Genomic DNA, 288,358 nt, shown 5'->3' on the forward strand with positions numbered 1-288,358 from the left:
CTGTTGTCCACCCAGCTGGACATGTCTTCTTGGCTGGTATCATCACATGACTGGGGCGTGTTTGGGTGTAGCATACAGCACAGGGGGCATCATGGTCAACAAATTTCTGATCTGTATTCGATGTTGAAAATATATTTTGATAAATAAAGTTATATTCCACACCATGTATGTAAGAACCAGTACTTTGTCCTCCATCTTGGTATCTCCCCCACTCTGGTGTCTGTGGCAAACACAGGTAATTACTGCCTCCTCCAGTTTTGGTGTAAAAGGTTCCAGCTGATATCCCTATAGGTATGAAAATTAGTTATAATATCAGTCACTTTGTCAATTATGAAAAAATATATATGTATGTACATATATACAAACACCCCTTTTATTATTATTATTATATTATTATTTTAAAGCTGAATAGAACTTCACTTACCTTTGTACAAAAGCTTTGAATGTGGTGAACAAGTTGTTCTACTCCAGCGTGTGTAAACTGCCCCGCCGTGGCTGGTATTGGCTGCTAGACCTGAAAACATACATTAAATCTTGAGAACCATATATATATTGTTTAAACTGCCCCACCATGGTTGGTATTTGGTGGTAGACCTAGAAACATGAAAACATACACTAAAAATAGTCATCAAGCATAATATTGCACAGTAATCCTTCTCCCTATTGCCAGAATAATGGTGTCTAATAATGGCACAAAAAAGGATAATTTTGGCACCAACATTCATATTTAGCGAATTATTATTGGATAAACAGCATGTTCCTTGGGTTTACCAGCCTTTAATCTTCCTTTCCTGATACTCACATCTCTGTAAAAATTTTGGAAAAAGCCAAAGATCATAAGCGGACTTCAAGGTTTTTCATGTACACCATTCCTTTCATTGACTGAACTGAACTACAATTGCAACATAAATGCAGTGCCCTTTTCAAACCGTGTCAAGACAATTAAGACCATTTAGCGGTCATTTTATGTTTTAAGGGTATGAATTTCCCTATCAGATATGTTCAACAAAAAGCAATCCATGCGCTTAGAATGTGATTTAAATCCTTTTTTGTGTGGCTTTAAGCGATAAGTAAAACTTTCATGAAATCTAAAAATAAAGTCAGTGTCAGAGGAAAGAAGACTACATTCCCCATATAAAAAAAAATAATCATCATTATTAAAAAAGAAGTGCCTGATTTAGTTATAGCACTATACAAACCTGTAGATGGCACCCCTATCTGAGCTCCAATTTGTCCCAGCATTTGTTTGAGGGTATCCAGTGTTAGAGATCCTGGGTCCCCTTTAGGTCCAGGGGGTCCCTTAGAAAATTCAACAAAAATATTGAAACTGCTATTTCACAAAGGAATATATATGAACAGAAGTATAAACTGGTAATATAAACTACAAATTTGTTATCTATGAGTTGAGTATTTGAAATTACATGTCAAGATATTTTAGAGGTTTATCTCATGGAACATTTAATATTTCTTTTTAAACATGCATTTTCATGATATTTCAAGAAGAACAAAACAGTTTAAAATAGATGCACATTTTCATGACATTTTAAGACTGAAGTGGATATCATAGTTCACAGATTGCATTATTGTCTAATTTTCAATAAAAACCCAATATGATCCAATCATGATTTTGAATTAAAAAATGAGTAACTGTATACGTATCATGCAAGTTTTACCTGTATTCTATCTCTGCCATCTTTACCATCTCTCCCAGGTAATCCCTGGGGTCCCTGAACACTGCTCCTTGAGGAGTTGACAACTGAAAAGGATATCTTAGTAAATATAAATGAAAATAATTATCATTTGCATCTGATATTTTTCTGTTTTAACACTTAGTGTTAAAACACTTAGTGATTGGCTTTGATGAGTTATATTTAAAAAATATTGTTTAAAAAGGACTGGCATCATTTTTCATCATTTTCCACCTAAAATCTATAAATATTTTAAAATGTCGACTAAACTATCATAACTTAATATATCATCTATAATATAGAGAGCAGACCTACGATTACCTTGTAGTGGTGACTGATATCCAAGCAGTCCAATGATTTGTTTGAGACTGTCTACTGTTAAACCTGGGTTCTGTGGATTAATTTATTTGTAATAATAAAAGGTGAACATTCCTTGGGGAGTCATTTCTTACTTTGAGCATGAGGTTTATTAACATTCGAATCAAATTGCATCCACATGTACATCAAGTCAGTATTCTATATACATATCGATCGTGTTCACTATCAACTTATTTGGGCCAAAAAACTACAGTTCAGTACATTCTCATTACTTTTATATCAAAAAGGGATTCATGTATTTTTTCACAAACAAAAATGAGTAAAGTTACCTGAATTCCATCTTTCCCATCTTTTCCATCCTTGCCGTCCCTGCCATCCCTGCCATCTTTCCCTTGGGGTCCTTGGGGTCCTTGTAGACACCCTGAAGTTGCCACTAGAACATATTATACAGATATATATTAGATTTGAAGTACTTATTTTACGTGAAGTTGCTGTTAACTGTAAGTCAACCATTGCATGTAAATATCTGTTTTCAAATATTTACCATACCCGGTACAGTTAAAGAGATAACTCTTTGTATGAGATCTATATTTCACAATAAAAAACATTGTGAACAACTCATAGAAATATAATATATTCTGTTTTACCACAAAAACGGCTAAAACGGCAGTTATAGCTATTATTCTGATATCTGAGCTTGTCTTTAGACCACGTGACCTCCATTGATGGCTATACCCTGTTATTATCTCTTAAGAGATTATAACAAAAAAAAACTTTTTAGAAAAAAACCAGGGACAAACTGAATATAAAAATGGAAAAATTGTTGTTTACTCTATGAAAATTCATTTTTTGGCCAAAACAAAGAGTTATTATCCCTTTAAGTGATTTGTTGGCTTACAACATTGGGAATGATGATGTAAACTGTTTAACATACAGTAGAATTATCTATTAATAAAAGTAACAGTTTTTACATGTGAAATTAATGTATCTGAAAATGTAAGGCTTTGGTGAACTCAGAAATATAAAACAATCAGAGGATAAAACTTACAGGTAAAAACTCCTAATGATATCTTTAGGAACGTATTTAATAAATGTTTGAATGTAGGATATAGAGTTTAATATATTTCTAAATTTATTATTACTAAACATGGAGCATATCTTTTTTTTTAAATCATGTTAAGCAATAAAATTTTGTTAAAATGGTATAAATAAGTTAATGTAGACCTGTAACAAATAATGTTACAGCTTACAGTTTCCTTGCTGCACTTGTCTCTTGGTTATAGAATGGTTTCCATAGTGAAACTTTGTTCCATTTTGCTCAGCAACTGTGATCGTACCCATGGTCTGTCCATTGAGCTTCAACTTGATATCTGACTAATATGAAAACAAAGCAGAAGAATATATATTTAATCATGGACATAATGAGAGAAGGACGAGAAACCCGGAGCAAGATCAAAGGATAATCGGCTTAACGTGAGCTCTTCATGAAACTATGTGCGTTCGGATCACGCGACCTCCCGTACATGTAGCGAGCATATCGCAGTTGTCGATGAATTTTTGTGTCATTTGGGCAGGTAGTTCGCAAATAACATGAGTCAATCTTTCGGGTGGATGAGACAATAAAATTATAGAGATGAAGTATAAGTACAATTTGTTCTGTCAATTTGGAAACTATGTGAGAATTTGATATGTTTATTCCTGGAGGAATTCAAAATGCCCTATGTGGTAAAGGCAATCTTGTTTTTCTCATTATGTCCATGATTTAATTAAATGTGTTAATAGATACGTGATTCTAAATACATGGAAATTGTAGAACATACATTTTCATTTTTCATTGACATTCAAGATAAGGTGGACAGAACTATTGGTAAAAACCACAATCATGCTGAGAGACGTAATTCAAAGCCCAAAATACCTTAAAGGGATAATAACTCTTCGTTTCGGCCAAAAAATGAATTTTCCTGGAGTAAACGACAATTTTCCCATACTTACCAATGGTTAATGAATCCATTTTTACATTCAAAGTTAGTCCCTGGTTTTTTTCTAAAAAGTTTGGTTTTTTGTTAAAATCTCTTAAGAGATTTTAACAGAGTATAGCCATCAATGGAGGTCACGTGGTCTAAAGACAAGCTCAGATATCAGAATAATAGCTGTAACTGCCGTTTTTTGTGGTAAAACAGAATATATTATATTTCTATGAGTTATTCACAATGTTTTTATTGTGAAATATAGATCTCATACGAAGAGTTATTATCCCTTTAAGTTGTTTGTTCTCCAGCCGGACTACTGCAACCTCAGCCTCAAGTTTTTTCATCTTTTGTTCTTGTCTGTAAAGTTTTCCAACTAGTTTCTTCATCTCTAGTTGTTGTTGGTCCACTCTTTCAACCAGTTTCATCAAAGCACCATTATTGACATCAGCATGATTATGGAACGCCATTCACGCAAAAAATGCAGAAGTCAATTCAACAATCTATCGGCACTATTTAACAACCAAAACCTACTTTAACTATCTAAACTTAATTCTACTAAATTAGTTTTGGTCATTTTAATCATTCGTCAAAATCTAACAATCAATAAAGGATTCAAAAGTCAATTACCGCAACTCAACAATCAGTCACCGCAACTCAACAATCAGTTATCGCAACTCAACAATCAGTTACAGCAACTCAACAATCAGTTACTTTTTTTTTTTTTTTTTTTTTTTTTTTTTTTTTTTTTTTTTTTTTTTTGCATTTATTCACTCAAAAAAAAAAGAAAATATACATATATAATAAAATATTTAAGCAGATAATCAAAGATTGAAAGATTAAATGCATGTAATACAATGCTGGTGATAATTACGGTAATTAAATACTAATAGGTAAATAAAAAGATCATAAATATATAGATTTACTCTCACTCACTCATCCATCCATACATACTACGCGTATGCATGCTTGTTGTGAGCTACATCTCGGCAACTATAACATATATAATGAAATATTTAGACAGAAAATCAAAGATTAAATGCATATGATACTGATAATAATTACGGTAATTAAATACTGATAAATAAATAAGAACATAAATATATAGACTTACTTTCACTCACTCATCCGTCCATACATACTACACGTATACATGCTTGTTGTGAACTACATAACGGCAACTATAGCGTACTAGAGGTGAAAATTTTAACACGTTATGGTAGGAATGCGTTTCCATTTTGTATTGAACCTGTCTTCTTTTCCTGTCTTTATAGCAATGTATTTTTCTATTTTCTTCTTCTGACTAAGAAAATGTAGAAACAGTTCAAAATCATAGACTGATGGATTTTCTGAATTTTTGTTTATGAATTGTTTGGCCACAATAATGCAGAAATTTAAAGCTTTTACACGCTGGTCGCTTGACAGACACCCGTACATTTATATAGTTTTTTCATTTTTTCTGAAGTGTATAGTGTTATTCGGAATGTTCCACCAGTTTTCAAATGCAATCCAAAAATTTCTTGCACGTACACATTCTACAAAACGATGTATTATTGTTTCTTTCATATGGCAGTTAATACATCCTGGGCTAGTAACTATTTTCATTTTGAACAGTGTAGAATTTGTGTACAGCACATTGTGAATTATTCTGTATTGCATTACTTGTAGTTGAGTTTCTTTGACAGACTCAAATGGTATCAAGAAAACTCTCTGCCAATCATTTTCACTTACGCCTGATTTGATAAGATGCAAACTTGCTGTGGGTAAATTTATTACATTTCTTTCTATTAGCTTATCGTAAATGGTTTTTGTAGAGGCTAGAGTCCATACTATCTCATCTGAGTCTGTGTTGTCAACTGTTTCTGCATTTTCCCGAAGTTTACGTAGCCATGATATCGGAATTGATTTTTTTACTTTTTCGTATTCTAGAAAATTCGGCAGCTTAATGTCGAAGTTGTGTTGATTTATTATTTCTTCTAATGATATAAATTCACCATTAATATTTATAATATCTTGCATATAATTTACTCCGGCTTTTGACCAATGCCTTAGATATATTGACTTTTTGTTTACAAGTATGAATCTATTATTCCATATTATCTGTTTCTTTATATCGGAGGCATTATTAGGGTCTGTTTGTATTAAATCACTCCATGCATCTAGCATGGCTACGTAAAAAGGTGGTATGTCCGAAATGTTAATATTCTTCAGTTCATAATTACAACTGAAAATAAGTTTTCCTCCCACACTTCTTAAATATTTCAGTATGTTTATAACCCACGGATCATCGTTGTCAGCTAACATTATGCGCTTAACCATTGAGGCCTTCAGAGACCGCACGTGCGATGGCACATGCGTCAAATTTAAACCACCTTTACTCTTTGGGGCTATTAATGTATTTTGCTTTAATTTTGGTTTTTTATCATTCCATAGAAATTTTTTGAATAAAGCATCTATCCTCAAAATAATATCATTTGGGGTCTCAAGAACTGTATTAGCATAAACCAGTTTAGCCAGACCCAATGTTTTCAGTATTTGTATCTTTCCAATCCATGTGAGGTCTCTGCTGGACCAAAGGTTAAGCAGCTTTTCAATTTGATCAACTTTACTATCGAAGTCTAGAAACCTGCAGCTTTCGTAATCGTAAGAGAAATGAATTCCGAGAGCTTTTATTGGTCTATCCGGCCATAGCAACCCGAGGGGCTTTTCGTCGTTGAATCTATTGCTTCCAAGACACAGGGCTTCGGACTTGCTCAAGTTTAGTTCTAAACCAGAAATTTGTTTAAAATTCAGATATTAATTTCAATGCGTTTTTAGCGGACCCAACATCATTTAGAAATAGCGTTGTATCGTCGGCATATTGGCATAATTTGTGTTCATGACGATCAATAGTAATTCCCCGTATGGATGGATCTGCGCGTATTGCGCAGGCTAGTATTTCTACGGCCAGCACGAATAGAGGGCCGGACAGTGGGCATCCTTGTCTTACACCTCTTGTAATTGAAAAGAATCGCGAGGAATATCCGTTGTTTGTAATACAACTGGAAGCATTGGCGTACATAATGTCAAACCACTGAATGAAGTCAGGGCCAAAGTTGAATATTTTCAGGCATTTTTTTATAAATTCCCATTCAATGCAATCGAACGCTTTTTTAAAATCTAAGAAAATTGCCATCCCTTCTTTATTTTGCCTTTTTGTTGAGTACATAAGATCCCAGATGAGTCTTATATTTTCACCGATATATCTTTTTTTAACGTACCCGGTTTGGTTTTTGTTGATAATGGTTGGTAAAGTCATTTCCATTCGTTTTGCAAGTGCTTTTGCGGCTATTTTGTAGCTTACGCTTAGCAAAGAAATAGGTCGCCAGTTTTCCAAACGGTGTCTATCCTTGTCTTTTTTGGGAATTAGTGTTATTATACCCTGCCGTTGGCTAATATTTAACTGACCAGTTTCAAAAGCAAAATTTAAACAGTCTGCAATTTCCTCTCCTAATTCTTCCCAGAATTTCATGTAAAATTCTGCGGAGAGCCCATCGACACCCGGGGTTTTATTCTTCTTTTTTGTAAGTTCTTTGAGTGCGTTTTTGCACTCGTTGATGGTTAGCTTTCCTTCACATGCGATTTTTAGGTCGTTTGGAATTTGGGGTATGTTTTGTACATTGAAAAATTTGTTTGAGATTCTCTCGTTAAAGGTAGTGTTCTGTGAGGTGTACAAATTTTCATAAAACTTTTCCTGTTCTTGTAGAATATCTTTATCGTTAGTTACTGTTAGTGTATCATTAATTTCTAGTTTTGTAATTGTATTTCTGACCCGATTCCGTTTTTCCAAGTTGATAAAGTAATTTGTATTGCGTTCGCCCTTTTCGTACCATCTCACTTTACCGCAACTCAACAATCAGTTATCGCAACTCAACAATCAGTTACAGCAACTCAACAATCAGTTACTGCAAACGGTCATTCGCGGACTTAACACCAGATGGCGCGCGCGCACCGTCAGCGATCTGAAACGTCCTTGACCTTTTCCATCGTTTTAACAGTATTAAAATACGTGGTGCCTCGATTTGAAACCATTCAGCTTAAATTGTGTTTTTAATCTCCAAATACTTAAAAAAATCAATAAAGCTATTCGGCAAGAACCTATTATATCGTATCTTTTATATTAATTATTATTACATATCACAATAATAAACGAGTCGCCTTTTGATGTACGCCCGGCTATAACCTCTATTAAAAAATATCAATTTTTATGAGATTCGTATCGTTTGGTTCCATTGCCTTGCTTTCAAAAATTAGAACAGGCGCTCCAAAATCGTAAGACGAAGTTAAAATTTTTATATTGGCCGAGTTCGCCACCGACTAGAATGCCTATACGCCCCCGCATCCGATACTCCCGCGCTTCTTTACATCACCGCACCAATACTCCCCCGCACCGATACTCCCCCGCTTCTTTACATCCCCGCATCGATACCCCCCCCCCCCCCCCCCCCCCCCCCACTGATACTCCCGCGTACCAATACTCCGCAAAAACACTATTCCCCAAAGCAAAGATTCCCTGGGCTTTGTAGACACAAATCGTGCTTCAAAACCCTTTCTATTATGCTATTTTTTTCAAAGTTGCACAACCCTCTTGGGACACATAATTGACACATTTTATTCGAAATATATTGGGGAAAATAAAGGGCGTTACTCGAAGTCGATCTCAGACTTTGCGTGCAGCTTAACAGTCCGTAGGCCTACAGCTATGCCTTGTAAATTTGAGAAATGTTTGTGCAAAATTAATATTGTTCTCCTACTGTAGTTACCGTATTTATATTATACGCCCTTTTATTTATTTACTTAAGGCAAAGTTAGTTTTAATCTAAGATGACGCAGCTATGTCTTTTCCTCAGGCAACGATGATTTTGTTTAATTATTAAATAATAAAAAAGCAGTGCTAAAGCGCTTCGTTTTCTGTTATCTTCCTCCAACCTTCTTTTCTGCTCTTAAACTTCTTTCCCTTGTCTTTTGGAGGCATATTAGAATCTGAATTGAGCAAAATTCAAAATTTTTGAAAATTGTTGGACAACGAAATTGTGGAGACACGAGCATGCGTCGTGAGCACACCTTTTATTCTCGCAGTCCCGCCGTGTTTTCGACTTACTTCGTCATAGATGTGAGGGCGTGCGCCGTACTCAACACGCAAAGGGCACTTTCTCTTTCATTGCTTGCGACGTGCATCTTGGACCACGCAAGTCTCACTTGCAAACTCCTCGCAAACTCCTTGCGAAGGGAGCAAGTTACGCTTGCGGCCTCGCTGTTTAAAGATTATTTAAACAGCGAGGCCGCAAGCGTAACTTAAGATTATTTGTAGAATAAAGCGTAACAAAGATTATTTGTAGAATCTATTGGAAATGTTTAGTATCCTCCGTACGTGCTTACATACGTGCGAACTCGAAATTTCGCATAAAGGACTTGCGTGGCACGTGAGATTCTCCGCAAAATTTGGACTCAAACGGGTCGTAAGAGCCCGTGCGGCCGGTTGTGACCGAGACTAATGTGTTGTCGCCCAAGATTTTTTAGGAACTTTGCGGCTTCTTTTGTATAATACCGATGCTCAATTGTAAGCAATTAAGATTTGTATGCACTGCGCAATAGCATAAAAACAACATCACCAAGGATCTCCCTGTGGCCATTTTTTTTCACTTATCTCACCAATATCCAAAGCGTTTTTCCATTTGAAAAAAGTATTTCTTATACAATGTAGGCCGTGCTTCCGAGTCGTTGACCAATTTTTCAAATCTATATGTGAAAAAAATCGATGCAAGGTGACAGACTCTCCCATGATAGACAGTCCGGTTCCCATCAATTTGCATATAGGTAATTCAGCCCCGCCCTAGATTTTGACCCACTTACGTCGATTGACCCTAACCTGTAGCCTATAATTAAATGGATGGATGACTCTCCGTTACCCAGACCCTCAGTTTCGTGGAAATTGCATAGGGGGAGTAATAATGCGGGGAGTAGCCTATCGTTGCGGGGGAGTAACGGTGCGCGTATAGGCCTAACGGCAATTCTAGAGGGGATTTATCGATGCGGGGATCTATCGGTGTGAGGTCGTATCGACGTGCATAATGCAAAAATTTACTAAGGAGAAGTATCGGTGCGGGGGAGTATTAGTACGGGGGAGTATCGGCATGAACCCCTAGAATATCCTCACAGCATTATCTGCAATTTTTAATGTATTTTGCAATATAATTTTCATTCCTCCCGATGGATAATTTTATTAATCAAGAGTGGGGGAGGGGTGGAAAATCCCCTTGGTGCCACATATAACCCAGACAGCCTCAGTAATCTGGCCCACGTCTGGCCCAGATCTGGCAACGTCTGGCAATATCTGGGCCAGATTTTGCCAGACACTTGCCAGATCTGGGCCAAGTCTGGCAAAGTCTGGCATTTATGTCACATTTTGCCAGACACTTGCCAGATCTGGGCCAAGTCTGGCAAAATCTGGCATTTATGCCACATTTTGCCAGATGCTGCCCAGACTTGGGCCAGATATGGTACTTTCATTTTCAATTTTTATTTTCTATTTATTTATTTTTTATTGACCAGTGAGCTGAATGCATTGAACTGACGTCATTTGATAAATTTTGATTTAATTTATCTCTCTCTCTTTTCTTCAAAGTCCCTCATAAGTGTGTTATTTGTTTTATTTGACTTGACATTTGAATGAATTCACTGTTCTAAAACTTTTTGAACTACTCGTTCCGCTGTTGTAAGATTCCGCATTTTATGCTAAGCTGGTCAAGGACCCGGATGTAGCGTTTCTTAGAGTTATGGATATGAAAAAAGCACAAGCGTATCAAACTGATACAATTCGTTGAGTGATTTGATTCGTGATGCGATTTATTTCGAAGGCATCAACACTGGCGACGAGGATTAACACTAGTGCAAAACTGTGAGCCAACTTTCTTTGAAAAAAATGGAGGAAAAATGTGAAATTACGGAATTCGAACCGTACAGAAGTCCGGAGACATTAGGGTCACGCTCGACGCGATGGCTAGACAGTTTTAACCTCTTCGCTGACGGAAAAGATTGATCTTTTCAAAACCAACGGACGGCATGAATAATGAACAAAGATAGAAAATTAAAAATACATGACAGAGGAGACGCGCGCTTATGTTGTATTCAGCAGGGACAGGTGTACAATATATTTTCAGGACTCTCCGAAACACAGGTTAGAAACATGAATATACATAAGACAGTTAACGCTTTGAATGAAATTGGAACACCAGAAACTGTGAGTATGATGAAACCGAAGTCATTTGACAAGCCAAGCCAGTCTAAACATTACGAGTTTAGACATGAAAAACGAAGTAGAAACTCCCTGACTGAGAAAACATGGAACGTTGGATCACTTTGCAAAAGTCTGCAAAACTGAAACTATTATTCATGTAAATGACAGCTTTGAACATGATAATCCAGGAGTGCATATATACATTTGGTGTGGGAACCAATGCAATATACACAGAAGACATGGAGGAAATAGAGGAGTTGTTAATCTCAGTGTATTACCAGATTCAGGTGCATATTGTAATATCATTGATGAAAATACATGGAGAATGCTGAAATCCAAGAAAAATAAATGTGGCTCTTGTGGAGGACCAGAAAACAAACAGTATTATTCATGCACGTCTGAGAAACCTTTAAAAGTGAAGGGAACATTTGAATGTGACGTAAAGGAAGAGACCAGTAGTAGTGAAAGGACATGGGATTTGATATGAGTTGATAAGTTTTGAGAATTTTCAGTGTGGTTTAAGGAATAAAAGTTGGAGTTCATATGCTATTCTGCAAATGTTTGAAAGGACATTTTAAAGACTGAACTGTCAATAAACATGTTTTGAAAGGACCGTTTCTGTCCAAGAAAGGAAGGGATGTTGTGTTTTGACTTGACATTTGAATGAACTGTTGTTAACTTGGTAGAGTTACTTGTTCCATATTGTTGATTCCATTAATAATTATAAGCTTGTCAAGGAGCCAGATGTATCATTTCTTAGTGTTATGGATTTGAAAAAAGCGCAAACATTGCAAACTGGTTCGATTCATTGAGTGATTTGATTCATGATGTGATTTAATTCAAAAGCATTGATACTGGGGTTTGTTTTTGTGCACATGTAATTCTCTTTTAATTGTACATCTATATCTGTGCTGGAGTATACATATTTTTTTTTTCAGAATTTACATGTATGTACAGTACTGTAGCCAGCATGCAAGTTGAATTACAGTTACTGCATGGTTATTTATAATTTTGTTATAACTCACCATCATCTAAAAAAACAATGTTTTTTCATTCATTATTCAAGATTTATTCATTACAAAACTATATTCATTAGTGATTATTATTATTAATGATATGTTTGAATTAGTTTAAAAATGACAATGTGTGCAAAAATATTTCCCCCTCAAACCCCTCCCCCATGTACATGCATAATTAATTACAATTTTTGTAATTTGTGTTAATTCAGATTCGATGAGCAGCTTTGTGTTGAAAAAAAATTGTTATAACTGTTTTCTTTACATGTATGTAAGTGACATTTCCTCCTGTTAAGTGTCTGTATATTTACCTTTTTGCAGTGTAGTTTTTTTTTTTTTTCAAATATACATTGTTTTGTACAAAAAGACAAGGAGTGACCCTTAATTTGTTACATGTTAGTTGCCAGCAAGGTTATATAATGTGTAATAATTTTGTTTAGGGTTTTAGCACAGAATAAATACTTGAATCTTGTATGTCTTTTTTTATAGTAATCTTATTGAATAATTAAAAATAATTTAAAAAAAAGAAAAAAAAAAACATTCTGGGCCATATGTGGTCCATGTCTGGCCCTAATCTGGCCCATTTGAATATGATCTGGCCCACATCTGGCCCACATCTGGCATGCCATACCTTTGCCAGATATTGCCAGATCTGGGCCGACATCTGGCCATATGAGCAAATGTGGACTGGGCCAGATGTGGCAATGTCTGGGCCAGATCTGGCCCAAACGTTGCCACATCTGGCCCACATGTGGCAAGCCATACGTGGGCCATACCTTTTGCCAGACATTGCCAGACGTTGCCAGATCTGGGCCAGACGTGGGCCAGATCACTGAGGCTGTCTGGGAACACTATAAATGCGAAAGGAAATTACCCTATTTGTGAAGAGAAAATAAATGTATTTGTTTATTTCAAACAGCGTACTTTTCGCGCATGCGCAGTAGTTTGAGACCTGTGCTATTCCGCATATTATTCGAGTAGGAACTACATGTGGTTCATTGCCATATCTAATTTCAGTATGATGTGATTGAACGCAATCCTACTATTATATACTTAACTATATCATGACAATACGAACACGATGAACCACATGAACTCCCATAATATGCGGAATTGAAAACATGGAAAAGGTCAAGGACGTTTCAGATCACTGACGGTGCGCGCGCGCCATCTGGTGTTAAGTCCGCGAATGACCGTTTGCGACAACTGATTGTTGAGTTACGGCAACTGATTGTTGAGTTGACGTCTGCATTTTTTGCGTGAATGGCGCACCATGCATTCGCGCCATTCACGCAAAAAATGCATTGTTGAGTTGCGGTAACTGACTTTTGAATCGTTTATTGACTGTTAGATTTTGACGAATGATTAAAATGACCACAACTTGTTTAGTAGAATTAAGTTTAGATAGTTAAAGTAGGTTTTGGTTAAATAGTGCCGGTAGATTGTTGATTTGACGTCTGTATTTTTTTCGTGAATGGCGCACCATGCTTTCACGCCATTCACGCAAAAATACATTGATACATTGTTGAGTTGCGGTGACTGATTGTTGAGTTGCGGTGACTGATTGTTGAGTTGCAGTAACTGATTGTTGAGTTGCGGTGACTGATTGTTGAGTTGCGGTGACTGATTGTTGAGTTGCAGTAACTGACTTTTGAATCGTTATTATTGATTGTTAGATTTTGATGAATGATTAAAATGACCACAACTAATTTAGTAGAATTAAGTTTAGATAGTTAAAGTAGGTTTTGGCTGTTAAATAGTGCCGATAGATTGTTGAATTGACGTCTGCATTTTTTGCGTGAATGGCGCTCCATACATGATGTTGTAAAGTTGATGTTACTACTGTTATAACAACAGCAGATACAATTAAAGATACTAACTTGGTCATGGTGTACACCATTTATTTTAGGTATTATATATACAGTTGGTCTTTAACCTGGGTCTTTGACTCAGACTAGAAGTTGATATGATAATATATGTATGTTGTTTATATAAAGAGATATTACTAGACCGAGCTGCAACTCATGTCATGTTCATTAGTTTGTTTGACACAGTTTGACATGCAGTCAAGATAATAAATAAAACTAGTCAAATAAACATGTGTTGTTCCTATATAATATGGTATTAACAGACATTTTTATCTCTTAGTTAAATTCAATAAAGGGGTCAAACGGCTGGCAAATGGACACTGAGGGGAGCTTCGTACCGATGTCACTCAACAAAACTCAGTCATGTCCACCGTCTCAATCAAGCTCTGCCAGGCTAGTCACATATATGTCTCGATCGCCTCCACATGCTGACCCAGGAAATGCTGAGGCAGCAGTGAAAGGCGGATCTCAGGCTCCTGAAAACCCAAATCAGCAACCCCACCCCGGAAAACCGTTACAGTAACGGAAACAGATATTCAACACTACTTGATGTGCCGAGCCCCCTGAGTCATGTCAACTTGTATGGACCATTGTTGACGCCCTAGATGCCCGACGGCATAATAGGAGATAGATAGCTAAATTCAATTAAAATAACCAGAAATTGCTGTACTTTACAGTAAACTTATTTTATAAACTGTACTATACCAACGCAAATCTGTCCAACCCATTTGCCTAATTAACAAACTTGCTGTTGAAATCATTTTTTGTATATAAATATCTATTAGCGTGAAGTACTAGATATAAAGCCAAATATAAAACAGAAATGTATATTTTAATTATTACTTCTGTCACCATATTTCTTGGAAACACCACTTTAAATTCAATGTAAGCAGTTCATAAGGTCACTTCATAAAATGATTTTCACAGACAATCAATTCTATATATAGTCACTACTATTTTGAAGAATCAACAAGGGTCAATACAGTCATGGACACTATTTAGTACAGACAACACATGCTAGTTCTCTTCCATCCACATATGGTGGACAGGTGAGGGGACCACATTTAACCTCAGCGGTGTATATCAAGGCACCATCTTTGTTCTCATGACCCCCTGATACCACTTCTGGAGCTTCATCAAGGCAGACAAATTCAGTTCTCTGGTGTGAGTCAAGAGCTGATACCAGGTATCCATTGTACTCTGTTGTCCACCCAGCTGGACATGTCTTCTTGGCTGGTATCATCACATGACTGGGGCGTGTTTGGGTGTAGCATACAGCACAGGGGGCATCATGATCGAGCAAATCCTGACCTCCTGCATTAGATGTTGAAAATATTTTAGTCCTAATAAGTTCATATTCCACACCATGTATGTAAGAACCAGTACCTTGCCCTCCATCTTGGTATTTCCCCCACTCTGGTGTCTGTGGTAAACACAGGTAATTGCTGCCTCCTCCAGTTTTGCTGTAGTAGGTTCCAGCAATTATCCCTGATACAAAAAGTTTTAAAGCCATTTTTAGTAAGGAATTTAACCTGTAACTATCAGTGTCAAATTTAAAATAAAATATTAATGTACCGGTATTCAAGTATTGTATTTATTATCATGATATTATTGTTATCATCATTGTTATTATTATTTTGACTAAATGGTTTAATAGAACCATACTTAAGAAAGATGTACTTAAACACTTTACCTTTGTACAAAAGTTTTGAATGTGTCAAACAGGTTGTTCTGCCCCAGCGTGTGTAAACTGCCCCACCATGGCTGGCATTGGCTGGTAGACCTGAAAACATACATTAAAACTAGAGAACCATTGTTTAGTACACCGTTTTACCATAGCTGGTATTGGATGAGGTATCAGGACAGTCCCCCTTCTCCTAGCTTATTCAGACAATCTCGGATCCCCTTTTCTATTTGATAAAATAAAAAAGTTACAGTTACCCGATTGCTTCTTAAGGGTATATAGTGCCAGAAAATTATGCTTATTACACTGAATGCACTTTTAAAAGGAGAATCGACACAGAGATAGATGATCATAGATTGATCATGCTGGTGCAATAATAGTGAACATTTATTCAGAACATTCCATAACGTTAGATAACTCTTAGAGAACCTTTGCACCTATTCTGAGAAGACATTATTTTATTAATGAGTAAAATCTAAAATAAAGAGGAAACAATGAATGAATTCACTGTATATAACTGTAGAATATATATTTTCTAATTTGAAGACAAGATTGACAAAAACGTAAAGAACAATTAAAGAGCATAGCTAGGACATAAGAGTTATTAGACAAACCTGTTGTAGTTGGCATGCCAATCTGAACTCCAATTTGCCGTAGCATTTGTTTCAGGTTGTCTAATGTTAGAGAAACTGATTCTCCTTTGGGTCCAGGTGGTCCCTTAAAAAATCCAATGTGTGAAACATACTTAGCCTATTAGCTTCTATCTACCGGTATATTAGCAGACATTCCCTGCATATGCCATACAAACAAACTGGCAGCTTGATCAATTAACTTGGTCATTTAACTTGCCCATTATGCTGTTAACAATGCAAAGACACCATAAAGAATGGGTCCAGCCAGGGTGTAATAAACATGGGGTCTGGGCTTTTTATGCATAGGACTAGATTTGATCTGTGCCTATGACATATATATTTCATGATATTTGAAGGTTTGAACAAGATACAAAGGGTAAAAAGTTATCAGTACATAAGTTACATGACTAACTGAGTTTGAATTATTTTGGTCCCAATTTTTAACCTATATCAAATCTTAGACATGTCTCTGAATTATAAAGCTAGGGAATAACCTTGCTTTTATTACATTAAGGAAAAGTTTTTTAATATTCTGTTCACACAGATATCAGTTAACTCATAGTATTACATGTGTAGAGGATTATGCTAATGACTTTATATCTGTTTATAATCAACTAGTTTATGCCATAAGTATGAATCTTGTTGCTCTATCACCAAGAAGCTTTTTGTAAAATTATTTTTTTAGGATTATCATATATATATATTTGCAAAATTAACTTAGAGCGCATTCTCAACGAATTAAGCCAGGCTTTACAAAGCCGGTGACCTAAAAATGGCGGACGTACATGAAAGAAAAACCGCCTAATCTTTTAATAGTCTCTCCGCCTCCCCACACGTCGTCCCTGCGGGGTACAGTAATTAAATCTCGGCTCCGTTCGCCATGCGGAAGCTACCTGAGAAATATTAAGTGCGCATGCTCATCAGTTAAACTCATGGTGAAGAAAGCATGGCGGCTGAAGGCGATCGAAGGAAAAAAGCTCTTCTGTTCTATTATGTTTGAAAACAGAGACGAAAAAGGAATAATTTGGCCCGTAGAGCAGCAATGAATCGACTATCTACGGAGATAATATCACCAGAGATATTCACGGAAATATTAATGTTCGTAGCCGAGATTTAATTACTGTACCCCGCAGGGACGACGTGTGGGGAGGCGTGTGAGAGGCGGAGAGACTATTAAAAGATTAGGCGGTTTTTCTTTCATGTACGTCCGCCATTTTTAGGTCACCGGCTTTGTAAAGCCTGGCTTAATTCGTTGAGAATGCGCTCTTATATATATTTGCAAAATTAACTTATATAATTGTACATATTTTTAAATAGAAAAATCAGTTTATTCTTAAATAATATGTTGTACGTAATTATTTGTAAAGTAAGTCTGGAAAATTAAGTTTAAACCTGGAATCCATCCCTGCCATCTCTTCCTGGAGGTCCTTGGGGTCCTTGTACACAGACTGAACTCGCCACTAAAATATAGGACACATATATATGAGTTGATTTGTCCCTTAACTATTAAGCATACAATAGTAAGACCCTATACTACTCTAAAGCTAAAAGACAGCCAAAAGTTACTGCTAAAATACTTCTATGGGAATAAAAAAGATTAATAAACATTTGAATAAACATTTGAATATATACTGTAGAAATTGGAGTTTAATTTAATGCATCTTCACATTTTTTAATGTGGAACATATTCTTTTAGTTGCTTTTTGGTCATGTTTAGCAATAATTCCTCAGGTTATATTGTGTAAAAATGGTGTAAACAAGTCAACATAAGACCTATTACAAGTGATTTAGCTTACAGTTTCCTGGCAGCACTTGTCTCTTGGTAATGGAATGCTTTCCATAGTGAAACTTTGCTCTGTATTTTTCAGCAGCCATGGTGGTTTGCCCATCAAGCTTCACCTTGTCTTTCTGAATATGTGACTAATTTGAAAGTGAAAGAAAGATTAATTATAGTTTTAATTGGTCTACAGATATGTGATTTTTAAGTCATGGAAATTGTAGAACTTAGATTGTTAATTATTGTGTTTGTTTTAACTATTTATTGACATTTCTGTTAATTATTGGTAAAAACCATAATCTTGTCGAGAGACAATTAAAATTCAAAGCCCAAAATACCTTAAGTTGTTTGTTCTCCAGTCTGACTGCAGCAACCTCAGCCTCAAGTTTTTTCATTTTTTGTTCTTGTCTGTTTAGTTTTCTAACTAGATTTTTTATCTCTAGTTCTTGCCTGTCCACTCTTTCAACCAGTTTCATCAAAGCATCATTATTGACATCAGCATGATGTTGTAAAGTTGATGTTACTACTGTTATAACAGCAGCAGATACAATTAGAAATATTAACTTGGTCATGGTGTACACCATAAATTGTAGGTATTATATATACAGTTGGTCTTTAACCTGGGTCTTTGTCTCAGACTAGCAGTTGATAATATTTGTGTGTTGTTTATATAAAGAGATATCACAAGACCTAGTTGAAACTCATGTCGCCTTCATATGTTTGTTTGACACAGTTTGATATGAAACCAAGGTTATAAACTAGTTTTTTCGCATATCTCTCCAGTCTACATGTACATGTGTTGTGCACATTCAGTATGGCCTGAAAATTATTTTTATCTCCAAGTTTAATCCAATTAAAATAACCAAAAATTATTGTACTTTATGGCTATTTTATTTATTACACAGACACAAATGTGTATCAAAAGTATATTATGTTTTCTTTTATTCACTTTTCACAAAAAACTTACAACCAAAACCAAGTCATTTGCCTTATTTATTAATTTGCTGTTAAAATCAATAAAGTTGATAAAATGCTATTGGTGTGAAGCACTGGATGTATAGCAAAACATGAAATGAAAAAGCATATTTTAATAATTACCTATCACCATATTTCTTGGAAGTGCCACTTAAAATTCAACATGGACAATTTTAATGCATGAGTCAGTTTGTATGCAATTTGAAAAATCAAAACAGGTCAGTCATTATGTTACAGTCACTATTTAGTACAGACAACACAGGCCAGTTCTCTTCCATCCACATATAGGGGACAGGGGAGGGTACCACATTTTACCTCATCAGTATGGAACAAGGCACCATTTTTGTTCTCTTGACCACCAGCTACCACTTCTGGAGCTTCATCAAGGCAGACAAACTCTGTTCTATGGAAATTATCATGAGTTGATACCAGGTATCCATTGTACTCTGTTGTCCACCCAGCTGGACATGTCATCTTGGCTGGTATCATCACATGACTGGGGCGTGTTTGGGTGTAGCATACAGCACAGGGGGCATCATGCTGACCAGGATTCTGGCCTCCTGTATTGGTTGTTGAAAAAATGTTAGAGTAAATCCTTTCGTATTCCACACCATGTATGTAAGAACCTAAATTTTGCCCTCCATCTTGGTATTTCCCCCACTCTGGTGTCTGTGGCAAACACAGGTAATTATACTGCCTCCTCCAGTTTGGGTCCAGTAAGTTCCGGCTGATATCCCTGAAAAAGTCCAAAAAGTTTTCATTTATTGTCATGTGGGCCAAAATTGAAAAGAAAACTTAACCTAAGTACAAGTAATTTACTTCTCTTTGGAAACATATGTTTAGAAAAGACGTGTTTCAAGTATTTACCAGCATACAAAAGCTGTGAATGTGCTGCACAGGTTGTTCTGCCCCAACGTGTGTAAACTGCTCCACCTTGACTGGTAGTGGCTGGTAGACCTGAAAACATACATTAAACCTATGAGTCAATTTGTAAACACTGCTCCAACTCCAACCTTGTGGACCCTGGGGACCTTGTGGACAGCAAAGACTGCCAACTGAAAGTGGAGTTATCAGTTGGTTCTGTTTAGGATATGCTTGCTTCAATTTGAACTTCAAATATATCTACCACAGCAAAAGCTGTAAAATGCAGAGCTGCTTTCATTTTGTCATTGAAATCGGTCCTGTTATGCTCTTTTTTAGATAATGAGATTGTTTGTTACACAACCAATGCTAGTAATCTCCTACTATATACTGTTGACCCATGCAGCATCTTACATATGACCCAAGATTAAATATTATACTCACGGCTGCCAAGTACTTGTCTTTTGGTTAAGTAATGGGTTTTGTTACCATCATCATTTGAGTACTGCGCATGGAAGGTAGGGTTTTCAGGGTTTTCAGTGTTTGATGTCAGTTCTTGCAGTTTAAGGCTAATTTCCTGTATCTTGAACTGAAATTAGGTATCTTTATTTCTGTAGATTATAAATTTAAATTTAAGATATTCATAAGCATCTCTTTTCAGACTCTACTATTTCTTATTTTATAATAAAATCTTTAATCTTTTGCTATTTTCAAAATTCTGCAATGATGAAATCGTCTTGATTAAGATTTTTTATTGTAATTCAATAAGCAGTCTCTGTTCTCATATATGTTTCTGACAGTTGAAATTCATGCTAGGAAGATATTCTTTATACATGCACGCATGCGTACAACCACAGCTAAAGCAATATTATAATTTATATAGTAAGAACGTTTATAGCTCTAGCTCTGTTGCCTATTTTTTCTACCTTCAAGTTCTTGTTTTCCCTTTTGAATGTGTGAACATCTGCTTCTGTTACGAATAAGCAAACTTCTTTAGTCTTTTTCACATCTATTTTATTTGCTTGTCATTGAAATTGTCACGTAGAAACTGAAATGAACAAAATACATCAAATTAAGAAATTATCCTTAAATTATGTTACAATTACAACTTATAAAGTTCTTATTAACTGCTTAAATTACTAAATGATTCATAAAGTCTTACCTCATTGCGGGAATTAGTGACTTTTAATGATCAGAACATAACTATGATAAGCGTGTGTGTCACGGGTCTATCCTTGGATTCTCAAATATCATTGGACGACCGCATGAAGTGATGACGTCATGACACAATTACACTAAAACACCGGCACATCTAAAGCAATGCTGAAGGTACACGTACGTAATGTCAGTGTACAATTGTATCAATTATTTAGTATATAATTTTTTTTATTATTTCTTAAATATAAAAAATGAAAGTATTTTTAAACGTGCATATAAAAAAGTTTATTGCCGTTGTTATTTATTTATGTAATGAATTAAACATTAATGTAACATCGTAATACTAAACACTGTTGTCAAAGAAAATGAAGCGTCTGATACAAAGTATCAAACGCGGCATTCACGTGCTTGCTTGCGGTGCGTTCAGTACACTTTGTTTACACTGACATGTTGAGGTCAGAAACGCACAATTTTTTCTGTATAATATTACGCAGTTTTAATTTTGATTATACAAAAGGAATCAACAAATGATGGCATAAAAACACCTATGCTTTATTCTTATATTACACGGATTGCAATTGGATTTTATATGGGAGTGATATCAACCCACAATGTGAGCATCGTGATGAATAATATAGGCCTACAGACTAGGAATCAGTTATCCTAGCTTTTACACAAGATTTTTTTATATAGACAGAGAAAGGTTTTAATTCTAGGATTCACATTTTGCTTGGGTTACTTGAAAATGCTTATAAATCAAAGGTGTCTGTTGCAAATATGGAACATAAATACTGTAGGCCCTACAGATGGAAGGGCACTGCTCATATTCCTTTGTACTTCATTCTCACAGCGCATTCTTAATTTTAATTTTATCCAGAAATGTGCAAAAAATACATATAACTAATGCTATGACAAACAAAATGTGGAAGGCTTTAGATCATTGATTTCGGAAAAGCTCTGAAACCAATTTTCAGACAAATTTCAATTGAATTTGCATGGTAATTATGTGGAGGGAGTAAATCATGTAAGTAAAACTCATTTCATAAGAAATCTAAACACCTTGCACACAAATGTATGTTACAATATATAAGCTTTCAAAGTTCAAATTAAAGTCTTACACAAGAGAAACACAGGAATATTTTTATAATCGAATAAGAGGGAACTATTGATCTTAAGATTTACAGTAGATTAGAAAATTAAGCTTGTAGCATTGTAGAACCTAAAAACCATACTGTAGGCCTACAATTATTTATTAAATTAATTAAAAAAACTGATTCCCTTGAACAAACAATGTTTAATTTCTGCTCATCGTTTTCTTAGTCAATATTGTGTTTATTTTCTAACACTTTCTTTCTTTTATTTGAAGTATTGTAGCACTGTTTTGCCAATTTAATATTTGAGCTTTAAGGTTAACCTGTAAGCGTGTTCAAAATTGTTCTAATCTATTACGTATTTCTTGATAATGTTTAGGGATATTTTTTTACAACAAATACGTCCATTTTGAACGTTGTTTGCCGCACTTTAGTCACGTGTAACAACATATGCATCAAACGTGTTTTAAAATAATAAAAATTCAACATATAACATAATATGTTATATATATATATAGAGAGAATATATATATATAGAAAGCTTATTATAAGAATGGTCTTTTTTGGAAAATTAAAGTGCGTGCCCCGAAGAGCCTTATGAAAAATATTTATTTCGCTTGGGATAACAATTACGGAAAAAGCCGATCGAGATGGTAACTTTCTCAATTTCACTTCAGCATTGCTTTAGATGTGCTGGTGTTTTTGCGTAATTGTGTGATGACGTCATCACTTCATGCGGTCGTCCAATGATATTTGAGAATCCAAGGATAGACCCGTGACACGCGTGCTCTAGTCAAAAAAGTAAAACGCTATCTCCACCGATGTGCATAACAGCTAAGACGGGCCAAACCTTAACATGGCTCCCCTAAATTGTGAAAGCAATTTACATAATATACACTGTTTACCTTATCATTACGTATAAAAAATATTTGCTCGGAAATTATTAAGAATTACCGTACCTTAAACACCTTTAAGGAACATCAAAACTTACTGTTAATTACTGTATTAAAACATAAAATACTTTGCAATCCCATAAACACAAATAGCTCAACATGTAACTGTCTTTAGAAAACAAAAGTGTTCATTAAATCTACACAAACTGTAGCATAGAATCATAACAAACTGACATTGTCACAGTTAACAGTTATTTTGGCTCCTGGACGGGGTCTTCTCCGGTCAATAAAAGAATTAACTTGTGCACTGGTCTCTCATATGTAGAGTCCCTAACTTTCAACTTGACCTTACGCACATATCCATCTGCACTTTGAAAGGTTTCTGCTATGCGACCAAGTGGCCACTGATTTCTTGGTGCACTGTCATCTATCATGAGAACAATATCTCCAACTTGTACATCTGTACATTGTTTGATCCACTTTTTTCTCTTTTGTAATGTAGGAAGAAATTCCTTTCTCCACCTGTTCCAAAATTCATTGGCTAGATATTGAACATGTCGCCATCTTCGATGAAGGTAGGCCTATGTGTCTTTCCTTATGAAATTCCCAGGTGGTGGCATCACGACCTTAGTTTTCAGGGTCAGGAGCTGATTTGGAGACAAAGGCATTGGAGAATCTGGTCACTGTGTATCAATGTAAGTCAAAGGTCTACTGTTAACTATGGCTTCTGCCTCAGTTAACAATGTGGACAAAGAATCATCATCTAAACGGTCACTGTGAGCTGTGAGAAGTCCTGATAAAGCATTTCTGGCTGATCTGATCATCCTTTCCCACATGCCTCCCATATGTGAAGCATGAGGAACATTCATTTCAAATTGAATCCAGTCACAGTGGTCTTTCAGAAGTTCGCTCCTGATCTTGTCCTGATCCATATCCATAAAGGCAGTTTCTTGCTCTCCCTTAACTCCAATGAAATTGGTTCCACGGTCTGCTCTGAGTAGACGTACTGGTCCACGCCTGCATACAAAGCGTCTGTAGCAGTTAATGAAAGAATCTGTGCTGAGTGAATATGCAACTTCTATATGAATAGCACGTGATGCTAAACATGTAAACATAGCACCATATCTCTTCATCTGCTTTCTTCCCTCCTTCACATAGAATGGTCCAAAAAAATCTACTGCACTGTAGGTGAATGGAGGTGCTGGTTCCAGTCTGTCAGCTGGAAGATCTGACATTTTCTGACTCTGTGAGTTTGCTCATAGCTTACGACAGGTCACACATTTCCATATATATGATCCAATCTTTGCACGGCCAGAAATTATCCAATAACCACTAGCTCGGACTTCATTAAGAGTAATGCCACTTCCTGAATGTCCGCATCGTGTATGATAGTGGTCAATTATGAGATTTGTAACGTGATGATGCTTAGGCAGAATCACTGGGTGTGTAAGCTCTCTGGATAGATTTGCTCTCTTTATACGACCACCTACTCTGAGTAGTCCATCTTCACATAAAAATGGGTCTAGGCGGTATAGTGAACTGGTTTTCTTGATTTGTTCGTTGCAATATCTTGCCTGTTTTCTCTCTGTGTGTTCACTGTTATCTTCTCTGTTAATTGCTTTCAGTATTGCAATTTCCTTCTCAAATGTAGCAATCTGTGTTGACTTGAGAATGATCTTTTCTGCCACTTGTATTTCTTGAACATTCAACGGTTCATTGCTGGTCTCAACTGTGTTCTGCTGTGTAGATTTCCTGTTCTTAGCTTGTTTCAGCTTCTGTATGAATCGTAAACACCACGTAACAACTCGTGTTGCTCTCTTCCAGGAAGAAAACCTTTTCAATACATCAGACAAGTGATCGTGGTTGGTTTCTACTTTAGTAGCAAATACATTGACTTCAGATTTGCGTACTTCTGGGTCATCTGGTGCTAGTCTGAATTGGGTATCAGTGGTAGATAGTGGTTCATCAATGCACAGAAAGTCTGGCCCATTCCACCAATGTTCATTCTGTAGTAGCTCTGTCACACCTGTTCCCCTGGAGGCTGTATCAGCTGGGTTGTCACTGGACTTAACATGCCTCCATTGCGATGGCTGACTGACTTCTCTAATTTGTTGTACATTCTATTTGCTACAAAGACATGAAATCTCTTAGCATCATTATTGACATACCCTAGAACAACTTTGCTGTCAGTCCAATACACATGGGTGATGTCCTCATACTCTAACTCCTTGGCAAGAAAGGGCCCCACCTTTATAGACATCACTGCTGCTGACAACTCTAGGCGTGGGACTGTCACTGGTTTAGAGGGAGTTACCTTGGACTTGCCCATAACTAATGTGGTTGCTATTCTTCCTGTGTTGCTTTTAAGTCTCAAGTAACTACACTGACCTAGGCCTTCTACACTGGCATCTGAGAAGTGATGAAGTTCTGCAGTAGTTACTTCACCAAAATCATTTGGCTTATAGCACCGTGGTATATTCAACTTGGTTAAGTTCAGCAAATCTGAGCGCCATCTTTCCCATCTGCATCTAATACTCTCTGGCACTTGATCATCCCACTCTGCACCGTCTCTGCATAGCTCTTGGAGAATTTTCTTACCGGCAAGGATGAATGGTGAGACAAGGCCTAAAGGGTCAAATATGGAACTTACAGTGGAGAGAATTCCCCTTCTTGTTAATGGCTTATCATTGATCTGGACCTTAAACTGAAAACTGTCCGCTTCTACACACCACTGTACTCCTAAAGCTGGGCATATTGGCAATGTGTCTCTGTTAAGGTCAATGTTTCTCATTTCTTTGGCTCTCTCTGACATTGGGATTGTATTCATCACTTCACGGTTGTTTGATACTAGCTTGTGAAGTCTTAGGTTACCTTTGTTCAGCAGCTCTCTTGTTTCTCTAACAAGACGTATAGCTTCTTCACTTGACTCGATGCTCTTGAGTCCATTGTCTACATAAAAGTCATTCTTAAGAAAGGCAATGACGTCTGGTGAATACTCATCTTGGTAGTCCTCTGCTAGTTTCCTCAGTCCATACAATGCGCATGCTGGTGAACTTATCGCTCCAAATATATGAGACATCATTCTGTATGTGATGGGATTACTACTGAGGTCACCGTCTTTCCACCATAGGAACTGTAAAAACTTTCTATCCTCTTCTTTCACTTTAAACCTGTGAAACATGTTTTCCATGTCACCCATGATTGCTACTGGCTGCTCTCTAAACCTCAATAAAACACCTATGAGCTAGTTATTCTGATCAGGTCCTTTCAACAGGCAGTCGTTTAGCGCAACATTTTCATGTTTTGCACTGGCATCAAACACCACTCGTAATTTCTCACGTTTCTTGGGGTGATATACACCATGATGTGGTAAGTACCAACCTCCATCTTCATGAGGTGATTCTTCTGCATAGCATTTATCTATGAGGTCCTGCATAAAACTGTTATAGTGCTCATAATACTTCGGGTTGTGGATTAGCCTTTTCCTTAGCTGCTCTAGTCTGATCTCAGCTGCTGGTTTGTTGTTTGGCAATGCTGGATGTCCATCTTTAAATGGTAGTGGCATCTCGTAAAAACCCTCGTTGAAATGTATGCCCTCCTCCATAATCTTCATGAACTTCTGGTCTTGAAGGCTTAGCCTTTCATCTTTCTGTTGGTCGAAACCTTGGTCAAAGAGACTGCAAACCTCAGCGGGGCTGATCTCTGTCACTTGTGTTCTAAAGGCAAAGGCATGTGTTGCAAAGCTCTTGTTCTCATCTATGGGTCTTGATTTGTCCACTGGCCCTACTATACCCCAACCTAGGTTACATCTGTATGCATATGGCTCCTCTCCTCTACCATGTACGTATTCCAGACCTCTAATGGCTTTCATGCAGTTTACTCCCAACAGCAGTCCTACCTCTATGTCTGGGCGATAAGGAGTAATCTTATCAGCAATTGAGTGCAAGTATGGCCATTTCCTAGCAGTTTCTGGTCTGGGTATCTGCGATCGCTTAACTGGAATGGAGTCTCTGGAGTATGTATCTGGGAGCTCAATCAATGTCTCTTGGTTAAGACCTCTCACAACAAGTCCTCCAACTTTCCTGCTCGGGACAGTTTTTTCTCCAAGTATGGTTTAAAGTCTGATGTCTACATGCTTCCCTTTACATTCGAGTTCACTGAGGGTCGAGGACTTTACAAAGCAGGCATCTGACTGCTCGTCTAGTACTGCATATACCACTGAATAAATGTCTGGATTATCCTTGTGGTGCACTACAACTGGCACTATCATGGAATGCACATTCTCAGAACTGTGGGTGGTATGGCATACAGCTGCACCCACTACTTTACTAGTGTAATTGTCATCATGTAGAATTGTTGGATGATAAGAGTTACATTTTTGGCATTTCATTTTACTTCTGCATTCATGTTTTCTGTGACCATATGCAAGGCACCCAAAACATAACCCATTATTCTTTATAATGCCGATTCTTTCATCCATTGTCTTTTCTTGCATTTCTGGGCATTGGTGAAGTTTATGTTGTTCCTTGCATAATATACACTTGTGAATGTGTCTTTCGTTGCTGGATGCAGAGGTACTAGACAGTACTGTTTGTGCTGGAACTCTTCTCCTTGGTGCTGGTATAGGTCTCTCTGGTGGTGGTGGAACCTTTCCAAAAATGGGGTCAGCCAATTTTCGTGCTTCTTTCTGTACAAAATCGACGAAAACCTGAAAGGTTACCTTCTGTCCCCTTTCCTTCCTTTCATATACTATGCTTCTCCATTTATCATGCAATCTGGACGGCAGCTTCATCATTAGCCTCTTAAGGTTATCAGGATACTCGAGGACTGGGATGGCATCTATTTCTTTTACTGCATACTCACATTCCCTTAAAAATATGCCGTATTTGTCTAGTGCGACATAATCATCATGCTTTATCACTGGCCACTGTATGGCACGGTTTATATACGATGTTGCAATCCGTTCTTGGTCCCCATACCTTCTCTCAAATTCCTTCCATGCGGCCTTGAAACCAATGGTTGCATCTAAGTGAGCGAATCCTAGCGTAATTTCATGAGGCTCACCTCTGGTGTATTGAAGTAGATAGTTCAGTTTTTCATCATCAGAGTCGCATGTTTCTATGATTCTACTTTTAAACTGTCTCTTAAACAGCACATATTTGATATTGTTATCGGTGCTGCATATATGCTGAAAAAAGTGAAAAAACAGCATAAATTCCCTAAAGTGACCCGATCATGCTGATTTTCGACCTTGACCTGCGTATTATGAATATTCATCAGTTCTGTAAGTTTCAAGCCAAAAGGTAAAATGGTTTTCCACTTATCGTGTTATCGGTGCTGCCTATATGCTGAAAAAAGTGAAACAAGGCAGCAAAGCTGTCAAATGTACAGACAAAAAACAGAAAATAAAGATGCAAAATAGGTCATTTTGTCAATTTTGATGCAATAATAAATAATGCTTATAATAGCACTGTCAGTCAACACTGAATTTTAATCATGCACAACAGGTACCATGGTCAATAACAGGAGCGAACCCAGAGATATTTTCTCTGGGTTATAAATAATGTATCTATGTTGATCCATCCTCCATTTTTATGGTCTTCCAACAGAAAAAAATAGATACCAGTCAATATAATCTTAATAACCTGACCGTCTTCCGGAAGACCCAGAAGATGGTCTCAATCCACCCCTTCAGTAAGATTACAGTTTCAGGACCATGAGAGTTCAAATTCTCATGATGAAAGTCTCAATATTTGAAAAATGATGACAGTGCATAAAATAATATTACATAATGTTTAAAGACATAAAAAACAATACAACTGCTTATGTGGAAATATAGAAAATGTGCAGAGCCTCAGGCAGATGAGAGTTAAAAGTCACAAATGCCAGTGTTTGAGAAAAAATTAAAAAGGAAAACATAACAAAACTAGAAAAGCACTCCGAGAGCGCAGACCTCTGCCAAGACAGCAATTGTTGATTATTATTGATTGATTATTGATCCGGACCACCACCAAAAACCAATCATTGTCCTCCTTGCACACTTCTGACAGTTCCTGAAAATTTCATCAAAATCGGTCTGTACTTTTTTGAGTTATGTTGATGACAGACAAACAGGGGTGAAAACATAACCTCCTTGGCAGAGGTAAATATAATTCCAATGATGCTGCCATTCAAACTTTTAATCTTTTTTGATATATATATATATATATATATATATATATATATATATATATATATATATATTGAAAACTTATTTGCAATATTAAACAAAATTTACCTGCATAATTATCACTGCTTACTTATTATTAATCTAGCAGAGAGCTTAACCTTTGGGAGTTTACAGGGAAATATCAACAAGTGTGCTTTATGTAATCTCATTTAATGGCCTATTAATGACTTTATAACTCTGAACTTAGCTAAGTGATACCCAAGACTGACCCTCTCAAAGATCTTTCAGGCCCATAAGTCACATCTTAAGAAAAGCACATAAGAATAATGCACAAAATAGGAGACTACCAATTCTGATGCAATAATACATTATGTTTAACTGCACAGTCAACATCAAATTTTAATTATGCACAACAGGTAACACCAACGTAAGTAAAAGCATAAGGCTTCAGGCCCAACAGAGTTCAAGTTTATACTTTGAAAGTGCCAGAATGAGAAAAATGAAAATTTCACACAAAATTGCATGAATTCAATGATAAAAGATAACCCAATTGAGCTGGCTTTCTAATTTGAACTGCATGCCAATCCTAAAAATCATACTTGTAGGTTTAAAATAATAATAAGTAACACAGTTTTCTTTTCATAATGTTTGCATTAGCAGTGCAAAAAGATTTTTGTCAATTTTAATGTAACATTACATAATAAATTATATAATAATTATCACCAATTTTTGATTATTGACTATAAATAGCATGGGCATTTAGAAAATTTGATTACTATTCGGCTTCATGTCCATGGGAGCTCCCAGTCCCACAGTGAATATGCCAACACGATAATAATGAATTTTTCACTAAAATGTATAACTTCCAGAAAAAGAAGCCAATTAGACTGCTTTTCCAACTCAGGCTGCATTTTAGTCCTGTGTTTCTTTTTTGAAAGTTTGACAGTCATAAGTAACACGGTTTTCCCATAATGGTCATCATGGCAGCAGCACCAAAAATTGTGTTTTCTTCTATTTTGATGCAACATTACATAATGCTTAACAGCATAATGACCATCAATTTTTAATAATAATATATACGTATCATGGATTTTCAGAAAATGTGACTAGCATGGGTCTTCAAGCCCGTGGAGATTCTAAGTCACACCTTGAAAATGCCAATATGTGAAAAATGAAATTTTCACAAAAAACTGTTTAACTGCCAGAAAAATTTACCAAACAGACTACATTTCCTACTGAAGCTGTATTTTAGTCCCATGTTTCTTTCCTGTAAGTTTGAGAACAGTAAGTGACATGATTTTCCTTAAGTGCTCATCATGGGAGCAGTGCCCAAAATAGGGGTTTCTTCAAATTTTAATGTAACATTACATAATGTTTAACAGCATAATGACCATCAATTTTTAATAATAGAATATTAGTAACATGGACATTCAGAAAATGTGACAAGCAAAGGTCTTCAAGCCCGTGGAGATTCTAAGTCACACCTTGAAAATGCCAATATGTGAAAAATGAAATTTTCACAAAAAACTGTTTAACTGCCAGAAAAATTTACCAAACAGACTACATTGCCTACTGAAGCTGTATTTTAGTCCCATGTTTCTTTCCTGTAAGTTTGAGAACAGTAAGTGACATGATTTTCCTTAAATGGTCATCATGGGAGCAGTGCCCAAAATAGGGGTTTCTTCAAATTTTGATGCAATATTACATAATGTTTAACAGCATAATGACCATCAATTTTTAATAATAAAATATTAGTATCATGGATATTCAAAAAATGTGACTAGCAAAGGTCTTCAGGCCCATGGAACTTCAAAGTCACATCTTGAAAATGCCAAAATGTAAACAAGACAGCACTTTTCTGAAATGGGTTTATTTCCATTTTTAACACTTTTTTAACATAAAACAAAATTAACAGTTTACTGCCATTTTTATATGACCAACTAAGAAAATTGATGAGATGGGAAAAATATCAATAGAACAGTATTAAATGTCCAATTTCCTCCATTCTGAGATTCTGAACATAGTGGATGATTGAATCTGACAAACTGCAATGATATGTGTTTATTTCCATTTTTGACACTTCATTACACAATTCACGATAAAAAGTTTACCATCATTTTTACATAATCAACTAACAATGTTGTAAAGATGCAGGAAATGTCAAAAAAACACTTTTACATATCTTATTAGTTCAATAATGAGACTATTAACATGCCTAAGAATTGAATCAGAGAAAATGTGAAAAAAAAGCATTACTTCCCTAAAAATGACCCAATCATGTTGATTTTCAAACTTGACCTGCGTTTTATAAATATTCATCAGTTCTGTAAGTTTCAAACCAAAAGGTAAAACGGTTTTCCACTTATCGTGTTTACGGTGTTGCATATATGCTGAAAAAAGTGAAAAAACAGCATAACTTCCCTAAAAATGGCCTGATCATGCTGATTTTCGAACTTGACCTGAATATTATGAATATTCATCAGTTCTGTAAGTTTCAAACCAAAAGGTAAAACCGTTTTCCACTTATCGTGTTTACGGTGTTGCATATATGCTGAAAAAAGTGAAAAAACAGCATAACTTCCCTAAAAATGGCCCGATCATGCTGATTTTCGAACTTGACCTGAATATTATGAATATTCATCAGTTCTGTAAGTTTCAAGTCAAAACGTAAAACCGTTTTCCACTTATCGTGTTTACGGTAAAAGTGCACGCCAACGGCGACGACAGACGCAGGTGACGGCTATATGTACAGACACATCTGTGTCTGTACATAAAAAGTTAACTATCATTTTTACATAATCAATTAACAATGTTGTAAAAATGCTGGAAATATCAAACAAACACTTTTACTTATCTTATTATTTAAATGAGACTGTTAACATGCCTAAGAATTTAATCTGAGGAAATGTGAAAAAACAGCATAAGGCCACACTTTTTTATTTTTATGGATGACATCCTCTGGGGACCCCAAAATCGGTGCGAGCGGGCGAAAAAAAAAAAAAAAACAGTCCAAAAAAAAAAAAAAAAAAAAAAACTGCTTAAGAAAAGTTATGTTTTCAGTACACAGGTGGAAACACTAATTTACCACAGAAACACGTATCAAACTAACAACATGTCTTTATCCATGCTCTCAAAATATTAAAGCATTGTGAATAGGGCCTACTTCGTAGAAAGGTAAAAAGTCATGAATATATATATGCTGCATATTACCAAATCTATTTAAGGTTATTTCATGCATTCTGTTGGTATAGCAATCAATAAAACAAATATCAAATAAACAGCGTGTCTTTATTTGTACTCTCAGAAAATTTAAGCATTGTGAACACCTCACAGAATTGTTAAAAAATGAAGCAAAGATAGGCCTATGCTTCCTACTACCAAATCTAAACAAGGTAATTTCGGTCGATGCCATTTTGTCTACTTCGACTCACACGTAGCAGCCAACTATTAGGTGGCCTGTCCAACCTTCAGTCCACCAAATACCACGACGCTCTTGTCGACCCTTTTTTCGCTACAAAAATAACCCTGGTAAGCCTATGTGCTGCTTTGGACAGAATGTCACTGAAATTTTCCGGGCGATGATTGCTGGCCGCGGCCAGCCTTTCGTATAATTGTAAAAAGGTGATATCTCCATGTCCAATATCAATGGCAAACCAATCCAAAACGACGGCCCCCGTTCTTTTTATGACTTAAATTAATTGTCGTGTATTTTGAAATTAAAGCTAGAGATGAATTTGACGGCAAAGCGGCCATATTTCCACGTGGTGATAATACGCATGCGCAGAAAGCTCATTTTCCGCACTCGGAACTACTCGGATGTCTCCGCAGTCGACAATGACAGCATGGAGCTTGCGGAATTAGCCGAGGATTGCCGATTGCATTTTCCGGCAAATTCAATAACGACGTTTGTGACAACCGACTTCCTTGGGGGGGGGGGGTTTTTTTTTTTTTTTTTTTTTTTGGAGAACGGACGAAAATCGGTGCGCGCGCAGGATGTCATCCATAAAATTAAAAAAGTGTGGCCTAACTTCTAAAATAAAGGCCCGATTATGCTGATTTTCGAACTCAACCTGCGTTTTAGTTAGTTTGACTACTCCTGTGAGTATAATGACAATTGGCCTATCTGTTTTTCTTATATTGTGTTATCAGTGTTGCATATATGCTGAAAAAGTGAAAAAACAGCATAAATTCCCTTAAAATGACCCAAGCATGCTGATTTTCGAACTTCACCTGCATATTATGAATATTCATCAGTTCTGTAAGTTTCAAGCCAAAAGGTAAAATGGTTTTCCACTTATCATGTTATCGGGGTTGCATATATGCTGAAAAAAGTGAAAAAACGGCATAAATTCCCTAAAAATGACCCCATCATGCTGATTTTTGAACTTGACCTGCATATTATGAATATTCATCCACGCTCGGCTGTCACCTTGATTGGATAGTAAACGATTGTCGTAAAATCGCTAAATGATATTAAAATCGGGTACATAAACTTAAAAACCACCTAGGACAACCTTAGACTGCCACATTAATCCAATACAATGCAAACATAAACTATAACAAGTAGTTAAAGCCTTCAAACCGAATGTCGTAAAGTCCCCATATACCTCCATAGAGACAATAAAATATAGTAAGCTTCTGAAACAAGATAAATCCAGTTCCAACATAATAATCGAAATAAAATACTGTCGGGCATCGGAGCGGCCTAAAACTTGGCACGCTTACCGCTAATACTGCAGGCTACATCATCCCGTCGCTCGTTTGTAAATTCCGTGCATGGCATACGCACAATCAAACCGTATATCCAAATTGCACCTCTGATGTTTGAATTAGTCCTCTACGCTATTCAAATCAAGAAGTGACGTAACCGCAGAGGTCACCGTACACCGGGCTTACGAAAAATAAGCCATGCCATTGGACAATGCGACCTCTGCGGTTACGTCATTTCCTGAATTGGATTGTAGAGAGGACTAATTCAAACATCAGAGATGGAATTTGGATATACGGTTTGATTGTGCGTATGCCATGCACGGAATTTACAAACGAGCGACGGGATGATGTAGCCTGCAGTATTAGCGGTAAGCGTGCCAAGTTTTAGGCCGCTCCGATGCCCGACAGTATTTTATTTCGATTATTATGTTGGAACTGGATTTATCTTGTTTCAGAAGCTTACTATATTTTATTGTCTCTATGGAGGTATATGGGGACTTTACGACATTCGGTTTGAAGGCTTTAACCACTTGTTATAGTTTATGTTTGCATTGTATTGGATTAATGTGGCAGTCTAAGGTTGTCCTAGGTGGTTTTTAAGTTTATGTACCCGATTTTAATATCATTTAGCGATTTTACGACAATCGTTTACTATCCAATCAAGGTGACAGCCGAGCGTGTATTCATCTGTTCTGTCAGTTTCAATCCAAAAGGTAAAATGGTTTTCCACTTATCGTGTTATCGGTGCTGTATATATGCTGAAAAAAGTGAAAAAACAGCATAAATTCCCTAAAAATAACCCAATCATGCTGATTTTCGAACTTGACCTGCGTATTATAAATATTCATCAGTTCTGTAAGTTTCAAGCCAAAAGGTAAAACCGTTTTCCACTAATCGTGTTATCGGTAAAAGTGCACGCCAACGGCAACGGCAACGGCGACGACAGACGCAGGTGACGGCTATATGTACAGACATATCTGTGTCTGTACATAAAAACATATTTAGAATACAGCCGTATTCCTTGGCTTACCTTTCTTGTTGCTCGCTGTGTAAAATTCTTTTCCGACTTTCTTCTTTCGCGGTAGCTGTATATCTGCACCTTTGTTGGAATGTTGTGCCCACGTGATTGGGTTCGGGTTACTGATTGGTCCAATGCCTAGTGGTCTGGGTCATGACCCGGAGATAGTTAACGCATGCGCTGGGGCACGTAAGAAATTGATAGGAATGACTCCCGTATAACAATATATTGCGTTATAAAGGAAATTATAGTTTTACAATAATTTCTGTATTTATATAAAGAGATTTTCATTAGTTTGTGTGACACATTTTGATAAAAGTGAGAGCTTTAAACTGTAAACTTTCAAGGTGATCTTTCTAATGTATATCCCTAATCCAAATGTGTTGAGCACATTTAGTATAATGGTATAATTGTATTGAAATAAAGAAAAAACAGAAAAAAAACAAAAATTCAGCTCTTCACAAGTTACTTTATTTACTATTCAAACACAAATCAAATAATCAAAAGCATTTAATTATATTTGGTATCTTTAGATCAATTTTCATGAATAAATCAAAAACCAAAACTACATATGTAGCTTGGTCATTTAACTTTTTTTTCCTTTCTTTACTAATTTGCTGCTGAAAATTTAATGGAAATTGCCTGCAGGACCGTAGCCTGAGCAAAATGCCAGGGGGGGCAGTAAGCGGACTTGAGGGGGCGAAGCTACCGAGGGGGGGAGGGTGTGGTGTGTAAAATTCCAAATTCCAGGGGGGGGGCAACTGCCCCCCTGCCCCCCTGGAGGCTACGGCCCTGGCCTGTCTACATATATTTCATTTTTATTTGGCTATAACATGTACTCATTTAATGAAATATGTGTATCTTTGAATTAGTAATAGTAGCTACATTCTAGGAATAACACATTTAAATTCAACATAGGCTATTCCTAAGGTCATTATATCACAAATTAGCACAGTCAGGCCATTCGGTTCTCCTCTTAGTCACAGGTCATTTTTTCTAATTTTTTGTCATTGTTAAGTAAAGACAACACAGGTACCGGTATGTCTCCTTGCTGTCATTGTAAAGTGCCAATATTACATATATGACCCATATTTTATGTTCTTCACTATTTAGTACAGACAACACAGGCCAGTTCTCTTCCATCCACGTAAGGTGGACAGGGGAGAGAACCACACTTAGCTTCAGCAGTGTAGAAGAAGGCACCATATTTTTCTTCATGGCCACCAGCTACCAATTCAGGAGCTTCATCAAGGCAGACAAACTCTGTTCTCTGGAAAATATCATGATTTGATACCAGGTATCCATTGTACTCTGTTGTCCACCCAGCTGGACATGTCTTCTTGGCTGGTATCATCACATGACTGGGGCGTGTTTGGGTGTAGCATACAGCACAGGGGGCATCATGGTAACGAAAATTCTGACCTCCTGTATTGGATGTTGAAAATATGTTAGGCGTAACATATTGATATTCCACACCATGTATGTAAGAACCTAAATTTTGCCCTCCATCTTGGTATTTCCCCCACTCTGGTGTCTGTGGCAAACATAGGTAATTACTGCCTCCTCCAGTTTTGTCATGGTGGGTTCCAGCAGATATCCCTGATATAAAATTATAAAGGCCATTTTTAAAGATTTTACTCTTTAATCATAGATGTCAAATTCAAAATTATATATACAGGCACCATACAGGCTCACTACTTATCAATCAACCCTCGTGTGTATATATATATATATCGAGAATTATCTCGAGTTCGAGATATTATTATATATATAATATCATTATTAGATTGTACGCATAGAGATAATTCTCGAGGAATATGATAATGCTGCTTCAATAACGTTCATCCTAAAACACCCCTAAAACCGAATAAAGTGACCCTATATCACGCTCTAGAGATGTTATACGGAATAAACTCGTCCACGTGCGCTGGTCACCTCCCGCCAAATTCTTACGTAATAATGTCTGTCCAATTTGGTCAATTTTTGCTAAATACTTGTCGTGGACGTTCAACTGGCTTGAGAAGTATTTAATCAACCGTCAACACTGACCATGCACGTCTCAGCTGAGCCACACCTAGCTCGGACTGCTGCAGAAATAAGGTCCCAAGGCAAAACCTTTACTTTTTAGTGACATTTTTGTTAAAAAGGGAGCGTCGGACCGGAATATAGTCAAACTTATTTTTCACAAGTGCAAAGGAGAAAGAAATTTACTTTTTGGTGATATTTCTGACAACGAGGCAGTTTCGGAATTTATTTAAAATCGACGGATGTTTATAACAAGTTCACCAGAGTAATAATTCTAGTTTTTTTATTGTTATTTCTGACAACGAGGCGGTTACGGAATATAGTCAAAATCAAGCGGATGTTCATTTCAAGTCCACAGGAGTAATGGTTCTACGTTTTGGTGACATTTTTTTTTACTACGAGGCGGTTTCGGAATATACATGTGCTGGTTTTCAGACCATTCATGTGCTACATGTAATTACAAATTCAAAGGGGGAATGCATTTGATTTTTACCGTTATATCTGATAAAGAGGAAGAATGAACAGCTTAAAAACAAAAGGTAAATAACACAATCCTCGTTAAAATTTATAGATTTACAAATAATTTGTATGCATGTGTGGCTTAAATGTAAGCTATTCCCCGTTTTCACACCATACCCATATGATATGACTTGGTGTAATAAAATGATAAATAATAATTGTTAAACGTGAAAAGTTTATGCTAATTTTTTAAGAGCGTGAGAGATTTTAAATTTGTCTACTGTCCACTATTCTCTTGATGCCAAGAAGATCATATGTTCACTCTGCCTTTGGCTTTCAGCATTAAAAAGACCTCGACTGATTTAACCAAGATGTAGTCATGAAATTCTAGACTACATCGAGGTTAAATCCGAGTTTTCCGAGAGACGCTACGCAGAAATGTCGAGTGAAGCGAGACATTTTTGGGTAGCGGCTCGAGGTTGCCCTCGATCTTCACTGAAGCTTGCCTAGTAAATGGACAGGCTTCAGTGATCATCATATCGCCACGGTCATATAACATCCCTAGGTATGTATGCAGGGACATCCTTTTTAAGCCCTTCTATTCCCTGACTATTTAAAGGTCTGTAGCCGAAGTTTGGTGTCATTTGGATAGTTTATGTCGACAAGGTAGCACTCTCAAATAAGCAAGGTAAGTGACTTTTGCAAAATGTCCCTGCTCACAAGTCTGTCATTGCCATGGCTGCAATCAATGAGTGTGGCTTTGAACTGATAGAACATCCACCTTATTCGCCTGATCTTGCTCCCTCTGACAATTATCTATTTCCCAAATTGAAAAAGGCCATTTCAGGTACTCACTTTGTGGCAGATGATGACGTCATACGTGAAGTGGAGGGGTTTCTGAACGGCCAAGAGAAGGACTTCTATAAAAGTGGCATAGAGGCTCTTAAAACTCGCTGGCAAAGTGTATAGATACTCAAGGAGATTATGTTGAAAATTAAAGAAAAATACTTGTAAAATGTGTACCCCTTCTATATGAGGCTCACTACTTATCAATCAGCACTCGTATATATATATATATATATATATATATATATATATATATATATATATATATATATATATTTTTTTTTTTTTTTTTTTTTTTCAAAAATTTGTATTATTATTATCATTTTACATTGTTATTATTATTTTGAATAGCACTTTACCTTTGTGCAAAAGTTTGGAATGTGTTGAACAAGTTGTTCTGCCCCAACGTATGTACACTGCCCCACCATGGTTGGTATTGGCTGGTAGGCCTGAAAACACATATTAAACCTAGAGAAACACATTGGACTGGTAAACACTGCCTCACAATGGCTAGTATTACTCATACACCAGATACCATATGAAAACTAACACTTAAAGAACAGACATCTTAATGATCAACTTACTAGTAATGTTGCACAAGTTTTATCCAGTTAATAGCTGTCTCTAAACTAAAAAAACTAAAACATTTAAAAAATGGATGAAAATTGAATGCACTAATGAAGTCCTATCAATGCAATTAAAGTGTAGAACGTATTCCCTAATTAATAAAAAGAGATTCACGTATACTGTGCATAGGTAAAGCACCAGACAAACCTGTAGGTGGCACCCCTTTCTGAACTCCATAATGACCATCAATTTTTAATTATAAAATATTAGTATCACGGATATTCAGAAAATGTGACTAGCAAAGGTCTTAAGACCCATGGAACTTCAAAGTCATGACTTGAAAATGCCAAAATGTAAACATGACAGCACTGTTCTGAAATGGGTTTATTTCCATTTTTAACACTTTCTTAACATAAAACTAAATAAACATTTTACTGCCATTTTTATATGACCAACTGAGAAAATTGATGAGATTGGGAAAGTATCAATAGAACAGTGTTAAATGTCCGATTTCCTCCATTCTGAGATTCTGAACATAGTGGATGATTGAATCTGACAAACTGCAATGATATGAGTGTATTTCCATTTTTGACACTATATTACACAATACATAATAAAAAGTTCACCATCATTTTAACATAATCAACTAACAATGTTGTAAAGATGCAGAAAATATCAAACAAACACTTTTACATATCTTATTAGTTCAATAATGAGACTGTTAACATGCCTAAAAATTGAATCTGAGGAAATGTGAAAAAAACAGTATAACTTCTAAAATAATGCCCCGATTATGCTGATTTTCAAACTCAACCTGCATTTTAGCAGGATTGACAACTCCTGTGAGTATAATGACAATTGGCCAATCTGTTTTTCTTATATTGTGTTATCTGTGTTGCATATATATTGAAAAAAGTGAAAAAACAGCATAACTTCCCTAAAAATGGCCCGATCATGCTGATTTTCGAACTTGACCTGCATATTATGAATATTCATCAGTTTTGTAAGTTTCAAGCCAAAAAGTAAAATGGTTTTCCACTTATCGTGTTATCGGTGCTGCATATATGTTGAAAAAAGTGAAAAAACAGCATAACTTCCCTAAAAATGGCCCGATCATGCTGATTTTCTAACTTGACCTGCGTATTATAAATATTCATCAGTTCTGTAAATTTGAATACAAAATGTAAAACGCTATCCCACTTATCGTGTTATCGCTGAGTGCACGGCGACGGCCACAGCGACGACAGACGCAGGTGACGGCTATATGTACAGGCACATCTGTGTCTGTACATAAAAACATTTTTCCACTTATCGTGTTATCGGTGCTGCATATATGCTGAAAAAAGTGAAAAAACAGCATAAATTCTCTAAAAGTGACCCGATCATGCTGATTTTCGAACTTGACCTGCATGTTATAAATATTCATCAGTTCTGTAAATTTGAATACAAAATGTAAAACGCTATCCCACTTATCGTGTTATCGCTGAGTGCACGGCGACGGCCACGGCCACGGCGACGACAGACGCAGGTGATGGCTATATGTACAGACACATCTGTGTCTGTACATAAAAACATTTTTCCACTTATCGTGTTATTGGTGCTGCATATATGCTGAAAAAAGTGAAAAAACAGCATAAATTCCCTAAAAGTGACCCGATGATGCTGATTTTCGAACTTGACCTGCGTATTATGAATATTCATCAGTTCTGTAAGTTTCAAGCCAAAAGGTAAAATGGTTTTTCCACTTATCATGTTATCAGTGCTGCACATATGCTGAAAAAGTGAAAAAACAGCATAAATTCCCTAAAAGTGACCCGATCATGTTGATTTTAGAACTTGACCTGCGTATTATGAATATTCATCAGTTCTGTAAGTTTCAAGCCAAAAGGTAAAATGGTTTTCCACTTATCGTGTTATCAGTGCTGCATATATGCTGAAAAAGTGAAAAAACAGCATAAATTCCCTAAAAGTGACCCAGTCATGCTGATTTTCGAACTTGACCTGCATATTATGAATATTCATCAGTTCTGTAAATTTGAATACAAAATGTATTTAACGGTATTCCACTTATCGTGTTATTGCTGAGTGCACGGCAACGGCGACGGCGACGACAGACGCAGGTGACAGCTATATGTACAGACACATCTGTACATAAAAATGTCTGTACATAAAAATGTAAAGAGTAATTAAAGAGCATAGGACATTAGAGTTATTAGACAAACCTGTTGTAGTTGGCATGCCAATCTGAACTCCAAGTTGCCTCAGCATTTGTCTCAGGTTGTCTAAGGTTAGAGAAACTGATTCCCCTTTTGGTCCCGGTGGTCCCTTAAAAAAACAATGTGTGAAACATACTTAGCCTATTAGCTTCTATTACATTAAGACTGGGTTCCCATGCTAGATCGATCCATCTGGATTGGTCTAACTCCCTGGGAAGTCTCACTAAATTGCCGTCAACTAACTGGCTCAAATGTCTGTCACGCCTACAGAATCGGCTAGGGTGTAAATATAATTACCCCCCTAACAGCCTTAATAGGCGTGACAGACATTTAAGCTGGTTAAGTTGATAACAATTTAGTGAGGCTCCCCAGGGAGATAGATCGGTCCAAATATCTGTGGGATTGGTCCCTAATAAACCTACATTGTAGTATGGTTACTACTGATACAATATTATGTGCATCATTAGATAGATTAATTTCGCATACTAATACAATTTGAACGTTTATCTTAGGATACTCTTTTTCTTAATCAAATGTGATATATTTTCATGATATTTGAAGGTTTGAACAAGATACAAAGGGTTAAAAGTTATCAGTACATAGTTTGTATGAATAACGGAGTTTGAATTATTATGTTTCCAATTTTTAACCTATGTCAAACGTGAGACATGGCTCTGAATTGTAAAGCTAGGGAATAACCTTACTTTTATTACTTTTAGAAAAAGGTTTTTGATATTCTGTTCACACAGATACATGTATCAAATAACTCATAGTATTACATGTATGTAGCAGATTATTCTAATGGCTTTATATCTGCATATAATCAACTTGTTTATAAATGCCATAAGTAAGAATCTCATTGCTTTATTATCAAGCATTTTTTGTAAAATTATTTTTTAGAATTATACATTTTTTTTCTTTGCAAAATTATGATATATGGATGCACATATTTCAATAGAAAAAGCTGTTTATTCTTAAATAACATCTTGTACATAATTATTTGTAAAGTAAGTCTGGAAAATTAAGTAAACCTGGAATCCATCCCTGCCATCTCTTCCTGGAGGTCCCTGGGGTCCTTGTACACAGACTGAACTCGCCACTAAAATAAAGGACACAGATATAAGTTGATTTGAATAACTGGTTTTCAACAATGAGACTGATGCTGTAAGCTGCCCTAAACTATTAAGCATACTTTAAAGATATAAGACAGCCAAAAGGTACTGCTGAAATACTGCTAGGGGAATAACAGAATTAATAAACATTTGAATAAACATTTGAATGTATGCTTAGAAATTGGAGTTAATGCATCTTCACTCTTTTTTTATTAAATGTGGAACATATACTTTAAGTTGCTTTTTTTTATCATGTTTAGCAATATTCCTCAGGTTATATTGTGTAAACATGGTGTAAACAAGTCAACATATTAAGAACTATTACAAGTAATTTAGCTTACAGTTTCCTTGCTGCACTTGTCTCTTGGTAATGGAATGCTTTCCATAGTGAAACTTTGCTCTGTATTTTTCAGCAGCCATGGTGGTTTGCCCATCAAGCTTCACCTTGTCTTTCTGAATATCTGACTTATTTGAAAGTGAAAGAAAAATTAATCATAGTTTTAATTGGTCTACAGATATGTGATTTTTAGATCATGGGAATTGTAGAACTTAGATTGTTAATTATTGTGTTTGTTTTAACTATTCATTGACATTTAAGATAATTATTGGTACAAACCACAATCATGCCGAGAGACAATTAAAATTCAAAGCTCAAAATACCTTAAGTTGTTTGTTCTCCAGTCTGACTGCAGCAACCTCAGCCTCAAGTTTTTTCATTTTTTGTTCTTGTCTGTTTAGTTTTCTAACTAGATTTTTTATCTCTAGTTCTTGCCTGTCCACTCTTTCAACCAGTTTCATCAAAGCATCATTATTGACATCAGCATGATGTTGTAAAGTTGATGTTACTACTGTAATAACAGCAGCGTGTACAAAGAGAAATATTAACTTGGTCATGGTGTACACCATAGTAGGGATTATATATACAGTGGGTCTTTAACCTGGGTGTTTTACTCAGACTAGCAGTTGATATGATAATTATTAATAGATGTATTTTGTTTATATAAAGAGATATAACTAGACCAAGCTGCAATTCATGTCACCTTCATATATGTTTGTTTGGCACAGTTTGATATGTAGCCAAGGTTATAAACTAGTTTTTGGTGTATCTCTCCAGTCTACATATGTTGTGCACATTCATGAAAATTATTTTTATCTCTTAGTTAAATTCAATTAAAATAACCAAAAATTATTGTACTTTATGGCTATTTTATATATTATACAGACACAAATGGGTATCAAAAGTACATTATGTTTTCTTTTATTCACTTTTCACAAAAAAACTTACAACCAAAACGAAGTCATTTGCCTTATTTATTAATAATTAATGTTAAAATCAATTAAGTTGATAAAATGCTATTGGTGTGAAGCACGTACTGGATGTAAAGCAAAACATAAAACAAAAAAGCATATTTTAATGATTACCTATCACCATATTTCTTGGAAGTGCCACTTAAAATTCAACATGGGGAGTTTTTATGCATGTGTCAGTTTGTATGCAATTTGAAAAATCAAAACAGGTCAGTCATTATGTTACAATTACTATTTAGTACAGACAACACAAGCCAGTTCTCTTCCATCCACATATGGTGGACAGGGGAGAGTTCCACATTTAACTTCAGCAGTATAGAACAAGGCACCGTTTTTGTCCTCATGACCACCAGCTACCACTTCTGGAGCTTCATCAAGGCAGACAAATTCTGTTCTATGGTTGCCGTAACTATCATGTTCTGATACCAGGTATCCATTGTACTCTGTTGTCCACCCAGCTGGACATGTCTTCTTGGCTGGTATCATCACATGACTGGGGCGTGTTTGGGTGTAGCACACAGCACAGGGGGCATCATGGTCATAAAAATTCTGACCTCCTATATTGGATGTTGAAAATATGTTAGACTTAACGTGTTCATATTCCACACCATGTATGTAAGAACCTAAATCTTGCCCTCCATCTTGGTATTTCCCCCACTCTGGTATCTGTGGCAAACACAGGTAATTACTGCCTCCCCCAGCTTTGTTGTAGTAAGTTCCAGCAGATATCCCTGATATAAAAAGTTATGAAACCTTTTTAAAGATTTTAATCTGTAACCATAGGTGTCAAATTCAAAATGAAAAAAAAAATTATAGTCAAACATTTGTATTATTATTATCATTAACATTGTTATTATTATTTTGAATGAATGGTTTAATAGAATCACACGTAAGAAAGATGTTCTTTTAGCACTTTACCTTTATACAAAAGTTTCGAGTGTGTTGAACAAGTTGTTCTGTCCCAACGTGTGTAAACTGCCCCACCATGGCTGGTATTGGCTGGTAGACCTGACGATATACACTATTTATGAATTCAGCACTTGGAAATTGAGCATGCATTCACCCCAACCAAAGAATTAACAAAATTAAAAGGAAGAGATTCACATAGTTAAAACACCAGACAAACCTGTAGGTGGCACTCCTTTCTGAGCTCCAATTTGTCCCAGCATTTGTTTGAGGATATCCAATGTTAGAGATCCTGGGTCCCCTTTAGGTCCAGGTGACCCCTTAGAAAATTGAACAAAAATATTAAAACTGATATTTAACAAAGGAACATACATTATTACATATTAAGTATAAACTGATGCATATTTAATCAAATTGCTTTATAGGTTGCATTATTCTCTAATTTTCAATCAAAATAAATATAATTTTTCAATCATAATTTTGAATTACAAAGCTATTGAATATATATATATATATATATCCGTATAGCCAAATGCTAAGTTTTACCTGCATTCCATCTCTGCCATCTTTTCCATCTCTCCCAGGTAATCCCTGTGGTCCCTGAACACTGCTCCTTGAGGAGTTGCCAACTGAAAAGTACATGTATATCTTGTGACAATAATTCAGAGAGTTTTCTTTTAATTGCATATCACTTTGGGCAGTTACCTTACCATTCACAAGGCATCAGTCAGTGGTCACAACATCAGGCCAAACATAGCCCAGAGGTGACCTCATTCAAATCAATAATTGTATAGTTGGAAGTATTACAGGTAAATTGAGATTTGAATTAACATATTATTTTGCATCTGATACTTTACTGTTGCTACTAAGTGATTGTTCTTCATGATGTTTATTTGAAATAAAATTTTATTATTTAAAAAAAGGCATCAATTGATGAGACCTTAATTTATGTGAAAGCAAAGTGTTTTCTGCTTTAAGCTATAATAAAGAGAGCAGACCTACCGTTACCTTGTAGTGCTGACTGATATCCAAGCAGTCCAATGATTTGCTTGAGACTGTCTACTGTTAAACCTGGGTTCTATGGATTAATTTAAGATATTTGTAATAAAAAGCAATGAAGTGTTCAGATTTTGCCATTTCCCTCATTAAGAACAAAAAAGGGTAAAATTATTTGACATTTATTTTGTATTTTTTTTTTCACTATCAATTCCAACTCATGTATGTCACATGTCCATGGCTACATACTATAGAAGCAATTGTTACCTCCGCCAAGGAGGTTATGTTTTGACCCCTGTTTGTTTGTTTGTTTGTCTGTCTGTCATCAACATAACTCAAAAAGTTATGGACCGATTTTGATGAAATTTTCAGGAACTGTCGGCCAAGGAACAGATGATTAGTTTATGGTGGTGATCTGGAGCAATAATCAATAATAATAATCAAAAATTGCTGCCTTGGCGGAAGTCTGCACTTTCAGATGCTTTTCTAGCATGTTGTATGATTATTACTACCAATAATTATTTGTTATGACATATGATTTTATTTTAGAAGGATAAATTATTTTAAAAGTAATTTATTGCAATTGAAGATGAGTTAAGTTACCCGAATTCCATCTCTACCATCTTTGCCATCCCTTCCATCCCTGCCATCTTTGCCCGGGGGTCCTTGCACACACCCTGAACCCACCACTAAAAAATATGACACAGATGCTCATTTTCAGCATGGGGACACATTTTAATGTTATCTGTCATGTAACTATTTAGGCTACATCGATAACAGTCATGGTCAGAAGAAATTGCTTAAATACGCCTAATAGTAATTATGTTGTGGAAACAACAGAAATAAGCATCTGATAAATAAATTGGGGTTTTATGATTCCCCATTATTAAATTTGGGGTATATACCTTTAATCCTGCAGTATTCTTATCAAGATTTATGATATTTGGTTTCTTAACATTTTTGATTAAACAAAAAGGGTGCAAAAAGTCAATATAAGACTTTAACAAATAATATTATAACTTACAGTTTCCTTGCTGCACTTGTCTCTTGGTAATAGAATGGTGAAAGTTTGTTGCATTTCGCTCAGGAACAGTGATAGTTTGTGCATGAAGCTTCAACTTGATTTTCTGAATATCTGACTAATTTTTAAATTAAAAAAGTTTGATTAGTCTTTTTACTATAGATATTTCAATATCAGTAAAGATTATAGAATGTGGGCTGTTAAAGATGTTAATTTTTTTATATTGATAGCAGTGAAGAGAGACAAGGGATCGAACTATTGGAAAATTCACAATCATACAATTAGGCAGAATTTGAAGTACAAATTACCTTAAGTTGTTTGTTTTCCTGTTTTACTGCAGCAACCTCCGCCTCCAACCTTTTCAGGAATGCTATCTCTCGTTCTTGCTTGTCCAGTCTTTCAACCAGTTTCATCAACACATCATTATTGACATCAGCATGATGTTGTAAAGTTGATGCAGAGACAGTAGCAACAAAAAGGGCAGAGAATACATGAAAATACATGATGTACACCAGTCTGTAGCCTCTAACACACTGACCTGGGCGAGGCAATGAAAACTTTTATATCACTTAAGCCATGATTTATTGAATGGACATGTCAAATGTTTACAATGTGGGTCTTAGAAAGTTGGTTTTCTACAAATATTTGATAACCGATAGTTTAAGGGCAGCAGCTTATATTTTTTCTATAAATCATGTGTAACACTTGATAACCAGTGACATTTTCAATCACAAACCTCTTTCTCCTCAGTTTTCCGTAACTATACTCTTTGAAGTAAGTAATGACTGGGCACCACCAGGTACTCTTTTAAATATAAATTACTGAATTCGTCCAGGCACATGCAAGCACTTTACTTTAAATAACATATAATGTTAATATATTGTATGTACAAACATCTGCTATTAAACTAAGTATGTTTTTACACATTTAGAGATTTCTTTTTACATTTTACCCACATAACACCTCTTTTTAAATGTATGTCATGCAACTGAGCTGTAAAAGCTTGTTCTAGTTCAGACATTCAAAAATCATTCTGAAGAAATATTGAAATTATTGTGCAAGTCCACAAACATATGCCCATTAAAAATCACAAGTGGTTAGGAAAACTGTTTTAAATTAATCTGAATTGGTAAGTGTTTGAAACACTATCAGTTTGAAAAAACATTTTCCATTGATACTTTCAGCACCTATTTTGCTAGCCTAATTATCCTTGGAATTTTGAATCACACAAGTGTTAAAATTCTAAACACTTGAGTCTATCGAAATTCATTTTCCAAAACACTTCCAGCACCTTTGCCAGCTTTACCTCCAGGAATGTGTTAGAGCGTATTCTCAACGAATTAAGCCAGGCTTTACAAAGCCGGTGACCTAAAAATGGCGGACGTACATGAAAGAAAAACCGCCTAATCTTTTAATAGTCTCTCCGCCTCCCCACACGTCGTCCCTGCGGGGTACAGTAATTAAATCTCGGCTCCGTTCGCCATGCGGAAGCTACCTGAGAAATATTAAGTGCGCATGCTCATCAGTTAAACTCGTGGTGAAGAAGGCATGGCGGCTGAAGGCGATCGGAGGAAAAAAGCTCTTCTTTTCTATTATCTTTGAAAACAGAGATGAAAAAGGAATAATTTGGCCCGTAGAGCAGCAATGAATCGACTATCTAAGGAGATAATATCACCAGAGATATTCACGGAAATATTAATGTTCGGAGCCGAGATTTAATTACTGTACCCCGCAGGGATGACGTGTGGGGAGGCGTGTGAGAGGCGGAGAGACTATTAAAAGATTAGGCGGTTTTTCTTTCATGTACGTCTGCCATTTTTAGGTCACCGGCTTTGTAAAGCCTGGCTTAATTCGTTGAGAATGCGCTCTTAGTTGTTCACTGTCTCAACCATTGTGACAAGATGTCTGAGACATTGTGCTTACCATTCACTTTGATTTATAACTTTCTTGATATATGCAGTCTGCATCGAAGAATTATAGTACAAGTTCTTCCGAAACTATTTTTACTTCTTTTCATATGACAGAAAATTTTAGATAGTTCTAAACCGGGTCTTTGTACCATACTTTATGATAATATGTAGACTATGCATTTACCCCTGATACATGTACATGTATATGCAGACTATATGCTACATGTATTCATAACCACAACATGGCCTGGAGAAGTTATTAACCATCTTTCTCCTTTACCCTTTAGAAGAAATGTGTCCAAACATAAACTACGTACAGAATATTAATCTTTACACATTAAAAAATATTCATTTTGTGTCCTTGCAGATGGAAATATAAGTTATTTGTTACCCCTAGTCGCCTGGTGATGCTGACAGGAGCAGCACTGGCAGGCACATGTGGCTTTATAGCTGGAATAGTGGGTTTACTGCAGTGGAGAGAAAAGGTAATGGGTCAGATTTTTTAGTTATTTTACTAATATATTTTCATTTTTGTTTTTTAATCTTTATTCAATTTTATTTTTTATTTTTAATTTATGTGTTTATTTATAATAATCAATATGACTGCTCATTTTTTGTTCTTTTCATGCATGAAGGATTATTGGGTTACCAAATTACTTTGCAGAGCTAATATGTTGCTAATAATAATAGCAACAAAATAATGCCACTGATTTTCTGTTCAGTTTAGACTGGTTTACATGTATTTATGCAAAACTCAAGTGAGATTGTATTTAATTCAAGTATTGAGTTATGTTTTTAGTTGTCATGGAAGGATAAAGTGTACGCAATTTTTTCTTTGGTTAGAAAGTACTAGTAGATATTTGTCAAAAGACACTAAACACATTTTATTTCTAACTCACGAGATGTTTAGTCTCAATAGGAATTACATATTTTTACACCATCTTTACATTCCTAGTTCACCAAAATATTTTCATTGTCAAAATAATAATTTCTTTTCAGAGAGAAGATCAGAAAGAAAAAAAACAAGAATCTCACAAATTTCATTTTTATGCCATGTAGCATGTAGAACACCCTTGCCTATGGCTCCTGGTGCTGAGGAATACTGGATATCCAGTTTCACTTTCATTTTAATGCCATGAATAATTGTAAATGGTAGCTTCACTAAAGATGCATACTAATTGATATTAAAGGTTTCAATTCAATTTAATGTTTTCACAGTGTACCATAGTTTTCTCAAAAGGTGTGGTCAAAATAAGTAAAAAAATCACTGTTTGCTCACCTTTTTGTCTCTTAAATTATTTATGTATTTTTATTGTGGTTTCATTTCTCAATAAGAAAGAACTTAAAATGACAAAGTACAAATTGGATCGATATATATATGGCACTAGGTTGTCTAGTACACTATGGTCTTGCACCGCATCCAAAAAAAAAAAAGACAACGAAAAGCTCATTTTCTAGTTAGCAAGTTATGGGAAATGCATGCACAGCATTACAAAGTATCTGTGTGTGTCTTTTAGTTTATAATAATAGCAGAAGGGAAAAAGTTCCACTAAACTTTAGAAAATACTGTTGGGATGATACAATCCTGCTATATTATTTCATGTTTTTATTTATTTATTTATTTATTTATTGACAATCTTTTTTCTGATAATATTATTTATTATTGTAATATTGTGCTATGACTTTCATTAAAAAAATTATTGTTGTTTAGATTTTCATGCAAATAATATTTAAGGGTTTTAATGCTAACAAAAATAAGACATTGCTGAAGGGGTACTATGCGATGCAAGTTCATTTCACTGGTTCTTTTTGTCCTCAACTTCTAGAATATTTTCAAGAATGCCTGGTTATGAAATTATTGTCTAAGATAATGACGGAATTTTTGTCGTGTTTCGTGTAAAAAAATTGACTGTACCCGTGTAGGGGTCCATGCTCCTCCCTACCCAGGTTCTTCTACAGGGTTGCTACTTAATATGGAATATTTTTTATCATTGTTATTTTTCAGTGCTGATTAAAATTTTTTTGGCTTGAGTCATTAAAAAAGTATGTCACTGAGTGATAATAACATCCAGTCTTCTGTTGTAAGATATTTTGGTCAATAATATCAAATCTGACATAAGATGCCATTCAAAAGAAAGGAACACCCCCAGAAAACCATATCAACAGTTTGATGTCAGTATAAGCTTTAAGATAAGATATTAAAGAAAATGATAGCCTCCGGACAGTGATATGTTACACAGTCAAAGAACTCACAACAGTAAATCATGAAAAGTCAGTAATTGCGGGTATGACCTCCAGCAGCCGCTAACAGCGCCCTCATCCTACATGGCATACCCTGTGACACGTTTTTCAGAGTTTGGGTGGGGATATCATTCCACGCAGTGATATTTGCCTGTCGCAGTTCATCACTATTTACCGGCCGGGGACCATAGCTATTAATTCTGTGAGTTACTTCTGCCCACAGATTTTCAATTGGGTTCATATCTGGAGAGTTTGCAGGCCAGGGCAGTTGCTGAACCCATTGGTTTTGAAGAAAAACAGTGATTCTGGGTTGCGCAGTCGTCTTGGTACACAAAGTTGTTCCTGAAGATGACTCTTACCAATCGAAGCAATGTTTGCTGTAGAATGTCTCTGTAGGAATCCTGGATGAGGTTGCCTCCTAGAAAAACCAACTGGTTCTGGGCACCAACATGAAATGCTCCCCAAACAGAGACGTTACCATCCCCTGCTTGCACCCTAGGCAGTACACAATCATTGTTTTATGCTCCTCGTACACATCGGTGGACACAGATTTGACGATCAACCCTCAAAAAACCATATCTGGCCTCATTACTGAAAACGACATGATTACAGTGTTTTGGCTGCAAACACACGTGGTCCCCAGCCCATTGCAGACGTCGCTGTATATGACCTGCTGTTAACAGTGGTTTCCCTACTGGCCTTCGTGCAAAATAACCAGCTTGCAGAAATCTCTTGTTCACGTGGGACCTTGAAACGGGCGTTTGAATGACATTCTGCCTCTCTTTTCTGAGGACACTGGTTGTCTTTGTACGACCAGCACGGTGTCCTCTAAGGAGAAGGCGATCCTGTCTTCTTGGTGTGATACGCGGACACCCTGGTTGAGGCATTGGAGTAGGTGCCCCTGTTGCAGCATTTCTTTGGAGGACTTCACAAATGGTTCCTGATAAATGTTGAATTACCTGGCAATGGCTGTCCATTTCTGGCCATTTTCTCTGACAGCAAGAATCCCATAGTAAGCTGCATTGCTTAACTGTTGAACCATATCTTCACTAAGGTACATGTCAAGTTTCAGAGCGATCCCTTTGTTGCTTCTCTAAACACACTCCAAAGATTGACCAAACCCATGCGTTTTTATACAAGAGCAGTCTGAAATTGCCGAAAAGACCATCCCTCACATTTCTAACCACAGAACACGCAACTGCATGCATCTATTGTTTCGAGAGTTGAGTGTTAATTAGGTAACACACCTGGCTCCACATGGAGTGACACCTCAGCTTTGGATTTAAATAAGTTAGAGAGAAATTAAATATTTTGTAGAAAAAAAAAATAATATTCCATATTAAGTGGTAACCCTGTAATATTTTACTTGTCACTGATGCATGGGAGAGGGAATATAACCACAAACTCACATCTTCAGTTCCAACTTTTAAGTCCTTTATTAGGTCCAAACATTCAGCCTTTATACACACTATCTACAGAGAATCTATCTGCATGCCATATTGTCTAGATAATTATAAATCAAGCTGAATAGAAGATTTTATTAATTATTTAAATATGACAAAAACATCAAACAACTCAAAATAATGACCTAAAGCAAGAGAAATCATGAAGAATTTTTTTTTTTTTCAAATTTTAAAAGCCAGGCGACACTGCAAAAGTAACTGCAACCTGTTAACTGTCGCATGTAAAATAAAAATTCTAGACATTTTTTGAGATGTTAGACATCACACTATCTCCCTGATAAGTCGTGAATGTTGTACTTTTCTTTTACTATAAAAGCAAGATCAACTGGAGAATTTGAGATGGTGCTGCTAGCAGCAGTTATAATGAGAAACATGAACTTCACCATGGTGCATGCCACTAAAGCGATATGTGCACTGGGTACACTACATCATGTATCATCCTATTTTGGTTCCTTGACTCAAAGTTTTAATATAATATGTTGTTTATATAAAAAGATATTCATTGGGTTGTTTGACACAATTTGTTATGAAGTGAGGGTTTTAAACTGTGATGGTGTATTTTATGTCTCTTCCTGATAAAGATGTAAATGTGCACATTTAGTATCATGGTAAAAAATGACAGACAAATCAACAGATCAAAAGCATGTGATTATATTTGCTATCTTTAATCCAATGTTCATGCATAAATCAAAAGCCTAGGCTACAGGTAGGTTATTAAAAAAATTTTGCTCATTAATAATTTATTTATTTGCTGCTGAATGGAAATTGCCTGTGACACAAACCTATAGCTTTCATTCAAGTAGAACTAGCTAAATAAAAATGGAATTTATATTTTTTAAGTAGTAATTGTAGCTATATTTTAGATATATTCTAGGAAATAACAGATTTAAATTCAACATAGGCTATTCCTAAGGTTATTGTATTAAAATTAGCACAGTCAGGCCATTCTTCTCCTCTACCTGTGATGTACTATAGTCACAGCAGGCCCGTAGCCAGGGGGGGTTCGGGGAGTTCGAAAGAACCGCCCCTTTTGCTGGGAAAAGGTCCACTCTGGGTAAAATTTGATCTAGGTACATGAAGTTTTTGTGTAAAAAAGGTCCACTTTTTCAAAAAAAGAACCCCCCTTTTAAAATTGCTGGCTACGGGCCTGCACAGCTAGGTTATTTATTCAGTTCTGTCTATTTTGTTCACTGTAAAGTGCTGATATTATGAACCATATTCAATCTTCTTCACTATTCAGAGGGTAGGGAATACTTTTTTCATTCCGCTTGATTAGCCATATTTTCCAAGAGTGAATTTGCATTATTTAAGCCCAATTTTCTGCATGAAACGTGATTCATGAATTCTTGGTGATTAGTGATTGACCTGAATATATATCTTGGTGATTGGTGATTGAGCTGTTTTAATCTTGGTGTTTGATGATTAAGGGGGGTATCCCCTACCCTCTATTTAGTACAGACAACACAGGGCAGCTCTCTTCCATCCACATATGGTGGACAGGGGAGAGAACCACACTGAGATTCAGCAGTGTAGAACAAGGCCCCATTTTTGTCCTCATGACCACCAGCTACCACTTCTGGAGCTTCATCAAGGCAGACAAACTCTGATCTCTGCTGTGTGTCATGATTTGATACCAGGTATCCATTGTACTCTGTTGTCCACCCAGCTGGACATGTCTTCTTGGCTGGTATCATCACATGACTGGGGCGTGTTTGGGTGAAGCATACAGCACAGGGGGCATCATGCTGAAAAAATTCTTGACCTACTGTATTGGATGTTGAAAAAATGTTGCTTTTAACATATTCATATTCCACACCATGTATGTAAGAACCTAAATCTTGCCCTCCATCTTGGTATTTCCCCCACTCTGGTGTCTGTTGTAAACACAGGTAATTACTGCCTCCTCCAGTTTTGCTGTAATGGGATCCAGCAGATATCCCTGCAGAAATAAAAAAAAAGCTATAAAATCTAATTTTAATAAAGATATACAATAGGTGTCAATTTTTAAATCTAAAAAAAAATATATATATATATATATATATATATATATATATATATATATATATATATATATATATATATTCAAACAATTATTATTATTATTGTTATCTTAAAGTAGAATAGAACTTCACAAAGAAAAGGCCAGTATTTTTATCAATTTACCTTTGTACAAAAGTTTTGAATGTGTTGAACAAGTTGTTCTGCCCCAGCGTGTGTAAACTGCCCCACCGTGACTGGTATTGGCTGGTGAACCTGAAAACATACATTTTTAACCTAGAGAACCATATTGTATACTTGCCCTCACCATGGCTAGTAGTGCTCTTACATGTACAACAGATATCATAAAAATGTACACTTTCAAATCCATCCATCCATGTGTGTCATCTCTTCTCAGGTTTCTCACTTTCAATCTTGTCCTGTTCTTAGCTTCATTCGTGCACTCTTCCATTGGTTTACTTGTCCATCTTGTCCATGTTAGTTGTTGTCTCCCTCTCCTACGTGTTTCTTCAACCTTTCCCTGTAGGACATGCTTGCAGATGGTTTCATGCCTGGCTATGTGACCAAAGTATTGCATTTTTCTGCATTGTATGTCTGCAAATAAAGTTTGTTTGACAGACAATTGCTTACACATTTCTTCATTTGTGAGCTTTTGTGTCCAGCTTATTCTTCCCATCCTTCTGTATATTTACATTTTAAATGCCTTGATTCTTCTTTTTATGTCCTTGTTAAATGTCCGGGTCTCACAGCTGTATGTTAGGACGGGAATTTTGTTAGACTTCACAAGTCTGAGTCTTGGGTTAAAAGAGCTAGTGTTTCTGGTGGTAAGTAAATATAATTTCATTTTTTTAAACTGTGATTTTGTCATGTCAATGCATTCTTTAATTTCCTGCACATTTTTGACATCTCCTGTGTATTTCTGTTCCAGATATTTGAAAATCACAACCTGTTGCAGTCTTTTAACATCAATGGTTATGTTTGTCTCTATTGGATTTTTAATGACCTTGGTTTTATTGGTATTCATATCCAGTCCTGCCTGTTCAATATTTGTTTTGACTTTGTTTATAAGGGCCCGTAAGTTTTCTTCATTCTCTGCAGTAAGGACTGTATCATCAGCTTATCTGAGGTTGTTGATATTCCTCCCTCCTATGTTTATTCCTAGGCAGTCTTTGCTCATTCAGAAAATAAACTCTTTCGAAACAAACATTTTAATGTCATTGATCAACTTTCTGTTGCACAGCAATCTTTAGCCCATTCACAAGTATAGCTGTAGCATAACTAAAAAAGTAAAACCTTTGATAAAATGGAAAAAAATTGAATCCTTTAATTAAGTCGGTGGAGAGGAATGTAGAACATATTCCCCAAATTAAAAAAAAAAAATTAAAAGGAAGAGGTTCACATAGTTAAAGCAGTGGACAAACCTGTAGGTGGCACCCCTATCTGAACTCCAATTTGTCCCAGCATTTGTTTGAGGGTATCCAATGTTAGAGATCCTGGGTCCCCTTTAGGTCCAGGTGGTCCCTTGGGAAATTGAACAAAAATATTGGATATGCTATAATTACACATAGGAATGTATATTAACAGAATTATAAACTGGTGAAATTAATTACAGATCTGTTATCTGTGAGTTGATTATTGAAAATTGAACAAATAGCTTGGAACTGCTATTTCACATAACAAAATTATTAATGGTGATATAAATTTTAGATCTTTTATCTTTGAGTTGATTATTTGGAATATCATGTCAAGAATATTTTCTGATGTTTATCTCATGGAACACCTAATATTTCTTATTAAATGACTGTGCACTTTCATGATTGTAAGAAGTAGAAAACACTCTAATGTGCATTTTCTTGATATTTCAAGAAGTGGGCATCATAATTATTAGATTGCATTACTGTCTAAATTTCAATCAAAACTAACATAAATATTTAACCAAAATTTTGAAATACAAAGCTATTGAATGCATAGTTATCATGCTAAGTTTTACCTGTATTCCATCTCTGCCATCTTTACCATCTCTCCCAGGTAATCCAGGTGGTCCCTGAACACTGCTCCTTGAGGAGTTGCCAACTGAAAAGTATATCTTGTAATAATAATTTGGATAGATTTCTGTGGATATATAACAATTTTGTCTTCTTGGAATCAATTAATGCATTTCACAATTCATCTGTCACTTTGGACAGTTACCTCATCATTCACAAGACATAGCTGTCAATCTTCACAACTTTGGGTCAAACATAGCCGATAGGTGACCTCACCCAGAAATAAATAATTGTATATTTACTAAGTAGTGCAGCTAAATTAAAATATGAATTAGCATTTCATATTGCATCTGATATTTTACTGTCACTGCTAAGTGATAATTCTTCATGGTGTTTGGCATATTTAAAATGAAAATTTTATTGTTTAGAAAGAAAAAGCATCAATTGAGAAGACCTTATGTGATAGCAAAATGTTTTCTGCTTTAATCCATAATATACAGAGCAGACCTACCATTACCTTGTAGTGGTGACTGATATCCAAGCAGTCCAATGATTTGTTTGAGACTGTCTACTGTTAAACTTAGGTTCTGTGGATTAATTTAAGATATTTGTAAGATAAAGTGGGGAAGATCACATTCTGTCATTTTACACAAGTTGAATGTTAAAATTCAATTATATATATATATCCAAATTTATTTTTATGTGATGTTTACTAGACGTCATTTCATTATCAATTTAAATTTATAAGTTCGTACGTCAAATTTCCACAGCTTCATACTCTTGAAGCAATTGTTAGGTATTATATAATTATTACAAAAATCATATATTATGGCATACAATTTTATTTAAGAAAGAAAAGTTATTCTAAAGAATATGTAATTTGTTACAAATGAAGATGTATAGAGTAAAATTACCTGAATTCCATCTTTCCCATCTTTCCCATCCTTGCCATCCTTTCCATCTTTCCCCGGGGGTCCCTGGGGTCCTTGTATACACGATGAACTCACCACTAAAACATACGACACAGATGCTCAGTATAATACACTCTACTGTTATCTGTTACTTTAAATATTTTCTGGATTGTCCTATTGTGAATGCTGCACATTTTTGATAAACAATTTTTCAGACATTGTAGGTGATTGGTTACGGTACCTCAACTTAGGCTACATCGATAACTGTCTTGGTCAGAAGAAAGGCTTCAATACACCTACTAGTTATTATGTTGTGGTAACAACAGAAATAAACATCTGTTAAATAAATTGGGGTTTTATGATTCCCCGTTATCAGATTTGGGGTATATTCCTTTAATCCTGCAGTATTTTTATCAAGATTTATGATATTTGGTTTCGTAACAATTTTGGCCAAAAAGTCCATTTAAGTATTAACAAATTATGTTAGAGCTTACAGTTTCCTTGCTGCACTTGTCTCTTGGTAATGGAATGGTGAAAGTTTGTTGCATTTTGCTCAGGAACAGTAATAGTTTGGGCATCAAGCTTCAACTTGATTTTCTGAATGTCTGACTAATTAAAAAGGTTTGATAAGACTTTTTAGTATCTATGCCATTTAAATATATGGAAATAATAGAATGTAGGCTGTTTAAGTTGTCAAAATTTTTTTTATTATTGACAAGAGTGAAGAGAGACAAGGGATAGCAGGAGCGGATTCAGGCCGTCTTCTGAGTCTTCCGGAAGACAGTCAGATTTTCAAGTTTACATTGACGGGTATCTATTTTTTGTCGGAAGACGGTCAAAAAGGGATGATGGATCAACAAAGTTAATTTGGAAGACTGTCAGAAAAACATCTCTGGATCCGCCCCTGGATATAACTTGGAAAATTCACAATCATACAATTAGGCAAGTTGTGAAGCACAAAATACCTTAAGTTGTCTGTTTTCCTGTTTTACTGCAGCAACCTCTGCCTCCAACCTTTTCAGGAATGCTATCTCTCGTTCTTGCTTGTCCAGTCTTTCAACCAGTTTCATCAACACATCATTATTGACATCAGCATGATGTTGTAAAGTTGATGCAGAGACAGTAGCAACAATAAGGGCAGTGAATACATGAAAATACATGATGTACACTCGTCCGTAGTCTCTAAGACCCTGACTTGGCTGAGGCAACTATAACCCTTATATTGCTTAAGCCATGATTTATTGAATGGACATGTCAAACGTTTACAATGTGGGTCTAAGAAAGTTGGTTTTCTACAAATATTTGATAACTGATAGTTTAAGGGCAGCAGCTTATAATTTTTCTATAAATCACGTGTAACTCTTGATAACCAGTGACACATTCAAAGACCAACCTCTTACTCATCAGTTTTCCATTATTATACTCTTTAAAGTAAGTTACAACTGGGCACCACAAGGTTCACTTTTAAATATAAATTACTGAATTCATCCAGGCACATGGAAGCACTTAACTTTAAATCTCAAATAATGTTAATATATTGTATGTACAAACATCTACCATTTAATTAAGCATGTACGTACATATTTATAGATTTTTAAAAACATTTTACCCATATAACAACTCTTTTCAAATGTATTTCATGCAAATGAACTGTAAAAGCTAGCTTTTGTTTGTTTGTTTGTTTGTTTTGGTTCCAAAACATTTTGCACTATTCATTTCTTATTTGATTTCTATAATAATTAACTTCATATTTTCTCACCATTCTTTCCTTCAAATTATGTTTTCTAGATGGAAGAGGTAACATGATATAATTACACACACTGGACATTATAGAAGTGTCACCCCCTGAATCAGAGTATTCAAAGTTATTAACCTGAAGAGGCGGAATATAAGCAATGTCAGAATATCGATACAGTTGAATTGTTCAGTCAGAACCGTTTCTTTTGTGAAATTTGATGTTAATAAAATGATACCAGGAGCATATCATTCCACAGTCATTTATCTCCCCCAAAGTATTGGTTCAGTAGGGGTGACACTTCCAGTGTGTGTATGTTTCAAGAAGCTTTGATATTCGTTAGCATTTGGTCACTTAGCTACAGTTTGTTCTAGTTCAAATATTCAAACATCATTCTGAAAAAATATTAAAATTATTGTGCAAGGCCACATACATATGCCCATTAAAAATCATAAGTGGTTAGGAAAACTGTGTTTTAAATTAATCTGAATTGGTAACCTACACAAGTGTTAAAACACTATCAGTTTGAAAATACATTTTCCATTGATACTTTCAGCACCTATTTTGCTAGCCTTAATTATCCTTGGAATCTTGAAGTACACAAGTGTTAGAATTCTAAACACTGAGTCTGTCAAAATTCATTTTCCAAAACATTTTCAGCCCCTTTACCAGCTTTACCTCCCAGAATGTGTTAGTTGTTCTGTCTCAACCATTGTGACAAGATGTCTGAGACATTGTGCTTACTATTCACTTTGATTTATTACTGTCTTGATAAATGCAGTCTGCTTCGAAGAATTATAGTGCAAGTTCTTCAGAAACTATTTTTATTTCTTTTCATGTGACATATAATTCTAGATACCGGGTCTTTGTGTTACCATACTTTATGATAATATGTAAACTATGTACTTACCGCTGGTACATGTATATGTAGATTGAACTATATGCTACATGTATTCACAACCACAATTTTGTCGTGAGAAGTCATTAAACCATCTTTCTCTTTTCCTCTTTAGAAGAAATATGTCCAAACGTAAACTATGTACAGAATATTAATCTTTACACATTTAAAGAAAAATACATTTTGTGTCCTTGCAGATGGAAATACAAGTTATTTGTCACCCCTAGTTATTTGTCACCCTAGTACAAATTGGATCAATATAGTGATATAATATATTCACTTCAACTTGTAAGACCTAGATTTATAAGCTAAATCAACCAGTTTATAGAGAGTAATAATATTATTTATTTAAGAAATTTAACTGAATGTTGTTTTTTTTCAGCTTGATATTATTCTTAAATGTAAGTCTGCATTACTTTAAGGAGATGTTATATACCTATTAAAATGTCTGAGAGCTTCTTAGCTAAGGTTATTATATTATAATATTTCAGTGGAAAACATGACTGCATGGACTTTTTGATATTTCATTAGTATATTCAATTGGAGGTTGGTAAAAAAAATGTTACATATTTTCTTGTTTGAATATATATATATATATTTTTGTTTTGTCTTCAAGTAAAGCCAATCAGTGCTCTTTGCATTAAATGTTGAGGTTACAATGTACATGTATCTCTAACATTGGTGACTTCAGAGAAGTCGACCTCAAGGGAACTTTTCTACAGAAATCGACAAATAATTCTAAGCCATTTTAAACAAAAGCCTAGCTGTCACTTTTTTTCTTTTTTAACTATTTTATTTTCTACTTAATATTGATTGAGCAATAAATGAGAGAAAAAAATTATGCTGGTTGTGATACATGCATTCATTCTCAGAAGTAAAGGATAAAATTAGTTATAGTTGTTCATACTGAGTGTTTAAACATAAAAAGGACTAAACACAAGCTTAGTTATAGAAAAAAAACAAGGAATTTATGAAATGCACTGCAAATATTGCATATTTAAACCTGGTTGGATTCTAATTAAAGTACCAAAAACATCAACAGAACAAGTCGGATGAACCATCCATGGAAACAAGAGGAGGCAGGTTAATTTTTTAATCTGATTGCATTCAGCGAGAGTCCTTGCGCAGTGGGATCGATCTACACAGACCGATAATTTCATTAGGAACGAGTCCCTAAACGTGAGAAACAGTAGCCTTGGTGGCATGCCTATTCAATTCGTGCTTGTCCTTGTAGCACAAGTGGTTAAAAAAAAAAATGCGGTAGACAGTTTTCTCCCTGTCATAAATGTAGACATTTTATTTTTGTATAAAATTGACTGAAGATTTGTCCCCCAACCGGCACGAATTCATCATCCGTTTTAATACTTAATAGTACGGTACATGTAGTGGTATATTGCACCTGTAGGTAAGTTAGCGTATTTCATTTTTTATGTGCGATCTAATGAATTTTTGGTGTAATGCACCTAAGACTTTAGAATTTATCGGAGTGAAGAGGAATTTGCAATTATGGTTATAAATTGGGTACAACAGAACTTGGCCCTAAAAAAAACAAAAACAAAAAAAACATCGGACTTAATTGAATACAACTTTAGCCGGTTTTGGAATAAAAACACTTCAGAATAGCGAGATTAACCTAATCAGTTTTCCAAATATCGTCACTAGCCGATATGCAGAATCTAAAAACGTAAAATGCTGTGTCCGGGACTCTGGGAAGACCCGAAAAGGGTGTGTTACCTTATCAGGGCCAACTCCCGTGTCAGGGAATTCCCAGCCTCGTTATGGATTCTTACCTTTTGACGTCATGTCAATATATTCAAAACGAGGCTATAGTAAACATGGCTGTGTGACTGATAAACTAAGAGCAGGAAGTTTTTTGTTATGTTTTGCCAAAAAGAATAACCAGTGCTTAGATCAGAGACACAGTAGGACCAAACTATATATGGAACCATATATATTGTTAACAAGTATTCTATCTGTGACTTATTACATAGAGAAAATCGACTGAAATGCCGGGGCGGCCACTGGGGTTAGAACTGGGGACGATTTCTTCCTCACCTGGCACAATAATTTCGGTTGTAATCATATTTGGTGAGTATTGAATCTTAAACCTGCATGACAAATGTTATTATTGAAATATCAACAATTAGCCGAATCATAAAGGCTTATCTCAGTGTCCCAACTGTCTTGTGATGTTGTTCTTTGGGTCTTGGTACAAAAGAATCTTTGCATTTTGTATTATCATTAATCAGTATCGGTGTCAGTTGGTCTGGTCTTGAGTCTTGACACACTGGGGCAAATATTGGATAAATGCTTCTGGGGATCTATATTAGGTTTACACGTCTGTGTTAAAAAATCTTCGGATTATTAATTATCTTATGTTCAAGCTGAAGTCTATGTATTTGGTTTTTTCTTTAGAATTATCACACTTTCATCATTAGTGTACTGAGTAATTATTCTCAGAAAATAATCTCGGGTTCACATTAAATTCTGACTATGTATTTTTTTCTGGGGAATCATCTTAAATTCACACTAGTAACAACTGTGTAATTATTCTTTGGGAATTATACCAAGGTTTTTCTTAATTTTGATGAGAATTATTTTAGATTGACACTAACCCCCAGGTAAGTATTGCTGGAGAATAATCTTAGATTAATTCACAGTAAATATTCAAACTATCTTAAAACTTTCTTGGCCAGCAAATCAGACCCTTCTATTTTTACATGCTGTAATCATTCAGAGATACAGAAGTGGTCAAGTAAATAACATCATTTAAATCCAGATCCAGACTGGTTTAAAATGTCCTTATGTTGCACCCCATGAAAAATTTAACTTGGGATTTAACATCATCGATATAAAGGTGTGCCACTGGGATGCATATTGGCCTTTGCAGGCTATGCCTCTAGTTTAAATCTAAAATCGGTATGAGATACTACGGAATTAGGGCATTCCAATACAAAATACAGTATATCTCTGTCAGATTCACAAATCTTACATGTCTCGGAGGATCCAGAATTTGTTTGTCCATCCTTAAAATATATCTGCTGGGTACTACCAGCAGTGTGCAACATTTGAATATAATAATTTTCAAATTTTTAAGAAAATGTCTTATAACTATTTTTTTCTACCATGAACCTTTATAGGCAGTGAAACACAATTTTTTTTCTTGTGTGACCTTTATCGAATCTGACTAAGTTGCCATTGTTAAAATTCACTGTTCCCATGGTTTGGACACACAAATTAAGGTTAAGTTTGTTCTCAGCATGTCAGATACATGTCTTTTACTCTGTTGTCTCAGTATCGTATCATTTCATAGGGTAGGGAATACCCCCCCCCCTCTTTAATCACCAATAACCAAGATTAAAACAGCTCAATCACCAATCACCAAAATATATTCAGGCCAATCACCAAGAATTCCTGAATCACATTTTATGCAGAATATTGGGCTCAAATAACGCATACGCTCTAAAAATAAGGTCAGTTACAAGGAATGCAAAAAGTATTCCCTACCCTCATTTTAGTACTAGTGAGTAAAGCATTTCATTGGACAATACCTGTCTCCCTAAGTCTCTCAGTGCTGCTAAGTTTGGAGTTTTCTCTAGGACTCACAAGATACCTTTACCTTTTTTTATTAATTTGAACTGAGGTATTTTTTTTGTTATTTTTAAAATAGGGTCCGACTGATTGAGCTGTACCCTTTATCTGACTGCTAGTTTTAGCACGAATGAAAAATCCTTCAGCTATAACTTTTTGGAAGGGAAGATTTTTGCATAAGTATGAAGGCCTGAGGTGGTCATGAATGTGAAGACAGAATGATTCATCACATTTGTGATATTATATATAAATATATATAAATGTAAATCCTGTTTATATTTAAACCTATTAGAAGGTCATATGCACGAAATTTGGGTGGAGATATATTCAGCAGATGTATTTTTTCTAATTCTTTATATATATATATATATATATATATGTTGCAGGCCAGATTGAAATCCAGGCTGGTGTAAAATCGACCATAGTCAAATTTTATTTTCAAATGCTATGTTTGTTTTCGCAAATTCTTCCTGAAATGTAACAACTAGATTATATAGGATACACGCCATCTTTTGTACTCATGGCCACTATAATGAAGTGGGCACCTGAAAGACAACATCATAAGAAGTGAATGGAAAAAAGCAGGACTCTCGCCTGGGTATGAGGTTAAAAACATATATATGTCATAAACAATTAAATAGTCAGGATTAAATTTGTCACCCAATTTAAATCTTCCTAAGTCAAATTGGAATTTTGATCCTGAATAAGCCCAATTAAAATCTGAAAATAAAATTTGACTATGGTACTATGGTCGATTTTACACCAGCCTAGATTTCAATCTGGCCTGCAACATATATATATATTTTACTCTTCATTTTACCATTGTATTAGGTTTAATATTGTGTGATGTGTATTTTCAAATTAAGTTCTTATAACAGGAGAGAGTTCACAACTAATTTGCTTCTTTTAATTGAGATATTCAATAAATGCCGTACTCATGTTGAAACAAAATAAAATGATTACTGGGTCAGGTAACATGGAAGAATTTCAAATAATTTTTTGAAAAATTTATTGAAGTAAATAGATTAAATTAATAAAACTGTACATAGACTATCATAGTGTAAAAATACAGATAGAGCAAAAGTACCGGTTCTGTAAAGAAACTCCTCGTTTGCGCACATACCCATGCACATGCATTAATATTTGCTGGTTTGCTCCCCTGTACGTCAGCTGTGCAGGAAAGATTTTCATAATAATAATAATAATAATAATAATAATAATAATAATAATAATAATAATAATAATAATGATAATAATAATAATAATAATAATAATAATAATAATGATAATGATAATAATAATAATAATAATAATAATAATAATGATAATAATAATAATAATAATAATAATAATGATAATAATAATAATAATGGTAATGATAATAATAATGAAAGTCAAGAATTTCAAATGATGACATATTCATTGGTTTGAAGAATTTTATATTAAAATTCAAATGAAGAGTAAAAAAAAATAACACTAGAAAAGTTAGATTTTAATGGGTTTTCTTCATGATAACTGACACAGTATGTACTAGTAAATTCTGAGGATCTGTGTATTTGTAAATCAGATTTGATTATGGTCTTTTCTATCCTTGATTTGATCAGCATTTTGGTAAGCTAAATAAGAAATGTGTCATCAAGATTCATTTTATAAATTTACCTGTAGCATAACAAGGCTAGATGACGGCAGGAGCGCCATAGATATTTTTCTTTTGTAAAAACCTGTATTAGGTTTAATATTATGTGATGTGTATTATTCTGTTGAGGCTAGGAAATGAGCATGTCATGCTTCATGTCACAATGAAAATAGAACATAACATTGAAATTTTTTCTATGAAGCACCACATAAGTGGTTACTAAGTAATGTTGTCACTCCTGTTCTGAATAACAGATCGTCCTCCTTATTCAGTTTTATTTTGGACAGATGAGTAGTGCACACTACTGAATTTCAGTACTCATCAGCAATCCAGTAAAAACTTCACATATCTACTAGAACTAGTATGTAAGCAGTATTTATATGGATCTAGACATTTTCTTGATTTTTTTTTTTTTTTTTTTGGTCAGAAGCCAGCAGAAATCCTCGTGACGAGAACACAGCATTGTTATCTTTTTCAAAGGCCTGTAGCCAGCAGTTATAGAGATGGGGCATTATATTTCTAAAAAAAGTGATCCTTTTTAACCTCTTAGTTGACCTAAATTGAGAAATGACATAGAACCTCAATCAAAGTTTAATTCAGATGACACCTTTTCTGACCAAAAGGATGGTTCTTTTGAACATTCATATTCCTCCCACTTGAACCTCCCCCCCCCCCCCAGAACCCCCAACCCTCACCCCCAGTGCCTACAGGTACCCAAAGTCAAATAGTAGAAAAAAATCATCTTATCTCAACTGAATGCCTAATAATCTTCATAAAGATCTCTGTTTATTATTTTACAGCCTTGCTGTGCCCTACACAAGTGCCATATGCTGCCTCAGCGGGGATACCAGGTAAACAGATAATATTCAAGTGCCGAGTGACTCTGTGATGTCGAATAATGAGCCATTCTGCAGTTTTTCTCCCTCCATAATATCTTCTCAGTTATGCACAGTGGGTTTATTCAAGGTGTAATTCTCTTTTTCATGGGATTTAAATGGGTACTGGTACAAGGGTTTTAGAGGGGGTGGGAGAAACTGTGGAATGGCCCCTGTTTGTTCTGATGAGATTTGCTTGTGGGGAAAAAAAAGTGGGAACAAAAAATAAGTGAAATTCTGTGTGTTGTGTTTTTAATAGCCATACATAGAACTGCATAGAATCACCTTAGTTAAACAATTCATTGCAAGAACTCAAACAACTAAAAACTTGCAAAAAAAAAAATGTTTCTAAAGAGACTTAATGTGTTTTAATGTGTGAGGCATCATGATTCAACCCTTCATCCAGGGGTCTTCATCACATGGCTGACTCTTTAGAAACTTTTTTTAACATCTTTGCACTAGAGACAACATAAATTACATAGGACTCATTCCACATGAAATGATCGTTCCAAGTAGCTTGATCCAACTCCTTGAGGACTCTTGCTGAACACAATCAGATTAACAAACCACCTCCTGGCATTGAGCTGAAAAGCTGATGATTGTATGAGTATGTTGGATACAAAAGGAGACTTATCAATTTGTATCTGATTACATTCAGCTAGAGTTCCTGCAGAGTTGGATTGATCCCTGTAGAGCAATAGTTTTATTGGGAATGGACCCCAAGTTCACCATATTTATAACCAAGAGATCTAAAAAAATATTGATCTTCTTCAGCTGGTTGCCACACCCAGACGTACAATCACATCACCCAGGGGCTGATCCAGAGTGCCAACTATCCATTTAACTACTCCAGTTGTGAGGCTTGGATGATACAGTCTGACGGACTGAACATCACCATCAGGTAAGTCTGTCTGTCTGTCTGTCTCACCGCCATTCTGCATGCCTGCTAAGCATTTTCTGATACTAGTATATGGCTGGTCGTGTTATAATATTTTAAATGTAATGTTAGTGCTCAATGGGAACATGTTGGGCACACATGAATAGGATTGTTAAGACTCTCTCTCTCTCTCTCTCTCTCTCTCTCTCTCCCTCTCTCTCTCTCTCTCTCTCATATTGGCCTTTGTCTGTTTGTTAATTCAGGTCATTTCAAAGGTATATTATAATAAGCTTTACTTTGCTAGTTTATATATGTGTACGTCTACAGTAAAGGTAACAATTTACAATCATTAAATGGGATTGCACATCAGATGGAGACATACATTAGTCAGTGTATATTTTTTTTACTCAAAAACATATTACAGCCATATATTTTAATGAATACCCGGCAGATTCAATTTACTATGATCTTGGTGTCATGCAATCATTTTAATGATTAAAATGCCTGTAAATGACTATAGAACAACAGTGACCTATTTAAGATATATACATTACTGAAATAAGATGAACTCAAACATGTGTTATTAATTATGAAACAAACCCAGTTCAGGTGAACAGGATTCACAACAACAAATGTTTTATCAGCTTAGGTAGAATTATTTTGGTTGAGACGTTTGCCAATTTGATAGAGAAATTACTGAAAAGTCAGGTTTAACTAGCAATTTATTCAAACACTCTCATTGTCATCATCCTGTTCATGTTAGAAAAAAATCATGTCACGCCACTTTTGTTATCAAATTACTTTTGTGTGTTGAAATGGATGTGTGTAATTTAGTGTTATTTTACTCCACAGTAGATGTGTAGTTTTTTATAGGATATACTACAGATTAGTACTTCATAGGCAAAGATGCTATAAAGGCCACTGTCACGTACTTGGCACTTTGTAGCAGACCCGGATACTTTTCTGGAAAACTTGGCAACGTGTGCTTTTTCCTATAATGCACAGAAAGGAATTATGATGTCGGAAAGTAATTGAATGCTGCAAATATTTGACACATTTTTTTCTCTTAATTTTGTCTGTGTGTGTGTGTGTGTGTGTGTATAATCTGAATAGTAGAACACAATAAGCTCAACAACCTAATCTCGACCCTGACATTGTTGGGCACATGGTGTGGAGAGGGTGTTGATATGACGGGTGCATTCAGTGGTCACAGCTCATTAGAAAATATTACAGCATGGGTGGATAAATTGAATTATTCTCTTTTCAAGTTAGGTTTGATTGAACACAGTGTTTCTGCCTTTACAGTTTTAACTATGTTTAAAATGGTCAGGAACAAAAAGCAAATCAGATAACAGTTTTTGTTTGAAGGTGCAATGGAAATGATTCAGTTAAGAAGACTTTTATGACAACTTTCATTGCTCTGAATGCTGACATTGAGACATTTGTTTAGAAAGGCTAGAAATTTAGATACACTTCTTATATAATAACCTTTTCACTAGCCTGTGATTTGTACTATTTACCATTTAAGTCACTTTTCAAATACGTAGTAAGATTGGCTAACTAAAAACAGCATTGATCCATGGCTAGAATATTGAATGCATTAATTCAAAACGATCAATTATTGATTTGTGATTGTCATTTAAATCAAACAAACAAGTTCATCAATTTGTAATTAACATGTTTCAGTTTGATTGATATTTAGATTCAGTTGAATTTAAATTAACAAACTTTTCAGCTTTGAAGACTTAGACCTGCCAAATGCCAGCAATGGCAGCTGTATAGACTTTCTCCAAATTGGACCCTTGCCTACGACCAAATTCTGTGGGAAACTAGATGACCCGATTCCCAAGGTGTACATTTCACAGCGCAGTCACGTCTGGATGTACTTACATTCAAGCCCTGAACACTCACAGTCCAGGGGGAGGGGCTTCTCTCTGAGATATCTTACCAGTAGGTGGTGCTGCAGCATGAATTTTGAAAATAATAATAATAGTAATAATTGCTATTTCTGTTATTATTTAATTAACTAAGTTTATTTGTTTGTTTTTGTTTTATAATATATATTTTTTTGAAGTCCCTCTCTCCACAACTACTTCAAATCACACCCTGCTCCAGAGAAAAAATTATTTTGGTTTAAATATATGTGTTTAAGCAAATAACTGTATCCCTTGGTGTTGACATTAATGTGACCATTACCACATACCTTTGTGAGATGGCTTTGTATGAAATGTTTTTAATTGACTGAGTCCCATCCATGGTACAGGTACCTCAGACCAGACACGTTCTAAAGACATTTCTTTTGATATGACTGGTTTAATTTATTGTTTTTTTCAACTGCATTTTCTGTTTCCTTTTTTAAAGGCATTTATGGCTTGTGTCAAAGGATAATTAATGAATCACTTCATATGTAAATATTATGGTCAGAAATAATTTCTTTCAGTATTGTTCAATAACCTATTATACTTAGTATATTTATGTTTTCATAGTTCATTATTTTCCCCCTTTTTTATGCAAGCTCTGGAATATATTTGTACAAAAATAAAGTTTTAAATTTACTCTTTGTAAAATTATTTTTGAATTTGATTAAAAGTAGAAATGGTATAAAACCTCCAATCTTAGTGCAATAGTCATTGACAGCATTGATTTTTTTGCTTTCAGGAAAACTTGATTTGGCAGGAAAATCACAGATTAGAAACCTTAATTATTATCTGTTTTGTTTTCAGGATCACCTAGATGTGACGGCAGTCAATTCCGCTGTGGTAACGGAGCCTGTATATTGAAACGGTGGAGGTGTAACTCTTGGAATGAGTGCGGAGACGGAAGTGATGAAGTGAACTGTAGCGGAGGTGAATAAAGAACACTTCTTGAAAAGTTTTTGGTTTGTTTGTTTACTAAAGAAAGTTACAAAAAATTTTATGTTATTTTTTTTGTTTTGTTTTTCTTCATTTTTACAATATCTTAGTTGTTTCAAAATCAAAAATCCAATAATTCAGTATTTAGCTTTGCACATGCATTTTGTCCTAAAAATTATTTTTTTAGTACCACCGTTTATTTATAATTTGTTCTTTTCTTTCTCATCCCCCACACTCAAGTGTTATAACACACATACAATAACTTACAAGATACTATTATTCAATTCTTTCTCTGTTTCCCCTTTTCACAGGCATTATAAAGCCCACACCTCCTCCCCCTTGTGGCAAGGGGACATTCCTGTGCCGGAATACTCAGGGAAAATTCACCTGTTTCAACAACTTACAGATATGTGACGGAACTAGAAACTGTCAAGATGGAAGTGATGAGGAGAATTGCGCAGGTTGTAAGTTTGGAGGGATTTGGACAAAATTTGGTTACATATAATAAAAAAAACAAAACAAAGTCCTTATGCAATGGGTCATATGACATGATTTTGAAAAAAAGATCATATAGCTTCCTATCAACCCAATGTACTTCTACTTCCTTTTGGATTTTGATATTCAGGACTTTGAACTGCAATAACTTGAACAGAAATTTTGAAATAAGGAGTCCAAATTCCTTTCCTTACTGAGTTGGGCTGTCTTGACTTCAGTAATAAAATCTGAGAAAATGAGTCTGAAATGAATATATACTATAGGCAGTCCAAAAGATAGCTAGACGGTTGCTAGACAAATGCCTGGGTAATGTGTTAACAAAAGCATGGTAAAAGTATGTAAAAATTCTATAAGTTTAGCCCAGGTTACAGTGTTCCACGTCTTCCATTTCAGCCACATGCAAACACATCATGGACCTAGCTCTCCCTGGGACCAGCTCTATGGCAAGCTGTAACGGCACCCTGACCAGCCCAAACTATCCACAGCCATACCAAGCTGATCAAACCTGTGACTGGCTCATACAGGCACCTGCCGGGAAAAAAATACAGCTACGTTTCCAAGCGTTTGACCTTCATGAGGACATCAATGCAGAGTTTGTGACAGTTTACGATGGTCGTGATGAGAGGAGTGGTGTATTAGGGAAATACACAGGAACCGGGATCTATAAACCTCCGAAAGTGATAGAAACCAGTTCCAATGAGTTGTTTGTGAAGTTTGTGAGCTCTCCTGATTATTCCAAGCCGAGGGACGGGTTCCTAGCTAGATATCAGATAAAGGGTAGGTTTTGTTTCAGAATTGTGTTAAATGTTGATGTGCTTTGCTGTAAGCAGGCCATTTGCTCTGAACTCTTTATTTTACTGTTTTTAACATCATCCATGTACTCTGCTGGGAAACCAGTTGGTTTCTGTTTTTGAAAAATTAAATATGATTCTATCTTAAAGTTTACTGGAAAAAGGATGTGTTGATTCTTTTTATTTCACTTCAGGGTGTTGCATTGGTCAGCAGGAGAAGTGTTTTCAAGAAGAAGACTGCTATGAACCAGAGGACCGCTGTGATGGCACTTGGCACTGCCAGCTACATGGAGGGGATGAGAGACAGTGTTGTAAGAATTTCTTATTATTAACTCAGCTCATTAAGAAGGTAGACTAAGTGTAATCAGTGGCATTGGTTTGTCTTTGTGTCTGTACATTATATATTAATTAGTGGAGAGGATATCTCAAAAGGTTGTTCACAAATTCTGAGGAATATTTCAGGATAGACGTATTTTGGATAGAAAGAAGTGATGACAATTTGAACTGAAACCAGTTCTCATGTGTTTTTTTCCTCTTTAGTTGCCTTTTTCCTTTGCAGTGTAGTAGTGTCTAGTTTTACAATTTTTTATCATATATTTGTTATAGTATCAACTTGAAAAAAAACATGAAAGATATGTCTGAGTTCTATGTTAATTGTGGTTTATTTGTGGCGAAATGCCACAACCAAAGTAGACGTGATATTTTTGATGCACCCTTTTATTATCAGTTTTAGGATTGTTTCAACTTGTCTGTCTAGTTATTTCACTAATTATCTGAATTTTAAAAAAACAGGTTAAGTCTTAGCTACCTTAAGGAAGGGTGAAGCTTACAGGAAGGTATTTTTTAAATTAAGTAAATTATATCTTACAATTAATCTAAAATCAAAAATTCCAGCAGCAAGCTGTTCAGGAGATCGTCACTTTTCTTGTGGACACAAGACGACATCTTGCTACTTAGAGAAAGAACGCTGCGACGGCACGGTTGACTGTAAGGTAGATTTTGGTGATGAAAGTAATTGCGGTGAGTATAAACAGTGTTATAAAGAGCAGTAAAAACATATTATTAGTGGTAGTTCTGGACTCCACACCACACTGGGGGTCTCATTTCTGTTGATTCAGGTTGACTTAAGATATTGCAGTGTACTGACATGCTGAAACTGTTGGTCCTACCAGTCATGACTGGTTAAATTTTCAAGGACTGGTGAAAAAAATATCTGCTCAGATGGTCAAAGGGAATAGCAAAAATTTTTAGAGCTACCATTTTCAATTGACAGTCTGGCAAAATGTCCGTAAGTCTGGCCAGTTTTTTAACTCAGCTGTCCAAATTTTTGTTGGTGTTTATGCAATTGATTTTTAACATGTCTGAATGTAATTGTTATAACAAATACTTATATCGATAAATAAACCCTTGAATCTTAATTTTCAGACCCCTTGAAATGCGGTCCCCACAACGGCACCTTCCTGTGTAGAAACAAGAAATGTATCAAGGAACGGTGGCAATGTGACGGCACTGATGACTGTCAAGACAACAGTGATGAGGTCAATTGTTCATGTAAGTCCTTTGTCTGCTGCTTCACCAATATCATCAATCTGCTTTTGTGACAGGGTTTCTTAATGTGCCTTATATCTTATGTGAAGAAAAAATGACTTGATAATTTTTTTTAAAACTCTGCGGCATTCTGTTCTTGGGATGTTACATAATATCCTTAAGTTATTAGGCAAATAAGAATCAAGGACGCCCTGTTAAGCGCTAGCATTCCTGATCTTTTCTCCAGACAAAAACCTTGATATGCATAAACTAACTTATCACAGGCCCCTAACAACAATATCCATAGGCTTTTGACACTCTGAGAAGAATATAGGCCCAGTTGTTCAAATGAAATAATTTATTAAGACTGCATTCCCACAAATTTAGATCAATCCATCTGGATCGACCTAACTCCCTGGGGGTTCACAATAAATTGCTGTCAGCTGAGTGCGTTACCCCCTTACAGCTTTTAGTAGGCGGGACAGACATTTAAGCCAGCTAAGCTGACAGTATTCTAGTGAGACTCCCCACGGGGATAGATCGATCTAAAATCTGTGGGAATGCAGTCTAAGATTTGTAACAAATTATGACTGTGTGTGTGTGTGTGTGAGAGAGAGAGAGAGAGAGAGAGAGAGAGAGAGAGAGAGAGAGAAAGGAGAGAGGAGAGAGAAGAGTATGTTTGTGTGTATGCATGCTGTGTGTAGAAAGGAGGCAGTACACATCGAATAAGGAAGGTGTTAAAAAACTTACCACACATTTTATTTGTATTTCAGCTTTGCCATCCCTAAGAGTCATCATTGCAGCGGTAATTGGCTCACTTATATGTGGGCTGCTGTTAGTTATAGCACTGGGCTGTACCTGCAAACTATATGCTCTGCGTATGAATGAACATTACGGGACCAGGAATGAGACCCCCATGACACGCCTTCAGGAGCTCTTCAATGCTCGCCCTCCTCCACCCAACTACGATCGTGCAATGGTAACGTCACGCCCATACGACGAAGTTCAGCAGGAGATGCGGGCACAACTACAGGCTGCTCAAGAAGCAACAGAACAGCCAAGTGCCGCAAGTGGAGGGGGCAGCACTATGCAAGATGGGAATGCTAGTTCCAATACGAGTTCTGCAAATTCGTCAAACAACGCACAGCACAGAGACATGCTTTTAGTTTTTCCAGATTCAACAAGTAGTGACTCGGACTCGGAGACTGAACTAGGAAGGCGCATGAACCAAGTTAATATCTCTTTAGATTCAGACATCCAGGCAAGGTGGAGAAGGAAAAGGAAGAGTAGAACTAGAAGAGGAAATGGAGGTGGATCAAGTAGGGATTCAGCAAGTCAAGCATCTGGCAATCCAGCAGGATCGTCGAGGCAGGACCCAGGAAGGGGTGACCCAGATCCAAATAGGACAGACGCCTCTAGTTTGTTATCTGCAGGCGATACTGCCAGCACCTCCACTTGTACAGATAGTGTGATAGTCTCCATGTGTGAAGACAACCCCAAGCCAGACACAAGTACAATACAAACAAACCCAACTGAAGGGGGCGCTTGTGACCTAACTGCTCAAGATGAACCAAACCAATGTGTTACACCCAACATTTTAACAAATCAGAATGGTGAGGCAGTTGCCAGTGAGAGCTGCCAAGCCAACTCTAGTAACATTGTCAGTGACTCATCCAGTGAAACAGCTTTATTACACAGCCTTGGTGCAAATGCTGATGATGACCTTCCATCTAGTTCTGATCTTTCTTCGTATAGCCCAACACAGTCAGCTGAAGAGAGCCATGGTCCATTATCTCACTCAGAGACAAGTTACCAGTCAAGACCCAACCATGGAACAATGGCAGAGGATGAGGCAGCCACCCATCTCCTTGCTCCTGATGATTTTGACTGTGATGATGATGATGTCCCACTGTTAGCATAAAGATGAATAAGAATTTTTGTAGATTTTAGGAGGAAAGGTTTTATTTGTGCTTATTGTTATCATTATTATTATTATCAAAAATCAATTGTAATTGTGTGTTCAAAGATAATTTAAATTTTAACACAAACATATAATTTTAGTCCATATTTTTTAAACATGACATTTTGTTTGACTTTGATTTTAAAAATAGAGGGTAAAATTGCAATTTGCTAATCGCAAATCATATTAAGGATGTTCAGTTCCAAAAAAAAAAAAAAGAAATGCAGGATCTGCTTACCACTAAAGAAGTTGATTTTTGTTTAATTACTAAAGTGTTGAAGAGGATTTAAGCAGTGCAGAACAATAAAGTAATGTGCAGGGTGGCCGTGATTTTGAAATAAGGAGCCCAAGTTTCTTTCCTTACTGAGATGGGCTCCAATAACAAAAATCTGAAAAAAAATTAGTCCAAAATTTACATAGGTAGTCCAAAAGACAGCTAGCCAAATGCCCTGGTAATGTGTAAACAAAAGTAATAACAACTGAAATTGCATGACTTATTTTAACTTAAGAAAATTGATGATCTGGCATTTAAATAACTGTTATATTTATAAGCTCTTTTTAATCCTGAGTCACTGGTGGGATGGTAAAACAAGACTGTAATTTGTAAATTGGTTTCACAAGAAGCTACTTAGACATTTCTTCTTCACTGCCAATTTTTTCAAAGAAGTTTATAAACACAGCACAAATACACAAGCAATAGAAGTTGATATTCTAAAAGTTTTCAGTATAGTTTCAAGATTAAAACACGGTCATCAAATGGGGATTCTCCACAAGGAGAATTCTGGATTAAGTTCTTGCTATTTAAAGTTAACAAGAGGTTTTTAATTCACTGACAAGTAATATTTGTGACATTTGGCACATTGTTTTTGTATGATATGCATAATGTAAGCATCGTACAACTGAACATTTTGAGGGGCATGTGTCACCCACCACATCAGGATTCACAGAATTTTTTCTGTAGAATGGAAAATGCCCCCCCCCCCCCCCCCTATTTTTTACTTGTCAGACATTTAGGTTCAATGGATGTAGATTTGATGTTTAATTTTGAACAAATGCAATAAAATGTCTGTCGCCCTTACGAGTCCTCCAAGACACTAGTTTACATATGTAAATATAATTTATCCTGCTGTCAATTTGACAGCAACAGGTGATTGTTATCATGTTAATTAAGCATCGTACAACAATTAAACTGCAAGCAATTTTTACAGTACTTGTATAGTGTACAAAAGGTTGACTTTGAAATATGTGTTAAAATGTTGACTATGTATTGTTTTTGTGTGCTATTTTCTGTATCCTGGATGTTATAGGTAATGCACTATAATTTCATCCAGTTCGGTTCATTGAGTATGGTCAATTGAAATTTGAGTAAATTGACAAGTCTTAGAGTCTTTTTTTTAAAGCTCTGTTGCTCTCATCCCAAGGTTAAGAAATTATGAGAAACTTATCTCTGTTATCAGCAATTACTAGACACAGCAAGAGGTGTGATGATGATGATTACTGGGTTGGTTGGCTGGTTTCCAGTAAATTTTGAAATTTAGATTGGTTTCACAAAGTCAGCACTATTTTCTATTGACATACCAGTGATTTGGGTGATTTACTGGTAAATTTTAGCAGAAGCATTTCATTTTAGATGTTAGGAAAGGCTGTGTGAAACTGAGCAAGGAATTGAGAGAGATGGTGATCAGAGATTCTGCTCAATTCTTAGATTCCCACATGCTGAATGTGCTGATAGATGAGCAGTGGAGGTGCACCACCAAACTGTGGACCAAAAACATCAGATTTTATCAAAAGTCTTGTTTTTGTGAAGTTTAATCATCATCAGTTGAAAGATGTGGATTTTTGCTGCTTTACATGATCATGAGTAACTGGTAGATTTTATTTATTAATAATAGCAATAGCACTGTATATAAAACATTGATTTACACCCTTATTTAAGTGCAATGTATTTGCATTTTTGCACATTATCCTAGAATTGAAAACAAAAGACATCATTTATATTTCATGTAATCAAGAATCAAGAAATGGCAATTACTTACAAAAATGAATGGATTTTTTTTTTTTCTTTTTTTTTGTTTTTTGTTTTTCCCCACTTTTTATTTAAAGCGAAGTAGATAAAAAGGTGCTTTCTCAACAATATCAACATATCTGCTTTTCTGTTCTTGAACTGATGACATGCAACCAGCAGAATATATAATTATGTTCATTTTATGCACAAGCTTACTACCTATAGGAAATTGTATATGAGTGATTTGAACCTATGGTTGAAGCCCATTTATGTGGTCCAATTGCATATTTAGCAGATCAGGCAGGTCCCTTAGAATAGACTTTTTAACAGGATTTTATTTATTTATTTATACAATTCATATAATCTGTTCTCTATTTTGCCTTATGGAAACATTGTTTTTATTATTTTTTTATGTGATGGATACTTACACTCTTTCATAATGGAATTATAAAATCTGTTGAAATTCTGAGAAATAAAAAGTCATGTTTAGAGTTGAATTTTATGGTTTCCTCCGATTTTTAATAACAAGCCCTCTTTGAAGTTTAGAAGAAACATTTATATACAAAAGTTAGATCATTCACATAAAAGCTTATTTACACAACTCGGTACATAAAAAACAACACACGAGCTTTTACAACAAGTTCTAATTAAAGCAGTTGTTTGCATGATAATATCCCTTTGGTCACTTTATCAATTAAATTTTGTAATCGCTGTACCAATTGATAGAAAAATTGTTCTCACATGAAAAATTACTCTAACAAGAAAATGTAAGTTGCAAACCTTTGAGAATACAAAGTTTACTTGTGTCCATGCTACATTTATCAATCTGAAGGACTGGTGCTTTCTACAACTTTCATCTTATTCAATCTCTTAATAAAATAAAATTGTACCCAGCATGGCCCTTAACTATATATGCAGCTCCCTCTACACTGAACATGAATGGATCACTAACTCACGATTTTCATCAATTTTTTTATTGAAATGTATGAAAATTGTACCCCAAGTATCAGAACTGAAAAGGTAACTTGCCTCCACCCAGCATCCTCTCTGTTTTATGCTAAAAATAGATTGAGGTGGGTTTCCAGTACTTTGTAACACAAGGTGACAACAAATCTTTAATTTATCCATGATTTTTTTAAAACAATTTTTTTAACATTCTTACCCACGTTAACATACACGTCAAATTACTGGGCTAACAAACAAACAAAAAAAAAAAAAACTACTCTGTAGTTGGATGATAGAGAGCTTTAAAATTTTAATAAGGGCTGCATAATTGCAAATTATCCAGCCCTTTGTGTATTACATTCAAAATAAAAATGTACCAAAAATACAGATTTTATTTAAAATTAACTAGAATGTCTTGCATGAATTTCAAATATATCTCTTGATTTTGCTTTATATACATATATTTTTTCTGTATAAATAATAATTTATCTATCCATCAATGCACCATGCAGGTTTGAGATACATGAAAATTATTTTAATACTCCCATGTAACATGTACCAGTCACCAGTAGCCAGAGATGTGCAATGCAGCCAAACCTGAGTTTGAATATTCTATGTTTGGAATATTGTCCTAAAGTGGCCTGCCGAGAAAATATGTCATTTGCAGCAAAATTATTTTTCCAAATATTCATTTTGATAAGGATGTTAGTCAGGGATAATCAATGTTCTGTCAAGGGATTAAACTGAAGAAAGAGCAGACACTGCTGTAAGGTGCTTGATTCTGCATCTACAGCAGAACTCTGAGCATCATCGCCATCTTCATCATCTTCATCATCATAATTTTGGTTACAAGAGCCAGACTGAGATTTGCAAAACAGAAATTCAGGGGCGGATCCAGAGATATTTTCTGACAGTCTTCCAAATTATCTTTGTTGATCCATCTTCCTTTTTTGACCATCTTCCAACAGAAAAAATGTATATCCGTCAATGTAAAGCTGAAAATCCAGAAGACCCAGAAGATGGCCTCAATCTGCCCCTGGAATTTTGTGGTAGAACACAACCTGAACAGCCCCGCATCAATTCATTAGTCACAAATCTTATTTCCCACTAATATCCAGTTGGTGACAACCCCGGAAACCCAGTGGGTGCGGGTGCACCCCCATGGTAACCCAGAGGTGGTCCTCCTGCAGGGTAGCCAGTCTGAAATGTGAAGGGTTCCACCCCCTGTGTTCCTGGGTACCCTCTCACCTCCTGGTATGATTTATCTGGAGGGTAGGCGTAGGACGGGTGACCCGTGTAAAACGAGGGCACAACACCAGGTTCTGCCTGAGGGGGGATTTCTATTTTTCCTTGGCCCTGGAAGATGGAGGTTTTGACAGTCACAGCACTGATTTCATTTTCCATATGTTTTTTGAGATTAAATGTTCTGTCATTTAAAAGATAAAAGGACTGAAATTGCCAGGTGTACACCATCATGGTGAAAGTGAGCAAAGTACTGCTCAATCTATCTTGTACGGTAACTTCCCTTCTTTGTTTATTTTTTTAAAAATAAATTGACTCACTCACTTTTTTTATATATTCATTCATTTATTTCTCTTGTATTTATTTATTTATTTATTTTTTTATATTTATTTATTCCGTAAACAAATTTATAACCAATATCTTATCTTTATTTGTGTTTGATCTCTTTGTACAACAACTACCAGTACCTACCGGTATAGTTAGAACCTGTTGTGCTATGCTTCCATACAGCTGGGGTACCAGGGGTCTGGCTTGTGTATACAGTCCCCCCAGGGCTGCATACCCCTGGTGTCCTCCTGCCGGGACAGCATCTGCCACATCCGACCTCACCTAAAATGAACAGAAGATGATGACGTCATGCCTGATATCACATGTGACTTGTGATGTCACTGATGGTGATGTCATCTCTGATGTCATATATGTGTGTCGTGATGTCACAGATAGAAAATGTGACCTCAAAATGAAATTAATGGGACATGCTGTTATGAATGTCATGCATGTTGTTACCTTTGATGATGCCACATTAAATAATATGACTTTACCTAAATTGGTGGGAAATATGGCCCTATTGTGCATAACATGACGGAATTTAATTTTCCCAACTACACAGAAAAATTATATACTGGTAGGTAAATTGATACTTACTGTGTTTAAAATTGACATTGCTCTCATTTTATCTCCTTCATAAGTAAAAGCACTTAGGATATATTCTACGCCTACTCTGCTTTGGCAGTCCACTAATGCCCTGCAATATATATGAAACATTAAAATTAAGCACTGAAATGGACACGCATTTTTTTCTAAACTCTGAGGTTATATATTTGCTGTAAGTATGAAAAAAATATTTAGCGTCAAATAATTTAGCATTATCATGTGAATATTATGAAATATGTTTTTGTGTTCCCTTACCTTTTTATACAGTCTAATAGAATGAGTTTGTCATTGTGTACACTGGCAGAAGCAATTATTTCCCTTGCTTGGTCACAGTTCATACGACACAATCTCTGTGGGGAAAAACAAAATAAAGATCAATGCATATTACTTTATGTAACAGTATTTTGCCTCACCTTTACGCATAACTGATAGAGATGGGATTTTTTCCTTATGCTATCCATTTCTTTTCAGAAGTTGATTAAGGTACTTCAAAATTAAAATGAAGCTAAACTTGATGTGGATGATATAAATAGCCATAGAACTCCTACTGTTTTGAGCCTACCTATATAATGCTGAAGTTCAATGTTTTTGGGCAAATGTAAAATACCATTTACTAATAGATGTTTTAAACAAAAGCATATTTAGGTCATCAAACTGATCTATAACTCTCTTCAATTTTTCAGAGTAAGGTAACCAAAATAAATTAATGTTTCATTAAGTTATCAAAAAGAGAAACCAAAATCTGTTTTAAAACGATATTAGAAGTGGTTTTTCTGTTGAAAATTTGTGAAACTGATTACAACAGTGCCTGGCTCTACTCACAGGTTCCATGATCTGCATAGCTCTGACTTTGTCTGATGGAATGGCAAATGCATTGAGCATAGAAGAAACCTGGAACAAACAGAAAAGTTTCGAACTGCTTAACATCATCAAACCTTTCCAGCCTGCAGGGTTTACTGGTGCTTCTCTCAAACAGTATTATATAGGGTAGATCTAACTGGATAGACAGGTCAACTGTGGGTTAATATACACACTCATGGCTTGTGAGACTGATAAACTACATATGAAATTGTCTTGGTTCAAAAATAAATGTAAAAACATACTTTCTTTAAGTATAAATGAAATTAAGTAAAAAAAAAAAAAAGAACCACTCCTGAGTGCATGAAGATAAATGAAACATGTAGTTCTGTTTTCTTTAGCTACAATACAGAAATGTTCTTTTGTTCAATTTTTCTAAGGTTCTAAGCATAGAAAAAAGGTAAGCATTATATATCTACAGAATCAAACTTCAATGCAAAAAAATCCATCAAATTTCATTTCCCTAATCTCTGCTGGAACATATCATAAAAGCCACTGCGTTATTGATCAATGTCAAGTACCAGTACCTCCAGACAGCATGAGATCAATACATCATTATTGATAGCCAGAAAACATTATATACTTCATATGTCTTGTAAGAATGGCATGAGAATGTAATGTTAAAAGAAACTTATATTTCATATGCTACATGTATCAATCACAGACTGGAGGATGTGGAAACAGTTTTTACTTAAATCAACACTTTCAGTGTTTTATCAAATTAATATATAGATTGTATGACAATAAGTTATTTCATGAAACAACTTTTTTATTTAAGATATTCTTTCTTTCAAGTTGGTGAGATGGATAAAAGAGAAAACCGTACATGTACATGTGTTAAAGTCCAAAATGTAATGTGCATTACCTGATTGGCATTATAATAACCTTTGGCAGAAAACAAGATTTCTAACTTCTTCTGTGATGAACCGGTCTCCTAAAATCAACAAAAAAGGGTTTTTCAGAATTGTTAACTTATGTTTGAAGATTTCTAAGACAGCAATAGTACATTTGATACTTCATATATATATATAAACATCTAGATATACTTTATCAGGAATAAATTGTCCTGCTAAAGTATCATTTTGTTAAAAAACTTTAAATTAGTAAGAATCGAATAAATTAATCTTTTTGTATTAAAAATGAAAAATAAATGAATGATAAAAGCTACATAAAAATCACATACTATTCTAAAAAAGTTAAAGCTAGGGGTAAATTGGTAAAAAAAATTTAAAGGTAAATGATTAAAAAAATAATAAGATCTGTGCTTTTTCATTGGCAATCTGTTTGAACTCTAAGAATGCCATAACATGGGTAAAACTTTTGTCAAAAACTGAAGACCTGTATGCAAACTCTTCAGTCTACTGGACTTGCAGATCTAAGAAACTACTCTCCTTAATAAGAACTAACTAGTCCCGAGAAAAAATTTACCAATACTAATATTGGAAATTATTGACTTACAGGTATGGCATCTACTTGAAATTCCACAAGTCAGATTAGACTGGTAACTTTGACAAGTCTAATTATTTTACTAACCTCCATATCTGCTGTCAAATCAAGAAAATAGGTTCAGGCCAACCATTGACTTATGTTGTTCATTGATTCACACACAGAAACATCAGTACCATTATATATTGTAATTCTGAATTGTCCCCTATTTTACCTCAAACAATATTTCTTGTACCAAAAGATATGATAGGAAGATTAACACACATGTACATTACTCCATAGAGCTGAGTAAATTATTTATCTCAAAATCCTCAAGTTGAATTTTTCACATAAAATGTGTACAAAAAAAAATTCTAACACTGTAGCTGTTACGCATGGCAGTTTTCTCAACAAAAAAAAAAGTATTAGCAGAAATAGAATAAAAGTTGTGATCCTACATTGTAATTCTTCATAATAAGAAAAGGAATATTTTAATTTCGCTGTAACTTTTTCATAAAGAAACCAGAATGAAATGGAATCTGTGACATTGACAAACCAAGTGCAATCGTAAACACTCAAGCTGTATGTGTACTACATGTACATGTATTGGCATTCAAATATAAATCAGTAAACATGTTAGTAAACATAAACAAAGCGCCGTGTTTTAATTCATACATACCATCATAATTCTGTGAAGAAGAGCACCAAACTGCTCTGGATGCATCTGCTCTTTGGCCATAATGATAACTTTCTCTGTTGTGGAAGATCACGCCTGGAATATCTAAGACCGACCTCTCAGCTATATTGTAGTTTACCGTTTCCTGACAACAGCATTCCGGAAGTCACTAGGGTTTATAAGAAATACGGCTTAGAAAAAGGTTTATGTTATGTTTGCAAAAATAATAGCCAAATATTTTCTATCATTTCAATATTAAAAATAACTATAAAAAGAAATAACTTCATCATGATGTCATTTGATATTTTTTCAAACAATATATGCAGTATGGAATTGCATTAAAGGTTCAGGTCTCAGTTTTCGTGACGGGCACCTGTCAGAGGTCAGGTAAGGTCAAGGTCGTTGGGGCGAGAAATAAAAAGCCTCCGGTTGTTGATGTTGCGCTGGAATGTTTTCCGCATTTTGACGAAAACGTTAAGAGTGCGGGTACTGGAAACTGACGTTAATAAGGTAATTACAGTCTAGCATATCCAAAAGTAAAAGAATATTTATTATTACTGCTTTTCCTCTATCTGGAGATACATTACCACGTAACATGTGCTCGTTACCGAAAAACACGTTTCATTTTGCTTTTGATTTACACTGTAGACTAGGCATTCGACGACAAATATTGAATTTACGTACTGACAGTCAAATGTATAGCACGAAAATCCTAACGTAAGCACTCCATTTTTATGTGTTGACACATGAAAGATATTCAGGTAAGTGTAGATGTGAATTGGCGTTCAGCGAGCAAATCGGCTGTTTTTTTTTTTTTTTTTTTTTTTTGAGACTTTCGTTTTCTTAATAATATTAACATATGGCAACCCCAAGGTTAAAGTTGTACATAAACTGGATAAGAATAAAAATTGCAAATTAAAACAGTTGCTTAAAATAAAGAATGTACAATATACAATAAGACCAAAATGAGTCCAAAAATAGATAAATAAAGCACAAACCTCTAAAAGTTTGATAAAAGCAAAGGGCATAAAATAGAAGATATACAATTAAGACCAAGTTTCAAAATAAAACACAGACCACTAAAAGTTTGATAAGGAAAAAGGAATAAAAGTGTTTTTTAAAACATTTGGTTTTGAATTTTGGTACACTAAAATTTAACTGTCTATGCCCCAAGTTTTCTGTGTGGTTTGCAGGTTAATATATAGTAGTCCGTGGGCCAAATACCGAAACCCTCCCCCCCCCTTAGTGATTTTCGTTCACTATGTTTTTCTGATAGCTTAGGTCCTTAGCTTTTATTTTCTGCTTGTTTGCCATTAAACTGGTGGTGGGTGTATGTGCTACAGCCGTTGCCATGGTAACACACGGGTTAAAAATTGACATTTCTGAGCCCAACAAAATCTAAAATATTTCAAATACATAAACTAAATAGAATTCAAAATCGTTCTAGACATGTAGTCTAAGATGTGCACTATACCTAACGATGAACAAAATTTTCCAAGATGGCGGCAAATCCAAGATGGCGGCCAATTTTTGCTGTTTTTTAAGAAATTTTGATAATTTTTAATTTTTCAATTCTTATTTAATTATTAAAAAATTGCAATACCTGAGATATTTTAATGCACCGGTGTAGCATGGAATCTCTACTTTCTGCCTGTAGTGTTTGTTCAAGGTGCAATCTTTTTATTGAGATGAAAAATCCTGAAATCCAACATGGTTGCCACAAAACAAGTCTTTTACATGTAGCTGTCCTGTCTGGAAATATGACAAATTTATCATCCCAAATTAAGTTCTTCATTACTTTTGGTGCACTGAATATAAAAACAGAACCCTTTTCAATTACTTGACTTAATTTGGATTACAGTATGGCTTTCAAAATTCAAAATGGCCGCCAATGACCGTGAATTTACATCTTTGTAACCAGTAGACTAAAATATGACAGCAATATTCCTTATTTTATCTTAAGTTTGGACGAATACTTATGTTTTAATAGTGCTGATCACTACTAGATGTGTGGTCATGTAAAATGATTAAAAAAAAGAAAGATCAAATGGTCAACAATAACCTAGACTAGATAAAAGACCTATAATACCCCCCCATAAATGCAAGTCACTCACATTTGACCTAAGAAATCACACAAAGTTTCATGTACATGCTAATCACTCACATTTGACATGGGAAAGAATACTTTTGAGTTGAAATACTAATGTATTCTGTCGCATTTGAAAGAAATGGCTGTCAATGAGTATAGGGGACTATATATTTATGGTCAATATCATACACTCTTGCAAAAAAATTGATAGAAAATTATATTCCAAAAGAATGTTACTTAGATTGATTTAATTAACCTGAACCCCCCTTTAGCGACTTTTATTTACTATTATATATCGCTTACATGCTAAGATCCCATGTTCTGCTTGTTTTCTATTCATTTAACCCAGCGATTGCCATACTAACACAGGGGTTCCAAATTGACATTTCTGAGACTAAGAAAATTTCATACATTTCAAATATATGAACTTCAACAATAATGTAAACTTTAGAAGACATCTGTTTTCGTGGTATGATGGCAAAACATTCTTTGAACATCCAAGATGATGTGATTTTTTTCAAGATGGCAGCAATATCAAAATTGCGGTCGGTTTAAGCTGATTTCTAAACCTGTTTCTACTGTAAGTAACTAACGTTGAAAATTTAATAATTTAATGGGATCGAGAAATGTTAAGTATTTGATATCCATATGGTATTTAGTCTTTACTTACGGCTTATAGTGTTTGTTATTCCTACACTGTATAATTTTCAAAAAAAAAAAAAAAATTGAAATCCAAAATGACCCCAACAAATCCTGGGTGATTTACTTTGGTATATATTGCTGTCCTATTAAACTTCTAATATTGTATATTGTTCTCCGAAATTGCCTTCTTTCTATCTGTATTTATTCTTTTATTCTTTTGTATTTGTTGTTACCTTTTGATGTATTGAATTTGAATAATATGAAGCCAAGATCGTGAACATTTGTAATAACTCAATATGGTCTACAAGTATTTAAATTATCGTGCAGTAGATGGCTGAAATTATTTGATCATCTCTTACCATCTATTGGGCAAGTTGAATGACACAAAATATTCTGATTTTGAGTGAAAGGCAACTAGTTTGCAAATATAGATGGCGATTTTGCATTTCTATACAATTATTTTTTAAGTAAAATGCTATAAAAAATTAAATTATATATTCAGTTGAAGTTAGTGGATATATTGATTTTTCCAAAACGTGGATATAATTTTACCTCTCTAGCAGTTTGAAGCTGAGTTATGGCATATACATGTAAATGTTTTATTCCATTTATTCATATAGATGAACACCATCTTGGATGGTAACAAAAGCTCAGTTTCAGAGGTAACAGCAAATTTTAATTGGCTTTCCAGTGAACATTCTTCATTAAAAAAGACTACAGCCAAGACATTTCATCTATTTCCAAAAAGCCTAAATCCTAAATATTTAACTAAATATGGACAAGCGTTTCCGTGAAAGCAGTGTAGAAAGGGCATATTTGATTATAATTAGCTGCACAAATTTTAGAATTATTTGTTTGTTGCACTGTTTAATATTATTGCAGCAAAATTCATACCTGCACTGTCATGGCCATTTGTGGCCATGGTGAATTTTGGAATAGCCAAGTAAATATAATTTGGCTGGAAATGAATAGAAATGATTTATATTTAGATAATATCCTGATAGGTTAATTCAGTTTATCAGAAAGAGCAAAAGAGGCATTTTGAAACGAAAATGTAATATATATTCGGTCAGCTCAGCAATATGTATAAACCCTGTTTTGTGAAGGCCACCATGGGTTTCAGGTTTTAATACACTTAAAAAAGAGGATATAGGAGTAACAATCACTGAAAACAGTAATTATGCAATTCTGTTCATATCAGCATATCCAAAAACCTAACATTTTTCAATTCCAATGTTGCTTTCAAAGTTTACAAAAAGCTACTTTCAGTAATAAGAAGAAAATTAACATAAATCTATCGTCATCTTGCATTGGCTGCCATTTTGGCAATTTAACTATGATAATTTTTCAAATAATTGTATTGATAACTGAGGTCCAAGTCTAATTTTTTAAAAAAAGTTTACAATACAGCGAGTTCATATATTTGAAATACATGGCAATTAAAAGGTGTCAGAAATTATAATTTTAAAACCCCTGTGTTACTGTGGCAACAGCTGAATCTGTCACACCTTTCACCTATTACATGGCAAACAAGCAGAATATTTGAACTTAGGGCCCAAGCTATCAGAAAATCACAGTAAATAAAAATTGCTAATAGGGCTGAGCTAGCTTGAGTTTATTAAATTTTATTTTGTATTGGAATAATGTATCATATCATTTCATGTGTAAGCAAATTGGCGGCCATTTTGAATTTCGAAAGTCATAATGCAATCTGAATTAACACAATTTATAGAAAAGGGTCCTAGGTCCATATTCAGTACACCTAAAAGTAATAAAGAATGTAATTTGGGATGATTAATGTGGCATCTTTCCAGTTAGGACAGCCGTATGTAAAAGACATGTTTTGTGGCAGCCACCTTGGATTTCAGGATTTTACGTCAAAATTAAAAGGTTACATCTTCAACAAGCACTTTAGGCAGACAGCAGAGGCTTTTTACCATTATGGAACATCAAAACACATGCCACATTGCAATTTCTTAATAATTAAATAAAAACTCAAATAAAAAAAAATTCCCAAAATTATTAAAAAATGAGCAATAATTGGCAGCCATCTTGAATTTGCTGCCATCTTGGGACATTTTGATGATTGTGAAGTATAGCACACTTCTTAATTTACACATCTGGTATAATTGTGAATTCCATGATTTTAAATGCATTTGAAATATTTAATTTTTATTTTTGGTCTCAAAAATATCAATTTTCAACCCCAGACATTACCATGGCAACAGCTCTGTTACTCAGACCCACCACCTGTTTAATGGCAAACAAGCAGAATATAAAAGCTTAGGGCCTTACCTTCCAGAAAATAATAGAAAACAAAAATCAATAATGGGACTAAGTTGGTGGGAGATAATTAAAATTAATATTCTGTTGGAAGAATATATTATATCAATTTTAGCCAGTGTGTATAAGCATATTGGCGGTCATTTTGAATTTTGAAAGTCTTAATGTAATCAGAATTAATGCAAATTGTTTTAAAAAGTCCTAAGTTCGAATTCAGTTTATTAAAAGTAATAAAGAATGACACTTTGATGATAAATCTGGCATCTTTCCAGTTGGGACAGCAGACTTATATTTTGGCCACCATTTTGGATTTCAGGATTTTACAACAAAATTAAAAGGTTTCATCTAAAATAAATACTGTAGGTAGCAAGTAGAGACTGTATGCTATTCTGGCGCATAAAAACATATCCCATATTCTTATTCCTTAATAATTGAATAAAGACTCAAATATGAAAAATAATTGAAATTACCCAAAAATTAGCAAAAATTGGCCGCCATCTTGAATTTACAGCCATCTTGGAATATTTTGAGGATCATAAAGTATAGTGCAGCTCTTAAACTATACATCTGAAAGGATTTTGAATTCCATTCACTTAACACATTTGAATAATTTAATATTTTTTTGGTCTCAGAAATTTCAATTTTTAATCTCAGACGTTACCATGGCAACGGCTGTAGCACACACACCCACCACCAGTTTAATGGCAAACAAGCGGAAAATCAAAGCTTAGGACCTAAGCTATCAGAAAAACATAGTGAACGAAAATCACTAAGGGGGGGGAGGGGGGTCTACATTGGCCCATAGACTATAGGTAGTTCAACTTAATATAATTGTCTGTCATTTTTTATTTTTGCAAAGAATGATAAGCCGAGGTCTATGTGCAGCTCCTTTAGTGTAACAAGCTTTGCTTTGACTAGGGCATCAAGATATGGTAACTCAGAGAATATAATTTTAAGTGGATGGATTCTATTATTTTGCATTGTTCCTTGGTAAATCTGGGGTGCCACACAGGACAAGCATGTTCAACAACAGACTGGATTAACATCTGATATACCTGGACAAGATCTGATGAGGGCAGTTTGGCACATTTAAGTTGGTGCAGATAATACAATTATGACTTATGTCAGTGTTTGACCTTCGTTTGAAATAGTACAGGCCAATTTGGCCAGTGTGCTCTGAAAGTTACTGGCCAAACCGAAAATGCACAAGCCAGACTTTGGCCAGCTTTATTACGAAGTTACTGGCCAAATATTCAAAGTGCAGGCCATGTGGTAATGACTCATGATGGAGATGTTATCATAAGCAAATAAAGAAAAAAAATTTAAAACCTTTTTTAAACCTAGAACTGTGTTTATTCTTTAGTCTACAGATTTCGCACATTCTAATCTAAATTAAACATAAACTATATGCATATTTATTTACCCCACTTTACCTAGAGATACTTTGATTAGATTTTAAATAAAATTTTCTGTACATATATTTCTAAAATTTTCTGAACTTGTACTCCGTGAACATAATTTGTTTAATGAAATTTATATTTTGTATCTTTAAGTTGCATCATCACACCAAGAAATATTCATACAATAGATGCAAGGATTTAAGCTTCATGCTCTTTCCTATATATTTGTACATAAATGTATATTCTTTGGGGGGAATCGGCCGGTGAAATTGTCCTGATACCGATGAAGAGATAAAAGTCAGTATAAAGATCAATTTTGTCTTAAAAACTGCTCCACATCCTTCTCAGTCATTTCATTGTCTTCATCTGAATCACTATAACTGTCATCAAACCCCTCATCACTGTCACTGCATCCCTTTTTTCAATTCTTGGTGTTTTTGGTTTGGTACCTGCAATTTTTAAGTGTCAAGTTTATTAAAGACTGCCAACACAATCACCGAGTCAGACATAATCAATTACTGGTACATGTGATAAAGAGCTAAACATTTAACAACGTTAAAATCAACAATTGGGCCAAACAAGTAGACCGTTCAGATATGGGGTCTTAATAAATATATATAAAGAAATACTCGTTTCAAAATAAATATCAAAATGAGGTTAAATTAAGCACTATCATTATTAGAAAACTTGTGATATTCAGGGTGAACTCCGTAAGTCGCACTGACGGAGATGCAGTCGGTGAACTGCTGAAAACCTAACGAGATTGTTAAAAGATTCAGTTGTATCCGAGTTGAAATAAAATTCATTATTTTGTATTATTTGTATAGTATTGCACTGTACTGTAATAGCGTGCGCTATGTAATTCAATTTCTCTTACCCTACACACGTTGCACGTCGCACGCATTTAACCCCCTCCCCCCCCCCCCCTTTTTTCTTTTTTTGTTCCGCTCAGGAAAAAAAATCAGAAAACGTCAAAAACATGCGTTGGGTTAAAGAGCTCAGACTATTAGTTCGTTTCTGCTTTGATTTTGTTTACTTACCACTTGAAGTTGAAGCCGATTCTGCGACGCTCTCACTCTCAGTCTCTTCTACTTGGCGTTTTGAAATTTTTAAAAACTTTTCCATGCAGCTTGATAATCCACGTGCATCACGTTTTCTCCCGGAAGCGTCAACTGCGCAAAATCGCAAGACGCAAGTGAAACGAAACAGACAGCATTTCCTATACTTCGTCAAAATCCGGCGCGCAAACGAAGGCTAGATGCTTTCAAAAACGACAGCGAGACTGTGAATACGTCATTACGGAATTCCCCACTTTCAAGCAATCACGATTATGAGAGTGAAAACGATGTTAGCAGTAAGGGTAATCCCATGAACTTCCCTGTAATTTTTGGCATACGAGTCGGACTTAAATTGAGTCTAAATTTTGCCGATAAACTTGATACAGTAAGTTGACATAAATCGCCAAAATGGCGACTTGCACCATCATTTTCACTCGCCAGATTTAATTTTAACTCGCATTGGCGAGCTGGCGAGTGCGAGTGTCAAACGCTGATTATGTACATGCTTTTTAATAGATAAAATTAACATGTTCAGACCAAGATAACTAAAACTGTGGAAAATGATCATACCGTATTGAAGTTTAAGTTTAGCAAATTTTTTGGAATATGATGGACCTTTGTAGGAGCTAGTTAATAAAATTATGATGGTTTCTGTGTTTATATATATATATATTTATTTATATTTTTATTATTTTTTTTTTTTTTGGGGGGGGGGGGCATTTTGTATTTTTTGGAATAGAAATACATATTCATGTATACACTACCCCCGTAATTGTAGCTCCATCAGGCTTCAGACCAAGATGTTGTTCTAAATTCTGTGCTACAAAATTCTCTGCTTTTCAAGGATTATATTGAATCCCGACAACTTATAGAGTAAAATCATAGTTAACTTGAGTTACGCCTTTCCTGCCAATACTTAAAACCACTATCTCAAAATCTCTAAACAAGTTTTGCATGTGATTTCATCTTGACTCGGTCCAACTGATTGGCACACAAATTTCAGGTGTTAAGAAAAAGAGAGAAATCTTAATCGGAAATGGTCTTTTTGAAAATGTCCTAATAAAAGTCATATTTTCTATAATTGTATATAGTAGCCATTTATAAGAACTAAATTTAATTAGATGTGATATAAAACATTAACCCAATGTGGAATCCTGCACCAGTTCCATATTGTATAATCATATTTAGTCAACATGTGGATATCTAATTTGCATCTGTCCTGCATACATGAATATTATTCTCCATAGATGCCTATAGGTATGCCTGAGACAGATGCATATCACCTGTTAATATTGCACAACAATTAGTATGTAAATAAGTAGCAGCCACTTGTATGCATAGATTACCTGTAGATAATGTGTATAAAATTTGAGTGCTTGTATAGAATAAACACACATTTGATTATGATCTGAAGATGTGAGGTTGTTCTGTTATGCTTATCTGTGCACTTAAAGTGAAAGACTGAGTCGAATCTGGAGTCATGATTAGTTATTCGTGAATGAAAATTGTTACACTGAAATTCAGTACAATTATTTATTAAAGTGAAAGTCGTTATATGCTAGGGAATATACTAGAGGGTTAGCAGATGAAAATCTAGCTGAAGATATGATTGTTAGGGGTCGTCCACTTACCCTTGAAGAAGCAATGCAGTGGACTGAAAATGTTTGTGCAGGGAAAGAGATTTTTGAAAATATCATGGGATAACAAAAATCACAAAACAAAACAAGCACACCCAAATATTCCATATTAAGTGATCAAATTGAACAAATTATCAGGAAGGAAAAATACCTAGAAATATCAGCCTTAAGCACAATGCTAACAGAAAAAAATGATTTTGTATCACAGTTACATAGTGCAGCAGAGGTAGTTGCCCAGGCAGAAGAAAACTTGCATGCACGTGTGAACAAAATAGAAAACACAATTTTGCAAACAGAAAATTCACACATAAACGCTGGCAGGCACACACAAAATACACACCACAAGGGAAGGTATCGCATTCAACAGCGTCCACAAACACATAAGCGCAAAACAACCATATGCTTTTACTGCAACAGGCCAGGTCATAAAAAAGTAGAATGCGGACAGTTAAAAGCACAACAAAAAGCAAGAAAAATTGATGCAGCAAGAATCACCTCAAATTAGTCTAGTGTAGACTAGGTTTAGCAGTCACCATTAGTGGTGTTAGATGTAAGGCTTTGGTAGATTCAGGGGCATGTGTTACCTGTTAGGATAAGATCAATTCCTGAAAATTTGTTAAGTGACTGGAACATGTTAATATCTAATTTGCGTCTGTCCTGCATACATAAATATTATTCTCTGTAGATTCCTATAGGTATGCCTGAGACAGATGCATATCATCTGTTAATATTGCACAACAATTAGTATGTAAATAAGTAGCAGCCACTTGTACGCATAGATTCCCTGTAGATAATATGTATAAAATTTGAGTGCTTGTATAGAATAAACACACATTTGATTATGATCTGAAGATGTGAGGTTTTTCTGTTATGCCTCTCTGTGGACGTGAAGTGAAAGACTGAGTCAAATCTGGAGTCATGTCGGTGCCCATAGATTAGTTAATTCATTAATGAAAATTGTTACACTGAAATTCAGTACAATTATTTATGAAAGTGAAAGTCATTTTGGATGGTTCACAACACCAAGTGCAGGTTCAGGTTAAGCTCTTCTCAAGGAAAATTCAATTTGATGTGAAAATCAACGATGAGCTGCCTTTAATGATATCTCAAATACAAAAATCTTAAAAGGACACAGAATTTATCCTTTAGACAGAATTCCTAACATACTCATGTAAAATCTAAGTGACATGTAAGTGGGGGAATTACTGGTTGTTGTGAACTGTGTATTTGGTGACCTGTTACTGGAGAGAAGTCTATCAATTTCAGCAAAAGAATCATCAGTGAAAAGCATCTGTACTATGGTCTGTGTCAATCATATGGCACAAGCTTAGCTGATACTCAGATAGAAAGGTTTTGATTGTCAGATAAGACCAAATACATATTTGGATGTCACAACCCAACTATTTTGCTGACAGCAGATTTTATTCAAGACTTCAGGTATAAAGACAAATTCGTTGAGCCTTGTCATTCTTAGGTCCATTTATGTTGAGTCTTTTTTTTAAACAACAAAGCTTTCTTCATTTGGAAGATGGGCTTTGTCAGACCACTGGCATTCCGACAAAATTCAACTTTTTATCCAAATGTCTAAATAGATTCCACCAAATTTGTGATATTATAGTAATTTTATGACATGTTTTTTGTTATTTTTTGTTTATTTATTAATTTTAATATTATTATTTTTTTAAAGGAATGCAAACCCCAAATATTTTGTTTACTACTTGGTCTAATTTGGTGATAATAACATTCACCTCATGCTTTATTATTTATTTATTTTAATATTTTTTTTTTTTAAGGAATGCAAACCCCAAATATTTTGTTTACTACTTGGTCTAATTTGGTGATAATAACATTTACCTCATGCTATTCCGTGTCAAAGTTTCCATATAATTTATAGCTTTTCTGCCACATTTTTCATCTGACCATGGCATGCTTGCTGGGTCACCACACTTGTTAATCCAGTTCTGGATGTGGAGGTCATGGTCGGTAGTTCTGGACAAAGATTTAAAAAAAAGTTGGGTGGGGTCTCATCAGATATTAGATTTTGAAGGTAGGATTTATCTGCAGAATGTTAATCTTTTTTAAGAAGTTTGTTTGCATGTGTGTGTGTGTGTATGTGTGTGTGTGTGTGTGTGTGTGTGAGAGAGAGAGAGATAACTGGTTGAGTATTCATGTCAACAACATTACAATTAATTTTCTCGATGGAATGGGCTATATAATGGCTAGCATATGCAAGGCTAGCAAATCTAACTTTAACCTAACTTTAAGAACAGAACTTAGTTGTTCTTAACCATGATTTCAGCTGCATGAAGAGATTTATAGTATGAGCAGAAGAAGCTGGAAATGTATTATTTTTTCAGAAATTTGCCAGGACTATGTCTTCAGCCCCAGCAGCCAAAATAGCTAAAATGGAATATGACATCCAAGAGAAAGAAACTCCCACCGAATTAATAACAGGAGATGAAGTCCACAAAGACAACAAAGAGCATAAAAACCCTGTAATGAGCCAAGAGACAGATAAACCCTGTGTTCACCAGCATACACAGATCATGCAACCTCCAACACAGTTCTACAGGTACAACTGTAATATCTTGTCATCAAAGGAAAAAAAAGTATTTGCTGTTTATCAAATTTTGCCTCATTTTCTATGCTGAGAAATCATCAGAAATCAATTTTTTCATAAATATCACATGGTATAGTATTGAACAACTGACGGCACATCAAAATTAAATAATTTTTGTTGATATTTAAGACCAGTTTCAACCTTTTAGTTTAAATTTAATAAATTGACCACAGATATTTGCATGAGGCTACATGTTCTGGCAAAATAGCATGTTCTAGGGTTTTCTCATGTATAACTTTTGAAAAAATAACTTGCCTAGAACTTTTTAAAAGAGAAATGATGTATTTTCTTCTTTTTCTTTTTGGTATACTATATGCTGTTTAACCCTACTAAAGTTTGGTTGTTACTCCCAGCTCTTATGATGCTTTCTTTCTTTCTTTCTTTCTTTCTTTCTGTTATGTTTTTCAATTATTTATTTAATTATATTCACTTATTAACCCATTAATTTATTTTATTGATCTATTGACTGATTGATCTTTTTTTGCTGATTGCTCAGTTGATTATCACACACTTTCAGTTGATTATCACACACTTTCAGTTGATTATCACATACTCCCTTCCAGACGTGAGTTACCAGACACCTGTATCTCGTTCAGTTCAGAGGAGGGGAAGCTGGTCTTCAGGAAGGCTCTGGAAGCTGGGCATTTGAACAGTTATTTCAGCCTGGCCTCCCAGTTCCGCACCCAGGAGGAGCCTGCGTACTGCGGCCTGTCCACCCTGGTCATGGTGCTGAATGCACTGGCCGTAGATCCAGGGAGGGTGTGGAAGGGACCGTGGCGATGGTAGGTTGGATTGGAGATCTGTGTGCTGCGCTCGTTTGGTTTACTTTGGCTGATGGGATGCTGAAGAGAATTTAGGAAATTGGGGTCTCAGAATGTTTTGTAAATTTATTTTTTATAGTTGGCAGTGATGATTTATTCAAGATAATTTAAATCTTTTGGGTGTGGATTTTGAAATATTTTGTCTGTCATTGTGATATTCTGCCTTAATGTTTTTTACATTTTGTCATTTTTTTTTCTGAATGTGTTGATTTAAAAAAAAACAGAACAAATTACTTTGCCAAAGTCAAGAGAGTACATATGTGTAAAGAGTTATGCTAAATTTGATTCCATCGTGAAAAATGATTGTTACTTTTTAAACTTTGAAGGCTTGGTCATGTTGATGCCTGCCAGTAATTGTGGATGACAATTCCAACCACCAAATATGCCACTGTTTGGGTTGTTTGCAGAATTCAACTGCCAGATCCTGGTCCAAAAAGACTAAGCATACTAGTATGTACAGTGTGCAACTGGCAGAGCATTTCATTATTCAAGTCTACAATCCCTAACCTTCAACCTTTCACCTCTCTAAGGTACCATGAAGACATGCTGGAATGTTGCGTACCTCTGCAGATCATTCAGGAAAAAGGAATCACGCTGAGAGAGTTTGTATGCCTGGCCATATGCAACTACCTGGACGTGGTCACAACCTACGTTGACCACAGTGCCTCTTTGGAAGACTTCCGGGAAATTGTGAAGGAGCTCACCCAAGTGGACGATAAAGTACTGGTCTGCTCATATTCCCGGAAGACATTAAAGCAGACTGGTGCAGGACACTTTTCGCCCATTGGTGCGTACGAACCTGAGCGTGACCTGGTGCTCTTGATGGATGTGGCACGTTTTAAGTACCCGCCACATTGGGTTTCACTGCCGTTGTTGTGGGAGGCCATGAAGACCGTGGATAGTGAAACAGGTGACACATTGTTATGAAGTAGTATTGCGTTAGTGGAGATTAGTTTGCAGTTCTGCCTATAGATGTCACTGTATGTACATGACTGTGAGAAATCTGTTCTGATTTGTGGGTTATGGGTGACGCAGTCATTGCATAATTAACTCTGATAATATATCAGGAAATAAGATGTGATTACTTAAGTTATTAAGGAACTTTAATTCCTGAGTCATAAGATTTAAATTTTCATTTGGGAAAACAATTGCATAAATATACAGGTGAAGATTGTTAAAAAATCAATTACAGTTGGGAATATTATATTTAAAATAACTTTTTCACAACAGGAAGTTCACGTGGATACTGCATAATGAAACGGAACCAGACAACTGAACCCATGGTGCTGTTCAGGACATCTCCCCATCTCAGCGTGACGTTGAAGGCAGAGTTTCCTGAGGGGATCAGAACATTCCTGAAGGAGTGGGAGACATGGTTGAACGTCACCCTTAGCAAGGCGGAGGAGGAGTCTCAGAAGTCGAGTTTCATGGACAATGCTGTGTTTGCCTTTATACGTAGTTTGTCTGTCCTTGGGGAAGACGACGCTCTCCTCAGCACACAGATTGACATGAGCTGTGCCAAAGCTTTAACGCAAACTCACATGTGCTGTGTAGAAAACTTAGTTGAGGCTCTGAGCAACACTAATCTCCACAAGAGAGTGGAGTCCATCACTCGTGCTACAAATGCATATCAGGAAATCAGAAAAATCTGGATGCCTGCAGTTATGTATAACACCAATGGCAAAAGCAGTGGCTGTATTCACAGAGACACTTTTTCTGACAAATTGCATGACTCTGCATTTTTGACAGCATTGATGTTTGCATGGCCTTACAAAGAACAAAATCCTGTAGATGGCACTGTGACAAGAGGAGACTTATTGAAGAAAATACTACACCAGGAGCTGGATTCTGCACTTCATGTGTTGAAAAACGAGATAGAACAGTTGTCGAAACTTCTTAAGGTGGTGCTCAAGAAGTATTATCATTGTCAAGATTGTGGATGTAAAACAAATGTTTTTAAGTAACAAAGAACATTTGATTTCAGGTTGCAACAGACTGCCTCACACTTACAGCAAATTGTATTATTATTATTATTATAGTAAAGGCTCAGGTGTGTTCTACTGGTAACTTATTTTCACCGAACATACCTATTTGGGCAGACAAACCTAATTATCATTATGCATGTACAAAATGAATGTATGCTGAGGAGCTCTTTTGAACTTGAAGTTAGAAAGTCACACCTACCAGTAAATGCTTGCTAGTACATGTAGATACATTTTTTCTTAAGGGTTCTGCACACAAAATTAAGTAGTAAAGAAAAATCCCAGGAAATTCAGTTTATGCCCTGTCCAAAGAAAAAAAGTACAACATTTGAATCTGATTTGAGTTCTAAATTTCTTTTATTAACAAATGTTACAAGTGTAATTTAAAAGCCATCATCTCCTTTATAAAGACTGACTTTAAGTTTAGTCAGAAAATTGTAAAACTGTCTTATTTTATCTTTTCTAAAATGTAATTAGCCATAATATTTTCAAAAATAATAATAAGGTGCTATAATGATGACAGTATTGTCAAGTTTCATTGTCAACACATTTTACAAGTTGGAGAAATTTGTCTGTTTGTTGTTCAGTCAGATAACTGTTTACTTATAAACTCAAATTATATGTGATTGTCTCTTACACCATGTTACGAATATTAGAAAAATGAGGGAGTTTATGCACATTTTAGTTGTCTTTGTTTATTAGATTTTTGCAAATTATATATTTTTATTTCAAAATATTTAGCACATCTTGGACTTTTCTGCCACAATAGTATATAAATTGAATATTTAGGTGCTACAGTTGACTAGCTCTCTTTAACTTGCCAGTTTATTTATTTCACATTTAATTTTTATTTTGCTTTTATGTTTTAGGTATTACTAATGAAAGGAAGAGTTTTAAAGCACAGAATGTTGTTTTACGATAAAACCTGAATGTTATTTGTAGCCATGCACTGTACTTTACCCAGGATTAAAGATTCGTTTCAAATGTATCTTGTAATAGTCTTATACCTTGAAAACATAAGGTACTTGCTCAGCCTGGAAGGCTTATGTAGTATAATTTTACTTAAAAGTAATTAAAGTAGTAATTGATTCGATCAAAGTGACCATTATAATAATACACCTGGATTGGAAGCCACTTGGGTTGGAGTCCAATGCTAAAATAAGTGTATATGTGAAGGATATGGAGAGAAATAACAGTAGGGATCAGTAATGTTTAGTTGGTGACTGACCCAGTGACTTGGGTCAATTCACAATGAATCTTTAGAACCAGCTAGCACGCACTAATACCGCTGGTAATCTTGCTGAGTGCAATCAAGTTAACAGATTCACACGCCTAATGTTGGAACCGTTCCCGAGGTCCCATCAGTTTGGAGTCCACTTCAGTGTGCATCTCTGAGCAAACGTTAAAGGGATAACAACTGTTCGTTTTAACATAAAAACGGATTTCCCTGGGGTAAACGATGATTTCCCAATACTTACCAATGTCTTATGAATCAATTTCGACATTCAAAGTTATTCCATGTTTTTTAAAAGAAATTGCCTTTTTGAAATAATCTCTTACGACATAATTACAGAGGTACCGTGTATAGCCACTTACAAAGGTCCACGTGGTCTGATGACAAGCACAGTTTCCAGAATATTGCAATAACCGCAGTTTTGGTATTTAAAATGGAGTTTATTTTTTATTTTATTTTATAATTATTTTTTTTTTACTGTGAAATATGAATCTCATACGAACGGTTGTAATCCCTATAAGATCATGGAAAATACTGATGTTAACGCTGGTATGTTTCAGAAAAGTGTCATATTTTTGGCGACCCGCAATGGACATTACATCAAATTTTCTACACAGAATTGCATGGAATCTCCCAACTCCTAATAACAGTTATCTTTTATGTCAACTTAATTCGAACATTTAAGAAAAGAAAAGATTTCTCTAATGATGTTTCTCAATTCCTCTCTGAATCGTCTTCCTGTCAGACAGTAGAGAAAGAAGTTTATAGAATGGTTCGCGTAGTTCAGAATCAATACTACCGCTTGCGTGAGTTCAAATTTGGCCTTCTCGTGGGGATCGCCAATCTTCCGCTTCCAGTAGGACTGCAAAAGGCGGTTTATAAATCCTGGGATGGACAGAACAAGGAACGCTATGGTCACCGACAACAGCATGATGGTCAGTGATTTGGTGTAGGCGTGGCGGGCTCTTTCGTTTTTAGATTGGCTTTGGGATCCTAAAAGCCCATTCGAACTTCGTGAATCGGAACCCCACTTGTCGGGCGCATTGCCGTTCCTGTGAAACCGCCGCTTTTCTAGGTTATATAAACCGTTTATGATTAAGATGTTAAGAACCAACATGGTGGCAAATGGTCCAATGACGTACACACAGAATATGATCCAGGGAAGCACGTGCTTCCAAAAGAACCTGTAACTTTCATTGGGATATCCACAAACTCGGACCAAAACCGTCTCGTTTCCAACCAGCTGATATTCATTGCCGCGTGTCCAGAACACGTGCAGCGTTTTGGCGGCGATCAAGACGGCAATGATCGCAAGCACCGCCACAGACCGCTTTATAGTGCACAAAGTGCTGGCTTTCTCCGGCTGGCATACCGCTATGTACCTTTCAACTGACACGGCGACGAGGATGTACGCCGCAAAGTCCATGCTGAAGTACGTCAGAAACTTGGTCATCTGGCAAGAAAAGACGCTGAACTCGCGGATATCTGCAACATCGAAGGAACTGAGGAGATGCCGCATCAACCCCACCCACAACACAACTAGATCGGCCACGGACAGCGTGGCGAGGTAGATTCCGATCGGTGTTGCCCTCATTGACTTTCTTGTCATCACGGCTAAAGATAAGCAATTCCCGAACGTTCCCATTACGATGAGTAATGGAGGCATTATTTTCCATAACACATCCGCAGCTGTTGTTTCGGGAAATTCGTAGTTGTGTGTTCTGTTGCCATCTAGCAAGAATTGGTCGTTTTTGTACGTCGCGTTTAAAGTCATCGTACTACCTGTCTTCTATTTAAACAACAAACAAAAATCCGAAATCTTGCGTTGTTAAATTCCTTTCTGGTTTCAGTCTTAATTTACACACAAGGCCTCGACAGCTTTCCGAAGACGTCAATGGTTAGATATCGCTAACTCTCCAAGTTGAGGAAATAATAATTGCCTGAAGTCGTTGAGTTGAAGTGATCGATGAGCTTTATATCCTTGCATGTGTTTTCCTGGTGCTTCTTTACGGCTGAAAAACGACTCGAACGTCCTCAATTCTGGTCCTTTTTTATGTAACAGACCCAATGCTTAAACCCCGATGAAACAACGTTCACAAGCATAAATTCGCAGAAGAAACAACCTTGCAAGCGCCTATCCTTTGATGTCAAAGAACCAGGTAAAATGTACTACGAGAGATTCGGGAGAGTTTCAATACGATGTTGATTATATCGACATTAACTATATCCCGCGCCAACGCTGATGGATGCTATGCCATGCATCACATTTCATGGAATGAGACGTTCTGTAGTGCCCACTGACAGCTCATTTTCGAGCACATGATCATCAATCAAGTTGATTTTTTCTCGTATTAAGGGTTGTAGGGTTATACGTCTTCTTAAAAAAACAATTCTACTTAAGAATGCGTGCGGTTCTGATTTCTCGCCGACTTACATGCTAGTCGGGCAACAGAAAAATATATCATCAGAATGAATATCGAAGTATAAAATGCAGCGAAAATCCAACAGATTTACAGTTAGAATGATAATGACGCCATTTGTCTAACAACAAGAGATGAGAGTCAGTTACGGCTATATGTGGTAGTCTGCGGTGGGCACAATGACGTGAAGAGATAAGCTTTTTATGAACTAGTATGTGCTAACTAGAGCAATCCCGTTTATTTCAGTATCTGGCAGATTTATGATGATGATTGATGTAATGTATCCAAATTACAAGAATTACGTCTCCTGTATACATAACATATATGCCAGCTTCTTGTAAGTATGCAGTTTTATAAATCCATCCAACATCCGTCTGTCCAGCGTGTTCAATTAATATAGAACATTTTCAGAAGTGAAGTTATCTTTCGTTTTGACAAGCGATACTCTGTTTCAACAGTCGTGGCAGAAAATGGACTTAATATTCTTCCTTAGAATGGTTTTAAGAAACCAAGTAGCGTTTTGAGGTGTTCTTTCAGGGTATTCATCCAACCTGAATCAATGAAATTGGGACGCTATGTCAGTATATAAATCCAAGACATAGGCAAGTCCTCGTGCCTTGTACGCTGGTGGCTGATTTGAGCTGCAGTGGGGTACGCTGACTACTACTCCGTTGATCACAACTAGAAGATTTTCATTCCCAAAGAGTTGAAAATCGCAGAAATAAGTGGTATACCTTGCCGGCACGATTCCCTTTTTAAAAGAGGCATTGACTGATGATCCCAAAGACGTCGGCGGTCTCTGAAATGTAAAGGTATGGTTAGACAACGCAACCAACCGTTGTCATGGCAACGCTATCCTGAAAACTCAATCTCGGGCCACCGTTTTGACACATCATTAAATTTTCATTCAACATTATCCGGAAAACTTCACGCGTTTCTCAGAAAAAAAGATTCATTGAAATTGTTTTTTACCAAGGATCATTAACAGTAAAGAGACTGACTTACTGACTGGTCATATATTGTGATAAATCTGTTTGAAAAAAGGGCTGATTAAAAATAGATTTGTAAAATAAGAAAAATAAAAAGGGACAGTTTTCAGTGATGATAGTATTGTGCGTTAATCAAATTCTTAATCTTTAATCTTCGTTAATCTTTCTAATTATTCAAATATTACTAAAATGTCTGAGTTTTCTCAGTGTGGCATTATGTTATTAAGTTACTGAATTTCCCAAATGAACACTTTGTACAATAAATGAACTTCCCTCTGAATTGGCCTGATGATGCAAGGAAAACGGCACAAGTTCATGTATTTACTACTACTCTTTAGGCGTTTCAACAACGCTACATTCCACCTAATTCCAAAAACGTCATTGTGAAAGTGCAGCTGTCTGATATGTGGGTCGGCCTGTGCTGTAACTAGTCATTTGTAGTTTTTTTCCTTTAAGTTTTGGGCGTTTAGACAGCAATGAAACCCGCTGTGTTTGTTTTGCTCAGGTAAGGGTATCTCAAAATCGGGTTTCACTAGCATAATACTTAACGAGATCGACACCAAGTTCATGTAGTTTCTAATGTACACGGCACACCTATGTCTTGTAAAATTAGTTCTAATAGGACTCTCTTGTGCCCACTATGGGTGAATTTGAACGGACAGCCAATTTTCTTAAATGTATCCTATTGGAATTTTTCTGCCAAATAATATTCTTCCAGAGAAAGATTTTCCAACTCGCGAACCGCTGATCAACCAATCCCTTGGCTTCGATGTTATATTCTAGTTTAACTGTTCACTTCTAAATAGCTGCATAGCCAGTCACTTAAACCACAATGTCTTCTTGTATATTTCAGTGGGAAATATCTTAAGTCACACCAGGTTCTTTTTCTTTATTTAAGTAATTTATTTTCTTAATGTTTGAACCGGTAAAAATAAGTAGCTCTGCGGCATATATAGGCTTTCGGCTCGCCCAATGTTGGCACGAAAAATATGACTTTGGGACGTTTTCAAAGGCAGATAGTGCACCTTTAAACATTATTCACATTCTCCAGTTGTATACTTCAGACTCAACATCTTATTTCATATTCGATTGAACTTTCACATGTACGAGAAAAAAGGTTAATAAAAAAGTAGCCCACGAATTAACTGAAACGCCACGTATCAACTTAACGGGGCCATTCACTCTTTATAAGATTTCCGGTGCCCTGCCCAGGATAGCTTGCTCGGGTCAAAGTGAGCTTTAAAAACTTGTTTTATTATGTCCTCAGTAGTGGTACTTATCTGTTTGATCACGCCCCCTTACCTTAACTCACCCCGCTTTAGTACCTGCGTTCTTTCAAAACTATAAGCAAGAACGTATATATTGGAGGTTGCAGTCAAGCCATTAACAATCACCCTGTGCTTGGCAGTATATTACTGTCAACTCTATTCAGGCCAGTTCTCAGAAATTGAAGAGGGATACATTAAAGCCACACAATGAGCTCTTGACCTTTTCAAAGAAATAAAACCAAGTTTCCTAGAAATTGCAAGATTCTTTCCATAATCACCAAGATGCACCATATCCAAATCCCTGTGGAATACATTACGGTCTATAAACACACGTCTTGAAGTCTACATTTCTAATATTTGGACCAATCTCGTAGTGTCGAACTTCACTCGTAAGGGTGAAAATAGAAATTTAAACTATGAAACCGACTCATTTGTAGAAAATTCCTAAAAATCAATGACTAAAAATACAGGAAATACAGACTTGACATTTAATATGGAATATTTTTTTCCAAATTATATTTCGTCAGTTTTTTTCCTATTTTGCTGACTTATAAATGAAAATAAGGATTAAAATGGCGTTTTAATAACTTTTATTTATCTCTTTGATGTCATTGTGACATCAGTTCATCAATTGTATTCGCCAGTGAAGCGAACAAAAATGCATTGCCTATTTTAGGTCATACGGCAACCATTGAAAGCGATGTTTTGGATCTCTATATTTTCCAAATTATCGTCTTTAAAAGAGTTATACGCCCAACAAAGGACCCTCATGTCAGTGTCTTGTCACAGCAACGGTGGCTGTTACACCTGACCTCACCTGGCTGCTACCAGAGCTTTCAAGCGGCAAGGCATTCCTTAGGATAGGTTTTTAGAGTTTAATCTGGAAAAAAATTCCAGGCAACGGTCAAAACTTGTCCAGTTTGGTTCAGTTTTGTTGTAGGACATGCAGGCCGTTGATTCGTTGGTTCAAATATGGCGATTTTGATGACCAATGTATCTGCTCAATTCCTCGGCTCTGTAAGTTATCTGCTATTAAAAGTGCTCTGTGTGAACGGGCAATCTCATTGTGCAACCTAAAATTGTTCCTAAGGTGCCCCCTATCATATGATAGTCAAATGGTTCCCACATTATTCCTTTATTTCATCTGGTTTAGGTTTTTATCAATGACTACCATTGGTGTTTTGGCACCAATGTGGTATTCACTCCAAATACTGACGCTGTCAATGACCCTAGTCACTTCAGAAGCGGCACACGACTTGTCGTAGGCCTCTTCTGGATGTCTGTAAACTCTGTTTGGACCAGTTAAGCGGTACAGGTGAAATCTGACGTCAATAAAGAAAGCCACGCGGTTTCAGTGTTCTACCCAGAAAGGGTCATGGTCCTCAATTCATTACAGAAACAGACGACACTGTTTTGCTGTTTACAGTGGCTTCCTCAGAGGTCGTTTGGTATCCTAACCTGCTTAAACCAGTTTGATATTCGCTAAGAGCCTTGAAAAACGGGTTTTGGTCACAATTTGCCCCTCATTCTGAACGGACTGGGTGGGTTTGTTTAGTTACAGCAGCATATCCTGAAGGACACTGAGTCCTGTACCCTGGTGGTTAGACGGCGATACATTGGCCGTGGTATCTGTGTAGGTACATCAGTCTGGGTATAACTCCATAAAACTGTGCTGACCATTTCGTTTGACACAATTATCTGTCTGGCAATGTCTGTCTTTTTCGCGCCATTCTGGCACAGATTAACAATTTTGTTTAACTCATTTTAATCACTGCAAAACTGACCGCTTGCATGCTACATTTCAAATTCTTCTATGCAGTAGTTACCGACATATGGATACTTTTTTAACAGCACCATGCTTCGCCAAAGCCAAGCTTTGGCTATCCCAAAGGGGCACTACCCAATTAAATCACTGCATATTACACAATGCAGCAGTGCACCAGACTTGGTAGTCAGTTAATTGGTAGCGACACACCTGACTTCACACTTCTCCAGTCAGATATTTTATGTGAGATCTGAGTTTTATGAAAAAAAGAACGCATTTTTACCAAGATATACCTTTGAAACTGAAATATTCCATACTAAATGTCAAGTCTGTACCTAAGTGGTTAATGTAAAAATGTGAAATCTTGGAAATTTTGTAGAAGTTTCCTTTATTATGGAAGGCTTAACGCACACTGTAATGGTATGTTCTTTTTGGGGAAAAGGCAGCAACTACAAGCGTCTAACAAGGAACGTCACGGCACAGATGTTCGCGGTGAGATACGGCTCCGTCGATAATGGTCGAATTCTATAGATTCTAAACTATATATGCATGCGATTGACCTTAACGCGTATCGTAGAATAACCATTTGATTAATTAGCTTTAAGAGCTACTGGGTTTGTAAAGGTTCATTGTCAGTTGGCCTACACAATTCAACCAACTATAAGCAACAATTTGGATATAAGCTTCAAAGACCAACTTTTGTTACATTACCTACATGAAAGCTCATTACCTACATGAAAACTTATAAAATAGTATTTATCACTTATTACGTCAGATTGCGTTTTATGTTTTGGTCAACCTTCCATTCATAGCGCCTGGACCCAATATCGTATATCTGGTGGATTTAAAAGTAACATTCACGGTTTCCTTGTAGTAATGCATTATGAACCCTCAAAATTATGTCTTTGATGAAGATCGTTATAGCAAAAAACTTATGTTTGGTATGTTTCATCGTTTAGATTCCTAGAAATACCTATTTAAGTGCATTTCCATAAAATTAAAAACTCGCCCTAGGCAATAAATAAATAAATAAAGCAAACGATATTTACCTGATAACAATACCTGTAAGCTTTTCGAAGGATCGCAAGTGATTGTTTGTTGTGTTCTCTGGCTCAGCCAAACTCCTCAAATGAAAAATATTCTGTTCTCCTCACTGCTTTATACATGAACGTGCATCTAGCACAGTTTACACTAAAAACTTTCCAGATTTACAGGTATAGAGAACCTGGTGTGTTATCTCTTATTAAGCGGCCCTCTGTTGTCTTCAATACTTCGTACGTTTCGACGAGTTTTATAGCGCCCCAATACCGCATTCAGTGGCGGTTACAAAAAAAAACAAGGCAGCAAAGCTGTCAAATGTACAGACAAAAAACAGGAAATAACTATGCTCAAAATAGGCTACTGTCAATTCTGATGCAAAAGTACATTATGTTAAACTGCAAATTCAACATCAAATTTTAATTATGCTCAACAGGTAATACCAATATAAGTAAAATGTGTAACAAGTTCACACTTTGAAAATGTATAACTTCCAGAAAAAGAAGCCAATTAGACTGTTTTTCCAACTCAAGCTGCATTTTAGTCCCGTATTTCTTTTTTGAAAATTTGGCAATCATAAGTAACATGGTTTTCCCATAATGGTCATCATGGCAGCAGCACCCAAAATTGAGTTTTCTTCTATTCTGATGCCATATTACATAATGGTTAACAGCATAATGACCGTCAATTTTTAATAATAAAATATACGTATCATGGATTTTCAGAAAATGTGACTAGCATGGGTCTTCAAGCCTGTGGAACTTCAAAGTCACACCTTGAAAATGCCAATATGTGAAAAATTAAATTTTCACAAAAAAAAAAAAAAAAAAAAAAAAAACTGTTTAAACTGGCAGTAAGAATTACCAAACAGACTGCATTGCCTACTGAAGCTGTATTCTAGTCCCATGTTTCTTTCCTGTAAGTTTGAGAACAGTAAGTGACATGGTTTTTCTTAAATGGTCATCATGGGAGCAGTGCCCAAAATAGTTTGTTTTTTTTTTTCAAATTTTGATGCAATATTACATAATGTTTAACAGCATAATGACCATCAATTTTTAATAATAAAATATTAGTATCATGGATATTCAGAAAATGTGACTAGCAAAGGTCCTCAGGCCTATGGAACTTCAAAGTCACAACTTGAAAATGCCAAAATGTAAACAAGACAGCACTGTTCTGAAAATTTTTTCCCCATTTTTAACAATTTTTTAACATAAAACAATATTAACAGGTTACTGCCATTTTTATACGATCAACTAAGAAAATTGATGAGATGGGAAAAATATCAATACAACAGTGTTAAATGTCCAATTTCCTCCATTCTGAGATTCTGAACATAGTGAATGATTGAATCTGACAAACAGCAATGATATGAGTTTATTTCCATTTTTGAAACTTTATTACACAACACATGATAACAAGTTTACCATCATTTTTACATAATCAACTAATGATGTTGTAAAGATGCAGGAAATGTCAACCAAACACTTTTACATGTCTTATTAGTTAAATAATGAGACTGTTAACATGCCTAAGAATTGAATCTGAGGAAATGTAAAACAAGACATGGGTTTATTTCCATTTTTAACACTTTTTTTAACATAAAACAAAATAAACAGTTTACTGCAATTTTTATATGATCAACTAAGAAAATTGATGAGATGGGAAAAATATCAATAGAATAGTGTTAAATGTCCAATTTCCTCCATTCTGAGATTCTGAACATAGTGAATGATTGAATCTGACAAACTGCAATGATATGAGTTTATTTCCATTTTTGAAACTTTATTACACAATACACGATAACAAGTTTACCATCATTTTTACATAATCAACTAACAATGTTGTAAAGATGCAGGAAATGTCAAACAAACACTTTTATGTATCTTATTAGTAAAATAATAAGACTGTTAACATGCCTAAGAATTGAATCTTAGGAAATGTGAAAAAACAGCATAACTTCTAAAATAATGCCCCGATTATGCTGATTTTCGAACTCAACCTGCGTTTTAGTAAGATTGACCATTCCTGTGAGTTAAATGACAATTGGCCAATCTATTTTTCTTATATTGTGTTTACAGTGTTGCATATATGCTGAAAAATGAAAAAACAGCATAACTACTAAAATAGTGGTCCGATCATGCTGATTTTCAAACTTGACCTGCGTTTTAGTAAGATTGATTACTCCTGTGAGTTTCATGACAACAGGCCTAACGGTTTTCCTTAAAATGTGTTTACAGGGTTGCATATATGCTGAAAAGTGAAAAAACAGCATAACGTCTACAATAATGGCCTGATTATGCTGATTTTCGAACTTGACCTGCGTTTTATGAATATTCATCAGCTCTGTAAATATAAAGCCAAAAAGTAAAACTGCCCTCCACTTATCGTGTTTACAAGGAAAGTGCACGGCGCCGACGGCGACGGCGCCGGCGACGCCGGCGACGACAGACGCAGGTGATGGCAATATGTACAGACACATCTGTGTCTGTACATAAAAAGATCTTGAACCTTACTCAAGGAAGAAGTCGGTTTAATGGCAATAAAAGGGGCCATGCTGGAGAGATGGAGAGATGATGTCCATTTGCCACGCTCTTTGTGTGCACTGCATAGCTCCTGCCGACTCCTACCCCATTATTGCACATCGTGTGGGTGCACACCACCCTCAGGGCGCATTCCCAATGAAACTATTGTTCCACGATTATCGGTCCAACTCCGCGGGAACTCTCACTGTGTGCAATCAAATAAACTAAGTAACACGCCTCCTCTTGTTTGCAACTTACTCGTATAATTACCGGATTTTCTGTATTCTACTCAAGAGGAAGCGTGCTAATCTTTTGATCTGATTGCATTCAGCAGAGTTTGATCGATCAACGTAGTTCGATAGTTTTATTGGAAATGAGCCTTAAGTTATTTTCCCGTGTAAACCCGCCTTCAAACCGTATCTCTTGCCACATAATCGTGATCTGTTTAATGGGTTTCTGTTGTTTCTGTTCCAGGGTGTTTAAAGTCTATGTTGGACATCTATGTTCTGTTAATTAATTTCATTTCCCTTTTAAGCGGCGATGTTTGTCCGGCAAAGCCATTTGTTAAGTAATTATTTCGTACAATTCCAGTTCAAATTTTGCCAAGAGTCGTACGCGGCGGTATGATTGAAACATACATTTCACCGTTTGGCAAAATAGATAGAAAATTGAAACAAATACCCCTTTTTCAAATTATCACGATCGCATTAACCTGATTTCTTTTATACTTCAAACAACTGCTAAAATTTACGTCAACCAGTTCAAATCAAGTTGTTTGTCAAAGCCTTGGTATACAATCCATTTGTTATAATTAGAAAAATAATTACACTGTATTTTTTTCAATATTTGAAAGACAAGAGTTAAAATTGTCCAATTAGTCAGCACATTAATCTTTTTTCAATTAATTGGATAAGGTAACTTTTTTGTCAAAATTTATTGCACATTTAGAGTAGTTCTTCCTATCGATAACCGAGGGAAGAATAGAAGAATTCTCAAATGAATGTCTGATTTGTTAGTCAGTTAACGTCATCCCAAGGCACAGACACTTGATGTTATGTCGATAAAAACCATGTTATAAAACTAAGAAATGAAACCCGACTGCTATTCTCTGGGGGGAGAGCTGCGGTGGAACTAACCGTAATATTCCATTAAATTCCCTTACATTATTGAAATGGACATGGGATTGACTGTAACTCGACTGCATACGTGCCATTCTTCCATTCTCTGGTACTTGATGTTTTTCAGAACAACTATTTATCTTTATTGTCTGGCAATGTTCGCTGAATTGAAAAGAAAAAAAAATGCTGAGCGATTTTCTCTCAAATAAGTACGTGTTATCTAACTGGCAATTAAGGCACCTTGAAGGAAAAAACATAGTATGATTTGCATTCATAATTGTCTAGAGACGCGATGGGTACAGCTACTTGCTTCAGTAATAACAAAATAACGATAATGACCGAAAAAGAGATAATTTTTTTAAAAAAATAATAAATGAATACAAAACAACGAGAACAAGTTCGACTTGTTTGGTTTGGTAGTACATGAGATGGGATGATTTATCACTAATTTTATTGAAATTGCCATGGAGATTAAGCTCAATGTCAGATAGTAAAGTTAGATCCTGCTAAATGCCTTCAATTAAACAGCAGCGGTTCTGACATGTGTTCCCAAACTGTCTGCGGGAGTCTTTAACCACGTACATGTACCTCAATATAAAACATCCGAGATAGACTGGCAGTTGTAGTGACGTCATCCGAGATTTAAAAACTTGCGAGAAAACGCATGAGGTGGGACATGCCATAAGTAACAACGGTGAAACTGTATGCGCCAGGAATGCCGTCTTAAAAAGGGGTGCCAAAATAACAAGCAAAAAATGGTGAAAACGTACTATCTGAATTACATATAACAAGCATCAATTCTGAGGAAAACCCTACAGAGCATATGAGAAAACAACCAGAAATATATGTGGATGAATTATGTAAACTTTCATCGTAAACCTGTCTAAAACGGCACTCGCTAACTAGTTTGTCATTACTTGTGACACAAGTGGACTTCAAATTCAACGATATCCTTCTTGAATAAACTCTTAATCACCAGAATTTGGACTATTTCGGATGTTTTCCATTCCTTTTTAATTAACTCTTTACGACAGTGCTACGTAGTTATCAACTGTCACCCTTACATCTTGGACATATGAATATCTTTGAATTTGTAGGTAATTTCATTTCTTGACAAAGTTCTGCATGTATAGCAGTCCGACGGCAAATTGAAAATTTTCTCCTGACTTCATATAAATGTGACTTACATTACTTGACTTACATTAATTGGCTCTTTATAGATGAACATGGTAAAAAAAACATCAATGCGATACATTTTCTTTGTTTAGCTTTGGTTCTTAGATTACATTTATCCTTGTATTTTTAAGTAGTCTCCACGATTTGGTGGGAAAACTGCAGAGAATTATATAAAAACCATGAAACTGTGATTTACTTGCATCTATCAATTGAAAGGATTACTTCCTATGTTAATGTACAGTACGATACAACAAAATTGGAAAGTCTACACACGTCAATTTGCCAAACCTGTTATATTTATGACAAAGAATTTGTTGAGAAAACTGGCATATTTACCTTACTGCATTATCCTTCATTTCCTCATGGCAAAGCATTCACGAATCTACGGTAGTGACTTGCGAATACAACCTGGTGAAAATAATCTTGCCTTATACAGGGAATTATATCAGATATAATATTCCCTGCCTTATATAACCAATATCGTTACGCCACGCCTCACGGAAATGTTTATAAATGCTATTACTTTGACTGTTCATGTTTGAAATGCATAGAGGTCTAACATGAATTAACAAGAGCACGAATAGGAGCTGTGCTTTGATATCTCATTAGTTGCTAATCATTATAATGCTATGCACCAAATTAGAAAGAATACGCAAACCCGCATGTTATGCAGGCGGCATCCAACTGCCCAAAAACGTAATCACCTATCCTTCGATATCTTGCGAGTGTTTCATTTCCTCAATTAGAGAAAACCTGTATAAATGTGAATCGTAAACAGTTACCAGTGAAATTGAGTGACATCTCTGAGATCAGGAACAGATAATTCTGCGTTTCAAAAACGTTTTATTCTCTAATGGTATTTCTTTAATATCCGGTTTTAAACAGTAACGTTAATCGTCCAACCCGAAGGGAAAATATACCAAAAGGGTTGGAAAAAAGTAAGTGCTCTTAATTCAAGAAATAATTAATCAGACTAACAAAATCCTGAGCCATGTTGCCATTTCCAAGAATTCAAAATTCCCAGAATCGAGAAGAGCGCGTGGGCAAACTATTCGTCAATCTAAGTGGCATTTTTTCAATGCACAATACATTTTCACCAAAACATTACAGCATTCGTTATTTAATAAATTCAAGTCTATAATCCATAAAAATATGTCCAGCAGGCTTCACAAGAGTTCTTAAAACATATGTACTATATGGAAAGCAAGATATAAAACAAATGACTATACAGATATAGTAATTTAGAACTATACAAGTAAAAAAAAAAACTTGGATTAAAATATGGCTGAAGTCATGAATAAAATATTTTTAAAAAATCTTTTTAAAAACGACTCCTGTATTTCTATTGGTTTTTCAATGGATTTACAGCTTAATGCAATCCACCGTTTTGGAGATATTAAAACAAGTCTGCTTTTCTGTCATTTCCTTCTTATACCTCCCTGAAAGGCAATTTCGCTTAATTGCTTTAAATCCACAACAGATATCGATCTAAGTGGAAGCCGAAATTGCGTTTTTTTTTTTTACATATTCTCCAAGTAAGCCAAACAGAGTTATCCAGGTTATTTCCGGGATATATTAATGTGATGGCCCATGTTTGAGGCATGAATTATATATATATATATTTAACCGTAAATGGAGTAGTAAAAACGAGATGATGAACACGGTTTTAATGTTACCCTCGGCAAATTCGCAATCGCGCAAATCATCTGGCTCTAGTCTGCGATAATTGTGGTCAAAATGATACCTTGTGAGCCATACTCTCTCAAATTTGTGTTATAAAATTAAAATAATTGCTTGCGGTGTCCATTTTAAAACGATAATTTGAACGATGTTTATTTCGTTTGGCAGTTATCAGTAGAATACACACATGAAAAGTAAAAGGTACTCTACCGGTACACGCGATTTTTTCCTCGGAAAAAAAAATTTTGTCTCCCACTCACGAGTCATTACTCGACCCGTCCTTGTACTTGGCTTCATTGTTTTATTCCATTTTAAAATTGGTCGATTTAGTTCTAAATGACAGGTCACTATGTCTTTCTGGACATTTCAGAAGGGAACCACCGACGTTTGGTACTTTTTTTAGAGGTTCACAGCTTTAAGGTCTGAATTAGGAGAGATCAGTGGCTTTTCAGGATACGTAGACATAGAAAATATGACTTTCAGATATATTCAACTGCACACAGTATACCTTTAACGTCGTCTAAATCTAGTAACCAGCAGATCCATGATGAATAAAGCCAGGGCTGCAGAAAAGCCGGCAAACACTGCGTGAGCTCCCCAAGCTATTCGATAAGCACAATACTTCTTACAATGTTAAAGTAAATCCTGATTTATTGACCATATGCATATATTTATATACGTGTATTTGACATTAAAGTTCAACCCTCCCAAACTGGAACTACCAGTACAGTCAAGAGCGTGGTCACATGCACCCAGACTAACTTACAACTCGCGTTTCCAGATGTCTCGATTACAGCGACACCTTTACTGGGGCAGTGACCTACATAGAGTATCTATGTATTAAATATGCTCCGGCCTTGATATCTCTTCTAATTATTTAGTCCACTGGAAAGACCACATACAGTTTTGGACTAAACTTCAGTTCACCTGCTAACAATGTCTAATTCTAACTGTACATCTGTAAATACAGCAAATCATCGGAATGTTTTGGCTACGTAAGGCTCCCATACAAAGATACTGTAGCTTATGAAGACCTACAGCTTGCAACACTGAGGGATATTCAAGGATTGGTTTTTGTTTTAAAAGTATTATTTTTAAATCATATATTTACAAACATTCTGTTATACATAATATTACTCCATGATCACCACTACATTTAGGGACAAGCAGCAGCTGTTAACCTTGCTTATTATATATATTACACATAACCAATTAAACACATTAATAAATCGTCCGTTTAGCCTATATTATCTTATGTTAACTTTTATCTCTCATTGTATTTAAGTAATAAGCTTTGAAAAGACTTGGTCTTGCTAAGCTACAAGCTCAATTATCTCACAACAGGTAGCTGAGGAACTGTCTCACTGTGTGAGTTGGGCTTGTCACTGTGACAGAGCTAAGTGTTACCAGACACTACAGTTACAAGCATGTACAGTTTTAATAATAATAATAATGATAAAAATAATAATAATAATAATAAATGATTACAACCATCTAATGTACAAACAAAGAAGCAGGACTGCAGTCAATTTGATACCAGTTTATATTAATCTTTAAGCTACTGTCTATCGTATTATTTACATGTGTGATCTTGTGTTAAAAGTGCTAGTGAGCATAAGAAGTGAAAGGAAAATTTGGTATTCTTGGGTATGTCAAAGTATAGCAATCGTGATTATCTACAAAGTGAGCAATTCTGTGATGCACATTTGTATAAAAAAAACATCAAAATAACTTTGGTCATTTTGGCTAAAGGAAAGCAATTTTTATCACCTATAGAAACAATATTGACTAATAAAAAATGACAATGTCAGCAGACTCTCAATTCAACAGTCAGATGAGTGTGATTTTCAATAATTTTCAGTCAAATTCAAATAAACAATTTTTTTTGGCAAAATTCCAGTAGGGTATAATATAGTTAAAGCAATTATACAACCCTTTCTTAATTCATTGTTATACAGTATTTCTGACAACCATCACAGAACACTAATTAAACTTTTATTAATTAATTGATTAAATCCTTTTTGAAAACACATTGCATATGTTGATTGCAACATTGATACCTTCTGAAACAATACTGATGCTGAAATCAGTTCATCGTTTTATTAATGAAATCACATACACAAAAGAATCCCATATTTACCAATATAAATAAATAATCAAATAAATAACTAAAATAAATTAAAAATAAATGGGACTGCAACCTTGATAGACCCTTTCATCAACTCTTAAATATCATGTGAAAAACATAAACTACTGAAAAATTACTCTCAGTAGCTGGGACCTGACTTGTAAAACTATTGAAAGCATCATATGTAAAGACTGGCAAATCTTATATTGACAAAATTATCCCTGTATTTTATATTCATCTCATAAAATATAACTGTCAATAAGGCAAGTAGAAGATAATAATCTGAATATTTGAAATATCACCCTGTAAAATATCACCTGGTCATCAGTTGCCAAGCTTTCACAACGAATTAAAAAAATTGTGTGGTCTGTAAAGATTTGACATTGTGTTTTATATTTGTGGGCACATCAACATCATGAACAAATTCAACCTGAATATACCAAGTGACATCACCAATGATTAGTTTACATAGGGGGACACCACAGGGACCAGAACAGTCCAATCCCCTTCCATCTTGTGTAAGCATGCCATGAGAAACCTTTGCCCTGTGCACAGCCAAGTAAAAACAGGCATTATAAACATAATGAACAATGATACAGTTGGCTATACTTTATATCTATACATGGTACCTTTGAATTGTATGCCCGATTATAAACCTTAACCTATAGCATATCAACCACTTACTTTTATTTCTACAAGATGATGCACATCATGCTTATCTTTCTTCTAATTACAATAAATATGAAATCTGTGGATTGAAATACTAGATAATACCTTTGTCTTTTATAAATAATATGAAAAGCAATATGATGGATACAACAAATATTATCAGCCACAGAGACATTGTTTTCAATACAAAATTTGTAATCCCTAGATACAGAGGAAATGGTTTTCATAGACCTTTATGGCCATGCTGGTAATTATTTTTATTGGTTGATTTGGGGATGAGAAGGTTGTCCTTTTTGGTCATGATTTCGTGGAAAAATGGGCAAAATGATGATAAGAAGGAGGTGGAGGAAAGTTCCAGGGTTCACCTCACTCTGATTCTAACACTTACACCATCACCACATCTTCTTCATCTACAAACTCAAACTCATCGGTCGATGTTCCCCCTTCACTTGTTTTCCCGTCAAATGGCGGAGGCGTAACATGCTCTTCTGATTTATCAGATTTTTCTGCCTTTAAATCAGAAATGTGCTCTTGTTGTTGTTGTTTTTGTTTTAGAGAGCTATCTTCAGGCACAACATCCCCACTTGGCTTGTCGTCAATGGTGGCTCCACTCGGCTTGTCTTGTTTAGTGTTGCCACCTAGATTAAGAGCAGAACTCTCCTCCTGTGTTGCCACAGCATCATTTGCACCAGAGTTCCGTCCTTTGAATGCATGTGGCTGGTCCTCTTTCTTCTGAAACTGGGATTCCATCTCCTTGGAAAGAGCACTGAACAAACTGCGGGTTTTTTGCTGACGCTCAGCAGCAGGTGTGGATGCCAAATTGCCGTGAAGGGAGCGCGAGCGTGCTATCACATCTGAAATAAAGATATATGACAAACTTTACAGACTTCATTGGGATTCCTCAAGATCGGACAATTCCCCTTTGTACTTCATTCACTTTGTATAGGGCCTTAAATCAACTATCAAAAGATATTTTCTTAACATTTTGGGAGACCCTGTAACAAAAAGTTATATATGGCAAATAACAGATGAATGCAACATGCTGTCAATATCAAGCTTTCTTTAGAGTCAAATGGAAATGTGACAGAATTGTAAAAACCTCAACTTTAAATCTTAAGGAATATCATCATTTAAATATTTTGAACATGTGTTTTATCAACTCCGTCAAGATCCCTTTAAGTAAATGACTGAGTGGTCTTTCTAAGCTAGCTTATAACCAAAACTGAAAGCAGCTCTCTTTGGAATTGTACAGCCTGTTTTTTATTCTTTAAAGCAAATAGAAACAACACACTGGCCACTTTTTTTCTTACCAATAAATGCTCTCCACACTACTTGTTAGCAACACACAAACCCTACAACTGACATATTGGAAAAAGCTCATGGAGACAGTTTCACCCTTTTGTTCAAGAGAAATCTTAATCTATTCTTCAGTGACATAACAATTTCCCATAATGTGATAAGAATTCCACCTTACACAACATTTGGTATAAGTTTAAATAAATGATGAAATATAAGAATAACTTTATGTGGATCCACTGAAAATGTTTGGCAGGTTAGGAGAATGTTGGTGCTATTGTTATCTGTTGAAATACAATTCATTTTGCCAAAGGTCAACAAGCAGTATCAATAATGGTTGAGTGACATTTTGAGAAGGTTGAAATGAAAAGTTTGAATGTTAAATTAAAAAATTAAAATAAATAAGCCACTTTTTATTATAATGGTAGTACCAGTAGGATTATAAGCCTGTTACAATTTGCAAAATAAAAACAAATATCTGCAATTATTTCATAAAACTCTATGGTTTGCCAGTGACCAGTGACTGTAGGCTCAGTGACAATCTTACAAATAATTAAATAAATGCCGAATAAAGTGTTGTCATTAATTCAGTTATTATGTGTATAAGACTTTGCTTCTTTCCAACATTTGAAAAAAATAAATCAAAGCAAAATATTGCAAAAAACAATTTTCAATTAATATTGCCTAAGCATTAAAATTGGTAAACAAAAGCCGTGTATAAAAGCTGGCAGCACAGCAATGCATCAGGCAAAATCCCATTACCTCACAATAACCAATGGTATCACTGATTAGTTATACAGCCATCGACTGGAAAAAGGCACAAACACGTTTGAATACAGTATTGTCTATGTGCATTACTATAATGACCATTTTACAAACAAGGCAGATAAACATGCAAGTCTTCAAGTTAGATATTTTTCGTCTTCAAGTTAGATATTTTTCAAGTGGTAGGGTGGACAATTGTTAACAGCAGCACAATTGGCATGCTTTATAAATTTTTTTTATTAAATAAATTATTTCTAAAAAAATGATAATGGGCTACAAAGCTATGATCATCAATTTAGCATTATCAAATCAGAGATACAGTATTAAGACATAATGCACAAAATATCTTCAGCACAATAAATTCAGTCAATAAATTGATAAAATATACAGTAACAGTGTCACTGCTACAAATGGGATGCTTGTATATAAGACATAACCTGGTTTTCTTGACAGATTATATCCAATATATTAATACACATGCAGGTTACAGGTTACAGGGGTATCTAGGAAAACAAGATTCCCTTTAGCTGGGATGAAACTCAGGGTATTGTCAGTTATTAAGACTTTTTTGATGAGATGATTCTATGTTAGAGTATAAAACTTGTGGCATGGATGTCGAGTTTGCATTCTATTTGCAACTCGCTTCATTCTTTCGGAGTTAAGGCCTTTCATGCTCATTGCGTTCCTTCATTCACATGCAAAAATGGGTACCAATGCAATGTGAAGGAAAGTTTCAGGAGACTAGCATCCCATCCATGGGAACATAAAGACCTGTCAAGTGCTTCTCACGATAGAAACTAGACATGAGCACTGGTCTGGGCATCCCCTTCATAGTGTTAATCCTTTTTTATTTTTGGTATTATTTTTAACAATTTCTAGAAATCTTAACCAAAGAAACCTTACTATAAGATCCAAATCAAATCTGCAAAACTGTGCTCTGCTTTCAGTACTGACATTAGACTTATCAAATAAATCAAGAGTACAGTAATGTGAAGGTTGGTCCCAGGACAAATTGCTTTTCTGCTTTCACGTATAAGTCTACAGAAAAATAGAGGTGAGAAGTAAATTAAAGTTATTTACCTGTGGGTAAAGATTCCTCAGAGCTGTGTCCTGTCTTGTCTGCCAGGTCCTCTGTGCTGCTGCTGCCACCTAGTGTCTGATCTTTTCCTGGAGATTCTTCAGAATTCTCAGCGTGGTCCTCATTGTCTTCTAACATGCTGGATGGGCGGGAGGTCGACTCTGTGAGAACAATGTGGAAGAATTAGTGACACTGAACATGGTCAGTCCATTTAATTGCAACTTAATGTAAAAGAAATCTTATGAAGACATAGCCATGTTGCAATACTGTAAATATTTCCTGAAAATCTTTTTAAAAGTACTTCTTAAATCATTATGTATATGTATGTAAATGAATTCAAAAATTCATTTTTAAGAATTCAAAGGCAACACAATACAACTATCAGAAAAAACCCTGATCAGTATTTATAAAGATTGGACTTACCCTCTTCCTTGGTGCCAGAAGCATCTTTTCCTGCTGGGCTCCCTTCTGGAGTCATGGAACCTGCCTTAGGGCGGGGCTTAGGTTTGGGTTTAGGTGCGACTGGGGGAGGTTTGGGGCGAAGTAAAGGCTTTGGTTTCATTGGTTGCTTCGGGGAGGGTCCATCTGTGCTGTCTTCTATGGGAAAAGCAGAAGGGAAGATAAGATATGAGCAAAGGGGTTAAATAAAAAGATACAAGTGTGGAGTTGGAGATGAAATAAATCTGTTGTGGGGAAAATTCAGAATTCTTGTGATGGTATACAACTACTGAAGAACCATACTCTGCGGGCACTTTTGTGCATTTATTTATAACTTTTTTATTGTTCAGAGCTCATTCAAAACCATCTCTTGCTTTTATGGACTTCTGTGCACAACTTGGAAATATGTTTACATTTCCAAAAAGAGGTTAAAAATTCTACATTAAGGATATCAATAGAAATAAGTGATATCATATAATATTGTGGTTAAAAAATGATCAAGCTTATCCAAAAAATGTCCTTCACTCCATTCAAATATAACGAGAATAGGAATTTATACGTGCCCAGTATATATGATAGTGCCTGAATATTATGAAATGTTTTTTCGTTAGTGTGCTATCATTTTTTGTGTGCAACCTTTTTCCCAAATTTGGGTTTGTGCATGATTTTGTCAGGAGAATTCTGCTTGGATTTTTCTGGAATTTTGAAAACAAAACGATGCAGATTGGAAACAGATTCACTTTGAATATTTGTCTGCAGTATTGCTCTGTATGTGTGTCATGTCTTGCCCCAAAATCACGAATTACAACATCCAACTGACTCAATTCAAAGAATCTATGCGATGACTTAAACCACAAATCACAAACGCCTTCAAAATGTTCTTATGCAGTCTCACAAATATCAACATAAACCAGTGAATAATCCTTCAGCTTGTAATGTCAAAATGACCATTAAGGTCAAGGAAATGATCAAAAATTCAAATCACTTCACAATGTACAACCAATCAGTACATACTTTCTGCTTTCACAGCTGTGGGGTGTGGTTTGGAGGAACTGCTCTCTGCCTTTGCTGGCGATGGGGTAGACGGCACCTTCACAGGAGATTGTTGGGCAGACGACACTTTAACAGCTGGGGTTGTCTCCTCCCTGACAGATGTCGTAGTTGTTGTTGTTGTCGTAGTAGTTGTTACTGCTGCTGTTGATGATGATGGTGCAGTTGTTGCTGTGGTCGATGTTGCTGGTACTGTTGTTGATGGATGCGCTGGAGATTTGGCTTCAGAGGCAGCTTCCTCGGCATTCTTTTCTGCAGCCAGACGCGACGCACGTGCTGCTGATCGTGTTCTTGGCGCTGGAACAGGTTGTGGGGCCTCCTTAGCATCTTTGGGTTTGTCTTCTGAAGGTGGGGGCTAAAGGAATGGAAGTTTCAGATCATAATTATTGGCCAGAAAGAATATATTTTAGCCTACCTACCTACCTAGCGAGAGCGAGAGAGAGAGAGAGAGAGACTGAAAAAAATTCATTAAAAAATACACAAGTGCAATCAATGTTTCTTACCTTGGCCATTTTTGATTCCCTCTTGGCCTTCATCTCTGACAAGATCCCACCCCCAAACCCCATCCCAAACTTGGGCACCATGGGTTTCTTCACGGGGGCTGGAGCCTCAGCGGGAGCCTCAGCGGGCTCCTCTGACTTGGGTTCTTCTTCTTTCTTGTCTGGAATATTCACATTGAGAATACTGTGCAATGAATTTGACTTTTTTATATGTATGGTTGCAAATGATCAGAGATTCAGTGGCTGAATATATATATATATATATATATATATATATATATATATATATATATATATATATATATATATATATATATATATATGTGCTCCCTGGGGGAATAAGGATCGATCGAGTCATCAAAATCATAAGTAGCCTTAGTCAGTTACAGTAAAATGCAGATCTTAATTGATTATGAACAAATGTATCTGTAATCTTACAAATAAGTCAGAGCTTTTGATCTCACTTGTACGCTTGTTAGTCCAGCTACAGACTTAAAAACTTTCAAGCAAGAATTACTTTCAATGTTAATAAAAATCTTATCAGCATATCTTGTTATAAATCTAAGTATCTTTATGTAGCTTCCATTTTTCACTTCAAAGATGAAGTTATTTGCAATATTCTTTTAAGATGTAATAAAAATTAATGACATATATGGCCAGCACTAATGATTTAGGATATCAATACCTTTAACCAGCCAACATATGTAAACAACTACCTTGTTCTTTCTCTTCCCCCTCTATTTTTTCCTCCTCTACTTTGGGGACAGTCTTGGGGACTTCAGTTGCCGAGGTAGGCACGTGATTTTTCTCCGAGGAAATTGTCTTTACGGACTTCTCCAAGGACCCTGCTCTTTCCCTTTCTATTGATTTCTCAGGTGGTTTCTCTACCACACTTGCCTCATTATGCTTCTCTAAAGATCCAGACTTCAGGCTGCTTGTTTCTAGGGATCTTTCAAGGGAAGAAGTCTTTGTGCTACCACGCTCAACAGAATCTTTCTTGGGTAACTTTTCAAGGGAGTCACTTTTCTTCAAATCCTCAGTTCTCCTTGAGGGTGATCTAGATTTTGTGTGCTCTGGCACAGTGGAAGATTTTAAAGATGGCTGCCGTGCTGCCTCCACAGACGGCTGCTCTGTGTGGGACTTCTCATTTTTGCGATGTGCTTCTGGACTCCTCGTCCCCGAAGAGCCCTTGGACCACAGGCTGCTCAAGCCTGCCTTAAAACCAGCAGCAAATCCACTGAAAACACAGAAAACACTTGTTGCTTGAATTCCAATTTTTTTTCTGTTACTTTATTATCAATGTTTAGAATGATTTGTTATTGGTGCTGGCAACAAAAAAGTACTTAAAGTACTTAATTTATCCTGAATCTGATGGTTTATTTACCCCTTTTCCTTCTTTTCTTTTTCCTTCTCTTTGTGTTCTTTGTCTTTGTGCTCTTTGTCTTTACTGCCAAATCTTGACCATCCTTTTTTCTTGCTGCCACTTTCCCTAAAGAACAATTTATAAAAGTAAAAATATGACCAGATACAAAACTTTTCAATAACTCTAAATAACTACACTGGCTTTTGAAATGACAGCATTTACTGTTAGTACTAACCTTGTCTCATCATTCTTATCCATCTGTGGTTTAGGTTTCACTGGTTCTTTCGAATGGGCAGCAGCATGTTCCTTAGAAACCGGCTTTGCCTCAAAAAAGCCATCAACAGATTCCGTACTCAGTTCATCCTCAACAGTTTCTATTACTGAGGGCACCTTCATGGGGCGTGTAGCTGCACGCGTCTTGAATCGTTTTGGTCGAGCCTTATTCAGATGTTCCAATTTTTGGCCAGGTAGACTAGGAAGATCACCTACCACAAGAAGATAAGTAATTTCAGAAAAAAACCTATGATGTCTGTGCAGAATATAGATAATTGTTACCAAATTCACTATTAAATTATTTCTTTGATTTCAAGATTGGAAACACCATATCCTGAGCAACACGGAAGTTAAAATGAAATTTTTGTGTACATAATAAAGATAAACATGAAACAGATGACCTATGTCAGTACTTGTAAAAGCTCACTTTTTCTTCATGTTTTTAGCCAAACCATACAAAAGTGTAAGGCAGTCATTATTGTCAAATAAAAACAATTTCTTAATTTCCAGTCCAGTAGTCAAACCCCCCCCCAAAAAAAAGGCATCCTCCCCCTTCTCACAATTAAATCTGATCTTTCAATTCTTGAAAAAGTGTCTTATCCTATGAAATTACTCTTATTTTCCTTACAGTTCTCACCTATGATATCAACATCCTCTCCCCTCTCCTTACTGTCCTCCTGAATGGGTTCAGGTGTACTCTTAGACATGGGACCATCCAAAGTATCCTTCTCTGGGGAATCCAATTTAATTTCTAGGAAAGTCAGAGAAACCATAGGAATTGTGATTAACAATATCACTGTGAATTGTTATCAGTTTTGTGAAGATTTAGACAACAGTGTTGCTCTTATTACAGCAATGCTTAGTACATTTAGTTGTTAAAATAAAGATCCATTTCAATAAAAAGAAAAAATTACAGATGTTTAGATTGATATAAAAATAAAGAACATGCATTTTAATAAGATATAAAATAAATATCAAATGCAGGCAAATAAGTAATAAGTATATTATGTAAATGCATGAAAATCCCATTAATCTTTAAACCATTTGATTACCAATTGAAAATAAAACCAAAGATGCAGAAGAAAACATTTTGAAAGGAATAATAAGATAATTTCAAAGAAAGAAACAGGACTCTGCTGAAATAAGCACAAAATCTTTTGGTGTTTGCAGATTACATGACTTTGCTAGCTTGAGAAAATCAGGGCAGGTAAGGTGTAAAAAACAATACACTGTGAAAAAATAAGCATGTTACAATATTCAGGTTACCCTTGAAAATGATCTGCTTTGCGAGAAAGGAAAAGATACCTGTATCCAAATCAAAATAAGAAACTGTAGGCCTACATTGGATGAGGTGTAATTCCAAGCCATGCAGGTCTGACAATAAAGAAAAAATTATGAAGGAGGGGAAAGTTTGCAGGATCTCAAAACCTGAACAAAAAAAGGAGAGATCAACCTTGAGGGAGGAGGGCAGATTTCCTCTCTTTATGATGATGATGGTGGTGGTGGAATAAGCCTTCAAGTTTTTGCTTAAAGCCAGGAAAACCTTTCGGCTTGCTACCACTTGGTGGCTTCTTAGGAGGAGTAGCCAGTTTTTGCAAGCTTCCAGTTTTCTTTTTAACGTCTGTGGACATTACTGAAGGCAGCGTGAAGGCCTTTTTTCTTTGAATCATAGGAGACCCTTCCTCATCTTTGTTGAAAGACCCATCAGTGCCTCCTTCTGTAAAATTATAAATCTGGCTTGATTTAAGTTCAGAATGTTCCATGTTATCTGCACCCATTACTTTAACAGTTTGATCACTGTCTCCATCGGCTACAATTTCCTCATTATTTGCACTAAATGTGACATGTTTGCTGTGCCTGTGTTGCAGACTGCTCTTCACCTCTTCAGTCTCATTAACAGCATGGCCCCCTTCACTGCTTGAATTATCGGATGCCTCCAAGGTCAGGTTTTCAGTCACAATCTCCATATGGCAAGAATCTCCTTGTATATTTTCCACTTTTTCTATGTGCCTCGTGTATTCTACACCATCATGCATAGAACCTGTGGTTCCCACTGTTCTGCTGTTATCACTTTTGGAAAAATTTGCATTCTGAGTCATTGCCTTATTTTCTTTCGTCTCAGATGAATTCTTTATCACATTTACAACTGTCGCCTCAGGGCTATCTTTCTTCAAATGCTGTCCACCAATGCCCACAGAATGCTCCCGACTGTGCTGCAAGCTTCTCTGGAATTTTCTCTCTGGTTTTCGAGGGGGAATTCTTGTTGAGTTTTCTCCCTTTTGGTCTTTAACATGAACAGGGGCACTGACTCTCCTAGTTATCACAACATTTTTCATAACTGGATCACTTGTTAAAAATTTATGTTCAGATATCACAGTATGCATCCCTGAGTTGTTGTCTTGTCTTGCATAGGCGGCGCCCTCTAGTGTTGGTCTCACAGCATGCTGTTCCAAGATCAATTTTGTTGCAGAATCTCTTTTCAAATCATTTTCACAAACAGGAGTTTTGCTTCCTCTCCATTCCTTAGCGGCGGTTTCCACAACGTGTTCCACATTCACAGAAGTTGTCATTTTTGTGATCTCTTCTTCCTTACTTCTTTCTGCTAATTTTTTGTCTGCATCACAATCACGGGTGATTCCGTTCACATTAACCATAACTCTACTACCAGCAGTTTTTGAAAATGTTTCAGCTTGTGGATGAAGTTGCAGTGCTGCTTTATCCAATTCTACATCACTTCCTATATGAACCTCTGCTTCTGCATCATTACTCCATGGATTCCTATTCTCATCTTCCTCCTCCTCTTCTTCAATTCCAGAATTCATCTCTGCTGATGACTTCCTGGACACAGCTTTAGAGGCATCCTTCAAGGTTTCTTTAGCTATGTTTCTGTCTCCTATCATTAACAAATAGGCACTCTGTCTCCTCAAGTCATCTGAGGCAGACTGTGCTTTTAATGTTTGTATGAGGTCACCAAGCAAATCAGTTTCGGACTCCTCAAGATGAAAACTGCTGCGTGATAAATTGGACAGGGGTCTTTCTCTCCTGTCCCTATGAGGTGCACTTTCTAAGGACGAGACCGATTCTAAGTCTTCAACTGGCTGCTTTGGAGCAGAAAGCCTCCCAACCTCAAAAGATTCCAGTGGTAGAGTTTCCAGATCTGGCAGTGAAAGTTAGTAAAGAAATAGTGCAAGATGAACATGAAAAGCAAGATATAATAGTACAGCATGTACAATATGTTAACTGACTACATGGAGGTTGCATTACCCTGTGCACTATGGCACTATGCAGCTGAGCATCTGAGCTGCCCTCCTTGGAAAAGGGTGTGGTCAAATTATATGATAAATAAATAAATATAGGAATTTGCCACTGAAGTGTGATATTTAGATATCACCAATGGAGAAAGATTAGCTATAAGACAATACATTGAAATTCAGTGAAGTTAAGATTATAGATGCTTAGCTGCTATTGAGGGCAATTCACTACAGAATAGAGTATGTGGAGTGTGACAGCTAAAGAAATAACAGTGAAATGTGTTAAGAAGGAACTTGGATTATTTTTTTAAATACTGTTAAAAGAAAAACTGTCAGTAGAATAGATAAACTATATAATGCAGTTGAGCAAGACACAAAAAGGTGACAAACATATACACACTACTAACACTTAATAAGACTTATACTACATTAAGCAGCCTTTAACTACATATCAACCTCAACATGTAGAACAGTGCAATGATTCAGTGTTAAACAGAAAAATAATGTGATGTTGCATTTAGTGTAATGGTGCTGACGACAGTTCAATTTGAATATTGCTGATTGTTGGATATAGTTGATAATATGCAGCTGTGGTAGATGTGATAGTATAGTCTGTCAAATAAGGTGCACTGTGCTATTGTGTTGGATGTGACGTATAGTCTGTCAAATAATGTGTACTGTGTTATTGTGTTAGATGTGACAAAGTGCTGAGCATGTGCAACAGAGCACAATGAATTAACAAATGTGTTAGCTGTGTCACTGTCATTGTGTTAGGTGTAAATGTACATGCTGTCAAATAAGGTACAATGTGCTATTGTGTTTGATGTGACAGAGTGCTATGTTAATCACTGCCATATGTGGTGCTGTTTCTCATATCAACCTGCGATAGATATTGATATATACGCAGGAATTCGAGAAATGTTCCTCACCATCAATGTAGCATGTCCATCTTTCACTAAAATCACTGACCTTATTAAATGACCTTGACCTTACTATATGACCTAGACCTTACCTACAACAGACTGCGGTCTCATCTTTCTCATGTACATGCTCTGCCTTTTGCTTCGGACCTTGGGAGAGTCCTGCAAAACCAAAAAGCAGGTACTATACAGATATCGAAATTAACATTAAATCCTACCAAATAAATTTGCATTAGGAAATTCAAGATTACTTCTTTGCTATCTTTTTTTCCTTTAACATGGGGGAACATTGAGCCACAGAAGTGTTACAGGGTTTATTGTATGGATAATTGAACCATAATGCTTCCTAATAATGAGAATCATTTTCAATGTCTCTTAACCACAAAGGACTTTACTGTCAGTTTTTAGGTTTTTTCAAAAAACCATCCACTTCAAATCCACTAAGTTTACTAATAAATATTAATATGACTCAAGGTGGAAATAACAGAATGCTAAAACACATTATCAACATTTCAAAAATACATATATTAAAAGATCATTAGTATGGACAGTTAGTACTTAATGGGTGAAATAAAATGGAAAGCACATATTGTATATGCAACAATGTCCGATTTCTAAGCACTCTGTTACCTATAATGAAACGTTTTTTCATCTTAACTAACCTAGGATAATTTAGACACTCAGTATCACAATGATATAGAATGATATTTTGGTTCAGTCTGAACAAACACTTCACTCTTAGATGTCCCCCTTCCAGAATTCCTCCTACCCTACAAGTCCAGAAGTTCTCATATCTAATGTCTCTAATCACAAAGTATATACTTTTCAGGTATGTCATAGGGAAATGTCAAAATCTGAATATTAAGTAATTAAAGCAAGAAATAGATAGGTCTAATATATATTTTTCTACACTTTGCCTTGATGAAGAATGGATGCTTAGTGCAAAATATTGTGAATCTGTGACCAAATGACATACCTGATGCATAATCTCCATTCAATACTTTATTCCTTTAAATACCCCTCCTCCCAACCCCAGTATGTTTCTTCCTTCCCTCCTTATTTCAAATACTTACACCCCACGCTGGCCATGTGGGAAATAACAGAAGCTATAGGGTAAAAACAAGCAATACATGAGAAACTATAGGCACATTTACACAACAGTGACATTTTTATACACAACTGGTTTAAAAAGTTAAAACATTGTTATCACAAAGACCATGCTACTCATATCTTTACTGGGGTAAACTAAGACATAAATAAACTAATGTCTACTTAGCAAATACATCATGCATATTTTACATTTAAAAATGTAACAATGATTTTAATAAAATGGATAATTCTTGAACACAGTGTTCAAACATTTTCTACTTACTACATAACAGTTATTATAACAAAATTGTTGTTCTTTAAGACAATGCACTTTTTTTAGGATTCTGAGCATTCAAGTTTGTATAATATTCACGAACTGTTTTCTTTGTACTCTAAACCTTTCACAGGCAGCATGTTGTTCACAACAACAGAATATCAAACCAAAAGACAGCAAGCCCCTCAACATCAACAAAACTTGTATCACCAACATTACAAATATTACATTAAAACAATGATGAAATCAAATGCCATGCAAAAAATCCTGATATCAGTTTTAAAACTAAAGAAGAGAAATATAAAAAAAAAGATTTATGGATGTTTTGATATGGGATATAGAGACCAAGATCCTTGATGTAAAAATTACAACCCCACTATCAGTGATTCCTCTTTGGTATATCACAAAAGAATGATTTTGGTTTGTGATATTATTTTGAGTACTAGAAATACTATTCAAATTCTTATCAAAGAATGATTATACTAAAATGTTGCTTCATCCATGATCTTTCGATTAATGAGTTTTCAACAGAGATATTTTTATGAATTAACTGAATATTAAAATCCCCTTTTCATATTATTTTAGTTATACTTTGCTAATAATGATATAAAACTTTAACATGCAAAAGTCCAAATTGTATTTTAGATAAGAAAATGGAATACAATAATAAACAAAATACGTAAATAAGTAAAAAACAAAGCCATCTCTTTCACACCTTCACTACACAATAAATAAAATAATAAATAAATAAATAAATAAATAAATAAATAAATAAATAAATAAATAAATAAATAAATAAATAAATAAAATACTCTGGCCAGGCACCTTCACATCCATGCAGTCATACACATGGTGCTATGATGTACAATAAAAGTAATGTGCCACCACGTCATATTACCACCTATGACACTTGATATGGAAAAAGATAGGCTTCGCTCTACTTGATCCATTTTGGTTTATGTAATTATTATAGTTATTGTGCAAATATCAGTAACTGTTTAACAACATTTAACTGAGTGCCCTGTTGTACCTCATTTTTCCATATCATATGTCTTCCCTTCCAAGGTGCTTCTAATTGTTGACTCTACACCCAAAGAGTCATTTGCCAAAAAAAGTTCAAATCAAACACCTACAAAAAAAAAGCTGCATCCCCCAGTTCCTGCCTCATACTGCTTAATATCCAACATATATACCACTGTTGAAGGATTTTCTTTTTTAAATCCTTGTTTAATTTCACCTGGTAGTCCCTACGGTAAAATGTTCAACCAAATGCCAATAATAAAAAGATACCCTTCACAAAGATACCCCACCTTTTCCCACCAACGAAAACAGTGGCACTATACCAGTACATACCCCAGGCGAAGGTTTCTCTTTCTCTTCCCTGTCAATGGTAAACTGTTCCTTCTCGCTGCTCTCTCCATCCTGCTTCTCCTCTTGCTGGACCTTCTCAGGCAGCGCCCTCTGCAGGCTCTTCCGTGTATTCAAATGATTGGTCTGCAATGAAACACATACAGCAATGTAAAGATGTGATCTCATCAGGAATAACTTAAGAAACAAACCAACTGACATCAATGAGGATTTATCAAATGGTAAGGTTCTTATGTATTGAGGGGACCAGTTTTATACAGTCATGATAAAAAAGTAGCAATCATCATACCAATTTCATTTGCAAAATTTGCATGTGAATATAAAACAGATTTGATCAAAATTCCCATCACAAAAAAGTATTAATTGATGGTGATGCTAAATAGTCTATGTCTAGAGTCTAATAAGCATTTGGTCGAAACATACAAAGGACTTCAACAAGTCTCTCTCGCTGTTGCTCTCAGATTTTCATCTAACAGTATAAGTGCATATAATTCCCAAATTAACCAATCTAATACCAGACAGTTTGCTTGATTCTGTTAGATGTGATTGATACAATGTGCTGATTGTGACAAAATCTCACCAATGTTTTCTGAGTTGTTCCCAATGCTTCTATCACTTGGTCCACCATCCTGTCAGAGATGTAGGCTGCCACTGACAGGTTCAGTTCACTACCAGGCAAAATACAAATATCATCTTAGACATGTGAGCGATAATACAATGGATAAATCATCAAAGCAATTATAATATTGTGTAAAGTTGACGTTAAGGAGTTTGTGAGCAATAAGTTGAATTTGTTCTTGGACATTTTGTGCTGCCAACTGGTAGTCCATTGAACTGTAAGGGGTATTATTCAACATTTTTCATCTTTTCTTGAGTTTTTTGAATAAACACTTATGTAACTTATGTATATATACTACTCAGTAAAAGCACCCTGTCTACCATAACCTAATTTACGATTCACATCCCAATCAGTGCTGGTGCACATTTTGGATAGCAATGACAGTTATAAAACCATTATGATAACAGATTTAAATAGAACTGAAGTATTTGCTTTGAAAATTAATAATCAATAAATAAATAAACATAGGTTATCATTAACATCAAAGAACAAACCTTATTTTATTGAGGACGTCTGTTCCCACTTGGTCCATGATAAGAATCTTGGTGAAATCTTTGGGGAACTGGCTCCTCTCTGTGCTCCCCTCCTCCAGCTCTTCCTTCACTGTCTCACTGTCTAACACCCCAGGACACTGCTCCTTGGCACAGCTCAACATCTCAGTGACTGTACCCTGAAAATACAGGGGAATTTAGAGCTCTATATTGAACAAACAGTTACTGTACCCTGAAAATGCAGGGGAATTTAGAACAATGTACACTGTGACCAAGTGTTACTGTTTATTAAAAAAATTACTGTGCCCTGGAAATTGAGGGGAATTTAGAACAATATACTACACTGTCCCATATATCACTTACTGCATACTGAGAGAAGAAACCAAATGGTGACATGTCTCATATCAAATACGGAGTTTCGGTGCCATGTAAATTCTGGGAAATTTCAAAAATGTATGCTGTGACAAGTTTCACTGTATCATATATTGTATATGATTGTATGATTTTGTACGTGTGTACATGAGTTTATATCACAAAAAATAATAATAATAAACATAAAAATTAAAAATCAATAAATAAACTCAAAAGTTCCTCACCTGGTCATTGGCATTCACTGTCCCATAACATATAATAGATATACCAAGTACTATACTTACCTTCATCTGCTCCTCCACCAGATCTCCCAGTTCCTGTGTTATAGACTGCAGTTTGGCCTGGACTGGGTTCCCCTCTGCTTCTTGACTCAGAGCTATCTCCTGAAGCTTTGGGAGAAGCTGGAAAATTGTAAGGGTAATATCAAATAAAAGTCAATTACTTAAAATCTTAATGCTGCTAATCTGTGCTTATAGAAACCATACTGCAGCATACCATAATATACCACAGTATACCATAATATACCACAGTATACCATAATCATATCACATACCACATGGTGTCGTATCAATCCAAACCATATCATAGTATACCATACCACATCACATGATAACAGTACCACACTAAACATAATTATAACTGTTGTCCTTCCATAACATACCACACCATACCATTCCACTTCCTTCTATCTTGTACCATAAAATACTGTGGCACACTTGACTATATTATGCTATACTGTACTAACTGCATATCAAACTGTAATTTCATTAATTTCTTGATTTTTATGTCTGATTCAGCAATGAATCCATGTATATTATACTGTTACATTTCATTTCTGTGTACCACATCTGATCAAAAAACATACCATACCAGGTCATATTATGCCACACCACACCACACCAAACCACAATACACCACTTCCTTATATCAGATACCATGGCATACCACACCATACCACTTCCTTACATGCTATATAATACCATACCATACCATACCATTTCCTTCTATTGTATACCACTCCATACCATACCATACCATTTCCTTCTACTGTATACCACTCCATACCATACCACACCATTTCCTTCTACTGTATACCACTCCATACCATACCACACCATTTCCTTCTACTGTATACCACTCCATACCATACCACACCACTTCCTTCCATCCTAAACCAAACTGAACCACACACAATACTGTACCTGTTTAGAGTTGTCAGCATCAGTGATGTACTGCTGTCCACTCTGAATGTCTGCCCTGAACTCATCACTAGAACTCATGTTCAGGGCATTGATGGTATCCTGCAGGTGTACTACTAGCTTGTCCACCATCTAAACCAGAAATCAATGGCACTGAATCATTATCTATATGAAGGATATATACAGGTTTTTATACTAAGAGAACTTCATAACTATATTGTGGTATCTTGAAGACTGAATACAAGACTGCTTTTAATCTCAAACAAAAATGTGATATTATATTAAGAAATCAAGATTTAGAGTATTACAATGTGACATCAATTTCTTTTTTATCATGTAATCATGATACGTTCTGACATTGGGATATGAGAAAGATGGCAGTATCAGCACACCTGCTGTGTAGAACTGATCAGGAATCCCTGCTGTAGTCTGAAAGCCTGTTCACTGGCAAATTTCCTAGGACTGTGATTTCTCTGCAAGAGTCTTTCAATCTGAAAAACATTATATAATAATAATAATGATGATGATGATGATAATAATAATAACAATAATTATAAAAAATATTAATACATGTATATATAATAATATATGGCATATACATATAAGAATGATCTTTAGACTAAATATTATCATCTCTTTTATAACGATACATGAATGAACAGACACATATTACTTGATGGGAGAGGGACAAACTTTAAAATTATATTATCTTCAATACTATCATAAAGTACCATTCACAAATCGATGTAAAACTCACAGTCTGCAGTGCTTTTTCTGTTCTGTCTGGTGTGACCTTCAGGGCAGCTGCAGCATCATGGAAAGGAGCAGGCATCTTACGCACTGTGTAGTTCCTAGGGTAGACAGACAGTGGCACAATAACACTTGTAAAACAATTCTCTTCAAGAAAATACACAAAGAACCCACAATAATCTTTAGGATAAGGGGATACAATTATGATTTTGACTGACGATCATCAATATTCTGCTGAAATGACTGTGTGAGCTGAATTCTATCCTGTTACATGGTGTTCACACTTTCACCCCCCCCCCCCCCAACCCTGCCTCTCATCTTTTTAAACCATCCTCTTGGTGACATCATGGACAAAAAATATTGAATGCAGAAAGAACCTGATACTATCACAGTTAGTAAGCATAACCCAGCCAGTGTAACTCTACTAAAATATCTAAGGGAGACACTTCCAATTATGCTCCATAACCTACTTTTGCAAAGCAGCTGCTATGTCTTCAAATCCTTGCACAGTTGTGTTGTTCTTGTCCCAGACTAAAGCCGTCAGCTTCGTGTTGATCTGTAGTGCTTTGGCCAACATCCTGGCACCAAAGTCACCCATATTGTTGCCACTAAAACAGAGAATGGAAACTGTAAGGTCAAACTACCATCACATTTTGCTCAAACACTTGGAATGATTAGCTTAGTAAACAACAATAACTGTAAAATTTAGATCTTTCGCTTATTATTAAGTTTTTGACTTTCTGTAATTTATTCATATTTCACAGGCTTTAACAGTTTTCTGTCAACATTGAAGATGTCTTTGACATACAACATCATCCTATTCCATGTATGACCACAACATACCAGCAAAAACAAATTAAAAATTATTTTTTAAATGATACACGAATACCAGTCTGGACTCATTTTAATTATAGTAAAAAGCAAATTTCAGATCCTCACTACACATACAGTATTCTGCTTGATAAAGAACATAAAGCATCAAATGACATTCTGTAAAGTATGCAATGATCTTGTTCAAAAGTTTGATTTGTCAAAAAATGTTCCAGTTAATCTGGCCAATCTTTTTTTGCTAAACAATTCTCAGTGAACAGTGGTCAGTAAACAGTGGTCAGTGAGCAAAGTTCAGTAAACAGTGGTCAGTGCCAGTGTACCTGATATCCAGTGTCTTGAGGGTGCTGTTGCTGCCCAAGGCATTGATAATGACTGCTGTATCTAGCTTGAGTTTGGAGTCTGCCAGAGAAAGACTTTCTATTGGCTGGAAGAGGAAACACAATATCAATCATTTAACAGGTGAAAAATACACAATTCATAGACAAATTAAAACTTTCTTCCATTTTTAAGTAGGTTTAACCCAATCTAAGCTACATGTAATATTTGTAACAAGAATGTTGTGTTATGTTTATTGGCAATAAACTGAAGCACAGATGATAATGTTGCAGTGTTTATTAATCTTTCATTCTCTCTTTATTTTTTTGCTCCAAAAACTATTTATTACAAGCACTACATCAAAAAACTCTGGCAATAGGCACTCACTGATTCTTCTTCCTGTATGACTTGCACCACAGAGTCCAGCACCTGGTGCATATATCTGGAATATAGGATACTCAGGGTACATGTCTGTATTATTAATATAGGATAGTCAGGATGCATCTGTATTATCAATACAGGATAATCAGGGTGCATGTCTGTATAATCAATATAGGGCACTCAGGGTACATCTGTATTATCAATATGTTATAATCGGGGTATATGTCTGTATTATCAATACTGGATACTCAGGGTGCATGTCTGTATTATCAATATAGGATAATCAAGGTACATGTCTGCATTATCAACATAGGATACTCAGGGTACTTGTCTGTATTTACACTGCCTGATGTAGGATATTATCAAGTATAGAGGGGTGGGAGGGGAGGAGGGCTGGGATAGGTACAAAAATGATTTTTTCCTCGTCTTAATGGAGGAGATTATTGAGGAAAGATGTTGGAAATACAAATAGAAACCCTCTGATATATTAGAAAGTTAGGAGTTTAAATCACTGACTGATACCATCAGATGTCGAATAAAGACAAAAGACAGACAGGATAGGTAAGAGCTTACTTTGGCTTCACACTGTTGAAGTTCTTCCCAATAGCCAAATGTTTTATGCTACGGTTCCTTTGAATCCAGCGGCAAACTCTCTCTATGTCTTGGTCAAAATCTGAAGAAAAACAAACATACGAGTAAAGGTAATAAGTCTAAGAACACATCCTGTCATGGATGTGACACTGCCATGTGCCACTTTACCAGTTGCACTAACATGCGTATGTCCATGAGGCTACTACAGATGTACCATTATTACAAACTTTACATTACTATGGCTGTGTCACAGCCAGAGATGCGACTGTGTAAAATCTGACACTGCTATACGTACAAAGTAGCACTGTGGCTAGGACACCATTATAGAATACACATAAATGCAACACTGAAAGTTACATGTATGATTTACATTTAAATGTAATTTTTTAATTAAATAAAAGTAAAAAAACAACTAAATTCAATTTAAAATATGGTTTCTTACTGTTATCACTGATATCTAGGCTAGTAATATTTGGAATGTCTGCTATACAGCTCTCTATCATGGTAGCACCAGGGGAGCGTAAATCATTGCAGCTGAGGTCTAAATGAACATCTGACAAATTTTTGTTGACACCAATACCTAACAGTAGAGACCTGAAAATAAACAAAGTAACAATCCAGTCAGAAGTGTTTTGAAAAAGTATATGAAAGTGAAAAAGAATGGAAAATAATGAACCCAGTAACCCTTGTGATGCAGTGTTACTGTACTTTAAATATTTTGTGTTGTAGCTTGAATCCTTTTAAAGCATTTGAATATGATCACAGTAAATATTTGATGAATATTTTATAATCTCAAAATTGGTTTAGACATATGAAGAAAGAGAGAGAGAGAGAGAGAGAGAGAGCTACATGACACCTACTTGAGAGCCTCTGGTGGCAGCTTGCAGTCTGACATGTTCAGATATTTCAGGGAGATTGCACTAGCAAAGAACTGCTTCCAGGTAATAGGCACTTGCACATCCTTGCTGCGTTTGTAGCTGTAGCTGTTGTGTGCCAAGTTTAGCGTGACCAGGTTTTGACAACAACCTCTCAGAAGAGCCCCCATTACCTGAAGATAAAAATGAAAGGTTTTTCATCATCTCTTGTGCAATGATGTTAAAAATGAGCTCACTTCCAATTAGACTCAACACGTTTTCCCACCTTTGAGGCAGGACATGCCAACCCTTCTTTAAAGGGCATTCAGTACATAATCCAAAGCTCACACTGACAACAAGTCATGTGATCAAGTCCCCAAAACAACATTAGACAGAAAACACATTAATTTTAAGAATTAACTTTTACCCTTAAAATATAACAAATGTTTTTGCTACTGAAGTTTATTTCTATATATTTAATCTTACCAGTTCTAGGGCAACCTCTGTGCTTGACAGGTCTAGATGAATTATAGCATTGGGCTGAGCCAGGAAGTTGTAAAGATTCTGAAAGGGAAAGATTGAATATCCATATAGCTATTGTATTGTATTATATTTTCAAATGCTAAAAGCAGCATCAATTTCTTTCAGAACTGTCAAGTTTATTTTGATAACTCCTGGGATCAGATGGTAACTCTAATTTTTTGCTAATATTTAACAAATAAATATAGGTTAACACATAAGGACAAAAAAGTCTGTAAATTTCAGTTGAAAATGCAGATGCTCAAAATCCTAGCACAACTATTTGCAATTAAAAAAAGCTTACTGTAACTTCCTCTCCTTTGAATGAGTTCTCAGCCAACAGAAGATATGTGAGATTGGTTGGCATGAACTTGTTTGAACTCAGAGCCTCAGCCAGGCGGTTGGCCCCCTTAGCGGTCATCCCGGTCTTAGCCAGGTTCAGGTAGGTCAGTCCCTTGGGCAGCTTACTGACTGGTCCACACAGGTGATTGATACCTGGAATTATTGACTTTGATTAACTGATGCTGCAGTGACATATTGTGCAAATAACATAATTATGTCAGGTACTGCTGCTTCTTCAATTTGTAAGCTATTACCCCTATTTGAATAAACACTGGGCTCTGTGCTTTTGGATTTTTTTTTTCACATTGCACTGATAATGGGTAACTTCTCTGCTAGTCAGGGGTTACTAGAATAACAGATTCTGATGTCTGTATTCTACAAAGCAGGGCAGACCATAGGTAAATTTGCATAACAATAACAGGTCTAAAAACTTGAAACAGAACTTGATGGAAAACATACTCACATCTCTAATTTATATATATATAATGTCCCCTACATGAGCACTTACCTCTGTCTTCAATGGGATTGTTTGACAAATCTAACATGGTCAGGGATGTCCCACTATTGGCAATTATTGCTACAGAAAGCTTCTGGACAAAGTCACTGAAAAAAATGACAAAGGGGGAGAGAATTTAAACACAAATCAGACAATTTTATCAAAAGAGCCAAAAAGGCTTAAAGGTCTCTTGCTGTGTCCCCAGACTGAATCTTAAAGAGACGGTGCAGACCTTTTCAAAAAAAAAAAAAAAAAAAAAAACAGGGTTCTTTCAATCCCCATCTATTGTCATTGTTATGCTTTAAATCTAACATATTTCCAAAAGTCAATTTCTCACCCTTTCAGGCCCACACTGCTAAGATACAGCTCTTCTATACATGTGTTCTTCCTCATCACCTTCAGTACTTCTACTTGAGCTTCAGGGACCTGGAAACATCAGTTGTGCAGAAAGGCCTTATTGAGAGAGCTGGAAAGTTTCTTTTCAAGCCTTATAAATAATCTTCACTGTGTGTGCGTGTATGTGTGTGTGTGCAGCTGCACACATGCATGCCTGTTCTTGTAAAGACACCTCCATGTAACTGTTTCTTAAGGCAAAAAGTTACCATAGCTTCCAGCTTATGTAACAAGGTAGTATGAATTTAAAAACATCTTCCACCATTTTACTTCTCACACTATTGCTTCTCATATACTCGGACTTCAACTTAGTTTGCTGAACTATAATTTCTGAATCAGTCATTTGGCTGATAACAAAAATTATACTTATATTTCTTACCAGTTTAGTGTTGGAAGCATTCAGCTTGGTAAACCAGGAGTTGTGCTCCAGTGCAGAGATAATAGGAACTAAATCTCTGAAGTTACAAAAATATATAAATATGATGTATATATAATATACTGTATATTGTATATACAAATATGATATTTTATTTATTTTGTTATGTATTTTCAGTGACTTGATATTGTGTTTGTTGTCAAGTTTTTTAAAACTTTTGGTGACAAAATCCAACACACTGCCACTTTGAACACAACTAACACAATGTCACAATCCACAAATATCGCAACCAGGGCTCATCTTTGACTTGAAATTTCCCAAGATAATCTAGCAAAGCAAACATCTGATCAACATCAATGATTAATATGTTTTAAAAAGTTTGCACTTATCACCATATAATTATTTAATATTACTTTACCAAATTAAAATGTTTTTAAAGCATCTGGCAAGAATTCACTGTGACAAACATGTCTCCATGCCTTACCTACCTGTTGTCTATATGGTCAAAGTCACACAGTGTCAGCTCCTTGCTATCCTGGGACAAGTAGATGGTATCTACATCCTGAAATCATATAAAACTAGTGATGAGTGCAATTCTAGCAAACTGCATTGTCAACAGCACATAGTCCACCCAGAATACCACTCAAATTGCACAGAATTCTGCTTAGACAGCTGAATTCTCATTCAGAATGAGAGCTCCAAGACCAGTCTTTCATAAAGGCAAATTTTCAGCAGTGGTATACATGCGTATATACCATACAACTGTATATACACATAAGGATACACATATGCATATGCATGGTATATGGGAATACAAACGTGTACATACAGCATATGCAAAATGGCAACAATAACGAGATCCACTATGCATTTTTCAAAGTTAACTCACCCAGGCCACTTCATCCCTGAAAGGCAGTTCGTGGTAGTCGCACATGCATGCATACATATGAGAGAAGCCCCCACAAGGCCCTCTGTCTCGTCCCTCTATGTCTTTGATCATGTCATACATGGTTTTTATTCTGTCTGGGGGAGTCACTTCTATTTTGTTGATCATTTTCCTAGATAGATAAAAGTTTTCATAAATCACAATAGAAAATTTAGATTTTTGCATTTAATCTGACTTTACAGTTTATGTACTGGGACTTAATCTGACTTTACAGTTTATGTACTAGATACTTAATCTGACTTTACAGATTATGTGCTAGGGTTTTAAATAGACTTCTATTTCTGTATATTTCTTATAATATTATGTACTGTCCACTCACTCTAACTGTTGTGTTGGAAAGATGGCCTTCAGTGTGGTCCCTATATGTGTGATCATGTGATCCACCTCCTCAGTCTGAGGTTGTAATGTGTGGAAGGTCAAGGTCTGAGATGCTCCTCCCTTGGGTGACACTGTCAAACATAGCTGAAATAGAACCAATAATTGATCATCCATGGCATGTTTATCTGTCAATCTAATAGCATTCAACGTGAGTCCCTGCAAAGTTGGATCAATCTACGTAGAACAATAGGTGAATAATTGGAAAGAAGTCCTTAGTATGAGGTTTTACTTTACATTTCAGAGTCTGCTTACACCCAGGAATATTTGGCCTCATAATTGTACATCTGGGCCTGGCTTCAAAAAAGTCCTTTAGCCTCAAGTTTGGTTTTTATATTTTTAGTCTGCAGGATTTTTGGCCCAAGAAATATCTTTCAGTAGTCCAATAAAAGGAAAATTATTCTCATTTCATAGAAAGACATAAATGACTTATGATTAAGTTCAATACTTACTTTATTTGAATGCACTACAGCAGTAGTTGGAACAAGATTTATTTTCCAATTTGAAGTTGACCAAAATGTTTGGTACAAAAAGTGTTTAAGTCTTTGTTCAACATACCTCTGGCCTGACTTACCTGGTTTTGTTTCTTGCTTTCTATGTTCTGGATGTCCAGGTAATGGACACTAAGGTCAATCTATAAGTAAACAAATAGGGTTTCATTGGATTTTCTTTTCTATTGTTCCCTACTGTATTAGTATGGTAATTACTAGATCTTTTCTATTGGGGGGAGGGGGTGAATTTTACAGATGCTGTATTTTTTAAGTCCTAATTTCTTAGAATTAGAACATTCTTATTGAGTGGTTACAACATGAACATTATTAAAAAGAGGCTGCTTTATAGTTTTATTCTATGCAGTAAAAGCACCACAAATGCTATATAAAAATATTATTTTTGTGATTATAAAATTATGTAACTGGATTTTGATTTTTTTTTTTTGCCCATTTAAAAGATCTAGTAATTAGCACATATGTTACTAGTCTCTGTACTGCATGAGTACATATGTATTATACCTGATACCATGAGTTTACCATGAGTTGCATTATTTCACACAATCTATTCTGCTTGCAAATATGACATAACATGAAATGAGATTATTGCTTAGTCAATTTTCAAACTTGCCCCCTTTTTCTAATCTTTAACTTTTGGGGAGAAGGTTATTAATTCCCAATGTTCAAATTTATGGAGTCATTACGGTAACCATACTTCAAGAAATAAGATGCAGGTTATTTCCTTTATTCAATTCAAATTAAAATCCACAAAATGCAGTCATATATAAAAAAAAATTTACATTACCAACTAAACTATTTGGAATGGCACCACATTCAACAATGAAGAAAGTTTGGTATCTCATGAAAAAATGTCAGTTATGAATAAATATACAAATGTCTTTACAACACAGAAATCAATTTAACTATACATACTTACCTTAGATGGGACTTTGGCTGCCATTACATACAACCGACAGGCAGTGAAGGCCTTAGGGAAGCAAGCAAAAGAGAAAAGTGAAGCTTTTTAAAGTATTTGCATGTACTAGTAATATCACATTAGCAAATATATATATATATATATCTGTAAACAGCTCTGCCAGTTACAATATTACAGAGTTGATAAATAAAATTCTTTCCAGTTATAATGTTACAGTGTCTTTAAATTAATTAAGGTGCACTTAGTTTGCATAGAATTACTCTTTTCAAGTGTTTTCAAAAATGAATTCGTTTTGTTTACACTTTTGCCAGTAATGATAATTTATGTTATATGCTTCATACTACTTCATACAGGCATGAATGATAAATGTTTTTGCTGTTTACAAATCGATTCAGGCATAATACTTCTGATATCAATTATTAATAACAGCAATATTTAAGTGCACTACTCAAAACAAATCAGACATCATAATACACACAAATCACTGCCTAGGAAATGAATGAGTCATCCCAACTCTGTTCCATTACCAAGACTTGCCCATTTAGAGGGGTGTATAATTACTGTAACCCAGTAAGCCAAAGACAGCAATTCTAAAGCTTGATATACATTTTACCACAGGAAGCAACAATGGACTAAATTCCCATTAATATTATGAAGAAAAACTTTTTTCATTAGCAGAATGTTATTTCTAATCTACTCAGGTTTCTATGTAAAGTGCTAAACAATTATCAAACATCAATAATTATGATAAAATAACAAGTTGACTGCTCACACTCCTGTGCAAGTGATCATAGTGCATCTTGAATCTTAGTCTTCTGATATGCCAATGCAGAGGTGTTATGTATGTACAATCTCTCTCTCTCTCTCTCTCTCTCTCTCTCTCTCTGACACACAAGCAATCATGCATGCACACACATATGAACATACACACTGTATGGACCCTCTAACTTACGAGGACTTTGGTTTCAGTCTTGTCTCCCTTGGTCTCCATCTTCATCATCCTCTTGATGGCCACCTTGACCTTCTTGTCCAGCACCTCACGCATGCTGTCTGGAAGGGCACACAGAAAATAGGATTAATAAATGAATAATGAGAGAGAGTGAGAAAGAGAAAGAGAAAGAGAGACTCAGTAGCAATTCAGCTTACTGGCAGATCAATACAAAAGTCGGAGAACTTCAATGCAAATAGTCATGCTACTTAGCAGAAAAAGCAAAGTTATACAACAGACTTCCTCTGACTTGTCACCTCATCAATTGATTTATCATTATTTTGAACAACTGTTATGGATATATATTTTCCCTTAATATTAGCTGAATTTATGAAGACTAGCTAACTTTAGTGTTCCCTTAACTAAAACAAATTTTCTGGTCTCAAAGTTTCCGATTTATACATATATATAATGCAAACTTGTAGAACTCTGTGTGACAGCCTACTAGTATTTGACATTATTTTTTTTAAGATCATAGTTTTGTCTTTCACCAGACACTGCACCACAAGAATACAGCCTATGGACTGTACGACTGGGAATATGTATATGTACCAGGGGCGGATTTAGGCCGTCTTCTGGGTCTTCCAGAAGACGGTCAGATTTTTAAGTTTACATTGAGGGGTATCTAATTTTTTCTGTCAGAAGACGGTCAAAAATGGTGGATAGATCAACAAAGATAATTTGGAAGACTGTCAGAAAATATCTCTGGATCCGCCCCTGCTGTACAGTAAAATCCAAATATTCAAATATTCAATATAACGACAGTGCCAGACACCAAAGAGAAGAGACCTGAGCTGATTCACTGTGCATGGTACTGGTCAGTAGAGTGTGATCTTATATACTAGCACATGCACTCTGAAATTAACATGTCTTTTCCATTATTCTACATAATTTTTAAAAATCTTACTTTTTCTGATGGCTCATGATATGCTGCCACAAGTGCACACAGATTTTACCAACATTAAGTAATCTAAGTTTCATCTTTTGAGAAGTTACAGCAAACTTACAATCACAGTACAGAGACCCAGGGTCCTGCTCCAAGCTGCTGTAGAATTTCAGGCAAAAACTGTTACATAATTCAAAAGATATGTTGGGTTCAATGGTGCTGTAATGCAATTGGAATGTCAACCTTGCTAATCACGTGGTATTACTTATGTGGGGGTTAGTATACAACATTTACTGTAGTTGCCAAATATTTATTCTTGAAATGCAGAACAAGGCTAATAAAAATAGTGTAATTTGTAAAACCAGCTTGTACTCAGCATGTAAGAATGAGAGAAAAAGAAAATAAATATTTTGGGTGCTTGACTGGAAAATGGAAACTCTTTAACATCAGCGTGGGTTGTGGGACATTGGACAACAGTGTGTTAACAGCCATGTTGGGCATTCTTTACCAGAGGCCAGCTGGGGGATGACATCATTTTGTACAGACATATGCCCAGCTCAGCTAGTGACTAGCCAGAGAAATACTGTGAATATCTGAAATGAAGAATGAACCTGGTTGAGGGCACTTCTAGGGAAAGATTTCCAGATGTGGAAACCTCTAAGGAGGGAGTGGGAAAAATCTAAAATCTGCTTACCCCCCCCCCCCCCCCCCCAAACACACACACACATTCACACCTTTCCCAGGTTGCATGATTTCAACTGGAGTAATTTGGGGCCTCTTGTAATACTAGTATGTATGGAATATAGTCTTTTCACCTCTTTCAGGAAGAAACAATGGGTGGACCTAGATGTATCATTTTTGTCAATCTCTCCCATAACAAAACTGGTGCTCAGCTAAAATGAACTACCAATTGACAAAACTAATTATAAGCAGAAATGAAATTTCTTGTGGCACAGTGGGTTCCCGCAATAATCCTCACTTCGCACACAGATGACCTGCTGGCGAAATAATTTAGTTGTCTGCCATGATGACACCATGTATCATGCAGTCTAAGGTCGCGTTTACAATGAATCTGTTATACTAGCTGCTGCCCCTGAACTGCACGGGGACTCTTGCTGAATGCAATCATATTAACAGACTAGCAGGCGTCCCCTTGTTTCTAAGGCTCTATTCCCATAGATTTTAGATCGATCTATCCCTGTGGGGAGTCTCACTAGATTACTGTCAGATAATCCGGCTTAAATGTCCGTACCGCCTACTACAAGCTGTAAGGTGGTAATTAACTTTCGCGCCTGCTCAGCTGACAGCTATTTAGCTTGAACCCCCGGGGAGTTAGGTCGATCTAGTTTGGATCGATCTATCTCTGGGAATGGGGTCTAATATGCCTCCTCTTGTTTGCAACAGAAGTACTTGTATAATCACCAGCTTTTCTATATTCTACTCATCGTCATGAGGAGGCACGTTAGTCTATCAACCTGATTCAATTCAACGAGAGCCCCTGTGTAGTTAGTGCACAGTAGCTAGCACTAGTATGATAGATTCATTGTGATCACACTCTTATTTGAAAACTTTACAGTCTTACTGCATCCCAAGTGTGTATAATAAACCACTAAATCATAAGACTGTACAAATTACAGCTGCATCATATCCTGCATTAGGTATACATTTGTTGCTATAAACCTATGTATTTGTCAAAGACAAGCCTACCTGCCACTGGACAATTCAGTATGCTCCAACAAAAAAATGGATGACTAAATCAGTTTACCAAGTCCACCTTATCAGGTTTTTTTTTTTTACCTATCCTGCAGATAGACTTAACGATAAACAGATACGTAGAGAAACATGATGTTTCCAAGAAGAGATAAAAATGTTTGCTGTGGATTGAAGCAGGATACATCTCTAGAGATAGTGCCACACTTTGTCTTGTATTTAATGTTAGGTTATAGCTTGTTGCAAAAATTATAATTGCTAACCTTCACACACTATTATCCTCATACCAGTAATCAATTTGGTAACCTTAGATGGCTTAGAAATATCATTTTTGTTTGAAAGTAGTAAAATACCTACTGTTCAGATGATGTCAAATGGCAAAGAAAAAGTCCTTCCACTGTTTTACCACATAGGCTTTAAGGTACCCCCAATACTTTGCAGTCAATTTAAAGCACTGTATAAAGTTATAAATGTGTACCAGAGCTGGTATCAGATTATCTAAATATGAGCCCATACACTCCTTAGGACACAGCATTATATAGTTTTGGTCAATTATAGTTGCACCTTATTGTAGTTTGTCACATCCCACTGTCACATCATGGTGTATGAAGCCATTTTAATATGCCTAAGACATGGCATGGATTTGACTTTTTAGACTGACCTCAGATATTTGGCTATGAACACAGCCTCCATCCTACTAGTATTTGTAAATTTTTAGGTACCGGGTATAAAAACAATTTTCTTAAATTACCACAATTCATGCTGATATTGCACTGCAATCTTGGAGTGAAAATTCAGAGTTCTGGAATACTCTGAGTGGACAGGGGTGCCCAATCTTATGTATACTTGTACTGTAACAACTCTTGAAAATACACACCTATTTCTGTAATTAATAAGAATGTTAGAAATACTTCAAATAGTCTAAATATACTGCACCAATTTACAAAAAAAAAAAAAAAAAAAAAAAAAAATTCCCTGCTGCTAGCCCCCCCCCCTCTCCTTTAATTTAAGAATAGGGAAAACCATAACCTTCATCAATTCTAAATTTTCAAAACTAGACCCCCCCCCCCCCCCCCCCACACACACACACACACACACACATACACATTCCCCAAGCTCCATTTTTAATTATGGAGGGCAATCTACAAGTAAAAATCAATACTTCCAGGTCCAAAGGTTCATCTATCATAAAACAAGTAACCAACTGAGAGATATATCTAATCAAGCACTGGGGGGGAGGGGTGGGGTGGGTGTGTATATCCATTCTTGAAGGGGTGTGTTCTTGACAGGTCTTTTTCTCCAACTCTTAACTGTTGTACTGGAAAGAGGGCCTTCAGTGTGACCCTAATGTGTGTACTAGTAATCATGTGCCTACTTTTACTTGCTCTTTGTTTCTTGGCTAGCACCCATTTTGACCACTGATAATGTTCTTTCCCTAACTACTATATTAGGATCCCAAGCATGCTCATGTAAGTAGCTAGTTGAATGTATGTAAGTAACTTTAGTAATGCAAACTGTGCTGCAAGTTAGGCATTTAAACATAAATCACTTAAATACAGACTAAGAGTGTGAAGAAAAAAATAAAAGGCACTATTTTTAAATAAAAGACCACAACTTAAACACTGAAGACATTTAAACTGTGCATAATATCACCATGATAATGCATAAATAAAACCCTAAATTATCCCAGCCTCTAATCACAGGAATTCCTCTAATGATCATAAATCACTATTTAATAGCAGACAATAATTGACATCAAACCCTGTCCTCTCACCCACTAACACAGCCCTCCAGCATAAACAGAGGAGACCGAGAGAGGTCTGCCAGAACTACATCCAGTTTATCTATATCTACAGTAACACTGAGTATCTGAAGCCAACAAAACCTTGGCAAATGCCAATTGGTTTTTGTTTTCAAACACATTATGTTTTGTATGCTAGGAGTTGTCAAATGGTATCCATGTATATGGATTACAAGTAAGAACCTGGTAATGGAGTCAAAAAGGATTCAAGATTTTTATGATCATTTATGAAGGTGACATTGTTGGTAAAAATTGCACCTTAAATATGTTTACTATTGCGTCTTCTTTACCTGTCACTTTTTATTGGGTCCCATTTTTTATTCTCATCTGCTTATCAAAAACACAATTTTCTTCATCAAATTAATGGTTAACTGGTAAAAGGCAATAACAATAGTTTCATGAAATTTTCCTAAGCCAAATAAAATACATTCTAGTTAGCAAAAATCTCAACTGACCTTTTTTAAGATGTCATCAATATCTGTCTATCACCTGGGTACTATGATGACTGTAATATCTGTACAAATAGGACACTCCTTATAATCACATATAATCCACATGATACTTCATAAACTTATTTCACTTTCTCACAGCCCTTTTTTATACCTCATCCAATAACCAAACCCTTTTTCTTTTAAAAGATTGTACTAGTAATATAATGTACTTGGAATACATGAGAAAATATGTAGCAGTCATAGGCTTAGGCAGTTTTTACCAGTTAATTAAGACAAATCAATGGCAAGTGTAATTTTCTCAAAAACTTTACTATTGCCTTGGTAAAAAGTGAAGTAATTAAAAAATTGTAAGACTGACAGTGTTATGCTTTTCAACTTAATTCCTGTCTGACAGTCCCCTTTTATAGTTACTCGAACACAAAAATATCAAGTTGTTTTCTGGTTGAAACATGAAGAGAATTCTATACAGGTAAGACTGGATTTGTGCCAAGTAACTGCATACCTGCAGGAGACAGGTAGACAACAGAAGACAAAATGGCAATCAAAGCAGCAGAGCAATGAACTGTACTAATGTGCTACTGAAAGTTTGCAAGCTTGTGCATCAAAGAAAACTACTAAATATATCTGAAATGTCTGCATAGCTGTTGAAAACATTTCAATCATATACTTTTGGATCTTTATGTAAACATAAATGAATTAACAAAAAAAAAAAAAAAAAAAAAAAATCCCAGATCATCAGACTTTTCACTTTGTCTTTTGTAACTCTTTTGCCAACTGAATACTAGTAATCATTTTGTAAAAAAAATATCAAGAAAAAACTTCTGAAAAACAAAAGAGACAAATGATCACTGATTTGATAAGCTGAAGAGGTAACTGCTGATAACAAACAACATGGCTGTGTGCCCCAGATGCAGGTAAATTATTTTACCTATGGTGAGTATAGGGACAGTACAACCAGGAAGTAAGGGGACATCACAATTAACCAGGAAGTTCACACACTTATATTTTATAACACCTCAATCTGATAAAGAAACAACATCTTATGTAAACAAGATCTCAAGTTTGCAGAGTTACTATTCTACCCAAATGACCCATTTATCTTGGAAGTAATGGAATGTTACGAAGATATGAGGTCATACAAATTTGCTGATTTCTTAACTAGCCAAATGACAATTGAAGGCAACAGTAAACTAACACAGAAATTCTGTAGGAAACATTTCTCATTCTTTAGATATGTAGTAGCAACTGGCAAAAATATAACATGCCACTGACCAAAAGAGAGTACAAAATGGGACTTTCTTAACTTATTATATTCTATGTAATCATAACTGAGTGTGTAACATATATGATATTTATGACAACTTGACAAGTCATATGAATTTGTGACTGTCACCTGTGACTTTTGGGAAGATGATAAGAAGATACAAAAGCGATGGTGACAACTTTTGGCATATCATCAACTTAAAATCCTGCAAGCTTGGCAAAGTTTATTATGCATGCATCTCTTATATATGACACATGAAAATGATATGTGATTATTACTTATTCAATTATCTGTATTCTGCTGCCCATCAATGGCATAACAAAGAGAAAAGCCCTGTCACTAGCTGCACAGTTAGAAATGAGCTAAGCTGACTCATTTTACTAAATTCTTACAGTTTGGTTATCAAAGTTATGAGTAAGTCTTAGCAGAAAAAACACCTTACTAGTACTAAATTATCTTAATTAATGATTCTCCTGCATGTAATTTTTTTTGTTTAAAACCGATCCTGCAACAATGGTCCACTTCTCTTCCCACTCCCAATTAGATAAAAATAAACATATAAATTTATATTTTTATAAGAGATTTCTCACAGAACTACTGAATTATACTAGTATGTCACATATTCACTACTGACATGAAAAGTCAGTTCTGGGATTAAATACGCTACAGATTATCATAATCATCAATTTACCATTTAGATTACGAAAGAGGAATAAACTAACTGAATATAATCAACATATAACTATATACAATTGCATGTTGCTGCAAAAAACAAATGAATGAATGAAATCTTTTAGAGTATTTGGCCTATTATATGATTGTATGATTTAACAGTCTTATCCAAAAAGCTTAATACAATATTTCTCCTCACTGACAGTGATATAGTAGCTCACTGGAGATCAATATTATTCTTTCCCCAGACTTCCCTGTATTATTGTGTAACTGATTCTTAAATATAGCTATGAATTATTGAACTTGATAATGGTGTCAGAAATTTGCATATATCAGGACTTAAATCAGAGCTCAATCTTGGCAACAAAAGTTACTGAAGGATACCTAAAAAGCTAATTGTACTATAAGATGCATAAGTCATGCATAAGTCATGCACTACAAAATGAGTTTGAATCTTTGTGGATCATGGAGAAGATGAATTCTACATGTGGATTAGTAACATGAAACTGATAATAAACCGATAAAGTATGAAACATGACAACAGCTCATGGCTTGAGAGGATTTAACCTAGGTTTGCAAAAAGAAGATAAATTGCTTCTTTGATATGATACCTGATGACACTTTTTATCTGATCTTAAATTTTCCATTTCTACAGTACATAAATTTGTAAACACATTATAGAATTTAATGGGTTTGATCTACTAGTATTAAATGATCATTTGCCTTTCCTAAATAAAACCATGTGAATACCTGCACACAAACACACATACACTGTATATACCTCCCCCCTTTTCAAAATCTATGGGTGTGATGGTATACAAGCAATTCACTTAATAACAACAATTTTGCAATGCAAGTGTCCTTAGCAGATATATATTCCATTTCATTACTGTCCTCTCATCTTATCTCTATTGGGCAACAATACTGTTATCTATTACTAGACAACAGCAATATTACTCACACGCTTTTGTTAGTGTACATCTTTTTTTTCTAAAGGCAAGCACATGACCTGCAGTTACACTTTCAACGTGTGCACGAGTCTTCGAGACAAGACCTCAGAAAGACATCTTTGCACGTTTTTCACCCCAGGATAAATGAAAAATACTGACAACACTAGTCATCGTGACCTCGCAACGCTCTTTGCTGCAGGTGAAAGTTGCAGACACAAGATCGCCTGCATGCACTATCTCAAATAGCATTTGCTGTTTTTTTTTTAAGGTTGAACACACGACTAACTTGCAAAGGCTTTGCTACAACAGACGGGTCGATTTCATTCGTTTACTTTGGTGAGAAACAAAACAGCTTACCTTGAATATCTTTGGGAATATTAGTGCCAGCCATAGCGGATGATATTGACAGATATATCACGAATCCGCTCCTCTTATATTCACAATTATTACAGTTTCTCAGGGGTTCATTTTAGCTAAACATCAACACGGAAATGAGAGGGAGTGTCGAAAAAGGAAGTCAACTTGATGACGTCATCGCTGTATATCTGCGAGACTACTAAGACCACTCAGTATCTGAATATCATGTCAAATATTTTTTTATATATTCAGATTATCGAAATTAATAGTCATGGTACGTTTACTATATAAGTTGGTTCGAAATTAAAATATTTGAATAAATGATATTGAATAGGCCCGCAGTCTTATCAGCGCTCAATTTGATTGGGTGCTAAAACAAGCATGTCTGCTTGTGTAAGGAGGTCACGTTTCCTTCGGAACAATTTCGCATTTATTGGTAAGATCTGAATTACTAATCTTTTTAAAATATTTTTTAGTTTGTCTCAAGTGCAATGCTTATTCCTGTTATTTAAAAAATTCTAAAGGGCGTCCGAATTAGGAAATATCGTTATCGATAATGTCTCGTTTCATTTCGTCTGGGAAATTCCCATCAAAAATTTATGTCGATTATCATATTATTAAAAAAATTATCCCAACTCGTCACTAGTCTGTGTGTAATATTTAAAGTAGATGTGAATTTTAATGTTTGCTTTAATGTGAAATCTTAAAAGGTGGGACAAATGAGACTTTTCCACATTCCTTGAAATTGTAAATTTCTGAAGATACTCTCTCTCTCTTTTTTTTTTTTTGCAAACACCTTTGTTTAACAATCCCCACTTTATCATGGTCACTCAAAGGGAAATTCCTAGTTTGTCATCTGTTGCTGATGTGTGCCATTTTTAAAATTTTATTCTTATAGAATATTTTTTTTTTCCTGTTGCATTGTTTGTCCTACAGTGTATTTTTGTATGTGATAGATGACAGTTCCCCTAATTTTATTTCATTATTATTATAATTTTTATTTATTTTTTTCTTTTGAAAACTCTATCATCACAAATTGAGAGTTGTGAAATTGGTGCTAGGAAGTTCGTTTTCAGATACAGCAGCAAAGATATTGTATTCATAAAGAAGGAGCATTCATCTCCAATCTCCATTCCAGCATTGCCACATTTTCATTTATATCTTACAGACTGTCTCAGATGACTTAACCGGAAACTGAAAGTTAAAAAAAATCAGTTCAGCTGACATCCATTGAACAAAATGGCTGAAGACTTTGAGAAGTTAGTGAAAAAGTTTCTAAAAGATGAAAAGTATTCCGAGTGCCGTGAACTCATCCTTGCTCCTCCTTACCAAAAGCACATTCCTGCTGTTTCCTGGGATCTGATCCCTGCATTTTCAACATGCCTCACAGCGGAGAATGCCCTCAAATTCCCACACCTCACAGAAATATGTGGAGACATCTTTGAACAGTTTGTCACCCTTGGGAACCCCAAAGAGCTTATGTTAGGATTCCTGGAACAAGCTGGTGCATTCATCGATGAAGTTCGCTATCTAACCCTCCTGAAACCTATACAGAAAGTTTTGCTAAAGCTGCCATCTAAGAGGCACAATTCATTGCAGATATCCCTGGAGACCCTTTATGGATATATTGGAGCTCTGAAAGAACCAGAAGATTATAAGTTGGAGAAAGAAGAGCGGAAGTTTTTGGAAAATGATCCAAAGGTCAGCCAAATCAACACAGCAGTAGATGCCTTAGTGGATTTTCTTAAACCATTCGTACATGATATATCAGTGGATGTTGTTAGGGAAAATAGCCTTGCCAACATGAATGAGAGGAAAGACCTGGTGATATATTTGATTAAGCTGCTGGAATTTCCGATGGTGTATTTCGATTTGTCACATGATCCGAATGACGGGGACGCCAAGCGTTCCACCGGTCGTGTGATAGCCCAGCGCATCATCTCCTTGATTTCCAAATTACAGCATGATTTTTACAAAACCCTTAGCTGGATGCTGGCAGCACATTCTAAAGACAGTGTCAAAAAGATGAGAAAAGCAGGAAAATTATCATCGGGAGCTTTGGATGAGATCGATGAAGTTGATGAATGGGAGAAAGAGCAACAAGCTCCCATTGTGGGAATGAGCTGTTTTGCCTACCTTCTTTTCTGTGAGAATGTTGGAATTGACAAGTTTCCATCTGTGTTTACACATCCATACGTCTTTGAGTCCAACATTGTCTTTATGTGTGTCATGATGCATAAAACACATTCCGTCGTTATAGAAAAGGGCGTGGCACTTGCAGAGACTCTTGTCAAGCGCATCCCAAAAGGAGAATGGGAACCAGAAATCCTGGAATCGAAAGATTTTGCCATCTTTGTTGACTATATAACCCGTGTGCTGATCAACTGCCCAGTGCAAGACCTTCGTAGCCGTGCTTTGAAACTGATCCCCATCATAGTCAGCAGGTTTAATGCCTACGGTCGGAGCCAGTGTCTTTTTCTGATGCTGAATAAAGCTGCACGCCCTGGCCATCAAGGATATATCATTCAACTGATCAAGGATGAAATTCATGCCAACTTGCAGTCACCTTCGCCAAGTGAGGCCTTCTCTGCCCGAGCACTGCAGAAATTCTACAACCTTGTCTTTGCTTTCCCAGAAGAGGGCCCGCACACTGACCTTCTCAGCCAATCGGATCGAGTTATGGCTGTGCTGAATTTCTTCCGATATCTCATTTTGCGTGATCCACCCAACATCAATGTCACCGGAATATGGACTGTTGTTGACCAAATTGAAAAAGTCTACATAGCCCCCTTGCTCCATGGGTTCAAGATGTCCAAAAATCACATCGAGGCAGAACTGAAGATGATGCAGCAGGGACTGTACAATAGAAAAGTCCGTGATGACAAGGGGGCAGATGTCGGCATTGCCATTGCTGGGACACTCCTGCCAAGTATGCCAAAGTCTCAGAAGATGCAGGTGCTACAGGTTGGCTTAAACACCTTTGAAATGATGGGGATTGTCCTGGGAAGGGTCACTGATCTTCTGGCCACCTTGAAGAGAGGGGGCAGCCCAACTGGACTGACTCAAGTGACTGCTAAGACCAGTTCATTGGAAGTGACTGGAGGGACTAGGTCCAGTGAAACGACTCAAGAGACTGACACAACTGGAGTGGCTGGAGAGAAAGTGAGTCCAACTGTAGAGGTTAGCCCTGATGAAGAGACTAGCTCAAGTAAATAGGGATTAGATCATGGTGGAAAGACGGGAAACAACTTTGCTGGAGTCAATGGATAGACTTCTAGAACAACTGAGGACAAGTACCCTCTATCAGATGAATATTTTTCACAAGGTGTTCACAGATATTGCTCTGATTAATTCTGTGCTCAGCCTTTTTTTTTCACACACTTTGAGAAGTGATGGCATCACCTATGACAGAGAGTATGCTGCATCATCTTCCCTTGAACAGTATAGAGAATAATTTTTTTGTTCTGTTGCTTTAAGAGATGGGGGGTGGGAGAGATTGGGGTTAGGAGAAATTTCAATATGAGTAGGCAGGAACTGATCAAATCAGAAATTCACAATATTTATCTTGTTAGCACTGAAATAATTACCAAATAAATTGGAGGCAGGAATAGCTGAGAATTGAGGACAGTAATTTTTAATTGAAAAAAAAAAATGATGAGTTGTAATAATGCATGTTATTTGCTATAATTGAATGTGGTTTTATTTACGTGACTTATATTTGTTGGCATACACTGTGAGATGTATTACACCTTCGGCTTGACATCTTCCTACAAGATAAGGTTTACAGTAAAATACCCTTATCAGAGAGAGATGCCAAGTGATATATAAACTTAGTGAAAGGACCATGTTGTCCTTGAATTAAGTTTTTGAATACAGGTTCACAGTGGTGTCCCAAAAATATGTTGCTCATAGAATATTGAATGTCATTTCTGGTATTATTATTATTATTATTATTATTATTATTATTATTATTATTATTATTATATATTTGGAATCTTTTAGTAGTTTTGCGTTGACTTGTTTTACAGTGGTGCAATACATATTTTAGAAAAATTGCTGGAATGTGAAAGTAGAATATAAAAGAAATTATCTTCTTGTTTGTTTTCTAATTTTTTAGAAAACTTATGAGATGGCCTTGAAGAAAGTGTACATTCAAACTATTTGCCTATATAGACTAACAGACTGGTACAGGTTCATAGTGTAGTTGATCCAATTTTGCATTAAAATAAGCTAAAGAAAATTATCTGATTACCTTGGTATGACTTCCTGGGGTAGCGCTAACACTCGCCAATTTAGCCAAATGCTAAAACTGACTGAAATTGGCTAAAGAAAAAGGGTTTGATTTGACATGTTTTAGCCAAATTATAACCATTGATAACAAATTGACAAAAATGTGGTGATATGGCTAAGCGAAAAAAATTGCTAGCGCTACCCCAGACTTCTATGCTTTGTTGGTACGTAACAATTATCTTGCACTTGTATTGAGAAATGTAATTAAAAGAACAAGCAGGAAGGTTTATAATTACTAGACTGAAATGGTATTGGATTTCTTAACGGATGATCATTTGTCCAATAATGATTTGAAAGTGACTTTATGCAGTGTCTTGAATTGAAAGTGGAAACTGAAGCTTATATTACAACATTGTTAAAGCACCAATTTGAAAACCAATATTAGAATTGATGTTTATGCCAATCATTTGCTTTCTGTGTCTGCAGTTGTATTTTATATTTTATATATATATATATAATAATGGAAGAAAGAAATTTTTAAAGCTTTCAGTCAAATTTTTTTTTTTTTTTTTTTTTTATGGAAGCTTGACTAAATTCTTTAAAGTTTGACTATTTGTCAGAAGAAAACTCAGCTTGGCTAAATGGCTATGAAAAAATTGTACAAGCTTGTATATTCACCCTGTTTGCTTACATCTACTAGTATATATCTAATAGACAAATAGACAGGTACAGGTTAACAATGATCCAATTTTGCATCAAAATAAGTTAAAAAAATTATACGATTACATTGGTATGACTCCTGTACCTTGTTGACAATTATCTTGTGCTTGTATTTTTAAATGAAACTAAAAGAAAGAGCAGGGAAGTTTATAATTACTAGAGATTGTATTGCATTTCCAAGTAGATGATCAGTCGTCCAATGATGATTTGAAAATGACTTAATGCAGTGTCTCGAATTGAAAGTGGAAACTGAAGCTCATCTTACAGCATTATTGTGAAAGCACCAAAAACCAGTTATAATTCATGTTTATGCCAATCATTTGCTTTCTGTGCCTGCATTTGTATTTTATAGTTGTAATGGAAGAAAGAAAGTTTGAAAGCTTTCAGTAGTATTTTTTAAATGGTGAAATTTCCCCTATGTTATTCTTATATGACGAAAGGTTTACTTAATAGTAGTTAATAATTGCTTATTATGTTGAAATTAGGTAACATTGAATATTGCCTATTAAATATTGAAAACGATGGAACATGATAAATGATTAAAGTGAAGTCGTCAAATTTGTTTATGAGAAGAACACTATGAATGATATCTTTGTTTGGAAATGAAAATTTACAATTAAGAATAAATGATTCCATTCTTGTCTTTTATTCTGTTGTTTTTGAAAATACAGTGGTGGACATGTGGGAAGTAAGATAGTTCTGTCATCAAAAAAAATTCATTGAACTGAAAATTTTCATGAAAAGGAACATCAAAAGGGCAGGGGGGGGGGGCAGAAATTTGACTCCACCACAGATATTTGAGCTGAAAATGTAATATCATTGCAGTATCTGTGAGAACTTTATCCAGACGTGGTCCTCTCCTTTGTACACCTGGTGGCAGCACAGGAGAACAAAGGTACACACAGAAAGCAAGTCTTGTAATTATGATATTTTTGTTTGTTATTGAAAGGTGTCAAATTTGTAATTCCTTCTTAGGAATACTGCATCCACTTCTGACCTGCATCAATGCCTTTAGTTTTAAAGTTTGTTGAAACAATTTAAATGGTTTCTCTGAAAATGGTTTATGTAAAAGTCATACCTTTTCCCTTTAATCTACTTCAAATGATGTTGAAACATTACTACCAAAATCATTTAAATTTTTTTCTCAAGAAGAAAGGAACATTTATTCATAACAGCCTCAAATATTTTCTTGTGATTTTTCAGCAATTGGGAAGAGCCCCCATCTGGGGACAGCGAGGAGGATTATGAATATGAGATCAAGAAAAGAATTTTAAATGCTTCACTGAGATATGTCCATGACCACGGATGGACAATCACAACTCTTTCCAAAGGTATGGGCCAAAAACCTTAATTTAATTTGGGTCACACAAGCAAAATCATATCACTAAACAAGTAACTTTTTTCACCTCTAGTAACTATTAATTAAAATTGATACTAAAGAAATTAGATTATTTAATCATATCATTATTTAATGGTAAAAGAGAAATGAACCTCATTTTTATGTTGATTTTGGAGAATTTTATCTCATTACTATAAGCCTATACTGTCTCTTTGTAAAAAGTATCAGACCTATGCGAATGCAAGTTTTAATATTTTTTAGCCATTACATGTCATACGTACATGTCATGACCTCTACTGTAAAGAAAAGTTTAATAGTTATATATTCAGTGTAAAAGTTAAGCATCGGTGATCTTTTAAATATTTTTATGTACAGACACAGATGTGTCTGTACATATTGCCATCACCTGCGTCTGTCGTCGCCGATCATGTCGCCGTCGCCGTCGCCGTCGCCGTGCACTTTTAGTGTTAACACCATAAGTGGAAGACAGTTTTACTTTTTGGCTTTATATTTACAGAGCTGACTAATATTCATAAAACGCAGGTCAAGTTCGAAAATCAGCATGATTGGGCCATTATTGTAGAATTTATGCTGTTTTTTTCACTTTTCAGCATATATGCAACACTGTTAACACATTTCAAGGAAAACCGATAGGCCTGTTGTCATGAAACTCACAGGAGTAATCAGTCTTACTAAAACGCAGATCAAGTTCGAAAATCGGCATGATCGGGCCACTATATTAGTAGTTATGCTGTTTTTTCACTTTTCAGCATATATGCAACACTGTTAACACATTTCAAGGAAAACCGATAGACCTGTTGTCATGAAACTCACAGGAGTAATCAATCTTACTAAAACGCAGGTCAAGTTCGAAAATCGGCATGATCGGGCCACTATTTTACTATTTATGCTGTTTTTTACACTTTTCAGCATATATGCAACACTGTAAACACAATATAAGAAAAACAGATGGGCCAATTGTCATGAAAGTCACAGGAGTGGTCAATTTTACTAAAATGCAGGTTGAGTTCGTAAATCAGCATAATCATGCAATTTTTTTAGAAGGTATGCTGTTTTTTCACATTTCCTCAGATTCAATTTTTAGGCATGTTAACAGTCTCATTATTAAACTAATAAGATACGTGAAAGTGTTTGTTTGACATTTCCTACATCTTTACAACATTGTTAGTTGATTTTGTAAAAATGATGGTAAACATGTTATTGTGTATTGTGTAATAAAGTTTCAAAAATGGAAATAAACTCATATCATTGCAGTTTGTCAGATTCAATCATTCACTATGTTCAGAATCTCAGAATGGAAGCAATTGGACATTTAACACTGCTCTATTGATATTTTTCTCATCTCATCAATTTTCTTAGTTGATCATATAAAAATGGCAGTAAACTGTTAATTTTGTTTTATGTTAAAAATTGTTATAAATGGGGAAAAAAACATTTAAGAACAGTGCTGTCTTGTTTACATTTTGGCATTTTCAAGTTGTGACTTTGAAGTTCCATGGGCCTGAAGACCTTTGCTAGTCACATTTTCTGAATATCCATGATACTAATATTTTATTATTAAAAATTGATGGTCATTATGCTGTTAAACATTATGTAATATTGCATCAAAATTTGAAAAAAACCTATTTTGGGCACTGCTCCCATGATTACCTTTTAAGAAAAACCATGTCACTTACTGTTCTCAAACTTACAGGAAAGAAACATGGGACTAAAATACAGCTTCAGTAGGCAATGCAATCTGCCAGTTAAACAGTTTTTGTGAAAATTTAATTTTTCACATATTGGCATTTTCAAGGTGTGACTTTGAAGTTCCACAGGCTTGAAGACCCAGGCTAGTCACATTTTCTGAAAATCCATGATACATATATTTTGTTATTAAAAATTGATTGTCATTATGCAGTTAACCATTATGTAATATTGCATCAGAATAGAAGAAAACACAATTTTGGGTGCTGCTGCCATGATGACCATTATGGGAAAACCATGTTACTTATGATTGCCAAACTTTCAAAAAAGAAATACAGGACTAAAATGCAGCCTAAGTTGGAAAAGCAGTCTAATTGACTTCTTTTTCTGGAAGTTTTACATTTTCAAAGTGTGAACTTGAACTCCCATGGGCCTGAAGCCTTATGCTTGTTTCACATTTTACTTACATTGGTATTACCTGTTGAGCATAATTAAAATTTGATGTTGAATTTGCAGTTTAACATAATGTACTTTTGCATCAGAATTGACAGAAGCCTATTTTGTTATTTCCTGCTTTTTGTCTGTACATTTGACAGCTTTGCTGCCTTGTTTTAGTTTGTTTAGTTTAATGATGCTTAGTATAACAGTGCATTGTTAAGCCCTGATGAATGAGCAGTGCAGTGCCTCACACATACATGCAAGCATACATGAGCACACATTCATATGCAAACAAACGCACACACACACACATGATATATTATATGTACGTTTTCCTGTGGCAAATCCTCCCCAGGTGCTGAAAGTGAAGGATATCCCTCCATAGCTCACGGCATGTTCCCCAGGGGTGGAGCAGAACTCGTACATCACTTGTATGCTACGTGGAACGCCCAGTTGGCTACGACACTCAGACAGGAGGTCGAGGCCAGTCAGCAGCTAGAGAGTGAGAGGACACAACAACAGGATGGGGCAGAAAGGCTGCAAGAGGAGCCTGCAGATGGAGACAGGTATTTAGCTGTTGTTTTAAAAAACCTTTTCCGTTTACCACCTAATGTTGGCCACCAGCATGAGCACTGCTGCCTGATGTATTTGTCTTGGCATGGATATCTAGTCCAGAGGTCTGTTGGTATTACACTGTGTGGATTTTGTTTATCCTAGAAAAAAAGGGGTCCATCATCTGGGACTGAACCCAGATAAGCATCCAAGGTCCTTAGAAACACCTCAGTTTCACAAACTGTAAGTAGTATTTTACTGACTGTGACTAGACTCATCTGTCTTTTATTCATTTAGGTACTAGGACGTTTATTACGTTGACCCAACATGTGCAATATACATACATGAGAGAAACAGTGTTTCAGTGTTTCATTACTACACCAGTATAAGATTGGTCAAACCAAGACCTTGGATATAAACAACACTTGGTTTACTTGGCCAAATATATAGTGGCTGATTGATTCTACTACCTATAAACTTTTTCTCATCAGATTGGACATAATTTATTGGTTCTTCCATGAGGTACATTCATTGCCCAACTGACTCATGAAGAAAAGCACATCCCAGATCATTGAACATGTCTAAAGAAAGAATGCAAATGATGAGAGATATCCATTGCTCACCTGATGCATTCTAATTCCTGTTTTCCAGGAAGAAAAGCACCACAGAGTTTATTAGTAATGCTGTGGAGACAAGGCTTAGGATGATTATACCTTACATGGACAAGTGGCCACAGGTGAGAGAATGCTCCATGAGAATACCATTTCTGAGAACTGTATTTTACAGTAAATTTCTACTGATCAATTTCCCTTTTATCACCAAGGCATACCCTATCCACAACTGTTGAGAAAATCAAAAACTCAGTTTCCAATTTTATTGTTAGGAGTTATCTTGGTATCATTAGGTTTAGCCAGATAACAAAATAGTCATTTTAGCAGCAAAGTATAGTCTTGTTGCTTTAAGGACTTCTGCTTATTATTTTATTATTATTATATTATTATTTTATTCTTATATTATTATTTTAAGGCTGTCACAGATTCAAGTGAAATCTCTCATTATTTAAACATTAAAGGTAATACTTTCAGTACTATTTATTATATTTGTAGGCCATGGCAATCCTGGCGCTCCCTCAGAATGCTCCGGAGGCAATGAAGAATCTCCTCAACCTCACAGATGACATATGGTACTATGCAGGAGACAGATCAGCAGATGTAGGTTATAAGAAAAAAATTCTTTTTTTTACACAGAGTTTTAGAGAAAAGTAGAAACTAACTATCAGACATAAGCCTTTTCCACAGAAATGCAAAATTCCGCATTTTTTAATTCAATTCTGATGGTTCTTGAGATTCATCAAGAACTGCAATAAAATGATAAATGTTCAGAGTTTTTTTTTAAACCTAGGCTCATGTCTAAAATGGTAAACTACTTTTAAAATTATATCTAGTAACAGCAAAGGGCAGTGACATGATGGTATAACTCAGTTACCAGCACTCTCTGAAACTTTGGGGTCTTTATGTTTATATGGCCAGGGGTTGAAAATTAAAGTAATGAGGCAAACCTCTTTGCCAGGCCATCCTTTTCTGCGGACCAGCCTTGAAATAAGTGTGAGAAAACTTGCAAAAAGGCTTGTGCCATGTCTGCCTCATATAAGACACTCACATGTTTTATGGACTTTAACAATGGAAGTTTCAAATTGGGAATGGGAAAATATAGGTAGATACAGTTGTACTATGAGCATAAACATCTTACGACAAGACATGTTCACATCATGATTTACTTTGACTTGAAATATGCTGATTTTAACATTACTGGAGGACCATGTTACTTTGGGACCATATTTAATTCCATATTCAGGAAAGTGATTGTAAGGGGTGTCAGGGTTTTTTTTTCCAGTCTTACATGTAGTTTCTCCTGATGTGAACAGAACTGTAAATTAAACTGTCATGACGTATGGGAAAATTTTTTTTTTTTTTTACTTCACCATGCACTCCTGTTTGTGTTCCAGTTTAACTGGTATACCAAAAGACTGGCTTTAGCAGGTGTCTACAAGAGCACAGAGTTGTGTATGATACAGGACAAGTCTGTGGACTACACTGACACATGGGACTTCCTGGACAGGAGGCTGGAGGACCTCAAACAGGCAGGGAAGCTGGCTAGAAAGGTGGGTGAGCTCTGGCATCTTACTGACTTGGGATATCAAGATGTTTTTTTTTTTTTTTTTACATCTGCACATTTTTGTGATGTCTGTGGAGAATTTGCACTCATTATTTATTATTATTATGAAAAATAGAGGGCACCACTAGTCAGTTGCCCACCATGCATTATTGCTCTAGATCTGATTTTTATCAGATGTTTCTGTAGAAACATTCACTGCAGGAGAGTGGATCTAATTCAGTCAAGGATGTTTACAGATAATCTAGTTTCATTTTCCCCAACTACACATTTCCAAGTATTTGTGTTAAATTGGTAGTTTTAGTTGGTATGTTTTAGAATTTTTAAGTTTTAAACTCTATATTTTACATTAATTACCATACACAGTATGATCTTAAAGGACTTTATTATTATTATTATTATTATTATTATTATTATTATTATTAATTTATTATTATTATTATTTTACTACATGTATTATTATTATTATTATTATTATTATTATTATTATTATTATTTGCTGTGGTAGTAGTAGTATGAATAGTAATAGTACCAGTAGTGGGCAGTAGTGGTAGTAGTATTTGCGTTATATTTATATTATATATTATATGTTACTAGGTCACAGAGGGAGGGCAGGTGGCAGGGGAAAGTTTCTGGGGACTGACACAGCTGGTGAGTAGGAGGTTTATCTTTGGTTAACTGATGGTTTACTGTGGTTTACTGATTTGTAATGGGACAGATTTGTAAACATTAAAAAAGTAAGAAAATAAGAATTACTTGTTGCAGCTGTAAAGTCAGTGAATCCAATTGTTTCTGATAAAAAAAAACTAATTTCCCTTTTGTCTCAGTAGAAAGAAGGTGTGCAGGTTTATTAAAAATATTATTGAATGCTGTTTGTTGTTATCTCCTCTCAGTCATTAAAATTAAAAAAGAAAAGAAATGGAAAAAATGCCTTTCAGCCACACCATGATTTGACCACAGTACAGTCTGCTTAACCACAACCTTGTCTATTGCAATAAAGGAAGTGAATCCAGGTTTATTGGAACTTTTGATATTTGAAAACAAATTTACTTTTTGGAGAATTTGCTATCTGAAAGAAAGGTTTGGCGTTGGTGATGAATAAACAGACATACAAACAGACAGACAAATAATTAAAGAATGAAGCCCTGATGCAAGGACTTTACCTTCACCTAACAGTTAACTTGTTTATTATTTTTTTCTTCTCCTTTCAGGCATGTAACTTGGCTGGCATGAACTCTTACAAAAGATAACCACAATACCACAACCTCAACACTGACCCTAGGAAAGCAGCTGGCAAACCGTCTACAACTTGGAACCAAATAGTGTTTTATGTGACTGAAAAATGAGATATGCATACCCTTGACTGTCACCCTGAGTATGAGATGCATTGTAGTGACTTTCCTTTTCGTCAGTGTATTCTAGCTGTGATGATATAGAGGGCAAAAGATAGTCATGTTCCACACTCTGAAACTAAGGGTATTGACTGCCAAAGACTAGTTTTTGAAAAAAACAGTGACTAACACAAACTATTGCTTTGTAAGAACAAAGGATGACTAATGGACCATGGAGAAACCTGTGGGATTGCAAAATTTGATATACTTTTTTGTGGTGACATTAAAAACCTTATTGAATGGTTTTGCTGTGCATTATAAAGCTTTTATAAAGTTTTATGAAAGTTTGACCACTTAAACACAGAAAGTGATGTGATGACTACGTATATGTAGCAAACTCAGTAATTACAGATGTGAAAAACTGGAATACATTTCAAACTGCTAGATAGAGATGATAATTTTTAAACATTGCTCAGTTTTGTCACGTTCTGTCTGGACTTGTGATTTCTTTCAGAAATGTAATAAATCTAATGAAATACATTGAAGCGATTTTCAATTTTGATTGTCAGTGCTCATAATAAATATATGAAGAACCGAAATGTAGGCTCCTTCTTTATTTTTATTTTTTTAGTGTGGTTTGCTTTGATACGCATTCAACAGATTGAGAAAGAATCCATGGTTAAACCCATAAGTCTTGGTGAGGGGTTCCAAGTAGACCCCGTTTGACTAATTTGGATGTATTGGAGTCTTTATTAGTATGTTACAATACAAACAATATGCTGAATTATATAATTGCCACTCTAATGAGTAAATGGATGACTTGATAACAGTAAATCCATGTAGGGCCAAAAAGGACTGCATGGAGTTAATTAAATGCCTTCTTTTTCAAATCTCCAATTCAGCAAGGCAAGAAAGGGCATTTGATGATAAAGAAAGTTGCTGAAAGTGATGTTAGGAAGAAGCTTAGAGAGCAGAAAAGAAGGGAGGTGGAAGAAGAAAGAAGGGGAGAACAGGAACCAAAACTGACGTACGCCGTCAGTACGTCATCACAAGCGTGAGAGGCAAGTGTGAAACAAAAGGGAACTATTTCGCCGTGCGTTGCATTCTCTTCGTAAGCTGTCAGTGCGTGCCAAACTCAAGAAATAAGCACAATTTCCACGGCCATCGCACCTGGCAATTAACGTCCCTAAAGCCTAGGTCCCAACCGAACGTACGGGCTGCTACGTGTGGTCTACGGCCAAAAAAATGGGCAAAACGTGGGAGTTCGTGCGTGAGGAGCACGTCCATCTTGCGACTTTTGGAGGACGCAAACAGCACGTAGAAACTTTTAGACATGATCAACAGCCGCTACGTGCGATCTAGCTACGTCCTAGCAGGACGCAAGGAACCTAAATACCGTGCGTCCAAAACGTAGTTGGGACCTAGGCTTAAAGTGGCCCCTGCGACTCGCAAAGCAGACTTGCGCCTTTCCATTGCAACCTTCCCATTGCAACCGCCCACGTGGCCTACAACTAACAACGGAAACAATAGCCCTAACAACAACAATCTACGCTCAATTTAGTAACGTAGCCGTTAACGTATGTATCATATGAAAAATCTTTACAAATCTTTTGAAGACAACTTCCCCCTCTTGCCCCGTTTCTAATTTATTGTAACGTAATGTGCAGTAAAAATAGGTGTTGGCTCACCAGAAGTTGGAGGCAGGTACCAGTTATTAAAAACATAGGTAACGTATGTATCAGTGCATCAATATATATACTTCTATCGATGGATATCAAACTCGCTACGACAACGTAACAAAGAGGAATGTGCATCGTAGAAAAATACGTGCGCTCATGTATGATGTTTCACGCACTCACATAGTTGCGACAGACAACAAACAACAACAACAACAGGCCCGTAGCCGGGGGGGGGGGGGGGGGGGGGGGGGGGGGGGGGTTCGGGGGGTTCGAAAGAACCGCCCCTTTTGCTGGGAAAAAGTCCACTCTGGGTAAAATTTGATCTAGGTATACATGAAGTTTTTATGGAAAAAAGGTCCACTTTTTTTCAGAAAAAGAACCCCCCTTTTGAAATTGCTGGCTACGAGCCTGAACAATCTTATGTATCGGTAACGATACCAATACATACGTTACCGATAGAAATATGTATATTGATGCACCTTTGAAGATCTACATTAAAGTTGTTTTTTACAACTTTAAAGCCTAGGTCTCAACTACGTTTTGGACGCACGGTTTTAATGTTTCTTGCGTCCGGCTAGGACGTAGCTAGATCGCAGGGAAGAAATCAAGTAATTGGTGAAAAGTTTCTACGTGCTATTTGCGTCCTCCAAAAGTCGCACGATGGACGTGCTTCTCAAATATTTTTGCAATAGTTTTGCAATATGGTGTCTGTAACATTTGAAAGCTCCTCCGCGTTGTTCTTATTTTAATTACTCATGCCCAACGTGCCTCTGAATCATACTGCCATAATTTATTGCAATTACTGAAAAGTTGGCAAGAAACCAATTACTTTACATGTTAGTCACATGCCAATTAACTCATATTATAACAGTTTCATACTGCTGAACTGAAAGCTCAGGATTATAAGATTAACAATCCATAAAAATATGCAAAAAATCAGGAAAACAATCACTTATAATGTATCAAAAACAGTTGAAATAATTTTATTCAATAAGCAATGATTCCAAATTATAAGTAACAAAATGGAAGCAGTATTGGTATAAGGTCTGCATTAACCACCAACATTAAATTGCTTGTAAAAATTAACATCTTTGTTAACACTGGAAGTCACGCATACTTGACAATCTTGTGATAATATATATTTGCTCAACAATATCAACGATTTTTGCAATGGCGGAAGGTTATAAAAACTGAAAACACTGAACATGTAGCTTGCAATTTCTCAATGCCTTTCTACTATATGAAAAACAATCAAAATCAAGACTGATATTTCTTTAAATAGGGCATAATCCTGAAAACTTTCACCCACGCTTTTCTGCCAGATTTTGGTATACGTCTGTAAAAATACGATGTTGACACCAAAAAATATTCCAGTGTTTGCTATCATTTCAGTATGCAACAAATGGCTATGTGTGTCATCCCTGGTCACCCCGAGTTCCTAAGGGATATTTGGATTGATCCATCTCCCTGAAGAGTCTCACTAAATTGCTATCAACTTAGCCAGCTTAAATGTCTGTCAAGCCTAGTAAAGCTGTGAGGGGGTAATTATCTTCACCTGCTAGCTAATTCGGTAGGCGTGACAGACATTTAAGCTGGTTAGTTGATAGCAATTTAGTGAGACTCCCCAGAGAGTTAGACCAATCCAGATGGATCGATCTAGGCATGGGAACCCAGTCTTAGTACTAAATGTGACTCTCTTCTATAACAGTGACACAAAATAGTTTATTTTAAGATGGAGGGTGCTTTTTTAGTAATACATGGAAAAATGTTGAGCAAAAATAAATATGTTCACAGTATGCTCCCTTTTGGTAACAAAACCAACGATTGTTCAGTTAACATAAACATGAAATATACTTAAAATCTGACAGAAAACGTGCTTTGTAATGGAGTCACTTTCAGTACTTTGAAACTAGGTGTTTGACTGTTATAATTTTCCCCCTCGATTGTAAGGAATGTACAATGTAGGTTGTATCTGGACTTATATAAAGAGAAAACCTAGTCCAAAGACCATTCCTTAGTGTACACAGTAACATGTAAACTCCTACAGAGCTACTCTGAATAAGATGTCCGGCCTAGATCCCCAAGTTTAAGTGCTCTAGTTAATGACATCTTTCCTTGACACAAAATGCATATATATCAGTGGGACTAGAATTCAAGGTGATAAGCTGTGAGAATGTTTAGCGTTCGTAGTTTAACCATTTCTGGACTGAATCGATTCTTAGTGAAATTAATGAAGGACTGGCAAATAAATGTAACAGCATGTCATTCAAGTTTCCATTTCAGAATATAGATCAATTACGTCTGATCTTTATTTAGGATGTTTGAAGGGACAAAAACTTATCAATTCCAATAAACTTGAAATCAACCATCTTCACATTGGATAGACAGCAAGGTTAGTGAAAAGATGTCTTTGACATGATAAAATATGATAATATTAATAGTGGAAGAAATTTTATCAACAAAATGTGGCACAGTAAAGCTGAGCTTTGGGGTCCTGAGGCTAAATTTATTATTGTGATTTTTGATGCAAAACCTCCAAACTTCTGTTCAGGTAGGATGTAGTCAATAACTGAGAGAAGGTCTCCATATGCAGAATACCCTAACAGGTGTCCTTTTTTACCAATTCTTATAAACACTGATTCAAGATTGAAAAACAATTTAAGTTAACATTCATGCAATCTTATTAGTTTTTCTGTCTCTAACTTTGCTGCTGGTTAAATTTTAAGGTGCTAATTTATAAATAAAATTCTTAGCAAATGCCAACAACATTCCCGATTGGCTCTCAATATTTAAAAAAAATCTGGTATTAAAATTTGATTAAATCTAAATAAAATGCTGATGCGAAAATTATCCCAAAGTATGAACCCATTTCATCATAAGAAAATTCCATCAGCAGTATATTGACTTTTGCAGCATAAATTTTTCTGCAACATCGGCATTCTTTGTTATTGTGAACAGAAAAAAAACTGAATCAATTACATTTACCTATAAATGGTAACAACGTGATAGCACTACCTATACTTATGCTAATGCAGCTTGCATATATAAAATTATTCACCTAAATGCACTTTCTTCAGCTAAAAATCTATTCAAAATTCAATTTTCCAATATGAAAAATTATTGTTGATCTGATTTTTGAAAAACAGTAACAAGGTTGAAAAAAAAAGAGAAGAAAGACTAGCTTGAACAAATAAAATCCCCACTGTCAATACCATTCAGTACTGTTTTTCTTCCAACCACTCCTTAATTTTGTTTGGAAGAGGTAGTTTTTGAATGTGATCAAATCTCGTGGCCTGTCTGATGACAAAACGGCACAGGTACTGCAGAGATCGCACTTGTGTGAATCGAGATATCGGCCTGGCAAGACGAACTGGAAAAGATGGAGAACCTGGATTTCTTGAGCGAGAGTAGCAAAAAATTCCAGTCTGTGAATCATTCATGGAATTTTCAATCAGTTCCACAATGGAGTTGTATCCTTCAGATTCGGGCTGAGCATAGAAACTGAAAACTCCATTGCAATGCTCAATCCGCGTGTGCAATGTCCTTCCATACGATCTGAAGCTCAAACTCAACAAGTAACGATCGTCAGAGCTGTCCCGCACCAAGAAAGCACCATCTGGTTGGTCGGCCAGTTTTTCCTCTGCCTCTTGGCGCGTGATAGGGCCCCAGTACCAGCCATATCGAGACAGACGAAACAGTTCTCGGGTTAAACTCCACTGGTCTGTCAGGCTCTGTACCTGATCATATACAGGATCTACTGGGGACACCAAGTCTCCATAGGCATCAGGAGTGTGACCAGCCTCCTTCCTTCGAACTGGAGATTGTATTGCTGTATTACTAGCACCACTACTCTGAGGGGCATGAAAAACACCATCTGAATACAAGTCACTCTGACTATTGCACTTCCCAATGACTGCCTCCCTGTCTGTAGCACTACATACTTTTACTACACTATTATTAGTTGCAGGTTCTGTCTGAATGTCTGTTTCTACTGTGTCAGTTTCAGACTGTACAAGTGTTCTATCACAAGGTCTTGCCCCTTGTTTTGTTTCCTCGTTGATACGGGCAGTGGGAGATCGACTGAAACTTTCCTCGGGCACTGTGGCTGTGGCTGGGGGACTACTCACTTTAGATTGCAGCGACGACCGCGGGGCAGGTACGGGGGGATCACCGTACCTCGGGTCATTGCTAAATGGTGAAATGTCTGAAACTGCCCTTCTCGTGCGGTTGGCCCCTTCTAGGGTGTGTTCATATCTAGTCGACGGTGAACTACTGTCACTTTGTCTACGAGACAACCTCTTCTTTAACGCTTTAAAGAAACTCTTTTTGTCCTTGCGTTTGGGGAGGGGGACATCAACTTCATTGTTCCCACGATGTGTATTTTCATTACTCGTGTTATTTGATTCCACTGGCACTGACTCATCCCTCCCCGTCTGGCACCTTGGCGAGCAGGGGGCAGAGCGGACATTGGGGGGTTCTCTCCGTTCAGACGCAGTATTCGTCGCGATCGGCGCTAGGATATCTGTCGGAGACCTGTCCGTGGAATTCTTTGAGCTTCTAAAGCTTATCCTCTTCATCTCATGTCTGTGTTATTAAGGAAACCATCGGCAAAGGTCCCAAAACCACCTATCACTTTGTTTTCCTCGAAAGATGCTCTTGCGCACTTTGCTACTTCCGTGTTCGGCATGAAATGGTTAGGTTCTACGTGATTGGTTGACTTAACTGGGTCAAACGTGATTCAGGTCTCCACAAATAAACCAAACTGATTTAACCTATTTATCTCTCCTTTGCAAATATTACGCTTTTCAAAATTGGAAAAACGCATTCTGTAATACGTTGAAATCAACATGTTTAAAGAACATTTTGTTACATTTTGGCTACACGCTGAAATGAGCACCTGCATCCGACCTACTTTTTAAGAAACATGGCAGACAGTGATAGCGATGAGGATACGTTTGTTACGATCGGAACGCCTTTGGAGCCCCTTGTGGAAGGTATGTTTTGGTACCGAAATTAAAAATCAGTTTTATACTTCGTGGTGAGACTTACAAACATTCAGAGCAGTTAAGTTTGTTTAGATTGATATAATTTAATTCATTGTTAAAATGTGTAAATATTGTGTTCTTAACACTGAAAAGAATGTGTGAGGTTGGGGGGGGGGGGGGGGGAGGGGGGGGGCACACATGGGGCCGTTGCGGTGGATTTTGTTCTTTGGTTTTATAGACCGTTTCCATCGTAATCACTGCGTCATGGAAAGCAACAGTGGTAAGAAAAGAACTTGTAACTTTGTGCAAAAGCAACCTTCAAGAATTTTAGGCCAAAGCATTAAATTCGAACTTATTTATTTTATTGAAATTGAATAAAACGATATACTAGTATATGGGTATGTAATTTTTTTAAAAAAATACCACTTCTATGAGAGGAAGAGACTTGTTCTTACATTACGTCGCTTGGTAAGTGGAGGTAGGTTTGATCACACTGACTGCCTGCAGTTATCAAGTTGGGCACATGCAAAATGTGTGTGTGTGTGTGTGTGTGTGTGTGTGTGTTTATTCCAAAAAGTCTAACATTTGGATGAAAAAGTCTCTTGTGTTTCAGATGCTCCAAGAAAGAAGGCACCTCAGGTCCAAGATGAAACAGTGCGAGATGAGAAAGGTAGACGCCGTTTCCATGGAGCTTTCACAGGAGGCTTTTCTGCTGGTTACTTCAATACTGTGGGCAGTAAAGAAGGTGAGGTTCAGTGGGATGTATGTATTAAGGCAAAAGTTACATTTAATATAACCATGTACTGTAGATATACCACAATGTTCAATGAAAAATGTTCGAGATGGATTGGGGCTGCGTTTTTTGTCTGCAAGAGCATATATTATATAAGTTTTGACTTTTAAGGATATTATATTATTAAAGGAAATGTTATATTCAAAGAAATTCATAAGGGTTTTATGCATTGTTGGATGAAGGGGGTTATTTTCTTCTTTGTCCCCTCCCTGACCTTTAATCTAGTTCTATACATTAATAACTTAAAATTTTCACACATCTTACATTCATGTATCATATTTTGTCCTTTTTATAAATTATGCAGTTTAAGTCATTAACACAGATATATTTACAGACAGGGAGCCAACAAACTTACCAAAACGTTTGTATTACTGAAAAACTTCTTTAAATTTATTGAGTAATTATAAACTTTACAGTAAACATTATACATTACTCATGTACCATATCCATATGTGAGTATGATATTTTGAGAGTATGAATGATAAGATTAAGTACTGTTGTATCATTTTGTAGGATGGACACCGTCTTCATTTGTTTCATCAAGAACTAACAAAGCAGAGACCCAGGGACAAAAACCTGAAGATTATATGGATGCAGAGGTATGTATGGGCATTTAATTGTACACCATATTTTTTCAAATTGGATCATAATGTACATATGATACTGAAATAAATTACTATTATGTAAGCATTGAATTGGTTAAAAGAATGCATGTTTAACACTTACTGAAATGTGATAATCTGGTCAGAAGGATTTTTTTTGTCTTACTAGTTATCATTGTGATACTATGTGATAGTAATTCACTATCTTTGTCTCAAAATTTTTTAAAGGCTGAAAATTTATTCAATCTGATTTGGCAGAAAAGCATGAACCACACTTTAACACAAAAAGACAGTAATCATCTGGTGATTTATTTGTGAAAAAAATCAGTCTTTTAACTGAACTACTTTAGGACCTTGGGGAATTTGGTATAGCGCCTCGCAAGCTGAAGACTGCAGACAACTTCACCTCGGAGCAAGCCCAGAAGAAGCATGCGGCTGAGAGACTGGAACATGCTGGTGTCTTCTTTACCCAGCCAGTATTACAGGACCTTATCATACCATCACAGTGAGCATTTTTTTCCATGTTATTAATGTTTCCTCTTGTAATAGTAGCATGATAAAAATTCACAATGTAAATCATTTACTTAATTTTAATTAGAATTAAAAATTTGTTTTCTACCTCAGGTCTGACATTTCAGCCCTTTCACTGACAATGTGTAACAATGAAAAATTTATTCAATGTTGAAAATTCATGAAAATAAACGTATAATGTTATGTTACTTTACATTACTGTGTTATATTATCATTCTATCAAGACTATAATAACATTATAGCATTATAATAATATGAAACAGATGGCTGAAGGGCCATTCTGAAATATTTCCCAAGGCAGCAAAAGCTATTTACCTTGTGAAAAGATTAATCTTTTCATACCTCACATTTAAGAAAGAAAAAGAATTAATCATTGTGAATTCCTTGTCCTGTCCAGGTTACCCATGGGTGTGCGCCTGCTGAGGAAGATGGGATGGAAGGAAGGGCAAGGTGTGGGCCCCAGGGTGAAGAGAAAAGCCAAAAAACAGGCCACAGGTGTGTTTGTTAAAGTAGTACTTTTTTCATTAGGATTTTTTCAAAACTTAAGTACATAAGTCATTTGTGATGTAGTAATATTAAGAGTCATGACAATTTTCTCAGTGCGTCTTTTTATAAATTTGTTTGATGGAAAATGTGCAGGTTTATGTGTCCTCTTTCAGCTTTCAGGAAATGTTAATTAATTTGGATTTCAAGGCCTTTTCAGTGTTTGAATTCTTTCTTAATTGACCAAGAGATATGCAATAAAAACTGTTGTTCTGTGTTTTTCGTAATTCTTAGCACAAGAAGGCAAAGTATATGGCTGCTCTCTGCCTCCAGATCAGAATTCTGATGTAAGTGTATAAGCTTATTAAATTTACAACTTTATGGATTTTTTCAATTTTTAGCTTTGGCCAGTCCAATTAGAATAGCTTTTTATGTAAAATGCTTGATAATATGAAATGATGTGTTTGGATTTTTGATGAAATGTATAATGATAGACACATTTTCTGTCAGTGTCTATCAGCAACTGGAACAATTTGAATACCTTTAAAGGTTCAATTTCATCAACTGGGAAAACTAACTTCTTTATCATTCCAGGATTCTGACTATGATGAATATGCAGCTGGGTTGACCTTTGCCCCAAAAGATGTCACCCCAATCAGTTTTGAAGCCAAAGATAACCAGCATGGTCTGGGGTACAGTGGTCTCAATCCAAAAGCTGCTTTACACTCTGGCCATATCAACTTGTTTGAGCCCTCTCCCATAGGTGGCAGCACTGTATCTGGTAGCAAGAGGGGCATCCGAGGAAAGGTTAGTAATGGAGTAGATACATTCAGGCATGCTACAGACATGATAATAACTGCGGGTTCAAGTATCTGCAGAAATCAAGAGATCATGGACTCTTCCAGTATTTTGCAGGCCCAGATACTTTTTCAAAATGTAATTTTTACAAATTCATGAAATTTCTACCCCATGTAGGCATTGTACTTTCCTTTGCCAAAAATTAGTGGCAATAACTATAGGTCAGTTCTGATCACTGAAAAAGTATGTACTAATCAGTGGTGAGTTGGAAATAATTATTGACCCATTAATGATCCTATTTCATTTGTACTGGTGACCTGACATGACTTTAGTTTACTATTATATTGGAAGCTGGCAACTTTTGCCCAGAGTGATGCCAATTGGACATTTATTTCTAATTCTTATTATTTATCTTAATGCCATGAAATTATTACAGGCATTTGGAGTGGGTGCTTTAGAAGACGATGATGAAGATATATATGGTATGGATTCCATGGCAAACTATGATAGAGAACTTACAGCTGAATCAGACCACAATTTTGGATGGACTGCACCAAAACGTACATCTAGGTTTTCAGAAGGTAGCCTTTGTCTTCTATTTAGTTATTTGCCAAGTTTGTTAATTGTGTGTGATTAGATATCAGCATATTATGTTTAATGTGTAAAACCCAGACATAGCGGAAGATTTGATAAATGCAGGAGTCATTCTCTCTCTCTCTGTCTCTCACGTGTATGTGTACAAACACTCGTACACATCCATGTTGTATATGCCTTGATGATTTTTGCAGCTTATCAGCATTATGAAGATTTAATTTTATTTTAGTTAACTCTTGAATGACACAATATGTACTTCAGGTCCACCTGGAGCAATAACAGAGGGTCCCAGTCATGTGACCAGAATATTGGAGGGTTTCACAATAGCCTCCAAACCTCTTCAACCAAAGAAATGCTTTCCACCTCCCCACATTCCCAGGGGTTATAAACCCTTCCATACGTTCCTGAAACCCAAGGAATTGTCATCTGCCAGTTCCTCAGGAAAATCTTTAGATGCTGGTGCGAGGGGAGCAATTTTAGGAGAAACGCCTGTGATAGGTATGTATAATTGTATAATCAGATTAACAGGGGAATGTGAAATTTTATGATGAAAGAGCAATGGTATACCACAAACTAAATCTCTGGTAGTGGTACAACTCATCTCCCCTGTGTGTGCGTGCTTCTTTTTTTACCAGAGAAAAAAACAAGGTTTTCATTATTTACAAAGATTTTTAAGAAACTTGAATTAGCCAAAGTAAATTATCCTCAAAATTTAAACATGTTAAGATAAACCTGTATGATCGTGAAACACCTGTCTTTCCCTTCAGGATCAGTGTTTGAATTGGTCAACTCAGAAGGAAAAGCTAAACTGGAAGCTGCCAAGATGAGTTCAACAACATTATCTGCTTCCTCAACATCATCAGTAACAACATCTTCAACCTCATCATCTGGAACATCGTGGGAAAAGGTTCAGGGTCCATTTGAAGTTAAACAGCCACTGCTAAAGACACCACTGTTTCAGGGAAACACAAGTTCTTTTAAACCCTTTGTGAAAGATCCAGCAAAGCAGGAGAGATATGAGAAGTATTTGGAGCTGAAGAAGCAAGGGGCAGTAGGTGAGGCTACTGTTACCCATGCAGATAAATGCTTTGTCTGACCTAACACACTGTCATTTTCAACACACTGTCACACTTTTAAAATTTTTGCAAAATGTAAAACCTGTACAATTAAACACTTAAACTTAAATGGCAATTTAACCTTTCTTGTCACCCCTAACACACTGTCCCCTCAAACACGTTGTCACACTTTTGAAAAAATTTGCAAAATACTAAACACGGCCATACATTTAAAGCTTACACTTGAATGGCAATTCAACCTTTTCTTGACTATAATTCCAGACTGCTATAAAACTGTGGCTCTGCCTCACATGACAGAGTGGGATATGGAGAGAGAGGAGGAAGAATTCAAGAGGGCAGCACAGCTGTTCAAACCCATGAGCAGTCTCATGGCCTCCAGGTTTACGCGGGCCAAATTTGAAGACCACCATGACGAGGTTGAGGTGCCCCCTGATGACAGCGTGAGTTTCTTTTTCCTCTGTCAACAAAGGAGATCATTGTTTACATCCTGCATGTTTGCAGATTTGAAAAATCAGGAAGTTCCTCACTCATTTTTATGTGATTTTCAGGATAGTCAGTTATTCAGGAGAGGTGATTATATCATGAAGATATTATGATTTTTAAGTTGTAAAGCCCAAATCAATTTTCTTAAATATTAATGTGCTTTTATATTTAATATTTAACTAAAGAAGATTTTATTCCATATTTTTTATATACCTTTACAGTTGTGATTTCAGTCTCTGATATTCCTTTCTGCTAGGTACAATCATGCTGGTAAAGTCACAACTAGCATAATCCCACCTAACACATTTAACTCAGTTTTATTTGTAGATTCCAGTCATTGACTAGGCAGAAGCACCCACAAATCAGCTATATGACACAATTCATCTTTTTTTTTTTTTAAACAAAAAATATTTGTCAAACTGTCAAAGCTCTTATCCATTTCATATATATACATTCCATATACCTGGTGCGTCCATAGAATACCTTTAACATGATGACTGATTCATGCAGCCTTTTTCTCTCAGTACTCTAAGGTCAGTTTGTATTGCAGACACCGATCAGCGACCAGGCCAAAGCTGCCCAGATGAAGATGTTTGGAAAACTGACCAGGGAGAGGTTTGAGTGGCACCCAGATAGACTGCTGTGTCGGAGGTTTAATGTGCCTGATCCTTACCCTGGGTGAGTGTGATTGTTTCCCATTGATTATAGAGGTTATTAAGCCCTTTGTTGATGTGCTAAACAAATATGAATGAATTAGATGTTTTAAGTACTTGAAATATATAAGAAAACCCATTCAGCTTAGCCTTTGTAAAGTGTCTTTACGATGTTAATTTAAAAGTAACTATGCTTTTTAGAAAGAATGCAGTAATATTTAATTTGCCTCATTAAAATGATTATACACTTTTGTAATTAAATACCTTTTTTACTTTAAATTTTTCAATTTACAGGTCCACTATTGTTGGAGTTCCAACCGTCAAAAAGGACAAGTTTTCTTTGTACAACTTCCTAAGTGTGCCAGCGGAGAAGAGAGCACCCAGTCCTCCTAAAGCCATCACTGCTGGAGGTAGAGATTAAATGAAATTAATAATTCATGAGGAAAAGGGGTTCATTTGATTAGATTTGTGTCTAAATATATAGTAAGGAATGTCTGGTGAATTTATGGTATGTTTTTCCATTTAGACCAAACGGTGTTTCTAACTAAAAGTCAGACAGATTGCTTCGTGGTTTTTTAATTACGTAGGTCAGATAGGGTAAAGATTATCAAGTCATTTTGAGAATTGTTAAAGTATGAGGATTTTTGTTGTTTTATTTTCAAATATAGTATCCTTTTATTTAATTAATTATATACTACTTTGAATCTTGATGTAATAATGAATGAATCAGACAGATTTTGCATTATTGAAATTGAGAAATGCATACACTTTAACCTTTGAAATTTAATTGAGACTGACTATGCATTCAAAAAAGGTGTTTCTGAACTCATTATATTGTATTCAGCACTTTCTTAGATAAAAAAAAAACCTATTCCAGATGAATCTGAACAACCAAGAATGCCAAAGAGTATATTTGATGCACCAGTCAGTAAACGTAGTGTGCTTCGTAACCCTGCCGAGAAGAGCAAAACAGAGAGTACAGTGAATAAGGAGACAAAGTCCACATCAGATGTAAATGATCTTGTGAGTTACTGACTGTGACATCATTTTCATTAAGGTCAAAACTTCTGACTCATTGGTCACTCATCCCTTTTCTACTCGGAAAGACGCTAATTCATGCAAGTTAAAATATTAAAATGGAAAATATTAAGTTTTTAAAATAAACTTTTAACTATGAGATTAATACCTTCAACTAGACTGTATAACTTTTTTCCCCAATCTTTAGTTGTCCTCAGTGAAGGAGAGTGAAGTCACGGTGGAAGGTCGCCCTCCCATGGACCTGTTCAAGGCAATTTTCCAAGATTCAGACTCTAGCAGTTCGTCATCATCAGAGGAAGAAGAGGAGGAAGAAAAACAAGAGGAGAAAAGCAGTAACAAGCAGTCCCTCATAGACCAACCAGTCATGGTGCCAACCCAACAGGAACATACCACAGGTAGAGTTTTTTTTTTTTTTTTTTTCAAAAGGAAAAATATGTGTAATTATTACATTTTTAAGATTCTGACGTAGTGGATATGGAGGTTAGTGAATTTTGCTTGTGAAAACATTTTCCTCATTGTTTTGGGATGGAAGAATACCTTCATGCAGGTGATGGAAAATTGCTAAGATTTTCAGGATGCTTTATTTTCTTCTGTATAAAGGATGCGCGAGCATAGTTACATTTTCTTTTAATTGCATGAAAAGAAGAAAAAGCAGACGGACACTCCACCATACCAGTTGAGAGCTTACAACAAAGGTTGTCACCCCCTCCAGCCATACAGACTAAAAATGGTACCAAGGATGAGGATGAGGAAATGGAAGCATTTGGGCCAGCTTTACCTCCACCATCAGCACCAGGAGAAAGTGAGTGAACGAGGAAAATGGGGAAACAACTTTTTAAGACTTTATATTTGTATGGACACCAGGATTTATAATTATTTTCAAAACAGTCTATTTTATTTAGTTAAATGGAATTATGTGGAAGAAAACTATTTTAAGAACATCAACATTCTGTGTCAGTTTTCCATGGTCTCTTTTAAAAGCAGTGATCCAGTTTTACAACAGCATTTATTAATTAAGGCTCAAAAGATTCTAGACCATGCTGTTTGTCTCCTCTTGGTTTGCACCACCCCACCCCATCCAAACTGCAAACTCAACAGTCTGTGGTGTCAGGACTTTCCAAATGACAGTAAAATTGAAGAGGGACCAGCAAAATTCTACAATTTTTTTTTCAATTATTTGGCCACATTGCTTCTTGAGTCTGTGGAATGAAAACAATCTTTAAACACAGTCTGAGTAGACATTATTTTTCTCCTGCAGGTCCATTGGCAACCCCAGGCTTCCCAAGTCACGTGTTTATTTCAGCATCTGAAAGAGGGGTGCACAGGAAACTGAAACATGCTCACAGGTCAAAAGAAAGTGACAGAAGTAAAAAGAAGAAAAAGAAAAAGGAAAAGAAGGTTAAGATGAGGATGTTTTCTGTTTTGTAGCTTCTGTAGATAAATCATTTTTTTGTTGTTGTTATTGAATTTATTTTGATAAACAGTGAAAAGATCTCACCTTATTTTATGCAATGAAAAAAGTATAAGATATAATCAAAGTACAAACCAATTATAAATCGAGAACTTAAAATAAAAATTTGAGATGATTGAAGATTATAAATAGTATCCATTGTGATATATCTTGTGTAATACAGGCCAAGTATAAGAAGAGCAAGCACAAACACAAAAGTTCCAAAAAGAAAAAGAAGTCGAAGACGTCAACTCCTTCCAGCTCAGAAGACAGCAATGGCGGCTCTGACAGTTCTGAAGACGAAAGCAAAGACCAGATACCTACTGATGCTGAGATTTTAGAGAGGTGGGCTGCTTTGCTTTCTTTCATTTCTTTTTCTTTTTTATTCCGTGCCTCTGTTGTGAAAGCAGAGATGAAATTGGTTCCTTTCCATCTGTCAAGTACAAGGATTTGAGAAAATACAGAGCTAGAACAACCAAACTTTGAACACAGAAACTTCTTCCTTGGTTTAAGTTTTTTTTTTATAAAGGTGCTTTTCACCATCATTAACAGTAATCAGAATGCATTCTTTTCTCAAAGATCAAAAAAGATATATGGATTAAGCAATTGAATTAAATTTGTTTCTTTCTTTTAGGCTGAAAGGACAGAGAATGAGGGCTGCAGATTTCATGTAAACACTTTGTTGACTGCGATGATGATGATGATAATAATGGCAACGATGTCCGATATTGTGCTTTGATTGTGTCTTTATATATGTCAGTGGGTTCACTGGTTATGTACGGAAAAACAGAGGTAAAGAACATGAATTTCTCCACACAGATGTGAGGACAGCTAAGAAACAAGAAGGCATTGACTTGAACATCCATTGTCCTACTGTGCAGTAAAAATGTCTATTTGGGAGTAGTGTTCTGTGTCGACCTGACTGGAAAGTTAGACACTTTTCTCTACCTGAGAACTTGTTACTATGGGTTTTTTCCTTGAACCTAAATAAGTAGCATCTGTCCGTGTTCAATTGAAAAGATTATTAGGACAATGTCCTAATCAGAAAAAAAAAATTGAAAATTGATTTGACAGTTTTCTGCAATAGCTTGTTATGAATTCACTTGTTATGTATGCTGAATGTGAAGTTTAAGTTTAATTGAATACATGTTATTATAACTACTGCTGAATTGAAAAATGTTGATACTGATATAAATTTTAACTATGCACCTTGTTTTTGTTTGTTTGTTTGTTTGCCTTTTATGTACAGACACAGATGTGTCTGTACATATTGCCATCACCTGCGTCTGTCGTCGCCGGCGCCGGCGCCGTGCACTTTCCTTGTAAACACGATAAGTGGAGGGCAGTTTTACTTTTTGGCTGTATATTTACAGAGCTGATGAATATTCATAAAACGCAGGTCAAGTTCGAAAATCAGCATGATCGGGCCATTATTGTAGAAGTTATGCTGTTTTTTTCACTTTTCAACATATATGCAACACTGTAAACACATTTCAAGGAAAACCGTTAGGCCTGTTGTCATGAAATTCATAGGAGTAATCAATCTTACTAAAACGCAGGTCAAATTCAAAAACCGGCATGCTCGGGCCACTATTTTAGTAGTTATGCTGTTTTTTCATTTTTCAGCATATATGCAACACTGTAAACACAATATAAGAAAAACAGATAAGCCAATTGTCATTAAATTCACAGGAATGGTCAATCTTACTAAAACGCAGGTTGAGTTTGAAAATGAGCATAATCGGGCCATTATTTTAGAAGTTATGCTGTTTTTTCACATTTCCTCAGATTCAATTCTTAGGCATGTAAACAGTTTCATTATTGAACTAATAAGATATTTAAAAGTGTTTGTTTGGCATTTCCTGCAATTTTACAACATTATTAGTTGATTATGTAAAAATGATGGTAAACTTGTTATCGTGTATTGTGTAATAAAGTTTCAAAAATGGAAATAAACTCATATCATTGCAGTTTGTCAGATTCAATCATTCACTATGTTCAGAATCTCAGAATGGAAGAAATTGGACATTTAACACTGTTCTATTGATATTTTTCACATTTCATCAATTTTCTTAGTTGATCTTATAAAAATGGCAGTAACCTATTAATTTTGTTTTGTGTTAAAAAAGTGTTAAAAATGGAAATAAACCCATTTCAGAACAGTGCTGTCTCGTTTACATTTTGGCATTTTCAAGTTGTGACTTTGAAGTTCCATGGGCCTGAAGACCTTTGCTAGTCACATTTTCTGAATATCCATAATACTAATATTTTGACCATTATGACCATTATGGGAAAACCATGTTACTTATGATTGCCAAACTTTCAAAAAAGAAATACAGGACTAAAATGCAGTCTGAGTTGGAAAAGCAGTCTAAGTGACTTCTTTTTCTGGAAGTTATACATTTTCAAAGTGTAAACTTGTCACATATTTTAATTACATTGGTATTACCTGTTGAGGATAATTAAAATTTGATGTTGAATTTGCAGTTCAACATAATGTATTTTTGCATCAGAATTGACAGTAGTCTATTTTGTGCATAGTTATTTCCTGTTTTTTGTCTGTACATTTGACAGCTTTGCTGCCTTGTTACAGTTATTGTGCTAAAAGTGCTTTCATATGACCAAGTTTTTGTTATTTTAAACAGTGTTGGGTTGATGGATTCGCAGTTTGAAAAAAATTAAATTCGCAGAAACCCTGTTAACTTAGAGGGGTATCATTGTCGGTTTTGATATTGTTTGAGAGTAGGGTTTAATTATATGTGCTGTCATAAGAGTCTATCTGATTTTGATCCAAAATTTTAATTTGTTGGGTATTACCGCATTAAATTACAGAATTTAATTTTCTCTCCGATTAAGGAAGTGCTTGCCGAATTGATCAAACCGTGTCACTGTGCTCAACACAATTAGCAAACAGTCTCTATGAAGCCGGTGTATTTATTGAACGTTCACTATTACATCGCGCTGATATCAGGCAATTCTTGTTATGCTCGAACTACATGAGAATTATTCCCTTCCCTACTACACAAACGCGCGCGCACACGCACGCAGTAAGTGTAACTTTGCTAGCGCACACATGCATGGAGTAAGAGTAACTTTGCTGGCGGTAAGCTACTGGCGTCTTTACCTAAAATCATCTGCTTAATCAATTCTGCTACGAGTTAATTTGATTTAATTTCTGTCTATTTACTTTTGGGTTGCGCGTCTTGCGAATAAACTATGTGAGACAATTCAGTCAAACAGATGTAAATTTCGGTTGCTGTTTGGGTGTCGTCTGCTTTACCCAACTAGTGATTCCTTGTCTGTAATCTGTTGCTCGTCACATTGTAGTGAACCGTTAATTAGAGCTGATAACATAAATTTGAATACATGTCATTTACATATTCGTTCAATTATAAATATATCCAGATGGATCTAAGCATGACAGTTTGCATGCGGTGAACTATTAATAGTATTGAGAGCTAATTTCCATATATGTGATCTACATATTCGTTAATGCAAATTGTATCCACAATTAAATTTTAAGGTCTTAAGGCATGGCATGTCGCATGTCAGTAATAGAAGTTAATCTAAAATGTAAATTAAGTTCATGTATAAAAAGAGAGACTTACAGACTGAGAGAGTTAGAGATAGTTATAGATACGGTAGAAGAAACCTGAGTCTTCAGGCGCTTGAATAAACCATGTAACAGAAAACTATTCCTGCCTGTCTCAGTTGTCTTATTGGTGAAAATGTAACTCTTAGAACAAGTGTATAACCACCGACCGGTTATTACAAATGGCGAGCTCCCAGGTTTCACCTTAAGCAGCTGAGACAGAAAGGCAGTTTATAGTCAAGATGCTGTATGAAGACGAGGACCAGTATGAAGACCCAGACATCTACAGCAGGCTGTTAGATTGTCTGGGTGGAATCAGTAGTGTTCTGAAGACGCAGGAAACTAGCAAAGAAGATGCACTTTTATTGTCAAATTCCCTTGCAAATCTGTGGGAAGTTATGAAAAAAGAAACAACAGAGTTTGACAACAGAAACGAACTATCTTTCGAAGCAATAATACGTAGCATTCAGATGGAAGCGGGGCAGAGAAGCAAAACGGATGATGACAGCTGTGGTGAAGATACCGTAACATGTAAAGAAGTTGGAGAGAGGATCCAGAGCAATGAGATTGTGATCAGCGGTGTTGCTAACAAATCTCCAAAAGATGAATTCCCTGGTGCCGAGATGTTGCAGCTCCCCGATGGAGGCAACAATAATGTGGTCAGTGACGTTGCTGACGAAGCAAAATCTCCCGAATATGAGATTTTGAAACCCTTTATGACCAGTGGTGATTCTGATGTATTAAATTCCCCTGATGCAGAAATGTTGCTGTTCCCTGATGAAGAGAGGTTGTCGCCCAGTGATGCTGAACTGTTGAAGTCTACTGATGATAAGATGATGAAGTTTCCCTGTGAGGAGATGATGAAAACCCCTGATGTCGAAATGCTGCGTGTTGAAGAGATGGCCACCAATAAGACCAAACTGATGGAAAATGAGTGTTACCAGGAAGACAAAGAAGAAAATGACGAACAAGCGAAGGAAAAGATTGAGCAAAAGAGATACTATGAGGACAATGACGGAAATGATGAACAAGTAATGGAAAAGGAAAAACTGCATGTAGGAGAAACGGACAATGATAAGGCCAAGCTGTTTGAAAATGTGTGTTACCATGAGGACAATGAAGAAAATGACGAACAAGTGAAGGAAGAGAATGATCTGCGTACTGAGGAAAGGGACAATGATATGGTGAATTTGAATATACCTGCTTATTACAAGGATAAAGACAGAAATGAAAAACAAGGAAAGAAAACGAATGACTTGTTTGATGTTTTAGAAAGAACTGAAAAACCTCACTTGAAAGGTATAGAGAAATGGAGGTACCCACCTCATTGCAAAATAAGGCATTTTTCTAATAAGTAAGTTGTCCATGAGTAATTTTTAATAATTATTTTTTCTTTTATTCAATGTATAAAATAAAATGGAGGTATCAACTTCTCTGGAATTTTTTTTCAATAAGGCTAGTAAATTGTCCTAAGATTGATTTTCATGAAATTTTCTGTTAATTTTTGTATGTGGCACTTTCCTTTATTTACATCCAATTTTTTTAAAGTGCATGCACCAGTTTTTATGTTGTGAAACGTGTACTATCTATTGACTGATTTAAGTAAAATGTGTAAAGCAGTCTTATAATTATATTTAAATGGGTGTGGCTGTCTATGCAAAGCTGAAGTTTGTTTAAAAAAGTCCCTTAATGCTTATGTGAAGCTAAAATTGTTTTATTATTGTTAAATCTTGGTTAACTTTGATTAGAAGATGTTCAAGTACTTTGTATTATAGCTTAACATTCTATGAATTACAGAGTATAAATAGGTGTCGGTGAAATAGGTTTAAAAAAAAATTTAAGTTCCTTAATTTTTTTTTTTTTTCGGTAAAAAAGGGAGATATGTGTAGTGAACCGTTAATTAGAGCTGATAACATAAATTTGAATACATGTCATTTACATATTCGTTCAATTATAAATATATCCAGATGGATCTAAGCATGACAGTTTGCATGCGGTGAACTATTAATAGTATTGAGAGCTAATTTCCATATATGTGATCTACATATTCGTTAATGCAAATTGTATCCACAATTAAATTTTAAGGTCTTAAGGCATGGCATGTCGCATGTCAGTAATAGAAGTTAATCTAAAATGTAAATTAAGTTCATGTATAAAAGGATAGACTTACAGACTGAGAGGGGAGAGATAGTTATAGATACGGTAGAAGAGACCTGAGTCTTCAGGCGCTTGAATAAACCATGTAACAGAAAACTATTCCTGCCTGTCTCAGTTGTCTTATTGGTGAAAATGTAACTCTTAGAACAAGTGTATAACCACCGACTGGTTATTACAACATGCTATCCAGGTTGCCATGGCATGGTACACATGGGTATCCGCCCAGCTGCTGAACGTCAGCGTGAACCCCGCCTGGGTGACCTTGGAAACGAGGGCTTGAAGTCGGAGATTTCTGTCGGATCTGAAGAAAAAAAGGGAGAAAGTGTAATTAAGAAAGAACCAATATTCTAAATTCATCCCGTATGCGTTCTTTGTTAAATTGAAATAAGCTGTATGGAAGGCAAAGTTATGAGAAAGGCGGGGAAGTTGAGGGCGAAAGTTTTATTGGATTTGAACTTGCTTGGAAGTATTTTATCAACACGATAAATTAATTTAACACTGTAAATTAATAACAGTGGTTTACGCTGATATATAACGTATAAGTAGTTGATTTCCATCAAGAGATAACTTACCTTGCATCTATACCGGCTAGTGATGCGAAGATCGTGGGCGTGAAGTCAAACCGGATGGGGAACATCACCTCGTGGACCCAGTTACACGGAGTCCCATTGTGCTGGCAGTAGGCACTTGCAACCTGACCTAGCTGACCTGGACATTGAGCGATAATATACCAGTCAAAAGAATAAATGAAATGGGACAGACTCTGCATAATTCCTACACATGTGGATCGTGAAGTTAGTTGATGTCACGCAAAGTTTTGAGTTAGACAATATTTATAAAATTAAGTGTAATTACCAAAGAAAAGTCCCCTTCCACGAGATGTGTTCGAGATAAAGTGTACATGTACTGTAATTCTAGTTAGAAGTTGAGTACTGTATTTACCAGTGCGAAGAAAAGCGCATGGTTTATCTGTACACATTTGTTTTATGCGCTCTGAAAATTTAAGGCGAAAACGAAATAGTCTATGTAAGAAGCAATAGAGCTAGAAAATAAGATGAGAGAAGGAGATGGGTTTGAGATCTAGAAAAATGGACTTACACTTAGCTGTGACGTACGGAGCACAACCCAATAGAAGACACACAATTATGGATGACAGACTCTTCATCTTGGACTTCCAACGTCTTGGCTTAGAACAGCACGGTGGGAAACGTCAAACACTATTTATGCAAAACACAAATTTACACAACTTTGGAGTCATGTGTGACAAACATTGATACCACCGAGCATAAAACGAGATTTGAAATGACAAACCTTTTAACTGAAGAATATAGTTTTCTGCGTTAATGTCATTATCCAGTTGTTGTAGTCGTTAGAAAAATCAACCCTTTCAACGTGAAATGGTCACAGACAAATCATACAGCGCGGTCTACAAGCTGCGAGCAGCGGCACGTTTTCCAAACAAAAACAGTTACACTGACCACTTAATTTGGACACAGCGTGCCTGGACTTAAAGCCATCACCTGCCTAGAGCCATCGCCTGCGTACATGTATGTGTCGTCGTCGCCCCCGTCGTCGCCGCTGCGCAGTATTCGCTGTGGACCCCATATAAATGGAAAACAGTTCGACTTAGTTCCTATTATTTTTAACTCACTTGAGTGATTTTTGGTACTAAAGACAAGTCAAATTCGAATAATAGCTTTATTGGACCATTTTTCTAGAAGTTATGCAGTTTAAAGTGTATTTGTTATTTATCACACTTTGGCATTTTCCAGGCGTGACCTGAACTCCCAGGGACTAGAGGGACTGTATAAGTTTCATTTTCTGAATGTCCATATTAGCAGTGGTAAATTATCAGAAGTGGAGGTGATTATAGTGCTAAACATTGCATAATCATTGACTTCGTCTTAGATCAATATTGCATCGAAATTGACAAATCATAAAAAACGTTCCAATGTGTAAAAGCAGGCTCGCTTTCCAATAGTTTTTTAGGTTATGCAGGCTTTACGATGCATGACTTGTGTAAAAATCCATAGAACTGAAGCCTTATGCTAGTTAGGGCCTACATTTTCTGATCTCCATGTAACCTGCAGTACTTAGTAAAATTGGCGATGATTATGCTGTTAGGTATTCAGTACTATTCCATCACAATTGACAGGAAACCCACCATTTCGTGACCCACCTTAATTTTACTCACCGCAAAATGACTTAATTGGACAACAGCTACTACAATCAGGTAAATGTTGCAGCAGCGACAGGAACCACTACTACTACAACGGTTGAAAATTACTTATTCAAGGCATCGGCGTCAGCTGAGACCTGAAACTGTCATATGTGTCACATTACTAGAATGACAAGCACGTTATTATACCTATATAAACCACAACATGCAGACAAGAAGTTTAGTAGGTTGTATCATATTTCTGCAGTGGAATTATTTTCAACTTGTTGCTGATCAGAATTCATACGTTAAGATCAACCGTTACAATGAGATAGATATCTAGATATGATGTCGACAATTAAAGGCAGACCAAACAAACAATAAATGCTCATAATATATATAGGCAATAGTGCCGAGACAAGTAGAGAAAACGACTAAAGGACACTTGCCGCCTGCATGCAAACCTTGAAATCTATATAGATCTATCTATCTGGCTTCAAAATGTTGAAATAACACTTGATGACTGTGTTGAGCAGCCAACACTGATATACCACGTCCCGTAGGTGCCATCGCGTATTTACTTTTCTCAGTTTCAAGTTTGCCAAATGTAACAAAAAACGTGCGATGTTCTCCTTGTTTACAATCTATTTTATTGATCTTGATTCAATTACAGGCGTCTTAAGTGGATAAGTGGAATTCTTTTGTCTTTTTGCCTTAATGACCTCATCTTCATTTCGTTTTATTTTCTATCAAAAATGGGTTTACGGATCATGATTTTGTAAATGATTTTCGATATTGCATACCTAGGTGACAACGTGTTGAATTTTCCAGGAAAGAAAGGTCAAACTCTCATCGTGTGGTTTTACGTTTTGCAAGATAGATTTATCATAGAATATGAAGACACCCTGAATTTGAAAAATAACCCTTGTTATCAGCGCACCACCAACAGTCACCGCCATTTCACTGAAACGCAGGGTAGGCCTACTGCAGGTTGTTAACCGATGGAATCCACTAATCTAGTATTTATGTGTACCTTTTAATTATTTCATTATCTCTTTGCCGCTCCCCTTTTTGGTCTGTGCTTGGAAGGTTACAAGCCTCAAATCCTATCTGCTGCCAATTTAGTTAATTTCTGCGGAATAGTCCACCTGATCTTTCTGAACTTTCAGCATAAATCTATTGAACTTATAACACTCATAAGATATCTCTTTCGCTTCCGTATAGATCCATTCAATGGCTTATCCGATGCCCAAATAGAAAACGACATGGTTCCAATTTTTTAATTTCCTTTAGGAATTTGGTGCACTGACCGCTGGATAGAGTCAGGTTTCCTGGGGGTTTTTGTAGGATTTCAATTAATATTTGGTGTAGGCAGAGAGAAAAATATGACTTCTAAAACCCACCGAACTTACACGCCGAGTACATTCTTCTATTTCATTAACCATGTCGAACGTGTTGAATCTCCAATTTATTTCTTTTTTATTTTGTCTTTTTTTTTCATTTTTTAAGTTGATCTTTCATCTTTTCCACCTTTGTTGATAATGATAAATATGCTCCCCTGCCAAAAATTCATGCATGGGGAGTATTGGCTACTGTGGTGTAGGCGAGCTAGCAGTGGTGAAGGAGAACCTAAACACAGACCATTGTATCCAATCACTGGAAAGGAAACTTACGGAATTCTGTCGAAAATATCTTTGGGGGACCATTAATGTTACAACTTTCGTTGGTTGTCTATGCTACTTCTCACACTACTGTTTGTGAACATAACAAAAAGAAACTATAGATACAGTAAATAGATGATTAGTCAAACATAATAACAACGTACGTGATCTAAATCCTCCCTACGTGAGAAGATTTAGTAAAATCGTATTATACAAAGTGAAGTTGAAGTAGGGTGATGGGTACTATTTATGTATAATACATGTGTGTTGTTTTGTGATCCTGACGTCAGGAGCTTATTGTTTTGTGGAGGAAGAACAATATACGATCACTCGGGTATTGCCCGCTATTTTGTAATTCGGTCACTATGCATTTGATAGGAAGTTAAAATTGCTTTTTCATCTTTTTTTAAATATTTACTACTGGTGAGAAAAAAAGTGCTTCTCGTCTACAATTTTTGTCTGACGATATAGAAGCTCTTTCTTTGTGGCTAGGAGAGAGAGAGAGAGAGAGAGTGATTGAACAGAACAAAAAGTAACTATAGAAACAGTAAATAGATGATTAGTAAAACAACGTACGTGATCTAAATCCTCCCTTCATGAGAAGATTAAGAAAAATCGTATTATACAAAGTAAAGTTGAAGTAGGGTGATGGACACTATTTATGTATAATACATGTGTGTTGTTTTGTGATCCTGACGTCAGGAGCTTATTGTTTTGTGGAGGAAGAACAATTTCCGGTAACTCGGGTATTGCCCGCTATTTTGTAATTCTGTCGCTCTGCATTTGATAAGAAGTTAAGATTGCTTTTTCATCTTTTTTAATATTTGCTACTGGCGAGGAAAAAGTGCTTCTCGTCTCCAAGTTTTGTCTGACGATATAGAAGCTACATGAGTTATTTCTTTGTGGCTAGGAGAGAGAGAGAGAGAGTGATTGATAGAGGCGGGTCTAAAACGCCAATTTATGGCCTTATTAAAATACACAGCAAACCCTCCAAAAAACATTTATAACAGCGTGTCATAATCGACCTTGCACGCCAACTGATATCAAGTAATATATATATGTAAATAACCCTTGTATTTTAATAATAAAAAGCGTTTGATAGAGATTTTCTCTAAAATTATCATCACCAGAGCTACAACTGAATACGAAGACTCATACTGTGGTATAACATTTGCACAAAGTACATGTATGTTGGTCTCGCCACTTTAAGTGTTTTCAATAGCGGAACGTCAACATGAAGTACGCCTCTAAAAACATGACATTTTCAGAATTGGTGTCTTACACCTTAATATTACTCACGCTGATACCGACATAATGGTACAGGTATAACCCTCCAATGTCTACCTCGACGATTTTACACCAAGTAATATAGTCTGTAATTATCACCTTGTAATAACACCTTTAATAAAAGATGGCATCTGTTTCCGTGGTAACGGTTAGGTTTTATGTATCCATGGCTTTAGCTGCAGTTGCCAAGGATGAGCACATTTAAGCTCAAGTACATGTAAGTCAAGGCGGATGCAGGGACGAGGGGAAGGGGGGGCAGAGGGGGGTTGCTCCCTCGTTTCAGCTTCTGAAGTATCTTCTTGTGCTCTCTCCATCTCCCAAAACAGTAAAACAATCCTAACAAGCAAAAAGAGACAAAAATCAAGCAATTTTTTATTCTTGTGCCGCACACACTATCCTGAAATTGGTCCCGTCTATTTTTCATATTTCAGCATAACAAGACAGAGTTCTCTATCCCCGCACCCCTCAGCAAAACCACTGTTCCTCAAAAGTAGTACGGTATATGTTATGATAAATAACATTACCAAGGGTGATGTGGATTCTGCTTCCAAATCATTCAAACACTGTCACGTAATCTGTAAAAGCCATTCAATCCATGTGATACATGTACCTAGTAGACTTTGCAGTTTCCTGAGGTATTATTTAGAAACCTGTGTATATATCAAACAAAATATGGGGAAAGAAAAACGATACCATATAGGTATCGTAAAATCGGTATAAGCGAATGGCACCACCGAAAACCTCCCAGTTCCAATATCGACAACATTTGAGAGAATGCTATTTTATTTTTCAGGTAACAGCTTTGGTTAACTTGTGTTATGACTTATGCCCAATGAAGTATATTATCCTATATTATTTGATACCTCGTTGAGCAGAACATAGTCTATTAATGGCCGTATGGTGTATACATGTATCTATGTTTTTCTTGGTAATTCAGTCTCATTGACAGGAACTGGCAATCTGATGTGATTCTACGCAAACGAATAGTAAAGGTTAAATGTGGTAATAACAGTATGATATTAACACGGTCGGACAACACATACACTGTATATTTTTGAACGGTCTTTAATCTGAATATAGAATTACCAGACGTCGTGGCTATTAGTTGGTGTGGGGGTGAAACTATATCAGACAACAGTTGAAGGAATAGCTCACTGCATGTGCCTACAATATCTCTTGCCATGTTGCCCCGCATACTGTGACAATGTGCCCCTCGCCTCCGTCAGGGCATGTAAGGACAAGTTACACCTTAGCAACTTACGGCAAAATTGCTTCGTGTCTTACTAGGTTCCATAATGGTACATGTATCTGCTGCCATTGCAAATGTAGTCAAGTCACCGAAGACCCTTTCTAAAGAAAAGTTAACGCTCAAAGCGACGAGCGTTCACTAGAAATTTTGTCGACCTCACTAATGCGCATTTAACCTACCCTCCACCAGGGCGAGTGATAGATTTTTTAGATATTCACAGATATGTCTCTAGCTAGATAGATGGTCATTTAGGGCTAGGGCGAGTGATAGATTTTTTTAGATATTCACAGATATGTCTCTAGCTAGATAGATGGTCATTTAGGGCTCAACTCACCCTGTTGAGGAATCCCATGTGGAAACAATTATCTCTGCGCGCGCGCCAAAAGCTTTGTACTTGCTCTGCATGAGCTGAGCTTCACAACGATGTGATAACTCCTCGTTACGCAACCAGTCTAAGGCTTTTTTTATCTGTCACAGAGGAGCAAGTGATTGAAGTCAGAGTAATTAACTGTCTTGATTGCTGTCACGCAGACTTAGACTGGACCTGCTAAGTGGCAGTGCCTGAGCAGTTATGCAAACAATTATCAGCCATGTAATCAGCCTTGAGAATCCTCAACAGGGTGAGTTGAACTCTAAATGACCATCTATCTAGCTAGAAACATATCTGTGAATATCTGTAAAAAATCTATCACTTGCCCTGGTAGAGGGTACACTTAACCCACGTGGACTCTCGCTGTACGCCATCAGATTGACAGACTAGCACGCCTCCTCCTGTTTCCAACGTACTCGCCACTTTTTTATACTTTACTCAACGCCAGGAGGAGGCGTGTTGGTCTGTCAATTTGGTTGCATTTAACGAGAGTCCACGTGGAGTTAATGCGCATTAGCTTGGCTGACAAAAACCATTGGCAGCGGTGCCTAACTCTTTCAAAATATGTCAGAAATTCCAACAGGACCAATAAGCAACGGTGCCCCCTACTCATGGACACTGAACTGATGCCATTGCCACCAATTACCATTTACCCGGGCTCTGTTGTTTGGCCTCTGTTCATTATGTCACTACTGAATTAAACGGAGTTTACCAAACGAACTCATGTTCAATCTGCTGAGCATACGACCAAATTATCATTATGAGTTTTCTATCAGATTTCTATCGGCAGCGTTGTTTTTCCGATAGAAATACATGGTATTACGCAAACGACTGACGTGACAGCTAAAATTGATGATATGCCAATAAAATGAAATAGAGTACGAGTAAGTTCTTTAAATGTTTAGATAACCCGGCCTAGTCAGTCAAGGGCATAAGCAGAACATGTTGGAGAGCGTTCCTGTCAAATTCCTAAAGCTATAAGCTCCCACAGACTTTTTTACCCACAGACTATTTATATTCCTATTAAAGAATGTACCGTCGGTCCCAATTATCTAGCGTAGGGTAGAGGTGATGGGGTAGTGATTATATCTGTGTGCAACTGAGGTGGAATGACGGGGTTATATAAGCACAACGAGGAAAAAAGGAATGAGAAAAAATTGACATCCGACCGACCCCGTGACGGAATACAGCATTTGGCTTATGTTTGTCGTTAGAGGTGAAGTACGTTTGTCTATTCAGATTTATGATTACAAGTACAAAGAATGCACATTAGTTTGCAGGTGGAAAATGTAAATAATTTTGCTGAAAGGTCTGAAAAGTCACTGCCCCTCTAGAAAACTTCCTTCTGCTAGCCAAATCGTGGAAAACATTAGTTAATAGTAGTGCTACCTGCTCTGCTGGCTGAGGTTCTCCACGTGGACGAAGTTAATTTTTCGAGCATGGGTTTAACCTTTAGCAACCTTCTTAAATAAATGTCATGCGTGCTAAACCAAGTTTGTAATAACTATGCGTTACTTGCTTGTGTTCTGCTAAAAAAGTAAGTTCGACAAGGTGGGCACGCTTTCAAAACAGCCCTTTCAATGTTAACTAGTACTCCAAGTAGCAAATCGCTTGGACATTGAGAAACTTGCGCAGGTGGTTATAGATGCAGTAGACGCTCAATAAGGACAGAACAAATTTGTTACCCGTCACTTATGATGTACCCTGTGGGCGAAACAATTCCGTCTGAGTGTAACGAATTTTGAAATGGAATAACGCCTTTGATTTGAATTTGCTACGTTAAATTGGGTTGCTTAAAAAAAGATAACACGCACGCTGGCTTTTGGTGGCAAGGGATCAGCCGATGATGGTTCTATATTTTATTCAAAACACATTGGAGGAACGAGTTTTGAATGAGAGAGAAATATAAAGATGAACGAAGCTTGTTGGAGATACTAAATCAAATTGCGTTTTCCTGCCATTAATTTGCCATATCCATCTTAAACAGAAAAGACAAAACGACGTAAATTTGTTAAAAGCCTCCAGTTTAAGGCAATTCTGAAACGCCGATTTGCCATCTGGTCCCTGTCAGTAGTCATTTGTTGTCTCATTAATGAAGACGTGATTGTCTCAGCACACATACTTTCACACCCTGAATGTCATTGCATACTGCAGGTGTAGTAAAAAAGGGTACAGCCACCTTGCCCATGTGAGCAAAGGGTTTCAGGAACATAATACATACTGCCGACGATGCAATTTTGCAAAGTATGAAAATTTGATAAACTTGAATATCAGACTGTCCCTCGAAAGATAAAGTCCAGCTGGGCCCAGCGCACGCCTGATTACAGTTCGTTGAATCCCCATACGAATACACATCAGCCATATAAGGTTATCTATGTAAACAAACACTCCGGGATTCAATCAAAACGCGCCAGTCAGAAAGTTGCTTTTTTCCACTTCTTCAAGCGTATGATGCTTTCACAGGTAGGGAAACAATCTCGCTAACGAGAACGCGGTGTTCAGTTAATGAAAATAGACCTTTAATTAAGGGGTTGCAAACTTTTACACATTAACAGATGTACATCATATGTTCTTCATATACCATTTCCTTGATTTAGAAAGCAGGATACGAAAAGATTGCCGGAGACGGGCTACGCGTCTCGTAACCATTTACGTCCGTTCTATAGCACATTATTCACTGGGATCATTTTTCTTAATCTGGGGTGACCGGTTGGTGCGTTCATTGATCTCGTGCCGATTCCTGGTGTTTGAGGCATGTTAAGCTCTTCCTCTAAATCACTCTGGCCACCGGCGCTTTGCCTCTCTGAGATGAGATATTATTTTGTGCACTTGTTTTGGGGTTTTTTTATTAAAGACAGGGCCGTTTATTCACATCTAGACACATTCTTCATTTACTGTGAAGTTCACATTCCATGATTTAAGTATGTGACTTTTTGCCAGAGTAGACGTCAGTTGAAGATGTTTGCTGTCAATTTCAAATATTGGAAATTCACGCCTCTCTGTTCCGCTATAAGACTCTTTGCCTCATGAGAAAGATATACAAGAGAGTTTGTTTTGATGGTACATCATTAAAACATGGTCGTTACAACTCTACGTTACTTACTGATGATGACGGGTATTGGTGCCTTTTAATTCTTTTTGCAAAATATTTATCTAAATGTACAAAATGTACTTATCTGACTGTTGGAAATAAAGTTATTTTAAAACATATGTATAATACGTTCAGAGTCGTCCAACGGCCGTTTTCTTATTTCATTTAGTTGCGGACTTGGTTGCAATCCTATATTTAAAAATCGTTACAGCACAATGCCCCTAATTTGCGCTGCATTGAACGCATTGGTTTGAAATTGTTACACGATGGTAAATCGATTAACTTAATTAACAGTATGTACATTCACGCCGTTGGTTCGTTGGGCTTTAGGCATTTTAAGATTTAAAGGTTATTAGGTAGTCTTTTTTATCTCCAGCACCGCTGCGCCGTTGAGAAATCGGATAAAGGGGAGTAACCATGTGAATCTCCAGAGTTTCTGTAATATAACCAAAGTAGGAATAAGTGGCATCAAAACAAACCAATTTTTCAGAAGGCAATACGTTGTTCAGCAAAACTTAAAACTACTAAAAAAGAGTTAAAAGCTTTTACAGACAAAAAAAAAAACAAAAAAAAAACATCATTTTTAATTTTTTGCAATGGAGCCGTTTGATGTGTAGATAAAATATTTGACCTTAAAGTCGCTGCTGCATTGTCGAATCCCCCATGACCATACCATATACAGGCTTTCTTCGTTTCTTTCCGCTTTACATACAAATTGCCCACTTGATCTCAGTGTTCTGGTTCTGATGGGACTAGCTAGTTCTTTAATGCTGGTAAGATTATAAGGACAGTCACCTTTTAAATATCAAAAGCCGTGAATAGCATTTGGTAAACTATCGTTTTGGGATGCAGGAAGCCAATGTAGGTTACGGGAAACTGGTGCAATATGACCAGACTTTGGCTTTGGGGTTTGGCTGAATTTTGAATGAATAATTGAAATTCTTTCCTTTTGATAGTTAGGCATTTCAAACAAATGTCAGTAATCGAATCTAGATGTTATGAAAGGTATGGCTCAGTTTATTGGTTTTCTCACAGTTTATAAGGTGAACATTTTTAGATGTCCGTTGGGAATTACATATTATGATTTGAACGTTTGACCTATAAAAAGAAAAGATATCATATAGCACATAGGTGTGTATTTGACATGTGTTTTCACACATTTATGTTCACGGCTGATGACAACATGAAGGTGTTTGTAACATAAGTATTCCTAGAAGATCTGGAAATTAAAAAAATCGATGTGAATCTTTTATATCTAATCCTCAATAAATAAATAAATAAATAAATAAATAAATAAATAAATAAATAAATAAATAAATAAATAAATTAAAAAGGGAAAAGGAAATAACATAAATTAAAAGAAGCAAAAATGACGCCGTGTGAATGAATGAAATACAATGACAGTGTAGTATAAAAATGAACTTCTCTGAAATTAGAAAAGCCTTGGCATAACGTTTTGAACTTCCCTTTTCTAACCGATCTCTCCATGAATTAAACTCTGAGACTTAACGAAGTAAGAATCCAAACAGACAAAATGACCTGTCGTCAGTTTATTCGTCAAGCACTTGGACTTACTTCAGGACCTAGATGTACATGTACAACCCGTTTGTATACAGTCAACGCTATTGACATGAAAACTGTAGGTTACTAGGGCGTACATTTCGTAGAGATACGGAAGGAAGCAGAATGCTTCGTGGGCGTAAATGTTAATTTTAAATATTCATCTTCGCTGGTAGGTTTAGCTTATTTTGCCGTTTCATCTTGTCACTGATACTTTACAAAAGTGATGCAAAGTAGTAATGCCTATTAACGGAGTTACATAAAAATAGTGAAAAAATAATCATAATAATTATAGTGATATGAAACTTATTAAACATTTTACCTGGCGGTAGCTTCTCCGCTTCTGTCGGCCTCGATAAAAATTTCATGTAATATCATAATCAGGCATGTTTGTGTAACATTCTGTTTAAGCTATACATTTTTCATGTCGGACTCGACAGCTGTGCATAATTCAAAACGCTATCAAGTTCTTTTGCACCTTAAACTCATAATTATTTTTGATTTTTTCTATTGAAAATTCATAACTGTAAGCAAGTATTCAAAGTTGTTATTTACAAAGAAAAGGAAAGGGCAAGGGCAAAATGAGAGAGGGCGTTTTAAATGAACTGGGGACAGCATGCAAGTAAGACCTCTAAGTCGCACTTCTAGTTGAGTTAGGTCGGCCAAACTTGGCGCGGCCCTTGTCTGTAGGTCGTCTGCGTATAATTAACTCGCTGCAGGAAATGATGCTGGGGGATGGCAAAAGGAACGACATCTTAAGGTGGACGGTCTTCTTAAAGTATTGGTTGGCCTACCAAGTAAGGTATGCCAAATGTGATTTAAAACACGGCGAAGATTTCAGAAAGATTGAACGTTTGCCACTCAAATCCTTCAAATATCAAACGAAATAAGTTAAGGGCCGCTATCATTTTTATTATATCTGAATACCGCTAGTTTATCGAGACAGAGAGAGAGAGAGAGAGAGAGAGAGAGAGAGAGAGAGAGAGAAAAGAAAAGAAAAAAGAAAGAAAAAGGACACACAAATATAACCTTTGCAGTTCCTCATGGAGAGTGCTACTGCTATCTTAACGGTAGATATACCAAGAGTTCGGGAAAACTGAAGCGTTCTCGGTCACTTCTCTCACGGTGACAGCACGTTTATTTTATCGTAGTGCAACGACCCCATGGCTATCAAAAACATTTTCAAAAATAATTGCGTGGTGTAATTGCATTAGACCTAAATCTGCCAAGGTTTATTTCTATGGGCTCAGTCCCAATGAAACTATAGTTCTTCGTGGATTGTTCTATGTGGATCGATCCAACTCCGTAGGTGCAGTATAACTGTGGCATCATTGGGAATGATCCCTTCCTCTGTGAGTGATCTGAAGGTGACCTATGACCCGTAACGTCGTGTTTATCCGTTGTAACTGTCTCATAACGAGCGGATTGCGTGACAAGAACAATTAAAAACGCGAGACGATTGCAGGTGCATAATGCATCAACACACCTGATATAAACGTGCCGCCACTGTGCCAGTTCCTAGCCGGACTATACCGCAGTCAACCTTCCTTATAACCTGTCGTGCGTGCGTAGCACATCTGTTGACATTAATGGCACAATTAAGGAGACGTAACATAATTTCCCTGTAACAGACCTGTAATTATATACCTCAAGAAGCAACAGGTGCACGCGTTTCATCTGTCTACAGTGATTTGTCAATTATCAACACTCAGTCTGTTTACTTGTTTCATGGAGTTTTACCTTTGGTCACCTCTGTGTGATGGTCTGAAATCGTTTGTGAGATATCGTTCATCGTGTATCACGACCAAACTGTGGTTCTTGCGACCATTTTTCATTTTTTTAATAAGGACAAAACAATCACCACCAAGAACGTTCTCAGTATGGCTTAGCTGAACATGTCATTCAAAACCCGGAGACTTCTTCAAGCGTGATCAAGAGCTTAAAGCTCTTATTTTATGAATATTGACTTTTTTGATTAAGTGAAAAAAAAACAGGCTATTAGACACTTCAGAGGCCCTGCAAATACCCATTTACAATGCAAAAGAAAGCAATTTGATTTGAGGCTGTTAGTCTTAAATGATGTATTCTGTCATAATTTGCACGCGCAACAAATTATACGGAATTTAAACAATTCACCTCTTTTCACAGCATCAAGGCAATGTAACGCAGATACCTTTTTCGAAAGTAAGAAAACAGTGTCGAGTCGGTTTAAAAAATCATAATGTAATACCGATATACTATTCTGTCTCATGGCAGTTACAGAAAAATCTAAAATGAGGGAACATATCTGACATTTCGAAATTTTTTAAGCATTTATAAATTAAATTGCTACTGAGATATAATGTGTTATTAATCTGTTCTGAAAACTCACATTGGGAATCAACAGATAAATGGAACTTTGGCACGTACAAGGGATATCAATTGTTCATTTTCTCAGAATGATTTCATTATTTTGATGAAAAATGTATAAGATATGATTTGGTTTAATAGAAATACACCGCTATGACACACGAGAAGCAGTCAATTCTATATTAGCAATGCTGTGACATTCGTCTCAACACGTTTATTTATTTAAAGCAAAAACAAACTGTAATTACAATACAGGCGTGTTCTTGTTATCTGAGTCTAGCAGTTTTCCTCCTCAGTGCCATAAACCGAAGAGTTGTATTTCAATCAATTCTTTTCAATTTTTGAAAAATAAAAATCCAGTTTCCTGCCTTCCTCATTCGTGATTTTCGTTTCCTGCTTCTATTCACTAATTGCAATTTGATAGGACTTTTAATTTTAGATAGAACGTACTATCAGCATGTTTTTATTAGTTATTACAGAAGGTGAGCCCAATGAGGATATCAGTGTTATTAATAGGACTGGTTGCGCAATGTAAGGCACCCAGTTTGAAATTTACATCATTCATTGCTCTCGGAAATAACTAAAAAATCAGAACACTATTCTATAAAAGCTTGTTTAAACATTTTTCACTGGAATTCACTTCTTTGCAGGATTTAGTCTTCTTTGAATTTCAGTCATTTTCTCCATATAAGCAGCTAACACAATGTGCTGTAGATAAAGTATAAAGTTTTCCTTTTTTCAAGTGAAAATTTTCTTTAAATGGTAATCCCATCAAGTGTGTGTAAATTTGAAAAAACAAAAACAAAAACAATTGATATTGCCATCATGCCTTTTGGACCACGTCCAACGACTACTGACATTGCCTCCAAAGACAGACTCTAACAGCGCCTTTTTTACTTTTATATGGGAGGAAAAAATGAAAAAATGAACTTTCACCAATTTCCCGTCATTACCAGGTTAGTAAGATTGTTTTCAATAATACAACTCAGGATGAGGCACGCTTTCAGTTTAAAAAATCAAAGTATGACAAAAACCATTGCCCTCGTTTTTTAAGATTCGGAATTTTATCTTCGACTATACCAAGTGGGACTGCTTTCCACAAATGATGCTTTACTGCTCATACAGGACATTTTTCCTCATGCAGGCTAAATAAGATTGGTAGTGACAGAGGGTACTAAGCAAATCTAAAGATACAAATAGATGTGAAGATCAAGCTGGGCAGTCGGTAATCTTTTGTACACCAGACGTCAGGTTTTATTTCATTTGTAAAATCATTTTATCCTAGTCCAAGTCTGACATGTTACGTTACATAAGCTGTCTGTATGTTATATAAGCTGTAAGTTACTGGTGAATGTTTGAATGTTGAACAGCAAAGTGATCGTTCTGATTCATCCAGTGATATTAAACTAAGATAATGAAAACTTATCAAGACATTCAGCGTCGGTTACAACTCAAAATTAGTTCACCTGAAGAAAGCCTCGTGATATGTCGAGACGACGTGATCTCTTGTTTCAACGTTAGATCCTGTATTAGAATAAATTGACATCAACATTTAATACCCGTTGACGTCACTACACGTTTCCTTTTTAATAAATGAAACTAATCTAATGCTGAAATCTGGTTGCGTTTCCTTTCACATGTAAAATCAAACATGACATCCCCCAGATCGCGTGTTGTAATAAGTTTTATTCAAAACCGCGTAAAATAAAGAAGCGTCAATGCAGTCGTTGTTGTTTTCTACCTGTGAGGTACCAGGCAATATATAGCCTAGTTGAACAACACGTTTAATGCCGTATTTGGCCATCAAATGAAATAACATGAAACAAAGAGGTAATTTATAAAAACAATTTTATGAAAATCGTGTAGTTGGTAAGCTCCAATAACAATGTTTAACGTACACTTACATTTTCTGTGCGTACACCGTAAGTTTGTCCAACTCTTTTGTATAACGATTATACCTTAGATAAACAATATTTACCACGACAGAGTTCAACTTTCACAAGGTGTTTTGACTTGGATTCTCTCTTGTTTATAAATAATGAGTATACGCGACTTTAAACCTCTTCTCTGTTGTTCCACTCACCGGAAGTCACCAGGTCAGAATATAAACTTAAACATAAAACGCACATCATTTTAATTAGAGAAATTAATGAAAAAAATGACATAACAACATATTTACTGTATTCTGTCTGTTAATAGACAGGCGACTGAAGGCGTGTTTTAAGTAATGAAAACAATTGATACAGCCCAATAGCGGCTGGTTCGACTGGTGATTGGTCGTAAATCAATTTTCTAGTATTATTAATATTGCTATGCATCCTAGGCCCCATTCAGAATAACCAGTACGAGGGCCAAACATGGCCCACTTGAATACTTCCCTATGGGATATCTATTCAGTGTCTATTAGCGGATAAGAATGCAATCTTTTTAGTGGGTCGCCATATTTGACCCTCGGACTAGTTAGTACCCTATTCGGCCCTATACTCTCTGGGTACCAATGCAATATATACACAATACAAAAGGTGTAAATCACAATAAGAATATATCAATGTATACAAAGTTATGTATATGATTTAAAATGTGCTCTGACGTATATGTATATAACATCTCGAGCCAGTTTGTTATATGGCTGATGTCCTTAATTTCAGTTTCAGTTTCGTTTTCCAAGTGACCACACATGTTCACGGCCTTTGGTCACCATTAGGGACTTTCCGGCGTCCTCTGCCAGTTACAATATCACTTCAAGCTATATCACATTTAATCTGAAACTCTAATCTTTAATTTTCTCTTCGACATGTTATGCATTGGACACATTCATACACGACTTCCCTCACACGAATCATTGGGAAACTTCAAGTTGACGCTCCGGTAGCTTCGGAAAGAGCCTCCGCCGCGGGGGATGCTTACCTCTCCCGGTTCATAATTAAACCTAAAGAACGGCAAATAGTTCTTCACAAATTTCAAAACCATGTGCTTCATTGTCCGTCGGAACGATCTGTTGATGATGCAGTAGAGGATGAAGTTGATGGAGAAGTTGACTGACTGCATAAAGTTTGTGATGACTTCTACGGACATGTAGGCATGGCTGAATTGTAGCGTACTGTCCAGCAGGACTACCTGTTTGATGAGTTCGGAGGGCGCCACGAGAGTGAGAAACAAAATCACAATGATGATCAACGTGAGGGTTATCTTGTTGTTCGATTCCTTCACGTGTTTTCCGTCTTTATAGCCACCGTACTGCCTTCTGAGGACGGTGGATTTCCTAATCCCCCGCACGAGACACACGTTCGCGTACACCAGTATAACAAGCGGCAGCAAGTTGCCAAAGATTGCCCAAACACCTCTGTATGCTTGGTCGAATGTGTCGGAAAAAATTATTTGTTGGTCCAGTCTAAAGTATGTAACATTACCCGGGCATTCTACAGTCTGTATAGTGTACCTCCAAAACACTGGAATGTTAAAAAGGACAGAGAAAAGATAAATAAGACCGATCGTGAGGCGGGTCCCTTTCATGCTGAGCATATATCTCGATTTTAAAGGGTGGCAAATGGCCACGTATCTTTCCACTGCGAAAACGACGGTCACCCAAGTGCTCGTCATGATGAATATGTTGATGACCGCGGCACAGTTTTGAGTGTAGTACAACAGGAATCCCTTCTTTTCGAAGACCATCTCCAGTGGCACGAAAGTGGTCATGAAGGCAGAGATACAGAAGAGCAAGTCGGAGCTGGCGAGAGCGATGAGGTAAATGCTTGCAGCCTGCTCCATTTTCATTAGAGACGTTTGCAAGCGTTTCTGATTGAGCACCGCCAAATTTAAGACGTTTCCCAAGAAACCAAACACGCAGATCATCGGCAATCCAAAATGGTAGAAGATGTGGTATATCTGCTCGTACACTCGCACCTCCAGTGTTTTGTTCTGGTCTATACTGTCCGACATGTTCGATATGTTCCCGCATGGCATTTTGAATAGCGGAGTTCTAACAGACGTCGCCAAATACCATCCATCCGAGTGGACGGACCATTTTGCTAACAAAGTTGAAGTAAATTCACGCCAACCTTACGTTTGCTTTACAAAAAAAGCCCTTATTAACGTTTTGGTATGCAGGTTTCAAAAACCAGTTCGACCAAGGGATAAAACACAACGCAGAAGTGTCCACTTCCTCATATCTAGTGAGTATCACGCCTAAGGTCTCGTGGAATTTAAACCTGCGCAAAAGCTAGTGTCAAATGATTCTCCCCTTTTAATCCGACCATTTCTTTGGATCTCTCCCAACTGAGGATATTCAATCCCACATATTCGCCTGTTATGACACACCGTTGTCAGGAAGAGGATTGGATGATTCCTGTGTTTAATGAGCAATTTTCATGTCAAACGTATCATTTGCGACAACGTATACTGCAGGTAGTGAGGGATACACCTAGCAATAATATGCTCGTGTTCCTAAATTAATCAAGTCGATGAATTATTTTTTGTGGTTAAAAATATTCTAAAATTCCAGACAATCGTGCTAATCTTTTGCAATCCTATCCTTCTTTTAGCAGAAGAATATCATTTTCTTTTCTTTTCCTTCGAGGGGTGGATGACAGCCGACTTCAATGTGTCTTAGCTTTTTGTCCTTGGCAATCGTTCGAAAAGTAACATCAGATTTCGCTGAAAGACAAAAGATACAGATTTGCCATTATTTCATTGCGTCACACCACTTACAGCGTGAGGATTGTCACTGCGACAGTAAAAAAGTTAAAAAAAAAATAAATAAAGGCACATTTAAAGACTTAACAAAGAATTGATTGTATGATAAAGCGAGTCAACATAGTTTAAATCGATCTTTTATACATTTCCTTTTTTAACCAACAAAGTTTTTTTAAATTAAACAAGAAATTGCCGAATAAAACATTGTTTTAGTGTTTCCTAGCACGATTAAATAAGAAACAATACAAGGATCAAAACTTCCCTAAACACAGTAGATTTTTTTCATTTCATTTTTTTAAATGAAGTCAACCTGCAATCGAATGGAAGTTCTTGTAAATAACATATAATGTACATTTCCTGCCTCCTTCTTGAGTAGCATTTTTCTTATTATTTCAAAGAAATTTGTAATTGATTGTAATGATTTCTAAGAAATAGGTAACGTGAGAGGATTTTTTCCCTTTCACTGACACCTTAACCAGGACGAAACTCCATTAAGACAAACCCTTTAGATTAAAACATAACATGGGATTTAAACATAGCATATGGTGCTTTTTTTCCCTGAAATTTGATTTTAATTGAAAAGGGATAATCGCAGCGGTAGGCAGTGTAATGTATGACGTCAGAGCTAGATCCACGAAGTATAGAATAACATGCAAAGTAGCTCGTCGCCTTGCTTTGAAAATGCACTACGCACAGAATTGGGACCAGTATAATTTCAATGCGATTCTTTCTTATTGAGACACATTGGGATTTGCCTTTTATTTCAGCCGAGGAGACAGCAGAATCAATAAGCCATGATACGTGCCTGGATGCTTTGTTTGCAAAATGTCTTTTGAAAATATGCGGTGCTGTTTTTTATATATTTGTTTTTAAACAGAGGGCGGTCTCCCCAAGCTTCACGTGGAGCAAGAATTGTGGTATTGTGGTACAGCTTATCAGGCGGGACTGGCATAATGGATACACCTGAAAACCATATATTTAGGGTCTATTTTTAAAAAAAGTCTGCAAAATTTTTGTGTCTTAGACCTTACACACACACACACACACACACACACACACTAAAAGTCTGCTCCGTCGTTTTTGGCTCTTTTGACCGAGGCCCTCAGAGCACAAGTACATTTATTGTAAGCCAATCTGTTTTAGAAGATCTCAGACCAACATCACAAAATAATCGTTCTGTAGTAGGTTATCTGATTTAAGCAGTCTCAGCTTAGACCGAGATATTTTGAGTGAAACAGGCATCGGAGGCACAGTAATAGGCTGGTAAGGGTAGTGACGTCACGTGCAATAGGTCTAGAGGCCCGGGTGACCCGAGTTATTGCGAGCCGGCCTCCAGTGAGGGCACACTGCATTTCAATGACCTTTTTGTCGGACGGCCTTCTCGTCGGCCAGCCAAGTCCAAGTTAAAGATCCCCAGAAACTTGGCACCTGTTGTCTTCTTTTGAAGCGCAAACCATTTAGAGGTTAAACCAAGGTATTGAAAGGTTCAGGGTCGCGTTTTTTGCGTGACGCGGCTGTTAACTCTATAAAAATGAAGCTGCGAAGCGCGTCAAGTTGACTGTATGGGTGAACTTGAATGCTCCCAATGGTACTAAGAAAGACTCAAACTGTGCCAATAGCAAGGGCAGTCAGTTTCATAGCATTCTAAAATACACAAAGAATGTAAAACTTTCATCCAATTGGAGGCTGCAGTTCTGGAAGCAAGGATTTTTGTGTTCATCATTGTGTTCACTTATGAAAGGTCTTGTTACTTCGCACGCGGGCTTTCTGTGTGTGTGTGTGCGCACGTGCGCGTGTGTGACCCTCATTGTTTTGTCACATATTCACCAGTGGTCCATTAAAATACTCATGTTCTTATACCGTTATCAATATCACACCGACGTCAACCCTGACTAAGTGTGCCAAAGTAAACCAAGTAGTTCTTCTAAGTTTACATATAATCTTTGGTTGAACCCGAAGTGACAACGTACTTGGAAATATCCCCATGGAACAAGTATCACACCTTATCACCCGAGGCGTGATTTACTTCAATAATTTCATTTTGATATATGTTGTCATCATGTTAAATGTTTACTGCTACTCTGACAAGAACCGAAGCCTTGTCATTTCGGTATTTTAAAGGCAAAGGCAACAAAATAGAAGAAGAAAAAGAAGAAGAAAAAAGAAGAATATATCGTAATCTCTGTTTGCATCTATACCGAGAAAAATTGCAGTTCCTTTTTCGAAGTTATGTTTTTATGCAATTTTCTGTAACTTACGGACCCTCAAAGAAAGTTAATAAGTAACTTTAAATTGAACTCTAAAGACTTACGAAAGTTGATTACCTTTTATGTTACATCCGAATATTGCATTTGACATAAATGAAGATGGTTTTTCATTTGTTCTAGTACAAAATTTATATGAATAAAATAAGTGAAATGACCATAAAATCAAATACAATTATTAGTTCACGGAGATTTAAGTTTATAAGATTATAATGCAGTGATTATATTGACGATGAAATTTACCTGCCGTTTACGAATTGACTTTCCACGGATCACAGGTGAACATTTGCGACCGCTCAGTCGACTGCTTAGTTCGGATTCGACGGTAAGATATCGCCTACATACACTAACTTAAAAAAAAACACCTTTGTCTTCAGTACGTACGTGGACATTTTTTTCGGAGGAAATACTGTCAGGTCGAAGGCATTTGCCAATGTACACGAAAAAGCGAGAAGATTTTACAGGTTTCGAGAATGTGAGAAATATTGAGTTTCCGAGAACACGACCTCTGGTTAACAAGTACGCAATAGCCTTGTAGGTAAACCGTACAAATGCTTTGTCTTACGCACACATGTGACAGCCTGTTTTATTACCTTAGAGCCCTATTACGCAATCACAGGCTGTTGTCTACGTGCTGAAAACGTTTACATGAGATTTCTAAGGAGTTACATTTCTAGTTAACACTGTTGTTACATTCGTGTACTTAATAAATGAAAATGTTATGCTATTGGTAGACATCAATTCCATTGCTTTAGGCCTGGTAAACAACATGATTTTCAATTTATCTGTAATTTTAGAAATGTCATAAACGCGCTATTTCATAATAGCTGGTCCTTCGGAAGACTTGGCAACAATTGTTGTTTGCCCGTCGGAGAATAATTACGATTCTTTAGAATACAACTGATAATAAGAAAAAATGACAGTACAATCTGTAATATGAGGTTGAAAAGAAACCTCTAAGGAATGAGCAAAAATGTTCATTGCTCCAAGGAATGGTTTTCACTAATTTTGTTCAGCGAAACAAATTTCCGACACAGAAATGATTATAATAATTATTACCTTAATACCGCAAACATCCATTGAAACTCGTCGCTTACACATGCGGGGGTATGTAAGGCATTCAACAGACTTCCTCTTAGAAATTATATTGCTGAAATAACACCCATGGGTAATATATATATAGCAATAACGCAAAGGCAAGACGTCATGATAGACCCTGAAAATAATAATTAGACATTCCGTCTTACCAGTTAATCCTATGTTAATTATTCTATAAATCCCATTGGCCATGACCTAACTTTTCTTGACAAAATAAAAAAAAATGAATCAAAGACTAACCTACTGACTAATTCCTTCAACCAACTTGTTACTGTGTTACTAATACTGCAGTTTTGCTAAAATCACCTTATCGTTTTTACATTTGCTAGTGCCTGTTCTTTTTCTTTCTTTCTTTCTTTCTTTCATTTATAACCCTCATAGAACGCAAATCTAACCAATGGAAGGAGATACCTGATTTGCTCCTCTCATAAATCTTTTTTTAATCATTTGTTTTTTTTTGGAATTATTGGCTGCTCTATGTACGTAAGTGATGACAGGCAATACGTGTATCGCAGGATATTGGTTCCCTGCGACCAGGATACTGAATGGAAGCTACGTCAAGAAGGTGCTCTTAGGTTAAAGTTGATTGCGTAATAGGAAATCACCAGCACGAATATATTCGAAAATACTCAAGTTGAACAGAATATATAGCATGTTCTACGGACGGTGGTTTCAAGTAATAAGCTATCCTGCTCTAGAAGCCAATATCCTAAACTCTATTCGCTTCAGTTTGCAGCAATATCGTTAATCGTTCCAGGCACCTTTTCCTTTCCAGGGTATTGTTTCTCCAGTTATCATTATCAAAATGTTATGAACCGTACCATGACTGTTCATGTAAAAATTTAATATCCTTGCATCTACCGTAAGCAGTTTATTAGAAGCAACAGAGAAAAAAAACTCAAATATGTAGAGGAAAGGATTTGATGCGGTTCAACTTAGACACTGAGTGGTACCCATTTCCGCTAATCTAATTACTTGGGCTTGCAATGAATCTAAACTTAATGTTTCCAACAATTCTTTTTTTGGCGCATATTCTTCTTAGAGTTTTGTTTATTACACACTTTGAAATAACCCAATTCTTTAATTTTGAACTTAACTTGCACATATTGCTTTCACTGACATTGCTTAGGGGATGGAGGGAGGGGGGGATTCGTTGGTGTTTGCCTCGTTTTGCTTGCTATTCTTCTTTTAGGGGGAGGAGAAGGGGTAAAGTGGGAACCTCGGTAGTATAGATGGGGGCAGGTGCCTTGTAGCTTAGGCCGCATTCAAACCAGTTGATCCGCGGACTAACAGATCCGCGGATCAAATATGGCCGACCCCCTTGAAAGTCTGATCAATCAGACAAAAAATCCCTAAATAGACACTGAATGGTTTACCCTCGAGGATTACCTTCCAAGTGGGTTTGGCATATTTGATTAGCGGATATTTATGCGAGATAGGGCCATTAACCTTGACCAGTTGTACAATGAAGGTGCCCTGAACTACCATAATTTGTCTGTGTACATCCTTGGCGGAGGTCTGCGCTTTTCGAGTGATATTCTAGTTATCATACACTCTTATTCTATTTTAACGCGCCTCCTTCCATTTCTTTGACTTGTCTGTAAGGAATTGGTTCAAACCCGGGTAGCATGTCTCCAACTTAAATCTCGCCTGCCGGGGTAACTGTCTTACTACAGTATTACTACAGGTCACATGAAGAGAAACTGTGGAAATCGAATACGATGAAAATAAAATAAAAAAATCCCAAATGCTTAGGTAAATTATATACAATTTTGATCAGATTTCCATACACTGCAATGGATTTTTAATTGAATTTCGTCACCAGTGTATTAGCTAGAACAATTTCGTGGCTGATCTTAGAAAGGACCGCCCATATGTTATATCTATACATTATGTGAAAAGGTTTGATTGCAACTAACACATTACTCGTAATCCACCAGCATCTTTTACGAGTATATAAATCAAGAAAAACACGCAGAAAATATTCGCTCATGATTAATTTTATAGTCAGGGCAGGCAAGGCGCTGGTTCATATAACGCCCGTTAGATGTCGCATGTGTATCTCCATTTCATACCCATTGCGTTTTGTAAATTGGCAAGATAAATTTATTTTGAATATATAAGGTTTAGTGGATTAGTTCATTGTTTTATTTGGCTTCGAACTAAGGCAAATGTATATACACGTAATAAATATTAAACCACCGGGTATTTCTCTGTTAGGCCAAACGGTTTTGGAGTGGTACTATTTGTGCTATTCGTGCCGTCACAGGGCGAATATATTTGCTTTACGTATGGTCATTAACTCATAACGGATCGTCGGATCTAGAGAGACAAGTTCAGAGCTAATACTTTCCGATTTTATAAGGCATACGTTGCTTCACACGCAATTATCTTATGTTACGTGAAGAGACCTTAAAAACGCGTTTTATTGGCGAAAAATGCGCTATTGAAGTATACAACAATGGCCTTTTCGATATCTTCCCCCTTATTGCCCTTTCCGAACTTTTCAGTTCAATTAAAACTCTATCTTTAAATATGTGTTTTCCATCACTTTCTTTACGCTTCGTTAGGTGTGAATGAAATCTATTTCCCTCTCCAGTCAATATGGAAATGGTCGCATGACAAGACCTCACAATTCAATCTCTTAAAACTCATACAGTTTGTCTGCTTTCACATTGCATGCGACGGACAAGTTGAATTGTTCGGCGCTTTAAATTAAAGAAAATAAATAATCTACAAATTGCACCATAGTTCAATGACATTTTCCGTAAGCCTTCCACTTGGTGCGGCCTTGAATCAATGCCTATTTGAATCATCTAGTGGTTCAAGTGGTGTCCAGTTTCTGGTTAATAACCTTGTCCCAGACTGTAGGAGCCCCTAATCAGACCAACATCATATTTTCCAACGGGATTTGACCACCAGGGGTCTCTGCAGGTTGTTACAAAATTAAATGAAGCCTTTCATCCAATTGTGTAACAACCTACAGGGACCCCTGGCGGAGGGTAATCACATACCAAAGCATAAAGGCCCACAGGAAACAAAGTGAACACGCTGTCTTAATTCTTAAGGAAGCGTCATCTCACTTTCAATACCTTAATACGCATATATTTTCAGCAGTAGATAAATGCATTTACATCTCTATCGCCCTATTGCAGCTAGATTAATGTTGGATATAAAAACAGTGCTGTGATTGATATATACTCTAACGCAGTCGTTTAATAATGATTCTTATTCATTGATAATAAACATGAATAAAAAAGAACCGCTGTCTACATGTAGACATATGTATAGTCGGAGACGTACTCAAAGCAAAAAGGCGAATGCTGGTCGAAGTGGCGCAAACTAATCCTGATTGTGTGCAATTTAAAGAAAGGCGGCAGTGGATAAGTTTTCTTATGTAGTCCGATATAGTATTTTCTTTTGCATTATCTTCAATTACACTGCATCGGGCTATCGTTCGAAACTGGGATTCCCGGGAATCGAATATTAAAATTCGGTATTCCGCCGGACTACGCAAAAGACGTACCCACAGCCGCCTTTCTTTAGGAATTACCGACTGAATTAAATCCTTCTGTGTGTTCTCTAATTTTCTTCGGCGAATAGGTAAATTGGGTTTCTATAGCCTTGTCCAGGTCTAGATCTATTAGCTAAGTCTTGAACCAGCATTGCGTTCTGATAAAGTGATTGAGAGAAACTGTTTGTTGGCTTGCCTTTCTTGCTGGCAAGTACAAGTACAGAATGTGCCGCGTTTTTGGCTGTTTACTAAACAATGACCTCGCAGCACCTTGCTGGACAATAACTGACCACTGTCCAGCAGCGGCCCAATAAGGTCTTTTCAAAAAGGGATACGGTATATCTCATAGATAAATACGCAAACATTCCATAAACACACTCATTAATACTTTCCTATTAGGGTCCTATGCCCTGGATTTTTCATTGCATGCGCAAAGCATTGATCCTTGAACAGTAAGGAATTCCAATCCATTACCAACATTTACCTGAATTTCATGTTTTATGCCATGGTGCGGAAATCCTGTTAACTAGCTAAGGCACATGGAGATTTTCAAGATTACCAAGAATACTTTGAGGCATATATACGCATTCCCATCCTGGGTAGGTGGAATTAAATTGTCTTTACTTAAAAAATTGGTGTTATTGCATAAATGTCAAGTTCATTTTGTTCTACCTGGATCTGCAGCAGGAAATGAAAAATCAAGTTATTTCCTATACATTTATGTGTCATTGGATTTGATTATTTACAAAAATTCCCAAGTCTCTCCAATAATATCCGCACACTTCTCATTTACCGTCTTATTGAAATACGAACTCCAAAATATTAATTGTTCATCATTGAAGTCCATGCAGGTCCACTAGTGTAAACCAGAGCTAAAGCCAAGGGGGGTCTTTTTTCAGGACTTTAACCTTCTAGCTAGAATGCAATGTTTAAACACAGGTGGTGTTTTTTTTACATAAAAGCGACATCAAAATAATGCATAACTTCCTTGAAGCATAAATTTGGCCCATTTCAAAACAAACAAAGGCGTCATCATGAAGACCTACGGCAGCAAGAAGTCCATGAACAGTTGCATTACCTTGACATGTCAAGAACTGTTGTGATGTTTATCTTGCAGGTGTTCCCCAAGGCAAAGGTAATTAGGCTAAACTATAGCTACCAACATAACATCCTCGCATGATATTTAATATGTCACACTTATTAAAATGGATGTTCTTGGCTCGATTTCAAACGTCTAATGCGTCTGATAAAGTACAAGGTCTGCCATTGCACCTAATCATACGTTGGTAAAACAAAAGCTTTTAGGGTTCATTCCCAATCGAACTATCGGTGTACGTAGATCTATCCAGCTCCGTGGGGACTCTCGCAGAATGCAATCAGATTAAGCGATTAACACGCCTACTGGAAACAAGAAGAGGCGTGTCACTCAATTGATCTGATTGTATTCAGAAGAAGTCCCCGCAGAAATGGATCGATCTCCATAGACCGTAAGTTTCAATGTGAATGGGCCCTAACAGGGGGTCAAGGAGGTGGTCTACGAAATGATATAGGGATATCATTCCCGGGCAGACATGGCAGGCTACGTTACCATTAACCCGGATCCTGGGGGACATTTCGTGTTGTCTGTCAAATGACAAGATCGAGAGACAATTAGTCCAGTTCCTTGTAGAGCTAGGACTATGGGAGACAGACGGCAAGTTGAAGCTAATACCCTCTGTACTTCAGTGTCAATTGCGTGATTTCATTTCTCATTCCTTTCACTTACCCAGGTTGTTTCATAAGCGAATACTAGCACCCAATGACCTGTGATTTCCTGTTGTACAAGAAAGGACCCATTAAACTGATATTCTTTTTAATGAAGAAATCTATACTTATATTACACAGTTTTATGGGTTCATGCCGAATCACGCATGGTTTTGAATCTTCGGAAAACATTGCCCTTAAGGTCATTTCAGTAGGTACCTGTTCAAGAAAGCCAATGTCTGCATTTTGAGCAGTCCGGACAACCGCCTTTTTTAAACGAACACTTATGATCAAGAACAGCTGTATTATAGGTATGTATAAAACGCAAAGTTGAGGCATCTCTGGTGTAAAAAAACAAAAGAAAAGAAAACATTTTTGTCTTAATCTACAATCCCATTTCCACTAAGTTTCTCAGGAAAGTAATGATTCTTGACATCTACAGCCTTGAAGACTATTTTCACTGATTATTTTCACTGATACTGTATTCATGAGAATTCAAGCAGCTAAATACACACACCCAAGGCGTCTTAAGCCATACATGTACATACATGTATATATCCGTAATTTGCGACCAAATTCAAATCACTAGATACATTTTCGCTTTAAGTAAAATACATGATAAACACGAATTAAACTATAGCTATAGACTACACGAAGTAAAAAAGCATAGTGTAAAAGCAATGCTATCAACCTTATTCATTCAGCAAGAGCAAGAAATAAACTGCAATAAATTGAAATAAACCAAAATTAAATACTAAATCACACAAAGCAATGAACTGACCAACAGCGAAATCTGGGGCAAATTGTACAGAGAGGTCCGACTGTGAGCACTTAATGCAATTGAGGCCATTTTAACTGTATGTGCACTAGAAGTTTGGGGTTTGTCCGTATTTTTTAAACGCTTACCTTGGTAATGAATTCTACCACCAATTTCTGTTCACTCTTTATCTAGCTCAATTCTAGGACGCACTACATATATATGTATGGTGGGCCTAGCCCAATTTCACCTGTTCTGGACAGCGCGTATTGAACGCAAATGACCGCTTTGATAGTGCACGAAGGTGTTCTTATATTCATATGATAGCTTTACTTGACCTATCCCAGAGCCCCATGGCTATAACCATATCGGAGCCGGACTTACAAAAATCGTTAACCCGAAAACTGGTCCAAACTTTCAGAACAAAAATTTGGTGTGCTTTAATTCACGATTTTAGTATGTCAGCTAATGAAAATGATGAAACTATTGGTATGAGACACTAGCCATGTCTTTCTAAATTGTTGTACATTAGAGAAGGACATATTCTTCCATTTGATAGGAAGGTCATCTTGATGAAACTAAGCTTTACAACAAACGAGATTTTGCGGGATTTAGTGGAGATCACGTGGTGTGGACATACAGGTAATTGCAGACTGGCAGTGGGCTGGGGCAACGAACAAAAGCCGGCCATACAGTAGTTTATCCACTGATATTTTTGTAGTGTTTTTTTTTCTGTCTACAGTCTACTGTAAAACAGTACGAATTCACCATGTTTTGTCTGTCGATTCTGTATTGGTTTTTTAGGTGACATTCCAGACGCTTACAGCTTCACTCTTATTATAGACCGGATTCTCGCACGACTTCTAGTCTCGAATGACACCAAACAATGCAGAAGACCTCGCTTAAGGCTATCTCATATGATTTTCCTTGAAATTTTCCTAATAAATTTATCTTGGCAAGACAGTAGACAAAGGTTTATAGTCACAAGATTTCAATCACTTTTTGGCCAAAACTTCCTTTGTGAAATAGGTCCCTTGGATTTAAAATCCAAAAGGCCTTTTGCAACTAGATTACTACATGTTGACTTCTTTTGTTAACTGGAGAGCTTGCTCTACAGCATTCTTTTGTTCACTGGAGAACAAGACTTTCAGTAAACAAAAGAAGTCAACATTTCGTCATCTAGGTGCAAAAGGCCTATTGAGTGACTACAAGAGGGTCGACGACCATTAAGTGTTCTAAATAGTTAAATTGCCAGCAGTCCTCACAGGCATCTCATGGCTAATTGTCTATACATGAGATATTTGAGATATTCTGGGCACACAATACAACTTAATGAGCTGAAAGCTTCCTCTCTGAGGAAGGGCAACGAACTTTGGTGCCCGTTAGCAACTGATGATATGCAAACCAAAGAGTATTGTTTTTTTCTTTTCCTTTTTTAAAAATCATTTATGGGGAGAGAGCTTAGAAACTGCTTGAAAGGCGTTTTCATTGTGATGACTCCAGGCGTGTACTACATTACACAATCCAATACTTACTACTTGTACAACATTAAAAAAAACGCTGACTGACGTCTACTGCAACAGATATAATTTTACTCTAATATGGGTGCTATCAATGACTTCTTTGGTTTTTGATTATTCAGTTAAACGCTCCAAAGAATTACTGCGTGAGTTCTCAGGTATCTGAAAAACACCTATGCCGTCACTGTTAAGAAACTATCATTACTGGCAACTCGTTCAAGTATGCAACAGTGATTATTTATAGCAATCGTCTAATATCTAGGACGGAGAATCTCCCTTGCGTTACTTGGATATACTAATGCATTATATCAAAGACTGAAAAGGATGTCAGCTCTAACACTTATCATGACGCAAAGCAAAGAACATGTAACCCGTGAAAATTTATCATACAAGGTGATATCTTCGCAGGTGATCCATCCCGGTTTTATTGAAACGTGAACGTATATTGGAAAAATAATTAAGGTATCATTTCTAGCTTTTTCATCATTTAACACACCTTTGTCTGCAAAAAACAGATGCATGATATGAATAACACGTGGAAGAACTGGTCAGCTACATGGAACAGTCTGGTTGACTGCCTGGCTGGCTGGCTGATGCATGCTGGCCTACCGACTGACTGTGTACCATCTAACAAACCAAATAACTAACATCCAAGTAATCAATTAACTGACTAACCAACACAAATTTACAAAAATAACCCAAATATACATATTTTCTAATATAATGAACTACACGATGAGTGGTCAAACGAGTTTTTCCTTGATAAGAGCTCAGCTAAATGACTGATCGCCTTGTTGAGTGACTCCATGAAAAAAGGGTCCCACGGACCGAGCGAGTAACCATTCTAACTATCAGACTTATCAACCAACTTAATAATGCTAAAGTTACTTCTTTTAATATGCCAAGCAATAACGTAAATAAACGAGAAAAAAAGAAGTAATGGCAAACATTGAAACATGTAGAAAACAATTACTAGTTAAAGAGGCAGAAAAGGAACATGGGGATATTGCTAGCAAAATCAAAGCATAATTTACATGTAGGTCACTTCTTGAACTGCAATGCAGATATGATATCTATTGCAAACTAATATCACTTTGGCAAGTGCACTTTTAATATGAGATAATCAAAGCCAGTGGAAATGATTTCCTTTGAAGAGAGGCAATACAGAGGAGCAGATATTGTAAGGAATTATGGAAAACCCGCTTATCAAAAGCAATTGCAACGGCTTCTCATTACGAGACCAAGATAAAAAGCTAAGCAGTTAAAACTAGTTGGGAATATCTGTTTATAAGAGCAAAAAGTGTATAAAAACTTGGTAAAATCTTAAATTGAGTATACAACCGATGATGAAATAAATCCCGAATATTGTAAAACACTAAATTCTCTTAAGATAAAGCCCAAAGAGTTTGTTGCGATTGCTCTGACACGCAAATATGATAGAAACCACAAGAACCCAAAAACAAAAGCAAAAAATGTTTATTAAAGTCAGCGTTGAAGCCATACATTTTGTCATGCACCATTTCCACTCTAACTTCTTAAACGAAAGAACGGTTATACACGTAAAATATGTTGCCAGAACGTCTAACACTTATAAGTCAAGGTTTTAGTAAATATATCGACATCTGATTGCTTCCCTGGAATGGCTGCCACACCTGAAATTGCCTTGTGACTTTTTAACCCAGCGTTTCGGTCGTATTGAAACTAATTTTGGCGCAAAATGATGGTCATTTCTGGCGATAATGACAATCATCATGCACGTGTCGACTTCCACAACTCAAGCTGTGCTACGATAAGACGACATCATTTTGACATTATTTTGCGGTTACGGTGACATGCTACTTGAGATAATTGCAAAACTGAAATGATTTGCAGCGTGTTATGAAGACAAAGAGGCAGAGTCTCCTCACAGACAAAAAAGACATTTCCAGTCGACAAAATATCTCTTAAAGAAGTGATTTCAATAGAAATGTTGTACGTAGGAGAAAAGAAACTAAATGCCCAACATGATCCAGAACACTGAAAGACAATCCAAAAGTAAAGTGATATAAGCCTTTCCTTGTGACATTTACGTTTGACCTTTCAAGGTGGTTATATAAATGATCGAGTTTCTTACCGTATCCATCAACGACTCATGAGAATCTGAATAACAATTTCCCTTTTGATTTCAAAAGAAATAGTATGCTTTTTTGTGGCAAATACTAGCTATCTGTATTGTATCTTTATTTGTTGCGCATGCGTTGTAGGAACGCGTTTGGCCTAAGGCACAGATTTCCGTAAGCCATTACCAAGCGCTTCTGTCGCGACGATTCCCTAGATGTTTTTGCACACTCCCTTTGGAGATGTTCTTCCAAATCCCACTGAAATAGTTAAAGCTGCCGCAGACATTTGATGCTTTAGTGAACTGCGAGTCGATCTTGCACGAGCCACCGAACATGCATTTATGTAATATCAAATTATTTTCGATCGCGTATTTTTTTGTGAGAGGGTAACTTGGTTCATGTTGACAAAGGTTTTAGTACGTACTCTCCATATCTTTTCCAGTGATCCGTGTATAGCCATGGGGATTGTCCGTGTCCGTGCCTTTCTACGTGGTTTCCGAACCATACAGAATGCGTATCAACGGCCACCTGCCGCTCGTATGTTACGCTGACAAGCAAATTCAATTTGATATCATTTCTGTTTTTTAAAACGATGAGGTCTGGTCATGCGTTCTCGTTGCATTCTCCTTAGACATTTTTTCCCAAATTGGTTGAGATTTAGATGCACGGCTTCCAAGCTTCGTTTTGAACCACATTCTGATTTAATTTCTGCCATTTTTTGTGTGCCTTGTGTGTGCATCAAACAAATTTTGCAATAAGCTGTTGTCAGTCTTTTGAAACCTCCTAGTAGAATATCTTTTAATCATTTCCCTACATAAGATGCATACAATGTTTTTTCATTAAATATCATTCTCTACTAACAAAAATATTCTCATTTGTTCTTTATTCGTTCCCTCAAAGAAGACACTTTATCAATCTTAGGGCGCACTCAGATTCACACAGCGTACTAGCTGGGTCGGACCAGCTCTGCTGTGGATTCTCGCTAAAGAGCAATTAGTGGAATCAGCTTAATCAGCACACGTTAATTACAGTAGCTGCAAGAGTAGGCGTGTCAGACAATAAAGCTGATTCCACCGATCGCACTTTAGCGAAAATCCCCCGCAGAGTTGGACCGACCCAGCTAGTACGATATGTATGTCCGAATGCGGTCCTAGACACAACGTATTCACGGAGAAATAAAATTACATACGTCTTATGGCGCTTAAAATGTTTCATGAAAAGCGGCCACTAGTTAGAAAAGCGTGATATCTAAATCACAGAACCCACGAGAAGCGCTTTTTCTCTGTAGTAATATGTCATTTCGCCTTTATTCAATAAAGTGTCCTTTGTTCTGTAAGTGATAATTTATGTAATACTTTTACTTCTCCTGTCAAATTCAACCTTCTAGACGCACACGGTGTCAGTTGTTGTTTTAGATGCCATATTCACTCCGACCTGGTTTTTGTAAAGTATTCGGTGTATTTACGGGTAGCAATCAATGTTGTTCCTTTCTGACAGCTACTTTATATTGGATAGCGGTTTTTAAGTTGAAATCCATTTTTGGTTTTGATAAAAGACTGTGGGCGAAATGTCATTCATTTGTCATGGAATACTTAGATAAGCATTTAAAACTGGGGAATCAAAACAAAATGTACAACTATAAAGTTAGTTTTTACCATAACTTGATTAAAAGTGGTTTGAAAACGGATTTCTTGACAGTGCATGGTTCGCATTTTAGTAGGGGATGCCATGCTTGCAGGTATTTTAAAAAGTTAAAAACCTTAGAAAAAACTTACCAAAATATGTCGTCTTTTCACTGTCTGTTTACGGAGCTCTACTACTTGTACATGTACATGTAGGAATTGACAGTTTTGCTTAGGACGGTAAAGCACAGTATTTTCATGTTAGTGCATGTATTACAAAAATGGATAGACATCCCTGAAGCTCCGGACTACCCCTGCTCTGATTAAACAAAACATACATAAAACTGATATCAACAAACTCCATCACAATGGCTATAAAAACGACCGGGCGCTGAGACTGAATACAAAATACAAATACATTGTTGATATCAATATAATCCATCAAGACAATCATAAAAATGCCTACCGTTGCCTCCAACTGTGTACCACTGGCAAAGCATTCAGAATAACGAGCTCAAACGTCACACATGCGCCCTAGAACGTTTCCCTAACAACGTCACACCTAATAAGCAGTGCGTTCATTTCTTATCTGAACTTTCAATGAACATGCATGTAGCGCTGCTTACGAGTGGTGCTGTAGCCTCGGGAGTCGACTTAAGGTTTCACAGCTGGTGCTTGTGATGATAATTCTGCACCGTCTAATGTGATGTTATCGTGTCTTATTGTACAACCACAAATAAAAGAAAAAAACGCCATAAATGTGACACTGCTCCGGCGCGCAGCTGTAATACAACTTTCGCGCGTGACATGTGTCTGCTGCTGTTATTATTATGAAGTAACACCCAGCTTCTTCCAACTGTACTCACTTTTACATGCAGATATTAAAAAAATACCAAGGCCCCATAAAGAAATACATTGCAAGCCCTGACACTGCACCGTGACAAAATTGGAAAAATGTGACGCAAATTATATGTCGACTTGGGGCGTTCGTATTTCTTCGTGGCGCCGTTTATATTTCATTGTGTTCATAACTTCAGTTTGTGTTATATACGGATGTGTTGATGCTTATTGTCCAACTTCTTTTATTTATTTGCAATATCTCATCGATATTAGGGACACACGTGCCAGGCGAGTGATAATTAAAACCAGGTTGATTGTGACAAATAACTTGCCTTCTAACTGCAGGCCACAGCTTCAGTCTTAAGGCTTCCTTATATGTGACGATCTACACTTCACTTCCAGCGCCAAAGTTTTTCTTTGATGCTTGTCAACGTTTTCTCCCCTTGACACAAGGTCGCGTGTCTAAATGTGATTACACAGATATGCACCGAAGGCTAATGTCCTTCCCTCGCACTCAGCAACCTCAATTACTAATTGTTTTCAACTGTGCTCGATTTGAAGATTTTAGATGTCCTTGGAGGAGGATGGGGTGCGTGTGAGTATGTGTGTGTGTGGGATGTGTGCAACTGACACTCAGTATGCAAGGGAGATAAATAACAATTAAACACGTAGTGCGTATAATACAAATCCTGACACTCAGTTGACTACTAAGTAGCCTTCGTCTTAATTTGTACTGTGGATTGTAAGTTTTGAAAAATCGATCTCCAGTTTCGGGTTTCTGTGGGTTTCATATTAGAGCAAGTCCAATCATTTGTAAATAGTGAATGCCCGGGCATTCAATTTGTTACTAAACTGCCATACTAATATACCGGTATATATTCCAAACTGCCCACCATTTAACGTAAAAATAAGGGTCAATCAAAATGGATGACAAGGGCTGTAAAATAACTGCAAAGTGCATCGCCCGTAAGCTCTTTATAATGCCATTATTGAGTTACTATGTATTGGCTTTACGGGTTTTCCTACATCATTTTAGGATTTTCGATTTGATGAGTATTATCTCTGGACTTGATTTTTTTTTCTGATTTTCTGGAACTCCCAGATGACGTTTCAGAGCCATCTAGAAACTTCATATTGAAAATATAGGTGATTCATGGCTTTATTTTTGAATTGTGTTTTGGGTCTGTCAGCCACAAGAGACGGAAACCGGCCCAAATATTTGGAACGTATCCGAGACCCATGTTTTGAAAACAAATGTCTTCTAACATGAGAGTGGAGAGTTAATACCATGTCAACTTTATTAATTACGACGTTATACAAGCACATGGTTTAAATATCCAATTATTACAGGACGTACATCTTCCAACTGCCAGTACAATTCACGTAAACATCCTGTACCTCTGCACCTTCTCTTTGCGAGACTAACTTATTTCACCGTACCATTTCACTTTCCCCTTAACTATAAAAACGTAAAGTTCAATATATCATTTTTTCTTGAGTATCAATAGAAAAAACTTAGGGCGTACACAGTAAAACTATCGTACTAGGTAGTTCGAAGGGTCTCTCGCTGAATGCAACCAGATAAACAGATTTACACGTCTCCTCCTGGCGTTCAGTATAATACAGAAAAGCTAGTGAGTATACGGGTACCTTGGAAACAGGAGGAGGCGTGTTAATCTGTTAATCTGATTGCATTCAGCGAGAGTCTCTTCGGAGTTGGATCGATCTACGTAGAATAATAATTTCATCGGGAATGAGACCTTCAATAAATTTCCTCAAATACGGACATATATATTTTCCATTATTCTATGTGCCGCATTATATTTGATGACTAATTCATTGTATCGTTTAACCTTACCCAAAACGAGGACATAATGAACTCATTATTTTCTCGCGATTAATGGTGACATTTCACCAATTTAACACCCAGTTTTACTATTTCGGTATTATATGTCTGAAAATTAGCAACTCGTAAAACGTTAGTTGCCAATTTCTCATATAACCTAAACGTATTTGTCCTTAGTCCATGGCAATAACTTATCAGGACAAATATATTGGCTATTATGACTTCATTTATCCCACGAAAATATATTACAACATAAAGCCATGGAAGTCTCCATATGCTGTTTTGCTATATGCAGTTACAAATGCGTCATTATGGAACGTATGTGGGTTGGAATGTTTCCAAACAAATTGGTCTGTTCATTAAGAGAGGAGAAGTCGACAAAGTTATTAGAGCACTAAAATGGTAACTCGGAACATCGGCCGAGAGAAGATTTGCTCTGTTAGAAAACAAAATATGTGGATTGCTAAGTGATTTATACTACAGATCCTGTGTTATATTAACGTTCTACTTTAATCAAGTATTCCAGAACTCTTCTTCTCTTTTTTACACACACGCACACACACACACACACACACACCGCTCCTTCTACACATATCCATGTTGCTGATGTCATCACTTTACTAATGCTGTCTATTTACCGTTTATTTGCCTCATGGTCTTTGAACTCTAAAACTCCACGGATACGTTTTATTGATTGTGCAATAAGTACATTTTATTTTTCACTAAAGTTCACGTCAGTTTCATGTAAAATGAATAACATGCCCTAATGATGTTGATAGAATTATTAAGCCTACTTCTACTGTATATTAGCACGCTTTATGGAAACGATGAATACTGCATGGTATGCACTATTTGCAGTCTTGAATAAGTGCAGTTCTTGTAAGCATGCCACAGAGAAACAAAAAAACACCGAGACGTTGTAGATGTAATAGAACGCATTTACACAACTGATAGCCGGGTTCGTATTAAAAAAAAAACAAAACAAAACAAAAGACAACAGATTTACAAAATAATGAGTGAAGCGCGTGAAACACGTCATTGTAATGAGTGAGACTAGATGACAAGTGAACATATTCTCTTGCGGTGCTCTGTGCTAACGTCGATCGTTCGACATTGTTCACTAACAGTGAAACATTCAGTTCTTTTACTACACTAACTACTGTACAGTGTGTGTGCACTATACTGGTAGTTGCATTGCAGATCTATCCAATCATTCATTGTCAGTACCATTGCTTCTCTTCTGATACTTGATCGCCTGCCATCGCTGGCAATATCCTAATCAAAGCATTCCTGTAAGTGGACAATCTTAATTCTAGAAAAATCACGTTTAAAATCAAGCGGAAGGCGGGTTCAGATCACAAAAATAACCCCCAGACTTGTAAATTAATTTTAATGGAGTCGCTTGCTTGTGCAATCGACTAGGTTTATGGCATTGCATGTAATTATATAGGCCTAATGCAAGTGTTCTTGTGCAATTTGAGTAAATAAGATTGGTATGCACCGCGAAATAGTGCTCCATAGTGCGAAATAGTGCATCCGCCTTAATAAGGAATTTAGATATAAGACGTTCAGAAGTAATATCTGAGAGATTGGAATTAGAGAGACCGCTTGGGGGAGCTAAGAAGACGGCCGTGAGTTATGGGAGAGGGTTCCGAAGTTGGAGACTTCACGTAGATCATAAAGCTAATAAACCATAAAACTGGTCATTATGTGTTCATGGGTTTTCTTTGAGCGACCTGAGAGACCCTCTTCCTGCTCATTCTTCTCTGATGGAGCTGATTGTAGGATGCTGGGATGTGATTTGTAAATCATTTCTTTTAAAAATGGCTAATTCCTCTGAAGATCGGTAGTACGTATATGTTTTTATCCTGTGATTTCTGCTCATTTTATGTCAATCTAACCGCGTGGAACACAGATTAATATTTCTTGTTCGATATCAGTAGTTAGGTGGGTGAGACACCATTTTGCCCATGCACGACGTCATGACAACTTCCTGTCCATGTCGAGATGACGTCACGGCACTGAAATACCCAATCGGCAATCCTCGGCTCATTCCGCAAGCTCCATACTAACCTCGGATGAGATAGGCGGAGAAATATGCATCAAATCCATGCATTTTGTTCGCCGGAAATGCCTTCTCACTCAATTCGATTATTCCGCTTATAAAGATGGCCGTCAATACCCCTGATTTTTATGATTCTTTACAGTTTGCCAAACAATGCACTAAGATTGACTTTGGTTTAAAGGATAAACAGATACAGACGTTGAGAAGATTATGGTCTAAATTAGCGCAAGGTTGAAAGTAGTTCCTTCCCAACAATCAACAATCAAATATGGATGCCTCCGTATGACGTCCGAGGTTATTGTCGAGTGCGGAGACATCCGAGTAGTTCCGAGTGCTGAAATACCAAGCACAATGACGTTTCCTGCCACTCTTCCGACAGCGGTCCTACTGTGCTGTGACGGGCACTTTGGATTTTAATTTTGCACATAAAGAGCGACATACAGTCCTGCCAGAATGTAACCTTACCAAAATGCCTTATGATATTCCTACCCCACTCCACAGGGCCAGAAAGAAAAGCACGAATGGTAATTGCAGGCTAGGAGCATCGGCAAATAAACGTTATCGGATACCGAAATTAGTCGGTCCAACGGACACACAGTCCAACAAAGATATATATTTCTCCATAGACTACTACAAAACAGGAGCATCGGCAGGAGCATCGGCAAATAAACGTTATCGGATACCGAAATTAGTCGGTCCAACGGACACACAGTCCAACAAAGATATATATTTCTCCATAGACTACTACAAAACATTGTGAATGTCATATTAAAATTATCAAACAGTGCATTTAGTTTCACAAAAGAACAGCTTACCTGATCACTGTAAACGACTTATGATACCAAGGACAACCAGCGAACACATAGCTTGTACCGTGTTCTATTTATCTGAAATTCATAGCCGTAGGCTGCGGAGGTACCCCCACCCCCTCCAACTCACTCACACCCCACTCACAGGAATTAAGTTAAAGGAATTTTAATGGATCTCTATAAAGCGCCATCCCTTTCCTTCTCCAACCCTAATAGAAGTTTCAATTATATTTGCTTCAGTCCACTCGTAGCTGAATACACAGGTGGTACAAGTAACCTGCATTGCGGGTATCGTAGGATTTTACATCTCTCTTCACCACCCCCCCCCCCCCCCCACACACACACACACACTCACGGGATGGGCAAACTAACCCCTCAAAACTATTAATCAACGTATTGGGTTGGTTATCAACAACTGTGACGATCCTAATGCATTTATCAAATATTCATGATTGTTTCCGAGATACGTGCAATATTACTAAAAACACAAATTAAAGTAATAATATAATTTGATTGATGGAATCGTTGAATGCAACAAATCCATCGTGGTTTCTAATGTAGACTAATAGATCCTAGACTTATGTACTGGCTGTTTCTAGTTAAAATAAAAAATGTGACGCTATAAAAAGTAGAAGTAAAGTTCCCGTCTTAGGGCGCATTCCCATAGATTTTACGTCGATCTATCTCCGTGGGGAGTCTCACTAGATTACTGTCAGATAATCCGGCTTCAATGTCTGAAAAGCTGTAAGGGGGTAATTAACTTTCGTGCCCGCTCGGCTGACAGCTATTTAGCGTGAACCCCCAGGGAGTTAGGATCGATCTATTCTCTGGGAATGGGGTCTTATATACCGTATTACAGATGCGTCTCAGCGTGACTTACAGACGCCTGGTCATTTTGGGACCTGATACAATATAGGCGTTGACGCTCTCGCCTCTCTGGGGAGGAAACAGCCCAGCATGCCGTATGAGGTGCTGAAAGCTATAACAAACGAACATTATCTTTCTCAATAAAATACAAAGCATGTGTAGATTTTTAACTTCGAATGTTTATGCATGCTTTACCAGATTCGTAATTTGCTCTGTCTACATTTGGTGCTTTTATCTCAACTCTCACGCAATTAATTTGCGGTTGATTGTATTCAGCACCAGGCTGAGGAAGGAACATGACCTTACATCTCCCTCAGCTCCACACTGGCTACTATCAACCAGATACCGATTGAATAAGCAGCACTGAGTGTAATGCGTAACTATGTAATCTGGCAACTGCAATATTGCTGAGGGGAAAAAATCACTAGATCTGAGGACCAAATTTAAAATCAAACGGAATGAACCCACTGCCATTTAATGGGCATGAAAACTGACGAACGTTGCCATGGATTGTGAACGAATGCCAATTAAAACCCATACTTCTTTCGGTATAAATTGGATATACAGAAGGGCAGCTCCCGAGATACGACTGAACCCAGCATCATGCTATTTTCTATGTCCATTTTCGAATTTTATTGCTACATGAGATTATAACTAGTGTCGTTGAAAACTAACCTTACCAAAAGACCGCTTTCAGAAAAAAGTTAGTATTAAAAATATAAAACATGTCAAAAAATTCAAAACAAAAATACTTAAGTCCATAAAGTGTAATTAACTGTTTTACAAGCGGTCAGACTGGATTTAGGTCATCTTCAAAATTTGAGTTTATGAAGAAAATAACATGAAAATAAAATATAAAATAAAAATAAAAATAAAAATAAAAATCAGTAAACTAGTGCCTGTGCCAAAAAGGCAATTAATATGCAATCTCTATGCAATCAATGGCAAGATATATACTCACAATTACACTGAAAACTGATAAAATAGTGTCAAATTCACGAAATTGCATGCTGAAATGTAGAACACCAGTCAACCAGTAGGCCTATACATTAAACAGAACGCTTTGATATGAAATGACAATGCTGACAGGACGAATTACAGCTTTTCCCGATGGGTACATGTATTTTGGCCTATACCAGAAACGGATATACATGTATCTTAGACACATTTTCCGACTGCAGCTTTATCATAACAATCCTAAACCCATTGAATAATCACATATTCTGTCAAAACATCCAGAATCTAACCTGGGCTATTTTCACCGCTGCTAGACCACCCTGTACCTTATGAATGTATTTACGTACCATTGATGTCATCAGATACAATATAAACTCTTTGGCTGCGTGTTTTACAAGGACGAAGCTAGTGAGTTGCGTTCTGCTTCGATCGCTGCAGCCTTGTTTCAGAATTTCTCAACCCTGAAATTGACGACGGCTACCTGCCTATCTGATCGTATTTATCACTTATGCAATAGTTAAGTCGATTAGCCTACATATTTCTTTATTAAAGTCTATGGCAATACGCCGTCAATTCCCCTGTCTCTGACATGCAAAACTAAATAGGCAGTATAGACCTTGAGAACATTAATTAAAGAAAGGAGATTGTTTCCAAACTGAACCAACTAAGGGCGAAACAGAATACTCGGTGTTTTCACATCCTCGCCATCAAGGGTTCGGAAGTTCTACATTTATAAATCCTAAGAATGTATATAAGTGCGCCAAGGCGTTAAAAGACAACATGAACTTAAATGTTATGAAAGCAATTATAAATGAAACATTTCTTAATGCCAATGATTGCATGTACAGCACGGTATAATACGGCGCTTTGCCAAAGTGCCTAAGGTCTACACCCTTAAGCGTTGTATTATCCAGTTAGAAAAGGCCCACCAGATTGCTCACAGCTGACAAAAATAGACATGTTCATGGCGGTTGTATAAAAATGCATGTTTGAATTTCACTAAATTGTTTTAAAGGTAAGACCTTAAACCTATGTTGCACCGTACGGCGAAATCGTACACGATTTTCCGTGCGGGTTTGTTTAACATCGTAAGAGACGACGGGCGTGCATGTTTACAATATATTCAGGTGCCTCTTCCTCGTGACCTTGAGGTCAGGTCAGACAAGATCATGGAGTTTGTCGGACGAAAATGGGTCATGCGGAGACCTTAAAATCTCAGTGCATCTGCTGCACAGCCTCGGCACTGCTTCATTGCTGATCGATAATTTGTCGGTGCAGTCCCGAATTGCGCATTTTTGAGCACACACGCATTTTTGAGCACGCACGTGGTTCTGTAATGAGGAGACACACTTCTGATGAATTAAACTAAGTTTTAACCAACTTTATTGATGCCTCCTAAACTACCCAAAAACTCCGTAGCAATTTTGACAACTGCGTATCACAAGGTTATTTGCTTAACTACATGTAGCTGCAAGATCTCGGCAAGTCCGCCAATCAATGGTCGTACGGGAATCGTGCAATGCCATCTACGATATTGCAACGGGTTTTCGATTTGAAAAAAAGCCAATAGTTCCAACTTGACAAAACCGTAGAGTCTAAGGCTTGCTTACAGTAGCAATTGTACCCTATGCTTTACGCCATGCGTTCTTGGCATTTACCACTTGGCCTTAAAATTGAGGAAAATCACTACATTTGATAAAGCTCAATTGTCACTCCCTTCAAAGTTGCTCTTACGTGATTTCAAAATCGAAAAGCGAATTTGAATTATTTTCGGAACAAGCATTTTATTTGGAAATAAGTAAACAAGTAGTTGTAATTTACATTGTTTCCAATTCCGGTGTTACATTTGCAAAATGGTCCGACATTAAAATCAATGTAAAAAGTGTTTATTAATGAACATAACCTTCTTGACCTTTAATTACAGTCCGGATTTTCTGAGAAACACATTGTTCTATTAATATACACTGTGCCGTGTAACAAATAGTAAAACCTTAAAAACAATATCCACTGTTTGTCAGCAATTCCCAAGATCAATAGAAATAGACGTTTTCAAAGAAATATCATCTGCTCGACCTTAAATGCAGTTATCAAGAAACAAACGGTCCTTTTAGTAAACACTGTTAATGCAAAACAAATATTTGAACTTTCAGAACAGAAAACACAGAGGATTTTCCCTGTTTTTTCTTCATCGAAATTCGATAGGGCAAGGAGGCAGTATTGTCTTTTCATGATCTGTGATGATGCTTGCACCAGAGAGACCGCCGCGAGATATCGTTTATTGGCAGCGCCATTACGATCGGCTTATGTTTATCAGCAATCTGGACTCAATCGTCAAGGAGACACTTATTCGCTGTCAAGCAGGGCATTTTACCCTACAATAATCTATAAACCAATTACAAAATGTAATCCTTGAACATAGATGTTCATTTAAAGACGGGTTCTTTGCAAGGACGTAACAGTCATCGACGATTCGGTAAACATTTCGCATCAAGATGTTGTAATTCGTTTTCACGTTCATGCAGTAAAACCAATGAGCAGATAAAGCGTACAAAGAAAGTGCTTCATTTTTTTTTTCAAATCTAGCTTAACCAGTTTCTGTTACAAATAAGATATTATTAACGGACTGGACAGCAAAAAATGCAGTGAGTGGTTGAAATGAATTACATCTTGCTAGCAAAACGGTAGATGCAGGAAGGACTTAACACGCTGTTAAAACTGACGAGAAGGGTCCCTGACCATCCATACGGCCACTCACCCGCATTCACGTGGTCAGTACACAACCCTTGGTCACAGCCGTCTCTGATAATTAACTAATCACCTTGCCATTTGTTCCCAAAACCAGGTTTGTAGTTGACCCATACTAGCCCTTATATAGTTACATAGTAGTAATGCAAAACATTTACCTCTACTCTGTGGCTGTATATGCCACAATGTACAATGTAAAACGCGTACGTGGTTTTGGCGCATTTAAACCGAGATTAGCAACTCAAGTTAACAGATTTAAAAAAGTACTTAAAAGAGACATACCGCAGTGAAGTTCCCTGCGCCAGTGCCTGCCTCCGCCAAAGTAAGCGTATGTGACACACACCAGTGTAAGTACACGTACCACCGAGGCCAAATTCGTTCAAACCGTGTGAAATCAACACGCGGAGGAAATGGGTGCCCAGCTGTGTGTGAAGGAACACGCTAGAAGATTACGTGTGGTTACTCCCAAGCTGCTCGTCAATTTTTTGTCTTAATTATGAACGGAAGCAATTCGTAGAATCAAAACTGCAAATTGGATCTGATGAAGAACCTTGAGCCGTGTCTGTTGACAAACTAACATGGTGTTATTTTCTGAATACACACCTAGTGGAACTTCAACCGAACATTTTCGTGTCTCTAAAATGGTTACTAGAAAGGTCCTTGAAGCGAGGAGCCGTCAACGTATTCAGTACTGCGCTTTTCCGTTAGCTGGTACAGTATTATGCCTTTCCACGATACTGCGATGTTGTTCCTTATGCCGTTCTTAATGACTCTATCCACAAGGTAGGGACGACGACACAGTTCTACATTTAACTGCCCACATAAAAGTGTTCATCAGCTGCGTACTGAGGATGACCCGAGCTAAACTCCGCTGTTGCCGCTAGGTGCCGAGCATTAACGCCACGGTTTATGGATCTGACTTCAGAAAGACGCAGGAAAATAGGGATTACTGCGTCATACATGCGAACAGAAGGAAAACATAAAAAAAGGTTATCCTTTGTTATGCATCGGTAAAGAATGACAACAAAAACAGGGCAAACAGTCAAACAGACGGATGAAAAGACGGCACATTATAACAATAATTATTGACTGTGAACCTGGCCAAAATAGAAATGAATGTCATTTCAACTACTTGCCTTATTGAACACTCATTAAAAAAGTGTAAAAGGAACAGATGATCTAAAATTTCATCAATAAATCGCATTTGTGACACCTTTTACCTTTTCCATACATAAAATCCCTCTAGTACGTCAAAACTGCGCTTATATAGTGACTTTTCCTGAGGGCTAACATGATACGGCGAGGTGTTTGGAGAATGTTTCAAAATGCAGTAGATGTGCCGATAATTACAAATGTTCGTAGTGTGTGAGTGTGTGTGTGTGTGTGTGTGTGTGTGTGTGAGAGAGAGAGAGAGAGAGAGAGAGAGAGAGATCAAATTCGAAACTCAAAAGTGAACGAAAGATTAATAGTTCTACAAGTAAGTTACTAACACTTCCAAAACAATCTTACCTCAAACAGCAGTGGTGGGGGACTGAAGGACAGAAGATGTTAACTGGTAATTAAGGCAAGGGGGTCAGAAGCTATATATACTTAGACTCGCTTTGGTCGGCGAATGTAAAAATAGTTCTCGAAAGCATTTTTACTGCAATATGTAGGTCTTAGGGATGACAATTTCGCTTGGTTATATACTCTCGTTTTGTTTGTTATACTTTAGTTTGGAAGTGGAAAGGGGGGTGGCGAAGAAGGGGGGAGGAGGAGGAGGGGGACGGCAACTACATGCGTATACCTTCTTTCCTGGATTAGCCTTGGTGTTGGGTTGGATAATACGACCAGTTTTTTGTGGTTCAAGGCAGATTAATGTCTCTTTTTAGTGTCTCTTTCTTTAAAAGCATCATCTATGACATTTCGACGCAATTTTTAATGCAACAACAACATGATATTGCCTCTGGCACAGAAATGGTTTGAATCAATAGCTTTAATTAGAACCACGAGGGGCTGCAGGGAACAACACGGAGTTGCCAGAAGTGAAATTTCATTGAATTGGTGTAGCACTTTTTTTTTTGAGTTGTTAAAGTCTAAAGGTTATTTCATCTGATACATGGACACGTGCACATACACACAAACACACGCGCACACACACTTACACACACACAGACACGAATACACAAACACACACACAGAGACACGAATACACACACACACATACACGTACACATATGTATACACACTCACACGCATGCACACAAATATAATGAGACAGGCTGAGAAATAAGCTAATATTCGTACATAGAAAAACCCGCCTGGGACATTACTGAAAAGCACTGAATAACACGACATAGAAAATCAACGTCATATTTCATTTCGGTCAATTGTTTGTGGTCCGTTGATAGCACGGTTTGATAATGAGTGATTTAATTTCGGTTATCAGGCAAAATGAAACTATGTATCTTTCACCGCGGCGGTGGTTATTTATCATCTTCTCGGACCTACCATCACGCAACAAGTTATCTGTAAGCAGCGGCGGAGAGCTCCGACTGTCCCTAACGTAATTAAGTTTCTTTAGTAAGGCTTTATGAAGCATTTCTAGATAGACTAATTCATGAAAATGACGCCAAAGAATTGATTTGCATTGTTATAATTGGTCTGAGATTTATAGTGTCGTTTCAGAACTATGTGCAGTCGCTTTCATTAAGAGCAAAGGAACAAAAAAGAAAGAACCAGCTCGGGTTTGTTAATTCTCCATCTAGGGTAAAAAGAGGTCACATATGGACGCTGTTAATTTGCTAGCTTATAATTGGAACATAATGTCACAAAAATGAGACAAGATATTGGACAGGCACTTCCAAGAATCCTTAATGGTTCACATTTGGCTCCTTCAGACCGATATGAGGACACCGAGAACCCAATAAGTTTAGCTTCGTTAAGACCATATTTATCAAGTGTGCCATGCACGTGCACGTGGTACAGACACTGGCATGTTATCACCAACATATATGCTACATGTATGTCTCGTCACATGAGTTATATAGCAATACCAATAATTATAAGAAACCAGTGAAATCATGCTTCACTAATTTACATGAAAAATGTCCGTTCTACATATACTGGGAAGGTTTTTCCACAAGGCTCGCTTACAAATAAGTCAATACAAAGGGTTTTAGACTGCATTCCCACATATTAAGATCGATCCATCTGGATCGACCTAACTCCCAGGGGGGTTCACGCTAAATTGCTGTCAGCCGAGCGCGCGGAAGTTAAGTACCCCCTTACAGTTTTTAGTAGGCGGGACAGACATTTAAGCCGGCTAAGCTGAGAGAAATCTAGTGAGACTCCCCAGGGGGATAGAGCGATCTAAAATCTGTGGGAATGTAGTCTTAGTTGGGAGAATGCACTGAAAGGGAAATGGGTCACGCACTGATTAAGTAAGACCTCTTTATTATCGGTTATTTTCCTATTTTCGACGAAATCTGTGATTGATCAAAGGTCTGTTCATTATGGAGATGATGGTTTGTCACCTCAGTAATTGTGTGAAACCAGAAGATGTGAAAGACCGCTACTTTAATTAAGTTGTCTCCGTAGCTTCCTTTGTCTGAGAGCTAAGTATCATGGATATCACAGCCGATAGCATTTGCCGTATTACATTTATATACGGTACCTAGTAGCTATTATTAATAGAAAGTTTGGGCTTCGAATCTACTTTTTACCCAGCCGCAAAACCTGAAAATCTCAGAGAAAATTTAACTCATAGTTGGAGCCAGTATCATCAAGGCAAAGCCCTATCCAAAAGTTTCTTGGTGTTTTTAGAGATGGAACGCTTTTCACAAAGAAGAAAATTTCTAGTAAATGCAAATATGCAAATAACACTATAAACAGACAGTGTAGGCTCAATTCGTAGTCACCTTTCAAACTCTGCCGCAACTTCAGACATAAATTATTTGGTTACTTCTAAATGGGATCACTGTACCCTCCAATATCAGGGGCCTATAAAATAGTTTACGAAATTTAAGTACAGGAACTGAAAAAAAAAAAGCATCATTATCGCGTCTGCATGAAGCTACAGCTAGCCTTTGGGAACGCTTAGACTGGGTTCCCATATCTAGATCGATCTAACAGGATCGATCCATCTCCGAAGGGGTTTCTCGCTAAATTGCTTTTACCGTAAGCGACTTAGATGTCTGGCTCGCCAACTGAAGCTGCTAAACGATAATTAATTTCCCCATAGCTGCTTCTGTAGGCGCGACAGACATCTAAGCCGCTCAAATTGATTGCAATTTCGCGCGAATCCCCTGGGGGATAGATCGATCCACAGTCAGTACGATAGGGTCTGGGAATGGTCCCTTACAGACACGGCTCGATTTGAAACTTAACCTCAGCACTGTGAACTAGCTGTGAAAGGTTAGGGAAACCATCATTACATAATACCTTTACTTACAGGTATGTACGGACCGTGCTAAATTGTCTTTTTACTGAAATAAAAGAGATAATGAGATAAAATTGATGATGGGCTCAACAAGGTACTCTCCTTAATTGTGTTTAAATCATTAACATAACAACTGAAATAACTGTAGATACAGCTGACATACAGTAAATATCCCCTCATTTTTCCTCCCTTCCTTCGTTGTTTTTCGTTCACTGATTAAAAACATCTAAGGGCACTGTCGATAGTGCTTTATAATCACCATACTGACTTATGTCGCCTGTGGCCTTACGAGCCATTCAACCGATGCCCATTTCCGTCTAAGAATTGCCCTTTGGACCGTTCGTAGAATTGGATTTTTTTTTGTTTGTTTGGTAATGTCATATCTTGGCGTATTACCAACATATTATCCAATCTTTTGGTGATTGTGCACGCTGCATCGCTTAGTCAACAATAAATCTTGCCCCAGTTTTGAGAAATACTCGCGTGATCAGTCATTTGGCTTCGAATGCTTTAAAAATCGTTATAATTAACTAACGGTGCGTCTTTTTCCCAGGAATCTGATGTAGTGACGCCAAGTAATTATTAGATAAATGTCCATGTTACAAGAAAATAAATTAGTTTTTTTTTTTTATTTATTTGCGTCACACCTCAAAAATAATTATCTTAAAAGCCCAAGGGGCAGAAACGCACTGAAGTGAACCGCTCTTTGAGATGAACTCAAATACATGGGGCCTCGCGTTGCAGATAGCCATAATGAAACATTAATGAAATATATGAGTACGTCAAGAGTCTCCTAAGTGCCTGACAATAACGTATTGAACACTACGTATTTCTATACAGATACAGTTTTCTTTATTATTGCGAAACTTTCGTCATCAATGCCTAAATTTTGGACTTGTCAAATATGTCATCTTAAATAAAGCTGTCTTCATCATATATGCATGTATAAGCGGCTTGTAACGAAAAGCTACAGAAGTCAATACCAGTTCATCATCATGGATGTGTCTGTAAAAGGAGAGTCAACGGAGGACAGGGCACTGATGACGCGATTCCTTACCAGGAACCAACAGGTTCGATGCGTTGTTGGACAGGCTCCGCAACTCAAAAGCATCGCGAATTGCGACCGAGCGCAAGCGTCTCTATGCCATTACTCGACATTTACTCGCCCCATATGTAGGCCCTAATAGCCTCGAAATGAAACGTGATTCGCAATGCGCGATGCTTTCGAGTTACGGAGCCCAGAACGTGCAAGTGCATGCCCTACATAAATGTCATTACGGCAAATTTGGTCTCAATAACGGACCAATCATTTATAACTAAATTGCAAAATTGAATAAAAACGAAATGAAACACCGAATCCAAAGAGCAGGGGTGGGTCGAGCAATAATTCGTCAGTGGGAAAAAATTTGCCTTTCCTTCGAGGAAAATTCGCTTTGGTAGGCCCTACGAGAGTTTAATAGTCTGCCCTCTAACATTTCAGCCTAAAAATGTTTGGCTTTGGTAAGTCAGTTGAGGTTTTAACAATTATTCGCCGATAGAATTTTACCCATGCATTGACCGGTGTGACAGGAATAGTAGTCTTAGGAATGGCAGTCCGGGCTCCCATATGATTAGTCAGGCTCGTAGCCAGGAGAGGGTCCGGGGGTTCGAAAGAACCACCCTTTTGCTAGGAAAAGGTCCACTATGGGTAAAATTTGATCTATGTACTTGAGGGATTTATGGTAAAAGGTCCACTTTTTCAGAAAACGACCCCCCCCCCTCTGAAATTGCTGGCTACGGGCCTAACAGGTATTGGTCACTTCACTTCACTTCAAGATAATACCCTAGCTGACTACATAAGGAAGCACGGTATTGGTCACTTCACTTCAAGATAATGCCCTAGCTGACTACACAAGGAAGCACGGTATTGGTCACTTCACTTCAAGATAATGCCCTAGCTGACTACATAAGGTAGCACGGTATTGGTCTGAAACATGTGTCGTCTCTTTCTTCTTAAAATAAGCTTTAAATTGCATTCAATTGGACTCCATCTGAATTATCTCAATTACACCAAAATATAGACTAAATTGGTTGAAAAGTAAGGTCTTTCATCCGGGCGGATTTTCTTTTGCTAAACATCCCAAGGAACGTGGGCAGCAACTGGTGGGTTGCTGTCAACTATTTTTTGTAGAAAATAATCCATTTACCCTGTCACTCCATTGACACAAAGCTACAATATCGATTCACAACTGTGCTACACTGACAGGCTCGTCATTCACGCTAAACGCGATGTGGCCTAGACAATGTTTTTAACTACAGTATATACATGTATATGTTACTGCACATCACATTTTCCTAGAAACCGTTGCATCGTTTTTTTTTTGCAATTACATGGGCTCCTGAAGTAAACACGTTTTTTGTAGGTTAAGCAATGGATATTAACGGTACTCTGACACAGAAACTCGTTTCGTAGGGGCAGAGATCATGCGTTGCATGTCGTATATGTTTGTGGTCTTTATAAGTATATATTACTTAGGCTACTAACTCGGTTCTTTTGTAGAAACCCAGAAATGTAAATAGCAAGTGAGTTAAGACTGGGGAAAGCTTTAACTCGGGATATCATTATATTATGAAGTTTTTGTTGAATTTTTAATAAAGTCTTATTCAAATAAAAAAAAAATGATTTTAAAGTAGGCTTCGCACAAATCGAGCTTTACTGGCAATAATTTCCTCAGATACGAACCTAGGTAAGAAAATATACATAGCTGTAATCAAGCTAAGCTACTGCCATATCATAACAAGATTGAAACGTACTGAAGAAAAGAAAAAGACGCCTTACTTACTGGTACACTATGGATCGTGACTTAATTCTTATCAACCAGAGGCTTCTGGCGTTTCTCCGGGTTTCACTACAGCACCATCCTGTTATTCAGCCTCCTTTGTAGGCGAAAGTTGCTTCCCCTCGGCATCGAACGCACGGTAAGTGTTTCTCAATAGCACAGTCGAAAAGGCTGTTCTGATTTGATTTGTCGCAACTATATAACTGTATCCATGGTTTCGAAGAGGTTTCGTCAGCTTCGTCTAACTTGTCATATGCAAATTATCGACATTTCATAACTTCTAATTGTGCAATTGTACATTTGTCATGTTTCTGGAAACTGGTGCCAAAATTAATCAAATGCACGTAGATATACAGACAGTATTCATATTTTTTTGTTCATCGAGGTACAAATAATTAGTTTTGCCCGTTTACCACACAGAACGTCATACTAGTACAATGTCTAAAAAAAAAAAAAATACTATTCGACCTCATGTCTGGGGAATAGAAGATGCCAATCCAACCGTTCTCGCATGACAATGATTTCTTTAATAACCGACACGGGCGAGTACAACATAGATAGTGTGCATTCCCAGAGATTTAGATAGACCTAACTCCCTGGGGGTCACGCTAAATTGCAGTCAGCCGAGCGCGCACCATAGTTAATTACCCCCTTACAGCTTTTATTAGGCGGGACAGACGCTTAAGCTGGCTAAGCTGATAGTAATCTAGTGAGACTCCCCACAGGGATAGATCGATCTAAAATGTATGGGAATGGGGTCATAGATAGATAAATAGATATATAGATAGAAAGATAAACCACTCATCTTTAAAGGTATTACTCAAGTCATGCTAGATAGACAGACAGACAGACAGACAGAACGACAGACAGACAGAAAGATAGATAAACAGACAGAAATAATACCAGACAGATAAAGAGATAGACAGATTCATGTAGCAACATACGTAAACCAAAAATAATAACCCGAGTAGTGTTTCCCAACAGTTTGACACGAATTATATAGATAAAATTGTCGGAGAAAATACTGATGTTAAGTCTCTCAGTTTCACAAACAAGCGTTTCATAAAAAATGAACTAATGACATTCCATTTTAAAAATATTTTACTGCACGTCTGCTACTCAATTAAAGAGTTACACAACTGCTAACCACAAGAGTGACGATTTTTTACGGTGCGTTACTACTGACATTTGGAAACGACTATCAGCTCGTATACACAAATAGAAATGCACAAATAGAAATGCACAAATAGAAAAAAAAACGCTGCTCTTCAATATGGTGTTTAGTTTACCGAAGAATGAATTTTTTGACAAAAAAGATGTTATCAATACTTAGAAACACCATTTCGTATGTCACTTGTTCCTCAGCAAAACAGGCATTATAAATCAGGGCACTATAAAGCTAGTTTACTCACTATAACTTTTCATGATGTGGTATCTTTACAGTGTATTGCTGAAATGGGTTATTTATGAAATCAAGATCGAGCTGGCAATACTGATATCTAGAACTAAGGGTAGGCTCGACCGAAACACTGAAACAATTACTGCTTGAAGCCTACTCTGGTCGATTTCTTGTTCTAAAATAGAGAAGATTTTAATATCCATTGAATTCTCAAGATGAATCAAATTGAAACTAATGTCATCTGAGGCATTGGAAGCCATAATGATTCTAAGTTCCTTTCGAAAGTCTAGAAACATGATGGCGGTTAATGCAATGTCATTATATTGCCTATGCAATGTGTCAGTAAAATGAATAAAACACGACAGTCATTAAACCTGTAATAGTTTTTGAATACCTAAAATGAATCCTTGCTCCAGGGTTTTCTGGGGAATCCAATTTGTAGATAATGGGTGTCATCCAATTGTTTATACCTTATGCACATAGCTATACAGGTATATCTTACAAGAGCATTTAATGCGTTCCCAAGCCACCTTCCATTATAACATCAATATACACACATCTTTCTACATTGAAGGCGCATCAATGCCCATCTTCGGAGGACGGAAACTTCAGATAAAGTACAAAAGCGCATCAATAAAAAGACATCAATAGAAAACAGGATAGCGTTTAAGGAGCAAAAGAAATAAAAGCTAAGCTTTCTAAAGTTCGCTTGCCATTAATTGATTAGTGTCCTTGCTATGAGTACCATAAAAGATGGACTTCTTTGTAGATTGATACTCGTAGATGTAAACAATTAGGGTTCATTCCAAAAGAACCCATCGTTCCACGTAGATCGATCTAATTCCGCAGGGATTTTCGATGAATGCAATCAGATAAACACCCCCTGCAATCAGATAAAAACGCCCCCTGCAAACTGATAAACACCCCCCTGCAATCCGATAAACATGCCCCCTGCAATCTGATAAACACGCCCCCTGCAAACTGATAAACACCCTCCTGCAATCTGATAAACACGCCCCCCTGCAATCTGATAAACACCCTCTGCAATCAGATAAACACGCCCCCTGCAATCTGATAAACACGCCCCCTGCAATCTGATAAACACCCCCCTGCGATCTGATAAACACGCCCCCCTGCAATCTGATAAACACCCCCCTGTAATGTGATAAACACGCCCCCCTGCAATCTGATAAACACCCCCCTGTAATGTGATAAACACGCCCCCTGCAAGGATTTTGAAATATACTACCAGCGCACCCTGTGGACAGAGATTAATGATGATACTAGTGCAATGGATACAGGACGTTAATCTGCATTCAGCGAGAGTCCCCTCGGAGTTGGATCGAACTATGTAAGGGACGACAGTTTCATTGCCGTCACAGCACCACGCAGGTTAAGTAGCACGGATTCTTTGTAAACTCATCACCTTTCTTTCCACCAACAATTAAATAAGACTGTCACTTACATTATATAAATTAATTAATACATGTTATACAGAGTGGTCGATTGTTTTTTTTTTCTTGTTGAGAATCAATTTTTTCATGGAATAGCCCTATCCTGTTAGAACGGCAGTTTTTTTAAAAATTTATTGTTATCTTTTACTCCAATAAATCTAAAAGATACAGCATACCTTGAGGATTAACGAAAAAGTGTTAGTGTTTGAAGGATTTTTAAATAAACAACAGATGTCTAGTGCGCATTTAATGTCTTCAACTTAAAGACAGAGCGACTTGGCAGGATTTACGAAGCATTACGGCACGTAATCCATGTGAATGGGGGCGGCAATAGGCGGCTAGCATCGACGGTGTTTACTTTCCAGCCCAATATCAGAGAGGAAAGAGGGAAGACCTGGCGGTTTACAGTATCTATTATGTATGGCACGTATCTGTTATGTATCACACGTTTTCATATATACACGTGCAATGTGCAACACGAATTACACCAGTATTTATTACATAAAGTACCATCAATAACTTGGCTACAGAATGCGCAAAAAAAAAAAAAAAAAAAAAAAAGATATATATAATAAATGCTCAATGAGCTGCCTTCAGAAAATTACACAAATTAGCCGTCCGTGATTTTGAACCTCGGGTTTGTGATCCCGACTCAAATCGAGTTATCTTGGCACGAACGTTATTTCAGTGGTCGCGAGCTCACATAAAAGAACCGTTAATCCAATTACCTACCCGTTCGGTACATTCAGTATCATTGTGCCGGAGATTGTCGAAAGCGCATAATAGCTGGGTTTGAGAAAAAGAACCCGTATGCAAAAAAGTGGGAGACCCGGATGAAATCTGGCCAAATTGTTCACGCCCTTTTATGTGATGTTCGCGACTACTAATTGCACCATAATGTCGCAGTTTGACTCATTAATTTGGCGTTCGGGATCACATATCCTTGGCTCGAGATCGCAAACTACAATTACCGTTTATAAGTCCTGAGTTAAGAGACAGTTCGATCGTGCAGTCACAAGAAAAGGAAAATTAGAAATATGGGAAATTACCAAAGCGAGTTGTTTTTCACTGATTGTTGACAGAGTTTGCCAAGATAATTGAGGGAGGTAATTAGGGGAATTAAAGAATGTAAACGTGTATATATGTGGGAGTCGTACGCGAGTGAATTGCAGCAAAATTCATGGCCAGTTGTGACAAATAAACGTTCTGCTCAAAGATTTGTTTCACTGTCCCCCTATGTTGTTTTCACGTGTTACCTGTCATGAACTCTAGAATTGCGTGCAGAAAGCAACATTGCTCTTGTGTCCAGGGCTCAAAGACAAGCCGGATTACACCGGTTTATAATGACGTGAATGGTAGTTATTGCGTAATCATTTTCCAGGAACACGACAAAATACCGGTAAAGACGCATGTAGGCAATGGAAAGTGCTGAAAACTAGCAGTACTTATTCAGTACTTACTGAGACGCTTTATTATTAGCAAAATGAACAGATGAAAAAGACAAATAAGTAAATAATGAATAAACTAATGGATATTTAAATGAATGGAGTAATGAACAGATGAAAAGATAAAAATACGATTAAATGGGATTAACAGTATAAAAACAAATGGATAAGTGAATAAATTAATGAATGAACAAACGAATGCTTGATTGAATGGATAGAATACAAAATGAATAGATACATGTGCAAAAGTACGATGAAATATAACCAGATGAATAAACAAATGCAACCGTGATGGTCATAGACGTTGACGGTACAAAATGCTATTACGAACATAACAGAACGTACATGTATGGTATTGGCACTTAGTTTTCCATGCATTACGCTTTGTATTTTCAGAGAATATAATCAACTTAAAAAACGGTAAACTGAGCCATTTTCGACCAGAGACCGACTTTGCTGCTTTACTATCATCAGCACATTTGATTCCACTCCGACTACACGCTTATGTATCCAAATACAAAGAATTACATAAACCCAGAACATTTTATAAGTAAAAAGAGAGTATTATTTTTTTGACAGTAACTGTTAATTGGGTAGCTTTTGACCTTCAGCCTGGCAACGAACTGTAGTATTTACTGTTGTGATTGAACAGGCGCAAAACGGTGCTGAGATCTGTTTGAAAATGATGTTAAAGTTTTCAATCCCCCCCTCTCCCCCCCCCCCCCCCCCAAAAAAAAAAAATTGCTGTTGCATCATCAGCTCCATTTAGCCATTATATCCCGTTGTGGTTTAATGTGACTTCTAAAAACATGACACCGCTTCCGCAGTATTTCCGCATTATCTAAGCGGATAAAGAGATAAATCCTCACGTTTCGATTTCTCTTTCTTCGATAATGGACACTAATTCTCCCTGTGTATAAGAATTTGGGGGAATTTGTGCCAGCAGTTGTGAACATCACAAATAATGCAGCAGTTACCGGGATATGGCTGGGTCACTTCGACCCAGTTCACAGAAATAAGAGATAAAATTTCATTACAACTTCCCAAATCATTTACTTCTCTTACTCAACCTCAACATTAAGGCTTCGTTCACATGGAAAGTCTATTTTCTAAAAGTCTATTTTCTATTCGCGGTATATCTTGTGATCACGGTCTGTGCCCTGAATATCCCGCGGGGTAATTACTGGCAGCGCGAGCCAGTTACTTCCAAAGCTGTAATTAATTCTCGGCTGTGCTCGGAGGAGATTCTGATACCTTGACGCATGCGCAGTAGGAAGTTAGAAAGTTAATGGCGGTCGCGGTTGCTTTGAAAAATGTGTTTGTCGATTTTGTGCAACAACAAGACGAAGAAGATGAAGAAGCTATACACACGACAGATACGAGTGCAACCGTCATCATCCGATGGCAAGCGATGCGGCAACGGAGGATGAAATTTTATAGAATGCGAGCACAGCCGAGAATTAATTACAGCTTTGTATAAGTAACTGGCTCGCGCTGCCAGTAATTACGCCGCGGGATATTCAGGGCACAGACCGTGATCATAAGATACCGCGAATAGAAAATAGATTTTTAGAAAATAGACTTTCCATGTGAACGAAGCCTAAGGCCCCTATTTCACACAGACCATGAATCCCACGAATCGTCAGGAATTGACAAAATTTCAGGATTCGTGAGATTTTGCCAATTTTCTGTCTAATTCGACAAGCTTACGATTCAGTTACGATACAGGTACGATAGTGTTACGAATATTAGTGGGATTCGGCTGGAATCGCACGAATATTGTCCAGAAATTCACTACGAATTTTTGGAATCGGAAGTTCGTGGCCAAAACTTTGAACAGCTCAAAATTTTTGCCACGAATTCCCGATTGATCAAGAATTGCAAGAGCTGACTACGATTATATACGAATCTGTTAAGGACTTCACGAACTGATAACGATTCAACCACGAATCCTGAACTTTTCAATTCCTGGCGATTCGTGGGATTCGTGGTCTGTGTGAAATAGGGGCATCAACGTTTTTGCCACTAATTCCTTTTGGTCAAGAAGTGAAAGAACTGACTACGAATACATACGACTCTGTTAAGAACTTCACGAACTGATTACGATTCAACCACGAATCGTGAAATTTGTCAATTCCTGGCCATTCGTGGTCTGTGTGAAATAGGGGCAAAACACGACTCATACACTTGCAACACCTTTCCAGTCTAAACAATTTACGAGTGGACGAATGAATTGGCAAATGAATGAATAAGTAAAGATACGTTAAATGAATGAACAGATGAATAAACATACAAATAAACATATAAACTGGACATACGGGATGGAGAAGCACTTAACACTACGTTAATTGCGGTTCTGAACAAAAGATCTCGCTGCACGAATACTAACTACATGAAGTGTGACTTCCTTTTTCCTTCTACAAGAGGCGCGAAATGAAATTGTTTTCCTTTCAGCACGTTACATCAAAGTACGGAACACGGGGGTAAGCCTGACAGCAATTTGCACTCTAGAAGAGCACACGAAACACCGGCTGCACAAAAAGCCGGAGGTCAATTTTCGGGGTAGAATCTACTGTAAGACACCTTGAACCCCCCTTCTAAGGTGTGTCTCACAAAGGATCCTAAAGGTTTCTTACCTAGTCTTTTAACTGAGTTTAAGTTGATTGTCATGGGGAATTCGAAGTATTTCACTTTCGGTAGGAGCAATAGGCCATTTTAAATGTGTCAGATACAGTTTATTGTGGACCAATTGTTCTAAAAGCTGCAGAGTCGCATTTGCAATCGGCCTCAAAATGTGGTTGGTTGCAAAATGCGTTGCGACTGGTAGAAAATAATTATCTTGGTGTGAAAAAAAAAACAGAATCATCCATCCCCAGAGACAGCCCTTCCCAGAGTCGCAATGTCATCCCAAACTATTTTTGGTATCAAAAGTAAGAAAATAAAAATGTCTGATGATAAAGCTTAACATTATGCAAACTGAAAATGAAAACAGCAATTCGGTATACGGTGTCAAGGTCACCCCATCCCCCACTATTTAGTCTTCAAATAATGCCGATGACATTTTTAGAAAACAGTTTCTAGACGCGTTTTCGCGTTTTTGTATGGTTGCAAATTGCGTTGCAGTTTCAAAACGAGACTCTAGACAGCTCTTATTCCAATATCGCAAGACTGATTGAAAAAGTTTTAGATAAGCTCAAGAATTTTAGATCTCTTTGCGAACCACCCTTGAGGCGTACATGTAGAGGGTTTCTTCTTACAATAGCTGAGCGGCTCTATGTTTCTACTAATGATATGAGCAGGTGGATGTTCATGTAACGGTAGCTCCCAGATAACACTTTCTATTGATTTGACAAAGCACTGATGTGCTAATGAGTCTGACTGATACAAAAACAGCTAGGTCGTGCAGTAATTTAAAGTGTGAAAAGGCCTCTACGGAAAGATAAAAAGAAAGTGTTGACATGCAGACGTCATCTCAACATCCGTGGACACTTCGTGTTGCTTAGTTTCTCATTCTCTGAGTGAGTAAAATTGACGGTTCCTGATATGAAGAGATGCTGTGTTCGTGACAAGAGCGTTAAGAGCTCAAGAATAAATGGTTTTATAAGGTTCTAAAAAATAGCAATGTCCTTCCTATCTCTTTACCGAAACAAAATGGCCGCTATCTCAGCGTAACCAGGGGGTGGAAACGCGCTACTAAAAATGATTATGACGAGCCTCACCGTCAGTACCGGATATTGGTTTGTGACCTTGAGGGGCAATTAGGCTTGGTCTTTGCGGCACGCATGAACAGTAGTCGAACTACCACACCTGGGTCTTTTGTTTTTGACAACTGTTCACTCGTCAACGAGGTGCTTGTTCAAGACTACATGTACACACTGATATCTACTAGTACTACCAGTGGCTTCATTAGTAACGTTCCCACAATACATGGTTTTCTGTCTGTGCGTACATACCCTGAATTTGGCCAGCCTCACTGACGAGAACAATGGACGTTTCTCACCCCTCTCTAGGATTACCCCTGGCGTAACCACCCACCTTCAACCGAACGACCGTCTATCCTACAGCCTCGTTGAAGCAAGTCAGAGAAAACCGCGAGTCTTTAGATAGTCTTATATAGACTAAAATGAGGTATTGGGCACTACATGACGTCATACGAAACTAGAATGTATGCCAGAATCTGCTTGAACTGGAGTTAACTTTTTAGCGATAAGGGTGAAATTCAATGTAACGCCTTCTTAAAAAAGCGATACGGAAGTGTCATACAAATCATGGTGAATTGGAACTGTCGTGCAAAGAACTATAATTGGACAGAAATAGCAAAAAACATCCAGAAAACCTTCCATGGATAAATTTCGTTTTTTTTTTCTTTTCACACAGCACACCTGTCATTATTCCTGACCCCTCTCCCTTCCAAATTTGCTGAATTGCACTCCTCGCGAAAAAGACAGACAGGCATTGGACTTCAGTGGATATGGCATAATCAATCTAAGTCTCAATCAGTATAACTAATAAACAGAAAAAGCATGGATATTGTATCCAATGAAAATTGAATCATAAACCTTATGTTAACAGCTGACATTTATATGAAGTGGAGCTTAATAGCATAAAGAGAGAGAGAGATAGAACTAAAGCAGTTATTGGTATTGTATTTTATACACGACTTAATTGAAAATACCAAACAACTAGCAAACAAAAACACTGAAAGTCATTCTGTCAGTTGACCAAATTTAGTCTCCGCCTTAAACCGTGTTATTATTAGTTACTATAGAGATATAAACTGTATACTTTCCAGCAAAGTATACGTCCTCAAAAAACACACAAAGCTTTGGTAAATTTCTATCCATTTACTTACCAGGGTATATTATGAGTAGTTTTTCTCTGCGAGGCAAATATGGGCCAAAATAGCACCCAGAGGACGCTGTTGGATTATATGTCCAAAACCAAGAATCAAATACGTGGAGCACAAAAACCCTTCTCTACACTATCAGACAGTATGAGCCGCCTGCGCAGTGGTTGCCGACACGTTCTGTGTTTCCCAGGTGACACCGCTGTGGTTTTTATTCCCTCTCAGTTAACATGCGCAATCTGTGAAGCCGCTGTAAGACAGAAAAAATTAAATAAGGATATTGAAGATTAAGTTAATAATTTTAGCGAAGGCAATATTCACACTTTCATACAAAAGCAAATAGTACTGGCAGAAATACTGAAAGAAAAATAACAGGATGTATTTATAACACTAAGTGGGCCAAGGAAGGTGTTAAATTTTGTGATCTTAAGCAAATTGATTCCAAGAATTCCGCAAGATAATGCCGGTATAATTACTAACCAGTAGGGTATATTAGAAGAGACAAATTATTAATGAAAAATGTTATGCATGCTGAGAGCATAATGTAGAACCTTAACGACATTTATAAACTGTCTGATTAAAAGTTAAAACCGTTTGCTTTCATCTCTCTGGAGGCATAAAATGAAAAGTGTATATAAAGGATTCATAAAATCACTGAAAAAAGCATACATTTATCTATACCCATGTATATACATGTGCACACATGTCTGTATACACTGGCAAACCTGTCATACATAATACGAAATATATTTCAAGAAACTTGAAAACCTTTAAAAAAAAAGAAATAATATTGTGGTACATTAATGGTCAATGAAAGTATCGATTTCAGTAACACACATTTCTTCCGTAACCGAAACGTGAGTGTTTGAATTACACAAGTCATTTTAAATGATGGTATGCCAGAGAAATAAGATCCATTAACGATATTTCCTTGGAATCTGGGGGAGGTTTACGATTGAAAAACGTTCAGAGATTTCAATGTTGTTGACTCAAATTTCTCGAGTAAAGAGAGCCATAAATAGAGATACAAGGTATTCCTAAATAATGAGCCATAAATAGAGATACGGAATATTTCTGAATAATAAGTGTCACTAATACTTAACCACACTGGTATTGTATATATTTTATACAATCAGGCATCTATAAAACGAACGTGCAAATTAAGCCTTTGTTATAAATTTGAAGTGGGTGTAATTAAGACACACTCACTTAGAAAGAGACGGAAGAAAATTAGTGTGTGCTGAGGACTTAAAATGTCACTTGCGATCACAAAAATTTCTAAGCTGCGGTGGATTACGTTAGAATTAACCATAAAACATATTCATAACAGATTCGGTGCATTTTACATACCAAAAGGTAGACAACAATACTTCGGTAGTTCCACTTGCAAAAGTGCTGACGATACTCGTGCAAAAGAGCACAAATTCTTTAGTTGTACTGTTATCAAATAACTTTTAGCTTAATTGGCAGAATATGTATTATCAAACACTAACGTAAATGTACCTATACCAAAGAGGATTCCCATAATTGGTGCATCAAGTTTCTTTATGGTTTTCCTAATTGATTATTTTTCAAACCAAATAATAAATCTAATCGAAATCAGTTCGTGATTGATCAAGAATTGCAAGAACTGACTACGAATATATACGAATCTGTTAAGAACTCCAAGAACTGATTACGATTCAACCACGAATCCTGAAATTTGTCAATTCCTGGCGATTCGTGGGATTCGTGGTCTGTGTGAAGTAGGGGCATTATGCACACATATCAAGAAGCCGGGCTAAATTCGCGACCTGATCTAATACATAAATACAGATTCTACACAGTCTCTCTAGAAATGGTAACTAGAAATAGCCCTACCCATGAAACACGAAATCTAGACAGCTTTCAAGAGATCAACATTATGTAATAGGATATATATTCAAATGAAGATACCACTACCTTGTTATATTCCACTATGTTCTTAGACCATTATTGGGCTCACAGCCTAAACACTTCCTTCATCTTGGGTTTCCGCCGAGTAATTTCGCTAATAAGGATGACATCGCCTTTGATTGAAAAAATTGCTCGATCGGTGCATCAATGCCAATCTATACATGTACCCGTGTTTCTACAAAGTTCTTATGATACTAACACAAAATGTTGGAGTTAATTTTTGACATCCGGCCAAGGCTCGAAATATCTGTAGCAGCATCGCCTAATTCCCTACGCGTGCAATTATAACACCTCTACGGTGGACAGATTTGTCAAAAACATATATAATAATATTTAGTCCATATCAGCACGACTCGCATATATGTAGGTGCATTCTAGTCGCAGTACAATGCAGTCACAGACTGACATGTAGGTGTGACATAATACACTGTCGCCCGAGCGACACCTTGGGCTATAGCAAGAGGCGTTCAACACATATGTGTACATTGCGAGAGGGTGACAGTGTACCTTGGGTATTATTTGACATACCGATACATATAACGAGAGTTAGTACTCGTATTTCACTAAAACACCCATAAAACCAGATAATGCGTATGTTGCCATGGTCACATAACATCTCTATGCATTGTACACAAAAAAACGGCAATTACTGTAGTACACCCAGTGGCTGTACTAAATGTATGGCCTTCCGTGAAATGTATGTGGTGCGTGTGTGAGTGGGCAATTGATGCATGATAATATATATGTGTGTGTGTGTGTGTGTGAGAGAGAGAGAGAGAGAGAGAGAGAGAGAGAGAGAGACTGTTTTGCTGACCAAAACATGATGATATCCACCCATTTATGTTAACTTTGTACTTTTCGTTTCAGCCACGCTTATTCCTAACAGTTGCCAAGCATACAAGTATACGTTTCCAATTTGCTAAACATAAAATGAGAAAATTACAAAACTCACGTTTAACCTTTTTTAACCTTTACATTCTATCACCAGAGCTCTAATTAACAAGGGGATGTGCGTCTAGCACACCGTGTGGCTGCAATCTTTGGAACGAGGCTGGTGCGTCAAGAATTGATGCCCGGATGTGTGGATGTCAAAACCCCCATTAGTAGTCATGGATGGAAACCTGAACATCGTCAAATACAGAAATATTCTGGAAACCACCGTCCTCCCATTTGCTAGAGTGCACCTCAGGAGCCAGACTCGCCACTGGCTTTTGATTTGACCAGACATTGATATAATTGGCAGTTGATACTTTGGAAAATATGAAGATCCAAACAACGCTTTAAGTGATTGCTTTATGACCTAAAAAAGCCTGTACTTTGGTAATGCTTCGTTAGTGAATTCAAGTAAAGGACTGATGTCTAATTGACACAAAGTAGATTATTAAAAGTAAAAAAACACAAATTTAACATTTGTTTCAATTTATCATTCAGAAAAATAGGAAAAACTGAAAGTGATGGAAAAAAGTCCATTTGAAATGTCAACTCTCTACCTCGTCATTTACCTTATTGTTGGATCAGATATACCTTAGTGACTTTTGAGATTTTTAACACTTTTTCTTTTCCTTTATAAAGGTCTAACGTGCTTTGCTTGCCTTTATGTGTTCAGTCAGCTAGAATACCACAGCCGTCTTTTAATTATAGTATCGCTAAAATCATCATTAAAACTACTTAGCGTAAAAGCATGTGCTATTTCGCGGGTTTTGAAATAATGGCTGGCTATTTACTGCAGCTCAACAGTGACTTAAAGCCGACAGAATTTACCTAGGATATTTCTGGTTGTTTTTTTCTTCATCTCTGTCAAATCACACTCATTGCTCAACAGTTCGATTCACCATGTTTGGGTGTCACTTTTGTAGTGTTTTCTTAAACGTAATTACTGACGCGAAGAGTAGCATCCTACCGTTGAGAATTGGGTCCCGCCTCAAACGGATTCTAGCATGTTTGCTTGTCTTGTGTGACGTCACGCAGTGCCGACAACCTCGTTTTAGGCAAACCAGCATGGTCACCATTGTGAACTTCATGGTTCGTTATATGGTAACTTAATTACCACAAATATCCGTCATCAATTGTGGCCACATTGTACCTCAACGACTTTACACGAATATCCTTCAAAGAAAAAATGCCGCATCATTACAAAAGGCAAATAATTTGACTTTAGCACGTATAATTTGCATTGCTACAAAATAATATTTTTTGTATAAGATGGTACTCAAAAACCACCAAACGGTTTGTACATTTACCTGTGCAGCGTACACTGACAAACATGCACCAGAAAATAAAAAGAAAAAAAAAGAAAAATCGGCTGCCACGGAAACTAGACATTCTAATTTCATATACATGTACCGTATTGGCACAGATGAGCTGATGAGAGCTAAAATCGTGTACTTGGATGACAGGGATTTGATCAAGCAGAGGAATACACGTAATCTATTTTCCTGTGACTAGAAAATGTCAAGATGTATCATGCACTTGTTTACGTAATGTGCAACGCGGTTGAAAATAATGTTAAAGTAAAAGGGATAACAACTGTTCATTTTGGGTAAAAAATGAATTTTCCTGGCTTAAAGGACAATTTTCTCATACTTACCAATGGTAAATGAATCCATTCCCACATTCAAAATTAGTCCCTGTTTTTTTTTCTAAAAAAGTTTGTTTTTTATATGATCTCTTAAGAGATTATAACAGAATGTAGCTATCTATGGAGGTCACGTTATGTGATGACAAGCACAAATTCTAAAATAATTGTGTTGACCGGTGTTTTGGGGCTAAAATAGAATTTATTGTATTTTTTTGAGTTATTAACAATGTATTTACTGTAAAATATGGATATCTTAAGGCCGGTTGTTATCCCTTTAATCTGAAATAAGGTTCGAGCACAGGTACCTGATGCGCATTAAAAAGGTCTCTGTTTTACCGCCAATGGTTACGTATATTTTTCCAGAAATATATACTGTTTTCTTTTAAAATAAAGAAATATTGTGGATGATACTGACTTTCTTTTAGACAATGCGTTTCCAAGCATACGCAAATGAAATTCGAGGGACCCCTCCCCCCCCCCCCCCCAAAAAAAAAGGAAAAAGTATTCGTAAAGTTTCATATGCTAACAAGCTTAGGCTATATACAGTACATGTATGTTCTTCTCAGTCTGAAAGGACATTTTACGTGTTTTAGCTTGCTGGTTTAAAAGCACGTAAAAAGTGTAACGATACAAATAAGCAACATTGCAAGGAAAAGGAGAAAGATGTTGTTACATGTGTTTGGCCGCAGTAAAACGAAGGAAACAACTGATATCAAAATTTGTTTGCGGAACAGCCACAGAGTAAAGAAACTAACAATATATATAACAACACGTGTACAAGAAGGAGGTATTCACCCAAATCATGCCACCCTGACTAATGTAGTAAGAGAGCTACACATGCTTCATCGAGATATTTAACAAGTGGTAATGATGAGGATATTTTTAAAAGCAACACGTGCTTTCCCCTTCATCTTGTGGCTAAAAGCACAATTTAAGTATGTGAGTGTGTGTGTGCGTTTTTGGTTAAACAAATGAGCAAGAGAAGATTCCTTATCAGCCCCCCCCCCCCCCCACCCCCGTTTCTTGAACTATATGACTGGTGTAATAAAGACTACTGAAAGAACAGCATTGGATTGTTTTTCCTTTTTCTCTTCATAAATTCTGCAATTACGGAACTAAGTCCTTATCCAAGCTGTGTTCACTTGGCATATCTTTTATGAGGTCAACAGGCAAATCAATGACTGGTCTTATCTTCCTTGGCCCAGTCTAACACTCTTCACAAAATATCGTCAAATCACTGATTCCCCCTCTGTACGTTTTTCGGTGATGCGTCCCTAAACGAAATAACTTCTTGGTCGTCGAAATATCTCGAGTCTCTTTCGCGAACATTTTTTGGTCCGATAAGCGTTGGTCGAAACCTCCATTGGTCTGTTTCACTCAATCGACTAATTGCATTGTGTTATCGGAGTAGCGTGGAGGTCAACTTGTTTCTCGGCTAACGGATTCTGGATGGAGAATTCTCTCAGCGTGCATTTTGGTTGGCCTCACGCGTAATGTTCCGATAGTACCAGAAAGCTGCTGAGCATGCAGCATTGACTCGACAACATGTTAGGTACATGTTCGAGTTAAATCGTCTTGTGAACCAACTAATAGTTCTGGGACCTGTTAAACAGCACGTATGACAATTGTCTTTTTTTGTCCTTAACTTAGCATAGAAAAATACTCGTAGTTAATTAACAACGTAAAGCAGGCTTTGGGATATGCATTGCACATGGTGATTGTGAAGGAATTGATGTAGATGAGATACCTAAATGGACAACTGTAACCAATGAAAGCTTATTACAATTTCTATGGAAAAAGATGCCAATGCAAATACGTTTTGGATTATTTGAAAGAAAAAAAAAAACAGTGGGACGAGGTAAGCAGCCTTGTGGTGTCTTCGTTAAACAAATGTTTTCGACTAAAGATCTCAGCAACCTTTCCTTAGACTAATCTTTGATCGTAATTGTTTTGGAAAAAAAGGCCTTGAACAAATGAACTTGCTGCATGTAAGCCGATCTGTAAAATAAAGATACTTACAGGAGGATGGAAACTGACAAGCGCAAACGACACGCTACAGGAAAATCCTTCGAAGATCAAAGGAAAATTGGACCAAAAACCATTTTTTCATGTGGAGCTACACTGATACTTCGCAGTGGGGCTCTTTGTTGGGTGATGTTCATCATTAAGTACTTTTCGTGTCTGGTGTTGGGACTACGTTAAGATTAGCGTCGATTGCGTTTTCTGGGATTATCATGAGGAATATGCTAAAAGAATTGTCTTATGCAGGCCATTCCATATCCGTCCCTACACTCACGCTTCAGGCCATACTATTTCAATTTAATGTTTCAAGGGCGGTTTATTGTTTTAAAGGTATCACAATAGGGTCGGTGTAAATGTTATTCAAATTAAAATGTCAATGTTTATATAATGTTTATGTGACCTATACATTACGGTTTAGGTGACATTTAACCTTAAAAGAAACAATTTCTCTCAGAATAATTTGTATTCTAATTTGACTGCTGTCTAAAGAAAACTTTGTCGTATACGTCTTAGTACATAGCGCGACTGTGAGAACTGTTTCCCGGATAATACGGTAGCTCGAAATAATGGTGAACGTAAGCAAACGTCATTTTGATGACAGTAAGAAGTCGACATTTCACCAAAGACATTATTTTTTAAACATTTTGATCAATTTAGGATCTCAATGGCACTATGAAAAACTATTCAATAAAAACCTGTAATGACACGACAAATGGTCCATATCGAATAGATATTACCTGTGAATGAAAACGCTCAGGCGTATACACATACAGCGCAGCCATTTAATGTACAAAACTTTGCAGAAATTACCCAAGAAATTTATTTCTGCTCTTTAGATACCTTAAAATGTCAAGTGCAAAAGATGACCTTGTGAAATCCACCCAAAAGGACAAGTATAATTGAAGAACGTGTGGTCTAATGACACTTGACATTCACGCAAATAACATACCTGCAAGGTCGAGAAGAAGTACATGGGTTCTAATGCAACGAAGTCCTTGAAAACAACGTTCAAATGTCAGCAATCAGAGAGCACTAACTTGGTTGTAACTACATTAATATGCCAGTCCACTAAAGTATACATGCAGTTATTGCTATGTCACTGTAACCAGTTTTTCTTATTACCAGAATGGCTTTAATTTTGAAACACGACACTATTTTCTGGTGGCTAGAATCACTATTGAAAAAACGAGGCCAAAGGCCAAAGACACTAACTTCGATCTTTTTAAACCCTGATTTTACAAGTATCTTGCATGAAAAGTTGAGAATGCCAGCAACAAAACACGTGTTCTTGAGAGTTTCTAGTACCTGTACTTACCTTAGACTTGAAGCTGTTCATTTTTATGTGAATGATAGATGAAATAGTTGAAAAGCATTTAGATCCTTTATGTCTCAATACAGCACCAAAGAATATGAGATAGATCAAAATGTTGTTAAAGAACCACTTTTATCAAGCTTGAATTTGAGAGTGCTGACAGTAATCTGGCTGTAAGCATCACACGCTCCCCAAATGAAACATAAACACACCCACCTATGATGAGTATAGAGGTGAGGGGCCGTTAGTGTCCGTACCGCAAGGTGCTTCAATTTTGATGAGGCAGCTCTTACGAGCAACTTTGGACAATTTGGTGAAGTGGGGTAACAGTGGGGGATCCTACATATCACTGCAAGAAGGGGGGGAGGTACCCTAAGTTACAAAGGTTGCTGGGCACTCACATCCTTCATAAGAATGCTGTAGTGGAAACGACTGAGACATGCTGCTACAACAGAGGCGAGTTTTCCGTAATCACTGAAAGGCAGGGTGGATAAAAGGGAACGGGCCCAAACTAACTGATGATTTACTATACCGGTACATACACATGGGGGCAGTTGCTATCTGTGATATCCCCTCGTCCTCACCGTAGATGCATTTGACTTGGTGATGTTAAACACAAATGGACATTAAAACATGAGAGACTGCACTAGCTTCTTGTTTTTTCTTTTTAAATCATAAAGATCAATATTTCATTACCGACAAGACGGCTTAGCAAAATCAAAGCACTGACGCAATGGTAAACGACAGCACTTTGAATCTACTGAAACTGTGCCAAACTCATCATGTATGAATAAAGCATTCTAAAAGGCGATGTACAATTACTAATTAAAAGTCGAAAAGCAATTGAATAGTGCACAAGTCCCATGAGTTCTAAATTTGCTTCCTTGACTACGGCAGCATTAAACAACCCGTTAATTTCTTTCTGCAAAGTTCCTGATTAAGGCCAAGAGCAACAGCAGTACATAATAAATTCATAAAAGAAGAGTAAGTACCATTAATTCCTCAACTCACCGCCAATGCCGCGGGGAGCTGGCTACAGCCACTGTGCTGCTGTTTACATCCAAGGTGTTTCAGTGGCAGGCTCACCAAGCTGTTACCGATTCCAACAAAATATGACGGCCAACAGACCATACAGGCCCGCTAATGGAGGAAGCCATAATTGATATAGAAAACCAAATCCCGCGAGTGGGTTTTAATTTCCTTCGACAATTTTAGCTTCAATCCGAGTCCCGCATCTCGCATTTACAACAGAGAAAATTGGCCATGAGGCATTTGCTGAAACAGCTACATCTGTACATGTACCGTATACATTCTGTACGATCTTTAGAAACATATAAACAAGCATTAATAAATACTAAAGGATTGCCGTACAATACAGTCTGTTAACAAGTGCAATGATGAATGATTAATACATAAAGGACCTCTGCTGAATTTATCCCACATACTAAATCATGCTCTTCAACGCTATCATTTGACGTGGCTGTCTAACCGCCACCTCTCTCGTGCTATTCCTAGGCATTGCACAGCTACAGATGATCCCAACTGGAATCGATAGTCTACCCATGACTTCTGTTTAACTGCCGTATCTCAGACGAACATAGCCCTTCAAAGGGGTTCACCCAACCTTGGGAATTGAATCGGGTAAAGCGTTATTGCATGCACTTCACTTTAGGTTTGTCTGACTTAAACTGTTATTCGTTTTTTGTATCACCTCAAATGAACATAATGAACGACTGTGGGTATGTTCTTCACTCGTTCTAACACAGAAGACGCCGTGGTTTGTTTTCACCCCCTTTTTTTTTGCAAAGTAAACAGAGTCAGGCAGGAAATGAAACTGCTCGGACTAGGCAACACAACAAATGAAAGCGGAGACAGATATCCCCAGGTAATCTTCTAGAAACATAAGTATATTTGGTCTGACAGCTAAGGACATTCATTGTGAAACAGCTCTAAGAACAAGACAGCAAGCACACTTACATTATGACCATTGGGAACTGCCCTTAAGGAAATGGACAAAGTTTTTAAAATGTCAGAAGTAAAAGAAGAAAAAAACAAAGAAAATGAAGATTAAATCTACGATCTATAGACCGGTGTGCAGGGGCTAAATAAATAAATAAATAAATAAGTAAATCGTGTGCAGAACTGTGCATGATAAAATATACATGCACATGCGCATTTTATGGTTTTATAGTATTACCAGACATGGGGAAAACTTTGGAGATACTGGAGGTTGTTCGGGGTACCATTTACTACAAGAAATCTGCAGGTTCTCCCAATCCTCTGCAGGTCTGAACTAAGTATTTTATTTTCGTTAGTCTATGTATTGTATTTTTACATAAATATCGCCAGTCCAAAAGACTTGTGATGTACAGTTTTCTATATGCATATCAACTAACATATCTGTGTTTCTCAGAGTTTCTGTTATTGTCGCTATTATTCCTAGGGAAATACCATTAGTGTTTTGTTTTTGCGAAGCATGGTTCTGTCAAAAAAAGTGTCCATATGCATAGAAGAATTTGAAATTTGGCATGAAAGCCGTCGGTTTGGCAGTGCGTAAAATGAGCTAAGCAGTGTTTTACAAATTTGCTAATCTGTGGCATGGCACGAAAAAGACAGACATTGCCAGACAAATTGTTGCGCCAAACAGAACGGTCCGTACAGTTCTGTACAGTACAGTGTAATGCCCAGACTGATGTACCTACACAGAGGCCACGCCATATGTATACAAAACTTACCACCAGGGTACAGTACTCACTGTCCTTTCTGACATGCTGCTGCAACTAAACAAAAACCACCCAAGCCGTTCAAAATAAGGGGTAAATTGCCACCAAAACGCTTTTTCATAGACCCTTAGCGAACACTAAACTGGTTTCAGCTTAGTAGAATACCAGACGACTTCAGAGAAACCCACTGTAAGCAGCAAAAACAATCGTCGTCTGTTTCTATATTGAATTGGGGACCACGGCCGTTTTTGGGTAGAACACTGACTTTCTTTAATTAGGTCAGATTTCACCTGTACCGCTCAACTTATCAAAATAGAGTTTACAGACATCCAGAAGAGACCTACGACGAAAAGTGTACCGCGTCTAAAGTGACTAGGGTCATTGACAGCGTCAGTATTTGGAGTGGATACCACATTGGTGCCAAAACACCAATGGTAGTCATCGATGAAAACTTGAACCAGATCCAATAAAGGAACCGCTTGACTATCATTTGATAGGGGGCTCCATAGGAACAATTTTAGGTTGCACAGTTATATTTCCGGTTGACACAGATCACTTTTAATAGCAGATAACTTGCAGAACCAAGGGAATGAGCAGCTACCTTGGTCATCAAAAATGCATATTTGAACCACATAGACAATATATGGGATGGCCATTACTCATTACTCACAGAATCAACGGCTTACATGTTCTACAACAAAGCTGAACCAAATTGGACATGCCTAAAATGTTATTCCAGATTTAACTCTAAAAACCTATCCCAAGGAATGCCTTGTCGCTTGAGAGTCCTGGTAGCAGCCAGATGAGGGCAGACGTAACAGCGACTGTTGCTATGACTTGATACTGACATAAAGGTCCTTTGTAGGACGTGTAACTCTTTTACAGATAATATGGAAAATATGGAGACCCAAAATATCGCTTTTAGTGGTTGTCGTATGACTTAGAACAGGCAGTGTATTTTTGTTTGCTTCAGTGGCAAATCCAATTAATAAACTGATGTCACTGTGACATCGAAGAGATAATTAAAAGTTATTAAAACACGATTTTTATCCTTATTTTCATTTATCAGTCAGCAAAATAGGAAAAAACCTGATGAAAAACGATTTAAAAAAATATTCCATATTAAATGTCAAGTCTGTATCTTAACACGCTATGTAAGACGTTTTTTCTAGGCGTCTAACTCTTGATCTCATATACAATCAATAACTTTTTTATAGTGGCTGACTTTTTACGATCCAGCCCTACGCGTATCATCGAAAATTTATTTACTTGGACGTGAGGGCAAAAAGCACTCCGATTAAGTGTTTTCTCCTTTGTCCTCAATGTCAACTTCATTTTACATGAAACAGAAATCCTAGTAGAAAAATTGAACATAAAAATTGAAAAACTCTTTTGGCAGGAATTAAATAGCTGGACCTCAAGCAAATTAAGGACATACAAAACAATTTGAAAATCTTATGAATGTGAAAATTACATCAAAATGAGTGTCTCCCCCTTAGATATAAAAACACTGGTAAAAATAAGACAAAGTGACCACGACCTGGCAATAGATACATTACATGCACAAACCCCAAAACTCCACTTGATGAGAGAAAATGGAAAGCTTGCAACTGCATAGAGGATGAAAAGCACTTCCTCGTGGTATGTACAAGATACACTGTTGAAACTGCAACCGTGGCACGACAACAAATGTATTGTCCTTTCAAAAAGTCTTTGTTACGACTGATCTTACATCAAATACAGTACTTTCTTCACGTCCGATCACTGGTGTATCTCTCTCGAATTACGCTCCAAAGGTTTTTTATAGTATAGGGGCACATGACCCACGTGACACTAAAAGGGCGCTCACACCAGCTGTACATTTTCATTACATCTATTCACATACTTAAGCTACTTATATTAAGGTACAATGTACTATTACATATTTATATATACATGTGAATAATTGTACCCTATTACAAAAGGCAAAGAATGCATGATGAACTATTGAAAATCGATGTAGTGGGTCTAGAGGACAATGGTCAGGTATTGCCAATTCTCTTTAATCCACCCTGTGAAAAAAGTCTCAAAGCAATTTGTAAAGACTGCTGTTAAAATACATAGTTCACCTGCAATTTAGTACATCACAGCCACTAATTGATGATAATGCTGTGAATAGCTTGATTAATTTTATAGCTTAACATGCATTATCACATGTGTAATTTTGCATACTACATATGTAAACATATAGAAATGTATTTCCTTATGTAGTCTAGAGAGCCTGCAAGTGTATTCATATCATTAAGTGCTCAATGAACTTTTTATTTTTATTATTTTCCATTTATTCAATACAATAATTAATTTCCTGGAACAATTCTATATTTTGCATTTCCGTTTTCAGTTAATATTGTAAAGTTATGTGCAGGATAACACCTTTTTCTTATTTCGAAGCGCAATAATTAAAAATATTTTAATTACGTCAGGTAAGTCACAAAGAAAATATTAAAGTCGAAATCAATATTGTGATACTTTATGCGCCTCGTTGGCAAGGGGTTTTAACAGTTTTGAAGACAATCCAGTCACTTTTTTGCTGCACGTCATTTAATATAGTGACACGACTGGCTGAAATAAACCTTAAATTGTACCAAAAACGGACCACATTCGTTCATTGCCATTCAGTAAATATTTTTTGAGATACCATTTTCAGTTTCTTTTCCATTTAAAAAACAGAAAGCGAGCATGTCAAACATTTCATAAAAACAGCTAGCCTTGTTGACAAAAGATAGCAAGATGGCAATCCTGTGCTAATAGAAGTGCACATTAGACCATGAAGACTGACCAAAACCCACTTTACGTCTTTAACTGATCAATAAGGGACGGCTGTGATTGATTCATTAACGATAGCCATTGGGGGAATCAAGAGCTGTTTAAATTGAATTCTAGAAGGGGTAGACACGGATGTACGCACAGGGGAGTAATTTGACCCATCAGGTCTGGTAATGGACTTCGATTCGTCCCAATTTGCCTCTTCTTGCCAATTTTCGGTAGCGGTTTCAACTGTTAGGCTGCAAAATATTTATTGAACCCACGCGCCCCCCCCCCACCCACCGAAAAAAAAGGTTGAAAGGAAAACGCACAGCATTTATTTGAATAATTAATAAATCATGACAGTCCTATCCTATACATGACAGCAAGAATGAAAAATATTTAATGTCTTTTTGAAAACTGGATAAAGACTTACTAGTATTGAAATTGACGTCAAACACATGCATACGTCAAGAACTCTCCCGTGAAATGGCCCTAAGAGAAAACGAACATCGTCTGTTTTCGTGCGGCTTGATGGAAGGAGTAATGTTATAAGGTTTCATCAATAAACACATTCTTTCTTACGTATACGTATACAGAATACAGGTGACATTCAATTTAGGTGGTGAGAAGTGAAATAATATTCCATTAATGCTATGGGTATTATGAAAATATATTATAGAATATGGCAATGTAGTAGGCCTACTCTGCAAAATGACAAAGACAAATATGTCCAACACTCTGGACTACGTTGTTTTACCGGCACATGTAAGACTTTCAAATGTTCCACAACAAAGGGGATATGATATTATAGCCACGCCTTTATCTTAGCAAAAAGGCCAACAAGTAAAAACAATAATTAAACCAAGGAACGTAAGTATTAATTCATGGAGGACTACAGCTCGTTAAACCCTTTCTCTCCATTGGCAGACCAGGATGGGTTTGGGGAGCATAAGGCAGAATTAGAAAGCATGTGCAGGAGACGATACAATATTGTATTGTAATACTGTCGGCTGTAATGTAATGGGTACGGAATGAAACTTGATTGACTTTGTCTCCTCAGGCTATTGCATTTGTACATCACGGAAAATATCATGCACGGGGTTATGAAAGGTGTCGGTTTTCCAACAATTCAGTTGTGATTTCGATCTGAATTAAACAAAAACAAAATCTCCGCCACTGTCAGCATTATCAACACTCTTTAGCGAGATAATCAGAATGATGACGACGGAATGTTGCTAACGAGATGGATATAAAATGACGTCAGCAGCAGCAACTCAATCCTACCGTACTAGTCAGCAAGAAAAGGACCGGGTAATGAAAAATATCATGCAACCCTGGGATTTCTCTCCAATATTTCGTTTTCAATTACTTCCAATGACAAGTCATTCAGTAATGACAGAAAGGGATTCTAATGCATAAACCCTAAAACCCACTCAAATGTTTCATTCATAAAAAGGGTGAAACTATAAGGAGAAAATACTTTGTCCTCTCCAGTGTTTCCCTCAAAGTGCATTTACCTCTCTGTCTGCTTTTTCTAGTTGGGCCAGTTCAAGCTGCAAGTGAATAACCTCTTTATGCAGGCGAGGAAGACAAATCTATTCAGATTGTGCGATCGGTGACATGGCTTATCCGCAGTAAAGACATCACTTACAGGTAAAATGATTCAATTTACAGAAATTAATAAATCAGGGTTCGCAGCACTCACATGAAGTCGGCTGATCTATTAGTCTGCTTCGCTGAATGCAGTACTTTGCCATTAAGCCGTCACCTGTACAGAAGCGAGCACAGGAAGTCCTGTTAGGGAGATTTACCACTGAAAAACAATATAGGAAGCGATAAATTTCCATCAATCTAGAATTAATGGGACATTGGCCAACAGAGGCACTATTACGTTGTTCAGCATCAAGTTGGGTTTTACAGTGGAACAGAAAGTAAAATAGCATAAAAGGCAATGTCCGCTATTGATTTTGTTAACCATTAGACTTTTTGATTGACTTCTCTAGGTAATTTTCGAGTCCATTGTTTTCTTAATGCGTTGTAGACATACTGTCACGGCACGAACTGTATATGATTGAATGGTGCGGGGAAATAATAATAATAATAATAATAATAATAATAATAATAATAATAATAACAGGAGGTTCTCTCATTCTTCCTTTTTTTGCGATTCCTACACCAGCAGAACAATATTCCACAGACATTGACGATAAGATAACAATGAAAAAATAGCAGGCCCTATCACAGGAACTGCTTTCAAACAAAAATAAAATAGATACGTAAATAGCCGAATTTCCATATCCCAGCTTTCTAGTTTTATTTCTGCGATAAGCCTGATGACACAATACAATACGATTGCGTGTTTGAATTAAAAAAAGCAGAAATTCTTGCTAAATATTGTCTGACGTAAAGAAGCTCTTGTCAAGGGCAAACGGGAGGTTGTGGGCGTCAGTTTTAATCACGCTGACTCTTAGACCTGGATCACACTGAAGCTTGCAACTTCTTGGCAACTTTTTTAGCAACCTCAGTCGCAAAGAGACTGCCATAGGTTTTTAAGTGGGCACATAAGGTTGCTAACAGGTTGTCATCGATCGTTGACACACGAAGGCATTTCTTTTGCACCTACTGAAGATGAAAAATATCTTATCTCAAAGGTTGAATACTGTATTTGTTTGCAATTTACTTGATCCTCACCCTTGTTTCAGAAATCTGGACACCTTTTGCAAAGGCGCTGAAATATTTTTTTCATCTGCAAACACCCATTAGGCAAGGTCCCTGAAATGTTTATTTATTTTTCTTCTGAATTCACACACTCACACGTCATCGACCTTGATTTTCAACTACATTACAACTACATCTGATGTGTTTCAATCACAGCTGTTTACGGCCAGTTCTCCGTTCTCTTGATTCCAAATATTAACCCTGAACAGCAAACGCCTCACTCAGTACTAACTCTTTCTTGGAGATAAATAATTTTCTTGCACTTGATCAACAAATGCCTTCCTATATAACCCCATCTCACTCTCTTAAAGATTTTTGAATCTTCTCAAACATCAACATAGGTTTCAGATCTGGTCAGTTACGATGTATTTTTATAGCTATCCGGCAATAACAGAATGAATTCAATCATGAACACGATGTATGAGTAGATACATGACATACATTAAGTGCCAAATTCCTCTGGTACAGTCTTTCATACATTCAAATGATAAGCCTATGAATAGACAGACTGCAATGAAAGGGTAGAGTTATCATGGCAACTAATAAAGAATATTATCATTCGTATGATTCACTCCTAATAACAATTTAATATCTGTGGTTTTCTAATCAGCAGTTATACCTTGAACTCTTTGAGTTACCCCACCTAAAGAAGATGGCAGGATGAACATCGACAGCTTAATTTTTCAAATAACTCAACAAACTAGTAGCCGCTTATTTATGAGTATCCTCACGTAACTGGTGTTTCTTGGCTTGAAAGCCCTACAAACCGACAAATTTTCCCTGTCTCCAATTGACCGAAATAACCATTGACCCAAATAACCTTCACGTAACCAATACTTAGGGATCGGTGTGGCAAGAATGTAGCCCTAGGAATGAAAGTACAGTACGTAGGGCTGCCATATGATTAGTTGACATGAAGGTAAGAAGGGTTAACCGGAAGAGCCGGTCAAAATATGAATATGGCATCTGTTTAAATGAATGGGAAGCGGACTATACCCTTCCTGACGCACCGGGTTCTCAGTAGAGCTTTACAAAGATCGGTGGTCCTAACTTATAGACAAAAAATTATCTATTTCAGTTCAAGATTCATCCGCAGAAGTAAACTTAAATTAAAGATATAATAACTCTTCATATTAGATCTATATTTCACAATAAAAATCATTGTAAACAACTCTTAGAAATATAATATATTCTGTTTTACCACAAAAACGGCAGTTATAGCTATTATTCTGATATCTGAGCTTGTCATCGGACCACCCGACTTCCATAGATGGCTATACTCTGTAATACTCTCTTAAGAGGTTATTACAAAAAAAAAAAAAAAAAAAAAAAAAAAAAAAACAGGGACTAACTTTGAATGTAGAAATGGATTCATTAACCATTGGTAAGTATGGGAAAATTGTCGTTTACTCCAGGAAAATTTATTTTTTGGTCAAAACAAACAGTTATTATCCCTTTACGTATTGGACTGATTTTTTAGCAATGACTTTCTTGTTATAAAAACATGCGTAACATTCCTAAAAACCAGATCCCCTTGAAATAATCCGCCCCTGTAGCCTGTCTGCTTCTTATAATTCACAAACGTAAAGAAACAGCGAATACGACGCGTGCCCCGTCCACTATAAACTGTTGTCTATCGCACGCTTAGCTCATAATCAGCAGGGTGGTACCGAGAAGGGTCGACCCAGCTTGAATGTAAACGCTCACTAGGGAGGGCTGCATGAACTGTGACCAATCAACCTTATGCCGAAAGACCAGTGGATGAAGTGCAATAAGCAATGCCATAAAAGCGGAAAAAAATGAAAAAAGCTTCAAAAAAGTACACTCCATGGATTTGAAAATCCCCCACATGCTTATTTGTGCCATCCTTAGCTTCTTATATACATTCTTCTTACGTTACATACATATAAAAAACGATTTAACCCCTTGAATATCTATGTTGGAGCGTACCTGATGTTGATATTTCTATCGGAGCTCAGGAAGACGGTCGCTATAGTTATAATGACTAGTCATTCATTTTAAACTTAATCAACCTTTTTCAAGTCAATTAAAGATTGAATCCAAGTAAGAAGAGGGATAGAGAGATAAATGGTTCGTGAGTACCAGAAAATTGCTTATTTCCCCGGGAAAATCTATTTTGGTGGTTAAATCTCATCGAGTTGCCCTTTAAAGGTACAGATTTTGTAGATATGGAGGACTTACCTTTGCCTCTGTACCGTCAGTTTGTGTCACTTCATCCAAGCTGCCATAAGAGCCCGTCGCGCTTGCACCTCAGCTCTGCTTTAAGACGTATTGATGTTATGGATATTGAGGTTACGACTGCAATAGCTTACTGGATGGCTGCATCCAACAACGTTTTCACTAAAACCGTTTTATACTTATTTTGGGATGCGGTACCTGTAAGCGATTTATTTGCAATTGAACGTGTAGTTCTTCGATTTGCTAAACTGACCGTTCATGAATAACATTCATGTACTGCAGCAGATATGTACAAAATTAATGTCTTCTTTTTACTGTACTAGTAATATAATCGAGGCTGTCGTGACATCACATGACACTAGAAAATGAGCTATAACCCGCGTGAGGTGGGTTTTATATTGCAGCAATAAGTCCTGAAACTATGCGGTAGGAATGTGGTCATAGACAGCGATATAATCGACTGTCATGCAAAAAAAAAAAAAAATTACATAGAGAAAAATGACCCCGACAAAAAATCAGTGGATAAAGTCGGTCATTTGTTGCCGCATTACTCTTTCTAGTATGCCATTGTTTCTAAATGCACGCCCCTCCAAACCCCACGAAATCTTGCTTAAAGAACCCTAAACGCGTTTGAAAGTCGTGTTTATATCCTTCAAATTTTTTATGTTTCCTAATTCAGACCTTGAAGACAACAAAACTCTTCTCTGCCTTTTCAACTGTCATGTCTGGTAGTTTGCAACGTCTGTATTATGCATGGCACAGGACTGCGATATAAAACACCGCACCATTTTCTTATGTAAAAACGAGGAAATGCCCCTGAAGGTTGATATGGTTCAATTTGACTGGCAAGAACTCAATTATTCATTAAAAAATATAATAAAGCATTGGATCCAAGTGCAAGGAAGGTTCGAGCAATGATGATGAGTAGGAAAAATTGTCCTTTACCCCATAAAATTGATTTTGGTGGGTAAAACCGGCGGAGAGTACCTTTAATTTGACGGTTTCTGGCGAGGTTGGGCTATATCTCGGACGATTTCCTTCGAAACGGTGTTGATCGCGACCTCATGTAAAGCAAAGCTGGTAATTATGTAAGCTTAACCTGTACGGTCAATATTCATAGGAGATTTAGTTTTTTTTTAATCTTAAGAAAGGGTGCTCGAAATTGAACAAGCAATTATGTGTATTCAATCCCAGCAGACAGAGATGAATTTCGCCATGGTCGAATATTACAGCTAAATGGGGTCTTTTATATGCGACCAAATTACACATGAATTGTAAATAAAGATCCATCAAATGGCGTTCATATGCCATTTTGAAGTGTATTCGACACTTAACCAATTACTCATACAAAGTTAGCGATTATCCATCCCTGGGCGTTAGGACTAACAGGGTTTAAGAGTAAAGTGATTTTCTTCAATTTTCTTTAGAAACAAGGTTTCGCAAAAAAAAAAAAAAAAGCCAATAACACCTTACAGTGAACACGCCATGTGTTTTTCGTCACGTTCAGTTGTCTCTATGGAAAAGGACGCTTACAAGAATTATCCCACGTCTTTGAAAAGGCTTGACAGGAAAATATTGTCACGAGAACGTGCTCATTTAAACAATGCAAACGTAAAAGCAATTATCAATAGCTGGAGTTCATTGAAAAGAGGTTATCGAAAGCAAAGGAAGTGATTGCAATGTTTCGGAATATATTCGCATGTTACACGTAAATTGTATACTACATTATTGCGTAAAATGGTTGTCACACCCAATTTATAGTATGGATATTGTTACCAAATGTCAACTGTTCTTTATTGCACAGTTGTATCGTACGTTGCAGATACAAAGTGGATAATATGTGAACATTCAAAAGAAAAAAACACCGTTATATTGCACACATTTTACAAATTAAATGGAGTTTTTAATAAGTCATAAGACATGGATTATTTTGTATACAGATTTTACAAAAAAATCTGATGATTCTTCATGGAAATCTACTCCCCACATTTTTAATAGGACAAATATATAACCATTCATATTTATAGCAGTTTGTCGGTGTCGGGCGACGTTGGGTTATCTCGGACGACTTCCTTTGGAACGGTTTTGATGGCGACCTCACATAAAGCAAAGCTGGTAATTACCTAAAATTAAATGCAGTTAGTATTTATAGGAGAATTTTTTGCAATCATTTGAAATCGACCCCCCCCCCCCCCCCCCCCCCTTTAAGGTGCATCATAAAAGCATGCCGTTCGCAGGTGACATCAACCTTTGCTGGAAGATTCAGTTGCGCTCTAGGGTCAAAACTTTTCTCAACTGTTGTAAATTCGTTCAACGTGGGTTTTGCCTTAATACAGCTTTCCCTAATCCGTTCCAATACATAAATGTTCAATTGGGTTCAAACCATGTCAGTTGGCGGATTAGTCCATGAACAGAATGTTGTGTTTGTGAAAAAAAACCTTACCAAGTCAAGCCAAATTACAGTAGGCGTTGCTCGAGCCATAGATTTGGCTTGTGTTAAGTGATTTTACGTTGGGATAATTAATTCGTGGTATAGACCGTTAATGTGTACACTTATGCTCCCAAATCTAATGCAATTATCGGCAATTATCGTTTATGAGACGTGCAAGCGGGCATTATGGGAGATGGGTATCATCGTCTTTCCGCAAGCGAAAGCTGCTCTGGGATAGTATATTGCACGTACAAATGGGATCAGGTGATTTTGTAAAATATCCTGTACCCTGTACTTTTTTATCCATGTCGTAAAGACCAAATGACTAATGGAATTGACAAAAAAAAAGCACTCTACACAAGAACAAAAGCGCCTCCAGGGGCCTTGATCACTTGTATATTTTGTTCGAACATCTGTTCTCTAGTAGGACGACACAGTCGCAGGCGGCAATCACGTGGATAGAGTTGGGATCTGGATTTATCGGAGAAGCCTACTTGGTTCGACTGCGACTGTCAGGTTTCTGTTTCTTTTCACTCACTGGTTACTGGTTAACTTCGGCTTCTTTATCATGCCCGCATCTTGCTCTGTTACCATGTTGGACGAGTTAACGTTTGACAGTTTGGCAGTAAATACGAACCAAATAATGAGACCGTAAATTGTAGCAGATTTAGTGCGGATTCTTCTTCTTTAAAAGACATAGTTCCTGGGGATGTTTGTTTGTACATGCGTATTTAAGAGAATCTTGAGGCTCAATCACACGCCTAAACTGTCGATTTTCAAAATATTTGTGTTTCATGCATGGCTTCCCAGCAACATCTTTTCAAGTTGATTATTTTATTTCGATATTTCCATTTGATGAAATAGCAACAATGGCTTCAGCCTGTGTGGTGAATTCGAAAATGACATAATCAAATTACTACCAATATCTTGAAAATAAGAATGAAAGAATTAGAAAAAGAATAAAAATAAAAAATGATACATGTGAATAATAAAGACGATGTAATTTCGGAGATTTTGGACTAAGGATCCGCCATTTTGTTCCCCCTACCCACCTGTTATCCCGTGTCATATACCAGAGAGGCCCCCATGAAAGAGTTGTGTTCTCATCTATTTGTTCGGGTAAGGCCCATTCAAATATATTACCCAATTTATCACGCTAACCATCTGTGCGAATGCAATGAAGGACGGGTTCTCTGTTACTCGGATCCTCATCAGATTCTTGACGCCGAGTTTTTGACTGGGTTTTAATACTAGTGCTCCATGGTAACGTAATTACTGAAGCAATCATGGAAAAATAAACAATCGGTGTTTGATTGCTTTCTATTAGGTAAGGTTATAGGCGTTGATTGCTTCTCTTCAGCCTAAATAATATGAAAGTTATTATATAGATCAAGCTGGAATATTCCCCAACTGTAAGCTTAGAACCAACCAGCTGTGAGACCTTCGTCAGACGTATGCGAGTTGATGCTTTTCCTCACTGACCGCTTGGTTACATACATCTATAGCGACCAGGAGCATATTGTGAATGTCAACAGGTTGGCCGAAGGCTAAACTAGAGAGAAAACACCAGTAATTACTATCATATGATCCAACTATGATCCAAGCTAATGAACATTTTTCTCCAGTTTAAGATACTATTTCAGCCCCCTACGGGTGTGTGTGTTTGGGGAGGGGGGGGGGGGGCGTCAGGGACGAGAGGGGTTCGAAATCACTACCTATATCATTTTTGCAAAAAAAAAAAAAAAAAAAAAATATATATATATATATATATATATATATATATATATATATATATATATATATATATATATATATATATATATGTCCGCTCTGTATCAAATTTTGATCTAGGTTCTAAGCCATTTCTCACGTTGATTCAACTAAGGAGGTAAAAAAAATTACCTGAATCATAAAAAAAAAATCCTTGAAATCGCTGGCTATGTGAAGCGATGTGATGCTATATACGCTAGTTAACGGGCTTTAGATCTTTTATTTCACCCAAGCACGTTATGCTGTGTCTCAGGTGTTATTCTGATTACAGCACGATTGATTTTTTTTTTCATACTCAAGTAATAGTTCTAACCGTGCACGAGCCCACACACGGCTCCTGTCACCCGTGTACAATATAGGCCTATATTCTTTTGAACCACGCCATTTTACCGGGTATTTTCAGGAGTCGGAATCAAAAGCATTCATCCTCCATTACACTGATAAGCAGGCTGATGAATCACAAATACGAAAAAAATCTAAAAACGTTTTCTAAAAATGGGTGACTTTTATTCTTTTTTTCATATTTTGCTTCTTCTTTGTTCATTATTTTTCGCACTATTTACTGCATTTTTTGAGAAAATGAAAGTTCCAGACGACGGATGTCAAGCACAAAGACGCCCGTGCGCACGTGAAAGCTAGGCTTTATATCTAGCATAAACGCAAGCCAAGCATGACTGTCGTGTTTATTACACATGCTACATCTCACACAAGAATTAGGCAAGAAAAGAACATTTCAACACTGTGTTATGTTTTTTTCTTTCAAAAAAAAAAAAAAAAAAAAAAAAAAAAAAAAAAAAAAAAAATCTGCGTTTCTAACAAGGCCAAGTCGTCAACAAAACGCATCAATGTAAAAATCAGTGCATAGAATATTCATTACTCAATCGAATAAATGTATAAACAAATCACTTACTACATGTATGATGGTGCAGTTCTAAAAATGTTAGACTTTGTGTTTATTAAAAAAAAGAACAATTTCTTTTGGAATTTTTTCTTTTAAAAAATAAGTACAGGTAAATCAACCAATGTAAGCAATCATCAAGATATCATCGTCGGTGGTGCAGTCTGTATCTTCTCGAATTAAAGCCAAACTACCTTGTTTGAGGTTCTCCTAGTTTTTATATCTCCCTTTTTCATGTTCGCGTGTTTAAAATATTTAAATTTTGGTTCGAAGATAATAAGTACAAGTCAATGTACCAATGCATGCAGTCATTTAATGTCTTCGATTCAGAACCAATCTTCAATGAGGAACGAGGAACTTCAATAGGTTACCAGGTTCTGTAGGTTAGAGTAGGGGCTAAGAATAGGTGTAAGCTAGTAAAGGCAGAAGAGGAGGCAGCAGTTGAGAACCACAACGAGGCTTTGAAACTAGTGTGATTGATATGGCATAAGAACCCGCTAGGAGCCGTAGTTCGTTCCCCATTACTTTGTATAGGTGAAGTTAAGCCCCAAATTTTGATTCTGATACTTCCAGCTTATCTTTACCAGTAGTCATCATATGGTTCCACGGATTTCTATTCCCACAACATTCTTGGCGCACCTGCCCCGTGACACCGGTCTTAAGTTTGAATAATATCACACGCTAGCAATAATAGCAAGATGTACAGTGGCCTACACTGTATTAATTAAGACACTTTCTAACTAGTGTAGGTATCACAATAACAAGAAAATGATATGTGAAGACGAGTGAATAAGGAAAGTATCCATTTGAACCTTTGGGGGAGAAGGGGGGGGTGGGGGTGGGAGGGGGGCGGCAACAACACCCACAGGGTGATGTAGGCTATTTCAGCTAGCTAGCAAAGGGTCTGTAATGTGATTAGGTGATTTTTACCGTCTTAGGCGTGCTCATGTGAAGTTTCTACGAACACAAGTATCGCGTGCTTTCCACTAAAAGCCGAAGAAAACGATAAGGTTCATTCATGCGTCTGAATTGATTGCTCATCCGATCCTGTTACCAAAGGAAACATAGGCTAATTCAGACATTAATGAGGCTTTAATGGGGTTCTCTCCATTCCTTTACTATTTTATCTGATCTGGGTAAACCAAGCAAAAGGCTAGATGTACTTGTTAGCACGATATCGATGGTTAAGGGTGAAAGACCCTTGCTAACGGCCATGCATCTGCACTTTTACTGGAGCGGCGCAGTGTTTCCCCCCCCTCCCCCCTACAATAATAACAGTAAAAGGAATATTTATAACAATGACATATTTTCAGTGCGGTAGTGTTTCCGTGAGAAAATTGATCAAGAATGTGAAATTCGAGGAACAACTTTGGTAATATTGTTTTTTTTTTTTAAATTTAAAACACCTGATATCTTAAACGAATGTACATGTACCACGCGTGATTGACATGAATATGTCACAGGCAAGATTGAAATCCAGGCGAGATTCAAATCCAGGTCACAGCTACATAAATCATATCCCAAAATATAGGAAGTCCAACCTGTCACGGAATCTTCCAAATGTTCAATCGGGTCTGCTGCCTCAGATGCTTGAAATTTGAGAGAATCTGACAAAAATTTTCCTGTCTCTGTCAACTGAATTGCCCTCAGTTTTGAACGTTCATCTTTCCCGAGAGAAGCGTTATTGGAACCGAACACGCCGTGTCCAACAGCTTCGTTATATCTTGATAGTTTTTCTACCTGTTTGCTGTGCTTGAGAAGTATTTAATAAAAGAAGTTCTAAGCCATAGGTTCTATAAAGTAAATGGCTATATTTTGGGATGTGATTTATGTAGCTGTGACCTGGATTTGAATCTCGCCTGGATTTCAATCTTGCCTGTGACAAATACACCATTTCACCCATAACGTTGATCTCTCTCTCTCTCTCTCTCTCTCTCTCTCACACACACACGCACACACACACACACATACACACACAGCACATACACACACACAGCACATACACACACACACTGTGACACACACACAGCACATACACACACACACACACACACACACACACACACGGTGCCACACAGCACATAAACACACCACCACAAACAACAAAAAATCCACTTTGTGGAAACTGAGCGGCTTGCAATACACCTAGAAAAATAAAATGCGTCTACTACAAAAAACACTGACACGTTTGTGGGAGAAAAAATAAACAAAAACATTCAATACCACGTGCGCTTATTCAAGAGCCTTGTGCACGGGGTGCAAGTGGGAATACAGACTGGCGTGTGAGTTTCTACATGTAATGATTACCCATCCCAGTGCTCAGCACGTATGGCATGTCCTCGAAAAAAAAACACGTTTTCGTTAATTCTGTACATTCAACTGCCTTAGGCAATGACTGTGTTATGGAATACATAAGGTATTGTATCAACAAATTCACACATTGCACAACAAGTGGTAAAGGTTAAGATAACGGTATTTATTGAATGCCGAGTTTTCGAGCACTTTTTCCATGGTCACCAGGTGCAAATCTTGCATTTTTGAAAGTATATCTGGATGACTTATCAATAAATTGTGACTCAGACTGACGTGATAAAAAGAAATATAGGAATCAAAGAAACCTATCATATAAAAAAATACCGGTAGGCCTAACTATTCCGAAGAGGAGATAAAAACGCACATGGACCACAGAGAATTGAAATATATTTTTCTTTGCACTTTTCTATTTAAAACATCCCTGAATACTAATGGTACCAAGGTTAGGATATCACATTAAAAAATTCGAACCCGTTCGCTGGCAGTTTCTTTGGTCGTTGATCGGGCTAGATCACGCAGCATTCTTTCAGTTTTTTTTTGTGGGTCGCCAGATGACAGCACATCTTAGAAGTGTGGCTTTGCTCTCTTCCCCTCCTCTACACTGTACATTTGCTTCGACCATACCGACTTTCTACATGTCAACTGCCGTTAAAAGGTGAATGAATCTGTTATGTCTAAGATAAAAAAAGGTTTCACCCAGGACTAATTGCAAAAACAAATATGAAGTTAGGTAACTTTTAGTCTTTGGGTGGTTCATACATGTATGACCATATAAAAATCTTCATGTAGGTACATCCAATGTCGAAATTTGCATATTGAGCACCGAGTCCCTTTCACTTCAGGAAGTTAAGGTAAAAGACGCACAGTTAATCATAAACGGGGTTCAAAATACGAGTATATATATAATTTTTTGTATTTACCTCTATAAATAATGCCTGGGTAATTATGGTATATCTAAGTTGTCACATCCCAGTGTTACGACAGTGTACACATTCTTTGTGTATAACGTGGCACTTGTACCACAGTGTCTACAATCAGGGAATTATATACGATATAATTCCCTGCTACAATCTAGGACACAGTAAACTGGGTCCTAGTCTTAGCTAGAATAATACAGCGGCCTGCACAAACCATTGGGAGCATTAGGCACATTAGAATAACTCCAGATTTATATGTATATGAGTTAATATATAGCAACTATTAATATGGAAATGTTAACGTTTTTTTTTATTCACAAAACTATACCACATGTAAAATCATCAGCACATCAGAAATCTATAAACATGCTTAAGAGTTCTAATTTTCTAAGTTTGACCCACTTTAGTATAGTAATGCAGTTGGGGGAACTAGTGAATTTTACACTTGACGGTAAAAAACAGAAATTAAGAGCTCAAAAATGAACGTTATTTTCTAAGCAATTTTGATACTCTGTATTTCTTTGGGATACAGGAAAATTTGCTTAAATTTTAAAGAAATCCTTATTTTGCGCCATATAGGTCTAACATGCACTTATGACATCAACTTGAGGATTACATAAAATATAATCAGCGCCCGATACCTGACCTTAGGCTACTTTTTTTTAGACAGATAATAACACAGCTCTTGCGATGAACAATTCAATACCTAGTCAACAGAATGGTTAGAAGCAATTCAATTTCCAATCAGTGGTGTAATGATATGGATAATGGTTGAGAAGGAAATCTTACGCCATTCTGTCAATTTATTTGTGATATTGAACACCTAAAGATAAGTCTCTAAACGACGCTTAGGCATCAATTGTCCAAAAGCAAATTTTGCCCATACTTGTTTTTCTATCAAGCTGAACTAGAATTTTTTACTTGGCATTAACTCAAACAAAAAAGATCTTGCTTTGTGCAATTTCTGTGTCAATCAATAATTCAACCACATGTTCTGAAAGATATGATTGCGCATAGAAGTACTCCTCTACTTCTATGGATTGCGTTAGCGAAGCATGGGGTCACTGCAGACAAACGTATTAGTTGTATCAGCAGATTATATCATTGCGTTGGCAATATGTAGTACCTTCTGCTAGCTAAGGCAGGGCTCGACATTAACTTTAATAACCTTAATTTGATAAATTTGACCTGTCTGAATTTGAATCCAACCTGTCCAACAAAACCAATATTTTTACCCATTCCTACCTGTCATTGAACTTTGTAAACTATTATGTGTAATCAAGAATGCATTAGTATTAACGCCCTGGAACCCATTTTGACAGCTTAATGTGTTCATTCCCTGGTGATTTTTCCCAGGCAAACTTTATTAGAAGAGATCAAGTGCACAATGCGCGTACTAACCCTCTTTCTGTCACACGACCACATTTTTTGCTTTAAAACTTCATATAAGGGTTGATGTCGAAACGAAGATTGAGCGGCATTAGAAAGAACAAACTCAGATTGAAATGCGTTTTCAGGTTAATCTATCACTTACTTTTGCTTCTGACCGTGCCATGTTTGGTCTATATTTCCCCTTAAAACAATTTTTTCGACAGCACATGGAGTATTTAAGTTTGGCAAACATTTTATTATCAAAACGAGCACAATCAAAGCTCCACTTTGTTGGTTATGAGACTATTTTCTTATATGGAATACACTATGTGCACATGTGGTGGTCGTCATGAATCACTATTGGGTGCACGTAATATTGTGGTAGCAACTGGTAAATAAAATTGTTGCGAGGTATTTTTTCACACTGAACAAATCCACATTGTTTAATCTAACTAGGAAAGTAAAACAGCAAAAATTTAAGCTACGTGTAAATAATTCTCTTGTCTTCCTTCATGACGAGTTTGCTATTTATATATAAACAAGCAAAATTTGTTTTCAAAACTTTTGTTTTCAAATACTCATAAAATATGACCTGTCCGTGTGACAGCCAACCCTGCAACTTCCCCTGTCCAGACTGAATTCTTACCTGTCTCTGACAGGCGGACAGGCACCAGTGCCAAGTCCTGTAAGGTATTCATTTTCAAGTGACTTTTATCTTACAAAGCTAAAAAAAAAAAAAAAAAAAAAAAAAAAAAAAAAAAAAAAAAAAAAAAAACTTTCTGTCCTGAACCTTATCTTCAACAGTAACTTTATTCCCAAAATTTCATAATCAAAAAAAGTTTTTCCACATGTTGAAAACCAAAGAGGTATTTAACTAACTGCATATCAGCCAACCATGGTCCTTTTTCTACCTCTTTGTCTAACTTCATCCAATTTTCTTAACACCTCCACTGCCCCTTTGCCATAATCTTTGGCATAACTCTGAAGTAACAGTTCAAACAGGGCCTCGGTATTTGGATGTGTGCTCAAGAATGCTCTCTCCAGAACATACAAGTCAACTCCTTTATCTTCAGCAAGATTTTCAATATAGCCCAGACCAAAGTCAATAAGGATCAGATTGAGCTCCTCTGGTGGATTTCTTAACAGCATATTTGATGTGGTGAGGTCTCCGTGGATTATGTTCTTCTCATGCATAGTCGCCAGTGTGCTGCCAACCTTTTGCATGAGTGCCTCAAGCAAGTGAGTGTCACCATCAGGATTGTTCTGAATTGCAGTAACATAGTCTCTGACTGTAACAGAGTCCTGTATGTATTCCATGTATATGTGATTCTTTATCTGATCAACAAAGTAAATGACTGGGGTTCTGATACCTGAAAAATATTCAAATTTATACTGGTGTGTTAAAGGTCATAAAGTGCACACGTTTGCATCTTTTAAAAACGCACACACATGCAGAGAGAGAGAGAGAGAGAGAGAGAGAGAGAGAGAGAGAGAGAGAGAGAGAGAGAGAGAGAGAGAGAGAGAGAGAACCTTATGGTCGATTGGAGCCAGGTAGTGACAGTAAAAAAAAAAAAAAAAAAAAAAAAAAGAGGAAAATAAACCAAACTTCACCTGCATGGTTAGATAACGTAAAAGGAAAAAGCATTTCCATAATTACCATTCGTTCTGCACCGTAGCATTGAACGAATTTCAGACTTGGTCCTCTGTGTCGTCAGAGATTTATCGAGGTCTGGGTGTCTATACGTTTTCTGAAATCTCTCCTTCACGATGCAGGGCTTTCCCAGAAAATCTATGACATAAATTTTAGCTTCTGCCCCTTGTTTTAAAAGCGTCGCTTTTGACAGATCGGACATTTCTACATTCCAAAACGTAAAACTCCCAAAAAATGTGCGAAGCGTTTTCACAACTTTCGTGACTTACTTAACGGAAGAGTTAAAATCTATAACAAGAAATGTGAGTAGGAAAAATTGTAATATACACCGTTATAGACTTTTGAAATATATCATATATGTATAATATGTAAGGGAATCAATACTGAATATACATTGGCATCAGTGTCAGCATAAAAATCTAAGATGCCTTTAAAATCTTGACATTGCATTTCGCGTCAGGGAACAATCTCCATTTTAGCATCCAAGGTGAAGGCCAAGACGAGCCGTGTGGTCAGTGGGAAACTTTGATTTTAGGTACAAAATGAATTCACAAGCGGAAGGACGCAGTGACATCATTTTGTATCATTCACCATTGTTGTATGCAACACGCAAGGTATGCGTATTTTCAAGGACATTTCTAGCAGTACATTTCAAGTAATTGTATGATTAAGATGTGTTAACAGATTGCAACATTTGGTTCAAGTTTAACTTCAGCCCGACCTTAGCTAAGGTCAACCTTCAAAGCCCGGCTGAAAGTTAAGGCAGAAGTGCTTAGCATATGTTTGTGAATTGCAAATATTTATTTTATATAAAGTCTTATAACTAGAATAACATTCTTATTTTTATGGAGACCAATTTGTTATAGCATGCACCAAGCTATGTATCAATGATAACCTGAAAATGCTGAAATGTATGTTTTATATGATAATTTAAAATTTAATGCAAAAATAATATTCTGTTACCCACTGCCAGGTTGTTATGTATCTTCAAGAAAGGAAGATTCCATACAAGTCCTTCTGCGTGGATTTTATAGGATATGAACATTATGAGCCTTGGTTCATAAATTTAAATGGCAAGCGAGAATTACCAGTGATAAAGCACAGAGGAAATGTGGTAAATGTCAGAGATCCGGAACAAATGATGGATTACTTGGAAAAAGAATTTGGTAAGGTATTATGCACAGCACACTTGTCCTTAATGACCGACAAAATTTTCCATTGCATATGATTAAGTACCAGTACTAGTACATTGTTCATATTAATTAGACATAAATATTATTCAAAATAAAGACTTTAATATATTTAGTGAATATATGATGTTGTGCTCTTAAGTATGTTTTATTTCTGGAATTTAGAACTGTATACAGTTTTTAGTGGCCATAGGCATTATGTTCTTTTTTTTCTGGAGTGGGGTCAGTTGAGAGAGTCAACAGGCAGAATTTGAAATCATAAACACTTTGGTGCCTCTCACAAACAGCAGACATTTATCAACAACAAACACAAATCATACTGTTCAATATAATTTTTTTTATATTTCAGATACTCCACCAAAATTAGCCTTAGCTGACCAGAATAAGACAGAGCAGAAAAAATACCAACAGATGAGAGAAAAGATGCAAAATTTGCGCATGGACATAATATTTTTTGGTTGTATGAAGTATCCAGAACTAACAAGTGGCATGCAGTTCTCTCCAAGGGAGATGAAGTGGTTTATGGGTGAGTATATTGTATTTAGGTATGGTGTAGTAAGATATACACAGAAACAATGACCATATATGATAAGGAAGCTTGTTTTTCCCATTTAGATGACTGAAACAGATCAGGATATTTCTTTCTATGCCGAGACACTATTGAAACAGTTCTGAAGGTCAAAATTTTTAATGTTATTTGAAACAATTTATGTTGACATCCTACAGAAAATGTTTATTTGATATATTAATATAATGATTGCTGGTGGCTTGTAGCTGAATAAATTATATGCTAATGTTTCAGACTGAAATAATCTTGTAAATATCTTTTTATCTATATGATAGAACTGCAGGGCAACAAGAGTCAGGCACTTCAGAAATGTGAGAAGAAATATCCATCGTTACGGCAGCACTACATTACTAGGTAAAGAGTGACACTGATCAGCAGTAAATGAGTGACAGAATCCATATCTCACTGTTTTCATTACTTTCATTTGCTTATATTTTTCTCACACCATTTACATAAAAAACTCTGTTTATATTTTATATCAGTCAGTCATTTTATTGGCAAATTTCAGGTGCAAATTTAAAATGACACAGTTTTGTAATGACACTGGTTGACATTTTTTGTACAGCTCAGAATTTCAAAGTACATTTGTAAAGATCTGGACAACGTGTGTGTGTGTGTGTGTGTGCGTGCGTGCATGCATGCGTGCGTGTGTGTGTAATTGCCATTGCCCCAAATAAGGAAACAGGAAAGAAAATGTAATTTTGTGTCAAAAATTTGCCCATATTCCTTTAAGAATTTATTTTTGACATTCTAAGATAAAGATTCAGAATTGTTCACAGTTTTTTATAATCATGAGAACTTATTTATCATCTCCAGCCTTGATAAAATAAAGCACTTAGACAAAGAATGGGAGGACAAGGTGCGTGTCATGGAGAGACTGGAAGATGTGGAGGCCATTTTGGATCAAGTGGAAAGACAGCTGGTCACACAAAATGGAACGGGTAAGTGAAGGATTCCCAACAATCATCAATTCATCACATTGTTTTGGATAGATATGATTTGCATTTTAAATAGTACTCCACTGAACTGAACTGAAGATATTAGAGAGTTCCTTTGCTGGTGAAATACGATTGGGTAGAAAGTAAGTCATTGGTTTGTGTGCACCTGTGACATTAACTGTGTTCAAATCCTGTTGTCAGATCGAGTCTGCAGGATACAAGCTCTTGTATCGAGTTGGTGCAATAGAACATTATTTAAGGCAATGATTGGTCATTTATATGCCCTTTATACTTTTTTTATAATAGTCAAAGTGCATAAGAATAGAATCTCTTTGGTATTACACATATTATTGATGTTTTTGATTTTTTTTCTTTTTCAGGAGACACTTATCTGTTTGGAAAGCAGTTCACAATAGGGGACATTGATCTAATAATCCTACTGCAGCAACTGGATGTTTTAAGTCTATCAGAAAGATTCTGGGAAGGGGGCACACGCCCAAAACTGGCTGCTTATTACAACAGGGTTAAGAACCGGCCGTCCCTTAAAGTGGCAGTGGAGGTGAACTTAATGAAACACATTCTCTATCCCAAAATACGCAGGAATGCAGGCTTTCTGATTGGTTCTGTAGTTTTGTTGACTGCTGTTGCCGTGGGAGCCTGGTGGTATACCAGGTCATAATGCAGGATGTGGATTGGGTGGGTATGGTTGTCATGACAACCATGGTGGTGACAACAACTCTGAAGTGATTAAAATATTTATATTTTTGTGATTTCTTAAAATTGATTTGATGGAGAGGGATTGAAGTCAAAATATTTTATGGTTTTTATTTTTTAGGTTCCATTTTTTTTGTTTTTGTAATTTTATATGTGTGTGAAGTGAGAAAGGGAAATGAATTTGGAAAGTGTTTTTCTCTTTGCCAATATTTGTATTTAATTTTGTTTATTCTAACTAGTGCCTGAAATGCATTAGTTTAGTGGATTTACCACAAACATGAGATTCTGAAACTTGAAGATCTGAAGCAAAACATAATTATTGTACAATTTACCCAATAAAGGCTTTTCATTTGTATGTATAAGATATAGCAATGCATTTTATCAACTTAATATTCCAAAATAGTATCCATTATTATTTATACATGTTAATATTGTGGCAGCTCCATTTTATGTATGACATGTCCTCAGTGCTTTTTGATCAATTGTTAATGTCACTGCTTTGTACTTTTACTTCAAACTCAATTGTTAATAATATATGTTCTCTATGATTTAAGTGATTTTAATCAAGAGCGAAGGGTTGTTATTTTCAGCATGAAAATGTTAGTATCTTAACAAGATTTTTTTCACAAATATGCATTATTTATGGACCGGTTGGTAATGTAATTATAATAATTTCTTCCCTATTTGCTTGTTGTTGCCCAAAATTTGAAATGTGACTGCATTCCCCTGTTAAGGTTTTGCTCCATTTTAAAAAGGTCAATTCAACTAAAATGTAAAAGCTATGCTCACTGTTGTGTGTTTGGTTGTCAAGGGTATGATAAAGGAGTGTTTTTAGTTCATAGAATTATTGAAGAGAAACATTTTATGAAGTGAAAAAATGTTAGGAGTCATTTATTTCATGATTCAAGAGAATAGTAATGTATGGTTTGGATGTTGTTTTTGTTCCTTTAAGAATTATTTTTAATGGAGGTTGTTGTTTGAATGTGTCACATTAGGATACATGGGTATATTATTTAAAAGATGTAGCCTCCATAAGGAGAGGAAAGCCAACTTAGCTTTCAAACCTCTGTCTGGTTCTGTCAGGACCATGTGTTTGGAGTAACACTTGTTTTCAGATCTCTTAGTCATGGAATTTATGCTTTTATCAGCAGATATTACATCCTAGTCATGTATAATTGTATAAGGTTTGTTATAACATTGCACTGCGTGTCTGTGTGTGCAACGCACATTGGTAAAGAAGGTCACCATTATTTAGTTCCAGCTGAAGTATGATATGCTTTTGGGATTTAATACAATGTATATGCTGAAAATTCTACTGCACAAATACCAGTGAGAATAGAGTTACAGGATAGACATGTCATAAATTGCATTCTCTCTACTAGTTTTGAACCATGTAAAACAGCTTTGGGTATACATAATACAAGGAAATACGAAATATGTTGTAATAAGCTTTTTAGAGTAATTTTGGTCTACAAAAAGGTAATAAATTTTGTATTTAAAGACTTTGTATTCGGTTTTATAAGATATATGTAATGACAAGGAAATGCTTGTAAACATGTCTGAACTAACTATAATAAATTTTAATAAATATAGTAAAATTACACAGGTGCCAATCTGTAGGGCTAGTCAGATGCAATTTCATCATAATAGTGATGTACCTTTGACACAAATTAAATAAAACAAAAAAAAATTTTTTTCTATAGATCATTGAAGTTTATTCTCTTTGGTACCTTAATTTAGAAAGTGGCAAAATGAAATTCGAAATTTCACAGCCATATTTTTGTGAAAAAAAAACTTAAGGGTGAAGGTACATAAAAAATGTTATGTGGAACTCCTGTGACTTATTCAAGTTCACCATGATATTACAGTCTACTTGATAAAGTACACAAGATGAAGAAAAATTATCAGATCTCACCAACAGTAAGTACTTGCACACCTGAGCATTTGAAATAAAGTGTACAATGGTGATTGTATTTGATGTAAATCATCCTATGCCACTACTTCTGCTTCATCAATAAAACAAGTTTCATTAATATTAACCCTTACGATTGTGCTTTTTGAAAACAGCCACTTTTGAATTTGGATTGTACAATTATATCTTATTGATAAAAATAGGCTTTCATCTGCAGCCACAGCTAAACCACTACTCTTTGTACTCCAAAAAGGTTGAGTTAAATATTTCATACCAATTATGTGATTAGAATATTCAAACATTGCTGGTCTAAGGGCACTTCTGCCATTAAAACATCTTTGGTATCTACACAGAAATATATTAAAGGGGAGAGCAAGCACAGTGATCAATTGCAAATTGTGTATATTCAACCATAGCTATTGCAACTGCAGTTAAGCAATTTTCTTATTAGTCATATAATGACCATAACTGAAGAAATTACGCAAAAATAATTGTACTGAATAAATACTTCAGCTTTGGATTTCTTAGTCAGACCCACATAAAGAAAATACTTAACTTTGAGACCAAACCTGGCATTAACTACCAGTTTAAAATGTGGTACTCACTTGCATAATACAGTGTAAAACTATGTCGAGTCAATTGTGATAGATTCAGCAAAAACAGCACCAGTTATTTGTTTACATTAAGTGTGTTCTTTCAAACAACAGAAATCTGATTCTGTTAACAACAGATCTATCAATCTGCAGGCTAGAATCTTCTTTGTACAGACCATACTATTCTTGTTTCAAAATCCCTAATACCAAACTGCGCTAGTTATAACCATTTATAAATATTTCAGAATTTTTCAAATTTATACACACAGTTTCTAAGAATTTCCATTACTCATTATCTTTTACCAGTTTCTGGATAGAAAATATATTCTTTTGGGTCTGTTACTGGGAACTGCATAGAATATCAATTAAAATTATGGCAAGAGTGACACTGTATTCTTGAATGCTGACATTGAACCTGAACCTTTATTTAATTGAAAAGGCATTTTTGTGATAGGCAACTAAAACAAATGCTACACTAAGACCCCATTCCCAGAGATTAGATCGATCCAAGTAGATTGACCTAACTCCCTGGGGGTTCACACTAAATAGCTGTCAGCCAACATTTTGTAGTAACGGGGTAATTTAATTTAAGCTGGATTATCTGATAGAAATCTAGTGAGACTCCCCACGGGGATAGATCGATCTAAAATCTATGGGAATGCACCCTAAGTGTATCTTTGCTACATAAATATAGACATGAACACATAATTGCACACTTGCACTCACACATATACAAACATAATAAATTAATGTGTACATCTATGTGAAATTGCATAGATTGCACCTTTGCTGTGTTCTTTAAAAAAATCTATACAGGGTACCCTTAAAGGTGGTACATACATGTGGTAGCACCAAATATTTTTTAGAAAGATTAAAGCAGCAGTGTAAGTCCACATTCCCTTTGTAAAACTTGTTAATAGTTCTGGATGCTGCCCACTGTGTGAAGTCACCGAGTGTTAATTGTTCCTTCACCGGGTAACTTTGGTGAGTAGTCAGATAAATACCACATCTGATAACTTACAAACCAGCACCCAATGGCAATGAAAGCCCCCACCACTTTCTGAGCAATCGTATGATAGTACAGTGTAGTGATAACAAGCATCACTTCCCATAGTAAAGTCAACATTGTTAGTACCACTGTCATTCCTTTAACAATATAGTTATACTGTAGATGTCCCTCTTTCACTTTCTGCAGAGTATCACCGTCTAGCCTATAGGGGGAGGTTTCGTCGCCCTCGCTCTGAATAACAAGACGCACCTTGTCCCATGACTTGAGACACTTCACCTCCTCGGAGATCATCAGCAGGTTATGAATCAATAGGAAGGCGTGCCCTGAGATATCAAACCCTATCCATATGTGGCCGCCACGGTAGCAGGTGCGTTTATCTGTCAGGTCCTTCATGGAACAGAATCCCGACTGGTGCTCTACGATTTCGAACACGTTCGTCCAAATGTACCACCAGAAAGTCCCCACGGCCAGCCGAGACATGTGCCTCCCGATTTTACGGCGATCTCCCCCACAGCTGATGTACATGGTGAAGAAGATAAACAGCCCCAACATGGCACAAGTCCATCCCCACCCAACACGCACGAAAAATTTGTTGAGAATGCTATTTTTATCCGCAAGGTACATCCGAGGCGGACGGAACAAGTCGCAAATCAAGGATCCTACACATACGATTATTAAGTAAGCCCCGATCTTAGCTGATGTGTCGATGAAGAGATATCTCTTACAAGTGTTATTGATCATCGCTGATATCACGGCCTGGACATTGGTTGGACCTGGCAATGACTTTTTGCCATCTTTTCTAAAGGCTCCAGCTGGCACCGACCGTCTGTTCGTAGCCATTTTGGAAGGATATCTATTGCGTATCGATACTCTCGTTTAGCGGTCAGCTCGTCTTGCAGTTGCAATTTAAACAAGAATCAAATTGAATCTATAAAGGCATTATTTGAAATAAAATGTACAATTTTAATTTACTTCAACACCTCTCTCAGGTTTGTTTTAAGGAATCTGGAGAAACATGTGCGTCAACATTTATTGTCTTAGCCGTGAAACGAGGTCAAATTTTTTAAAAGTTTTTTTTTTATTCACGAAAATTAATACAGGACATTTTACAACACAATGAGATACAAAGACACCTCTCACACACCATTCACACACTGAAAAAATTCTTACAAATAGTTATTAAAATACATGTAGAATGTTTTAAATAAAAGAATCTTAGTAGGCCTAGGCTATGACCAATGTTCCTTTCTATTCATATGAATATTTTTTCTATACTTTCCCATTTTTGTCTTAGATCAACTGCCTTTCTATTTTCTTCTGCTTTTCCAAATACTTTTTGCAGGCATCCCAGAGCGGTTTAATTTTATTCTGTCTACATAGAATGAAATAATTCTTTATACGAAGGAGTAGTAGATTAAGACCTACATGTATATGCGAGGGCTGTCGTCCAAGAATCCAAATATAAACAGGCAAGATTTTTGTTCTAATTCAACAGAGTACTGTGTACGTAGGTTCTGAATGAAACGAGTCCTAATAGCTTGGAAAAGTGTACAAACCCAGAAAATATGCAATCAAATTTCTTTTGGGTCATTACAGAAAGTACATCGCTCATGTTCTAACATATTATATTTAAAAAGCATCAAATTCGTGAAATTAATTCTATGTAAAATTCTGAATTTCAATGTGAGTAGTTTATGATCATTAGTTTCTCGAAAGGGCAAAGCATGAACTTCCACTTTTCAATTGGAAAATAAATGTGCAGCTTTTCCCTCCACTTGTCATGGGTGTAAAAAGGTAATGCTTCCTTGTCAGAAATAAATTTCGGATAAAAAAAGTTTCGTTAATTTGTTTCCCGATTTTAATAATACGAGAGTTTTATTCGTTATTACTGTAAGGTTCTTTTGGTACCCTCTTATGGGCAGTTTTCCAGGCAGAAGGTAAAGTGCTGATGACGCCTTGATAGTCAAGGAAATTGCAATCTACATTATATTCATCACAAAAAACGTCCAGACTTTTTACTGAACCAGTATAATCAATCAGGTTATTAACGTAAAGAACTCCTTTCAGAAACTAAGTTTTATAAAAGATTATCTTTTTATTGATCTTAATATAATTATTTCCCCAGCCCTAGAATATCATCCGGAGATGTAGTAGAAAATTTTTGCACAGAAGCCCATATCCCTAAAATCTTTTTTCCAGAAAGTATTTAGTTTATTAATATTGCGTATATGCTGTAAGCCATTCAATGGAAGTAGCAATACGTCAATTCCCCCAATTCCGCAATATCATCCATCAAAAGAGTTTTCCACGAGGAACAATTATGTGGATTTACCAATTTCTTTAGCTATATCAATTTAAGGGATTTACAGAAGGATTTCACCTCGGGGACCTTTAACCCACCGTTTTCATAATAATTAATCATAACTTTTCTCTTAACTTTATCTATTTTACTGTTCCAGATAAAACGACAAAAAAAAAAAAAAAAAAAAAAAAAAAAAAAAACTCGCACCAATTCTTTAAAGAAATGATCAGCAGGCATAGGAAGGACAGTTAATATTTGGATGATGGTAGGGAGTGCCAAGAATTTTAAAATAGTCACTTTACCTAGGAGTGAAATATGACGGAACGACCAATCATTTAACAATGATTTGATGGAATGCAATTTTCTCTAAAATTTTCTTCATTAATTTCATCCTTTGCTAGGTTATACCAAAACCCAGTAGTTTAAATTTCCCACTATGATTCCAAGAAATACTTTTAGAGGTTTGATACTCCTCACCACAGCCGCGCTTTGCTCCGACCCAAACAGCTTGGCTTTTTTCAAAATTTATTTTCAATAAAAGAGATTTAGCCAATAAAAAGGATGATACTTCCGCAAGTAGCCTAGACATTATCAACACGTACCTGTAATTATAAACACATGCATTCACCCCCTTCAAATAACCCTGGATCTGCCCCTGCAACTTATGTACACCAATGTACCTTCAAATGCTGTTGTGAAGAATATCGGAACAAAACAAATAAAATTGGAAATTTAAAAAATTTTCAATTTTTGGTTTGTCGAGATAATTTTACAAAAAAAAGGAGGCATTTAAGTAACTTAAGGACACTTAAAATATCGATACTTGGTATGTAAACGAAAGACACATTACATTACATTACATTTTTTTTTTTTTTTTTTTTTTTTTGAGATTATGGAAAATGCACACTGGTGAGAAAATGGATGCAAATGGAACAGGAACAGATGAATATTCAAGAAGTTTTAACTAGAACTTCACCGTCATGCCAAGTGCCAAGTGCACAGCTACCAGCTAGAGAACTTGTTTATTTGGCCTCACTGTAGCAGTCAATAAATGATCAATGGAATCAGTAAGCATATGAAATACATGTACGGCAATGTGATGATATGTTCCTTCGATACACCAGTTAGCCGACCACCCATAGCAAAATATCAGGTCTGCTAAAAATTTGCCGCAAATTTGCTGCAATATGGCTGAAAATACGCAGCCATAAATTTTTTCTTGCAAACTCGTTGCTGGAAACTTTAATGTTCTTACTTTTGCAAGCATAAGACCCCTTTTTTATCTTATCATGTCATATTTCAGTACAATGCTGCATCACACAGATTCTCTGGTTTTTACACATCTTTCCACTCTAAGCTATTCTTCAATTTAAATATTCCCTTGTTTGGTAATGGTGTAATGTTTTACTCTTACAGGTACATAATATCATTATTATTCATTTTTTTAAAATAGTTCTCTATTATTAGCAATCAATCAAATTATCGTAATTGAACAATTAGGTAATGGACAATTGACTTGAGTTCACAACGTCTGCTCATATAGAAATTTCCATTAAAGAATGACATCTAATCGTTCTTGTTGCTATCTTTTACATTCCGGTACTCTGACGCTTTAATTTCCATCTGTGGCTCATTGACATGTAAGATTCAAAGTCGCTGACTGTAAATATCATTTCATTTAATCAAGAAAATAATATTAATAAATGTTCATCACGATAATGATGTAGTCAATTAAAACTTTTTTGTCTGTTTATTACCCTAAAAAGCCTATACCTGAAAGTAAAGACATATGACATGAGTCAATTGTGATCAACTCTGTTTTAAAAGTATGTAAACATGTTCCTTAAATTCGTGTTTTGGCGCACGTTGAAACACACGTACCTTCATAATGGCATTATAAATGTTTCATGCCGAATTACTTTCCTGAATAACAACGGATTCTTTTCTAACTGACTAGCTAGACTGTTCAATATCCAGATAAACTGGACACCGAAAGAAAGCGACACGATGCGGAAAGAACAGTGAATTTTTGCGTGATTCTCAATTCATCACAGATCAAAAAGGAAAGGGAACTTAGCCTGCAACAGAACAAAACAAGATATTAAAAAAATCAAACAGTAATTCTACCGTGGTTGGTAGCACCATGTTTCAGCCCATAATGTTTGTCTGCTAGTAAGTTAACGTACTAGCTTCTTCCCAAAGGACCAGTCTTAATCGGACCGCAAACGCCAATATGACGTCCGTTATCCGTGATGTCTGCCTCGCGTGATGTGCACATATGGTGTAGCGCTCCTCCTATAGATCGGTTTCTCACATTATGTTAGTTTCAAAACTAATATAATTCAGCTGATATTGATGAAAAGAATCGTTACAAAGCTGGTGAGTTTAGAGGAGGAAGGGAATTTTTTCTGAAACGTGTCGTTTGTTACATATCAACACAATTATAATGGTTTTTTTATTTTTCTTTTGTAAATGATACTTTTGTTTATTTATTTATTTATTTATTTATTTTTTGTTTTTGTTTAAATAAACTCTCTCTCTCTCACTCTTTTCATACAATGGTAAAAGCACAGATTTTTATCCTCACTAGTAAATCAACACATACACTGTATATATATTTTTGGGGCGAGACGGTATTACTCCCCTGACTAATCAACGAGATAGGCCCGTTGTTGCGTGTTTGACAATAACGTGGACTAATCCATTAATGAATTCTGTTATGGTACATTTATTATTTTATAAACAAACTAATGGAACTGCATTTCACCATTTCTACATGTAGCAATGCCACATCTTACATTTCTGATAGTCTTGTTACCTACTAAAACCGCATCAAGGACAACTTCATGTTCAGTTCCTTCCGAAGGGAAAAGACGATTAATTGCAATCAACCGGCTGCTTAAAGCCCTTTGGAAACTCAAGTAGATCTAACAAGCGTTTGACAGGAGAGCATTAGCATGGAGTTGCAATAGAGCGACTACGCGTGGATGGCTCATCCAGATATCGCCAAACACCTTCAAGAAATATAAAAAAAATGTATGCCTCTAGGAAAGGATAGCACATTTTTCAACAAGCTTAGTACACATTTCAGTGTGTCCCAAAGGTGAATTTTCTGTGTTTACCTGGCAACTTGAACCTTCCTTGACAGCCATCCTAAAACAAAGTGTTCCCCAAGACTTAATAAGGAATTTCTTGGAGGAAAGAATAAATAAATAAATAAATAAATTATAAAGAAATAAATAAAATAGTGCGCTTTGTGGTATACATGACGATGTAAAAGAAACTTTATCTTCAGCTTCAATATCAATGTCAGTTCCGTTGATATCTGTGTATAAGGTATAAAAGAGGAAGGACAACCAAGATAGGAGATAATTTGAAGAAGGAACGACATGCTTTTTGTTTTACTTTTAATTGCAGTATGTTAGGGGATATGACTGAGGCTATTCAAAGAATCGGAGAAAGCTTTGCACTACACTGCCCATGAGTAGAGAAAGTACCCGCAGTACCAAGATGGCTGGATCGAAGGTAATGAATTGAAGAAACAATTTGTAGTGTAAAAGGGCAAAGTGACGTTTTTCTCACTCAGGCCCCATTCCCATAAACACCATCGGTCTACCCAGATCGATCCAACTCTGCGGGAATCTGAAGTGAGTGATGAGCCTCTTCCTCCTGCGTTTCGAAGACTACAGAAAAGCTTTTGATCATACAAGTAAGTAGGAAACAAGAAGAGGCATGTCATTCAGTTAAGCTGATTGCACTCAGCGAGAGTCCCCACAGAGCTGGAGCGATCTACGTAGACCGATAGCGTCTATAGAAATGTGGTCTACAACCCCAGATATATTTATCTGGCACTCAACTCACATTAATCGGTTATATTTTTTTTCTCGAGAACTCATCGCGGCGAAAATTGTCAATTTCCTAAATGACACCATTGATACATCTCCGATGCCATGCTTAGGATGAGTTTGTGCCAGTTTAAAACCAAAACCGATCTGAAATTAAAACACGTCACTATACATCACTTTTATTTGTCTGAAACCGATAAATGTCATCAATTAATATGCAGTTGTAATGAGATGAGCGGTCAGCAAAAATCAGTTTAAATTCGGTGACCTCTAGTACGTATAACAAATGTCCCATTTACTGGGCATTTTTGTTGTTTTGAAACGTAAGAAATCTTTCTTAAGAAAGTGCTCTTGATAGACGTCGAAATAAACAAGAATCTCATTATTTGCTGTTGGTTGAAGAAAACTCATCATGTTATTCCATGGATACATATGAAAAACACAGCCGATGAAATTCTTTTCTGACTCTTACGTATGCCATAGGGCTGTTTGACAGATATGCGGTAAATTGCAAAAGGATTCGGTTAGTTTCAAGTTAAATGCAGTTTGAATGAAAAAGGAACCATAAACACACATGTGTAGATAGGCGTGTGCGAGTGTCGTGGTTTCGGACCGTCGTACGAAAATAGGACCTTTTACTGAATGTCACCATTCCTATTTGAACTGGATGGAGGGCCCTTCCCAAACAACTCAAATAGTATTGTGACGTGAACAGTTATCGATCAACAAGGTAAATTCTACTTGATCATGTAGTGATCACTTAGAATTCCACATGCCATTTGCTTTTAATATGCTAGACTCGTTACGCCATTTTAGGCTAGGAAAAAAGCCTCGCCTTGTCTTTTTTATTGTGTATTTTATGCGGCCTTGAATATTGTGATACATTTTCGTGTTGAACACTCTATGGGTCTTTTAAAAGTTCACTATCCGAGTTTGAAAATGTCCGTTTTTTTTTTTTTGTTTTTTTTTATACCCTGCAAAACTACTTATCTTTTCCATTCAGACCTTTAAAACAACAAAACCCCTGAAATAAAAGTCCCTGATGTTGACACCTCCTTCAAAATAGCACGGGAGGCACCACAGATGTAAGTGGTCAGCCAGTCATTTAGAACTAAAGTAATAAATTGTATTTTTATATTTTATAGTTACAAAGAATCGCATGCGCGGGTCGAGCAATGAATCGAGAGTAGGAGATTTATCTTTATTTATTTATTTATTTATTTATTTATTTATTTATTTATTTATTTATTATTATTATTATTATTTTTTTTTTTTTTTTGAAAAAACGATTATGCGGGAAAATCCAGAATAGAACACCTTCAAATTACATATCTTCTTTTATTTTCATTTACTTACATTGATATTTCATTCTCACACATAAACATATCCAAGATAGAGCGGGCTAAGTTTGTTAGAAAAAATTCCTGTAAACCAGATTTTGATCGTACTCAGTGAATTTCTATTTCAGACAGGCATCATCTAGACATGCGCGGTTTGAAGATTAATTTTTGTCACATTTTACAATAAAGATTCACCGCCTGCAGTTTAGTTTATTAAAAATTCTTTTCTTGTTTGGGTCTCTTTAAGCGTTTGGAATAGAAAAGGTCATTTTTTCCAACGTGTGATGCGCCAAGGGCGAGTGTGCGTGTTGAAACACATCCAAAAACTCATATGCAATCGCTATCTTCTTCAATCAAATACAAACGACTGAATGACCCTATTTCATTTATGTAATAGTTCCTGAAACGTAAGTGTTGTGCAATAAACAACCTATTATTATTATTATTATATCAAAGCCGTTCTCAGCCTAAGAGAGACTAAATTTCCTCAAAATCACCTGCAAACACGTGCGATTAACTGTTGTATCCTGGCGAAGCTAAAGATAAAAGCTCCTTCCCTGTCTTAAACAAGTGTGTATAAATAACAGTATATGGCAGCACCTTCCTTTTCTGAACGTTCCCCTGGCGTGCCATATCGGCTGTCGCATAAGCGCTGCGTGTGACATAATACACTGTCACAGATGTGTGAGATACATACCGAGAAAAGGTACTTGCACCTCACCGAATAAAAAACGAGTATAAAAGGTACCCTCCACCAGGGTGGCAGATTATACAGGGAAAAATGGAAAAAAGAGAGGCAAATGACTGGCTATTTATCTAGAGACATATCTGTGGAAAATCAATCTGTCGCCCTGGTTGAGGGTATATAAAAAGCGTATATGACATAACATCTCTCGATATGCATATTCACAGATTTGCTGATCTTGGTTATGCGGGAAATATTCAGAAACAGAACTTGTGCCTCATAATAAGTGTGGTATCCCATTTGCACCTCATTATAGCATATGCACACGCCCAGACATGTTGCATGTCTGAGACAATGGCGATTTGCACTTTTTATTCTGCTTAAGGGATGTTTTTTTCGGTAAAATGCAAGTACTGTCTCTTGGTATGTATAGCAACTGATACACTGCCACCGTCTCGTGATATATGCCTTAAAGACCGCGGGATATTCTGGCATATATCGCTCAGGTGCTCAGATGGCAATGAATTATTTCACGCGTATCTTACCAAAGTAGCCTTATTTTTTTATAGGTAAAAGTAATGTCGTGGGAGGCTATCTTAACGAGGCACTCCTCAACGCGTGACTGTAGTCGACTAATTTGGAAGAATGCACTCTTATACTCTGTGTAAAAACATTACCGGGTCTTTTGAGACGTCCATTATGGAGAGTCCGCCACCGAGTCGAGTTGTTTTCGAAGGAGCTCCCGGCAGCGACTTGCCGATGACGAGGTAGTTGCGTGTGTCTGAGCATACCTAGACTTACTTTCGTGAGACACGCGGAAATCACAGAGCGAGGAATCGAAATGTGGAAATGCGTTGTTATGACAAAACTTAATGAGGATAATAGCTCTTTGCAAGCCATATTGCTGCATCAGATTACAAGATTCGCGTACTTCAGTTGATAAGGTGGGAACATGCTTTATACATTATACAACAAAGCATTTAAAGTTAAGTAAGATTTGATTGGTCCTGTTGCTGTGCGGTGGGCGTGGCTACAGGGACTTACAATGGAACGTCGTTTTGACAGTAGACTGATGACAGGGTTTCGTCCCATTTTGTAGGCGTAACATACGTGTTTACATCATGTAATATATCTCAACAGCAGTCAAGAAGCGAAAATGTGATGCAGAATTGAGAAAGGTATTTCGATTCTCTCTCCGCCTCCCACTCGATTCTGCTCATCCAGAAAAAAAATGGCAATCAATAAATTTAATCATCGATAATTTATAGTTATCACGCCGATAATTTTCTCCTGGGCTTGCCCAGGTTGCCATATAAGAAGAACAATTGGAGAGCGCCAATTAGAGTAACGATCAAAGTCGCGGGCACAATGATGATGACAGGGCTTGGTGGACGGGGAATCTCTGTAAGGCCCGTTTGCAGATTGGAGTCACTCTGCTTTGTTATTTGCCTTCTTTCGGCGCTCTCTCTTTTGGCCCAAGCGAGCTTTCATAAAACACTCTTGTGCCATGGTTGCTTCAATGGCGGCAAGATGTATCTGCCCAAGGACCCATTCAGCAACTGTCGGTGTCGGTGTCAACTGGGGTACGCTGGATCGCGCTGCCAGTACCAGACCAGACGTAGCATTCGGTTTCTGGCTAACAGGCTCCACCGGAGCCATTGGAAGGAGCCTCCAGTCCCAGTGCATAACGAAACCGCACTCGAACACAGCCGCAGCGAAAAACCCACCTCCGCTTCGCTC

At 36.5% G+C, this 288,358-nt stretch overlaps 19 protein-coding genes, 2 long non-coding RNA genes and 1 pseudogene across 39 annotated transcripts in view; 6 read left to right on the forward strand and 16 right to left on the reverse strand.

Moving 5' to 3' along the window:
- Positions 1 to 1,581, reverse strand: part of LOC147762655 (short-chain collagen C4-like) — a 2,434-nt gene extending 853 nt beyond the window's left edge. The window contains exons 1-4 of the mRNA XM_087011490.1: positions 1,573 to 1,581; positions 1,200 to 1,299; positions 425 to 514; positions 1 to 285 (exon numbers count right to left, since the gene is read on the reverse strand). The exon at positions 1 to 285 is cut by the window's left edge and continues 853 nt beyond it. Of these exons, the coding sequence (XP_086867616.1) occupies positions 1 to 285; positions 425 to 514; positions 1,200 to 1,299; positions 1,573 to 1,581 (484 nt within the window). The remainder of the gene's footprint in view (positions 286 to 424; positions 515 to 1,199; positions 1,300 to 1,572) is intronic.
- A 91-nt stretch (positions 1,582 to 1,672) lies between these two features.
- LOC147762656 (uncharacterized) lies at positions 1,673 to 2,505 on the reverse strand. The gene is made up of 3 exons (XR_015333778.1): positions 2,336 to 2,505; positions 2,010 to 2,079; positions 1,673 to 1,756 (listed from the first exon to the last, which is right to left on the reverse strand). It is a non-coding gene; the product is annotated as an uncharacterized LOC147762656 (long non-coding RNA).
- An 11,644-nt stretch (positions 2,506 to 14,149) lies between these two features.
- On the reverse strand, positions 14,150 to 19,049 carry LOC147762657 (uncharacterized). Its single transcript, XM_087010365.1, has 6 exons — positions 18,565 to 19,049; positions 18,246 to 18,369; positions 17,842 to 17,909; positions 16,432 to 16,534; positions 15,827 to 15,916; positions 14,150 to 15,621 (listed from the first exon to the last, which is right to left on the reverse strand). Exons 1-6 carry the CDS (start codon positions 18,808 to 18,810, stop codon positions 15,128 to 15,130), a joined length of 1,125 nt encoding a protein of 374 aa, XP_086866491.1. The 5' UTR covers positions 18,811 to 19,049; the 3' UTR covers positions 14,150 to 15,127.
- Positions 19,050 to 19,205: 156 nt separating this feature from the next.
- LOC147762658 (uncharacterized) lies at positions 19,206 to 21,087 on the reverse strand (annotated as a pseudogene). The gene is made up of 4 exons (XR_015333740.1): positions 20,989 to 21,087; positions 20,507 to 20,651; positions 20,069 to 20,158; positions 19,206 to 19,937 (listed from the first exon to the last, which is right to left on the reverse strand). The product of XR_015333740.1 is annotated as an uncharacterized LOC147762658 (transcript).
- A 2,797-nt stretch (positions 21,088 to 23,884) lies between these two features.
- On the reverse strand, positions 23,885 to 24,439 carry LOC147762659 (uncharacterized). The gene has a single exon (XM_087011491.1). The coding sequence runs from the start codon at positions 24,437 to 24,439 to the stop codon at positions 23,885 to 23,887; it is 555 nt and encodes a 184-aa protein (XP_086867617.1).
- A 785-nt stretch (positions 24,440 to 25,224) lies between these two features.
- On the reverse strand, positions 25,225 to 26,403 carry LOC147762660 (uncharacterized). The gene has a single exon (XM_087011492.1). It carries the CDS (start codon positions 26,401 to 26,403, stop codon positions 25,225 to 25,227), a length of 1,179 nt encoding a protein of 392 aa, XP_086867618.1.
- Positions 26,404 to 35,564: 9,161 nt separating this feature from the next.
- Positions 35,565 to 43,379, reverse strand: LOC106151508 (uncharacterized). Its single transcript, XM_087011898.1, has 6 exons — positions 42,987 to 43,379; positions 42,668 to 42,791; positions 42,246 to 42,313; positions 41,221 to 41,323; positions 38,791 to 38,880; positions 35,565 to 36,700 (listed from the first exon to the last, which is right to left on the reverse strand). The coding sequence occupies exons 1-6, from the start codon at positions 43,230 to 43,232 to the stop codon at positions 36,207 to 36,209; spliced, it is 1,125 nt and encodes a 374-aa protein (XP_086868024.1). The 5' UTR covers positions 43,233 to 43,379; the 3' UTR covers positions 35,565 to 36,206.
- Positions 43,380 to 43,637: 258 nt separating this feature from the next.
- Positions 43,638 to 58,229, reverse strand: LOC147762661 (uncharacterized). 3 transcript variants are annotated; one of them, XM_087011895.1, is made up of 8 exons: positions 58,031 to 58,229; positions 57,560 to 57,674; positions 57,069 to 57,163; positions 45,549 to 45,618; positions 45,087 to 45,169; positions 44,761 to 44,860; positions 44,553 to 44,642; positions 43,638 to 44,365 (listed from the first exon to the last, which is right to left on the reverse strand). In XM_087011895.1, the coding sequence occupies exons 1-8, from the start codon at positions 58,223 to 58,225 to the stop codon at positions 43,866 to 43,868; spliced, it is 1,248 nt and encodes a 415-aa protein (XP_086868021.1). In that variant the 5' UTR covers positions 58,226 to 58,229; the 3' UTR covers positions 43,638 to 43,865. The 3 variants fall into 3 exon arrangements, with proteins under 3 accessions (XP_086868021.1, XP_086868023.1, XP_086868022.1); XM_087011897.1 differs by lacking the exons at positions 43,638 to 44,365; positions 44,553 to 44,642; positions 44,761 to 44,860; positions 45,087 to 45,169; positions 45,549 to 45,618 and adding exons at positions 52,121 to 54,110; positions 54,335 to 54,424; positions 55,591 to 55,690; positions 56,160 to 56,242; positions 56,672 to 56,741; XM_087011896.1 differs by lacking the exons at positions 43,638 to 44,365; positions 44,553 to 44,642; positions 44,761 to 44,860; positions 45,087 to 45,169; positions 45,549 to 45,618 and adding exons at positions 52,121 to 54,110; positions 54,335 to 54,424; positions 55,591 to 55,690; positions 56,160 to 56,242; positions 56,666 to 56,741.
- Positions 45,102 to 50,256, forward strand: LOC147762662 (uncharacterized). Its single transcript, XR_015334071.1, has 3 exons — positions 45,102 to 45,349; positions 48,835 to 48,952; positions 49,467 to 50,256. It is a non-coding gene; the product is annotated as an uncharacterized LOC147762662 (long non-coding RNA).
- Positions 58,230 to 61,498: 3,269 nt separating the features above from the next.
- On the forward strand, positions 61,499 to 76,804 carry LOC106151510 (low-density lipoprotein receptor-related protein 12). Of its 3 annotated transcripts, none has more exons than XM_013524812.2 (11): positions 61,499 to 61,786; positions 65,726 to 65,776; positions 66,575 to 66,701; positions 68,413 to 68,627; positions 69,401 to 69,523; positions 69,841 to 69,993; positions 70,418 to 70,801; positions 71,010 to 71,126; positions 71,710 to 71,835; positions 72,241 to 72,366; positions 73,116 to 76,804. In XM_013524812.2, the coding sequence occupies exons 1-11, from the start codon at positions 61,705 to 61,707 to the stop codon at positions 74,261 to 74,263; spliced, it is 2,652 nt and encodes an 883-aa protein (XP_013380266.2). In that variant the 5' UTR covers positions 61,499 to 61,704; the 3' UTR covers positions 74,264 to 76,804. The 3 variants fall into 3 exon arrangements, with proteins under 3 accessions (XP_013380266.2, XP_086867825.1, XP_086867824.1); XM_087011699.1 differs by having other exon boundaries at positions 71,713 to 71,835; XM_087011698.1 differs by having other exon boundaries at positions 69,841 to 69,990.
- A 139-nt stretch (positions 76,805 to 76,943) lies between these two features.
- LOC106162301 (uncharacterized) lies at positions 76,944 to 82,555 on the reverse strand. Its single transcript, XM_013539547.2, has 7 exons — positions 82,390 to 82,555; positions 81,151 to 81,219; positions 80,250 to 80,318; positions 79,683 to 79,777; positions 79,419 to 79,518; positions 78,966 to 79,103; positions 76,944 to 78,608 (listed from the first exon to the last, which is right to left on the reverse strand). The coding sequence occupies exons 1-7, from the start codon at positions 82,447 to 82,449 to the stop codon at positions 78,360 to 78,362; spliced, it is 780 nt and encodes a 259-aa protein (XP_013395001.2). The 5' UTR covers positions 82,450 to 82,555; the 3' UTR covers positions 76,944 to 78,359.
- A 214-nt stretch (positions 82,556 to 82,769) lies between these two features.
- LOC106162300 (uncharacterized) lies at positions 82,770 to 97,906 on the forward strand. 3 transcript variants are annotated; one of them, XM_013539546.2, is made up of 5 exons: positions 82,770 to 82,896; positions 93,853 to 94,067; positions 94,679 to 94,897; positions 95,467 to 95,846; positions 96,167 to 97,906. In XM_013539546.2, the coding sequence occupies exons 1-5, from the start codon at positions 82,822 to 82,824 to the stop codon at positions 96,898 to 96,900; spliced, it is 1,623 nt and encodes a 540-aa protein (XP_013395000.2). In that variant the 5' UTR covers positions 82,770 to 82,821; the 3' UTR covers positions 96,901 to 97,906. The 3 variants fall into 3 exon arrangements, with proteins under 3 accessions (XP_013395000.2, XP_023931949.2, XP_086867826.1); XM_024076181.2 differs by lacking the exon at positions 82,770 to 82,896 and adding an exon at positions 83,007 to 83,147; XM_087011700.1 differs by lacking the exon at positions 82,770 to 82,896 and adding an exon at positions 93,378 to 93,542.
- Positions 97,672 to 111,074, reverse strand: LOC106151539 (thyrotropin-releasing hormone receptor). Of its 2 annotated transcripts, none has more exons than XM_087011701.1 (2): positions 110,788 to 111,074; positions 97,672 to 101,371 (listed from the first exon to the last, which is right to left on the reverse strand). In XM_087011701.1, exon 2 carries the CDS (start codon positions 99,924 to 99,926, stop codon positions 98,820 to 98,822), a length of 1,107 nt encoding a protein of 368 aa, XP_086867827.1. In that variant the 5' UTR covers positions 99,927 to 101,371; positions 110,788 to 111,074; the 3' UTR covers positions 97,672 to 98,819. The 2 variants fall into 2 exon arrangements, with proteins under 2 accessions (XP_086867827.1, XP_086867828.1); XM_087011702.1 differs by lacking the exon at positions 110,788 to 111,074 and adding an exon at positions 105,644 to 105,927.
- A 1,690-nt stretch (positions 111,075 to 112,764) lies between these two features.
- LOC106151520 (F-actin-uncapping protein LRRC16A) lies at positions 112,765 to 149,141 on the reverse strand. Of its 5 annotated transcripts, XM_087011705.1 has the most exons (38): positions 148,949 to 149,141; positions 140,821 to 140,918; positions 139,869 to 139,919; positions 139,018 to 139,077; positions 138,388 to 138,530; positions 138,012 to 138,180; positions 137,611 to 137,684; positions 137,126 to 137,201; positions 136,691 to 136,779; positions 136,366 to 136,460; positions 135,820 to 136,010; positions 135,483 to 135,560; positions 135,003 to 135,190; positions 134,585 to 134,736; positions 134,125 to 134,224; positions 133,558 to 133,612; positions 133,176 to 133,279; positions 132,495 to 132,632; positions 132,032 to 132,125; positions 131,667 to 131,765; positions 131,278 to 131,406; positions 130,360 to 130,476; positions 129,707 to 129,882; positions 129,174 to 129,261; positions 128,579 to 128,719; positions 126,936 to 126,968; positions 125,955 to 126,024; positions 123,145 to 124,848; positions 122,329 to 122,442; positions 121,654 to 121,903; positions 121,440 to 121,544; positions 120,772 to 121,292; positions 120,059 to 120,216; positions 119,520 to 119,910; positions 118,491 to 118,664; positions 118,070 to 118,228; positions 116,987 to 117,031; positions 115,629 to 115,782 (listed from the first exon to the last, which is right to left on the reverse strand). In XM_087011705.1, the coding sequence occupies exons 1-37, from the start codon at positions 148,980 to 148,982 to the stop codon at positions 117,006 to 117,008; spliced, it is 6,444 nt and encodes a 2,147-aa protein (XP_086867831.1). In that variant the 5' UTR covers positions 148,983 to 149,141; the 3' UTR covers positions 115,629 to 115,782; positions 116,987 to 117,005. The 5 variants fall into 5 exon arrangements, with proteins under 5 accessions (XP_086867829.1, XP_086867830.1, XP_086867832.1 ...); XM_087011703.1 differs by lacking the exon at positions 116,987 to 117,031 and having other exon boundaries at positions 112,765 to 115,782; positions 148,949 to 149,140; XM_087011704.1 differs by lacking the exons at positions 116,987 to 117,031; positions 126,936 to 126,968 and having other exon boundaries at positions 112,765 to 115,782; positions 148,949 to 149,140.
- A 150-nt stretch (positions 149,142 to 149,291) lies between these two features.
- LOC106151535 (ubiquinone biosynthesis protein COQ9, mitochondrial) lies at positions 149,292 to 162,036 on the forward strand. Of its 2 annotated transcripts, XM_013524856.3 has the most exons (9): positions 149,292 to 149,384; positions 154,724 to 154,793; positions 155,102 to 155,229; positions 157,738 to 157,948; positions 158,586 to 158,670; positions 159,041 to 159,145; positions 159,940 to 160,095; positions 160,704 to 160,757; positions 161,318 to 162,036. In XM_013524856.3, the coding sequence occupies exons 1-9, from the start codon at positions 149,330 to 149,332 to the stop codon at positions 161,354 to 161,356; spliced, it is 903 nt and encodes a 300-aa protein (XP_013380310.2). In that variant the 5' UTR covers positions 149,292 to 149,329; the 3' UTR covers positions 161,357 to 162,036. The 2 variants fall into 2 exon arrangements, with proteins under 2 accessions (XP_013380310.2, XP_013380309.2); XM_013524855.2 differs by lacking the exons at positions 154,724 to 154,793; positions 155,102 to 155,229; positions 157,738 to 157,948; ... (3 more) ...; positions 160,704 to 160,757; positions 161,318 to 162,036 and adding an exon at positions 150,117 to 154,539 and having other exon boundaries at positions 149,305 to 149,384.
- A 2,040-nt stretch (positions 162,037 to 164,076) lies between these two features.
- LOC106151530 (uncharacterized) lies at positions 164,077 to 167,812 on the reverse strand. Its single transcript, XM_013524847.3, has one exon. It carries the CDS (start codon positions 167,691 to 167,693, stop codon positions 166,332 to 166,334), a length of 1,362 nt encoding a protein of 453 aa, XP_013380301.2. The 5' UTR covers positions 167,694 to 167,812; the 3' UTR covers positions 164,077 to 166,331.
- Positions 167,813 to 167,863: 51 nt separating this feature from the next.
- LOC106156685 (G patch domain-containing protein 1) lies at positions 167,864 to 177,815 on the forward strand. 2 transcript variants are annotated; one of them, XM_087010620.1, is made up of 19 exons: positions 167,864 to 168,110; positions 168,715 to 168,846; positions 169,408 to 169,493; positions 169,847 to 170,001; positions 170,425 to 170,522; positions 170,805 to 170,857; positions 171,105 to 171,317; positions 171,745 to 171,889; positions 172,164 to 172,400; positions 172,670 to 172,957; positions 173,240 to 173,418; positions 174,012 to 174,139; positions 174,409 to 174,524; positions 174,992 to 175,137; positions 175,340 to 175,547; positions 175,796 to 175,954; positions 176,411 to 176,550; positions 176,787 to 176,947; positions 177,237 to 177,815. In XM_087010620.1, exons 1-19 carry the CDS (start codon positions 168,041 to 168,043, stop codon positions 177,274 to 177,276), a joined length of 2,754 nt encoding a protein of 917 aa, XP_086866746.1. In that variant the 5' UTR covers positions 167,864 to 168,040; the 3' UTR covers positions 177,277 to 177,815. The 2 variants fall into 2 exon arrangements, with proteins under 2 accessions (XP_086866746.1, XP_086866747.1); XM_087010621.1 differs by having other exon boundaries at positions 175,799 to 175,954.
- A 1,700-nt stretch (positions 177,816 to 179,515) lies between these two features.
- On the reverse strand, positions 179,516 to 184,539 carry LOC106151517 (uncharacterized). Of its 2 annotated transcripts, XM_087010626.1 has the most exons (5): positions 183,830 to 184,539; positions 183,450 to 183,568; positions 182,924 to 183,059; positions 182,529 to 182,652; positions 179,516 to 179,920 (listed from the first exon to the last, which is right to left on the reverse strand). In XM_087010626.1, the coding sequence occupies exons 2-5, from the start codon at positions 183,514 to 183,516 to the stop codon at positions 179,879 to 179,881; spliced, it is 369 nt and encodes a 122-aa protein (XP_086866752.1). In that variant the 5' UTR covers positions 183,517 to 183,568; positions 183,830 to 184,539; the 3' UTR covers positions 179,516 to 179,878. The 2 variants fall into 2 exon arrangements, with proteins under 2 accessions (XP_086866752.1, XP_086866751.1); XM_087010625.1 differs by lacking the exons at positions 183,450 to 183,568; positions 183,830 to 184,539 and adding an exon at positions 183,207 to 183,378.
- A 13,368-nt stretch (positions 184,540 to 197,907) lies between these two features.
- LOC106151503 (putative G protein-coupled receptor B0563.6) lies at positions 197,908 to 242,144 on the reverse strand. Of its 4 annotated transcripts, none has more exons than XM_087010622.1 (2): positions 241,904 to 242,144; positions 197,908 to 200,729 (listed from the first exon to the last, which is right to left on the reverse strand). In XM_087010622.1, the coding sequence occupies exon 2, from the start codon at positions 200,037 to 200,039 to the stop codon at positions 198,891 to 198,893; it is 1,149 nt and encodes a 382-aa protein (XP_086866748.1). In that variant the 5' UTR covers positions 200,040 to 200,729; positions 241,904 to 242,144; the 3' UTR covers positions 197,908 to 198,890. The 4 variants fall into 4 exon arrangements, with proteins under 4 accessions (XP_086866748.1, XP_013380258.1, XP_013380255.1 ...); XM_013524804.2 differs by lacking the exon at positions 241,904 to 242,144 and adding an exon at positions 232,757 to 233,181; XM_013524801.2 differs by lacking the exon at positions 241,904 to 242,144 and adding an exon at positions 225,797 to 226,633.
- Positions 242,145 to 270,106: 27,962 nt separating this feature from the next.
- Positions 270,107 to 271,802, reverse strand: LOC106151518 (EKC/KEOPS complex subunit Tp53rkb-like). Its single transcript, XM_013524821.2, has 2 exons — positions 271,529 to 271,802; positions 270,107 to 271,241 (listed from the first exon to the last, which is right to left on the reverse strand). Exons 1-2 carry the CDS (start codon positions 271,722 to 271,724, stop codon positions 270,757 to 270,759), a joined length of 681 nt encoding a protein of 226 aa, XP_013380275.2. The 5' UTR covers positions 271,725 to 271,802; the 3' UTR covers positions 270,107 to 270,756.
- Positions 271,803 to 271,958: 156 nt separating this feature from the next.
- LOC106151533 (ganglioside-induced differentiation-associated protein 1) lies at positions 271,959 to 276,432 on the forward strand. Its single transcript, XM_013524852.2, has 6 exons — positions 271,959 to 272,136; positions 272,496 to 272,688; positions 273,062 to 273,238; positions 273,556 to 273,634; positions 274,097 to 274,221; positions 274,599 to 276,432. Exons 1-6 carry the CDS (start codon positions 272,065 to 272,067, stop codon positions 274,895 to 274,897), a joined length of 945 nt encoding a protein of 314 aa, XP_013380306.2. The 5' UTR covers positions 271,959 to 272,064; the 3' UTR covers positions 274,898 to 276,432.
- Positions 276,433 to 276,622: 190 nt separating this feature from the next.
- LOC106151534 (acyl-coenzyme A diphosphatase FITM2) lies at positions 276,623 to 279,323 on the reverse strand. The gene has a single exon (XM_013524854.2). It carries the CDS (start codon positions 279,284 to 279,286, stop codon positions 278,384 to 278,386), a length of 903 nt encoding a protein of 300 aa, XP_013380308.1. The 5' UTR covers positions 279,287 to 279,323; the 3' UTR covers positions 276,623 to 278,383.
- Positions 279,324 to 288,358: the final 9,035 nt, after the last annotated feature.

This window comes from Lingula anatina, chromosome 4, assembly GCF_051362555.1.
Source record: "Lingula anatina isolate TDL-2025a chromosome 4, LinAna3.0, whole genome shotgun sequence".
In the NCBI taxonomy this organism is placed as follows: Eukaryota; Metazoa; Brachiopoda; class Lingulata; order Lingulida; family Lingulidae; genus Lingula; species Lingula anatina.

What these genes read in the sequence shown, in the direction of transcription:
- LOC147762657 (XM_087010365.1), bottom strand. Translation starts at nt 18,810, where the DNA reads ATGGTGTACACCATGACCAAGTTAATATTTCTAATTGTATCTGCTGCT. An exon ending in TGGAGAACAAACAACTTAAG is followed by an intron (nt 18,370 to 18,564) that starts GTATTTTGGGCT and finishes CTTTCAAATTAG; the next exon opens with TCACATATTCAGAAAGACAA. An exon ending in TTCAAAACTTTTGTACAAAG is followed by an intron (nt 15,622 to 15,826) that starts GTAAAGTGTTTA and finishes TTTTTGTATCAG; the next exon opens with GGATAATTGCTGGAACCTAC.
- LOC147762659 (XM_087011491.1), bottom strand. Translation starts at nt 24,439, where the DNA reads ATGTCAGATCTTCCAGCTGACAGACTGGAACCAGCACCTCCATTCACC.
- LOC147762660 (XM_087011492.1), bottom strand. Translation starts at nt 26,403, where the DNA reads ATGGGTGACATGGAAAACATGTTTCACAGGTTTAAAGTGAAAGAAGAG.
- LOC106151508 (XM_087011898.1), bottom strand. Translation starts at nt 43,232, where the DNA reads ATGGTGTACACCATGACCAAGTTAATATTTCTCTTTGTACACGCTGCT. An exon ending in ACAAGTGCAGCAAGGAAACT is followed by an intron (nt 42,314 to 42,667) that starts GTAAGCTAAATT and finishes CCTTTATTTTAG; the next exon opens with TGGCGAGTTCAGTCTGTGTA. An exon ending in TTCCAAACTTTTGCACAAAG is followed by an intron (nt 36,701 to 38,790) that starts GTAAAGTGCTAT and finishes ATTTTATATCAG; the next exon opens with GGATATCTGCTGGAACCCAC.
- LOC147762661 (XM_087011895.1), bottom strand. Translation starts at nt 58,225, where the DNA reads ATGTATTTTCATGTATTCACTGCCCTTATTGTTGCTACTGTCTCTGCA. An exon ending in ACAAGTGCAGCAAGGAAACT is followed by an intron (nt 57,164 to 57,559) that starts GTAAGCTCTAAC and finishes CGTATGTTTTAG; the next exon opens with TGGTGAGTTCATCGTGTATA. An exon ending in CTCGAAACTTTTGTATAAAG is followed by an intron (nt 44,366 to 44,552) that starts GTAAAGTGCTAA and finishes TTTTTATATCAG; the next exon opens with GGATATCTGCTGGAACTTAC.
- LOC106151510 (XM_013524812.2), top strand. Translation starts at nt 61,705, where the DNA reads ATGCCGGGGCGGCCACTGGGGTTAGAACTGGGGACGATTTCTTCCTCA. An exon ending in CTCTCTGAGATATCTTACCA is followed by an intron (nt 68,628 to 69,400) that starts GTAGGTGGTGCT and finishes TTTTGTTTTCAG; the next exon opens with GATCACCTAGATGTGACGGC. An exon ending in TGGTGATGAAAGTAATTGCG is followed by an intron (nt 71,836 to 72,240) that starts GTGAGTATAAAC and finishes CTTAATTTTCAG; the next exon opens with ACCCCTTGAAATGCGGTCCC.
- LOC106162301 (XM_013539547.2), bottom strand. Translation starts at nt 82,449, where the DNA reads ATGGCCAAAGAGCAGATGCATCCAGAGCAGTTTGGTGCTCTTCTTCAC. An exon ending in CTATGCAGATCATGGAACCT is followed by an intron (nt 79,778 to 80,249) that starts GTGAGTAGAGCC and finishes TTTTCCCCACAG; the next exon opens with AGATTGTGTCGTATGAACTG. An exon ending in CAATGTCAATTTTAAACACA is followed by an intron (nt 79,104 to 79,418) that starts GTAAGTATCAAT and finishes TGTTCATTTTAG; the next exon opens with GTGAGGTCGGATGTGGCAGA.
- LOC106162300 (XM_013539546.2), top strand. Translation starts at nt 82,822, where the DNA reads ATGTTGCGCTGGAATGTTTTCCGCATTTTGACGAAAACGTTAAGAGTG. An exon ending in TGGAAGGGACCGTGGCGATG is followed by an intron (nt 94,898 to 95,466) that starts GTAGGTTGGATT and finishes CACCTCTCTAAG; the next exon opens with GTACCATGAAGACATGCTGG. An exon ending in GACCGTGGATAGTGAAACAG is followed by an intron (nt 95,847 to 96,166) that starts GTGACACATTGT and finishes TTTTCACAACAG; the next exon opens with GAAGTTCACGTGGATACTGC.
- LOC106151539 (XM_087011701.1), bottom strand. Translation starts at nt 99,926, where the DNA reads ATGACTTTAAACGCGACGTACAAAAACGACCAATTCTTGCTAGATGGC.
- LOC106151520 (XM_087011703.1), bottom strand. Translation starts at nt 148,982, where the DNA reads ATGGCTGGCACTAATATTCCCAAAGATATTCAAG. An exon ending in CAGCCAAAGTCCCATCTAAG is followed by an intron (nt 139,078 to 139,868) that starts GTAAGTATGTAT and finishes GTTTACTTATAG; the next exon opens with ATTGACCTTAGTGTCCATTA. An exon ending in GGGAATCAAAAATGGCCAAG is followed by an intron (nt 119,911 to 120,058) that starts GTAAGAAACATT and finishes CCATTCCTTTAG; the next exon opens with CCCCCACCTTCAGAAGACAA.
- LOC106151535 (XM_013524855.2), top strand. Translation starts at nt 150,188, where the DNA reads ATGGCTGAAGACTTTGAGAAGTTAGTGAAAAAGTTTCTAAAAGATGAA.
- LOC106151530 (XM_013524847.3), bottom strand. Translation starts at nt 167,693, where the DNA reads ATGAAGAGGATAAGCTTTAGAAGCTCAAAGAATTCCACGGACAGGTCT.
- LOC106156685 (XM_087010620.1), top strand. Translation starts at nt 168,041, where the DNA reads ATGGCAGACAGTGATAGCGATGAGGATACGTTTGTTACGATCGGAACG. An exon ending in TTTGGAGCCCCTTGTGGAAG is followed by an intron (nt 168,111 to 168,714) that starts GTATGTTTTGGT and finishes CTTGTGTTTCAG; the next exon opens with ATGCTCCAAGAAAGAAGGCA. An exon ending in AGAGGGGCATCCGAGGAAAG is followed by an intron (nt 171,318 to 171,744) that starts GTTAGTAATGGA and finishes AAATTATTACAG; the next exon opens with GCATTTGGAGTGGGTGCTTT.
- LOC106151517 (XM_087010625.1), bottom strand. Translation starts at nt 183,330, where the DNA reads ATGTGTACAGATAAACCATGCGCTTTTCTTCGCACTGGTAAATACAGT. An exon ending in TGGAAGGGGACTTTTCTTTG is followed by an intron (nt 183,060 to 183,206) that starts GTAATTACACTT and finishes CTCAATGTCCAG; the next exon opens with GTCAGCTAGGTCAGGTTGCA. An exon ending in CTAGCCGGTATAGATGCAAG is followed by an intron (nt 182,653 to 182,923) that starts GTAAGTTATCTC and finishes TTTTTTCTTCAG; the next exon opens with ATCCGACAGAAATCTCCGAC.
- LOC106151503 (XM_087010622.1), bottom strand. Translation starts at nt 200,039, where the DNA reads ATGCCATGCGGGAACATATCGAACATGTCGGACAGTATAGACCAGAAC.
- LOC106151518 (XM_013524821.2), bottom strand. Translation starts at nt 271,724, where the DNA reads ATGTCCGATCTGTCAAAAGCGACGCTTTTAAAACAAGGGGCAGAAGCT. An exon ending in GCTACGGTGCAGAACGAATG is followed by an intron (nt 271,242 to 271,528) that starts GTAATTATGGAA and finishes AATATTTTTCAG; the next exon opens with GTATCAGAACCCCAGTCATT.
- LOC106151533 (XM_013524852.2), top strand. Translation starts at nt 272,065, where the DNA reads ATGAATTCACAAGCGGAAGGACGCAGTGACATCATTTTGTATCATTCA. An exon ending in GGAGATGAAGTGGTTTATGG is followed by an intron (nt 273,239 to 273,555) that starts GTGAGTATATTG and finishes TCTATATGATAG; the next exon opens with AACTGCAGGGCAACAAGAGT. An exon ending in GGTCACACAAAATGGAACGG is followed by an intron (nt 274,222 to 274,598) that starts GTAAGTGAAGGA and finishes TTTCTTTTTCAG; the next exon opens with GAGACACTTATCTGTTTGGA.
- LOC106151534 (XM_013524854.2), bottom strand. Translation starts at nt 279,286, where the DNA reads ATGGCTACGAACAGACGGTCGGTGCCAGCTGGAGCCTTTAGAAAAGAT.